General features: G+C 33.9%; 4 protein-coding genes across 14 annotated transcripts; 3 read left to right on the top strand and 1 right to left on the bottom strand.

The window, feature by feature from the left end:
• Positions 1-9583: 9583 nt before the first annotated feature.
• On the top strand, positions 9584-45974 carry LOC111047424 (alpha-1,3-mannosyl-glycoprotein 2-beta-N-acetylglucosaminyltransferase-like). Of its 3 annotated transcripts, none has more exons than XM_039442267.1 (11): positions 9584-9837; positions 12675-12806; positions 15137-15245; positions 16448-16539; positions 19898-20104; positions 20958-21096; positions 24816-25044; positions 30398-30502; positions 32427-32517; positions 38435-38605; positions 43220-45974. In XM_039442267.1, the coding sequence occupies exons 2-11, from the start codon at positions 12705-12707 to the stop codon at positions 43331-43333; spliced, it is 1359 nt and encodes a 452-aa protein (XP_039298201.1). In that variant the 5' UTR covers positions 9584-9837; positions 12675-12704; the 3' UTR covers positions 43334-45974. The 3 variants fall into 3 exon arrangements, with proteins under 3 accessions (XP_039298201.1, XP_039298202.1, XP_039298203.1); XM_039442268.1 differs by lacking the exon at positions 9584-9837 and adding an exon at positions 10007-10150; XM_039442269.1 differs by lacking the exon at positions 9584-9837 and adding an exon at positions 10064-10251.
• Positions 45975-55788: 9814 nt separating this feature from the next.
• LOC111055284 (inositol hexakisphosphate and diphosphoinositol-pentakisphosphate kinase) lies at positions 55789-131657 on the top strand. Of its 9 annotated transcripts, XM_039442263.1 has the most exons (21): positions 56116-56254; positions 59906-60085; positions 61104-61283; positions 63980-64120; positions 71594-71684; positions 75180-75334; positions 79243-79344; positions 83405-83595; positions 88109-88303; positions 90143-90229; positions 95122-95310; positions 98144-98241; positions 103335-103487; positions 109449-109683; positions 112016-112224; positions 113794-114020; positions 119432-119568; positions 122146-122260; positions 125770-125897; positions 127747-127927; positions 131538-131657. In XM_039442263.1, the coding sequence occupies exons 3-21, from the start codon at positions 61179-61181 to the stop codon at positions 131640-131642; spliced, it is 2844 nt and encodes a 947-aa protein (XP_039298197.1). In that variant the 5' UTR covers positions 56116-56254; positions 59906-60085; positions 61104-61178; the 3' UTR covers positions 131643-131657. The 9 variants fall into 9 exon arrangements, with proteins under 9 accessions (XP_039298190.1, XP_039298196.1, XP_039298194.1 ...); XM_039442256.1 differs by lacking the exon at positions 59906-60085 and having other exon boundaries at positions 55789-56254; positions 63983-64120; XM_039442262.1 differs by lacking the exon at positions 59906-60085 and having other exon boundaries at positions 55789-56254; positions 98144-98229; positions 103350-103472.
• A 3008-nt stretch (positions 131658-134665) lies between these two features.
• LOC120354754 (inositol hexakisphosphate and diphosphoinositol-pentakisphosphate kinase-like) lies at positions 134666-165420 on the top strand. Its single transcript, XM_039442266.1, has 7 exons — positions 134666-134794; positions 141857-142045; positions 144669-144860; positions 148221-148359; positions 150157-150323; positions 159170-159417; positions 163068-165420. The coding sequence occupies exons 2-7, from the start codon at positions 141901-141903 to the stop codon at positions 163572-163574; spliced, it is 1398 nt and encodes a 465-aa protein (XP_039298200.1). The 5' UTR covers positions 134666-134794; positions 141857-141900; the 3' UTR covers positions 163575-165420.
• Positions 165421-167843: 2423 nt separating this feature from the next.
• On the bottom strand, positions 167844-195348 carry LOC111055285. Its single transcript, XM_022342453.2, has 9 exons — positions 195233-195348; positions 191477-193963; positions 189300-189541; positions 186131-186504; positions 184426-184585; positions 180149-180269; positions 172725-172790; positions 170111-170265; positions 167844-168729 (listed from the first exon to the last, which is right to left on the bottom strand). The coding sequence occupies exons 2-7, from the start codon at positions 193956-193958 to the stop codon at positions 172771-172773; spliced, it is 3399 nt and encodes a 1132-aa protein (XP_022198145.2). The 5' UTR covers positions 193959-193963; positions 195233-195348; the 3' UTR covers positions 167844-168729; positions 170111-170265; positions 172725-172770.
• Positions 195349-203804: the final 8456 nt, after the last annotated feature.

Here is a 203804-nt window from a genome sequence, read left to right as displayed (position 1 = left end):
TAGATTGGAATCTTGCTATGTTTATTTATTTATTTATTTATTAGAACAGTCACAAACACGTTATTTTATATACTATGTTATAGTATTGTTTGAGCTTTTTCAAAACATCTGTGTGAATTTTAACTTTCAAGTTTTAAAACCCACTTCAGTATTCGATGGAAGTCTGTTTATGTGCTGTATAATGATTAAATCTGTTAGCTGCTTACAATAATATACGGTAGTGTAAATGTGCAACTCCGTATTTATATTACTAGGTGTATACAGATGTGAATTATGCATTAGAATGTAGGCCAAGTCCTACTGTAGAGATTAATGCGTGAGCTATAGAACCAGACCCGAAATATTTTTTTCGAATTTGAATAAATAATTCATGCTGTATCACACTGGATGGTCTTTTAATTTTGTTATCATAAGGATCAAAAAATAATCTGTGTTTGGTCAATGATCGTTTGGGAATGTACGGTGAGGTAAGCAGGTTGTAGTTTATTCAAGTACCGTACCTTAGAAAATTCCAAATCGCTTTTTAATATGTACAGTAATATGAATATGTGTACACCCCATAATCTTTATATGACTAGATGGTAATTAAATTCATCAGTGTTTCCGTATATCTATCTGTAGATTATGAAATCTATATATTTGTGTACTATATATATATATATACTATAAAGAATCAATATTGATGAAAACAACATGGTTCCCGAATCAAATTACTTCTTTCGATCACATTTTTTGTTTCAACTTTTTCTTACTTACATGCTATATTGGGAATACTATTACCTATAGATACTTTATAGGCAGGCTATTGAATGTTAAATGTGCCCGCAAATTTGTTTTTATTGAATTCTTAATAATTGAATTACATGATAGGTATAGTTGAGTACTGTACCAATATCAAGTTAACAATAATTGAACGATGAAATGATTTTATATTGCGTGATAAACATGAATACTTCCAATACAAAAATACATTACCGTATCATTGAATTTTTCAATGATTTCTGGAACAATATTTTCAAATGTACCTCAGCACTGACCTCATACCTTTATGAAGTCCTTGCAGGTTTTATACTATCACTCAAAAATAAAAAATCACCTTTAAATTTTCACAAAAATGAGTCACACTCGTTCATGTCAATCAAAACCACTACTGCCAATTTCAAACTTGGAAAAAATATAACAATTTTCCTACTTCAATTTTTTTCCAATCCAATACAAATAATGCCTCATTAAATTGTTTTCTTCATTTTTAATTGTTTTACAGAGATAAATAAAAATCATTATTGTTTCAGATAACTGAATCTACCGTACTAAAAATAGCCCATAATGTTTTTATGAATCTCTGGATAAGGATATTTCACGAATACACCGAAATCAGTGGTCTTTTCAGTAAATTCTTCCAGGTTCTTATAGAACAAAATTAACGTCTGATATAGGCCTGTCCACTTGACCTGTATAGTACGGTAGATCATAACAGACTATGTTCGAAGGAATGTTATTCAAAGTGTCAAAACGAAACTTTATAGGAAAATATTATAAAGAGTTCAACTGAATTGTCATATCTGCTGCCATACAATTAATTTCAATAATAGTACACCTTGAATGACAAACCACCTTATTTCTTCTGAATAGAATAATCTAAAACTTCGACTCCGATTATTTATAAGGAGTATGATCCTTTAAGATTAACATTCAACTTCAGATCAAGTGCATACTATAACACTCACTGCACCAATCGCTTATATCCATTTACTATAAGTTATTACTTACAAAATATTACTTCTTTCATAAAATTATTGTAAGTCAGAGCTGGAGTCAGAAAAGTGGTGAAACCACTTCAACCTTCTTCTGGTCTTCCAGATATGGTGTTCAACCCAAACTATTCATCCCACCTCCAGCAGTACTTATTAACTAACTTCTGGAAAAAACTAACTGTTATGGATGTGGCCCTCAATCAGCTGTTTCCGGGAGACAGTCAATTCTTTCTCGACTATCAAGATCACTGTCATGGTTATAATCATCATATAGGAAGTATGTAGTATATTCGAAGCGTGGCTCCTTTTAAAAGATGAGAGTCTGCATATGAATGAATATAATTACTCCATATATCACATAGATAAGTGATTTATTCTGGTTTAGTTCATAGAAAAACACAAGTTCAGAATCTGCAAATATGAATGAATTCAATAACTCCATTTATTTATATCAAATAGATTAATGATTCATTCTGGTTTAGTTCTTCAAAAAAAACACACATTTTCGAATACAGAACTATGATTCTAAATTGAATGATATGTTTCTATGATTGTAAATAGGTCTATGATTCTGGCTTTGATAATATGTTATTGCTGTACGTGTCTATAGAAATATTTAGCATGTTTATATTACTGTGTCTATGAACATTAATGCTATATTCACTATCAGAAAGGAATCTAAATATCAGGTGACGACTAAATTTTTAAATTTGAAATTCTTTATTAATTTGAGAAGCGTTGAATTTTTAAAGTATTTATAAAATATGAAAGGTCTCCCACATAAAAGATTATACAATATTTACTAATAATTTTATCACAATTTTCATTAGAATTATTTGGAATTCTATGATTAAAAATTAATAGAGGAATATTTTAATGTTTAGAAGCTTCAAAAATTTAGAACCATGAACAATCCAAGTTAATTTCCCCTCCATAATCCACTCACCACGTCAAATACATTTAAAACAATGAAACTGGAAGAAGAACGTCAAGAATTATTCAAGTCTATAAATTAATTTAATTTATTCATTGTGATAAGAGCTTTTGAATCTAGTTATAATTAATACTATTGGACTTTCAACATAATGTTTATGACAAAAATTGTGCATAAACCCTTAAAATATAAAACGAATCTTTCATCAGATCAATCTAATATGTTATTGTAATCTGGAAATCCTATTAAAATCCATCAGAATGATAACCATCCATACACACCTATCTGAAAAATAATAATGAAGGTACAATTTGAACCTTCTGTATGCCAATTTTAAAGCATTATTTAAAGATTAATTATTTTGACCATCTGGTGACATCAGCTAACCCTATTATCAAAAAATTATAAATTCAAACTCATAAAAGTATAGAGATTAAAAGAAAACATAATATTTCACCCTGTACCTAACAAGTTCTTTAAGGAATAATGTTTTGGACTTCCACAACATTGACAATGTAACAAAAATATAAGTTCACATTTCTCAAAATGTTTTAATTTTTTACTAAACCAAACGATACAATTTTATACATTTTTATACATGATTTATTATTACAAATTATGGTATATTGATGATGATTATGATTATGATGATAATAATGAATATATTGTTATAACACAAAAACCTGTTTAAACCTTTCTGTTGTTCATTTCTTTACAAACCGTTGTGACAAATAAATATATTTTTTAATACTTCCAATATGTTTACATTAATTATTTCACTGCATAGAGTCACCTGCAAATTAATATGGTAAATTAATAATAGTAACTGCATTATTTAACAAAAATAACAAATTTAAATGACAACGCCCATTTTAAACAATAAAATTTTCATCGGGTGAACATATAAACTGTATAACATTAATATATTTACGCTTCCTAGGCTTAAATATTTACTAATACCGTACTTTAAAAATGATGTATGTGATAAAAACTTCAACGCAGTATTCAACGTTTGTAAATTGAGAAAAAATTTAGCTCAAAGAAAAGTTTTCAAAACAAAAATTTCCGATCACTAAAATTCATGATTGGATTCCCTTCTCTTCATACGATACCTACTAAATATGCTACATAGAGTTCTTCAACTCTCTGAGAGTACCTATAATACTATCATCATTTATACCACGTATCGTTTACAAACAGTGCAACATTTTTAAAGAATAAAATATTGCTAGCGCTCCATTCATAATGAAAACCCAATAACCACACGTTTAATAAATTACATTTAATACTTATACTGTATTCACCAATGAAAGATATATAAATCACCCGTTCTTGTCACATCCATCATGTTTTCAAATATTAGAGATCTCCTGAACTATACTCAGGTCCACGTTATAATGGCAGTGGAGAAAGATAAGAGCACAGCGGTGCCCATTATCTGACTTGTCACTGCCTTCTATAGAGGAGAGCTGATCTCCCTTCTTTCTTGTTTGAAATGTCAATTATATTTTATTTGTCAAGGAAATATATTTTTCAATGTTCAAATACTAAATTATCATAGTTAAGATTAATATTCTGTCAATCAATTAGATTACTACATTATTGAAAAACGATCTGGAATCGTTTCGGAGGTAAAAAGGGATAGCACTATCCTGCTTCATAGACAAGGATAGCAACACCAATATTAAACAAATACTGCCATTATAACATGGACTTCACTATAGGATGAATAAATATCACATTGACAAGAGTAATTATAATGTAAAAACAGAAAAATCCTCATTAAATCTTTATTTTGTTACCTAAAGGTCAATAATACGTTTCGAACTGGTGTCTTTGGAAATAGTTATGATCTCATAGAAACCCACACTCCTTGTAAATAATGTTTCAATCTTGAGGAAAAATTGTAGCCTACCAGATTTGAGGAAATCATACCATATGGACCACAAGTCAACCTATTGTAGGAGAAATATGTTATAATCTTCCAAAATTTCTCACAAAAGCTGGCTAGTATTTATTATAATATCTGGCCAGTAATTATTTTAGAATTCTCACCCTGAACCTCTTAACATTTCCATCTCTTATCAACCCATTAAAAAAATCAAACATGTAAAAATGAATAGTATGATATATAGAAAGATTGTGAACATAAGGTCCATTAACGTGAGTAGACCTTGTATAGGTAACATTGTGATGAGGACACATCATGTGTTATATGTGATTATTTTGTTCCATCATGTTCCTACATCAGGTAAGTCTTTGAAGAATATATGCTGATTGCTAATGATTCTCAATTTTGAAATAAATAAAGTTTTGATACTAGAAAAAAACTACTTGCAGACTAGAGCTTATTTTTCACAGTACATTACCCTAGTCTGCAAGTCATCATTAATCAAAACTTGATTAAAGAAAGCAGTTCGTGATGAATCAAGAAATTAAAAAAAAACATGAGAGATATTCTCGTAGAGTGAGAGTTGAATGGAAGTCAATCATTTATAATCAATAAGGGAATGTCAATTTTGACCTGGTGTAGGTACCTCAACAATTCAGGAACAATATAGGATATAAGTCTGCATTGAATTAAAAAAGAATAAAAAAACTATAGGTAGTGTCTTTCCAAACAGAGCAGGACCAGTGCAAGGGAGAAGATTTCAAACAAAAGAGCTGTTTCATATGATGACTTGGCATTATGGATAAGATTAGATTTTATTTCCTTCTTCATGCATAATACAATACAAAGGACCCAAAATATTTCAACACACTCTGACAGTGAATACGTAGCTTGAGCAACGTCTTTTGAAAGATCTATCTCCCAATGTGAATCAAACTGTCCATTCCAAACAGGCGCTACATACATAATAGGCGTCGTCGATGTAGCTTTCCTACGTGTAGCAGTCGCTTTGTATCTCTACCTGAAACGACGGTTTGAAAAGGCCTTGCATGTGAGCTACTCACACTACACTACCTACCTTTTGACCAGCCCCCTGTGGGTTGGGGGAGCTTTGAGTCGATCATCGTACTCAAGAATGTGTTGAAAACCAGAATTCACCCACAGCATCCATGCTTGTCGTAGAAGGCGACTAAAATGGACCTAAAGGCAACTCCAGAAGTTGCCTTGCCTTCAAACCCACGGGATCTGCCCCATCGGGGCAGTTTTCGGTGGGGCAAAAAGAAAAACCCAAGAGACCAGAGATGGGTGAAACTCCAGGCACAAATGTGGGTCAAGAGGCTGAGTCGAGGGTGGCTGGGCGCCGGGCGCCCTAGAGGCAGTTTGGCATCCCCTCTCTCAGTGCAAGTACCTACAAAAAGGCCAGGAGTGGAACTCACGTAGGTCACGAGTTTGTGGGTAGAGAGGCCAAAACTCACCACTGCTCAAAGAAGGGTGGCCATTTAGGCAAAACTTCTTGGGAGAGGTGAGGCTTTTGACCCTGTGAAGTTTCAGAGGGGCAAAAAGAAAAAAACCAAATGTGGATCAAGAGGCTGAGTCAAGGGTGGCCGGACGCTCTAGAGGCAGCTAGGCCGCCCCTTCTTCAGCGGAAGGACCTACAAAGAAGACCAGGAGTGGAACTCACGTAGGTCACGAGGACTAATCAGTCTGAAGAGACTGCTAAGCATATCACACTGGATTGCGACAAGGATTGCAACCAGGTGATGAATGAAATGTTAGTATAGCGAGAAACTCCTGGTTCTTGTAGAGGACATAGGTATTCGTTTGCCTAACTAACATGCATACTACTTGAGAACACAAAAAGCTTCAGTTGATGTATGGGGTTCTTTGAACCTTCGGATACTTGAATCCGTCCCTCCAAAAACAATAAAATACCTTCTGACCAAACATCGAACTGCAATACAGATTTTGATTGATTTGATTTATTTATTTATTCCTTGAAAAAGCATTACAATAATTCACAATTTAGAAATATAACAACAAAATGAATCAATAGGAAATACAAATAAACATAAGGAACTACTTCCCCAAAAGAGCAAGCTCGAGCTTGGGGAAGGAGCAGCCGTACTTTGACTACTTACTTATTATTAATTAACATTACAGTATATACATTAACAACTAAAATCAAATCCTTTCAATAAACAAGATAAATCAGTGATGCTATAATATATCAATATATTTACATACAATATGTGTTAGATGCAACAAAATTTGTAAATTATAATAAATTATAATAATGACCTGATATTGCCTAGCCCAGTGTATAACATGATATAAGATGTGGTACAAAATGAAATCTATTCAATTGGAATAATTACTATACTAATGTAATCCAGAAATTCTCGGCACTATCCCAGCCATGAGAGCTAACCAGATACTTTTTCAAATGTAGTCCAAAGTTTTTTTGGGCGAGTAAACCTCTCAAATTACTTGGAAGAATATTAAAAAATAATGGAGATAAATATATGAAGCTACGCTGACCAGCAGTAGTCAATAATCTAGGAACAGTAAACAGACCTGACTCCTCCCGTCTTGTAATAGCACAATCCGTTCTATTAATGAAATGAAAAAGTGATAGCTTCTTATAATATAATATGATGTGTTTCAGGTATATCTGTCTAATCGGTAGAACTGAAAATTCCAAAAAGCCAATCTTGTTGAATACATTCTATTCTTTTTCAGAATAATTTTTAATATTAAATTTTGTATTGTTTTTACTGGTTTTAGAACATTTGTATATGCACCACCCCAACCCACAATACCATATTGGAGCAATGACTGTGCCAGTGCATAATACTCTATCTTCATGACTTTCATAGACAAAACAGAACGTAATTTCACAAATAAATAAATAAGTTTTCTAGATCGTGTAGTAAGCTGCGACAAATGTACATCCCACTTTAAATGCTGATCAACCATTACTCCAAGATATCTGATACTGCTAACCTTCTCTATTTTATTACAATTAACTGAACACCCTAAATCTACATGACTAAGACAATTTGGAGAATGCAAAACAAGTGACATATTAACTGGCTGATTCTGTATATTCAAGGAAAAAGAGATGTATTTTGTTTTGGACAAATTCAGAGTCAGTTTTCTTCTATCAAGCCATTTTTTTACTTCTCCCAGTCCCCTAGCAGCTGAGTCATATGTGCTAGCCCAGTTTTCTTCATGAAAAATTAAAACTGCATCGTCTGCAAATGACAATATTTTCCCATTGATTAAATTAAGGTTACAAAAGTCATTAATATAGATCAGGAAGAGGCAAGGTCCAATCACTGTTCCCTGCGGGATTCCCATTTTAACAGATTTATATTCACTAACAGTGTTATTGACTCTAACACATTGTTGCCTATTCTTTAAATAACTGCAAAACCATCCCAGTGCCACATCCTAAAGACAGATTAAAATTGATACCTGTACGATGATTTGTTCTCTTTACGTTCACTGTCAATTAGTGTACCTATACATTTTTCCATTTTTGGACCCCTTGCATATGCTGGCGGTTCTAGAAACTTTGGGACCTATGTGTTCCGACAAGATTGTGACAAACAAAGGATGGGTCTTCGCAGGTAGAAGCAGCTGTCTCCAACAAGTGGTTGGATATTGTTCTTCAACACAAAGGCGTTGAACACACATAGAATTAGCAAGTCAGTTGAACCTGTCGAAAGTGCCGACTATTGTTAGCTAATCACCTCGTAGGTAGAGACTCCAGACTCCTCACTTCGAAAAATATATGGAAAAAGTTAATTTTCTAGAGTTAGACAAAGTGGATCCAACTGTCAACCTTTAGAATGAATAATGACTTTATAAACAAATAAAATCCTCTTCAAGAAATGAAGAGGAAAAAATCACACTTTTTATACTGGGACAGTCGCCCCAAGTTTAACCTAAAAATGACCTTGTTGTATTTAACTAGTAACAGAACCCTAACCAGTTCAACTATGGATATTATGGATGTACCAGTTGAAATATAATAAAAAGGCAAAAATAAAATGTACTCGCCGATATCATATACCGGTAAGTCATTTAGAAATAAGTTTTCTAATACAAAGATGAAGCATGCAGTTAGGTTTTATGTCGATAATTCAACTAATATATCGATTGTAGAAGCTCGATAATGATCAGGGCTACGGGTATCAATTTTGAACATCGATTTCGGATAACCGATGTCGGAGATAAGATGATTTGAATATTTTTCAGTGAGGTGGTACAGTCACCACGGGGTAGACAAAGTCACCCCGGTCGACGGTATAATTTTAATTCATACAGAAACAGCTATATTATAATACTGAAGGCAGTGGTAACACAGAGCGGCTCTAATCAGCTGTTAGAAATTTCTACTGAAATAATACTGAATCACTAGAGTGGTACCGGTAATTTGTAGTTTCAACTAAGACAATTTTTGGTATAATTTATTATAAAAGAAAATTAAGGATGTGGATAGAGTTTAACTGCTTAAAAATAAGTTTATGCAGTTTGTGGTTCTGACTTCAAGTGATGCATTAAAAATAAATAACAATAAAACATTGGGCATTAATGTTATTGTGAATTATCGTTCAGAAGAAGATGTATTTTCTTGTGAGTTTTCTTGAATTTCTAAATATTCCATTCTAAAATTTGATTTATTAAATTGAATTTTAGTACATTTTTCTTATTCTCAGGCCTGAACCAGCGGTTGACCAACTGATCAAAGGAACGGCTAAAAATCTAAATAGGAAGTTGAAAACCTAGGGAGAAATTTGTTTAAGTTGAAGGTTGAAGTCATGTTGTCGCTTTTTCATGCCAATATTTATGCTAGCATTATTCAGAATTATTTTATAACTTTGGAATCTAGAAATTTTATGATTGTAGTTACTGAAACACTCACTGGAGTGCTGAAGGTTGACCCCTATTTGGAATTTTAGTCTCTCCAGTTCACCTGCAATCGTCCAAGATCGGCTATCTTCGGTTGTTGTAGTTGGCTGCAACGTTGAATCTGAGGTCGAGTGTGTTGTAAAGACTGTCTATCTATTATGGACTGATCTTTTCAGTGTAGGTTAGATTGTCCAATATGTTTATTAAATCAGCATTAATGTGAGTCCAGCTGTATTATTGTCCCAATGTGGCGATTAAATTGTATTTATGGCTTCCATATTATCATTTTCAAATAGCTGGAGTTCCTATTTTTGTGCGCTTTCATGACTTAATGAAGCATAGTAAGTATGATTACAATGTTTAACCTCCAAAGTACTCTTGAACAGTTTCTACGTATCAACTCATTGATTGATGATATGAAAGCATACCATTTTTAAATTATGCATGAATCAAGATCGTTAATGAACTATATCAGTATTCATGATCTTGTTTACAGCACCAACGGAATAATCACACGTCACCTTTTGATGACAGATGCCTAATGGATATGCTCACGTTCAAATTTCTGTATTTCACTAATGATCTGTTTGTGTACAACAGTATTTCTTGTTTAATATATTTTTACAGCTATCGAGACGGGATTTTGAAAAATTGGTATTTAACCTATTACACTTTCCAGCTTTCTTGTGTGTGACTCAAATTGTTCATTTAAGTAAAATACGATTATTATGTTATGTTCACTGTAGCAGAAAATGGTACCGTATCATTATTTTACAGTTATTGACAAGTTATGTATAATATGCTGCATGCCCTTATTTTTCGAGTCGATAATGGCACAATCCAGTCAGCTCTGCTAAGTTATTAGCTACTTATTTCTCCATAAATGTTCTGCAATCAAAATAGAATAGTTATAGCCTATTCTGCCTTTTTAGCAGACAATCTATCTTATTTGATGGGAGTTGTTCAACTGAAAATGTATAGGATTTTTAGGAAAATTATATGTTAATGATTTTTACGCTATACTGCTTTACAGTCCACACAGAAGCAAAGCTATTGCGGGCATCATTTACAATAAAATTTATTTTTTACCAAGTTAAAGTACATTGAAATTACTGATGTTTGAGTATTCTAACTCACTTTATAGATGAATTTCCTGACATAATCTACATCTCATCATATGCTGCATCCATATACTGCTTTGCACATTCAACTACAACCAATAAATAGATTTATACTACCTATATCATACAGTGATACATGAGAATTATTATCAACCTTATTATATTGTGCATTCTACTTAATATAGATTATAAACATAGTGAGGTTGTGAAGTCAGCATCTGATTACTATCCAAACATTATTTGCCAGCCCGGGAATCGAACCCAGTACTTTGTTGTAAACGTTGAATTTTCGTTTAATAATAATTATTAATCGATTAGCATTTGGAAAAATTCAATTTCCATCAGTTTCTCTCCCTAAATTTGATTAAAATAGTCTAAATGAGGATGTGTTAACACTTCTTATAATCACAAATATTTACAATCCAAATATACATTTTACTAAAAATGTTGTATTTGTATTAATCAGAAAGGTGTAACGATAAATTATTACACTCCAATAAATGGAAAAATATTGAAAATCTTGATAAATTTGAAGCCAGAAAAATTACAAAAAAAACTTCTGTTGTTCAACGTAATTATAAACATCACTAAGAACCCGGAAATCCAATTTTAAAGATATCGTGATTTTTAAACTCACACTGCTTTGGTCTATTTAAATGAGTGCTGCTATCCAGAGATTGCCTGTTTGGTGTAAGGGTAAGCGTACCTGACCAGCAATTAGGTGGTACCGGGCTCGATTCCCGAGCTGGCAAATAATTCAATTAAATTAAATTTTTCTTCTGTCTGTGACCAGTGTATATACCGGATAGACATTGTCGATTAATAAAAACACAAAAGTTCAAATATGTACACTAATCTCAAGATGGCCGATCTATTCTTAGGATTTCGGACTGACAAAACATACAATCTCTTCCTCACTCAAAGAATAGAGAGGGAGGTTAATTAGCTTCTCTCGGAGCGCTTTCTTGAACACTCTCACCTCCAGCTCCCGCACATGCAGTGGAAGTCTATTGTAGATTTTTAATGCGCGCATTGGGTAGCAAGTGTGCAGCTTAGCCAATCTAGAGTAGGGAAGGTCAATGTTGTCTCGCCCTCTAGTTGAATAGTTGTGTATCTGGCCTCTTGATTGGAGTGTGTGAAGTTGGCCTTTCAGAAGCACAAGGGAGTTCAGCACATATTGACTGAAGACAGTGAGTATTTCCAGTCTCCTGAACAGCGGGCGACAATGCTCCAAGTATGGTGATGATGTTATTATACGAATCACTTTCTTCTGTAGGAGGAGAATTCTGTGACATCCACTTGCATGCCCCCAAAGTGCAATCCCATAGTTGATGTGGCTATGAAACAGACCATGGTATGCAATAACCAGGTAACTCCTTGGAACATGGCTTCTCAGTTTCCGTATCAGATATTTTACTTTGGAGAGTCAGTTACATATCATATCAATGTGCTGGTCCCATGTCAGTGATGAGTCAACCATGAATCCAAGAAGCTTAACCTCAGGCCCACCAAAAGGAGTTTGACCATGCCTCAGGGTGCACAGAACATTCTGTGTCTTCTCTCCATTAATACACAGTCTGTTTGCCCTAAACCATGTGCTCGCCTCCTACAACAGTTCAGCAGACCTCAGTACGGCCAATTGTGGATCCTCTTCTTGTGCAGTGAGAGTTGTATCGTCAGCAAACAGCAGGGCTTTTCCATCCATACTAAGGTCATTTATGAAAATGAGGAACAGCAGCGGGCCAAGAATTGATCCCTGCGGCACTCCATACTTGACCTGGAACTCCTGCGATTTGGCACCGCTAATCGTGACAACCTGCCTACGCCGTAAAAGGTACTCCTGCATCGTTTTCATGGCCACTCCTCAAACACCATTTTTGGATAGTAGCTCTCCTTGAATTTCCATCTAGCTGTTGTCAATATTTGCAGTAGCAGAAGTCATCGCGGTGGTTTACAGCATTTAACTTTGGATTTTCATTTAATAATAATAATTAATCACTTTCCATATTTCATTTTGATATTTTTCTTGATAATTATATGATTTGCTTTTTTTGCAGATGTGACGGAATTGCTTTTTGTCCCTGGCCATGCGGAGACATCATGCGGTGACACTACTTTGCCTTACATCAGTGTCAACGGCTTTGTTGTATTTTATTGTTGATGGATGGCTCTTTTCACGTGTTCATTTGGTAATTATTATTCTATTTTACTAAACTACTATTTTTTTTATTACTATAAGTACTAGTGAATAGTAATAGTATAAATACTAGGATTCATAGTACTATTATTATTACTGAACTAGTATTTATTTATTTATTTACTAGAATTTATTTATTTACTAGAATTAGTACTCTTCATCTTAATTTCTACCCATTCGAATCTTGGTACTGTTTTGATTTGTGATTTGATTTGGACGAGATTGATTTTCGTCCATAGAAACTATTTTTGGAAGAAAGTTGCTACATTTGAATTAAGACTATTTAAATTGTTACATTTGAATTAAGACTGTTAACATTTGACTGTCACTTTCTGTAACATTTGAATTAAGAAAGAACAACTGTTTTATTTGATGATGTGGCGAAGTCTGGACAGTAATGTACACTTAAGGCTATGCAAAGGCTAAAATTAACTTTCTACTGGTGATATTTTTCGAAGTTTTTCAACTTGTATATCATGAAGCTATCAGAATGAAAAATTTTTCTCAGGAAAACATTTTTTATGATCATTACTTTTTGAGATATGAACGATTAAAGTTTAAATTTCTGGGACAGAACATTCAAGTTCGCTAAGAGATAAATCAATGAGATTTAGAGGATAGATTCTTCATGGTATTGTTGATCTAGTAAAACAAAAATTTTCTGAAAATATCAATTTTTGAAAAAGTTATTCAATTTACCAAAAATAACTCGACTAAAAGTTATTTTTATTAAATTGAGTAACTTTCTCAAAAATTGGTATTTTCAGAATTTTTTTGTTTTATTAGATCAACAATGCCATGTAGAATCTATCCTCTAAATCTCATGGATTTATATCTTACCAAATTTGAAATGTTCTGTCTCAAAAATTTAAACTTAGGCGCTCATATCTCAAAAATTAATGATCGGGAGAAAAATGTTTTCCTGAAAAATTTCTTTCACTTTGATAGCTTGATGATATACAAATCGAAAAACTTTGAAAAATATCACCAGCAGAAAGTTTATTTTTAGCCTTTGCACAGCCTTAACCACGTCGTTAGCAAAAAATACAAATGCAATACAAAGGATACAGAGATCATAAAAAACAAGTTCTCAGTATGTTGTTGAGTATTATAGCTTATAATTTCAGTGGTGGCAAAAATCATTGACACTGATCATCAAAATCTGGATTCGACTAAAGACTTTGATGCTATCCCATTCTCAACATCTGTATTCCTGGACAATGTTCTTTTCAATCACTGCCTTATCGCAATTCTGCTCTTCTGAGAAGAATAAAAATCTTTTTTTTCGCCATTGACAAAAACAGTGTGATGAAAACCAAGAAAGAAAATTATTTTTTCCTCCCCCACCTCTCGGGAGGAAAAAACAGGAAAACTCCCTAGAGCGTAAAAGTAACTCCATTTAAATAACATGGGAAGCATTTCTTTTTTAAAAACGTACATTTGAAATAGGTTAGAAGGTCTAAGCTCAGATGAGGAAGCATATAGAGTAGTCATTAAACCAACTAAATTCAATACCTCAACCAGACATTTGATCAATATATGAAATTTATGTTTGTATGCTAAAATTATTACAAACTTCATATCACTATACTAAAAAAATGTAGAAATTTTTTTTTATTCCATGTTATTCAAAATACCAGCCAACGAATATTCCTCATTAACTAATCAAATTTGAAACGGGAACTTCATCATAGTTGTAGTTGTGGCGGCCATTTTTGAAACAACTTTTGCCGACAGATAGCGATAACAGCACAGCTTTTTACTTTTTAGATTATTAGTAACAAATTATTTGGTCAAGTACGTTTTTAAAAATTATTTTATTTGCAGTTTTTATAAAAATGTAGGCGGAGAAAAAATGTTGTGTATATCACGAGTGAAAAATGTTTTTTCTCCCTCAGGAAAATTGTTGTCCTTCAAACTTTTCCCTCAGGGAGAAAAAAACAGTACTTTTAACTCTAGATTGGGGAGTCCGATGGTAGCAAGCATTCAAAAGGCACACCAGTGTTTAATGTTAAGTCGGGCCCAGGCCACAAACTCAAGTTCTATCGTAAATTTGTCAAACTCTTTAAATAAGGATGATACGCAAATAACTATTTTGTTGAATGTATATGTTCTATGGTGCTCTATTCCTTATAGGTTCTTTAGAGAATAGATTTACTAATCAATAGATTAGTAAATCTATTATTTATTGTATGTTCTATGGTGTATGTATGGTGCTCTATTATAGTAAATTGTAGAAATGCTTCTTAGTATCTCCTCATTTTAGAAGGTTACTTCATCAAGTAAGTTTAATAACGTTTTTACATATCTGATATTTTCCAGTTTAAGCCCGATGATACAAGCTTAGAAACCCTTGAATCTCAAATAAAATTGGAATATGCTGAGAGAGCTGAAGTTCGTGCTAAAATAAAGAAGGTCATTGAACTGAAATGTGAGTATTCATAATTTAGGTCCCATTGGCATTGCATGTTCGAGAACCTTTAGCTTTTAAGCCTAATACGGAAAGGTTTCAGTCTTCAACTATAGTGAGGTTCACGTTGTAATTACAGTGGAAAAAGATAGGAGAACAGAGTGGCCGATTCTCTGTCTTCTATTGAAGATAGCTGATGTCATATCAACTGTTCGTTCTTGCTCAAAATAATAAATTATATTTTATTCATCAAGAAAATATCTTTTCAATGATCAAATGATGAATTTCCATAATTGAGATGACATATTTTGTTAATCAATAATATTCATTAACGATATTATTGATTAAACGATCTGGCCACGTTGTGGAATTGGAATAAAGAAAATGAAGAAATTAGAAGGATAGGGCTATTTTCTTTTTCGAATGATTGACAAGGATAGCAACACCAATGTTAATCAAATAACGTGGAACTCACTATAGACGATGGTATCACTTAATTTCAAGGAAAGTTCTATATCATCAGGATGAACAATGGATGAACAATGGGCCGGAAACCGGCCCTTAGAGAGATTGGTTTTTGCTTTTAAATGGCAATATGTTGGTAATAGTCAAAATGTGATAATTTTAGATAATAAACACACAAATAACGACAAGTTGGAATTCTAGAAAATTTGAAAATTCATTTGGTAGAATTCCAAGTGACAAGATATGATTGTATTTTCCCCAGCGACACTTCTTATTAGATTGAGCCGAAATACTCAATTATAGAAGGGATGCCACTAAACGACAACAAGCTCCTTCCATGATTTCTCAATTGTAACTGTACAAATTAGAGATGTCTCTGGGAATTCTCGACAAATTTAATTCCCGAACGACGAATATTTAGGAAGATTCAGGACGAATTTCCTGAATCTTAAAGCCTCGAAAGCGAGTACTTAGCAGAACGAAAGCTAAACTCACACTGACTCACAAACCGGCCGATGCCTGGAGCGATAAATTGATGAGTAATAGTTATTATAAAATTATAGAAACTCTCCTGCCATCTGGCAGTCAATGAGCGAATGAATACAATTCAAATGGCCTCAACATCTACTTATACTTACAAAATTGTAATTCTGTAGTCCAAGTCATTGGATGACTTGGTGATGAATGGAAGAATTAATAAATCAGTGTAATTTTTGCTTTTATATGTTTATATTAATTAAATCAATTATTCCTTTCAGTGCAAGAGAAAAAGCAGGCTGCTGAGGATGAGCTAAACCAGAAACATATAGCAGAAAGTAAAAAGGACGAAAATCTAGCTGAGAAAGAGAAGGTAATTGCAATTTGCGTAGGTAAACTGAGGTTGTACGTACTGTAGTGCCATTATATACCTGTACTGTAATTACTTCTTATGCAGTTATAATTGGTAATCCATACTCTTGTTAAAGTGTTCTTGTGTAATTATTCCATTTGAATTGTCATTCCAAAGCTGCGTACACATATACGCTCTTCCAACCCGCACCGAGCACGCTCCTCCCTCGTACCGCCCTCGTTCCTCCATCGAACCACAGTCGCGCCGCCCACGCACCCATCATGGACGTTACGGAAGATGTTAGATCTTCTCGCGTTCCCCGGTCGAACCATTGTTGCTCCCCGGTCGATCATCAATCGCTCTGCTGGAGTGACGTTCGGTTGCGGAGCAGAGCGAAAGTCTGTACGCACCTCAAGATATCTGCCAAGTGTGCAACATCTTTCCATAATCATCATCTAAAAATGAATGGTGATTAGGTACTATAGTGAGGTCCACGTTATAATGGCAGTGTTTAATTTACAATGGTATTACTATCCTTGTCTATCATACAACAAAGCTGATAACGCTATCTCTTTCTCGCTTTGCTCTGTTGCCAGATCGTCTTTTAACAATGTAGAATTAATAATTAATTAACAAAATATTTCATCTTAATTATGAAAATTCATTATGAAAAATATTATTTCTTGCTTAATAAAATATAATTGATTATTTTAAACGAGAATGAACAGTTAATATTACATCAATGAACCTGTATCAGCAACCGTCAATAGAAGGCATTGACAAGACAGAGGATCGGCAACGTTGTTCCCCTATCTTTCTCCATTGCCATTATAACGTGGACCTCACTATAGAGGTAAACTGACATTCACGAAGGTGATTAAGTTCTATTAGTATTAGATATTATAACCAAGGACAACGAGGACTTTAGGATTTTAAGATTAAGGTTTTTATCAATAATAAAATTACACAGAAAAACATTTGATGCATTTCAGGCAATTTTACCCATAATTACCCACTTCTCATATTCAATGGTAACTGTAGGAAAAATTTAATGTGAAATACGTGCGCAAAGTTCCTCTGCTGCACTCAACAAACCATTCCGCCCTCGCCTACGGCTCGGGCGTAAACGTTTCTTTCGGTGCAGCAAACTGTTACTTTGCGCACTAGTTGCACAAATAACTATTTCAATCTTATAAAAAGAAAACATTATTTGTCAGTTATAAAAACAATAAACTGTGTTACAGTATAACTATGCTTGCGATTGAGCTCATGCGTATTTTTGGAGCGAGTGAAATCTATACAAATCAGTCCAATCGCCCCCATTATTATCAAACTGCTTTCAATCTTTAACTAGAGTCAAACCATTTGCAAAAAAATTTGATCGTATATGAAATGTGGAAGAAGTAAAGGGTGTCTGGTATTTCAAATGTGCAACTATTTCAACTTTCCGTTATTTGTGTATGTTGCCTAAATTCATCAAAACATTTTGAATAATAGTAATATATTGCCAATAAAAAGCCAAAACCTAACCTCCCTAATCTTTCCTTTTAACTATTAAACATAATTAAACAGAACCTTTTAGGTTATGTTCATCTTATTTTATCTATAATACAATAAAGGAAAGAACCTTATTTAATTGCAATTTATTGACACTGTTCTAATGTATTTCTTACGTCTGATGAATAATGTATTTTTCTATTCTATTCTAACTGATTTATTCACGTACGGGATAGGAAAATTATGTTTGACGCATCATCACGTCTGAACTAATGGGCTGATCAACTTGAAATTTTGCATATAGATTCTTAATGCACCAAGGATTGATAGACCTATTTCAAATTCTTCAAGATTTCAGTTTGTCACGTTTTCAATTAGACCCTTCAATTAGAGCACGCGTTACCTGTTAGTATGGAATACAATACTAATACAATACTCTGATAGATTGAATATAAGCACTGGAGTCCCTCAAGGATCCATACTTGGACCTCTTCTGTTTGTTCTCTATATTAATGATTTGCAGCTCTCAATTCCCAGAATCTCGGATATCACGCTTTATGCTGATGATACCTCCTTGTTATTTCATAGCAAAAATATTGTTGACCTTGAGATCACATCAAACTTATTCACAAATCAAGTTGTGCAGTTTTTAATGAATGCGCCCTCTCTGTGAATCCAAGTAAAAGCCTGGCAATTCAATTTGATTTAAAGAAGACACATCCTTTTGAACCAGCTATTTTTATAAATGACAGCATTGTAGAAAATGCTAATGTAGTTAATTTGTTAGGTTTAACTGTCGATGACAAATTGTCATGGAATGAGCATGTGGATAGGGTGGTGGGTAAAATTAGTAAGGGACTCTTTGTCTTAAGATATATTGTAAAGTATGTACCATTAAACGTAGCAAAATCTGTATACTTTTCTCTGATTTACACTCATCTTGTCTATTGTATTGAGCTTTGGGGAAGTACATCTATTGGAAACACTCAAAAAAATTTCATTTTACAGAAGCATGCAGTACGGTATTTGGCTAAGCTTGATTACAATCACCCCTGTAGAGATGCCTTCATAGATTTAAAAATTCTAACTTTACCATGTATTTACATCTACAGAGTTGTTCTTTTTTATTGCTAATAACTTAGACTCATTCAAAACTAATTCTGATATGCATGGCTATAATACACGAGGTAGTGGCAATCCATGTATTGTTCAGCATAGATTGAAGTTTTCCGACAAAAACCCACGAACCTATGGTCTGAGACTATTAAATAAGCTACCTAGATCTCTGTCCATGTCATCTGCAACTTTTAAAAAAGACCTGTATACTTTTCTTGCGGAGAAAGCATATTATAGTGTGGAAGAGTTCCTCACTGATAGATAAATATTGTTTATTTCATAATGTCTTTAGTATTTAATACACGTGGTTGGATTGCTGGCTGTGACATGCTTATATTCATATGACATTCTTTAGGCTATTTTGAATTATTCTGACGATATATGTTAAGTGTTTGTGATATCTTTTTATAGATTTTGTGTATTGTTTTACAATTTATTGTAAATATTGTCTTTTGACTTTTTTAAATTATTGTAAATATTGACTTGGCCTGTACTTTCTTGTATTGTTTATGGCTTAATAAATATCTAATCTAATCTAATATCTAATCAATTTGAAAACTGGCAGGTCGGAGAATCTCGGAACATGTTATTGCATTTAATTTTCAATTTATGGCATATGATATTAAGTTAGGCCTACCCCAATTTCCAAATTTCTATACGTTTCAAGGTCCCCTGAGTCCTAAAAAGTTGTTTTTGGGTATTGGTCTGTGACAATTCATTTATCAATGACAATTAATATAATTTGAATAAAACATTCTATTGACAGATCGAGGCAATAAGAACTCACAATGAAAATGCAATTGCGATCCTGGTGTTCTCCTGTAACAGAGTGACTGTTACTCGATGCCTGGATCAGTTACTCGAATACAGGCCATCAGCACAGGACTTCCCGATCATAGTGACCCAGGATTGCCAACATGAGGCCACAGCTAATGCCATTCGTGGATATGGAGACCAAGTTTTCCATATACAAGTAAGTGTAGTCCACGCAATAACAACGTGTTTTTAATTTATCACTCAACTTTCTCAACTAGGCAGAGCAGAGGTGTTTCAAGTCCAAACATTATATTAGTTGATAAAATTTTGGAGCATTGAACTAGCACAAGATTCCTAGGTTTCGTGATTCAATCAATCAATCAGTCAATTTATTCAGCCTGGCGATACAGTAGTACATAAGGCTACTTCACAATAGTTATTTGTATATCTAGAGTGAAAAGTACGACTTTTTCTCCCTGTGGGAAAAAGTTTGAAGCCCGAGGCGAAGCCGAGGGCAGCAATTTTCCTGAGGGAGAAAAAGTATTTTTCGCTCGTGATGTACACAACATTTTTCCTCCATCTACATTTTTTTATAGAAACTGCAAATAAAATCATTCTAATAACTTACCTATTGGTGACAATGATTCCTAACAACATAACCTAAATCTAAAACCTAAAAACCGGTCATCTTATTGGCACTGCCGATTGCGCTATCTATCGGCAAAAGTTGTAACAATTATATCAGCTGAGCAGCTACCAAAAATGGCTGACTCCAGATCACGCGGTTCAGCAGCTGATTCCCGAACGCCAACCCAATCAGCCAATAAGAGAGCTTCCTGCCGAAACGTCTGAAAAAACGCTTCATGTGGCTTTGCCTCACATTATTTTATTCTTGTTGGTTGGTTAGACCCTAATTTTCAAAAGAATGATAGAACTCTTATAATAGAACCATTCAGAAAATGCGTAGCGTCTCATGATGTTTAGTTTTTAATGTTGTTATAAAATTACTGTACTGCAGTTTTTACCGTAGAATAACTAAAAAATATGTTCTGTGTTTAATCTGTTTCCAGCAACCAGACCAAAGTGAAATTCAAATACCTCTCAAAGAAAAGAAATTCAAGGGCTATTTCAAGATAGCTAGACATTATGGCTGGGCACTCAATCAAACGTTCAATGTATTCAACTTCAATACTGTAGTAATTATAGAAGGTAAATATCGTGTTCAATCTTCATATAACATAGATTCTAGTGTGACATAAAATAAAGTTGAAAACAGGGATTTTTAATTTTTATGTAAATTACGAGTAACCCTTATTACCAAGGAAGTACATGGTGATTATAAAAGAACTTTACAACTTTGAAACCACATAAATATTTATTGAAATTACTTACAGAATTGAGAAAGGTGTAATTTTGTTACAAAACACTTCAAGTTTAAGGTGTGGGTGTTATTTTGGTTGGATGTGATAGCCGTTGGTAATGCGACTTACATCCCACAGATGAAAGATTTCTTGCCTCACTCGTACCAGCATATTAGGCTTAAGTTGTGCAACCGTAGCGATCCGATTTCGGAGGTCATTAAGATTGTCTGGTAGAGGCGGAACATAAACCTTATCCTTAATGAAATCCCACAGGAAGAAATCCATTGGTGTTAAATCCATCGCTCCAGTGAGCATGGTAGCCATGCAATTGGCTCTATATGGTAAATACAGCGAAGTTGAAAGCAGAATTCCAAAACTAAAACTTCTCCGTGGAAATGAGCTGGTGCACCGTCATGCTGAACAAGATGAACAAGTGTCCTTTTACTTTCAGCATGACGGTGTACCAGCTCATTTCCATGGAGAAGTTTTGGATTTTCTAGACATTCGCTTTCAACTCCGCTGGATTGCCACCTCACTCACTGGATTTAACACTGATGGATTTCTTCCTGTGGGGTTTATTAAGGATAAGGTTTATTTTCCGCCTCTACCAGACAATCTTAATGACCTCCGAAATCGGATCGCTACGGTTGCACAACTTAAGCCTAATATGCTGGTACGAGTGAGGCAAGAAATCTTTTATCTGTGGGATGTAAGTCGCATTACCAACGGCTGTCACATCGAACCAAAATAACACCCACACCTTAAACTTGAAGTGTTTTGTAACAAAATTACACCTTTCTCAATTCTGTAAGTAATTTCAATAAATATTTATGTGCTTTCAAAGTTGTAAATTTCTTTTATAATCACTCTGTAGATAATCTTATGTGAGTCTGAGACTCATACAATAGTACTGATGGTTTCCAATGAAGTACAGGGTGATTCAAAGAAACGGGAAATTTTGAAAGTTGTGTTGGTAGCCGTGGGCGATTGCTACCACTGAATAACGTATGCCAGCCTGTCAACAAAACCTTGCCATTTTGTTATCATGGATGCACTACGTCACACACTACACGAATATCGATGGCAGCTGTACATAAATTGTTTGGGGAACGTGTAATTTCGATTGTAACATTCCATGGCCTTCCAGACCCCCTGATTTGACAGCTTTTGATTTATTTTTGTGGGATCACCTTGAAAGCAAAGTGTTCCTTAGTCTACCTGGAAGAAAGGAACAATTGTAAGCCAAGATTCGAGAAGCGATTTCAGAAATTCCAGTTGTTATGTTACGTCAAACCATGGACAATGTGAGTGACGAAGAGACTACAGGAATGTTTTCGTAGAAAAGGAACTCACCTGCAAGACGTCATCTTCAAAAAATAAATGTTACGTTATTTATTCTAAAATGGCGTTATTTTTACTATTAAATGATATGAAAAACTTTATTTAAAGATTTGTTTTTCTTCAACTTTCAAAATTTCCCGTTTCTCGGAAACACTCTGTATTTTAATAGGGATACTTGAATTGTTCAATTATTATAGAATAATATAAAAGACTTGTACACTTTTTATACTTGTTTACATGAAAACAACTAGTTTCTATCAATGATGCCATTTTCAAGTGTCAAAATCTTGTTTTGACAAAAGATTTTGACACTTGAAAACCGCATGAGTGCTCTGAACTAGTTGTGTTCATGTAAGAAAGTATGAAAAAGATACCAGTAATTTCTACAATAAATAAATTACTGAGGTTATCTGTTTTGAACCTAGATTTTTCAATTGGAGTATGTATGTTTGGAATGAACCGTTACATTGCTGATCAATTAGAAACTTTCCTTTAAATATTCCAATTGATAATCAATTTTTTGAAGTATCAGTGAGAAGCTACAATTATAGTCAGTTATAGTTAAAAACTATAGAAATCATTTGATGAATTTGTATGTGCTTTTTCAAGATATGTTTTTGTGTTCAGTGTTTCACTCGTCTTAAGTAATTTAAATATGGAAGCTACATCTTCTTGTACATCTCATTTTTCATAAAGCCTGCTTTTCTCATTAGTAGAGTTAGTGCTAGAGTTCCCTGGGCAAGTACTACCTTGTAAACTCTCCCAATGAAAACGTTCATGGTAGAGTTACTAGTTTTTAGTAGAGTAGAGTGGGATAGCACCGTGGGATAGTGCTCTACCACTTGCCTTTCCCCACCACCGCTTCTCACTATACTCTACCACTACTATGCTACTGAAAACAGTCTCGAGCTAGTAGAGTAGAGTTGTGTCGTAGGTTATCAAGTTTAATAAGTATTGTTATTTATTAAAAAGTGTTTAAGTGTTAATTTATTAAAAAGTATTGACATTTTAAGGTTAGTTCTGTTCACTAGACAACACACTTTACCTACTATTCTCAATTGTAATGAAAACAGTTACTCTACCAAGTAAGTAGAGTAGAGTTAGTATGCCAGTTACTCGATCACTAACTCTACTAGTGAAAACCAGGCTTAAAGCTCTTGGTGCTTTATTATTTCATAAAACTTGGAACCTTTCCATAGTGTAAATTCATTGATCAACTACAATTATTTACTACTTTTACGAAATATATAATAATAATAATAATAAACTCATTTATTCTTCCAATTTATACATTACACATAGGCTAATCAGAAATTATGAATAGTACAGTAGATATATAACAACAACAATCTTGCAAATTATAAAAAATAAAGATAATATAAAAATAATACAATTACACGTTGTACAAAGAAATCACAATAATTCATTCACATCAAAAGAAGAATAAATAATTGCAAGTACCCCAAGGACTAAAAGTCCTGTTTGGGACACCATCATATTTTTAATTAGGAAAGAAAAAAAACAATGGATTATTTTGCCGAGTCGGAACTTGCATAATATGACAGGGAGAGGAATTTTAGTTTAGAAAATACATGTATATTAAATTTTTATCTACTTTCCCTTCATTTGAAAAGAATAACCAACAATCAATGCACATTCCAGGCAATTAGCAGACTAATAAATTGCATTTTATAAATTTCTGTCCATAATTATCAACATTTTAGGAAAATTACTCATGTAGCTTGAATAATAATATTATCTTCACACAATTTCCAAGAGAGAGAGAGAAAACATTCATCCAATGAAACCCGTAAATTCATATCTATTCTACTCTTGAGAATAAACTCTCCACATCATTTTGTAATGGAAGCCAAGCTCTTACTTCATTTTTAAAATGTTTTTATTATTGATTTGCTTTAATTCTACCGGCAAGTTGTTGAATGTTCGGGGGGCTACATATAAGTAAAATCTTCGGAATATTTCCTTATAAGGTCGCGGAGGTATTAGCATGTCCCCTGATCTCAAGTCCGCTCTATTTCTAAATTTATTTCTCTTTCTCTTCCAAATCTTAGAATAGTTTTAAAAAAATATAGGTATCTGAGAGGGAGCAAATTCCAGCTTCCAAATATAGCCAAAGACGAATGTATCATAGGTTTTTTATCCATTACTTTGACAATGTGCTAAATATGTGATATATATGTATTCGAATAACCTGTACTTTTCCAGATGACCTGGATATTTCATCGGACATGTTCGAGTACTTTAAAGGGACATTGCCTTTGCTTGAAATGGACCCCACACTATGGTGTGTATCAGCTTGGAATGATAATGGAAAATTGGGTCTTATAGAACATGATGCTTCAAGTCTTCTTCACAGGACCGACTTCTTCCCTGGACTCGGTTGGATGTTGACCAAGCCAATATGGCAGGAACTGATGGTTAAGTGGCCATTGAGGTGAGTCATTCTCTTCCCAAATTATCTGAATTGGTGCTGCAGATCTCATCTTATATTTTAATGAAGATATATAAAGGGTGTTTACTGGGAACCGCATGGTTTTGAAAAAGCCACACATTTTTTAATGTTGAACAAAAACTTTTTTTCACACAATGGGTGATATGAATAAAGTTGAGCATTTGTTTATATTTCTAAAATAAGGAGCATTTGCTTCATTCTCTGTGAATTAACGTGAGCAAAACCTTTTGCTCATGCTCATCAAAAAGATAGTTTGAGCATTTGCTCAAAAGTAAAAGCTTATACTCAAAATTGTATGAATAAACTAGAGCATTTGCTCAACTTTTGAAGCAAATGCTTCAAAAAAGGTGAGTCTAGTCTAGAGCAGCTTATCACCTTTTGCTCATAGTAAAATGGCTCAACTAATTCGTATGAGGAAGAGGAAACTATACCAGATACGATCACAACCAATAGTTGAGAACTATAAAACTCTTTTTCTACAACTGCGCGTAAAGAAAGAATTTACACACTCAATTCTCCTCGTAAAACAGCTTATTTCTGAGGAGAATCTACTTTTTCGCTCGCTAACCATCCGCGCATGCGCAGTAGATTTACTTTACGCTCCCAAATCATTCGCGCATGCGCAGAAGAGTTTCTTTACGCTTCCTAATCAGCTGATTGTAAGCAGCTCGCTAAAAGTCAGATCTTAACCTAAAAAGTCGGTAATTGTAACTCCGCCGATATAAGTAATTTAACAGGTTTGGGCAGTTGTAGAAAAAATTTTGTATGTAATTCGCGCGTAATGCTTCTTTATCGCTTTTGCAAAATTATCTATAAAAATAACTGTTTTGCGCGAGCGATAAAGTCGCGCATTACGCTCTATACATAAATAGCTATTTTAGATTCAACCATGGTATAATATCATCATTATTCCTACAAAAGAATAAATACAAAATATAGCTATCTGATATAAAGATAGCCATCACAAAATAGGAAATAGGCACTTAAGAAGATGAGAGTGTAGACGATTATAAGAAAGCTTTTTATATTATAAGATTATGCTGAAGATTATGCAGAGATGACATATTATTTCAAAATTCTAAACTCAACTAACCTAAAACTCAATTCATGAATAGAAAACAGAGCAGACGACGCAAACTCAAGCGGTGTCTCCTACTTGCATATTTAGCGCTTCCGTGAGCTATAAAAACAAAGTAAGGTCACAAAGGCGTATCAGCTGATGAAAAATCTTTAAAATACGTGAGCATTTGCTCCAGAGTTCAGGAGCATGAGGTAAGAGTATAAGGTAAATCTGATTCATATGAAAATGAGCAAATGATTATGCTTCTACCTAATGCTCATGAGCAAAACCTTATGCTCCATGCTCATGCTCATGAGCATATGCTTTGGCTTTATTCATGTGGCCCAATGTGTTACAACTCGGAACTTTGAGAAAATTACAAAAATTAAGTAGCAAAAAAAAACATGGCGTAGGTGGCGTCCTTCCGATTGAATAAATGTTTCCAGACGTTCTCTGAAGCTACGCATCGCATCTCGTGGAATGGCTTGGATTTCTCTTCGAATGGCTTCCTTCAACTCTTGCAATGTGCGTGGTTTATCAGTGTAAACCCGTGATTTCAAGAAACCCCAAAGAAAGAAGTCCGGTATCGTCAAACTAGGAGACCGTGGGGGCCAAGGAACATCTCCAAAACGAAAGATAACTTTTCCAGGGAAAGCTTGTCAGACACGTTCTATTGAAATTCGAGCAGTGTGTGTTCGATCAGTTTTTGACATATTGCAAGCTTATACAGATGGAAATTTAGGTCTTTAATCAAAATGTTTCTTACCGTAGAGACAGAAATGCCGAGGTTTGAGGCCCGCTTCCTAAGCGAACGTTTGGGGCTCTCCAACGTTGCGACGCGCACACGATCAACATTCTCAGGCGTACGAACGGATTTTTCTGGTCCAGGAGGCTTGTTTTTAATTAATGAATTGTGTTCACATTATGCATCCACCTCAAAATTGTGTTACGATCCGGAATCGGCGAAACATTGAAGTGCCGGCGAAAGTCTGGCTGGGTCTGTTGGCGTAATACAGTCTCACAATGAAAGCACGGTGTTCAAGGGTCCACATCTTGAGTGTAACTGGAACTCCCAACCAGCCTCCGCACTGTATGACTTTCTCAACTGTTTTTCTGCATTATTTGCCATGTACTACCTAATACAAAAACATGCGTTTCCCGGTAATCACCCTTTATATATAAATGCGTATGCATTCATAGGCCAAGGTCAATATTAATTTTACACTTAAGGGTAACCGTCCACTGAAGCCGTATTCAACCGATCCGTTCGTCTGTCTGATCGGACGAGTCTGCCGGCCGTTAATTCGGCCGAATATGGTCGTCCATTGGAACCGTTTACGTCAGTCTAGTTCATTAGTAGGCTGGTTGTCAATTTTTGAATTAACTACTATCATAGCCACCAAAATTTTTCATAAACAATGATTATATTGAAATTTTGGAAACTGAATAAACAAATATCCACTAAATTAGTTAATTATTATAATAATCTTATCTTCAGATCCTATTTGTTCAGCAATGTTTGTCCACAGATTCCTTTGAACATCACGACGATGATATTTTCTGTCTCTTATATCACACAATGGAACATGCTCTTGATCCAAACTTATCAACTTTTCATTGTCCTTAGTGGAATATTTAATTTAAAATTGAATAATTAAGCGCCACCACGTGGTAGCATTGTCTCTTATCTGTCACTGCAAACTAGAGCCACCACCCACCAGCCGAGCTTCCAGGAATGTGGTGGCTCGAGCCGCCGATTTTGTGTCGCCACCAGACTGTCGCGCCACCACGTCATACCATTGAGTATTTATTATCTGTCATTGCACACTAGAGCCACCAGCTACCAAAAAATCATCCTCCAGTTCAGTTTCAAATCAATTCAAGTTCAGTACAGTTGTCTGTTTACGGTGTAAGGCAAGGAGATGCGTTGTCTGCATTATTGTTTAATTTGGCTCTCCATGAAGCAGTAAAAGGTATCACGCATGGAAGCACCATAGTAAATAGACTATGGCAAGTTTGTGGATATGCAGACGATCTGGTCATAGTAGCTAGAACAGTACCAGCCTTGAGAGAAGCCTTCACATCACTGGCAATCAATAGTGAACCAATGGGATTGGAGATAAATGAGGCCAAGACAAAGTATCTGAGAGTGTCACCAGCAGTAGGCCTAGGTAGGAGAGTTGCTAGAGACATGAAAATCGGACCCTACACATTTCAACAGGTAGAAGAAATTGTCTATCTGGGAACACTTGTGACAAGTAGTGGGAAAGTCTCAGCAGAGATTAACAACAGGATCATGGCGGGAAACAGGGCATACTATGATAATATCAAGTTGTTCAAATCTTGATTGATATCTAGAGCTACGAAATTACAATTATACAAAGCATTGGTGAGGCATGTGGTGAGTTACGGATCGGAAACATGGGTGCTTATAGCTGGAGATGTGCAAAGATTGAGAGTTTTTGAAAGGAAGGTAGTGAGAAGAATCATGGGTCCTGTTTTTGAGAATGGTCTTTGGAGAGGAAGAAAAAATTTGGAAATAGAGCAGTTCTTAAACAATGAAGACATTGTGCGGTTTATTAAAGCTGACAGAATAAGATGGATGGGACATATGGTGAGAATGGGAGATGAAAGAGTAGTGAAATGTATATGGAAGGACAGGATATATAACAGAAGAAGAAAAGGTCGACCGAGAAATAGATGGACGGATGATGTGGAACGAGATCTGAGAACGCTTGGAGTTCGTAACTGGAGGGGGCAGGCCGAGGATCGTGACAGATGGAGAGGCTATGTGAGGGAGGCCAAGGGTTGCAAAGACCTGTAGAGCTGAGGAGTAAGTAAGTAAGTAAGTACAGTTGTCTGTTGAAGTCGACGTAATGAATAGTAAACAATTTTGATGCAGAAAGGTTCATTATTGAAGTTGAAAGCAGACCAGCTATATGGGACATGTCTTCAAAATTTATATGCAGGCCGGGATGTCAAGAAAAATTCTTGCAGGGAGCTGGTAAATCTTTTCATTGAAAAATATAACATCACAGAAAATGAACAAAATGAATTTGGTAAGTTATATGACCACTTTTCTTGAGCATTATTCATTTATCCAAAGAAAATTAAATTCGATCAGCTGATTGATGAAATTATTTTAAGCTTTCCAATGATTACAACATATGTTAGAATATCATGTGTCAATATTATCTCAGTTCCATATGGCATTCACCTTACCATGTTTATAACCTTACTAAATAGGATCCTTTTTCATCCTTTGAAACCCTTAGAGGCAAAATATCTCAAAATCCGTTCTCAGTGCGCATCTAGCATGTTTGAAGAATATTTGTGCAGAGTTTTAAGTCTGTAGGCCAATTAGTTTGAGCTGAAGTGTGATTTTACATGACAATTTTTAAAAATGCCCTCTCCTGGACCCCTCTCTGCTCCTGGTCGGAATTTTTCTGCATAGATCTATTTTTTTCGTAGCTGAACAAAAAAGCTCCTTATGACTTTGCTGTGCAATGAGCGGTTAAATAGTACAACATTTTTGGGGGTCCCCAGCTCCCTCAGGGGGGCAAATTTCTGAAAATCCTTTCTTAGTGGATGTTTTGAGGCTATCATAAACAATTGTGCAAAATTTCAAGTTTGTAGGCTCAGTAGTTTGGGCTGTGGTGTGATTTCAGTCTGTCGGGGCTTAGCCTTTTATAGATATAGAGAAGATAGATTTATAGATTAATAACGATCGGTATCTTCATGTTTATAAATAAGGGACGTCAGTGATCAAAATAACCTGAATTGGATATTTTAGGTTTATGGAAGTAGTCTTGTAGTTTACAAAATTTTCAATCCTGAATTATTTTCATAAAGTATATTTTTAAATTTAGTTGTTTCAAAACCAAACAGAGAAGAAATATTTTATATTATTTATCATATTATTCTATGTCTAACTGATATTGATTTGATTTGATCATGAGTGTAATTATTACCATAGAGAAACAATAGCGTAAGTAGATATCCCATGGTATAGGACGTTTATGTCGCAACTTTTACTGTTATCTCAAGCCGATTATTGTCGATTTTTACTGTTGTTCATACTGAGTGTATGAACGGCACAATATGAGAGACTACCAGCATCATAAAACTTCACAGGAAAGAACTACGTGGACTATCAGCTTGAGATAACAGTTAAAGTTGCGACATAAACGTCCTATACCATGGGATATCTACTTACGCTATTGTTTCTCTGTGTTATTACTATCGAAGGTTTAAAATAAATTACAATTTTTGTAGCTACTGGGATGATTGGATTCGGCAACCAGAACAACGTAAGGGGAGGGCTTGTATACGCCCAGAAATATCTCGCACCAGAACATTTGGAAAGATTGGAGTTAGCAAGTTAGTATCCAACTCACATCATATCCATTTTTTCTGCTTTGTTGAATGATAGACAAGAAGGATAGCAACACGAGGACCTAACTATAATTATTATTCATCAAACTGAGATTAGAGCGCTTGATACTTCTGAAATATTTAAAAATATAGTAGAATCACTTGAAAACACGCTTTTGATAGAATTCTATGATTCGTCTGTTCAGTATAACTGTATTCGACTCACTCTAACTCTGAGGCCCGATTGCACAAAAGCCGGTTAAATTTTAACCGTGATTAATTTCACGAGAACCAATCAGAGAAGGTCCTTTAGATAAGACGGCTTCTCTGATTGGTTCTCATGGAAGTAATCACGATTAAAATTTAACCGGCACTGTGTATTGCAGTGCATAAACTAGAGATAAATATAATTTTGATGACTATTAAAATATAAATTTTGAAACACAGGCTTTGATTATTTATTAATTAATAATTAATACATTTAATTATTAATTAATAAATAATGAAATTAATGACTTGGAGATCAACAGGATAGACCCAACTGTTTCTCTCCCTAATGTTGAAAAAATTACGTTGATAAAAATAGTCTGAGTGAGTTTGTATTTACACTTCTAAAAATGTTGTAGCTGTAGTAATCAGAAAGGTGAAACGATAAATTATTACACTCCAATAAATGGAAAAATATTGATAAATTTGAAGCCAGAAAAATCTCAAAAGAATTCACTTTTGTTGTTCAACATAATTATAAACATTACTAAGAATAGAAAAATCCAAGCTTAAAAATATAGTGATTTTTGAACATACACTGCTTCCCTTGACATGATAATGTTTTCCCAACATTTATGAATGAATGAATTTATTTGCCAAAAACAAAATACAAAAAAGCTTTACAAAAAATAAATATAAGTATATGCTACTGCACGTAAACTAAGATACATACATAAAAATTAAGGGAATGTTAATTTATTTAATTAGAAATAACGAAACGATTTCCTTATTCATGATATATAAATAATAATTATTAATTGAAGATTTAATTTATGCTCACATGCATGAGTGCAGTAGGTGAGGCAAAAACACCGGCAGAAGGAAGATTCCATGTGCGCCAGTGTGAGTCGTAAAATCAGCTTAATCATAGTGTACGTTCTGTGTACAGTAAATTGTTCCATCACGTGACTAGTGCAAAATGTTCCCATGGAACGCCATTTCAAAATAGTTGGTTCAAGCTTTTGGCGCGCACTTATAAAGTTGATTTACACCAAAATGTGTCGTTTACTAGCTGCGTGAATGAAGAAAGGCTGTTTTACAAACTTACCGTCTACAAAAGTGTGAATTTCTTTCATTCCATTACTCTCAAATTTTCTATACATAAAAATTCATTTAACGAATTGTTATCAAACATAATTTTGTTGATTATGTATTCTATGGCTATGCTATTGGTAAACCAGCTATCAGCGCATGCGCAGAGAAGCAAGCAGACTACAAAATTCAATCGACCAATGAGAGAGCTCGGATAGTTGGAACTGTAACAATTTACCAGGCTTCGACTGTGGGACAGGAACTTGGAACTGGAACTGGTTTCTGGTACAGAATCTGTCGAAATTCTTCCCATGGGACGCGGAACTTTTTACCTGGTAAATTGTAAATCTGACAATTTACCACATTCTATGTACACAGAACGGGCCCACTGTAATATATAAACTTGAATTTAGCGTATGAAGTGTTCAAAGCATGTGATATATAATATGAAATTGATTATTATATAAAAGTCAACTATTGGAAATAATTCAAGTTCAGCCATGCCTCTATAGCTCTTTTTCTGTGTTTATTACTTCGGAAATTATTAAGTGGAAATTCACTTAATCATTGATCAAATATGATCAACATTATTTAGTAAGCCTAATATATTTTCATTTGATTCTCTCCACAGTGGCCTTTTCTTTGAGAAACACTTGAAGTACATTCATTTGAATGAGAAGTATGTGCCTTTCACAAAACAAAATCTCTCCTACTTACTGAAGGTAAGTTCTAATTGAAAAACAAAACAAATCAAATTCATTTCCCCAAAAAGTACATAAATAAAAATCAGAATTTAAAGTTATACGTTGTTAACAATGCTGTAATGCTTTGAAGTGCATACAGGCTTATGCGCCACGAACAGGTATTTCACTTTTTATCAGTTGATATTATTTATTATATCTGTATTTGTACAGAAACAGTAAGATATCGATATCATGGGCCATATAAATAAAGTTGAGCATTTGCTTATACTTCTAAAATATGGAGCATTTGCTTCATTTTCTATGAATAAACGTGAGCAAAACCTTTTGCTCATGCTCATCAAAAAAAAATTGTGAATAAATTCATAGCTGCTCCTTTTACAAGAGAGGAAATGGATAAGATATTAAATAGTCTAAAAGGTAAAAAGTCAACTGGTCTGGATGGGATATCTACTATGGTGTTGAAGTCTTGTAAAGAATACTTATTAGATCCACTCACCCATTTGGTAAATGAATCTTTGAAGTACGGTGTATTCCCTGATAAATTAAAAGAGTCAAAAGTAGTACCCATTCACAAAGGCGGTGAGGGAAACGTTGCAAATAATTTCAGACCTATTACTCTTGGGAATTCTATTGGTAAGGTTTTTGAGAAGTGTATGATGTTTCGCTTTGTTGAACATCTTGCTGAAAATCAAATTCTGGCCAAGGAGCAGCATGGGTTTCACAAAAGAAAGATCCACAAAAACGGCAATCGTATCCATTTTTGAGGATATAATTGATATGATGGATAAGGGTGAGAAAGCTGTTGGCATTTTTCTGGATCTAAGCAAAGCTTTCGATTGCGTTGACCATTCAATTTTGTTAAGGAAGCTGGAGTTGGTGGGTGTGAGAGATGTTGAACTGGAATGGTTCAGGTCCTATCTCCTGGATAGGTCTCAGTGTGTGGAAATAACAAGGGAAGAGAAAGGGAAGATAATTCATTACTTATCAGATAGAGTATCAGTGAAGGCTGGTGTACCACAGGGCTCTATACTTGGCCTTTTGTTGTTTTTGCTATATGTAAATGATGTGCCAAAAGTTATATCCCAGGGTAGAGTTTTAATGTAAGCCGATGACACATCATACATTTGCAGCTCTCAGGATGCAAGTGTGTTAGAAATAGAATCTTTCTTGAACATTAATGCCATAGCCCAGTACCTCTCTCAACTCAAATTAGGAATTAATGAATCAAAATCCATTTTTTACTATTTAAACATAGAAATAATTCCAGGATAGATCAACTTATTAATGTACAGATAAATGAAAAAAATGTTAACCAGCCTCATTTCGTGAAATTCCTAGGGGTTGCTATGGATCAGCATCTCTCTTGGGATTTCTATACTGATCAGCTCTGTGGGAGGATTGCATCTGGAATCTTTGCACTCCGACAAATAAGAAGATTGAATGATACCAAACTCACAATGGCAGTCTACCACTCACTCATAATGTCATACATCCGCTATGCCATTATTGTGTGGAGTGGGTCGTGCCAGAATTTGAAGAGCTCCAAGCTCCAAAAAAAAGCTGTTAGAGCGATCAAAGGTATTATGCCTTTAGAGTCCTGTAGGAACCACTTTAAAGAATTAGGCATACTAACCGTTCCCTCTATTTATATCTATGAGGTGATTATGCATGTTAGAAGACAGACAATGACTAGAAATGCTTATTCGCATGGATACAATACTAGAAATAGAGGAGACTATGCTTCACTGTATCACAGAACAGCTCTTTTTGAGAAAAAACCGACATATATGGGCCTTAAATTTATTAGAAAGCTTCCTACTCACTTGAAAAATTGTGAAGATGTCGATGTTTTTGAGAAGGAATTAAAAAGTTTTTTGATGCTTGGAGTATTCTATACCACAGAAGAGTTTGTGTGTAGAGAGGGTTCCTTTGTGTGATTTTTTTCTTCTTTTTTGTAATACTGTATGTATTATACATTTTTGACAATTCCTATACTCTGATTAAGAGTATCTGGGAAGCTTTAAAAACAAACAAACAAACATTATAAGAAGGCTATTGATATTATAAGAATATGCTGAAAATTATTGTAGAGATGACATTTTTTCACGCTATTATTTCAAAATTCTAAACTCAACTAACCTAAAACTCGATTCATAAATAATAGAAAACAGAACAGACGACGCAAACACAAGCGGTGTCTCCCTACTTGCATATTTAGCGCTTCCGTGAGCTATAAAAACAAAGTAAGGCCAAAAAGGCGAATCAGCTGATGAAAAACCTATAAAATACGTGAGCATTTGCTCCAGAGTTCTGGAGCATAAGGTAAAGCTTATTCATATAAAAATGAGCAAATGCTTATGCTTCTACCTAATGCTCATGAGCAAAACCTTATGCTCCATGCTCTTGCTCATGAGCATTTGCTCTGGTTTTATTCATATGGGCCATTAAGAATAGCATCAGCTGATGACAAGTGAAATGTGCGTATTCGTGGTGCATAAGTCTGTATGTACCTTTGGATGCCCAATTGAACCCTTTCTGAAATTTATAATGGAGACAAGATTCTACTTTCCAATAAATCTTTGGTAGTGACAACATTCAAAATGTTGCTGGAAGTGTTTCGCATGTAATGACAAAACAATGTAAGTCGACTTTTGTCTGCATGCTCGTTCAACCGTGGCAGCCTAACTAGTAGAATCACTGGTTCACTAGTAGAATCAGGGCCGTTTGCACAGTTCAGATTGCTAAACTCGATTAAGTTAATCTGAAAGTTTAAACTTGAATCGGTTTTCTCAGTGCATTTACTAATCCAGTTAGAGTTAAACTAGTTTAGCGTTAAGTTGGTAATAGAATGTCATCGTTTATAATATCAGGAAGGCTGATTTTTACAGGAAATTTGTTTACAAACTATCAGTAAATTGAGGTTATGTAGCTACTATTTTCTTGTTCAAAATCCACAGAGCCGTAAGCTGTACAGTAATAAAAGTGATAAGCAATAAAAAAATGATGAATGCTATATTACTATTAGATACAAACTTATATTTAGTAGGCACCAAAAAAATATCTTAGAATGTTTTTAAAAAAGTGATTTTGTTACGCTTAAATCTATTACGGTCTTCCTCGTTTATTAGAAATCTCTCGAAAGCAAAATATCTCAGTTATGTGTTATTAAAAATATGGTTCCTAATCAAACACCACTGTTGAAAATTGTCATATTTTCTATCAAGTGGTTTATATTATCAAATACTGGATTGGCAGTTGCTTTACTCAAGCAAAACCGTTAAGAAAATTCTCTATTATCCCAGAAATTTAAATCATTCGTTTTTGCCCAATTTTTCTCAGTTTTAAAATTTCTTTGCAGTCATCTTTATCAATTGCATTAAAAACTTCTATCAATTCCTCCATTATAATTATTTTTACATTCAAATAATAATGATTCACTATACCCTAATTTAATAATTATCGTCATTAAAAACAACCGTCAAAAAAATAATTCACTATCAGCTGTTTCCCCATCAAATCTTTACAGATGTCAAGTTGATCCAAATTATTTGGTTTAAACCTCCTGCTTTGGAGGTTTAAACTTTCCCAGAATTTAAACTCAATACAGAGTTTAAACTGATACTGTGCAAACGGAATTTTAGTTTAAACCAAAAAAAAATCCAGATTTGGTTTAAGCTTTAGCTTAAACTTACACTGTGTAAATGGCCCTTAGTGGTCGAGTAACTGGCATACTAACTCTACCGAGCTAACTCTACTCTACTTTCTTGGTCGAGTAACTGTTCACACTACAATTGAGAATAGGAGGTAAAGTGTGTTGTCTAGTGAACAGAACTAACCTTAAAATATCAATACTTTCTAATAAATTAACACTTGAACACTTTTTAATAAATAACAATACTTCTTGAACTTGATAGCCTACGACACAACTCTACTCTACTAGCCCCTGACTGTTTTCATTAGCATAGTAGTGGTAGAGTAGAGTGAGAAGCGGTGGTGGGGGAAGGAAAATGGTAGAGTACTATCCTATGGTGCTATCCCACTCTACTCTTCTGAAAACTAGTACTCTACTCTACCATGAACGTTTTCATTGGGAGAGTTCACAAGATAGTTAGTACTTGCCCAGAGAACTCTATCACTACTCTACTAATGAAAACCAGGCTCAAGTGATAGTTGTTCATTCTACAAAATAAAACCCACACTGAAAGTTGATTTTTGAATAAGGTATTTGTACGGGATATCTGTTCATTCTAGAAAATAAAAACTTATACACTATACTGGAAGATACAGCAAAGGTTACTTTACTTTTCGTTTATGTTAGTATTTCTCAACAATAATCATATAATTTGATTGTATGGGAGGGGATGTTGCGATATTTCTCCATAGTTGAAAGATTAAGACGTTGATGTTGGCAATACCATTATATTTGATGATTGTACCACTACACTGATTTTTGTTGTTGCCATGAGACCTGGTCCTGTAATTTAAATTGATTTTGATCAAATATAGTAGTGGTATTGACAACATCAAAGTTTTAAGGTAGATTTTCGTTTGTGCGTAAACTGCCGCAGTCGACGACGACAAGCATTGTTGACATTCATATTGTCCAAATGTTAAGTGTGCTAAAACAGCTGATCAAATAACTTTTCATTATTTGTGTTTATTATTCAAGAATCAAAACATTTCTAATGATATCAACATATTGCCATTTAAAAGTTTAAAAAAGTATAAACTCAACCTTCCCTATTAAAACATACTCGAACACTTAGACCAGTTATAGAATATACACGGCCTATTGTATATTCATACTGAAAGTCGATGAAGCCAACATCTACTGCCATATCTCCAAATCGAGACGTCAGCATCAGATAGAAAACTTTTCTGTAGAGTTTGTTTACATTGTTTTCCATAGCAGATTGTGTCTATTTCAGCGGGAGCGCAGCTGGAGTTTACCATTTTAATGAATAATAATTTACATCCTTCTGAAATAGACTCAATCTGAAAGTTTTCTATCCGATGATGACGTCACGATTTGGAGATATGGCAGTAGATGTTGGCTTCAGAGGCTAGACTTCCCAGCCAGTCTATTCTATAACTGGTCTAAGCTTGAACATAACAATCTTTTAGATTATTTAGACAAATTGAAATCTAGCCAATGTGAGATGCTCACCCTGTCCTGGTCGACGACGCACGACGGCATTTAAGCACAAACGAAAGCCCAGCTTTACTCCAACAATAATAATGTATTTATAATAGAATAGTTGAATTTTCTTCATTCAACACAGCAAATCAGAACATATGTAGTTGAATATCACTCAAACGTTTAACTCAGCGGATTACAATAAGTTATCCTCTCAATTGTTAGTCTGGGAACATGTGTAATCCAAGTAAAAGCCCCTTGGCAGGTTCCTGAAAACGTTAGCAATCTATAATAAAACACTGGAATATTGTCGAAATATTCACGAATTTATCAAAAAGTTTAGCAGAAAGTGTTTCTAATTTTAAAGTCCTTTCGTACTAATAAACCATAAATTAAAATAGATAGAAACCAACCTGGCTCACGCCGGTTTGAACTCAAATCATGTAATCTTTTAAAGGTCGAACAGACCTAAAATTCTATCTTCTGCCCCAGAATTCTAGTAAACTTATTTCAACATGGTGTCATCTTCAGCGTGACAATTCAAAAATGAAGATGGCACCATAGGTTTTGTAACGTGTTTGTAACTATTTAATGAATTTGTGATATATTTCGACAATATTCCAGTGTTTTCTTATGGATAAATATCACTATATCTCACCAAAAACAGTATCTGAAGGCTAGATACTGTTTTTTAGAAGAATCTGTCTGTTAGAAGCATTACAATAAGGAATTAGCCACGTAGGCAGACTATATGGCTGAAAACTTTTGAATGAGTGTTGTAAATTATGTGTTTTGCAGGATAACTACGATGTGGCGTTCGTGAAAGCGGTTTACGAGTGCCCAGTTGTGACTTATCAAGAGCTCAAATCCAATGCATACCCGGAATTGCGCGCTGTCAGACTCCCGTATTACACAAAAGAAAAATACAAGAGAACAGCCAAAATGCTTGGACTGATGGATGACTTCAGGGTAATTATTGGTTACATCTTTTTTAAAACTCATTTTCCAATGATTTTAATATTGTCTTCATGTTTTCTAAGTATATGAGTCGTTTTCATGGAACTTAGAAATCCTTGAATTGCAGAAATAAGCTGACAACATAATACCGGGTGTTTCAAAAAGTATTATCCAATTTCAAACAGTTATATTTATATTAAAAAATGGTTTTAAACAGTTGTATTTATTTTAAAAAATGGTCTTTCACAAACCAATTTTACATCAAATCACTCACAGAAGTATCATGTTTACGATGATTTATAATGAGTGTTCTATGTGTCAGTTATATTTATTTTTTTAAATGGTGTACACAAACCAATTTTACATAAACTTACTCACAGAAGTATCGAGTTTAAGATGATGTATTATAAGTGTTCTATGTGCCCTCCTTTTGAGGCTCGGAGGATATCTAGACGGTAGCCAAATTCATCCCAGACTGTTCGCAAGATATCTTCTCGGACTGTAGCTACTGTATCAGTTATCCTGGTTTTTAGCTCCTCAATATCAAGTGCTAAGGGAGGAACAACGTTAAAGATCGTGTTTATGTTCCTCCCTTAGCACTTGATATTGAGGAGCTAAAAACCAAGATAACTGATTCAGTAGCTACAGTACAAGAAGACATCTTGCGAACAGTCTGCGATGAATTTGGCTACTCGATAACTGATAGTTACTAGATAGTAAACTCGATACTTCTGTGAGCAATTTGATGTGAAATTAGTTTGTGTAGACCAATTTTTTAAAATAAATACAACTGTTTAAAATTGGGTCATTCTTTTTTAAACACCCGGTATAGTATTTTAAAAGTTACTTGAAATTTGAAAAATAAACGACCTATACCATAGGATATCAGATGCTGTTTTTAGTGATATTTATCTTCAATATAATAGAGGAAAGAATTGTCTTATACACGTACGGGATAGAAAATTCACGAATGACGCATGAACACGTCGGAACTACTGGACTGATTAACTTGAAATTTTACATATAGATTCTCAATTTACCGAGGATGGTTATAGGCCTATTTTCAATTCTTCACTGAAATTCATTTTATATCTATTTTATTTGGCCTATTTTATTTATTGAACTTCAACCCAATATAACCTATAAGTGTTTGTTCAATTATAGGATATGACTTGGGTTTCACGGCTAGGCAGAACATCCTTACAGCATCTCTCTGCCAAGAAAGTCATACACATAATAATAATAATAATAATAATAATTCGACTCTGGCGGAGCACGGTTTACCTGCTAGTCCATTATAAAACACTAGAATATATGTATGTGACTTTTTAATAAATTCGTGATATTTTTACTTTCCTTGCCCTACTACCATAGGTAAGGAAAGTATTGCTTTCCAAAAAAAATTAAGGTACCCAAATTTCAAGTTTTCTATACGTTTCAAGGTCCCCTGAGTCCAAAAACATGATTTTTGGGTGTTGGTCTGTGTGTGTGTGTGTGTGTGTGTGTGTGTGTGTGTGTGTGTGTGTGTGTGTGTGTGTGTGTGTATGTATGTATGTCTGTGAACACGATAACTCCATTCCTAATCAACCGATTGACTTGAAATTTTAAACCTAACGTCCTTATACCATGAGGACCCGACAATAAGAAATTCAATAAAATTCAATTCAAGATGGCGGAATAAATGGCGGATAATTACTAAAAAACCATGTTTTTCACGGTTTTCTCGAAAACGGCTCTAACGATTTTCTTCAAATTTATACCATGGATAGCTATTTATAAGCCCTATCAACTGACATGAGTCTCATTTCTGGGAAAATTGCAGGAGCTCCGTAATATTTTTGTGAAAAATGGCGGATAATCACTAAAAAACCATGTTATTCACGGTTTTCTCGAAAACGGCTCTAACGATTTTCTTCAAATTTATACCCTAGATAGCTATTTATAAGCCCTATCAACTGACTTGAGTCTAATTTCTGGGAAAATTGCAGGAGCTCCGTAATATTCTTGAGAAAAATGGCGAATAATCACTAAAAAAACCATGTTTTTCACGGTTTTCTCGAAAACGGCTCTAACGATTTTCTTCAAATTTTTACCATGGATAGCTATTCATAAGCCCTATCAACTGGCATAAAACTCATTCCTTGGAAAATTGCAGGAGCTCCGTAATATTCTTGAGAAAAATGGCGGATAATCGCAAAATAAAAACATGTTTTTCACGATTTTCTCAAAAATGACTTGACCGATTTTTTTCAAATTCATACCCTGTATAGTTATATATCAGCTCTATAAACTAGCATGAGTTTCCTTCCTGAGAAACTAACAGGGGGTCCACCCCATTCTTGAGAAATTTACTTTGTAACCTCCTTCTCGTGCTTGAGGTAGGTGGGTAGAGCAGTTTATTCAAAAGAACACACGTCGATATTTTATTCGTAGAACAGCTGTTTTGACAACTTTTGAAAAATCCTTAAATTTCATAATTCAAACAAAGGAAAATGTACTCTGAAAACAATAACAATAGTATAATCGTAGTTTTAATAAAATTATTAAGCCGCCAATCGGCATAATGTTATTCCCCTAGATTATCCTCGTTTAAGAATGAGGCTTATAGATCAATGAGCAAGGAAAGTAGTGTGAGTGTACCACACCAGATTTTTACTTTCCTTGCCCTATTACCATAGGTAAGGGAAGTATTGCTTTCCGAAAAAAATTAAGGTATCCCGAATTCCAAATGTCTATACGTTTCAAGGTCCCCTGAGTCCAAAAAAGTGTTTTTTGGGTATTGGTCTGTATGTGTATGAGTGTATGTGTGTCTGTGTACACGATATCTCATCTCCCAATTAACGGAATGACTTGAAATTTGGAACTTAAAGTCCTTACACTATAAGGATCCGACACGAACAATTTCGATCAAATGCAATTCAAGATGGCGGCTAAAATGGCGAAAATGTTGTCAAAAACAGGGTTTTTCGCGATTTTCTCGAAAACGGCTCCAACGATTTTGATCAAATTTATACCTTAAATAGTCATTGATAAGCTCTATCAACTGCCACAAGTCCCATATCTGTAAGATTTTCAGGAGCTCCGCCCCATCTATGCAAAGTTTGATTTTAGATTCCCAACTATCAGGCTTCAGATACAATTTGAACAAAAAAATTCAAGTGGAAAGGATTGAGCATGGAAATCTCTACAATTAATAAATGTTCAGTAACATTTTCACCTAAAATTGAAAATAAGCTTGAAATTCGAGAAAATGTGATTATTGAATTGCAAACTAATGGCAACTGTTGATTCTATTAAATCATTCACTATGAAGAGATAGCAGACCTCGTGTGTCTCCAGCGTTATTGTCCTCTCAGATGTTCCTCGTTTGCCTTGGAGCCGGTGGCGGTGGCACAGCGAGCAATCATCAAGACATGTCTCAGGCGAGACTATCGCTACCCATCTAATCTTGTTTACCAAGAGTTTCAAGTTTTTAATACTAGACAGCTTTGCATACGAGTTTTAATGAATTACATATATTTTACTACAATAAACACTTCATTTTCAATAATTTAGTTCATACTCATAATACAAGAAATCTAATTAACTTTGGTATTGCTCATCCCTGACTCCTACATAACTGCTCTAAAAGTAATAGTAAATACATCTGTCATAATATATTGTATAGAAACGTTCCCAATCATTTAAAACAATCGGAAAATTACAGTATTAACACCTACAAGCAACATTTGAGTAGATGGTTATTAGAAATTGGCAGGGATGCTGCAGAGCAACTGATTCAATCCGCCTTCTTATTCAGAACTTGATTTCATAGTGAATTTGCCATTTATAATGAGTAGTATAGCCTTTAAGCTACTATTTATATATTTGCCTGTCTGTATATACTAATAACCAGTATAGAATTTCATTGTGTGCAATTTATATTCTTGATTTGCTGATGAATGTTAGTAGATTCAATTACAATAGTTTTAATTATAATATGTACAAAACATGAGAACATAATATCAATCAACTTGAAAGAACTCACTCTCCACTCACAGACTCAAGTCTTTGTGGAGACTATTCACTGTTAAATGTGTAAATGAATTTTATAAATTTGTATTATGTTTTGTGAATAAAAAGCTATTTGATTTGATTTGAATAGTAGACTTGAGATGCGCGTGAACACAAGCGTCAGGTGATCAATTTTCATAACGGCAAGGAAAGTTGTGTGAGTCCGCCACACCAGATTTTTAGACAAGGTTGAAGTGTTTGACCATAGGATATGTTCTTGTGTTGTACTTTTCTCTATAAGGCTAGTTTCACATTCATTCGGTTCGTTTCTTTTTCGGCAAATTCTGATAAGTGTGAAACGGTAATTCGGTTTGAATTCGGTACCGAATAGAAACCGCATAGAACCGAACGCCCACTTGACTCTAATAAATTCCATCAGATTTCAATTCGTTGCTAGCGAGAGGCTACTGTCACACACTTTCGGTTCGGTTCGTTTCGTTTTCGGCGAATTCCGACATGTATGAAAGCCTCATTCGTTTTCGGTAACGAACCGAACCGAATGAAACCGAATGCGTGTGAAGCTAGCCTGATACTATTCAATTGAGTAATAATTGGTTGTGTTATTTGTTGTAGAGCGGCGTCCCACGCACAGGCTACAGAGGAGTGGTCAGTTTCTACTACAATGGCAGGAGAGTGTACTTGGCACCGAATGCCAACTGGAAAGGATACGACATAACATGGAGCTAACCTCCAGCCTACCTCTCCCAACCTAATTCCACTTCCTACTCGAAATAGGCCTCATTTACATCAGCTATGTGACTGAGCCACCTCATCTATTTTCACATTCCAGTTGATTGGAATGGATGAATCATCATCTCTATCATTCAATTCACTCTCACCAATTTCTAGACAAAGTTGATAGGTATCGAAATAGAATCCAGTTATATTGTGCAGTGTTATTTGTAAATTTACAATTGGTTATTGGACAGTAATTTGTAAATACTCAGAGATTATAATATATTGATAGGATTAGGTTGAATATGAATCTTCATGCACCAATTGGGACTTACTTTTGTGATTTAAATTTTGTTATAATTGAATTATTTTTCCCTTTAATATATTGCCTCTGTTGCATAATAATATAGTGATTTAAGTTTGTTTTAATTACTATTTTCTTAGCTTTCTATATATGTAACACTCACTAGCTTGTGATATTCCTGTATGCATTTATATTTATTTCAGTAGGCCTGAATATCAAATTCTGGAAAATAGGGAGCTAAATACTTATCCGATTCTATAATTTTACCATATCAAATCAAAAATCAAAATTATTTCCATTCAAAATACAGTTCTGAAACATTAATATAAATTTCTTTTTTTTGTAAAATTAGCATCCGCAAAGAAAGAATGTGAGCGAAAATATCGACTCGGCACTCTTATCCTCTTATATTTCCCAATGATAGAAATATCATTCTAAACATGGCCTATAAAAACTTTTCCATTCACGATTATAAAAACCAAAATACTATACTTGTTAATTTCTCTCACAATGATATTTGTTATAATTTTTAAGAAAGTTCTTGTCAAGATTATTATTTTTAAAATGTTCATCTGAGAGCTCTAGTATAGTCCTTCCCCTTTTGTCTGGATAGATAATAAGAATATTATGTAATACGTTTAAATAATTGAGCGTAAAAGATGTGTACTTTAAATTAAATGAGAAATTGAAATAATTGAGAGGAGCAAATTTGTGGCTAAGTTTCTGTTAATGTTGATCAGTATCCAGGCACATTTTCATTCAGTTAATCAGAACCTATATCTTCACTTATAGGCATTTAACTAGCCATTTTTCTTCCTACATTACTACGCGAGACAAAAATTTAAGAAGGTAGCTTGAAAATTGTTTCCCTGTGTTGCTCAAGGATAGTACACAAAAACATAATTTCCTCTTTTTTCATCAGTTCAAAGCTATCGAATAGATCATTTCTCCAGTCTCTCAATATAATTATTATCAGGCTTTGTAAGATATATTTAGTGTGAAGCATAGATGGCTTAAAAAAACAGGCCACTGTTTTCATATTTTTAGAATGAAACTTATTTAAAGTCCTTTATTGGTGCCACTGTCTATGAGGGTGGAATTTGAATTTCAGTTAGAACCGTTGATACTATTTCATCTCTCGGTATTAACATCACAAAACACGTTCATCATTTATAAATTTGATATTAAGGTTGCTATCTATGGGAAGTGGATTTAGTGTAATATGAGTTAGTATTTTTAAGAAAGTTCTTGTCGAGATATTATGTTTGAAATGTTCAACTATTAGAGAATAACTCATATTGCTCCAAGTATTAAAAATTATTTTGGTTAATTCTTCATAGATACTAACGAATTATTTATACCTGACAAGGTATGAGTTACCTTCTGACATTTTTGTTATGTAAGCGCATCAATCTTAATTCATCTGTATTAATAATAAATTATAAAATACTATAGATTATCTGAGTCTTAATGACCATGACTTAGATTCTGAAATAAAAGTAGGATTTTGGGGCTCTACGGGAATGGTGATTGCTTTAAATGATTCTATAATATAGTTATTTTCCAATTATGATCCCTTTGTAGACTGTTCATCTGTAACAACTGAAAATAACAAGAAATTCTTCCATTTTATTATATTAACGACAAGGTGATTTATCTATTAATGTTTGTTTCAAATCACTTGTCTGACTAGACAAAGTGTTTCTTTCAAGTCAGTTCCTGTATGTTAATATCAGTATTTTGAGCAACAGACTCAGCTTTTGTTTTCCTGGAAAGTTCAACATTTTGAAAAAAATAGTTTTCTCTTTTTAATTTTTCCAATTGACATTTATCTTCATAATTATTTGCAGTTGGAAACTAATTTTTATTTTTGTGTTTGTCTTCTTGTGTTGTTGTTTATTGAAAAGTGTAATATGGGTTGAAAGCACCATTAGTCTTTATGAAATTAGTTATGTAAGTAATAGAGTAGGATAAAAATTGAACTAATTATAATACTCGGCTGTGCTTTTAAATCATTTGTATGGAGATAGCTTGTGGTGAAGTGTCATAGACTGGATAAATGTTTCAACACACAGTGCTTCAATAATACCATTACCCATAAACAATGGGAATATTACAAATTAATAATTTATCAAAAATTGGTCCACTTTCAACAAAACCAAAGTAAAATACTTTATGTTCAAAAATAACAGAAATCCAATAATTAGCTCAGCTAGCGTTATTGTTAAGTAGTTATGTCGATGATGATGTTTGATTTAATTTATAAAAATTCACTACTAAGATGAAATTAATGTTCTGTGACCTGTTTGGAATATTATGTTGTAATAAATCTTCATTTTTGGAATCTTATTTTTTATTTTTATTTCAACCTCAAGAAAACAAATCATGTTAATTATAATTATTATTAAAAACGAAAAATCCAAAGTTAAATGCTGTAAACTTAGAAATAATTTCACATTTTAAATGCTAGTTAAATAATTTTTGTCGATTCTTCATCTATAGTGAGGTCCACGTTATAATGGCAGTGGATGAAAATAGGAGAACAACGTGCCGATTCTCTGTCTTAATTAATTATATTTCTACATTGTCAAAAACAGATTTGGCATCATTGCGGAGCTAGAAAAGGATAGAACTACCTGCTTTGTCGAATGATAGACAAGAATAGCAACACCAAAGTTAATCAAATACTGTCATTATAACGTGGACCTCACTATAGCTGTTAACCCTGTTGTCAATATTTGCAAAAGCAAAAGTCTACGGGGTGGTTTTTACAGCATTTATCTTTGGATTTTCGTTTAATAATTATTATTTATCGACTAGCAGGTAATCCGTGATCTGCAAGAATTTTTCCTCCACTTTGAGAGCAAAAATATCACTCATCTTCAAATGCTTATAAAATCAAGAATAGGAATGAATTTGGCCAATGTGATAACATAATATTGTTGCTCTCGTCAAGTACTATCATTCCTGAGAGTTTGAGCGATTTTAATTTTTACCCATTTTTGCAAAAATCCATTATGTTTTATTCATGGATTTCATGGAAAATTCAAATCTCCCAGATTTGGTTGATATTTGGGCTATGGATAGAGGTTGACCTAACAAGTATATGCTATAATATGAGTTATTTGCTACAATACAGAGTGATTTATCCACTGAAACATAATTATAATCTTCCCTTCACTCACAGGTCACAGAAATCACTCATCTTCAAATGCTTATAACTCAAGAATAGGAGGGAATTTCGTGAATGTGATGACATATTTTTGTTCCTCTCGTCAAGTAATATCATTTTCCTACAGATACCCTGAAAAGTGACCATTTGTGCACTGATTGCAGGCTGCAAAGAATCACTTTTCCGCACTAGTGCGCAAAGTGAGTACTTTGCGTACTCCAGATTTGCAGCATGACAACGCAAAATAGTTAGTAGGTAAAATGGAGCACCAGTGCAGCAAAATCAAAATTAAGTTGGTAACAGTGACTGCTGTGGCTGCTATAGTGAGCAGAGGTGCAACGAAGCACAACGCGCTAATTATTAAGTAGATATTATAACCAAGGACAACGACAGCACAGTGCCACCACAGCACACACCACACAGCCGCCCCCCGCCATTCAAACACTACTACATTATTCAGGCAATTTTACCCATAATTACCCACTTTTCATATTCAATGGTAACTGTAGGAAAAATGTAATGTGAAATACGTGCGCAAAGTTCGTTTGCTGCACTCAAGAAACCATTCCGCCCTCGCCTACGGCTCGGGCGTAAACGTTTCTTTCGATGCAGCAAACTGTCACTTTGCGCACTAGTTGCACAAATAACTATTTCCTACAGTTACGTTGAAAAGTGGCCATTGCTGCACTGATTACAGAACGCAAAGAATCACTTTTCCGCTCTAGTGCGGGAAAAATTTTTCTGCACTCCAGATTTGCAACATGGCAACGCAAAATACTTAGTAGGTTATATGGAGCAACAGTGCAGCAAAATCAAAATGAAGTTGGTAACAGTGACTGCTGTGGCTGCTATAGTGAGCAGAGGTGCAACCAAGCACAACGCGCTAATTATTATTCATTATATATTATAACCAAGGACAACGAGGACTTTAGGATTTTAGGATTAAGGTTTTTATCAATAATAAAATTACACAGAAAAACATTTGATGCATTTCAGGCAATTTTACCCATAATTACCCACTTTTCATATTCAATGGTAACTGTAGGAAAAACTTAATGTGAAATACGTGCGCAAAGTTCCTCTGCTGCACTCAAGAAGCCATTCCGCCATCGCCTACGGCTCGGGCGTAAACGTTTCTTTCGGTGCAGCAAACTGTCACTTTGCGCACTAGTTGCACAAATAACTATTCTGAGAGTGTGAGCAATTTTAATTTTTGGCCATTTTTACAAAAAATCCATTATAGATTTCATGAAAAATGCAAATCTCTCAGATTTGGTTGACATTCGGGCTATGGATAGAGGTTGACCTAACAAGTGTCGTGCTATAATATGAGACGTTTCACTATAATACAGGGTGAGTTAGGGTATTCACTGAAATGGTGTAACAATCTTCAGGCAGTGAGGTTGTTTCAGCTGGAATAGACTTCTTTTGTGTGTCTACTATTGCATTTAAGGCTGGCCACTAACGTAAGGACATGCATTATATACACAGGTCCTCATAACTTTTGTGTCATCGCAGCGAAAGACTTGAAGCAAAATGTTTTGAGATTAGGTTTTTGTTTCTCCTATTGGTTTTTCTTCGTTGCTCTGAGATTAAGGCTGTGCAAAGGCTAAAAATAAACTTTCTACTGATATTTTTAAAGTTTTTCGATTTGTATATCATCAAGCTATCAAAATGAAAAAGTTTTCTCAGGAAAACATTTTTTTCTGATCATTACTTTTTGAGTTATGAGCGCCTAAAGTTTAAATTTTTGGGACAGAACATTTCAAATTCGGAAGGAGGTAAATCCATGAGATTTAGAGGATAGATTCTTCATGGTATTGTTGATCTATTTAAACAAAAATTTTCTGAAAATATAAATTTTTAAGACAGGTAGTTATTCAATTTACTAAAAATGACTTTTAGTTGAGTTATTTTTGGTAAATTGAATAACTTTTTCAGAAATTGATATTTTCAGAAAATTTTTGTTTTACTAGATCAACAATACCATGAAGAATCCATCCTCTAAATCTCATGGATTTATATCTTACCGAATTTGAAATGTTCTGTCCCAAAAATTTAAACTGTAGGCGCTCATATCTCAAAAAGTAATGATCGGAAAAAAAATTTTCCTGCAAAAACTTTTTCATTTTGATAGTTTGATGATATAAAAATCGAAAAACTTTGAAAAATATCACGAGTAGAAAGTTTATTTTTAGCCTTTGCACAGCCTTAATTATTTCTCTATCATTATACTTTTGTAATTCACCAATGGTATATTTATTGTTATTGTTTGTTTATTTTATGTTAGAATAAGCCTCTCGCTGAGGCAAAGCATGTATGATGAAAATGTGTGTGTGTGTGTGTGTGCATGATAAACATGCATGTCATCCTACCGTTAGTGGCCAGCCCAAGAGTGCAGCATTATTTTTGGTGTCATAGTGCATTGACATTCCTTTAATAAACATTCATGTGAAGTGTTTTTATGACATTCCTTTGTCTACTACTTGCATCATGCTTTTGAATGATTATTGCTTGACTTACTTTGGTCCAGGGACTTACATCACCAGCAATAGCAGGGTCACCCTGGTCAAGCACTTGGCAAAAGGCTGCTGGCAGACACAAGCCCTCGCTTCACCAGCTGGCTGGTGAGTCTGGGTAGACGTCAGGTCAAGCAGGTGATTGCCCTGATATGGCCACTTCAGGAAACATCTCCACACAATTGGACTCAGAAATGAAAGCCAGATAAGTATGTCACCTGGTCATAGGGGACATATATATGAATCATATATTTATCTCATATTGGTCAGGATTTTAGAGTTTTTATTATTGAGAAAAATGGCGGATAATTACTAAAAAACCATGTTTTTCGCGGTTTTCTCGAAAACGGCTCTAACGATTTTCTTCAAATTCATACCATGGATAGCTATTTATAAGCCCTATCAACTGGAATGAGTCTCATTTCTGGGAAAATTTCAGGAGCTCCGTAATATTCTTGAGAAAAATGGCGGATAATGACTAAAAAACCATGTTATTCACGGTTTCCTCGAAAACGGCTCTAACGATTTTCTTCAAATTTATACCATGGATAGCTATTTATAAGCCCTATCAACTGGAATGAGTCTCATTTCTGGGAAAATTTCAGGAGCTCCGTAATATTCTTGAGAAAAATGGCGGATAATGACTAAAAAACCATGTTATTCACGGTTTCCTCGAAAACGGCTCTAACGATTTTCTTCAAATTTATACCATGGATAGCTATTTATAAGCCCTATCAACTGACATGAGTCTCATTTCTGGAAGAATTGCAGGAGCTCCGTAATATTCTTGAGAAAAATGGTGGATAGTTACTAAAAACCATGTTTTTCACGATTTTCTCAAAAATAACTTGACCGATTTTTTTCAAATTCATACCCTGTATAGTTATTTATCAGCTCTATCAACTGGCATGAGTCTCCTTTCTGGGAAACTAATGGGAGGTCCACCCCATCCTTGGACTTAGTAACCTCCTTCTCGTGCATGAGGTAGGTAGGTAGCGCAGTTCATAAAAATAACACATAGTCGAGATATTTCATCTGTAGAACAGCTGTTTTGACGACTTTAAAAAATGACGACTAAAAAAATCATCGAATTTCACAATTATTTACACAAAGGAAAAAGTACTCTGAAAACAATCATATATACACATATACAGAAGTCTGATTGTAGTTTCAAATATGAGCAAGGAAAGTTGTGTGAGTGTACCACACCAGATTTTTTTATTTGTTGTCAATATTAACGTTAGCTTCTCTCTGTTTTTAATAACAAACGTGCGCTTGTGCGATAGATAGAATAATATGTACTTGAGATGGCTTTCATGTTTGGCATTGGCTGAGTTTATATTAATACCCAAAATTTATCTTTTGAGGCAGAGTTCGTTCGTTAGGACTGTGAGTAAGTCCGGCTGATCCAGTGAAAAAGGCTAGACTTGTTTCGTTTTATAATACAGTTACTCTGTCACAGATCGGGCAGTTTAAAAATAATTATATTATTAAGGGAGACAGGTTCTGAGCCTATTCATTGGTTCAGTTAATTTTTGTTTTTATATACTAACTGTAAAATCGCGTTTCAGCCAAAGGGGAAAGCCATCTTCAAAAGGTAGGTGATTACTGGATAAGATATTGTTCTTAATTTTCATAACCACAAAGATTGAATCATCATTAGCAGCAAGCGAGTAGTTTCCCCATTAATTTCATTTCAATATTGTGTTTGTATATATATATATTTATATTTTACCTTTTTGGAATAGAAAAAAATGATATTTATCATATTCAACCATGTAAAACCGAAAGATACCAATTAATTAAAGTTCTAATTATTCTGTTCTTATTTTGTTATCATTTTTCATTCCCCCTTTTGCATATTTAGTAAAAGTGTCACCGCTTCCTTACAAGTAGGCTTTGTAATCAATCTGAAGAGACTGCTAAGCATATCATACTGGATTGCGAAAGACCTTGGAGCTAGAAGAAGGGAGGGCGATGTTTGGCTGCAAGCAACAGGTGAGGAATGGGATTTTAGTAAAGGGAAAAAATTCCTGGACCTTGTAAAGGATACAGGAGTTGGTTTGCCTAACTAACATACTTTTATTTTTTATTTTTATCAATATGAGAACTCATTAGTCCATTTTCTACTATCAATACATTAAATTTTGATGATTGTTTGCAAACTCAAGTTTCCTAACTTTTTAAAAAAAAGTAAAGTATGTTTTTATGAATTAAATTTTTGAAACAATTAGGATATATTTTTAAACATACTTTGGGACACACAGTAAGCTTCGGTTGACGTGTGAGGCTCTTTGAACCTTTGAATCCATCCCTTCAAAAACATAAACATACTTTGTATTGTCACCTGGTCATATGGGACATATTTTATATGAATCATATATTTATCTCATATTGATCAGGATTTTAGAGTTTTAATTTAGAAAAGTTTAATGAACACTTTTTTTCTTCTTCGATTTTTTGCAGCTTTTGAAGTAGTTCAATGTTGATTCACAAATAAATATATTGTCAATTGAGATTTTCTTTTCATAATAGTTGAATATTCATGTACGTCTTATTTTCAAGATGAGATTAAACTAAAGTGCAATGCATATTAATGTGTATAATATTGAAAGTTAGTTTCATATTTAATCAATGTTATTGTGCAGCATAGTTTCATTTTGAATTTGATTTGAATGTTTGTATTTTAGTTTGAGTAGCCTACCTTTCTATGTAATAGTATATTTCGCACCTAGAGCAGAAAATGAGATTTTTCCAGCTCGAAATCGGTTTTCAAGTCCGAGGCCGTAGGCCGAGGACTAGAAAAGATTGAGAGCTGGAAAAACATTTTTGCCCGTGGTGCGAACGATATTTTTCGCCACACTACAGGTATTGCTGACAAAATAAATAAAGAATACAAAATAAAGAATACTCGTTAAGCTATCGTACCTATCTCTTGATTTCAGTGGTAGAAGATTTGCAGTCAGGATTTCAGATTCTTTTAAAATTTCACTTGGAATACCACAGTCATCTTCAAGCATTTTTGAAAATTCGGAATGCACTAATCAACAATAAATAATTGAATAAAACTGGTTGCGAAGCGAATTAGTTTGATTCGAAACTGGAACTAAAATCATGGCGACTTCAGCTTATTATGAAAGTGGACACTCGCCCGATCTAGCGGATGACTTATTAATAATAATTAGCGCGTTGTTTCCAGCCATAAGCGGCTGGAAAGAGACAACTTTCTGGCCTAGACCGGAAAAGAAACCCTTTTCTGACGTCGTCTGCAAACAAGGTCTTTCAGATCTACGTAGGGACTGGAAAACAGCTGCTTTCTGTGCAGTGTGGCGAAAATGTTTGATTTCAATGTATAGTAGCATTATCAAGTCAATCAGGCACACGTTTGTTTCCGGTGTATATTATTTTGTTTAATTTTTTTTTGTTCCCCTCTTGACTACAGACTCAGGGACGAGTCTTTCAGCGGGATGGGTGATGTGTCACCTGGTCATATGGGACATATATATATATATATATGAATCATATATTTATCTCATATTGATCAGGATTTTACAGTTTTAATTTAGAAAAGTTTAATGAACAGTGTTTTTGTCTTTGAACAATTTTTGTCATCGACAGAAAGATTGTTTATTTCATTTGTTGTCAAAATTAATGTAGCTTCTCTTTTTGTTTTTAATAACAAACGTGCCGCTTGTGCAACTGATAAAAATATGTATTTGAAATGGCTTCCATGTTTGGCATTGACTGAGTTATGTGAATACCCAAAATTTTACTTTTGGTTGTGTGTGTGAGCTCGTTCGATAGGACTGTGAGTAAAGTCCGGTTGTTCTGGTGAAGGGGATAGATTTTGCTCTTGTTTTATAAATACAGTTTTCCTGTCGCAGTTCGGGCAGTTTAAAGAGAATTGTATTATTGAATAGGACGGGATCTGAACCCATTTCATATTAGATCAGTTATTTTGATTTTTTAATTAATAATTAACGCCGCGAAATACCAGAGGATGCCAAAGTGGGAAGCCATTTTCAAAAAGGTAGGTGACTACTGAGTCATTGTTCTTAAATTTTTCATAACCACATCAATTGAATCCTCACTAGCAGCAAAGCGAGTAGCCCCTGAAATATTCATCTGATTATTATTATTTCGTAATTTCTAATTATAATTCTAATTTTGTAATAAATAATTTATTGTTTTGTTTTAAATATCAAAAACCTGTACGATCTTTTCTTGTTTTTCATTTTCCCACCCTTACATATTCGGTGAAGGCACATCTTGCTTACATATTTGGTGGAGGCTTCTCCCGCCGTCCATATATTGCTTACAGTAAGTTCTGCTAGATGTGTCAAGTCTCTTTTTCATTTCTCTCTTTTATATTATTCTGTCACCGGTACTCCTTTCTTATATTTTATAAAATCCTTGTTTTATTTCCAGCTGTACTATATACGTTACCACTTTGTTTTGCGTTTATGTATTGATCACTTGCTGCTTTGTATTTTTTTTTTTATTCTACCTTATTATTACATTTTGAGTAACTATATTCTCATACATATATTATTTGATCATGTTTTTATTCTTATATTTTTAAGCTTGTTGCTGTTGAATTAGTGTTTCTCCTATAGTACCTATTAACAATTTGGTTATTATGTAATTTGGAATGTTTTTTCGATATCACTCAAATAGGTAGCTAATATAGCGATTAAATAGATGTATACTGTTTTTATTGAAATTGTATTTTGAAATAAATAAATTGAAAAAGTATTGTTTTACATTTTTGAACTTGTTTTGTTAGCTTATATTGCATGTTTATCAAGTAACTTTTAAAATATTATAATATCATTTCACTATCAATTTTGATTGTTATTGCGTTGCTTTATTAAATTTGTGCTGTTAGATTATTTTGAATGTATAGCACTTTTATAATTATTATTGTCTTTTTATAAGGGTAGTAAGTCAATACTTAGTTCTATTGTGTTCTAAGTTTTATAAATTTTCATCTACTATTGTTGTATTTTATTTATTGTTTTTCTGTGAAAAAACACTTTCTATTCTATTCTTGTATTCTTTCACATAACTGTAACCTACTTGAGTTGGAAATTGTTGTAACTGTAGGAAATCGAATAAATAAATAAATAAATTGATTCTTTCAACAGTCCATCTTCCAGTAAGTAATCTCTCAATCAATCTAGAGAAGATAATATGGTGTTATGATAGCATGAAATGTTTTCTCTGTGAATGGTTGGATAAACCCAACCTTATAGGAAGTGGGTCATAGGATATATATAGGTTGGTATAAATATACACGCCCATATATAGGCTAGTACTTCCTAGGGATGAACCTAGGAACTCGTGTATTGATTTCTCACATAGAGTGAGCGTATAAGTTTGAAAGTTAACGTGGTTTGCCATTCGAGGGAGCTTTAGCTCATTGTCTTCAGCAAGAGGACTTTAAATGTGTCCGTCAAAATTCAATCTAAAATTAAAACTTGGAAATTGTTTAGTCAGATAAGAATGAGAGAAAAAAACAGTTATGTCATATGCTGTCCTAGATGAGAGCATTCTAGTTTTAAAAGTGATTTGAGTGCCTAATAATACAGACAATAATATACGTATAATATACAATATATAGACAATATAATAGATTGAGACAACAATATATATTTGGTTTTGTTCTTTTAATTCAACATAATATTGATTGTAATTATCGCATCACATTCTAAATTAGATAGCCTATATCATATGTCAGATACATTACCATTACAGGTAATAAATAAGGTATAAATATAATTATTTTTTAATACAATATTAATATCAGTTCCATTGAGGCATACGTGATACCCTACTGGTAATGAATTGGAAAGGTGAGGATAGGATTTTGTTGTACACATTTTTTTTACTGTTTTAAATTTTATAGTATATTTGACATTTGTTACAACAACACTTTGTGTTTCATGACAATAAATGATTATTGATTATGTTCTTCAATGTTATTTTCCATCACAAACTGCTTATTATTAAATCAATTTTTTCAATTAAAAGGAACGATTAGCAGTCAGATTTTTTCCAATAAGTGAATTAACACTCACTGTGACAACGGTATATTATTTATTAATAAATTATGAGTAATTCATTTATTGTAAAAAATCTTACAGCTAGTCGTTCTTTTTAATTGCAAAAAGTGATTATTGATTGATTGATTAGACAAATTATGTTTAAAAGTTGTGTTTCAGGCTTTGAATGGTAATATTCTTGTAATAGAATTATAAAATTATTTTTCAATTATTTTAGTAATTTTGTAATTATAGTTTATAGTTGACAAAACTCCCACTTGGAGAGCAGAAGCTGAGCGTTTGGTGACAGTGTGACATCCCTTTAATGGCTGACTTTCAAATTTGTACGCTAGTACAAGCTAGTACACTAGTACCTACCCACCCCTTAACTCGTCTGTGAAGCCACAGACTCTGCAATCAGCTGATCTGATTTTATAGTATTGTATTGTATAGGCTGCTTGCTGTTTAATTATCTAATCTTTCCAATTTTAAGTGCCTTCTTCTTTTGCCTTTAGATAGATGTATACGTAATTCGACTTTGAAAATAAGTCCTTTAGTATCATTATAATTAATTATTGTGTTGTGTTCTAGTTAGCTCTGTTATATTTTAATGTTGATAAATTAGGTCGAGGCTGAAAATTCATTGTTACTGCATAAGGGTTTAATTCTATTACTTTAGTGTAAATTATTCGAATAATATAGCATTTTGTAATTTATTCAAGTTTGTAATAATTTTAAGTGAAGGTACATGAAAAATATCATTGTGATGATTCCTTCACCAATGTTTCGGAAATGTCTTATACTGAGCTAGAGCATGGTTACCAAGGACTTAGAAAGGCAAGGCCAGCGTTTTATTTTGGAGATGAAGGCACAGTGAGGTTTTTTAAGGGAAGAGTAAGTGATAAGGCTTAATTAATTAATAATCAGTTACTTTTTTATTTTAAGTTAGAACAAAATTACAAAGATTAATAATATAAGCTACCGTACTGCACTAGACTAAAGTACACATAAAATTCAGGAACTGATAATTTTTTTAATTACAAATAATTACGAAGTGATATCCTTATTCACAATTATATATTCCAGTATAATGTATTATTTTTATAACATAAATATATATATATCATAATACCTATTTAAGAAATTCTTATCCATAATATTAGAGATAATAATAATAAAAATAATAACTCCAAAGAGGAGTTTTAGTCTCATGCAGTGGCGGTCCCCGTTGGGTGGGGGGTGATGGGGGGTATATCGCCCCCCAAATATCTGAATTAGCCAAAATAAATTGAATATTGAGCTCAAAAAGTTCTTAAACTTTAAATTCCACATTTTTATTTATATCACTTTTTTGGGGTATTCCAGACCCCCGATAGTCGCCTCCCCCTCCCCTAAAATGAAATCTTGGGACCGCCACTGGTCTCATGACTATAATGAAGTCCCCGTTATAATGGCAGTATTTGATTAACATTGGAGTTGCTATCATCATCATCATCATCATCATTATTATTGGCACTACAGCCCATGTAGAGCCTTAGCCTTCACAACCACATCCTTCCACCCCTCTCGACATTCTGCTGTTCTTCTCCATCTACTTACACCCAGTCTTCGCAAATCCTCTTCCACATCGTCAACCCACCGCTTTCTTGGTCTTCCTTGTAATCTTCTTCCTCCGGGTTTGCCTTCCAGCACCATTCTTGGCACCCTCCCTTCCGGCATTCTGCACACATGACCAGCCCATCTCAGCATCATACTTTTCACAACAGATAAAATACTGGTCTCTTCGAACAATCTTCCTAGTTCCTCGTTTGTTCTTATCCTCCATATTTCATTTTCCTTGATTGCTCCAAAAATTCTTCTTAAAATCTTTCTTTCCCATCTCTGAAGCAGACCTTCTCGTGTAGTCAATGTCCAAGCTTCGGCCCCATATGTCACTATTGGTCTTAAAACTGTTGTGTACATTTTTTTTGCCTTTTTTTGACACATTTACACCTTGCTATCAGTGTCTATTATTCGACAAAGTACAACATAGCATTATCCTTTTCTATCTCCGCAACATTGCCAGATCGTTTTTCAACAATGTAGAAATTCAATTAATAAAATAAAAAATATGTAATCTTTATTATGAAAATTTATTGAATCATTGGAAAATATATTTTCTTGTCACATAAAATATTATTGATTATTTTAAAAAAAGTATGGAAGGTAGTGGCGAGGCAGAGAATCGGCAACACTGTTCTCCTATGGGGGAGTGACTCTTCACTATCATTATTTATTTATTTATTTATTAGAACAGTCACAAACACGATATTTGGAAAGAGAAACAGGCAATTGCCCAAAACTTCTTCAATTCCTTGATTTTGGCACATAAATAGTCCAAAGTGAGGTTAAGTTTAAAATTTCTGTTTTCACCAAAGATTAACTTTGATCTCACTATTTAATAGGCCATATTAAATAGTCGGGTCACATGTTTTATCAATTTTAGATACGTTAGTAAGTAAGTTTAGGTTAGGTTCATTTTGATCTGAGCTAGCGAGTTAAAACTGTTTTCTGGCTTATTTTGAACCATAGATAAAATATAGAAACATAAAGCCCTACTTTATCTACTCTTATCATATTATTAAACCAAATATAATACGGTACTATTGTATTTGTAATATTGTTTATTTGTACGATACTATTGTATCCGTATTTTATTTGGTGATTTAATTTAATTTTATTTGAAGGGCTCACTTCTACAACTAAGTTCAGCAACGTTGAAGCAACGCTGCAAGGAATAGCAACGTTGAAGAGGTAGAAAAGGATAGCGCTTATCATTCAGCATAGCAGATAGTTCTATCCTTTTTTACCTCTTCAACGTTGCCAGTCGTTTTTCAACAATATTTAGAAACATAATTAATTTACAAAATATTCATCTCAATTAGGACAACAAGAATGAACCGGTAATATTACTGGTATCAGCTATCCTCTATAGAAGGCAGCGGCAAGGCAGAGAATCGGCAACGCTGTTCTCATATTTTTTCTCCACTGCCATTATAATGTGGACATCACTATAATTGTATTACTTATACCACAAAGGAAAGGACAAAGTGTTCATGAAATCCGTGAATAAAAAAATCATGGATTTTTGCAAAATGGTCAAAAATAAAAATCGCTCAAACTTTCACGAATGATAGTACTTGATGAGGAGGAACAATAATATGTCAAAACATTGGCGAAAATCACTGCTTTACTTCAGTTATAAGCATTTGAAGATTAGTGATTTCTCTGATCTGGGAGTAGAGGAACGATTTTTTGTTTCAGTGAATTACTCACCCTGATGTGCGATATTATATTAATTTATTTTGTTATCCTTTTTATTGTACCGTAGGCCTACTATTATCCTTCCAGATATGTTATTAATGCTCGTGATGGAGTTTGTCTGTGAGCCTTCTATATTTGTATCAAATAAATTCCTTTTTTTGTACTTTTATGCTATCTGATATGTTTACAGATGGAACTGAATAGAGAATGCATTTATTCAAATGCTAATTAATACATAATTATTATTTAACGAAAATCCTAAATAAATGCTGTAAATCACCCCGAAGACTTCTGCTACTGCAGACATTTACAACAGGGTTAACAGCTATCGAATTTCCATCTAGCTGTTAACCCTGTTGTCAATGTCTGCAGTAGCAGAAGTCTTCGGGGTGATTTACAGCATTTATTTAGGATCTGATATGTCATTAAGTTCGTACTGAAAATATATTTTCCATTGATTAAATAATAAACTTCCCTAATTGATATTAATATTTTGAAAATTAATTATATTTATACATTGTTAAAAAACAACTGGCAACGTTGCGGAGCTAGAGAAGGATAGCACTATCTGATTTGTCGAATGATAGACAAGGCCAGCAACACCAATGTTAATATCAAATACTGCCTCTATAAGGTCGACCTCAATATAGAAGAAGCAATATTTAGGTTAGATTCAGGAAGGTTAATGAAGTGGAATAGTATGAAAAAATATATAAAGAGGAAGAAAAGTTGAAAATAGTAGAGCTCAAAAATAATCACCAATTAAACAGCAATTGTCCACTTATATACCAATAATTCGCTATTCGTCATTAAGGAATTTATAGATTGATATATAAGTGAACTGAAATTTGCGTAAAACTAAGTCAGACTAACTAAATCTGTGAATGGTTTATGAATGTAGAGGGTATGAATTGTATTAGTTTTGACTAGATGGTAGTTAGTAGCAAATGGGTTCTTATTATTGATTTGTCAGGTGATTGGGGTTCAAATTCACTCTCATTTTGTATCAGCTGGGTGCTCGTTCTCAGATTTCTTCATCATCTCTCTTTCATTCATTCATTCATTAAATCATCACAAATGGAAGCATATGTGCGGCATTATCATTCATCCACTCATTATCACCTGGGCTTAAAATACTCGTAGAGAGTTGTCTTTGAAAATCTATATAAATAAAAATCGAGCCTCAAATTTTGACATTCAATAACTTTTTTATGTGTGAACCGAATTTGATTTTTTTTTCAGTTGTGTTTGCTATGTTCAGGAGCAGATTTATGGCCTATCAAATTTATGATCCGACTTCAGGACTCTTTCCTACGGTCCTTCAAAGCTTTCATGTAATCCTTATGGGAAAAGATTTGTGAGCTGGCCACACACAGAATAAAAATCAGCTGTTATAATCATTACGTCATCCAACAGCCGTCGGTAGATCTGTTTTTCTATTTTCTTTCTACTGATTCACAAAAGTTTAATTCTAAAGGTGCGTACAAATATACGCTCCGCGAACATGGCAATTCACTTTTAATCAGCTGAGTATATCTGTATTTTTACAGAAACGTTAAGATACAGATATAAAAATCTTGGCATCAGCTGATTAAAAGTGAATTGCTCGTGTTCGCGGCGCGTAAATCTGTACGCACCTTAATAATAATGCCGCGGTACGAACGACGTCCAAACTTGGGTCGTAGAACTCGAAATGCTTTAAATTTAGAAAATCAGCAGCAAGGTGATATACCATTCAATTTCCCAGCAAGCTGAATTCAACTATATCTAAAAATACAAACTGCTGCACAACTAACTAATCACATAGGAAGTCCATATTGAGATATAAATGTAAATACTGATTGTTGGATAATTTTCATAAAAATATAGTGCATCAGATTAAGCTAAGGCTAAGCACACCTGAGGAAGCGCGGCTTGGTGATACAACATACAAAGAGTTGATCTTATGGAGATTGCCTTATTACACCGTTACACGCCATGCCCGATTCAGTGTGTGTGTGTGTGTGTGTGTGTGTGTGTGTGTGTGTGTGTGTGCTTTCATTCAAACCAATAAGCAAGAAGCATCTAGATGCAAAATGCCACATCGCGCCTCCTCAGGTGTGCATCCAGCTAAAGTTTGTCATGAGATGCATTAAGTAAGTTTGCCGGGCCAGCTACTAAGTAAATGTGGCGAATCATATGATTTCCACCGCCACCTGTGATGTTTTCAACTAGCATAGTTTGTTTATCACTTGTAACAATTTTATTTTCATATTTATTAAAAGTTCAATTTTGTCATTCCAACATTAAAATTAATTCATTATTCATTTCGTTCCATTTAATCAATTTCGAAATAGGAATCATCAAATTAAATTCCTATATAAATAAGGTTCGTACTGGAATTTGTCTGTGACCCTTTTTATGTTTGTATCGAATGAATAATAGATAATTTGAATTTCAGGGCAACCTGACAGAAGTGGGTGACGATGATAGTTATGGAGAAGATGGCAAGCAAGTTGTGGTTGGGGTTTGTGCGATGGCGAAAAAGTCGCAATCCAAACCGATGAAAGAAATTCTAACTCGCCTTCAAGAATTCGAGTATATCAAGATGATAGTCTTCGCAGAGGAAGATATCCTCAAGGTCTTATAATCATTATTATTACAATTTTCTTATTGGTATTTTTCTCCTTGTCATGATTTATTGAAAAAGAAAGCACAGGGTAAAAGAAAGGAGACGGGGCCGCCGAAAGAAATGGATGAACAGGTAGAAACTCCAGTGACCCTTCAGTGGTCGCCTATTCTTAATGAGTATCGACATTTTCGTGGACTATTTCTAAGGATTCCACTCCGAGGAATAAATTGGTGGCTCAGTCTGATTACTTAAAGGCATTTTCAGCTGTAAACCAGTGGTAGCCTACATTGATTGGATAAACACACACATTACTATCGATTATAAATACAAATATAGTCGAACTAAGAACGTATTATTTTTCATTTTTTTATAAAGATTACGTCCTTTTATACTTATCCTTACTTCATATTATATTCAGTGTACATGATGATACTAGATACATTACATAGACATATCATCAAATATGATGAATAGCGCACGTGGTGTGTAACCACGAACTGTATGTAACTCAAGTCAGTCTGTATACAGCTTGTGAGCAGGTTGAGTTTCATCAAATGAGCCATTGGGAATAATTCAATATTAAGTACTTGATCACTGATCTAGATTCAATAATAAATTTTAGAAAATACAAGTAACAGATGTAAGGTGCAAAGTAATAGATGAGTCCCTACTAGTTAAAACTGCCTTCAAGAAAACACTCAAGGGGCCACTCCGGCCACTAATAAGGGTTGAGAGGACAATAGAGTGTGATAGTTGAGAGTTAGAGGATGCACCTTTTTGGAACAATAGCCCAGTGTACAGGTAGCGCGGCCCCGCGGCCCCGCCTCCTTTCTTTAACCCGAAAGCACATACATATGAAAAAACTTAAAATATATGTATGCATGAAAACAGCAGGCATTTGTCCAAAACTGCTTTTATCCGTGAAATAAAAAGTCCAGAGATAATGACGTAGAGTTCATGATTTGATTTACATACAATTTCAAGTCAAAGAAACGTTTCAACTAGAATTTTGAATTTATGTAATTAATTTCCTCACACACAGGTTTTGCCCATGTGAGGAACCTTCTTCAAATTTTGTATATGTATATTCTGTATTGTTAGTATTACCTAAGAAGAAGAATAAAGATAATTTCATTTTTTTGTGTAGTTGAGAAGTTGATATTGTGGTAATTATTCATATTGAATGAAAAAGACTGAGAAATTGTCAAAAACCACAGATTTATTGATACTTGGAAAGACTGGTTTCGGTTATTACACCATTGTCAATCTCTGATAAACAGAGTTTATCAGAATCAGTTTATCAGAGACATTCAAGTAATTGATAAACTGATTCTGATAAACTCTGTTTATCAGAGATTGACAATGGTGTAATAACCGAAACCGGTCTTTCTAAGTATCAATAAATCTGTGGTTTTTGACAATTTCTTAGTCTTTTTCATTCAATAATTTCAATTTCAATTTACAAACATGAAACCAAACAAGAAACTTCTATCACAATTGAAAAAATCAAAATACTTAATATATGTATTTTGTACAGGAATAGTAAGATTCAGATATAATAAGCATCAGCTGATGAAATCTGGAATGTGCGTGTTCCTGGCACATAAGTCTGCACGCACCTCAATATAACCTATATACTCAAGTGATTATCTATTTATTTAATTTCATAATACACAAATCAAATACATGATCAGAAGTATTATAATGGATGAAGTTGATTATTACGGCGAGGCAAGACATCTTTCTGCAACGAGGATCTCTCTGTCAATTAAAGCCATAAGCATAAATAAATGAATTAAAGAAATAGAAAGAAAAATAAAAATGTCAGTACCCTTTTTGAATTATTTAATCACATGTTTCGTTCAAGTGATATCACTGTCCGATCATGTTGTGATTAAATAATTCAAAAAGGGTACTGAGATTTTCATTTTTCTTTCTATTTCTATAAAAAGTAGCCATATACAGAAAAGAGATAGATGAATTAAATGTTTATTATAAATCATGTATCCTCCAAATGATGAACTCATGATCCAACAAATTACCAGGAATGCATTTTTGCTCATTATTTTGATTGCTTATTGATATTTTCTGATGAAATTCCTTGCTTTTTAGTCTGTATTTAGAGACATCATTTCGGATACAACATGAGTCACAGGTTTCATGACAAGTGCAGAGATTGTATATATGAGTTTAAAATCTACAATTTCCATATTTCATTGTTGCATGGTTTCTTTCTGTAGCTTATTATTTCAAATTAATCTTTATGACGATGTTCAACTTTTTATTGTATTACATTTATGATATACTGTGTTGAATGAATTGATATCTTATCTTATCTTAAAATAGTTTAGTGAAGCTCCTCTTTAGCTCGTTTGGAGTTGGCGTTCCAAGCTTCATTTGGCACTAAGCAGTTGTGGCAATTTTCGATCTTAGTACACCTGGCAAAAAAGAGAAACTCATCAATTGATATTGACGTTTTAGTTGATATAGGAGCATTAAATTTACAATAATTACTAATGTAAGAAATAGACGTGAATGTGAAATTCAATTACAAATGTGTCACAAAAGCTTTCAGTTTAAGAAAACATTTAATTTCTTATATTAATTTATTGACATCCAATTATACAAGGTTTTAGATAATTAAGAGATTCAAATAATTGCATTGATAATGAAAAGTGAATTTCATCTTTATTATTTTGTTCTAGAAGGCAGTCGAGGAATGGCCTACTTGTGATTGTCTGATCTCATTCCACAGCAAAGGATTTCCATTAGATAAGGCCATTCAATATGCTACATTGAGGAAACCGTTCATCATCAACAACTTGCATATGCAGTATGACATTCAGGTGGTTCATAATGATTTTATTATTTTAATTGCTCCCCTTACTTTTCCCACAACATATTTTGTTTGGATTATAAAACACAATAAACATTATCAAGTACCTTTTATTTCATCACAACACAATAATTATAGTTCATGATGTTGCCTTAGCAAAAGATTTGGAAATTTTACAAGTTCTAGTTTTATATCAAAATTTAATATGTATCTCATTTTTGGACAAATCTTATGATTTGAATTTGTATATCAACTACTGTAATTCTATTGACTCTTTGAATGTTTCTATTTTAATTTTTTATGATTGCATATGTATATACAGGGTGAATTACAGCATTTAATTTGGATTTTCGATTGATAGTAATAACTTGATTTCTAATAAAACTGAATAAGTTCATACAGCAACAAAATAAGATAAAGATAAATTAATGAAGTCAATTCAGTTTGAATTATACAATCCTATTTTCATTGAAGTTTTCAAGTTCATGAAACTGGATCTTATGGATGATCATCATATAAACATACAAACTATCATTTATTCAATGTCGTTTGTTTATTTCATCTACACTTGAAAATAGCTCTTGAAGAGTTGAAACTATAGTTGTATAACTTACATATAGGCTTTTTACGAACTCCCTACAATACTCTAGGACATTGTTAACTTATATACAAGCTGTTTACGAACTCCCTACAATACTCTAGGACATTGTTCCTGAGTAAAAAACATATCTAAATATCATATTCAAATTGTCCGGAAGTCTTCAGTTTATCACACAGCGACCATTTTGCTTTTTTAACTTATTATTTTTTTCTAAATAATGGTTGAACATACGATATTGAAACTTTGCACAATCATTTATAACAACTCGATAAAGCTACAAAAATTATAATTTTTCAAATTCATGAAACAAAATGGCGGTCACTTGAAATTTTGTTTCTTAAATAACTCAGAAACCGTTGGTTTTACAAAAAAAAAATACAGAAATAACTTTCTTTAGTAAAGTTAATTGCCTATCGATTGATACCAGATTTTTTAAGATTGGGCCAATATCAACTGAGATATGAAAGCCTTAGTGATAGGTGACCACTGAAAGTTTGTTGCAGTGCAAACCAAGGCATGCTAATAGAGTCGCCTCAATGTTGCAACAATCTCTGTTTGCATTGCATGTTAATAGAAAGCGATTTTAGGTCATTTCAAACAATAAAATAACGTTACATAACCCCTCTAAAGGTAGATCCAATCTTAAAAAATCTGGTATCAATCGATAGGTAATTAACTTTACTAAAAAAAGTTATTCTTATAATTTTTTGTAAAAACATCGGTTTCTGAGTTATTGAAGAAACAAAATTTCAAGTGGCCGCCATTTTGTTTCATGAAATTGAAAAATTATAATAATTTTTTGGTAGCTTTGTCAAGTTGTTATAAATGATTGTGCAAAGTTTCAATTTCGTATGTTCAACCATTATTTAGGGGAAAAAATAATGAGTGAAAAAGCGAAATGGCCGCTGTGTGAGTAACTGAAGACTTGCGGACAATTTAAATATGATATTTAGATATGTTTTTTACCCAGGAACGATGCCCTAGAGTTCGTAAACACTCTGTATATAAGTTATACAACTATAGTTTCAACTCTTCAAGAGCTATTTTCAAGTGCAAATGATATAAACAAACGGCATTGAATAAATGATAGTTTGAATGTTTATATGATTATCATCCATAAGATTCAGTTTCATAAACTTGAAAACTTCAATGAAAATGGGATTGTATAATTCAAAATGAATTGACTTCATTAATTTATCTTTATCTTATTTTGTTGCTTTAATGAATTTATTCAGTTTTATTAGAAATCAAGTTATTATTATTAATAAACGAAAATCCAAATTAAATGCTGTAATTCACCCCGAAGACTTCTGCTACTGCAAATATTGACAACAGGGTAAACAGCTAGATGGACATTCGATGAGCACTACTATTCAAAAATTATTTGTCAGCTCGAGAATTGAACCCAGTACCTCCTAATTGCCGGTCAGGAATGCTTACCCTTACACCAAACTGACAATCTCTGGATAGCAGCGCTCATTTTATATAAAGTCACAGTGGCCAGCCAGTCTACAGATAGAAATTACTGGGATATTGCAATTATTGAAATGCTAATGACTTATTATTATTAAACGAAAATCCAAATTAATTAAAATGTTTACCCTGTTGTTAATATTTGCAGTAGCAGAAGTCTTCGGGGTGAATTCTTTCTTTATCCGGCGCTACAGCCCTAGGTGAGCTCTGGCCTCCTTTACAACACGCCTCCATTCTTCCCTGTTCATGGTTCTTTCCTTCCATCCTCTCACCGCCATCTTTCTCAGGTCATCCATCACTTGGTCCACCCACCTGTTCCTTGGCCTACCTTTCTTTCGTCTGCTGTGCAACTTGCTATTAAAAACTATTTTCGGCATTCTAGCTTCACTCATCCTCATCACATGCCCCAACCACCTTATTCTTTGGGCCTTAATGAAGCGTACTATATTTTCTCCTTTTATTAATGCTTCTATTTCTTCATTTTTTCTTATTCGCCATTGCTGCTCATTAACCTGAACGGGACCGTAAATTCTTCTTAGTATGGATCTTTCAAAGATTTTCAACGCATTTTCGTCAGCCATATTCATCACCCAAGTTTCTGCCGCATATGTTGCCACTGGACGCACCAATGTTTTATATATTGTTATCTTGGTGCTCCTGCCGACCAACTTACTTTTAAATAATCTAACATTGGCATAGTAGGCCCTATTAGCTGCTTGAATCCTTTCTTTTATATAAGCATTATTACCTGTGGCATTTATTGGGCATCCTAGATACTTGAAGTTCTCTACACCTGCAAACTTTTTGTTATTCACGTAGATATTTCTTGGTACTCTGGACTTGACTGCTGACACACACAGATATTTACTCTTGTTCTCATTTACAACCAGTCCGACTTTTTGTGCTTCAATTTCCAGGATTTTATAAACTTCTTTCAAGCATGCCACACTTCTAGCCATTATTACCACGTCATCCGCATATGCACATACTTGATGCATCTTGTTGAATATGATACCTCTCTGATCCACCCTTTCAATAGCTTTTTGGAGAGCAATGTCGAACAGTACTGCTGAGAGCCCATCACCCTGCTTTACACCAGCATTAAAATGAAAGCTTCTGCTCAGCCTATTTCCCATCTTCACTTTGACTGTAGTAGCAGCCATTATCATTGTGATGAGGTTAACAAGCTTACTCGGAATACCAAAACTCTTGAGTATCTGACACAGCTTAGGCCTGATGAGACTATCAAAGGCTTGCTTAAAATCAATGAAAAGGCAGTGCACATCTATTCCATGCTCATAGAATTTTTCTATTATTTGTTTTATTATAAAAATCTGGTCAGTTGTACCCCTATCTCTGCGAAAGCCACACTGGTATTCACCAAGTATATTTTCTGAATATGGCTCCAGTCTATTTCTTATGATTGCAGAGAAAATCTTATATACAACATTCAATAGGGTAATCCCTCTATAATTCTGGCACTCCATTTTGTCTCCTCCCTTGAAAATCGGATGAATAATACCCCCTCTCCATTCTTCAGGCATCACTTCCTCTCTCCATATTAGACCTATCAGGTAATGCAAACTTTCGAAAAGAGTTTGTCCTCCTTCCTTGATCATTTCTGGCATGATAGTATTCTCTCCTGGTGCCTTACCATTTTTCATTTGTTTTGCCACCTGCATTATCTCTTGGATTGTTGGAGGATTAGTAACATCGTTTTCTATTTGTACTTGTATTTCATCCTCATTTTCATCAATATCTTCAATATGTGCACGGTTCAGAGTCTCCTCAAAATATTCCGCCCATCTATCCATCATGCTTTCCTCACTAACCACTTTCCCATCCTTTCCACGGTATACCATCATTCTTGGTTGGAATCCTTTCCTCATTTTATTTAACGCCAAGTAGAACTTCTTGGTTTCACTCATTCTACTCATTTCCTCAATATATTCCAAATCGCGCTTTATTTTTTCTCTCTTTTTTCTTCTACAGATTTTATCCGCCATTCTCCTTTCGTTCTTGTAATTTTCAAAGTTCATTCTGGTTTCTTTTTGTATCATCCTCATACGAGCAGCGTTCTTTCTTTCTATAGCTCTGCACTCATCATCAAACCATTCTGTTCTACCCGCTCTATTCACCTGCCCTAGAATTTCCTTTGCCACTTCTTTTACCGATTCTTTTATGACTTTCCAGTTCTCTTCTACGCTTTCTCTTTCACCTCTACTCCTGATTTCCTCATGTATTCTGTTTCTATATATTTCCTTGTACCTTTCATTTTTTAAATTTTCTAAATTCCATTTTCTCGGCTGTATTTTATTTTTCCTACAGTCGTCACTTATTTTCTCTGTGAGGACTGCCTTCACTAAATAGTGATCCGAGTCACAATTTGGCCCTCTACAGCTCCTAGTGTCTATTATGGAGGATGCGAATCTTTTCCTTATTACCACATGATCAATTTGATTGATCGTTCTACCATCTGGCGATTTCCATGTACCAAGATGTATTCTGTTATGAGGGAAGTGTGTGCTCTTAATATACATATTTGTCCTGGCCGCGAAATTTGCTAATATCCATCCATTCTCACTTGTTATCTCATGGATGCTATTTTTCCCTGCAATGCCTTTCAATTCATCTTCTTTTCCTATCTTAGCATTAAAATCTCCTAGGACCACCAGTATATCATACCTAGGAATTCCATCGCACACTTTTTCAAGCCCATCATAAAATTGCTGTTTTTCTTCTTCACCCTTATCTTCTGTAGGAGCATGTACCGATATTAATGAAATATTCCGGAATTTACCTTTAATTCTCAATCTACATATTCTCTCATTATCAGGCTCGACTTCTAATAAACTCCTTTTCACGCTCTTGCTTATCAAGAATCCGGTACCTGGAATTCCTTTTTCCTACAGTTACGTTGAAAAGTGGCCATTGCTGCACTGATTACAGAACGCAAAGAATCACTTTTCCGCTCTAGTGCGGGAAAAATTTTTCTGCACTCCAGATTTGCAACATGGTAACGCAAAATACTTAGTAGGTTATATGGAGCAACAGTGCAGCAAAATCAAAATGAAGTTGGTAACAGTGACTGCTGTGGCTGCTATAGTGAGCAGTGGTGCAACGAAGCACAACGAGCACCTTATTCATTATATATTATAACCAAGGACAACATTTTTATTCAATTTGACAATAAATTAAGGTTTTCATCAATAATAAAATTACACAGAAAAACATTTTATGCATTTCAGGCAATTTTACCCATAATTACCCACTTTTCATATTCAATGGTAACTGTAGGAAAAACTTAATGTGAAATACGTGCGCAAAGTTCCTATGCTGCACTCAACAAACCATTCCGCCCTCGCCTACGGCTCGGGCGTAAACGTTTCTCTCGGTGCAGCAAACTGTCACTTTGCGCACTAGTTGCACAAATAACTATTCTTTCATCTGAACCACTGTACACAATTGAGCATTCCCTTTTATCAATCCTTCCTTGTCCCTGCCATCTCATTTCCTGGAGCGCAACAATATCTACTTTTGCATTTTCTATCTCTTTCATTTTCCCAGGCTTCATCATTGTCCGTATATTCCATGTACCTATCTTAATATCACTACATGTATCAGTTTCCAAATCCAAGTCAGTTTCCTTTCCATAAATTCCTTTTCTCCGGTTACCGATCCGAGGCCGTTGAGTTGGTTTCATAACGATTTGATTTTTTCCGGGGCAAGGTTGTTGGTCTTACGCCCAACCCCCTACCAGGAGGACCAGGGGATTTCCTTCCCTTAGCTGATGAAAATCTGCTAAAAAGTAAAAGGAAAATAAGTAAACGAAGAGTTTGTCAAGGAAGGCAGATAGGAAAGAAAGGGTGTGCTTGGCTTTTCGGATGGCGGGACATCGAGATGCCCCATGCGGACACGGGGCGCTCACCATCCGACAAGCCAAGCACAAAAGCGAGGGCGGCTCAAAAGCAAAGTCAATGGAAAAAGAGCTCCGGTAGCAAAAGGAAGAGAAGAAAGGATTTGGGAAGAAGGGCTCCGGAGCGGGTATCTGCAGCCGCCATGAAGCGACTGGGCGATGGGATCCCCAACCCCGACGCCGAGCTTCGGGGTGAATTACAACATTTAATTTTGATTTTCGTTCAATAATAATAATTAATTCATTAGCATTTGAATAATTGCAATATCTCAGTAATTTCCATCTGTAGAAATCAAGTTGAAATTTAAATTTATTCTTCCAAAAAAATACAATATATTACAATGTATAACTGAAAACAGTGGAAAAATATTGTTTTGAACAACCCCTGAGTTAATACAGTGTGGGGTTGTTCATGTTCCATATGCATTTTTTATTCTCTTGGTTAGTATGGTTACAGTGTTAAACAAATATATAAAAATTAAACAAAAATAAAACAGCAGAGCACTGCATGAATAGAAACTTAAAATATAAACTATAAATATAATGCCTTCTATATGAATAGTGAATATGATCAGATCCAGTACCAGAAACTATCAAGTTAAAATTTGAACAATAATGAGAGAGAATGCTAAATAAAACTGTAATTAGATAAAGCTATAAAATATAAGAAATAAATTTAGCTGAATTAAACTCTTGAAGCTTGAATAATGCAATCTGGTAATTTGAGCGTGATGAAATGCCATACATACATAATAAAATTAATAAATTAATCTACTGAAATGAAATTTCTTGAAACAATGTTTCCACTTCATTCCTCTCCAATAGCCAACTCTTGGTCAAGTGTCAAGTTATTACGATGTATCATGTTATAAGAGTAACTATTGTGAGAATGGGAGCTTAGACAAATACAGATGTATTTATTATTTTATTCTCATTGTCATAATATATCATATTCTAAGTTACACACATTTGATTGGTGACCTGCTAAGTAACTAGTTACCACATATAATGGTTATTTGTATATTAATAGACCTTTGATTAATGTACCTTTTTTCTTAGGGCCGGTTTCCGAGCTCGGGATTTAGCCAAGTTCTAGACTTAAAACAGCTGGAGTCAGAAAATTAGCTTTCCAAAACGGGGCGTAGTGGCAGTTTTAAATAACAGTAGTAGCAGTTTTTATTTTCTCATTTCTATAATTGGAAACGTTTTTCCTTGACGAAATTGAACATTTCTAAATAATTCAGAATAGCTGAAACTTTACACTATTTTCTCTATATTTTATTTGGTGTTTAATTTCTAGTTTTTTTTAAATATAATTCAAACGTGACTTTGACATTGACTACGACTACGCCCCGTTTCGGAAAGCCAATTTTCTTACTACAGCTGTTTAAAGTTTAGAACTTAGCCAAATCCCGAGCTCGGAAACCGGCCCTAAATTATTATAGTTTGTTGTGAACTGTCTTCAGTAATAATTGAATCGTTGCTGCTTTCAGGATAGGAGAAAGGTATACTCAATTCTTGAAAGCGAAGGTATTGAAATTCCTAGGTATGCGGTTCTTGACAGAGACTCTCCTGACCCGAAACGTAAGTATTGCCTTGAAATTTATGTGATTATTTTATTCATAGAAAATAGATACAATTCAGGTGTCAAAAACTGGCATACGCCTAAAACGGTTTTAACCTTCATTTAAAATAACCGTCATGTGGTTTATTTTATGTATTATATCAAATAATCAATAATTTATTAATAAAATTATTACAATGATCTGTAATAAAAGATATCATAATCTCAAAGGAAACTAAACTTAGCTTGTATTCCTCTTTCAAATTTTAATGGTAATGAAGTCCAAAAGTTCATGTGTGTCACACACTTGATATTTCTCGTCCGAGAGAATAATAATTAATTGACAAGTGAATTTAGTAATGCTGTTGGTAAGCCGAAATACACTTTAAAGCATAATAATTTAATAATTTTGAATTGGAAAGTAAATTTCGAGCCACAAACTACATCATAACAGCTGACCTTCTACTAATAAATAAGAAATTGAAACTAACTAATCTTAAAGTATCTAAATACTTATATACTCATTTATATTCGAATTTACATGTTTTGTAAGATGGTACCTTGTCAAGCAACATCTATTAGGTTTGCTTATTGATTCAATAAACATTTTTCTATTATATTATAAATAAAATCCTTACTCTGCTATCGATGAAGTATTATCTCAGAGTCCTAAATCTCAAACAATAATGTGATATTCACACGTTCAAGGTAGTCATTTTGATGATGTACTTATTGTATGAATCAATGAAGAATAAAGTGTAAAGAGTCTTATGTATTAATTGGCTTTTGGGTAGGCAGATTCGCAAAATAGTTTAATCTTTAGTTGACAATTGAAGGGGCTTCTGTGTATTCGATTATGTATGGGGACATTTTAAAGATGTGTAATATAGAATATCATGTTTTGTTGAGGATGAATAAGATGTATGAAAAGTTGTCGAGTTCGTTTACATTGAAATGTACGCTATTCTTTAAAAAAATTGTTGTAGAGGTTTGGAGTTTTATACTCAACAAACGGTCAGATATCAGAACTGGTTTTGGAACTCGCACATAAAAAAGTGCATTCGATTTTATTTATTTGAGAGGTTTATTTCTAATTTATCTTTATAATGGACCAAAGATGCAGTTTATATCATGATACTAAACATACAGCTGACTTTTGATATGCCTCAGTTATCATAGTTTGTTACTTACTGATATTTCAATTTCAATTTTATTTTTTATTCACGTATGGTACAATTTTAACAACACAATTACAATTATAAAATGAATATTAGAACCCACATAGACTATTAAGTCCGTGTGTGGGAGCAGTTCTTAAGATTAATGCTGTGTTACAATAAAAAATATTGGGCTATAAGTATAAAATACATACGGTAAATGAAATAAAAATATATTATATTTAATATATTTTCAGGATTAATTATATAAAAAAATCAATTTAAATTCGAGAAGGAAGAAAAGATAGATCCATTGGAAGAAAATTAGGCAATCGGCTTGTAATAATACCGATTTTTATAATTTATTGATAATTATTATTTTCATCACACCAGAACAGTCGGAATCGCTTTTTGCAAAATGTATTTGGTAAGAAAAACAAATTAAAATTTGAATTTCAAAATAAGTTGATTTGATTAAATTCTCTGCATCCTACCATCCAACATGCATTAACCATTCAGAAATTCTGCGCTTTTACACTACAGTGACTCGGCCCGCCCCAGCCTCAACTATTTCTGGAGGAAGGTTTCTATACAGCCATTGCGAAATGTAAAATGAATTGTGCCTTTGCAAACTGATACTAATAGTAGGATTAAATAAACGTGACATTGTTTGGTTTCTAGTTAGATGAATGTGTTGAATCTCTCGGAAAAAATGTCCTTATTATGGAAAATGTAAATTACTAAAGTTTTTATGAAAATCTGCCTAACATTCATTACTGGAAATATATTGAATAGTAGATTGGTGGGAAAACGCTGGTTTTTTTGTAATATGGTTTTAATTATCAACCTCTGGGCGACCGACAGAGGCTCCAAGACCGCCAATGACGCACCTCCCCACGCCAGAATGCCATACTGCAGCAAAGACTGTACATACGCAAAGTACACTGTCCTGCAGCGATCCACAGTAAGCTCTTGGCCCAGCCGTGAGAAGGCATAGATTAATTTTCTCAAACGGTTCTTCAGCCCTTGTACATGAGGAACCCAGCTTAATTTACTATCCGGGATGACTCCTAGATATTTATAATGAGCAACCCGTTCAATTATGCCACAGCCGCAGGCCTCCGACTGAGGATCGTCACAAGTGTGCATCCTTAACACATAGCGATCACAGTCAATATCTTGTCGACCAATAAATGGAAGATGTTTGGTTTTTCCAATATTAACTGTAAGGGAGTTATGGTCAAACCAATTTTTAATTTTGGCAAGGTCATGGGATGCATGCTTCATCCCACGTGCAGCCCTCATATACCACAGCCGTATCATCCACAAACAAGAACAGTTTCCCTTTAATTTTAAATTTGCTTATATTATTAATATAAATCAAGAACAATAGAGGGCCCAATGTACTACCCTGGACTACTCCGTACTCTATTGGTAATAGTTTGCATATAATATGGGGACCGAGCTTCGTTCTGGAGTACAAAAGCATACAAAATTTATTACGAAAGAATAAATTATAATAACGTTCATAGTTCATACAGAAATGTTCTATCTAATCACAGTAAATTGAGATTAATTCCTAGAGGAATGCAAAAATTTCCCTCACAAAGGCCCGGTTGCACAAAAGCCGGTTAAATTTTAATCCTGATTAATTCCACGTGAACCAAATCAGAGAAGACCATTTCAAAGAGATGGATCTACTGGAATTAATCAGGATTGAAAATAACCTGGCTTTTTTTGCAACCGGCACCAAGTACCTGATTGAATGATCACAAAAGTTCAATAGCTGAATCATAATATTTTGACACAGTCCCACACACATGAACTCACTCACTCACTTCTATCATCAACAGACGACGAAATAATTATTATCAGCTGTTTTTCCAAGGATGAATAATAATTATCCTTTTAATGTCCTTCAGCGAGTTTTCCCAGGGATGAGACCTAGTGCAATTGAATCTTTATATTATAAACCTACTATGTTCTGAATTTCGTGAGAATCGTTAAAGCCGTTTTCGAGATCCGATGAAATACAAACATACAAACATCTAAACATCCATATAAACACAAGTTCCTCGTTTAATAGTGTAGGATATCTTGTTTCATAACTAGTGTACAATTTTGTAAATTGCAGCCTTCATTTCAATGCTTTATTTGTCATTTCTATCACAAAATTATACACTAGTGATGAAATTAGATATAACAAGAAATAACAAACTCATGCATATTAAAAGTCAGCTGTACAAAATCATATCATTCTACCATTATCTTATTATAGAATTCATAACAATAACACCAATCTTTCATTTTACAGTGTAAACCTGTGCAGTGGAGTTATTTTGGATTTGTGATTTTCAGATCATGAACTCATAGAGTCCGAAGATCACGTTGAAGTAAATGGAATTGTTTTCAACAAACCGTTTGTAGAGAAACCAGTGTCAGCTGAAGACCACAATATCTATATTTATTATCCTACATCGGCTGGGGGAGGGAGTCAGAGACTGTTCAGAAAGGTAACTCTATTTCTATTGTGAGGTCCACATTATAATGGCAGTGGCGAAAGAAAGGAGAACAGCGTTGTCCCTTCTCTCACTTGCCACTGCCTTCTACGGAAGATAATTTATACCAGTAGAAATAGAAATAGAAATATTTATTTGTCATAAGGGCTATGCCCTATACAAAGAGTTGCACACGAACATCAATAATAGGTACATAAACTACAAAAAAATCAAAAACAGAGCAGACTAGAAAGAAAAATTGATAATCACAGAAGCACAATTTGTAACATCAACACAATAAAGACTAGGTATAACAAACAGAATAAATGATCCCGGATCAATAACAGTCAGGTCAATCAGGTAACGATGCTACGATGCTACTTGTACACTAAAAAATGGCACATTGCAAATTCATCAATTATGGCACACCCTCTTCTATTTAATGATTCCACAGTGTATGAATAAATATCTAATATTTTTTTCCTTGAGAAATCTGAAAGTAAAACTATAATCTTATCTCTATCGTCCACAATATTATAATATACATACGTCGCAATGTACCGTTCTCTTACATCCTGATATACTCCACAGCTCAATAGAAAATGGCTCAAAGACTCATTCTGAGTGTTGCAAGATGGGCAGGCTTTATTAATGTCAAGTGAATATCTTCTACTACCAAATTTATACCAGTATATCTGATGTAATATTAATTGTTCATTCTTGTTTATAATAATTATATTTTATCCGTCAAGAAAATATATTTTTTAATGATCTAATCATACATTTTCATAATTGACATTGAATATTTTGTTACCTAATTATAATTCTACATTGTTGAAGAACTATCTGGAAACGTTGCGGAGTTAGAAAAGGATATCTGATAACTACTAGACTGAAGTTTGCTTATAGATTCTTAATTTATAAAGGATGGTTATAGGCCTGCTTTGTCGAATGATAGACAAGGATAGCAACACCAATGTTAATCAAATACTGTCATTAAAATGTGGACCTCACTATAGTCAACTAAATGATACATTAATTTTTTCCTCTATTAGTACATTCTCTTATATAATTTTAAATGATTGGGAGAGAAAACATATGAACCCAAATTTAAATAGCACTTTGTGCCGGTTGTACAACAGCCGGTTAAATGTTAACCGTGATTAATTCCACGAGAACCAATCGGAAAAGCCGTTTTTAAAAAAGCCTTCATTGATTGGTTCTCATGAAATTAATCACGGTTAAAATTTTAACGGCTGTTGTGCAACCGGGCCTTTTACTTTTTACTCACACATTGATTTCCAAAAAGAAAATTGATTGGTTCAATGAGAAATTGTAGGAACAGTCGAATTCGGTATTCCTCAGGGATCCGTCCTATCGGGGCCATTGTTTCTCATCTACGTAAATGAACTATGCAATGGGTCATTCAAGGGGGAACTTACTGCCTTTGCAGATGACACCGCTCTTTTCTATCGGGCCAAAACACTAGACAAATTACACATCGACATGCAGAATGATTTAATAGGGCTGAGATGGTGGTTTACAAACAATTTTATGATAATGAGTCCCAAAACAAAATTCATGATCTTTAGTATTTCAAGAGATATCCGTTTTCCAACGCCATTGAGGTATCATATTCTAACTTGTACCGAAACCACTATCTGTGATTGTTAACTTGAACGAGTCGAAGAAATCAAATACTTGGGGCTAGTACTAGATAATAAAGTCACATGGTGAAAGCATCTAAACTATTTGAAACAGAAACTCATGAAATACATAAGAGTATTCTATCTCTTAAGATCAGTGTGTAACTCCATTCTATTAAAGTCTGTATACTATGTTTTGATAAATTCTAAACTCGAATATGGTCTAGCGTTGTGGGGAGGAGCATACACTGTAACCCTGAGGCCGATAGTTGTTTTACAGAAATCTTTCATTCGCATTATCTCCTTCAAAGCAAAGTTGCAACACACAGCATCTCTCTTTACAAAATTAGCTATACTTCCATTGAAAAATTTATATGTCTACAAAGTGCTCAGGAACTTCTTTGATAGAAGCATTAATGGCAATGAGTATTTTAATTTGAAAAACAATAATTTGAGAAATAAATACGAAGCTTGTATACCTAAACCAAATAAAAGTCACTTCTTGAAATTTTTTTCTTATTTGGCTCCAAAGTTCTACAACCTGCTGCCCTTGGAGATTATGCAGTGCAAGATACGATCAAGGTTTTTGAGAGATGTCAAGAGATTTGTAATGGAATGTGAGAATATAGATACCTTTTTTAGAGTTCTCATGTAGACTTGTATATCATAATATTGCACAATATACTTCGAAGCTAAAATTGATAAATCATCGATACTGTTATGTAATATGTGTGACTTCATATGCGACTGTCGGCCTCAGTAACTACATTTTAGCGCTATAGTTTTGTAATCAATTTTATATCACCATCTCAAACAGGTTTAGTAACTCGAGATGCAAATACTCAATTGACATTGCATTTTATTTTTGTAATAGTATTTTCCCATGTTGTAAAATTTGTATTGCTTTTATTATGTATTTCTAAGATGTTGTAATTTTATATTTCTGCAATTATAATGGAATATTTAACTTGCCAAACCCTATTTCCTTATCAGGTGGAACATAAAAGATTATCTGATAAAAATTAGTCAGGTTCTCGTAGTCCCCCCTGCATTTTGCATATAACTTGTAGAATTGATATAAATAATATGATGTAATAAAGCTTACTTTTTTATAAAAGCTTAGTCTAGAGACACATTGAAGATGAATTGATATTCGAATGAATGAATGGACAACTGCAAAACACCTGGTGGTTCAGGGCAAATGGTTTCCTATTGAATAATAATAAGACTCAACAAATGATTTTTAGCTTAAGAGAGATTCCAACAGATAATAGTGTAAATAATGTCAAGTTTCTAGGTAGGTATATATATTGACGAAAAATTAATATGGAAGCCACATATTGAGTATGTAAATAGTAAATTGTCTAGGGTTATCTATTTGTTGAAGCAATTAAAAAATTATGTACCTGATAGTACGGTCAGCCTATTTTGCATTTTTTCAAAGTATTTTTCTATATGGCGTGTTGTTTTGGGGTAATTGTAGCCATGTTAGCAGTGTACTTTTACTTCAGAAAAAAGCCATCAGGATATTAGCAGATGCGCGTAATAGTACTGAGCATTGTAGACCTTTGTTTATTAAGTTGAGAATCTTGACAATCATAAATCTTTATATATACACTGCTCTAATACATGTAAAAACAAAGGTAGAGAAAATTCCAAGACATACCATACATTCTTATGCAACAAGAAATAAGAATAGACTGAATATATCATTCCAAAGGCTTTCAAAGTCAATGAATAGCTACAATATTATTGGTCTGAAACTGTACAATAAGTTACCTCTAAGCTTAATAAATGAGTCTACAGATAGATTTAAAATGAAACTTTTCAACTGGTTAGTGAAAACACCAATGTATTCTATACAAGAGTTCTTGGATTCCGATATGATTATTGATGTTTGATTCCTTGATTGCTTAAAGCTTTTCTTTCTCGTTTCAACAATTTGACAGGGCCTTGTTTGTACTGTTGTTTGTATAGTGATGAATATTTGAATTCTTCTGGGCTTACTTTAGATGTAGTTATGTTTATGTGTTTATATATGTATATCGTATATACTTTCAATTACATTAACTTATAACCTTCTGACTTGCATAATGTTAGTATAGTTTTGACTTTGTCTATTGCCAATGTTGCTTAATGACAATAAAAATTTATTTATTTATTTATTTATTTATTTATTTATTTGCAACATTTATTTACTATACTATTCTTGATATACTAACTACTAGTTCTGAACTGATTTTAAAAAAATAATTATTTTCTTGTTGACGTCAACAGATTGGAAGCAGGAGTAGCGTTTATTCGCCGGAGTCCAGAGTGAGAAAGACTGGATCTTTCATCTACGAGGATTTTATGCCCACTGATGGAACCGATGTTAAGGTTTGTGTCAGTCTAGCACAATATTCAAGTTTAGCACGCGATTAGTTGCACGGACTTGCAGAACGTCAGTGCTCGCGCGTGAGCATTTTGCTCACACTCACCCTTATGGCTCCCTAGACTATAAACTGTTGGTTTTGACAATACTCTTTCGATATTTATTAATTTCAAATCTTTCTCAACGTGTTTTATGTTATTATATACTATTTAATAGTATATAATAACATAATACATGGAGGAGATTCCAAAAATGAATACTGCATATTATTGACTGAGGTTGATTGGTTTTAAACACTAATTTTCGTTTAAATCTTAATCTTTCTCATATAATAAATATTAATATTAAAATTCTAATCAAGGAAATAAATGAACCCAAAGAAGAAAAAAGGTTTCACAGGGTGTATATATCTGGATAGTCGGAGTATCGTCGTGGTATTCCAGTTAATCCTAAAAAATGTTTTATTGTTAGAATTTATCATTTTAATGGGATAAAATAATCTACTCATGAATGGAATGAATCTTCTTCTTCTGCTTCAATCGTCCGATTGGTTGGCAGCTTTCCATCTTTGTCTGTCCAGAGCCAGCTGTTTTAGTTGGGTATAGCTCTGGACCCCAAGATCCCGGGTTATCTGCTTCAAATATTGTAGCCGGGCTCTTCCACGAGCCCGTTGTCCACTGATTGCACCTTCCAGTATTGTTAGCGTGGATTCGCTGTGTCTTATAATATGTCCTATCCAAGAATGCCGTTTGTCCCTAAGAGATTTCAATAGAATTTTTTGTGTCTCTTCAGCCCTTTGTAATACTTCTTCATTTGTTATTCTATCGGTCCATTTTATTTTCAGCATTCGCCTCTAACACCATACTTCAAATGCATTAATTGCCTTTTCTTCCGCCTTACCGATAATCCATGTCTCTGAGCCATATAGTGCAATACTCCAGATACAACTCTTTATAAGTCTCTTTCTCAAATCCAAATTCAGACTTTTGGAGGAAAGCACATTCCGTTTATTGATGAAAATGGCCTTGGCTTCTCTTATACGGCGCTTTATGTCTTCTTTGTCTTTTCCATCCTCTGAAATAATGCTACCTAAGTATTTAAATTTTTTTACTTGTTTGAGGGCGTTATTCTCTATCTTTACTATTTCAAAATCAGGATTCTTGGAGCAGATCATCACTTCTGTCTTAGCCTTATTTATCTTCATGTAAAATTCATTTTTGAGAATGAATACATAATGGAATGAATATACCTTCTTTATTTGACTCATTTTCGACATCTAGATAGGATAAAAATATAATGAAAGTTTAAATCAGAAGATGGAATATAAAATAGGTAGATAATACCTATATATTGAAATTAGTCAACGTTCATTCTGTCATCCTCAAACTGTTCAAGGACTCAAACTGTTCAAGGACTCAAACTGTTCAAGGACTCAAACTGTTCAAGGACTCAAACTGTTCAAGGACTCAAACTGTTCAAGGACTCAAACTGTTCAAGGACTCAAACTGTTCATGGTTGTCTAGAGGACAGTCACAGCGGAGATTACATGAGCTGCCAACCTTGGAAAACTAAAATTCCCAAAGCTACATACAAAAGTTACAATTGTGCGGCAATTTGCCGTGGGCGCGACTGACTACTCGCGTGCTAATATAGACTAGTAGTTCTGTGAACAGTAGACCTCGCGCTTTGTAAGTTACATTGACCTGTTGTTATGTTTTCTCAAAAATAAATAAATAATTTATCAATTTAAAATGCCTAGAAAAAAACCCAATTGAACATAGAGCTTTCTGTCCTGTCGCACCGTGACGTGTCGTCCCGGAATGTGAGTGTGAGCGCAGTTATCAGGTTTGGCTGTCGTCGATACGCGAAACCAATCAACCCATCAGAGAACATTCTGTGTTCTCGTGTAAGCGAAAAACTGGTGTGTTGAATTTAAAAAAATAGCCTACTATAATGCTGATTTCCTACAAACTTCATTTATCACTTTTCATGATTTTAGGAATCAATTTCTTTTCGATAACATTTGTTGCAATTTCAATCAACAGATTCAAAAAGAAAAATGTAAAAAAAAGTTTTCCGTCAATAACTGAACTTAGAATCATGGCCTCAGCTTATGGAAAGATACATTTTCAAGAATATTCGATGTTTTGAACGTGTCTAGTGACATTATAGTCTAGTGACATTCCGCCAACAGGCAACAGGACCGGACTATTCATTGAGTTATTAATTGCATGCGTCATTGCATGCAATTTATAATAGACTTGACAGCTGATTTATGATGAATAATTCTATAGTCTGATTTTTACTCTAATATTGGCGTTCGAAGGAGACTCTTTATCCTTTTGTGTTATCCTTTAAATGCAAAATATCAAAAAAACTTTGTATATACGTCGATGCCAAATTCAAAAAGGAACATACCTGTAAAATTTCATGAAAATCTATTGCCGCGTTTCGCCATAAATGTTTCGTAAATGCGGAAACATAAATAAAAATGCAAAACCGTCGACTTGAATCTTAAACATCACTTCTCTCGGTCAAATATTCAATCAGAGATATAAGTATATTAGCATTTGAAACTAGTAGTGTTGCAAGAAAATAAACAATACTTGATTTGTGTTTTTGGAAAAAAATGTTATAACATCAATATTGGACTAACGGTCAAGCTGTTCAAGCACTCACTTTCTCACATTATCATGTGGGTTTTCTTTAAATAGTTTTATCAACGCTCAAATATTAACAACTAGTGAGTCCCTGTGCTTTGCTACGGCAGTTAAAAGATCCTGTTTGGAAGATACATCTGCTAAAGTATACTATCATTAGGCCTATAAAATACAGAGTGCGACAGAATTGATCAAGGAGCTATAACAATTAACTCAGGTTAGATAGAGAAAAGTTTATTATAATATTTCCTAAATCTGAATATTTTATATTGATGTGCACATATTCTTCATTGAAGTTTTTAAAATAATCTCCTAAATATGGCGTCCATTAGCATCAATACTATTTGTGTAGTTTTTAGCAGCTCTTGCACAGAAGTCGCAGGGTATGGCATTAACATAATCAATAATTCGTTATTAACAGTGCTTTGTTCAGCCCACTAGCGAAAATTTTGCTTATTCATTCATCCACTGAGATGAAAATGTGTCTCGTTACTACTAAAGAAAGCGGTATTTGGAGTGATTTTGCTCACACAAACTTTGTTAGTTACCGCAGTCTGCTGGTAATTGATGTAATTCATGAGCAATAAAAAGGATAAAACTTCAAATTGAAATGCAAGTCGATACAACAACCCAAACATCCATTAGTCGTTTATACAACGATATCTCGCCGACACGACAGGATAGGACAGAATTTACTCTGATGGACAGTGTTAGAGGAGACTTTGGTTTACAACTGCGCGAGGTCTACTGTTCACAGAACTAGTTCTAAGGTTGGCGGGAAGAGGAGTATAAGTAAAAAAATTTGTTTTGTAGGAAAAGGCAGCTGTTTAAATTCACAGCTGCTGGTCTTAATAGAATAATTCACTTTCTGATACCTGAATAGTGTTTGAGCCAGTGGTTCTGATAGTATAACTGGACTTATCTTGTTTGTGCCATCTTTTGGAAAAGGCAAAGATTTATTCTGTTGGTTGTCATTCACTTTAAGTGGGAATATAAACATATTAACCTATTCAGTTGGTGCTAGATTGTTGATAATGCCATATTCATATGGAAAACCGACTTATCCTACTTTTGCCAAATCTTCACTTATACCCTTTTTCCCGCCACCATAGAATTAAACCAGTTACACACACGTGTAACTCGGTTTTTGGACGTACGGTTTTTTGCCGTCCTTTTAAATTCTATTAGATTGAACAGATGTTTGTCAGGTCCCTTTAATCTGGTACATTTCTCAATTCTTATATTATAGATTATACTATTATTTAGAACTCTTCCCTACACACACGTTCGTTTATGTGGGGAAAAAGATACACAATTTTGTTGCTAGAGTATTTTCTCATTGTAATGTATCCGATTTGTGAATAATATTTTTTTTAAGTTTGATTTGATTAATGTTTTTGTTCAGGTTTATACTGTGGGACCCGACTATGCTCATGCCGAAGCTAGAAAATCACCAGCTTTGGACGGCAAAGTAGAGAGAGACAGTGAGGGAAAAGAAGTGAGATATCCAGTCATTCTTAGCAACGCCGAGAAACTGATATCGCGTAAAGTGTGCCTTGCTTTCAAACAGACTGTTTGTGGCTTCGACCTGCTGAGGTAGGTACTTTGCTTTATTTTGTTAACTGTTTCTTGAAGAGAATAAATTTTGATTTGATTAATCATTCTTCTCACTTCCATTCAAACTTGAATATCTCTTGAATATCGATAATTAATTCTACTCTAGCCAACTATTACGATTTGATAGGTTAGGTTATCCTATTATATTAAGCGAGCAATTTCTGTATGTTAGTTTATATTTTTATATCTCGTTATTTTTTAATCTGGTTATTTATGTTCAACGGATCTCAAAAACGGCTCTAACGATTTTCACGAAATTTGAAACATAGTAGGTTTATGATATAAAAATTATATTGCGCCATGTCTGATGAGAAAAAAAGAAAACCTGGGAAAACTCGCTGAAGGACATTAGAAGGATAATTCATCCTTGGAAGAACAGATGATAATTTCGTCGTCTGTCGATAACAGAAGATGCGTGTGCCTGTGTGGGAGATCAGCTGTGTAATCATTCAATCAGCTTACCATATCTCGCGAGAAATATTATCTAGAAATTTTATCAAAATAATCTGATTTGTTGACATGACATAGTTTATCACTCTAAATTAGAGTATATCATAATATTCAAAGTTAATCATTATTTTACAGTTTTAAGTGATTAGTAAGTGTTATTTTGTTATTCAAATTGGTTTGTAAACAATCTAAATTAGAACTTTTCATTTTTTAAATATTTTTACTGAAAATTGGACCTGAATTCAAGTGTATGAAACATAATCTACTTTTTGGACCATTATTTATAGTGTATAAATCAAAATTCGGAGAAGAAACAGTTTTGAACTGTGTCTGTTTGTCCTTCCCCAATCATTTTGAAGAATTGTGTTTTGTTTATCAAATAAATAAATAACGAGCGAAGCTGTTCGGTGCTCCGATATTTGGAATAACTCAAGACGTCTCAAAAGCATAACATTATGAGTTATCCATCAATAATTTTTCATGAGAAATCACGTTATGTATTATAAGGACGTGAGTTATGATAGTGAAATTTAGAAATTCCACTATAGATGATTGAATTTTTAATAGTTTTAGCAGTTCTTAGGTTATACAATACTATCAAATATACACTTTCGCTAGAATAAGATCAAATAATTACAAATCATCAATAAATTGTCATTAGTTTAAGGTTGTATTCACATAACATGTAGATAGATAGATAGATAGATAGATAGATAAAGAATCTATTTTTTTTACAATTTTTGTACAATTATATCACTGCAATAGGCTACGAGATAAACATTTCATTCTCTAGCATCGTACAACACTGTATTGAAAAACAAATGAAATAACTCACATGCCATTCACATAAAATAAATAAATAAATGTTTATTTTCCCAAAAAACTAAAACTACAACATCAATTACACAAAATATTAGATAAATTACTTATAATGTGTCCTCTATTTGTTTAGTTTTTTCTGTGTGGAAATTGACCTACTCCACTATGGCGTACCATGTTCTTCTAGAGTAGGTTTTGTTATTTTTTTTTATACATAACATGTATATCAATTGAATCTTTATACTTTCAGAATAAAAATCTGGTGTGGTACACTCACACAACTTTCCTGTGTATATAATTGTTTTCAGAGTACTTTTTCCTTTGTGTAAATTGTGAAATGCGATGATTTTTTAAAAGTCGTCAAAACAGCTGTTCTACAGATGAAATATCTCGACTATGTGTTATTTTTATAGACTGCTCTACCTACCTACCTCATGCACGAGAAGGAGGTTACAAAGTCCATTTCTCAAGGATGGGGTGAACACCCCCTTAGTTTCTCAGAAAGGAGACTCATGCCAGTTGATGGAGCTGATAAATAACTATACAGAGTATGAATTTGAAATAAATCAGTCGAGAAATTTTTGAGAAAATCGTGAAAAACATGGTTTTTTAGTAATTATCCGCCATTTTTCTCGAGAATATTACGCAGCTCCTGCAATTTTCCCAGAGATGAGACTCATGTCAGTTGATAGGGCTTATAAATAGCTATCCATGGTATAAATTTGAAGAAAATCGTTAGAGCCGTTTTTGAGAAAACCGTGAAAAACATGGTTTTTTAGTAATTATCCGCCATTTTTCTCGAGAATATTACGCAGCTCCTGCAATTTTCCCAGAGATGAGACTCATGTCAGTTGATAGGGCTTATAAATAGCTATCCATGGTATAAATTTGAAGAAAATCGTAAGAGCCGTTTTTGAGAAAACCGTGAAAAACATGGTTTTTTAGTAATTATCCGCCATCTTTCTCGAGAATATTACGCAGCTCCTGCAATTTTCCCAGAGATGAGACTCATGTCAGTTGATAGGGCTTATAAATAGCTATCCATGGTATAAATTTGAAGAAAATCGTTAGAGCCGTTTTTGAGAAAATCGTGAAAAACATAGTTTTTTAGTAATTATCCGCCATTTTTTCGCCATCTTGAATTGAATTTTATTGAATTTCTCATTGTCGGGTCCTCATGGTATAAGGACCTTAAGTTTAAAATTTCAAGTCAATCGGTTAATTAGGAATGGAGTTATCGTGTTCACAGACATGCGCACACACACACACACACACACACACACCACACACACACACACACACACACACACACAGACCAACATCCAAAAATCATGTTTTTGGACTCAGGGGACCTTGAAACGTATAGAAAACTTGAAATTGGGGTACCTTAATTTCTTTGGAAAGCAATACTTTCCTTACCTATGGTAGTAGGGCAAGGAAAGTAAAAATATAAAGTAGATCTTGGCTACCATTCTGTATGTGAACAGATGCATGAATGCTTCAGTATAGCTGAAGATGTGTTGGTTTCAACACGGTCAACGAATTCAATAAATGTTGAAACTGTGTTTTTTAAACTAGTTTTTGTGTTGTTTCTCATCATTTTTAATAAATGTTCAGCAAAAAAATTCTTAATTTTATTATCATAGGCAATGTACAATATTCTTCAATATGGATAATTAATTCTATTCCAAAGTGGTTTTCTGAATTTTTAGTATAACACTTTCTCTATAATAATAAAACTTAAGAATAATATTTGCTCACATTACAGAACAGAGCCTCTCCTTGAAGGTGGACAATACATTGTTTAGAGTTTGTAGACATTTTTATCCACTCTAATAGCAGGATCTATAAATAATTATTATCCATCTGGTTGAAATGCAAAGCCACAGACACTTTCGTTTACATCTAAGCTGTCAATAAAATTTTCATTTTCCCGTCCTTATAAATTCTATTAGATTGAACATAACTTGGTATACATATGATACATATAATAGGTCGATTGAACAAAAGCTAGCAATTACTAGTTCTAAGTGATTTTCAAGCAAATGCTTGGATTCGAGTCAGCTGTATAATCTATTCGTATAGATAGAACTAATGACTCAGAGGTGCTAGTCACTAGATTATAGTTTTTACTCAATCGGCTTAATGTGTTTGCCAATTTCTATTCAATCTGGTAGAATTTATAAGGTACAATCATAGAGAAACAATAGCGTAAGTAGATATCCCATGGTATAGGGAATTAATGTCGCAACTTTTACTGTTATCTGAAGCCGATTACTGTCGATTATTGTCAATTTTTACTGTTTTGTTGGGGTGATAGTGTATGAACGGCACAATTTGAGAGACTACCAGCGTCACACAGCTGCATAGGAAAGAACTACATGAACTATCGGCTTGGGATAACAGTAAAAGTTGCGACATAAACGCCCTATACCATGGGATATCTACTTATGCTATCATCTCTCTATGGTACAATCTGGTATAAGTACAGGAGAATAAACATTTAGTTGAAAACTTTGTAAACCTGACTGTAGACATACTTAGGGCCGTTTTCCGAGCTCGGGATTTAGCTAAGTTCTAGACTTTAAACAGCTAGAGTCAGAACATTAGCTTTCCAAAACGGGGCATAGTCGCAGTTTTTATTTTCTCAATTTTATAATTGGAAACGTTTTTTCTTGACGAAATTAAACATTATAATTAATTAAAAATAGCTGAAACTTTACACTATTTTCTCTTTATTTTATTTTGTGTTTGGTTTTTTGAAATTTAATTCAAACGTGACTTTGATAATGACTACGACTACGCCTCGTTTCGGAAAGCCAATTTTCTGACTCCAGCTGTTTAAAGTCTAGAACTTAGCCAAATCCTGAGCACAGTATACATACAGTATGGAAACTTGGCTAATACCCTGTCGCAAAAATCCGCCATCTTGTTAGGAAGCGCCGCATTGTCATAGTATTGATGGTAGGTTCGGATCACTTTAATGATCTGGATCAATTGATCTCGTTCACTGCCACGAGCCAATCAGAAGACCAGGATTGGAACTTGCCAAGGTCACGTGACGTGTCTAGTATTTGCGCCATGTAAAAAGCATTGGTTAGATAGGCGTTTTATTGACAGTTTCCATTCTGTATCTATTCTGTGTCCCGGCCCTTAATGTTTCTACACACTTTGTTTATAAAAACACTAGTAGCCTAATTGGCAAATATATTTTCTGTTTCAGGGCAAACGGGAAATCGTTTGTATGTGATGTGAACGGCTTCAGTTTCGTGAAAAATTCCAATAAATACTACGACGATTGTGCCAAGATCCTAGGAAATATGATTTTGCGGGAGCTCGCGCCAACACTGCATATACCTTGGTCTGTTCCTTTCCAGTTAGATGATCCCCCTATTGTGCCTACAACATTTGGAAAAATGTAAGTCATCAATGAAAAATATCGGATCAAATTGATGTTATGTTTTGGGACTCAACCCAGTTCAATAACCTGAGTCCTTATACCAAAACTCGATAGTAGCTGAAATTAAGTCATTGAATTTTTTTTTTAATTATAAAATGAATAATTATTTATTAGGTTATATTATAATGTTGAACTGTTGGTGGTATTCCATTAAAATGTTTAGTTTATTACGTTTGATTAATTTATTTATGATGAAAGAAGTAGAATCTAAGTTCTTCTAAAGCTGTATTTTATTTGTTTTGTACATCATTTTAATGGTTGTTGTGTTCTAATACTGTACTGGAATAATTCAATTCCGTTTGAATAGAGTATTATTGGGAATCGTCAATCAATTGAAGCCGCATTTAGTCTGTTATATTCCTATATATTTTCTGTTTTATTTCAAATACTTTAATTTGTAAGGTTAATGTGATACTGGATCATTATGCAAACTGTGTATAGACAATGTCCTGATTCTCCACATTCAGACCACTGTTTCTGTGGAGAATATTCACCTTATGATGAATTTTTGTTATATTATTGTACAGCTTTTGTGGATAAGAACTACAAATTACATGTATCCTTGTTTTAATAGAAGTAGAACACACAAAATTATTATGAATTAAATTTTAGTACATTCAACAGTTCAATTGCTTATTCAAGTACAAAATTGATTTTCCTGGCCCTAGATAACATTTTCATGTCATTTCAAATTTTTAGTATGGATTTTAAAATGTTGAATATTTTCAGAACTTGATTATCAACTCTCAGTTGCCTGAGAATGTTTTTAAATCAACAGAAATGTGTATTTGTGTAATGTACATGATGAATGTCTTAAATTGTTGTCTTGTGCCTTTTAAATAATGGTAATAAGTTCTTCTCAAGATGATTCAAATTTGTGAATGTTGAATTAAGTAGATTGAGTCACCATTGTCATAAGTAACTGCAAGGCTTTTATAGAACAGTAGGAAAATATATCTACCAATCAGATGGAAATAAATTAGAAATTGCATTTGTACAAATGCTAATTAATGAATAACTATTATTGAACGAGAATCCTAATTAAATGCTGTAAAGCATCTAACTATCCACTAATCAGCTGAGTACAAAAACCTATCAGTGAATTAGAAGAATTTCTTACTCAATGTTATGCTGCATTTCATTCGAAAGAATTATTATTCTTTCCTTATTTTAGCCCGATGAAAATCATAAAACAGAATAATTCGTTTAAAGTTTTAATTGATATTTTAATGTTTGGTGCTGTTGCGCCAAAGCTCCAAGAATCAATGAATCCTATTAGATATTATTAAGATTAAATTTATAGATAAAACCAATTTAAGTTCTCAACTCAAACATGATTAATTTATTTAATTTTATTTAGATCACAATCTCATTTTATTGTTAAATTCATCTGATTCAGTTAATTTATTATTATTTGATACTTAGTTTGAATGTTTATGTTGTACTTTGCGCCAATAAATTAATGTTTTGTTGATATTTGACTTTTTATATTTATTTCAATATTTTTCTTATAGAAGTTACTCGTTTTATAATTTATGTTATATTACTGGAAAAGATAGTAGCTTGTGCTGAAAGGGATAAGATGACAATTAGTGTCATTAGAGATAATGAACATGGAAATTGAATATTTTTTTGAGTTTAATACTGTACTGATATCAAATGTCACATGTGTTGGAGGAAGATGAAAATGAAAAGATTCTGCATGCCTGGGGGGTGGGAGGGGTTTCTTGCTAGTCATAAAATATTTGGTAGATACGGGATTTTGTTATCAGAATAAAAAACTTGAACTTTTTACAGGATGGAATTGCGTTGTGTAGTAGCAGTGATTAGGCATGGTGACAGAACCCCCAAGCAGAAAATGAAAGTCGAAGTGCGTCATCCAAAGTAAGAACGCATGCACTTTCAGTAATCTTCAACATGTACAGTAGATTGCACTCTCACTAGATTACGTTGCATTTTTGTGTTCATACATTCAGCATGCAGGTCACATTAACATTACTCATTCTAATCAGCAGTGGCGAAGCTACCTATAACTAAAAGGGGAATCTTAAGCTTACGGTACCGCTTGTCTTTCAGAGCACATTTTTATTCAAAAGACAAAGAGGAAAACAGAGTTTGAAGCAAATACTTCACCAGATCATTACACTCATCCATTATTAAGAAATAAGAAATTATGCTGCAAGTTCAACTGGAAAAGTATTTTTCCTCCACCTACTGTCAAAAGTACTTACTTTACTCCCTGAAACATGATACTAAAGTGTCACTTTTTCGGTCTCGGTAGTAAAAAACAGAAAAACTCCCTAGGGAGTAAAAGTGACTCCATTTAAATAACATGGGAAGCATCACTATTTTATAAACGTACATTTGGAATAGGTCAGAAGGTCTAAGCTCAGATGAGGAAGCATATAGAGTTGTCATTAAACCAACTAAATTCAATACCTCAACCAGACATTTGATCGATGTATAAAATTTATGTTTGTATGCTGAAATTATTATTACAAACTTCATATCACTATACTAAAAAAATGTATATATTTTTTCTTTTATTCCATGTTATTCAAAATATCAGCAAACGAATATTACTTATTAACTAATCAAATTTGAAACGGGAACTTCATCATAGCTGTAGTTTTGGCAGTCATTGTTGTTACAACTTTAGCCGACAGATAGTGCTGTCGGAGGAGAACTGTGATTACAAGCCAGCTGTTTCTGTTTACTTTTTAGATTAAATGTTGTAACACATTGTTTGGTCACATACGTTTTTAAAAATTATTTTATTAGCAGTTTTTATAAAAATGTAGGTGGAGGAAAAATGTTGTGTATATCACGAGTGAAAAATGTTTTTTCTCCCTCAGGAAAATTGTTGCCCTCGGCTTCGCCTCGGGCTTCAAACTTTTCCCTCAGGGAGAAAAAACAGTACTTTTCACTCTAGATATACAAATAACTATTTAGTTTCATTATTGTTGAGTAAACCAAAGCAAACCGCCAAAACCGAGTTGTAGGTTAAGAACAAGCCAAGTGTTACACGAGCCACAAACTAACTGATTTTTTGAAATCTTCAAATTTTGGAAAGCATCGATGATCGATGTTTGAAGACGATTGCTTCGATATCAACCGTTCGATACATCGAGATCGAGACATCGATACGGAACTCGAACTATGAACCCAGCTGTAGAGCCTAGACTAGACTCTACTATGTGGCTATGGTGCTACGTCACGTTGTCATAGCAACCATACAATACGCCACGCCCATTATGAATGAATTGAGAGTCTCATGAGTTTGAGACTCGCCATGTAGAATGAATAGGTAGCCTAGCAAGTCTGCTCTCTGCTGTCGGCCAGACACACAGCCACAAAACAGTTTGGAAGGCGGTCTGGCCAGCTCTTATCCAAATTTGCAAATAAATATATGCGTGCTAATAAAACATAATATTCACATAAATCATAATTAATTTTGGGGAGTCTCAGACTCTTAAGCTGCGTACACATATTCGCGCTTCCAACCAGCACCGAGCACGCTCCTCCCTCGTACCGCCCTCGTACCACCATCGAACCACAGTCGCACCGCCCACGCACCCATCATGAACGTTATGGAAGATGTTAGATCTTCTCGCGTTCCCCGGTCGAACGACTCTTGTTCGCCGGTCGATCATCAATCGCTCTGCTGGAGTGACGTTCGGTTGCGGAGCAGAGCGAAAGTCTGTACGCACCTTAAGATTCCCCTTTAGCTTTGCCACTGCTAATCAGTGACTCAGATTTTCATGGAACATGGTCATGGGTTTATTTATAACTAGTAAAGACAAGGCGAAAATACATGGTTTAAGTACAATTTGTTACTCATAAAACATCAGATCTTCATAAAACATGGTCGTCATAGGTTTATTCATGAAAACAGGAAAGGTTTTAAGTACAATATGTTACCCAGATTTTCATAAAACATGCCCTCATACTAGGTTTTTTATAACTAGTAATGAGAAGGGGAAAATGCAGGGTTTGAGTACTATATGTTACTCAGATTTTCATAAAACATTGCCGTCATAGGTTAAATTATAACTAGTTATAACAAGGGAAAAATACAGAGTTAAAGTTAAATATGTTACTCAGATTTTCATAAAACATGGTCGTCATAGGTTTATTTATTCATGAAAACAGGAAAATGCAGGATTTCAGTACAATGATAACATTAAATGAGTAACATTCAGATTTTCATAAAACATGCCGTCATACTAGGTTTATTCATGGCCAGGGGAAAATACAGGGCTCCAGTACAATATGTTTGGAAAGTTTGAAACAAAAATTTGAAGTACTCACAGACTTATGTGCCACAAACACGCGAATTTCACTTTTCATCAGTTGATTATATCTGTATTTGTACAGAAACAGTAAGGTACAATAATTATAATAAGCATAGCATCAGCTGATGATGCGCGTGTTCGTGGCACATAAGACTATACGCACCTTAATATTCAAAAACTGCTTTGGGTGACAAGACCTCAATGCTCTAAGATGGCAGTCATTATAAATGTTCCAACCAATATAACACGTTTCTTATAAAAAAAACCTAAATCTCAATACTAAATTGAACGTGTCTGGCAAATTGAAAATCAATTTAAAACATTTTATCGGTAACAACAATTATAATTGAGTTATTGGCGAAACTAAATGGTTATGTCTCGTAGACCACATATCTCATCACATAAAATGTCTGGTGATGGTAGTGTTGAAGTGTAGGCAGTTGAGTCCTCAATTAAAAGACTAATTACTATGCTTCCTTTGTACAGTTAAAATACTATAGCTATTTGAAAAATTTATTTCAAGATAATGAAGCTGTTTCCTTCAGAAAGTTGTTAAAATATTTGCCAGTTAAATTCTAACTCGATTTCCTTGACTGGTAATGTTTCCCCGAAACGAAAATATTCCTGAGGAAGAGTACTTTGGTTCCTGAAGAACTTTTGACAGCATTTGTCAGGCTTTTAACAGCTCCTAAGCTTGACATTGCCCTTAATAAAAGTGCTCAAGGAGCGTTTACATCAGTCAAGTTTCCTTGAATTCAAGTTTTCTTGACGTTTATGTAAAATGAATGTATTTTGCAAACTTTGTCAAGTTTACAATAACAGGAACTTGAATCCAATATAGGCCCTTCTTCAAGTTTTGTTGATTGAAACAGACATGTCTGACTTTTGGATTCAATTTCAATCTTTGCATTTGAATCTAAAATTCAACCTAAAAATGGGAAAATTATAAAAATAAACTGTTGTCAGTCAATGCAGAATGTATAAAAACAACTAACTATAATGCAGAAGAAAGCACGAAAAGTAAGAAGAAAGCATATAATTTATGATTATATTGCTTTTGAGGTTATGAAAACTTGAATTCAAATAAACTTGAGTTCAAGTTTTTAAAATCGTCCATTCAACTCAAACTTTAAAAACTTTGAATTAAAGGAAACTTGACCAATGTAAATGCAGCTTAAAGGAGCATATTCTATGGTCGAATGGCCAGCTTCAGCTGATTGTAAATTGCAGCTAAGGATGAGAAAGATCAGATCAAATATTGAGGATTAAACAGTGGCGACTCAGTACGGTAATGCTCATTAGTATTATGGGATTATTCATACTTGCTTAGCATCTAATATGATTGGCGGTATATAGTCATTGGCGACTTTATGATAAAATTTATCATAAACTCATTTATTATAAATTAAGATTTAATTCAAGACAAAATTAGGAAATTAAAGAAGTTTTGGGCAATAGCCTGTTTTTCCTTTTCCGACTACTGTATTGTTTACTCTATCCAATAAATAAATAAATATTAAGAGAATAGAGCTCATGGAGTGGATCAGATTCCAGTAGTGCTCTTGTGAGAAAGTATCAAAACAAACTTCGATGGTAAACTGTTTTGGTCGCTATTTTTAATTCAATAGACATAAAGTGAGGACCAAATTGAAAATTACTAAAAATCACTAGTACACTTATTAAAGCTCATATCAAACATTACTAGTTTTGGCGATAATGCCTTTATAATAAATCTTGATAATGGCATTGTCAATGTATAGGGATAGGGGTTTGGATAAGAGTATGGATAAGATTTGAAACACTTAATTTCGCAGATAGCTTCCTCAAATATTGAATTTATGCTCTTAGATTATTCTTCTAGATTCTCCAGAATTTACTAACAAAATTACCTGATGCCTATTTTATTACAAAATGCAATGTCTATGAATAAATAAAAAAAGTAGGTATCTATTGCACATCATTTCAATGAAATAATATGGTACTGAACATATGGTTGCATGGTACTAATGTTTACAAATATTTTATCAAGTAACGATAATGAAAAACTTATTAAGATTATTATTGTATGTTATTTATTTGGACTGCAAACAACAAAGCAATTTACGAATTATCGTATTTATTTATTTAATCATTCAGAATTACTCAACTCACAGAAAAGTACCACAGGTACTTTTAAGTATTAAAGTATTAAGTATTAAAATTTTCTTCTTTATTCCAAGAAGTTCCATTCATTTCAAATAATTAATTTTAAAAATTAATAACCAATAGAAGCCATTTTGAAAGACACGCATGAATAGGTTATAAGATATCATGAATATGAAATGGTTATCTATTACTCAAGGTGTGTGCACGCACAACTTTAGAAATCCAACAAAATTTTCGAAAATAAAAAATGTTCCACTCTGTCAAAAATGATCATTGAACTTATTTTTAGGTTTGCACTCGCGATCTGTCAAAAGTAATCATTGAAATTATTTTTAGGTTTTTTGAAATATTCGAAAAATATGGTGGACGTGCAGATGGCCATGTTAAACTAAAGAGACCGAAACAGCTTCAAGAAATTCTGGACATAGCTCGTTCTCTGTTGAACGAAATTGAACATCGAGCTGCTGACCCAGAAATTGAAGAAAAACAGGGAAAACTGGAGCAGCTAAAAAGTGTTCTTGAGATGTAAGTGTACTGTTCCAGTGAGTGTACAATTTTTAATCAGTAGCAGGATTTTGAAATAATGATTTTATTTATCAGAAAAACTAATGATACAATTTGTTTAAACTTGAATTTCAAAAAAACACTTTTGAAGTGAAAATGCACTAACATTGGTGGTGACGATCGTTTCGGCTTGTTGTTGGTCATCATCAGACTGCCTGACTCACTACCAAAGTAAGTGCATTTTCACTTCAAAAGTCTTCTTTAAAATTCAAGTTTAATTTTAACAGTGAAAAAGTATGGATATACAACATAGTAATTTTTTTAATTATACAATACATAAATAATAACAATTGAAAATTAATATGAATGAATCCTTCTGATTAAATTACACATATGCAAAGCTTTAAAGCTTGACCGCATATATGGGAGTATCCACAAAATAAAAAAAAAACCTTATTCCTTTTGATAACAGTACATTACCAATTAAAAAAGAATATAATAAAAATAAAAGATGACAAATTCACTTGATTTTTGCACTACCAGCTAAATTAAAATTTATAAAAATGGCATCCAATCAAAACAAAACAATAAACATGAATTATTAACTATATTCACACTATTTGTTCAAAATTTATCATATTGGGAACCATCAATCAGTTCTCATCAGAAATCCAAAGCTAAAACTATAGAATAATTTTATACAATCATATTATACATACTTTCTACATCTTCTTCACTCAGATTAAAAAGAAAAGTCTTCAACAGATGTGGTGAGCCACTATGCACAATGAATGAGGGCAGTTTATTACAGAATATTCCTTTTAAGAATAGAAACGATTTCTAAAAAAAGTTGAATTGGGTGTTGGCACTCTAACCTGACCAGCTCTCCGAGTAAGAGGCGCATGCTCAGTTAAATCTACTGTATTCCCCAATTTCCACTAGCCCAATAAAACTGCAAAAGTACTTTATACATGAATAATGATCTTAGGCTAAGAATCCTCAAAATTTTGAAGAGATTGGAGTGAGCAACAGGTTCTTCATGCAAGAAATGAATAAAATGAAATTAAGTTTACCGGTACTCTGTTGTGGTCAAATTCAAATTTTTGACTACGACAGAGAAGGAAAACTTCACTAGCTGAAGAGTGTTTTTGTGATTAAGTGTACTGTTCCAGTAAGTGTATAATCAGTAAGTGTATAATCAGTAAGTGTATAATCAGTAAGTTTAATCAGTAGCAGGCATTTGAATAAGAAATGAAGGGTATAAATTTGATAATAAATATCATTCAGTATATGAAATGGAATAAAGTTTTATTTACTCTGTTGTAGTCAAAAATTTGAATTTCACTATGTGATATCTCGGGTAGATTAGATATTAATAACTGCTTTTACAAAAGGGTAGACGTGGTTAAAGAAGCTAATTTTTTTACTCTATGAAAGTTTGTTATAATTAAACATTCTCTCTCTACTCTGGCTGCCTAGCCTAATACAAAAAAAAAAACATTGAAAGAGATTTTGAATGGTAAAATAAAACAAAAAAAACCTATCGTTATGCAAATAAAGCTCGATCGCCCCTTGTCATTTGAGTTGGATTAATTTTGGGACTCACCCATAATGAGACGTTGAAGAAATCCATTGAATGATGATTTGGGTGATCCACACTTCCGAAAAGAATTGGTGTCTGAGCGCGCTTATTCGTTCGCTTCAGCGGTTAAAAGAAGAGTGCACGGAAAGAATGCAATTTTTGTCTCAGGTCCGACTCTTCCTACTAGGCCTACACGTGGAAAACTAGACTATGGCAGGGGGGAAGAAGAGCCGGAAACTGTTGATGGGACGAGTGGATGGAAACTATCTTTCCCAGGCTGGGATGCAAGCTAGGCAGTTCCCAACCCTGAGAAAGATCCTCACCTCGTCCATCCGTTAAAAAAATGCAAGCTTTACGTAGCCTATGCTAGGCAGCCAGATAATAAAATATTATGTTCTAATTTTCACTAATTTCAATAACACTACTCCCAATTGCTTCCATTACAACTAATAATGATAACATTAAAAATTTTGACTACAACAGAGAAGGAAAACTAGAGAAGCTAAATAGTGTTCTGGGGAAGTGTACTGTTCCAGTAAGTGTCCAATTTCTAATCAGTAACAAGCTGTTGAAATATAAATTAATGGTATAGATTTAATAATACATATCATTCAGTACATACAATAGAATGAAATTATATTTACTCTGTTGTAGTTTAGTCTTTGTGTTTTAAGGCCGTGCAAAGGCTAAAAATAAACTTTCTACTGGTGATATTTTTCATAGTTTTTCGATATGTATATCATCAAGCTATAAGAATGGAAAAGTTGTCTCAGGAGAACATTTTCTCCCGATCGTTACTTTTTGAGATATGAGCGCCTAAAGTTTAAATTTTTGGGACAGAACATTTCAAATTCGGTAAGAGATAAACCCAAGAAATTTAGAGGATGAATTCTTCATGGTAATTTTGATCAAATAAAACAAAAATTTTCTGAAGATATAAATTTCTGAGAAAGTTATTCAGTTTACTAAAAATTACCAAAAATAACTTTTAGTTGAGTTATTTTTGGTCATTTTCTGGTAATTGAATTCTGATTTTTGTTTTATTCAATCAACATTACCGTGAAGAATTTATCCTCTGAATCTCATGGATTGAACTTTCAATCAACTCAACACAATTATTTGGATATTTGGAAGACACTTGAGATATTAAGCTCTATAGTTACATGCAAAGGATTGTACTGAGGTTTAAATGGAGCTCAGCTTCAAAGCTCAAAATGTGTTCATTGAATGAAGGCATTTTTATCTTGATTTGTATGGTTTGTTTTGATTCAGGTATGGACACTTCTCAGGAATCAACCGTAAAGTTCAGATGAAGTACCAACCAAAAGGACGGCCTCGTGGGTCTAGTAGTGACGATGGTAAAGATAATAGTACGGATTGGTTTCATTCACTTTAGTATAGATTCCATTATTACTTATATTCACTATTTAGATTTAGTACTTTCATCACACTATATATATATGTCTAGCACTGTGATTGAAGTGATTGAACTGTATTAACAAATCTAATAAATTCTGTATAATGTCATTGTATTTATACAGAGTTTAAACATCACAGTAGTTTACTGTAGTGTGCAGAGGCGAGGCGTCCGGTCATCTCTGGATTCGCCGATTACTGGACAGAAATTTATATGTAATGTGTATATTATTTAATTGTAAATATTTAAAATAAACAACAGAGAAACATTTTTTTGCGAGCGCGCCAAGCTCGAATTAAGTAGACTACTGCATCATCAGTTCCATCCGTTCAATGTGATTCTCAAAAATATGCGATTCCAGTAATGCTACTTAGCATTGATTACCACCTCTCTTCTGCATCATCACTCTCCCTCTCCCCATAAACCATGGTGGAGTAAACGGTCAAAGACATCGCTATTTTCTGCGATTCCACTGTTCCGCACCAGTGTTGCAAACCATACGATAATTATTTTGTTTGCAATTTGTTATTGATAATAATTATTATTATTTCTTCTATGTTTGGTTTTGAAGCATCTAAATTCAAAAATCTACTCCGTGAAAATATTAAGAACTGAAAATTTAGTGAAGTAAACAACTAAAGAATTAACCTATTTCGGACTATGTGTAACCTTTTCTAAATTTGGGAGAGGAATAGCACAAGGTTTCCTTATTTTTCTCTCCCTGTCATTTTTGATGATGTACTTGTTGTATGAATCAATATAGAATAAAGAATTTCATTTCAATTTTTTAAATTAATTTGAGGGCCAGTTTCTGAGCTTGAGATTTAGCCAAGTTCTATAGTTTTCAACTCAAGGATTTTTAATAGTAAGCTTATCTTATACTAGATGTCATCTTTCTCGATAAATAATCGTCAAAAATGGAACATTATCTTTAAAGTAGGAGAGGGGGTGCAGCTTTCATTCAAACTTTCAACTGAATTGTTCCTGGAGATGACTGAGCCAAAAAGTCACGCCTCGCCCCTGGTAGTGTGGAATATTTATTATTGCCAGAAAACTACAAAGCTTTTCAACCTCATGCAAGTCAATGGCCGTTATCTTTTGAGCAAGTAATAGAATATTTAAATAGTATTGGAAACATATTTCTATGATACATTCGTATATATATTTTTTTGTCTTTCATGCTTACTCTCTATGAGGCACCCACTAGATCTATAAATGTATTATACAATGTCCATTATGTTGCACACATCCAAATAAACATGTCTGTAAAATTTGGAGTTTTTATAACATTCGTTTGTGACTACAACAAAATAGCATCACTATTTATACAGAGTGAGTCATATATGTATGGGAACCCTTCAATAAATTGGAGACTGCTGTAGATATAATACTGTAACTTCCAGGATAAGTAATTGGTCGAATACTCTACCTTTTGACGTACAACTGAATTTCAACCCCTCATGAGGGGGTGACTTAGAGGTTGTAACTCGAATATTTTAAATGTAAACACCCATTGTGTGGTATATCATTTTAAAGGCCTTTTTGAAACAAGAAAAATGGCATCGACAAAAATGTTTTATGATACTTGTATCCGAAATGGCGGCTGATTGAAGTTTGAGTTTTTAAAGAAATAATTGATAAATTTTAATCAGCCGCCATTTTGGATAAAAGTATCATAGAACATTTTTATTGGTGTCAACTTTCTCGTCATGAGAAGGCCTTCAAAATGATGTAGGTACCACACAATAGGTGTTTACATTTAAAATATTCGAGTTACAACCCCTAAGTCACCCCCTTATGACGGGTTGAAATTCAGTTGTACGTCAAAAGGTAGAGTATTCGACCAATAATTTATCCTGAAAGTTACAGTATTATATCTACAACAGTCTCCAATTTATTGAATGGTTCCCATACATATGACTCACTCTGTATATGAAACACATTTTTGTAAATTCATTTTCTGTAAAGGTTTCATCAGGTCTGCAGTATTGTTCTGTGTACAATAATGTAAGCATGTCGTTTTGCCAACAGCAACGAGTGTTCTTCCTTGAACAATATTTTATCACATGCTTAATAAGCATCACTAACTGCAGAAGGGGAACATGTCCAGTTTTCCTAATTTCACAGGAGAAGCAAAAAACTACTTTACAGGAAAACTAACAAGTAGAAATATTTAGTATTTTGTATATGATATTATGTAATTACTGACCTAAATTTCATTCTACAGAAGTTTAAAAAAAATCAATTGGACATGTTACCTTTTTGCAGTAAACAGTAAAAACTCAAAATAAAAGTTTTTTTTTTCTTGGAAAAAAAGTGAGTGGATAAATATTCGTGATTAGATGAGAACTGAATTTATTTGTATGGTACTAGAACATGCTCTTCAGTTTCATTCCCTTTTTCTGTTGGAAACTTTAAAATTTCATTCCAAAATTCCATCTTATCCAAAACGTACGTTAGACATTTTTTTGTCTTTCATTTCTAGAAAATTTATGGGTAGCTTGTCCTTGTGTTCCTTAGGAAGTTGTAGATTCCACGGGGTATTTCTTAAACGAAATTTATCAGCACGCAGACTTATAGTTCAGTTTAAATGATAGTTACTTGGTTAAGTGGCTAAAATGAAATCATGAAAAAAATCATAACTCCAAAACAAGAGATGATTAAGACTTTAAACAAACGGGAATAGATGTTAAATTTCATTCCAAAGAACTTTTGTTTGACACTTTATATCCAAAAATCGTCATTGAAAGTAGTTATTCAGAAAACATACTCTTGTAAAATGAAATGTTTTTGAAAAAGCGCATTTTTGTCGGTTAAAATCAAGTTTTAGGTGGAAATTTATTGAAGCAAGGATAGTTTATTGTGATTCGATTCGCGTTTACGAGAGGTCTCTATCATGAATCTTAACCATTCTATGACCGTTTTAATGAACGCTGGATCCGCCATTTTGAATCAGCCATTACTTGGCTCAGTCGCGACCCCCAAATGTGCATCAAGTGGTTCGGATAAAGCAGATCATCTGTCCGATATTTAAACATTATTTATGCTAGCACCGCTAGCACTACCTATAGGAGAATTTTTCTATTTACAGCAGAAAGGTAACATGTCCAGGACATGTTCCCTATCTGCAGTAAGTGGTCAATATCACATGTTGTTATTAAGGCTTTATTGACTGTGTAGAAGTTCCATCTCTACAGTAAACGATACATCTATTCATATAAACTTCTTTCAGCTAATAAAAATAAAAATGAAAATTTTGGACAAGTGTCCCTTCTGCAGTTAGCAATTCTTATATTATCGTTCACAAAACAATACTTCAGACCTGTTGTAGCCAGTACACATTAAATGACGTTTCATGTTTTTTATAATATATAAATACGGTAGTGATTCTATCTTGCGGTAGCCACACAATAAATATAAAACGTCACTGTTCTGACATAAAATGATATCTTTGTCACATAATGAACGCACTGTACATAGTACACGTTGCGCTTTTCACTGTATTGCAACACCCCTAAATTTCCTTAGCATTTTGTTCATTCACAATACAACATGTATTCGTTGCGATGCACAGGAAACTTGAAAATCTTGCATTACTGGAATTTAAAACCACACAAATTAAATGATTCTTTATTTCTCAATCACAATGTTACAAACTTTTGTAAGATGTTGAAGTACAAATAATCTTGAAATGTTTAGAAATATTTATTCTTAGCTTTAGGCTAGATACAGACAAATCGATTTTTGCACGTACGATTTTTTCCGTCCTTATAAATTCTATTAGATTAAACAGATGATGTTTGTCAAGTTCCGTTTAATCTGACAGTATTCATAAGGACGGCAAAAAATCGAACTTCCAAAAATCGATTTGTATGTTACTGGCTTTAGAAGTTGAAAAAGATATTATTCTGTGCACGAAGATAGGAACATTTTTTCTCAAAATTGAATGTCCTGATATCCTGGAATAGGAAGACCATACACTAGTATATCATTGCTGTAAAATGAATAGTGCTTATACAATGTGAGGTCATCTTCAAGTCAGCTGTTCCTTATAACTTGACTTGACCATTTTTCTGAAACAGATTCAAGGACCTTAATACTTTTAACAAATGTTCTTTTTCCAACTTGAGGTGCTCATAAAAATTTCAAAACGTCAAAGGAACAAATTATATGAATTGTATCGGAAATTTCTTCCTCTTTTCAACCATAGCCTTAGAATTGGGTTTTCACTGACAGTTTTCTAGTTATTGACGTTTTTCAAAAATATAGAAAAATCTATCTAGTATCTCGAAAACTAAGGTCGATATAAGAAAATTTCACTGGACAATTTATGTTGCAAATTTATTGTAGAATGGTCTTTAGCTGTTTATTTTGTGAGCCATTCTGTATAATATTACAGCAATTTACCATCACAAATTCTTGTGGTAGAGTGGACATTACTGTCCAATCTTTACTACGTCGTCATATAAAAATGTCATTCCATTATTCTATTCTAAATTTTTGGACAATTTATATCCAAATTTGGGAAATGAACAGTTTTGGGCTTTAAGCCTGTTGTTCCTTCCCCAATCATTCATAAATGAGAATTATATTGTATCTATCAATGTATCTAAATTCAAAGCAAAAGTTTTGACCTATTTGACACATAAAACATTTCATTCAGTCCGAGAGTTTCTAGATGACTATTGACAGCTTCTCTTCCTGAGATCCAACCCATTAATACAAGGTACTTAATTCAATGTTAGTTGGATTCAACAAGTAGCCCTACCTGAGTTGTTAATCAACTTTTTTAAGGCCTCCAGTGTGTTTTAGTTAAATTTTTTTTACTTTTATTTGTGATTAACTCATTTATTGACTGTAATTGGTTGGTTATGTTGATTGTAATTTGTATATTGACAAAGCAGAAATTCTCGACATACTGTAAATGTTATGTAAGAATATGAAATTGCTAATAAAGAATTTTGAATTTTGATAAATAATAAATGCTAGATTACAAGTAGATAGCACATTACACCATCTGTCCAGATTTGTTGCTTACCAGAACAGTTTGTTGTGATTCAGACACACCGAAGGAGCCCTCCCTGGTGTTGATCTTGAAATGGGGAGGAGAGCTGACGCCGGCCGGACGAATCCAAGCCGAGGAACTGGGCAAGATTTTCCGGTGCATGTATCCAGGGGGACAAGGTAGACACGCTGGCGGTTCGTACTAGATTTATATCATTATCGGCATGCATTGCTCACATGCTTGCAATGCTTCTGCAGATGGGCGGTAGATGGTAAAACCTTTCACTAACATTTTTCTCAAATACCTAGTAGCAATTTCTTCAATTCTTCACTTGCAGCTTTTTATAGGTGTTGGGGAGGTAGCGGGCCAGGTATTATAGTTAGGTTAGGTTAGGTTAGGTTAGGTTAGGTTAGGTTAGGTTAGGTATAATGGCAACATACTATAATGGAACATTTGATTTACAATCTGGTGTTTCTATCCTTGTCTATCATTCGACAACGTATGACTCATCAGGACTGTAATGAGGTCCACGTTATATTTGACTAAAATTGGTGTTGTTATTCCTTGTCTTTGATTCGACAAGGCAGATAGCGCTACCCTTCCAGAGAATTTTTCATGACAGCAGGCATTCTCACGGTTCTCTGCCTCTATTGTAAGGTCCACGTTATGATGGCAGTATTTGATTAACATTGGTGTTGCTATCCTTGTCTATCATTCCACAAAGCAGATAGCCCTATCCTTTTCTAGCTCCGCAACGTTTCAAGATCAGTTTTTCATCGTAGAAATATAAAGCCGCGTCCACACTATGTCGATCGACACCGATCGACAATGTCGAACAAGTCTGGACGTGTCGCTAGACATTGTTGAGCGCTGTCGAGTCTAGTCGAACGCAACCCGAATCAGGTCGGTCCGGATCAAAGACAGTCGAGTCGAAGGCACCAGTGTGGACGTGTCGATCTTGTCACTGCCGTTTTAAAAAATAGAATAGTGCTATACTGTTGTTCAAGTGCTTAAATTTTTATTGAAAATGAATTGGAGTGATACCCAAACGTCGAATTTTATTGAAATGTACCGTGATCGTTCTTACTTATGGGATTCAAGTGATGTTGACTATAAAAACAGAAACAAACGGCATGATGGTTTGGTGGAAATTGCGGTGTCATTTGGCATTGAAAAAGTGGAGGTGGAAAAGAAAATTAGAAATTTGCAAAGTTAATTTGCAAGGGCAATAAGAAATAAATCTTCCATAAATTCCTCCGTACTATACTTTTTTCTGCCTCGAACAAGGCTAGGCCGTACCCAAAATCTCCGCGAGCGACTATCTTTTTGGCTTCCCAAGATGGCAATAAGAATTGCAGCAGAAGCCGCTGCTCCAGCATCTTCATCATCACTCATTTTATATAAAAACTCGATTTATATTTAAAATAAAACACTCGATTAAATATAAAACACTCGATTATGTATGAAAATTTATGATGGTTGTCGGTCGACTCGTCCACATGTACTGAGGCAATTTTGTCGAGTTGACACAGTCGAAGGTGTCGAGCGACTTTATCGATAGACCGGGTCGACAGAGTCGATCGACATGGTGTGGACGCGGCTTAATGTAGAAATGTCCATCATTCGACAACGTAGGACCCATCAGGTGAGGACAACGTAGGACCCATCAGGTGAGGACAACGTAGGACCCATCAGGTGAGGACAACGTAGGACCCATCAGGTGAGGTCCACGTTATAAAGGCAGTATTTGATTAACATCGGTGTTGATATCTTTCGACAAATATCGCTATCCCTTTTCTAGATCACCAACGTTATCAGATCAATTGTAATAATTAACAAAATCTTAATTATGAAAATTGATTAGCGACTATAGCAGTTAATACAGCGCGGCTACAGTCTTCCCTTAAGAATTGGACCTTAAGAAGTATAAGCAAAGAACATTGCCTTTTCTCAACTAGAAAATTAGAAGTTGTCTATGATTTTAGGTGGGACTGTCAATTTTAAATATTTCAAGTATAACAATCACACAAGGAAACAATTATTTTCAACAAATAAGAATAGCAAATGTTTTACAAACAGTAGAAATCATGCTTTTGGACTCAGGGGACCTTGAAACTTATAGAAACCTTGAAATTAGGGTACTTTGATATTTTTTGGAAAGCAATATTTCCCTTACCTATGGTAATAGGGCAAAGAAAGTAAAAATAGTAGTTTTTGCAATTTGTTACTTCCTCTGTAATAGTTGAAAACAATGCTACAGCGTCTATGAAAATTTGGGCTTTTTTTAGACAGTAAACTTAATGCCTCCACGTTTCCCAATAATGTTCAAACTGTTCTTGAACTCAAGGAAGAAAAACCATAAAGAGATTCTGAGCTATTCGCCCATACTAAGACTACACATTTAGGACTATAAATCACAAAAATTGACATGCAAGCTGGTATATCAAGTTTTATAGAACACCTGTTTTAATAAATACATTTTCCATGTACTGATGTGGTTAAGATCCCAAGCTCTACTCCCACTTGAGAAATAAATTTTCTTAATCCTTAGAGGATATATTTTCTACTAAAATAGGAATCTCGTACATCTAAAAAGAAATTAAAACGGCACGGTGGTAGTGTAGAGATAACATTACCTCTAACCTCATGTTTGAGACTTACCCATTTTTTAGAGATGAGATTAAACCATTCATAACTTGTGTTAATCTGAAATCAATGTCTATCCTATACTAAACCTCTCAAATCCAAGTATATCAAGGATACTACACCCTCTGTTATTAACACATTTGATATTAACACCTCTTGAATCTTGAAGATACCAAATTATTTGATACTAAAGCATCTATTTTAAATTCTTAAACTTAAAATCTCAAGGAATTATTGTTGTTGCTCTTATCATTTATGTTGATTCTCAGGTCAGGTTCACCTAATATGGTAAAAATAAATGCAGCAAATATTGGAATAGACTGATAAAAACTTGACAAACTATCCGAATATTCACTGTTTGAAGTCTTTTTATCTTTAATCACTCAATATTGATATTTTTTATTTGTTATACTTGGTCGTAACATTCTTAGAGTGCATTACCTATCACACTTCTCTAGAACCACGTCGTTTGAAGCTTTAATAAATTCACTGATAGCATGGTAACTTGAATATAAATAAACTTACATTTTTTATATATTGCTAAACCATTGCATGTCTCGAGCCAAGTATTTGCAATGATGAAATTATTTTGATTCAGTTAGATGTAACTGATTCTTTAAATAAAACTGATTGAATAAATATTTGTACAGCCTTAGTTTTTTATTAAGATTCCATGGAGAACATCTCTAGCTCCTCAGCTTTCTGGAACAAAATCGAATCTGAAGTTTTTTATGAACAAGAGCTGAATATTTTTTATTTATATTTATATCTGCACCTATATTACGGAATGAGCTTATATATGTAAATTTTGTCCAAAAAATTCAATACCAATGCTTCATATGCTTCAATTTAACATAGATTTATTAGCATTGCCTGTTAGAAAGCAAGAGTCATTTTCATTAATGTCTTCATGAACTTAGAAAAATGAATAAAATAAATTTCTTGATAACGTAATCTTGCCGATATCAAATAGTGCAGAACTTATTATTTTAAAAAATGCTGTACATATAAATATAAATATTATCTTATATTTTTCAATTCTCTCTTAATTCTATTGTTTGTAATTGGACTGGTTCTAAAATGTTCACAAATCCTTAAAAATGTTGCACTCTATCAAAACTGAATAATGAAATATTGAGATTTTTTCGATTTAAAGCACTTTTATGTTCAAATTAAACTATAAAAAATCACTAACATACATCTTAATACTAATATTCTCATTTTTACCAATCTATTAATTGGGGGTAGACATTGAGTTTGAGTTATCTTACAAAATAAATCCTGAAAATTACCTCTTCAATCTTTGTTATTCAAAATGTTTTTTTTTTCAATAACCAATCGCATGTTTCTTTTGTCCATTTATCTCATGAGGCAGAAAGCCCTGTTCAAGACAGTCTGTAGTAATTTCCAATCAAATCATATTGATATCAAATCGTATCTAACATGTTAAAAATATTGACTGAAACCTATACAAAAATGAAATTTAAAAAATAGATAGTCTCTCATAGTGTACTAGAAATTCATGGTAAAGCATAGAGCACATATTAGAGCTTGCAGGCAAGCATAGATTGAATAATCAGTACAGGGAATAAAATGAAACTTGAAATTCTCAACAAATTCCAATTGTAATACTCCTTGTGAAAATATAATATGAACATTTTTAATTCCTAGATATTTATCGTACAAAGGTCACTAGTAATTCAATAAACAACACCAGACAAAACAAAAACGGCCTAACATGTTATATCCATCTTAATAGAAAATGATTTATCATCAATGACTGTATATTCTCTTCCACAATACATTCATTGATATTGGGAACCCAGTATTTAGAAACCAGAAACTTAATATAGAAGAAACTTAGCTTCATTTATCTCACAATTGAAATGAAATCTATGAGAGTTGTGAAATAAATAATAAATTTCAACTAAGGATACATGCAACACTGGATGCAAAAACTGTTGAAAATTGCTATTCCAAATTACTAACAATAGGGAGTGTCGCAGATGCAAGACGATCAGGAAAACCATCAACGTCAAGGACAGCAGAGAATGTTGACAGAGTTCGTGAAATGTTCATGATGAGCCATAAGAAATCACTGCATCAAGAATCTCGTGGCTTCCATGGTTTAAAACTGAGATCTTTCTTAAGATCGTTGCAACAGAGTAACGTGAAAGACCACTTTCACGAGATCCTTGATGCAGCGATTTCTTAGGGCTCCTCATGAACATTTCACGAACTCTGTCAACATTCTCTGCTGTCCTTGACGTTGATGGTTTTCCTGATCGTCTTGCATCTGCGACACTCCCTGTTGTTAGTAATTTGGAATAGCAATTTTTAACAGTTTTTGCATCCATTGTTACATGGATCCCTCGCTCAGCCCTCCACCACCTTTGTACTCGCACCACAGATCCCCAGACCTCATAACGAGCTGCTATTTTGGCTCTTTCTTCCACAGTCAAGAGAGGGGGCATTTCTAAACTGAAACAAATGAAAATATTTCAGAATATACTTCAGAAATATTTGAGTTTAAAGATGACCAATAACAGGTCTAAACGTAAGGGCTAGTCCATATTAAGCGTTTTTCCAGGCGGCAACAATGGACTAGCCGTTTTTCCAGGCGCCAATCGGAGAGATTACTCCCCTGCCGACTCTAAAAACGCCTGAAAAACCGATTAATATGGTCTGGCTCCAAGTGTTTCCTATTCGAAAGTGTTTTTAATTCAAAGTTCAAATCGATAGTGGTGGAAAAGAATTGATTTAGGGCCATATGCTAACACTACGTTTAACCTTCCGGCAGACGCGCTGTTGTAAAAAGTACAACAGTGTCAGTTTTTTGCTGCACAAAACTATTGAATGGGGTGGTGTCAGTGAATGAGTCACCTATGCATTCCAAAACTTTCTCCCCATCACTCCACTGAGTTGCAGTATCAACCGAGCAATGGTTCAGTCTTTAGGTGCCATTTAGTCGCCACAGTGCATAAGTATGATAGATAGTGCATATGATAGGGAAAGAGACTGCCAACGAACAAATAACACAGAATTGTTGGCGTTGCTTGGTGTAACTTATTGGGCTACGAAAAGGTAACCATGCATAATGTTCATGGGCATAAAATAATCCAATGAGATGAAAATATTAATTATACAAATAATTAATATGTTTTGACAGTAGACAGAGTACATCAAACATAGAAAATAGTATGTTGTAAAAATTACAACATGCTACTGCTCGTGTGATTGAGTAGGGCGTGACTTCCGGAAGAGTAACGCTAAACCACAATTATTTGTAGATATGTTGCATTTATCATAATGTGTTTCATACGGGGTTTGAACGAACAGCTGACATTTCTCCGTTTAAACCGAGTATCTGCATAACGAGTCTTACAACACCAAACTCTGGTCTTCTTTTCTAAAATTATACTGTAAGCTTTAATTCGAAGTGCTTGAAACTATCTTGTCAATATGTCTAATCGTCTTTTGTCTTTGCTTTTTCTTATTGAAACAAATAGGTGAATACGCGGGAAAGCAAGGCCTTGGACTGCTACGTTTGCATTCGACATTTCGACACGATTTGAAGATCTATGCCTCGGACGAAGGAAGAGTCCAAATGACGGCAGCTGCATTCGCCAAAGGCCTGCTTGCTCTCGAGGGGGAACTCACGCCAATCCTCGTTCAAATGGTCAAGAGTGCCAACACTAATGGTCTACTTGACAATGACTGCGACGCTAGTAAACATCAAAATATGTGAGTGTTCCAAACATTTCGATTCTCTTACCTGCTTATTTTCTATTATAGAATCAATACTCGACATAGGAATGACATCAACATTCCTTTTGTCCGTCTGGATAAGGTCCAGTCATCTTATCATGGATGGACACGTTAAGCCGTCGGTCCCGGCTGCCTAAAAAGCAGTCGTTAGGTCATGTCAGAGGCCCTGAAATTGATCAGTTGCGACCTGAAAACTCTGACACCAGACCTGAGCCAGCCAGGTCACTCGATATTATTATTATTATTATTATTATTATATTATTATTATTTATTATTATTATTATATTATTATTATTATTATATTATTATTATTATATTATTATTATTATTATTATTATTATATTATTATTATTATTATTATTATTATTATTATTATATTATTATATTATTATTATTATTATTATTTATTATTATTATTATTATTATTATTATTATTATTATCATGGTTAGACATGTATTTAATAAACTGCTCCTCGAATTTAAGAACATTGAATTTAACCAGAGAATTTAAAAAAACTCTACATAAGTGGCTCTGCTTGAATCCTTTTTATGATGTTTAAGGGTTTTTCAGCTGCCTGAATCCAGCATAGACCTGCAATGCTTTACAAACACTAAAACCATACAGGCATAATAACTTATTGACTTGGACTCTATTATGTGTAGGTGTTCTAATCTTTTGACATGATCTTATGCATCTATATATTATGCTCATGGATCTAGGAATCATTCAATCAATCAATCTTTTTTTCAAAACATACATGAAAAAGTCAAAAACTTAAAGCTAAAGAGAAAAAGTGACAGTTTGAAATTCATTTTTTACAGTAAACTCGTTTATACTGTAGCATGCTAAATCTATCAAATATGCTCTCAACAATTCCTTGAACTTTGATGTAATAAATTTTCGTTATTCTACCTTTTTTTTATTAATTCTCTATCAAAATCTGATGTATATTTCTTATTTTCTTTTTGCAATTTGTATTTGTTTTCATTCATCTTATGCTTTTAAAATCTTTAAAGTGTAATATTTATTTTGTCTAAGTTTATTAATCTTTGTAACTCGTATTTTTTTGTAACTGAGCACCCGCCGAAAAACCTTCGGGTTTGGCAGGACCCTCAATTGTTTGTATTGTGAGTAAAAATTTTGATTTTTTTTAATAAAAATTTTGATTTTTTTTAATAAAAATTTTGATTTTTTTTTTTTTAAATAAAAATTTAGATTTTTTTTTTATTTTTTTCCATCAGGTTCATGTCTTATGCAACCTGGGAGACAACCAATAAATTTTATTCCCGTGTACGTTGGAATTTGTTTATATTTTTCCTTATTGTGTTTCTTTATTGTAAAATTATTTTTATTTCCTGTGTTGTAATTATGTACATCTACTTGCCGTGGGAATTTAGATTCTTTAGTTTTTATATATAATATTGTCCTATAAATGTACAGGCTGTACACCGTCATGAACTTTAACTTACTAAAAAATGGCTTGCATGAATGCTCTCTATTAAGATTTAGAATTATTCTTATTGCTTTTTTTTGTAATAGGAGTATATAATTTAAGTTTGAGATGCCTGTTCCTCCATATATTTCAATTCCATATGAAATGTGGGAATGGATCGTTGCAAAGTACACTACTTTTAACGTTTCTAAGTTGGACATTTTTGCTAGTCGTCCCAGCGCGAAAATTCCTGAGCTTAATTTTATACATATTTTTTTTAATGTGAACAGACCAACCAAGTGTTTTTTCAAAGATATAGACCTAAAAATGTAATTTCTTCCTCATTATTTCCGGAATTAATATAGGAAGATCTAATAAAACAATTTAAATTCTTGAAGTACCCTTTATTCTTTAAAAACTTTAAAATAGTTCAAGAACTAGTTTTGACCCTAACTTAGGTCATTTTCCAAAACAAATATTAGGAAAATTACCTAAGTTAGGGTCGAAACTAGTTGTTGAACTATTTTAAAGTTTTTAAAGAATAAAGGGTACTTTAAGATTTTTATATAGTTTTATTAATTTGTTGAAAGTAGTGAAGTGTTTTTAGGAAGATCTATCTATATTTGATAGAACGAGAAATAGCTTGTTAGCTTGTAACCATATTAAGGAATAACTGATTAAGGAATCTGATAGATGAATAAGTCTGTAATGATGAATGTTCTCTATTGAGTTTTCAAGTCGATGAAACATGTGCATGTATGTTCCACCGTTAGTGACCAGCCTAATAGATGAAAAACTATATTGAGCCACATGTTAATTTATTTCCAAATTTTCATCACTCCGGTTTCTAATAAATGATACTTTTTCAATTGCAGGGCAAAAGCACAGCTTCATAATTTGATGCAGCAGAACCGAGATTTCACAGCTGAAGATAGAAGCTCGATCAACCCTTGTAATGCAATCAGTATATCCATGGCTATGGATTTTGTTAAGAATCCAGTCAAGTGCTGTGAACGAGTACAAGATCTCATTCAAAAGTTAATGAACATAGTACGCACAAAAAAAGATGATCCAAAAACAAAAGGTAATTATTATATTCAATCTAAGCTAGCAAAATTAAAGTACGTACTTAGTACACACAAAAAAAGATGTTTGTTATTAACAATAAAGGGGTTATTATTGATTCGGACTGGTTGTTCCAACCCAATGGAATTCCCCAGGGAACAATACTGGGTCCAATACTTTTTAACATTTATGTGAATGATCTTCCAAAAGAACTATATTCCAAGGTCATTCTATTCGCCGATGATACAACAATTCTAGTTGAGGGCTCAAAAGGGGATATTCAAATCAAGACTCAAACGGCAATTTCAGACTTAAATCACTGGCTCAATGAGAATCACCTTAAAATAAATACCAACAAAACAAAAATTCTTCAATTTACAGCATCCCGTCGAACTTTAAACAACAATATACCTAACGTAGACCTATCAGGATACGATCAGTCAAAAGTGACGAGGTTTCTCGGGGTCGAGCTGCAGGATGACTTGAGGTGGGGTGATCAGGTGCAGCGTCTCTTGCATAGGATATCTGCTATTCTGTTCTCGCTGAGGTGTGTGAGGGGAGCAGTAGGGTATAATTCCCTGCTTGCGATCTATCATGGCTATCTCATGTCTGTCATTCGTTACAGTTTGATATTCTGGGGTGGCTATGACACACACCTTGGGGTAATTTTCAGGAGGCAGAAAAGAGCTCTGAGAATAATCTTCAACCTCAGTGACCGAGCATCCTGTAGGCCTTATTTTGTGAGAGAGAGTATATTAACTTTGCCAGCCATGTACTTTCTGGAGATCATCACGTACTTTAGTAAAAATTGGAATTCTCATCCGTTTTACTTGATCATTCGTACAATACGAGGAGTGGTGGATGAATCCTCGGTTACCCGGCACATAGACTAACCCTTCTGGAGAAAGGCCAACACTATTGCGCAATAAAAATTATAAATAGACTCCTCCATAATTTTAAAGATTTTTCCAACTTCTCAAAGATGACTGGAAGGATAAGGAAAGTTCTGTTAAAAAGAGCGCCATACACAATGGATGAATGTGTGGATGTCTTGAGGGAAGAAAATTACATATCATACAATTATTACAAAATAAAAATTTCCTTTAAATCAACTGAAATTAATCGATTTCTTCCAGGGGGTGCTCCTGAAGGCAGTGTTTTTTCTTTGACGTCTCCTCCTTGCACTATGGTACTTTCTGTGTTTATTATTGATTGTGACGATTCAATGTTGTGAAGCTTGTCTTTTATATGCAACTACTTTAAATGAAATGAAATTTGATTTGATTTGATGACCCGAAAACAAAAAGTAATTATATCTCATCTAAACCTGAATTTGGTTGCACTCTTCTGTGTACAGATATAAGCTTTCCTTTTCTAATTCCTCCAATTTTCAATGAAAATACCAGGTATTGTCAAACCTAAGATAATCACAGATTTGTTAATCTATCGTTGGACAATATCTGCTATTTTTATTCAGTGTTATTATTATTATTATCCTTTATCCAATGCAATTATAACTAACATTTTTGTCAGTGAGGTAAAAACTCACCTGTGTGAAATTTTTTTGATTGCTGTTTTATTGTTGTAGATGCTGTACTGTATCACGGTGAAACTTGGGAACTAATGGGACGAAGATGGGGAAAAATAGAAAAAGACTTCTGCACTAAAAATAAGACTTACGACATATCTAAGATTCCCGATATTTACGACTGCATCAAATATGATTTGCAACATAACCAACATACTCTCCAGTTTGATCAGGCTGAAGAGCTGTACATCAATGCAAAACATTTGGCAGACATTGTCATTCCTCAGGTGGGTGCGCAGTGCACAGTGCACAACTTGATATTTTTATCACATTTTGATTGTTCTGTTCAGTTATTTATTGAAAATACATTTCATGAGCTAATTAAAAAGCTCATTTCATGAGCTAATTTGTTTATGTTGTATTAAAACTCCAAGAGGTTTACAGCTTAACGCCAAAACAAACCTCATTTACCTCAAAAGTATTATAAGAATGTTGTTCTCTAGAAAAAAGAGTTTAGTATTAAAAATTCAAACAAAACGGATAAAGAAGACAGAAAAATTATTAGTTTTAGTTTAGTTTAGTTCTAGTTTTATTCTAAGTCATTGGCCAGCACTGCTGGATAGACTGTGTCAGGGTTTATAAAACATGTCACAAAAAAAAGTTTAAAAATGTCATCTCACTATCAAGAAATTCACTGAGGCTATAGAATGGATGCTCCACCAAGAGTGATTTCAAAACTGCTCGGAACTGTCTATCACTTCCACTATCCTTTACCCACTCTGGCAGCATATTAAACATCTTGAAGGCAATGAAAGGATAACTCTTCTGAGTCCTTGCCAAGCGGCATCTTGGCATGTTGATGAGGTGAGTCTGACGGGTTCCATAGTCATGTATCTCACCACGAGAATCAGCACTCCTAGCACTGTCTCTGATGCGAACCACACATTTAACAATGTCTGATTTACAACAGTAAGCATTTTTAATCTCTTGAAGAGTGGTCTGCAATGAGCCATGTAGTCACTGCCCGTCAGCACTCGCACAGCCTTTTTCTGCAGAAGCAGCACATCACCAAGTCGTCCAGAGTGACCCCACAGGTGAGGTCCATAACAGACATGGCTGAGAAACATGGCATAAGAATAAGAATAAGAATAAGAATGTTTTTATTCCTTCAAGCATTGTTTACATTGCAATTGGAAACGTCAAATAAATACACAGTCAAAACATGTAAAATATTACTAAAACTAGACATAAGTTGAGAATAGGCTAATTGATTTTCAACACAAACATATCAATATAATCGAGTACGGTAAGATCACATAATGTTCTTATATTCTAAAATCACAGAATATCTTCTAATTGAGGTTCTTCAAAGATTAATAAGGTTTTCATAATTAGGCAAAATCTTCCACTGTTACTTGATAAAAATCAGAAATAGAATATAAGGGGGTTTTCAAAAGGAGAGACTCTAAACAACATTTAAATTTTGATTCGTGTAAAACCCTAACCGAATATGGTAGTGCATTGAAAAGCTTTAATGATATGAGACTTGGACTATTTAATACCTTGCTTAATCTTGAGTAGGGTACATCAATTTTGGATTTGTTCCTAGTATTGTAGCTATGTATTTCATCCCTACAGTGGAACAAGCCTATCTTTCTCTTTACACTCATCAAGAGCCTGAAAACTACCATGCCATGCAAAGTCATGATTTTCTCTCCAACAAATAGAGGCCTACAATGATCCAAATATGCTGCACCATAGTAGACAGTAAGCAGGTATCCGGCACCAATTTCCGATTTCAACTTTCGCAGAAGATAGAGCGCACTGGACAGCTTGGAGCAAACATTGACAATATGACTTGTCCAGCTTATTCTGGTATTCAAGGAAAAACCCAGCAACTTCACATCAGTTGCAACCACTCGACCAGCCTGTCCCAAGGAGCATTAAAAAAAAGAAGTTAAAGGTGTAAAATAAAACAAAGAATATATTGAATGATCTAAGTAAAATGATGAAGTAAAAAGGGTGACTGCGCCCTAACTATGCCCCCCATGTATAAAATAAAGGCAGTCATCCTATTCTTTTCTATTCTATTCTATTCTATTCTAAAATAAAATATCTTGAATGATCTAAGTAAAATAAAATATCTTGAGATGACAACATCACCTGATAGAAGATACCAAGAAGAACTTCGGATAAATAACTATACTTTTGAATCAGTGAACAGTTTTATATACCTTGGAACAGAATTAAATCTTAAAAATGTTATGGCCAGGACATCAATAGAATAAACCAAGGTTTTAGGGCTCACCATGTAAATACCAAGCTTATCAAATCAAAATCGATCGAGCAGTCGTAGCGAGCAGACGTAGTTTTTGTTTTAGTGAGAATAGTTGAAGTAGTGTATGCAACAGTTAATGTGCTGAGTTCAGTGTTTTAATTGTTGTGCGCGAGTTCAGTGCCCTGCGCCGAAAATTCAGTTCAGTGTTGAATTATCATCTAGTCCGGCTTAGGAATGTAAAGAATGTGAGGAATGTCGACTCCCAAAAGATTTCCAACCTTCCTCGTGCCAGAGTTCGAGGAGGAGGAGGAAACCGATGACGACACGATGAGTCAACTTAAACCGGCTAAGAGCGTTGATTCAGCGTCAATGACTGTCAACGTCAACGTCAACAGCTCCCCGGAATCGTTTCTAAAAACGAACCAACTGAAAACTGCAACAGAGCAGTTTTTGTACAACGCATGGAAAGAAGTCACTTGTCAACAGAGTGGAGAGAGAAAGAATGAATAAGCTGGAAAAGGAGTTGGAGAGAGCACGGTTGGAGATTAATCAGCTGAAAGAGATGTTTTCTTCAGCATCTTCAAAGACACAGAAGCTTCAATCATCAGCTTCAAATACAATGCAACCAGCATCGTCTATAAGTAGCAATAAAAGTTATTCACCACCGAATTGGGAGGAAGAAGAGAAAATGGTGGCATCAGAGACTGCATGGATTCTCCCTAAACAAAAGAAGAGAAAAATCCGTGACTCACCAGAAAAAATAAGGCCTGCAACTGAGTCTACAAGTATGAAACCGACAGAAAAGAAAAACAAGCCTCCACCAGTCATATTAAGCAATGTTCAAGAGTATTCGAAGATTAAAGAGGCATTGAAATCGAAAAATCTCAATTTCAGTGCCAACATGATGAACAACAACCAGCTAAAATTGAATGTTGAAACTGAACAAGAATACAGAGATTTAACTAAGATGTTAAATGAAGCTAAATATGAATGGCACACGTACGAAAACAAACAAACTCGTCCAATTCGTGTCATGGCTAAAGAGCTTCATCCATCATGCGATCCAGAGGATATAAAGAACGATCTTCTAAGCAGAGGCTTTCAAATAATCAGTGCTGTCAACAAAATGAAAAAAGTGAAGAAGGATGGAAAAGAACACATTATCAGACTTCCAATGTTCATGTTAACATTCAAGAATACTGAAGATACAAAAAAATATATGAAATTAAACATATTTGCTATATGAAAGTGAAAATTGAATCAATTAGAAGCAATAAAATGATTCCGCAGTGTAAACGTTGTCAGCGGTTTGGTCATACTCAGGCATACTGTCAACATGAACCTGTGTGTGTGAAGTGTGCTGGAAAACACTGGACCATTTCATGTACCAAGGCTAAAGAAACCCCAGCCAAATGTTTCAATTGTGCTGAGGCTCACCCAGCTAACTACAGAGGCTGTCTTATCGCTAAAGAACTTCAGAGAAGAAGAACTGAAAAAGACAACATAGTTAGAAGAAGTAGCGGAGTAAAACATACAACCCAACAGAGGAAATTCACTTCTAGAAAGTACACTGGAGAAATATCCTATTCTCAAGTATCAAAACCCCACTCCAAGCCTACAACAGGAAAGTCAACCAAAAGCAGCAACAACAGCAACAACAACCAGTCGATGTTAATAAGGTTTTGCAGGAAATTTTAAACAGTTTAAACATTCTTTCTGGACAACTTGACAGCTTGGAAGGGAAGAGTAAGAGTATCGAGAAAAAAACTAAAAAATGAATATTACAAGCCAACAAGATATTAGGATTGCTACCTGGAATGCCAATGGAATAAATAATAGAAAACAAGAAATAGAAATATTTCTAAAGACCCGAAATATAGATGTGTGCCTTATCTCTGAAACCCATTCAACTGAGCAGACTCACTTCAAAATCAATGGATATAATGTTTATGAAACTATTCATCCTCAAAATCAAGCAAGAGGTGGAAGTGCTGTAATAGTGAAGGAGAGTATTAAACACTATGAAGACTTCAGTATTCAAAGTAATGAAATACAGCTAACTGTAGTTGGAATAGAGTCTATCAACCAGAAAATACTTGTTGGAGCTGCATATTTTCCACCACGTTACAATTTAAAGAAAAAATGATTATACAAGTATTCTTCATCAGCTTGGAGATAGATTCATAGTGGGTGGAGATTTTAATGCCCAAGCATAAGGATTGGGGTTCAAGACTCTCAACTACCAAAGGAAAAGAACTCAGAGAGGCTATCCAGGAGCTGGGTTGTGAATTCCATTCAACAGGAACACCTACTTATTGGCCAACAGATTTGAATAAAACTCCAGATCTTCTAGATTTCTTCATAACAAAGAGAATATCCAGTAATTTTATTGACATTGAAGAGAGCTTTGACCTGGATTCTGATCATTCAGCTGTAATTCTCACACTCAGTGAACGAATAATAAAGAAAGAAGACAGACCAATGTTAGTCAACAGAACAACAGACTGGGAAGCTTTTAAAGTGGATTTGGAGAATGAAATCAACTTGAATATTCCACTTAGAACAGCTGAGCAGTTAGATGAAGCCGCAGAAAATTTCATGTGGCAAATCCAGAAATCAGCCTGGAAAAACACTAGACAATACACCAGGAGAACAAAAGGATGCAATTACCCACTGGAGATTCGACAACTTGTTTTAGAAAAACGAAGGGCAAGAAGAAGATGGCAACAAACTCGTGATCCTGCTGACAAAAATATCTTGAATAACAAAACACAACAATTGAGAAGAGAGATAAGGAAACTAACTGAGGAGTCCATTAATAACTACCTTCAAAATTTGACTGCTGATGCCAGTACAGATTATTCATTATGGAAAGCAACAAAAAGAATTGAGCGACCAATATCACAATCCCCTCCAATCAGAAAACCAGATGGTACTTGGGCAAGAAATACAGAGAAAGGCAGATATATTGCTAATCATCTAGAATAAATCTTTCAGCCAAACAACATTCAATCTGAAATTGATCCTGAAGAAGATATAATAGATGATTTAGATACAGAGATTGATCTAGTTTCTATAAATAAGGTTCAAGAAGAAATAAAAAATAATCTGAATACTAAAAAAGCAGGTAGTAATCAAACCCAGGTGCTTATCAGAATCAGCTGACTTCAAGGTTATTTTACAACCCTGGGGCCGTAAAAATTTTACCGGCCTGGTCAGAAAACAATCACTTTCGGTCTCCATATGACGCACGTAAACCAGCTCATTACATCCAAGTGGGGCGAAAAAGTATTTTAGTTCTAGGAATTTTCCATCCATTATAATTTTATTCAACACTAGGATGAATTCTCAGTTTGAACGTGGGCAAGTAATAAATTTAGACTGAAAATGTTCATTTCAATTTGGTTATTTTTGTTACAGGAGTACGGACTAACTGTTCAAGAGAAATTGACCATTAGTCAGGGAATCTGCACACCTCTTTTGAAAAAGATCAGAGCTGATCTCCAAAGAAACATTGAGGAGACAGGAGAAGAAACAGTTAATCGTTTGAATCCAAGGTTTGGATGATTTTATTCACTTTCAAATTTATGTATATAAAATATATCAAGTCTTATTGGAGACTCAGTACCTATTTGATGAGTTTTTTCTTCATTTGAAAAATATTCAGGAAGTTAAAGTGCAATTTTTAGTGAGAAAATATGAAGAACCGAATACATTACCTATAAACTTGAGTTTTGATAGGAAATGACATTGGGTAATACGGCAAGGCAGAACATCCAAAAGGATCTCTCTGCCAATAAAAGCCATAAGTATAAATAAAATAAAAAAATGTAGTACCTTTTAAAGATAATAATAATTATCTACAAGAAAGTTGACCAAATCTTCAAATCAACATTTTCCATACATGAAGAGGCATATTGTTGTAAAGAGTTATGTTACAATAATAAAGAAATATAGCTGTAAACTTATGAAAATCACTGAACCAACTTTCTCATTCTGGGTAATCCATAGAGAAAAGATACCGTTAATACCATTGCATTATTGATCTCTCTCTCTCTCTCTCTCTGATAGTACCAACTGGGATCAACTAACTATATTCAATCAGCTAATCATATCTACTAAACATAGGCCTATTGCTGATCCCAGATGAAAATTAAACTCAATTCATACAACCCTCCCTTGAAAGGCTATTCTTGTCTCTTTAACTGATTCTAATACAAATAATTTATCATTGATTGTGTTCATGGGAGGTTGCGGTGCATGTACGGCTTCGGCGAAGTGAGCAGTAACCAGAAACCACGTGACTGGTGCACCACTACTTGCTCCCACCGAACGAAAATCTAATTCTGGTTCACAGTTTTTGGCGCGCACTTTTGAAATTAATCGTTTACAGAGCGAAGTTGACAAAATAATAAAAGTGTTATCAATATAATCATTTCAGTTGTTTTTATTATCATTAAATCAATAATAATTATTAATTTATAATTTGAAAAAATGATATCTATAAATTTATCATACAAACTTGTCCAAGCCAATATTATTTTTTATGTAGGTTGCAACAGACCTTATCAAAAATGTAATGTTGGCTACATCAGGTGAATACTACCATTTTAGGCCTATGTTATCTTATCACAACAAAGCTGGAGTATTGATTAGTTATTATAAAGCACTTGGCTATTCATTTTTTTTCCTTATAAAGTTTTTCTTATAATTAATGATGGCTCGTGCTGTCATCAATGAAAATTTGACTACTTTTTCTATGCAATTAGTGTTAATGAATTACACGTTTTATGGAATATTAGCAAAATGTTAATAATTGAAGTTTCTTGATTCATTTCCACTACCCAGACATTTATCTGGATAGATCCTTGCCTGGGAATAAATCAACAAAATATATAGTATTCCGACTAATAGATAAACACATCTTAATATAGTAGAATAGTCAATAAAGCTAAAAAATAATTAACTTACCTCTTATTTATTACCTCTATGATGAATAATTATTCATTATTCACTCAATAATGAATGAATTTCTTGCTTTTCCATCAATGGAATTAAATACTTCGTACGCCTCATCTTTTTTTTAGTCTATAGATTCTGGATGTGAAGACATAACCTAACAGAACAACAGACAACCAACGCTTTAACTCTTGACCAATAAGAAGCGTTGATCCTGGTACCGGTTTTGTGGAACATACTTTTCGAGCGGTGCAAGTGAGCATGCACCACTCCACTCTGTTCCAAGATGGCGACTGGTACCTGAACTGTCAAAAGCTCCCACCGAACGCATTTCCGTGTCCTTGGTCGAAATCGTACATGTACCGCAACCTCCCATGAACACAATCATTCATATATTCTAGGTTTGATATGGACCTTTGAATAAGATGTAATTTTTCAAGGGAAGCGTTGATTATAAGTAATGCCTTCTAGAAAGTGAATGTTATTTCTACGGTTTACAGATAAACCTTTGCACAGATGTAGAATTTACAAGGGAATACGATCAGGCCGACCTAAGTTAATTTTTAACTTTATTTATAACTTTGGTAAATTTTCAAGTTTAACCGTTTTAAAAATCATGAATAATGTGAAATAACACATGCAAGTCCTGCTTCACAAGGAAAGAATGAAATAACGAAAAAATGTAGTAAATTTAATGGGATATCCAAGAATTTATTGTCATATATCAATCATCATTGGCTACATAACTTTTGGTGGGATCAATATGTTCTAAAATGGTCAAATCTCATGTAAAATTTTATTTGGTATCCAATGGAACCGGACTCAAAATCACATCTTCAATGGTCATTGAGGTATTTCAAAAAATGTGCACAATTTAGTGCACTTCATGGGATATCACAAGTTATTATTATTTATTACATTGAAAATCACAAATCTTAATTAAAATATGATTGGGAGAAGACAACAGGCATAGCCCAAAGCTGACTCCTCCCAAATTTTTACAAATAAAGTTTCAAAAAATAAGAGGTTAAGTTTATTGTCATTTCTCGATAACCATCGGCTAAATATTATGAAAATTTTGCTGCTTTATCAAAAAAGACAAACATTTTAGCCTATAGCCAAACTATAAATTTGATTCTATTTGATGTTATTAACTAAAATAATATTTTGAATAGGTACTCTCATGGTGTGTCGAGCCCTGGTCGTCATGTCAGAACCAGACTTTATTTCACTAGCGAAAGTCACGTTCACTCTCTATTAACTGTGCTACGTTATGGTGGACTCATTGATGTAAGTTTCATTGTAACCGTTATTTTCCCTCAAAAATCATTCTTCTACTAGTAAACCAACAAATTATCTTGTAAATTATAAGTAAATATTTTGAAACACATATAAATAAAAATAGAAATATAAGTACTGTTTTAAAATTGTTATAAAGGGTACTTAGATTTATATTTTTGTAAGATTTATTTTTAGATTTTATATTTTTATATTTTTCCAAGAGTAGCTCCAAGGAAAAAACTACATTTTTGCGGCCAATTACTAGAATTTGATGGCGGGATAGAGTTGTTGTGGTGAGTGTTTTGGTTTCATGAGTTTGTCAGTCTCTGTGTTGAGAACGAGGTTAGATCCAAATTTAGTAAATTAAATACTGTCCACTATTTACCAGAAGAAACATACATTTTGAAACATATGTATTCCTTTTTTTATATTCGGTATCTTCTAGGGCTACTCTATATTTTCAAATGAATCATCTATAGTCAACCGCAGGAAAATAGCCTGATGGAAATTGGAACGGCTGAGTACTTCCTCACCATCCCCATAACAATAAACGTTGCCAATTCATCAGGTGTATGATAAAAATATTAATCAATTCTCAATAATAATCAGCCGTGGACAACGTTGATCGACTCTATATTTGGCAACGTTGCACTTATCTGTTCCTATTTCCATCTGACTTTTTTCGAGTGGTAAACTATGGTGCCCTTTTATAAACACTACCGTATTTGTATTTTTATGTACGTATATTTTTCAACTTATGTCTTCACATGATAGATCAATATTAAACCATTCAAAATTCATAATAATAAGACATTCTATTATGGAAATAACTAGTGCACTTGTAATATTTTTGAATTTAATACGTGTCTAATTTAAAAATATTAGAAGGACACTAGTTATTTGCTAAAATTGAAATTCAAGTTGCTCTATTGAAATACTTTATTAGAAAATATGGAACAACCAAGAATTGTACACCAACTAATGTATGAGTGTTTTTTTAATATTATTTATTTATTGAAAATACTCTACATGAAAATACTCTACTTGAAAATAATCAATATATATCAATATATATGTGTGAATATTGGGGATGGTTTCTGACCAGAAATTTTAATAGGAGGGCTAATAATTATTCCATTTTACATACCTATGTTCTCAAAATTGTCGGCCTAGCGGCTACCGAAGAACGGAAAGATGATTATGATTCAAGATCATATTGTGATAGTATGATTTAGCATCTAAAGTTACCAGCTGTATAATAAACTTGTCAACCCGTGATAAAATTGTTTACTGGTATTAAAACGGTAGTTTGGAGTTGAAGTTAGTGTAGTTGATTGGTACCAGCTGTAGATAATCGTTCTATTGGAATTTAATTTGATGATTGAATTAATTTAATGAATTGATTTGATGATTGATGATTGAATTAATTTTAATGTTGGAATGACAAAATTGAACTCTGGATAATATTTGAAATAAACTGTTACAAGTGATAAACAAACTATGCCAGTTGAAAACATCACAGGTGGCAATCATATGATTCGCCACATTACCCCCCCCCCCCCCGGGCAGACGATTCGGTCATCCGAAATTTTGAAGCTCACTTTTTTCCTGGAACAGGGTGGGAATGCTGAGGTGAGTCGTCTTGAAGGATGTATGCTGGAGAACTCAGTGTCGAATGATAATTGGTTGAGGTGAATTGGTAGAAGTTGATTGGTTGAGTTTGTGGAGTTGATAGGTTGGGAAGCATAGACTAGAGGCTTGTGGTCTGTGCAGATAGTAAAGGGATGTCCTTCTAAGTGGTGGCGAAAATGCTGTATTGCTTCATAAAAAGCAAGTAGCTTGCGATAGTATACTGACCAGCAACTTTCTTTCAAAGATAACTTTTTTGAAAATAAAGCAAGAGGTTGCCATAGTATACTGGCCAGCAACTTTCTTTCAAAGCTAATTTTTTTGAAAAGAAAGCAAGAGCTTGCCATACGCCTTCAACCAGTTATAAGCATTCTCCAACTGAGTGTTTAGAGCCAAGTGTTCTATCCTTGAATGTTTACTCTTCTTTCACATTCCTGAATTACATAGTACTGTCATTTATGCTTCATCAAGAAATATTGCTCTCTCAGTCCAGATGTTTGGCGGTATTCAAAAAGTGTCTTCTTTTTATTATGTTGCCACTACTTGATTCATTCTTCAGAAGTGTAATTTTCATTTTTGTAAAAATTGAAACTTGAAAGTGTTCAATGCAAAATTTCATCTTTTTATAGGTTAATAAATAAAGTTTTTAAAATTATTTTTTCTAGAATTTTAAATTCTTGGCAAAAGTTGTCCAATTGATGCTGTAATATTGTGAACTGTTCACGTTGAACAGAAATTTGTTCAAATCCATCGTGGTGGATAACTTGAGTAACTAGGTAATTTTTAGGTAACTTTTACTCAAATAAAATATCTGTAAAAATGCTTGTTGTTGATCACATCGGATTAAAATCACGTCTGGTTATGATCACGTCGGCGTCACCAATATAGGAATTTAATTTGTTAATTTGTTAACTGTTTGTTAATTTGTTAACTGTTTGTTAATTTGTTAAACTGTTACAAGTGCTAAACAAACTATGCCAGTTGAAAACATCACAGGTGGTGGTGGCAATCATATGATTCGCCACAGTTCCTTAGAAGACCTATACAAATAATTACCACTGCCCTATAATTGAGAAACTGAAAAAATAATTCACCTCATGAAAGATAGTTGTTCATATTGCATTCATTAATTAATGAAAAATGACAGACTACTTTAATTTTTTTTCTAATTTAGCTTAGTTTATATTCATCCTAAAATGGAATATGGAAAGAATATGGAATTCTGTGTAATCTATCGTACATCGCATATTTCCTGGACCATCTATTGACAATCAACAACAATGAAAACATTAAATTCATCTTTGAAACTCTGATTTAACCTATCTATTTTTTTTTAATTCAAAACTTTACTGATATTACTACCAATTGATTGAGAAGAATATGTTTTCGGAATAAAAAATGCTGCATGACTAAGCGCATAGGAAGTCCGTATTGAGATGTAAATGAAAATATTGATTGTCAGATAAATTTCATGATTCACCAAATAAAGTCGAGTGTGACATGAGATACATTGACTTTTTGGCTGTACGAAGTTCGCCGGGTAAGCTAAGTACAATATTACAAGGTACTAGTCATTTTCTATAATTGAACAGCCCTATTAAAATACTTTATTTGAATAAGTTCTTCAGTTGTATGTTGTATACAAGAACAACATTTTTTGTATTTGCAAAATTGTATGCAACATTCAACTCTTGAATTGTATATTGTTTTATGCAACATTCAACTATTGAATTGTATATTGTTTTACGAAACATTCAACTCTTGACTTGTATATTGTTTTATGAATATCATCTCGACTTGTAAATCTAGTTATTAGGTCTGACTTTATCTAAAAATGTCAATGATGCTTGAAGACAATAAAATTTTATTTATTTATCAATTTTCAACAGAATATGAAAGATGAACAATGGCGTAGAGCTATGGAATACGTCAGTATGGTTTCTGAGTTGAACTATATGTCACAAATTGTTGTGATGCTGTATGAAGATCCTACCAAGGATCCGTCTTCTGATGAAAGGTATCAATCTAATTGCAAAATTGTAGAGTAGTCTCTAGTGAAGTTATTTAAAAATTCACAGTTGAAAAATTGATCAAATTTGTTGAATAAGAATTATTGATATTGTGGAATTTCTCAATAATTGAAAAAACAGTTTTATTTTTGTCACATCCACATTCATTAGACTTGTACACAGATTCATTAACAGTTTAATCAATGTGGATGTAACAAAAATAAAACTGTCTTTTTTTTTAGTTAAAATTTTTCAAGTTTTACATTCATCCAGAGTCATCATTCTTAAATCAAATAGTGTTTTATTCACAAAATCATGGGCATTTATAAAGCACATACAAATTCAATTAAATAGTGAATATTCTCCAAAAATATTTAATCTATGTGTAGGTAATGTCATAGAGAAACAATAGCATAAGTAGATATCCCATGGTATAGGGCGTCCATGTCGCAAATTTTACTGTTATCTCAAGCTGATAGTTCACGTAGTTCTTTCCTGTGAAGCTTTATGACGCTGGTAGTCTCTCATATTGTGCCGTTCAAACACTCTTACCCCAACAAAACAGTAAAAATCGACAATAATCTACAGTAATCGGCTTGAGATAACAGTAAAAGTTGCAACATAAACGCCCTATACCATGGGATATCTACTTACGCTATTGTTTCTTTATGGTAATGTGTTCTTAGCAATATTATATTATTTCTATATTGTTAATTAAAATTAACTACCTAACAATTTTATCAAGCTCTAGCATTTTGCAGTAATACAAACCATACAAATCGTCTATTTAATTGCATTAAAGGAAATAAATAAGCTGTAGATGGAAATTTATAAGAAATTGCATTTATTCAAATGCAAACTTTTCTCGGGCTGACAAATTGCTCTAGTTTAGTTGCTCTGTAGCATCCCTAACAACCATCTACTCAAATGGTGCTTGTAGGTGTAAAATTCAAGATTTTCCATTCATGATTGGGGATATTTCTATACAAAATATGACAAAGGTACCACATGCTATTATTTTTTCAAGCAGCCATGTAAGAGTATAATAACAAAGTTCATGAGTATTTGTGTGTTGTGATTATGAACTTTATTTAAGGTTTTCTTAAGGTAGCTTATTGATTCAATAAACGTTTTTTTTATTCTAATTAATGAACTAAAAAGTTGGTCATTAAAATCTTAGACCAGTTATAGAATAGACACGCCCCATTGTATATTCATACTGAAAGTCGATGAAGCCAATATCTACTGCCATATCGCCCCATCGTGACGTCAGCATTATATAATATATAATTACATGATTATAAGTTCTTAATTATATAATTTTAGTTCTTTAATAATCTACTTCCATCGGAAATATACACAATCTGCCATTGAAAACAATGTAAACAAACTACAGAAAAGTTTTCTATACAATGCTGACGTCACGATGGGGCGATATGAGAGTAGATGTTGGCTTCATCGACTTTCAGTATGGGGCGTGTCTATTCTATAACTGGTCTAAAGGTGCGTACAGATATACGCACCGCGAACATGAGCAATTCACTTTTAATCAGCTGATGCCAAACTTTTTATATCTATATCTTACCGTTTCTGTAAAAATACAGATATAGTCAGCTGATTGAAAGTGAATTGCTCATGTTCGCGGCGCGTATATCTGTACGCACCTTAAGATTAAAACTTACATAAAGCTGTCCAATATCGAAAACTTGGAGATCTTGAAAATAATGTCAGTTGGGTAGCGATAATCTCGATTATATTAACTTTTTTATTTACTTTTATTTAACTATTTTATGTCACATACATACTCATAATTATATCATAGATAATTTGATTGTAACGCTACTATTTGAATCGTAGGTTCCATGTGGAACTTCACTTCAGTCCTGGAGTGAATTGCTGTGTGCAGAAAAATCTGCCACCTGGTCCTGGATTCCGTCCACACAGTCGCAATGAGCAATCACAATCCCAATCAACATCACAGTCTGTCACGGGATCAGATGTGGAGGACAGCAGTACCCCTCAGACCCCCGCACGCTGTGTAAGTTCATTATGCCGGCGCCACACTCTTGCGCCACGCCGAGTGCGTACAAATATCGACCAGCGCCAAAGTGTGGATGGGTGGTTTGCCAGCGCTGGCCTTCGTTTGCCATCGTTCCGATATTTGTCGAGTGGAGGCCGTCCCAGCATAGCCCAGCGCTAGCAAACCACTCATCCACACTGGTCAACCAGTGCCTGCTGTTTCCTGTTTTGTCGTCTGCTCTGCTGTTTTTACTTTCCTTGCCCTATTACCATAGGTAAGGAAAGTATTGATTTCCGAAAAAATCTGGTGTGGTACACTCACACAACTTTCCTTGCTCATTGAACTATAAGCCTCATTATCAAACGAGAATAATTTAGGGGAATAACATAATGACGATTGACGGCAACATATTTGCAACTACGATCAGACTACTGTATATGTGTATATACAATTGTTTTCAGAGTACTTTTTCCTTTATGTAAATTGTGAAATTCGATGATTTTTTTTTTTAAATTCGTCAAAACAGCTGTTCTACAGATGAAATATATTGACTATGACTGTGTTCTTTTTATAAACTGCTCTACCTACCCACGGTATATGGAAGAAGAAAAAGTAAAAACCGTGTACCAACCTACCTCATGCACGAGAAGGAGGTTACAAAGTCCATTTCTCAAGGATTGGGTGAACCCCTCATTAGTACCCCAGGAAAAAGACTCATGTCAGTTGATAGAGCTAATAAATAACTATACAGGGTATGGATTTCAAAAAATTCGTTAGAGCCGTTTTTGAGAAAATCGTGAAAAAAATTTTTTTTTAGTAACTCTCATTTTTCTCAAGAATATTACGGAGCTCCTGTAATTTTCTCATAAATAAGACTCATGTCAGTTGATAGGGCTTATAAATAGCTATCCATGGTATAAATTTGAAGAAAATCGTTAGAGCCATTTTCGAGAAAAACGTGAAAAACATGGTTTTTTAGTGATTATCCGCCATTTTTTCCGCCATCTTGAATTGAATTTTATTGAATTTCTTATTGTCGGGTCCTCAGGGTATAAGGACCTTAAGTTTAAAATTTCAAGGCAATCGGTTAATTAGGAATGGAGTTATCGTGTTCACAGACTTACACACATACACACACACACACACACACACACCACACACACACACACACACACACACACACACACACACACACCACACACACACACACACCACACACACACACACACACACACACACACACACACACACACACACACACACACACATACATACATACACACACATACATACACACACACACATACACACACACAGACCAATACCCAAAAATCATGTTTTTGGACTCAGGGGACCTTGAAACGTATAGAAAACTTGAAATTGGGGTACCTTAATTTTTTTGGAAAGCAATACTTTCCTTACCTATGGTAGTAGGGCAAGGAAAGTAAAAAGATTAAGGTACCCCAATTTCTAAATTTCTATAAGTTTCAAGGTCCCCTGAGTCCAAAAACATGATTTTTGGGTGTTGGTCTGTGTGTGTATGTCTGTGAACACGATAACTCCATTCCTAATTAACCGATTGACTTGAAATTTTAAACTTAAGGTCCTTACACCATGAGGATCCGACAACAATAAAATTCAATTGAAGATGGCGGAAAAAATGGCGAATATTGACTAAAAAACCATGTTTTTCATGGTTTTCTCAAAAACGGCTCTAACGATTTTCTTCAAATTTATACCCTGGATAGCTATTCATAAGCCCTATCAACTGACATGAGTCTCATTTCTGGGAAAATTGCAGGAACTCCGTAATATTCTTGAAAAAAAATGGATTTTCTTAAATTTCTATCACGATTTTCTCAATAGTGACTCAAATTCAAACCCTGAATTTTTTTCAAATTCATACCCTGTATAGTTATTTATCAATTGGCATAAGTCTCCTTCCTGGGAAACTAACAGGGGGTCTTCCCCATCCTTGAGAAATGGACTTTGTAACTTCCTTCTCGTGCATGAGGTAGGTAGGTAGGTAGGTAGAGCAGTCTATTCAAAATAACACAAATAGTCGAGATATTTCATCTGTAGAACAGCTTTTTTGGTGGCTTTTAAAAAATCATCGAATTTCACAATAATTTACACAAAGGAAGATGTACTCTGGAAACAATTACAGTATATACAATAGTATGATCGTAGTTTCAAATCAATGGAAACAAAATCAATAGCCACCAATCGTCATTACGTTATACCCCTAAATTATTCTCGTTTAAGAATGAGGTTTACAGTTCAATGAGCAAGGAAAGTTGTGTGAGTGTACCACACCAGATTTTTTATGTGTAATTGAGTTGCTATAGGGCTAATTGTCATTAATTACATTATTGCGTTACTTTATATTGTTTTTATAGTGCTCATTTTAGTTGATATTTTCAATTTCTATTATGGACATGTCACTGACTACCGCTAACTTTGATTGGGCACTGGTCAAATTGCAGTGTGGATGTGGACGGTCGAGCTTACCAGGCTGGGCCAATATGTGGACTAGGCATTTTCCCGCGCCACACTCTTGCCGAGTGCGTACACTTGACGAAGAGTGTGGATAACGATCTGACGTATTAAATACAAAAATAGTATCAATTTGCAACCTACAGACCGTTCACACCGAAAGATATTTCCTCATTCGTTTGGTATTTGATTACAGTTTAAGCTGTGGTCAAAATTCGAGCTCAGCATTGGCAACGTTAATATGTAGCCTCATCGACGCGACGTGATGCTACGTTGGTTTGAAATACATTTGCGACATTTTCCAAAAGACGTCGCCCAAGCTATGATACAGTGGTGTGAGACGGCCGCTTTATTTTCAGTAAAGAAATGCTATAAGAATAAGAATATTTCATTTGTCCAAGAACAATCACATGATTGCATGAGACATTGTCATGATAGTTAGGTTAGGTTAACATCTTAATATATTTATATACAATATAAGTCATAATAAAATCAAACTATACATTTTTGAAAGTCATATTACATTCAAATATTCACTTCTCATAGTACTCTTTCAAGCTGTAAAAGGGATTTTTGACTAGAAAATTGTAAAGCGCATCTTTAAACTTCAAAAACGGGAAATTTCTTATTTCTTGTGGAAGGTGATTGAAGAGTCTCAAACCTACTACATTTACATGGCTTCTTAAGGTCTTTGATAACCGTACTTGTGGTATATGCAAATTTGCATAGCTTCTTGTATGGTGTGTGTGTGTGTGTGTGTGTGTGTGTGTGGTGTGTGTGTGTGTGTGTGTGTGTGTGTGGATGTTTTAGTTGCTGGTTAGGTTTGTTTCCTCAGACTTGACCTGTAGTAGCAGGGTGTACATGTACAAACAAATAATTGTCATTACTCTACTTTTAATAAAAAGTGGCTTACAGTGGGCTCTCATCTCCGCATTATATGCCCCTATGCTCCTATAATTTACAGTATGCCCCTTTATCTGACCAACAGCACTACGATGGTGCCCGTATTATTTTACACATTCTCAAAAACAAACCGAGAAATAAATTTCTAAATTGACGCATACTCCCGTAATTTCTATGTACGCTGGCTAATTCATTCAATGTGTTTACAGTGCGTCTATTATTATTGCAGGATTCACCTGGAACAGAAGGAAGTTCTTCATCAGTTGAAAAGAAACCCGTTACGATTTCGACCAGGCCAAAAATAAAAACGTCTGCTCCAATTCCTATAAAGTGAGTCTTATATAATTGATTGTCTGTTCAATTAAATCATTCTAAGACTGAGTGCCACGAACACGTGATTTCCATCAATGAGAAGCAATTCAATTCAATTTATTCACAGCCAACAATACAAATTTCCATCTAGCTGTTTACCCTGTTGTCAATATTTGCAGTAGCAGAAGTCCACGGGGTGATTTACAGCATTTAATTGGGATTTTCGTTTGATAATAACTAGTAGTTCTGCGAACAGTAGACCGCGCTCATGAATAGCCTACAACTTTCAAACTAATGAGAAGGGCCATTAAGAAAGTACAGTATATTGTGAAGATTTATCCATGTCATCTATTATTTTCTCCATTGAAAGTGCTAAAGACATTGTTTCCAGGGACACCGGACTTATAAATGTCTCTCAAGGAGGTACCTTCATATCGTCCACATATTTACAATATTACAAATTTTCTAACAATTAATTATAAGAAATCGGTCAACTGACAGAAGAATGGAATATGCAGTAGGCAATTTAGACTATGAATCGTCTCACAGACGATAGTGAGACGGAAATGATTCCAAATAACATGGGTTTGTTGGTGACAATGACAGGAGGTTGCTAATAATGTTTTTCATGAAAAGTGGATTCTATGCAGAATGTTTATGCTCACAAGTCGGTTTCCGATCTCATACTAAAACGAAAACAAGAGCTAACTAAGCTGTGATGTCTCCGGCCGGTTCGGTAGGTCTAGAAACTATTCATCTATGAAACAGGGAAATATCGTGTTGAAAAGGGAAGAATAAATGGGTGCAATCAAGTGAGAAGTTTTCTCCAATTAATAAATACAGTATGATTTGGAGCGGCTCAGACGTTTCAAGGATCGCCGCTGACAAATCTTGTCCTCTATCGATAGCATTTCAACGATACCATTCATTCAATACAGCACATTTTAGAGCGGCACAATTTATATTCAATTTATATTAAAACCGGAGGTCTTATCAAAAATCGTTACAAATACGTTTCTGCGCCTTGTTTCAAAGAACTTGCATACCAAATTTCATCCAAATCGGACAATAACTGCGGTATAAACAAACAAACAGACAAAAGCCGATCGAGTCGAAAGAAGACCTCAGCTTCGTTTCGGTCAATTATTTAACAATACAAATTGTTAAACAAGGCAAAGTCAGAAAATGCGAGTGTTCGTGGCGCTTAGGTGTGTGCACACACCTTGAAGCTAGATACGCACACAACAGTGACAGTGAATCCAGAATCCAGAATCCAGAATTGTATCCGAATCCAGCGTAATTTGCTTGTATAATTTAACATTGCTTGTACTCTTATATTGTGTATTTGCACTTACCAATATGACACAGGTACAAGGCTTAAATCTAGATGTGCAATTAATGGTTACTAATAAAAGTAGACGGCTTGTTAGCACCTGCAATGTTTATAATGTTTTTTATTTTAAAGATTTCTCGCCTTTGGAACTACAAATCACGACTTCATAAATGTATACATTTTCATTATTGTATTCAAGTTTACCTTGAACGACCCATGAAGAGGCTGCTTGACGGTATTCAAAAATATTAATTATATGTGCACAAGTGACAGTAACTTATGAAAGGAGTTACTCAACACAGAAAAATCTTATTTGATATCACAAATATAATATTCTATCAAAGGTTCAATTCCATTATTTAATATCTTATTTCCAAGTTTTTTCTGATAGCATGAAAAACAAAAGTATTGGCTCATCTCTCAGAAAATCTTGAAAGTAATATATCTAATTAACCTGGTCTTTCATGAATAAAACGATTTTAATTTTTGGAAATTTTTTCAAAAATCCGTGATGTTTTCATGGATTTCATGAAAAATTCAAATGTCCCAGATTTGGTTGATATTCGGTCTATGTACATAGAGGTTGACCTAACAAATGTTGTGCTATAATATAATACGTTTCAATACATACAGGTTGAGTTATTCACTGAAACATTGCATCTTACCACCACTCTCAGATCAGAAAAATCACTCATCTTCAAATGCTTATAACTCAAGAATAGGAGAGAATTTCGCCAATGTGATGATTTATTATTGTTCCTCTCGATATAAACTGTTTAACAAATAAATATTTCTAAAAATGTTTTGTCTCATTTAAATCCTGATGTGTTTAAAATGTCTTGTTTTCAAGGCTCTAATTTAAAAGTGAATGAAACATAACCCATTAAATAAAAATACTAGGAAATTGTCAAAAACCACAGATTTATTGACAATTATTGATAATGTCAGAGATTGACAATGGTGTAACAACCGAAACCGGTCTTTCTAAATATCAATAAATCTGTGGTTTTTGACAATTCATTATTATTTTTTTTCTTTAATATGAATAATTACCACAATATCAACTTTTCAACTACACAAAAAGTGGAACATAACCTACTTTTGGCCTTCTAAGCCAAAAAAGTAGGTTATGTTCCACTTTTTGTGTAGTTGAAAAGTTGATATTGTGGTAATTATTCATATTAAAGAAAAATACTAATGAATTGTCAAAAACCACAGATTTATTGATATTTACTAGAAAGACCGGTTTCGGTTGTTACACCATTGTCAATCACTGACATTATCAATAACTGTCAATGAATCAAAATTCGGGGAGGGATCAGTTTGGGCTGTGCCTGTTGGTCCTTCCCTAATCATTTCAATGATTCATGTTTTGGTATCATTGAATAAATAAATTAATTAATAAAACAAAAAATAATTATTGTGCTTTGTAGTGTTTTGTGTATCATTGATTAATGAATCAAAATTCGGGGAGGGATCAGTTTGGGCTGTGCCTGTTGGTCCTTCCCTAATCATTTCAATGATTCATGTTTTGGTATCATTGAATAAATAAATTAATTAATAAAACAAAAAATAATTATTGTGCTTTGTAGTGTTTTGTGTATCATTGATTAATGAATCAAAATTCGGGGAGGGATCAGTTTGGGCTGTGCCTGTTGGTCTCTTCCCCAATCTTTTTAATAAATTGTGTATCATTGAATAAATAAATCACGCGAAGCGAGTCGGAGGCCGCGGTTTAAGTCTATCATTCTCATCATCGGCCAAGACTCAAATCTCCAATCTGCCTGAAACTGAACCGAGATCTAGAAGCTTCGACCATTCCAGAGAGCCCCTTCCCAAAGGTATTCAAGCAGGTAAATTACTCTCTCCATTCAATCTGCAAAAACTTCAACTTTTTCATTTTGAACTAGAGTATTGTATCTCATGGGTTCCTTAAATTTCAACTCATGCTTCTTTTATTTTGGACCAGTGTATTGTATCTCATGGTTCCTTAAATTTCAACTTTGCTTTTATTTTGAACTAGAGTTTTGGATCTCACTCAGCTCCTTAAATTTCTACTTATTTTATTTCGGACTAGAGTATTGTGTCTCTCACGGTTCCTAACATTTGTTCTATTGAAAGTAATGCATGTGAGATAATTCTACACTGAATGACACGCTGCTCGTTTGAAAGAAATTGATGAAAACCTGTGTTTCGAATGTGAATTTTCAGTTGGATCTGGTAATTCAGTTGCATATATTAGGGTATTTTTTCAACCTCCGATCACATATCATAGGACACAAACCTAGGGGGGCGATTTTCACAGAGTGAGAACGGCTTGTCATCCCCACCAATCCCCACCTGTGATCGGTCCGGCCAAATCGTCAATTGTTGTCGAGTTATAGACCCACAAATATGACTGCGACACTTTAGTCTCCCGTCAAGTGCCAGTTACTATTGCTAACTTTATACGTTTTTGCGTACAAAAGGCAATAGTTTAGCATAAAACTTACGAAGAATGATCAGTTATGATTATAATAATAATTAATAATGATTAATAACGAGAAAGCAGGGAACGTTATGAGTGATGATGTTGTGTTTGAATGGTCTCGGAAAATTGAAGTCGTCAGTTGAAATGACTTCCAGAATAGTTGTGATGCATGTCAATTCGGACTTACAGTGCCAGTGCAACAAAACGGCTTCTCCAACAAATCAAATTGGATGATTTCCATAACGCACCATACAAACCTGACTTGGCTATAGTAACTTATACCTTCTCCAGAAACTCAAGACATGACTTCAGGGCAGAGCTTCCAAATTAACGAGGAGCTCTAAGATAACGTCATAGCCAACTTTGTCACAGCTGATGATGTGTGAGCACACACGAAAACATGCTCCTGTAAAATGTTAATTTTTATTTAAATAATAACTTTTATTAAAATAAAGTGGATTTTTGACAACATTTCAAGTCTCTGCAGAATTTTATGGAGAGGGTTTTGGTAGGCTGGTCCACTGGTATTATAAATTCCCTAACCTTCACTGCAATCTCTGTTGAAGAATTACTTTTAGTGGAAAAATTATTCTTTGATAAACATTCGTCTTTCATTCATGACCAATCGGAGGTTGAAAAAATGACCCTCGTAATTTGGTTTTTAATATGAACTGGCAGCCAAATCTGGGGAATGAATTGCACTGTATTACTTTCCTTCACAATATTCTTTCTGAAGACAAGAATAAAAAACCATTTCCGAAGCTTCAGAAAAGTGATAACCAATCAAGGGAGTTTAGACAAACTGTGAAATATTTCAAGTTACTTGGTGTGTTGACTTTTTTAGCTGAGTGACAATTTATGACCTGCGGAACTTTTCCATTTTTCCTCTGGAATAGTGAACTCTCTTAGTTGGCTTAGTGAATCACATCCCAATCTGAATCTTCACTCGACGCACGAGTCTCACTCAGATCACTCATAAATAATCCCATTCATCAAATATAATATGATGACCACCTTCATAAATAATGTAGAATTTCGTACTGTAACTAGTGAGTAGAGCCGTAGGCTTAGAAGTAGTTTATAATAGATGGAATAGTTCATGATTGCAGCAAAGATACTTTGCACACGTTTTACACATTGATCATATTTTTCCACCGTTAACATCAAATGTGAAAAATAGATATTTGGGTAAAAAAATGAAATTCTCAAACTGAAAATATCGAAGTTCTTCACATATCACACTGAAACATACAGTGTTTAGTGGAAATGACAAATGGAGTAATATTTAAAAACTATCTAGAAATTAATTATTTTGATGTTCCATTTACAAAAACTGTTTTCCCGCTCTAGTTTGGAGAAACTGCCTTCTAGCATAGGTAACACTAGAGCGGAAATTACTGTGCTCTGTAATGAATGCAGGTATAGGCGAGTTGAATGATAGAGTTAATGCACTCACTTATAAATAACAATAAATTATCTAATAATCATTATTAAACGAAAATCCAAATTAAATACTGTAAATTAATTCATTAACATTCGAATAAATGCAATATCTCGATAATTTCCATCAATAAATTATCCAATAATCTCTCGGGTTAGATAATATTAATAACAATAAATTATCTAATAATCTCTTATATTAGGTAAAATTAAAGCACCTGTATCCGTATGACTGTTTTTAATAATATATCCAGTTCCTGATTCCCTGAATTTTTGTTTTTTGATGAAAAATTGTTTGGATGACATCTTTGTTGGATGAAGATTTTATTTCTTGTTTCCTGTTTAGCGACAGATTAAGTTACAGTTTTTGTTAATCTAAGCTCACAAATAGAAATTTCCACTTGATTTTGATAATCTGGATAGAAAGGGTGCAAATTTAAATATAATTATGAATAAATGTCCCTTATCTTATTTTTGTTAATAATCACAAACCTTTTTTTCAATTTTGTTTTAAATTCGATGCAGCTAGTAAATGTACAATTAAATAGTAACCAACTTTTTTACATCTTTCATTATTGGTAGATCTCTTTGAAAATTATTAGATCATTTTAAATACTTATTAAAAAGTATTATTAGTAGATAATACCAATAAGGATACTTATTGTAGCGTAATAGTATTGTTTATAGAATTCAAAGATTAGATTTTTATGCAAGACAAATTTTCACTCACAAATTTAAATTTGTAGATTTGAGTGAAGTTCATAAATTTTCTTACAGGAAATTTCTAAACAGACAACAATTCGATTACACACAGCATAGTATTCCAGTGACTATGCTTTTTTTACTAATGTGTCTACTAATTTAGTGTTATGTTCAAGGTTTAGTTTTGAGTGGTGCGCTGCCTTTTCATCATTTATTAGTTTATTTTAATTTATTTGTTTATTTGACCTGAGAGGCCGTGTATGGTTTGTCCGGTGACAAGGCTAGAGTCAAATTAATCACAGATATTTAATATAATTATAAAATATATAATTAATAGTAGTCAAGTGGTCCCAATGAATATCTGCATGATAAAAATTCGAATCGGTGCTGAATCAACTTGAAATTTTCTACTGATCAATGGAACAAATATACTCACTACAAACTTAACTATACCTTATATATTATACAATATACTTAGCAGTCATCGGTTATTTAATTAAGTGCCTCTTAGGTGATCAAAATACAAACACGTTATTGTCAAGCTAAAATAGCGCGGCTATAGAAGACCATCTCAATACTCAATGTTCTCCAAGCTAAAATAGAAAACAATTGAGGATTTTGCGATTTATCACAAAAAAACTTTCCTATCACGAATCTACGCCAATTTAAAGTTAAGTTTTATGCTTTGTCACTATTTTCAAATTACCATTATTAGAAAAAGATCTCATTAGATTTTTTTCACTTATATTTTTTTATCAATGCTTATTTAATGATGACTTTTGCTTGACTAAAGTATCTTCACCACACTAACTGTTCACATTAACTGCGTCAATATAACTTCCAGTAAAGGAGTAATTACATTCTTGTTAATATTGTTTTGCTTACAGTTATATACAATATTACTAATTGATAATCGAACAAATGCTTTTAATTGTTTACTAGCATTTCTAGTATTCTTCATCCTAGGCTTTCTGCTCTACAAAAATCTAGTCCTAATCCTTTTAACTTACACTATTGTATAATGTACCTATCTGTGAATTATCAGTACACAATCTCTTCTTATGTTAAGGTGCGTACAGATATACGCGCCGCGAACATGAGCAATTCACTTCTAATCAGCTGACTATATCTGTATTTTTACAGAAACGGTAAGATACAGGTATAAAAAGCTTGGCATCAGCTGATTAAAAGTGAATTGCTCATGATCGCGGCGCGTAAATCTGTACGCACCTTAAAGTTCCAACTTTAAATATCCTCAAATAACGCGTTCTTCATAAGAACATTCTAAATAAAATTATGCTTTCCAAATAATTGAAACCAAAAATAGAAATTATCAACCACTTTTTATCATGATATATTTCTAAAACAGAACCTCTTATAATTCCATTTCCAGCTCTCGATTTCCCAAGCAACATTAGCCAAAGCTACCTATTCATTCCACAAAATACATAGCTTATATTGAAAAATGTTTTATAATATTATTCTTTACAATATGCATGCAAGCAGTTTATTGGTGTTAAGGGTTGGATTGAAGCATCAGTTTGGCTTCCCATGAAATGATTATTGGACCCCCCATTTCTTCCGCCATCTTTCCAAACTAATATATTTTCATTAACATGCATGTTTTGGTTTCACAAATTTCAATTCCACTGGAGCGGCAGTTCTTCAATCTTGAATTATTCATCAATTACTCGCATGTAACTTCATAATTTTTTTAAAGGAGCAAGTGCAGATTTCAGACGATTTTCCTAAAAAGTTTAACCATTTCAATGCGTTTACCATCTATCTATTACTGTAAATTTAAATCCTAAATCTCTATAATTAATTATAAATATCCTAAATCTCTAAAATATTTTTTTTAAGGAGCAAGTGCAGATTTCAGACGATTTTTCTAAAACGTTTAACCATTTCAATGCCTTCAATAGTATTATCATCTATCTATTACTGTAAATTTAAATCCTAAATCTCTATAATTAATTATAAAGATCCTAAATCTCTAAAATATTTTTTTTAAGGAGCAAGTGCAGATTTCAGACGATTTTTCTAAAACTTTTAACCATTTCAATGTGTTTAATAGCACTACCATCTATATATTACTGTAAATCCTTATTCTCTATAATTAATTATAAAGATCCTAAATCTCTAAAATATTTTTTTAAGGAGCAAGTGCAGATTTCAGACGATTTTTCTAAAAAGTTTAACCATTTCAATGCCTTCAATAGTATTATCATCTATCTATTACTGTAAATTCAAATCCTAAATCTCAGATGTAGTATATTTAGTAACTTATATTTATCAGGATTGTCTTAATCCAAATATAAAATCCATAGTGATTGCATTATCTCATGATAATCCTCAAAATTCAATTAACCAATAATTAGTAGATAAATCATTCACTAGAAGCTTTGATATGGCCATATATTGATAATCAACAAGAAAAATGGTACATACATCTTCATGACGTTGAATTCCAGAATTTTGAAATTTTGGCATAACAAAGTATTGGTTTTGCACCCTTCAAATCCAGAAACTTTTCTTCCTTTTAATAGATTCTAGACATCTCCACACTAGTTTCATTTTCTTTCAATGACTGGTTCAATTATACAATTCTACATTTATTCACTCAATATCTGATCTATAGTTGTAAATAACTTGATTACTGTCTTTAAAAGAACCAGAGGTGAAAGCGGTTTTACCTAAGTGGAGCTAAACTATTCTTTGAATTGTAACAAATTTTTGCAACTTGAAATCTGTAGTTTAATGTATTTGTCACTTTCATTTGATTCTCAATGAAATATCTAAGATGTGTTGAAATCTATCTGAAACTATGTTATCAAAAGATTTTTTCTAATGTTGAATGACAACTCAGAATATTCAATACACTGGAGTAGGTATTCATTTTCTTAGTAAGGGCTACTCGTATTTCTATAAAAATCAAAGTATCCTTTTATTTTTGTAATAAAATTACTTTTTTTAAATAAAGTAGAAAAAATGGTACTTTGATTTTCAATTTCTATACTGGAGTAGGTATTTTTAAAGGATGGTTTACCATTTTTCTAATAATTTCAGTTCATTTATTTTCATTGTGAATAATTTTCATTCATTAAAATATTATTTTTTGATACCTGAGGCTTCCCCATTTCATATTCACTTTACTTTCTTTTTCTTTTGTTGCTTTTCTACCCTTCAACCTTGTCTTCTTCCTGCCTTCTCTATCAATAAACATCCAAACAAATTAAACTTTTAATAAATCTCAACGACCATTTTTATTTTCCAATTTGTTTAGAATAATATTATCATTTGAATGATGTAGGGATAGGTGAATCACTTAGCAAAGAAGAAGAAATGTCAATTATCAAGAAACAGAAAAAATATAAAGAGAATTTACTAGTTTTCAATAGTAGAATATCTGGGGATTCCACCTTCAATAAAAGTAATAGAAAAAATGACATAGAATCTGTAATATCGAAACCAAATAAATTCGCTGCGGCCAGATTTAAACATCTTAATATTTTTGGAAATCGATCGAGGAGTGTTGATCTGAGTAGTGGCCAAAGCGGTCCTTGCAAGGATAAGATGGAGCTTGCGTCTACTCTCTTTTCAAAATTGAAGAAACGCGAAAGAAAAGGTTTTTTCACTAACAAAAAGCAACTCGAGATGAAGATGTCATCTGCCACAGGGATCGATCTACAAGCTCTAGATCTCGCTCATGTTGAAGTTTTCACTCATAAGGAGAAGAAGATCGTCAGTGATCAAATGAAGAAGAATATTTCTTTCCCTCAGATCGAATCGAAGAATGATGGGGAAAAGAATTTAGGCGCGATCAGGAAAAACAAGTTTGCTGATAGAAATGATCTTCAAAATGAATGTGAAGATAAATTTTTGTCGAAAGAGTCCCCAAGTCAGTTCAAGCGGTATGTCAAGAAAAAATCCTCCCATTCTTGTAGGAATATTGAGCATAAAAATTCACCCAACACATTGCTTGAGAGTACCTCGGGAAACGATTATTTTGACATGTGGTCGGCTTCTTGTTGTAGCAATGATCTAGGTTGGGGGGAGTGTGGTGATAGAATATCGCCATCAGAATATGTTTCCGATGGCTCTAAACCGTTAATCATTCTAACCCAATCAAAGTCCGATCAATCGGAGGGAACTAAAAATAGTCCAGATAGTCCAAAGGGACCAGAAACAGCTAAAGATAGTCCACAAAATAAAATAAGAAAGCCAACTTTTGAGAGGCGAACCCAATCTGTATCCCATTGTTTGGGTGTGACCCATCTTTCCCCCCCAGACCCTGGTCTGTCCCGACGCCATAGACACAGCATCTCAGGCCAGATGAGCTACTTTCACGCCACGTGTGGGGGTCACATAGCCCACGCCAGGGGCAGCTCCAACAGCCTCTTCTCCACCGCAGTCATCAGTGGATCCTCCAGCGCGCCAAATCTAAGAGACATGATTCCCAACACGGCTGCTGTTGCTGGTAAGTCCTTCTTTCCATTTAAATCTATCTATCTATATAATAAGAGAGAGTAGGGTTGTGTTTGTTCGTGTGTTCGTTTGTTCGCATCAAAACATGTCAACTTGTGGATTGCATACCGGAAAAACAGGAATGATTTAGATCTCCAAATTTTGCACATAAATTCTAAAAATATCAATCTCGTGCACCTGAAAGCCCAAATTTCAATTTTCCTTCTAGATTTTTCTGAATTAATGTTCAAATTTTATCAATGGTGCATACGATTTCATTACAAAATCACCAAATCATATGGTCGAAATTAAAAAAGGAACATGTTTCTATTACTGCTTTCTACCTGATAGCACTTAACCTCAATAATATTGTTTTGATAATTGATAAATATTCTTAATAATAATGATAATATTTTTATTATAAATATAATAATAGTATTGTTTTGATAATATTAATAAATATTTTCATTTTCACAAACTCTGTATAATAATATGGTGAATGTGAAACAGCTGCATCAAAGAAATTATCTCAAAAGCATATGTTTAGAAAAAACATAGTTTTGAAAATTCGTTTTCCTGATGCAATTTTTAGGCCTACACGTGGCATGGATTATTAATTTTTGAGCTAGAACAGTTTTTTGAGACAAAGTGCTAAATAAACCTCTACAGTTTCATCAATGCTGTATCGGCAATATGAAAACGCATGCAGTTAATATGTCTTTGAATAAAGGTGTTGATATTTACATAAATAAATTATTCTCTTCCATTTTTATTTAATTAAAATTTCAAAATTATTCGAGCCCTGATAGAATGACTGACTCACTGTACAGTCAGTCGAAAATGTTAATATTGGAATGAGGGATATTTTGGCAAGCTGAGCAAAAAAAATAAGGTCATATGTACCTTTTCGTTATATCTTCAAATGAAAAATGATTTTTGTGGGTTGTTAAAATTCCCTCTGAAAGGGAAACTATTCAACTTATTCTATCTTTTAGTAAAATAACAATGATCATCCATCCATCTATTATCTTCTATACTATAAAACACGTGTATACATGTGTAAAGTATAGGAAAATTATGTTTGACGCATCATCACGTAGTGATGAACTGACTGAAGTACTGGACTGATTAACTTGAAATTTTGCATATAGATTCTTGCTTAACCGAGGATGGTTATAAACCTATTTTAAATTCTTCAAGATTTGATGATCATCAAGTTTTCAACTATTTGTCATGCTTTCAGTTGTTGTAAGGAAGCAGCAGAACATTTCTCTTAAAAGGGAAATTAGAAGATAGGTATGATTGGGGATCCTTTTCGAATAAAAAAAACAGGTTTCCCGTCGCACCCAAATTTTTTCCGCCATTTTGGAACCGCCATTTTGGATCCAACTTCTTTTTTTAATTGAAAGGTTGTCATATGATACATGATTCCGATACAGGATTTCCAGAGAAAAGGTATGGTGAAACCCGCACATCGATATCTCAAACCTTTCAAAATTTATTCTCATTAATTTCCTTTATTATAGTATAGACGATGATAGATAGATGGATATATCATCCACCTATCTATCATCTTCGATACTATTACAAAGGAAAGAACTGACTTGAACACGTATACACGTGTAGAGGATAGGAAAATTATGCTTGTACTTCTGAAGTACTGGACTGATTTTCTTGAAATGCTACTTATAAATTATTAATTAACCGAGGATTCTTATAGGCCTATTTTCAATAATTCTTCAACAAGTCTATAGACATTATCAAAAATGAAGTTTGTTAAATCCAAATACAAATCTTCCTTATCAGATGAACATTTGGAATAAATTTTAATGATTGGAACCACAAAGTTTGATCCTAAATGGGCGGACATTTTGAGTGGAAAAAATGCAATATTCTCACTAAAAATAAGTATTCTCTTTTAGCTTGGTAACTTTTTGTAAATTCGTGTATTGTCAAGTTGTCTTATTACTATTGAGAAAAAGTTATCATATTTTGTTCAACTTCCTAAGCTCATGCATTCTCAAGTTTTCTTATGACCTTTCTACACTCAATAAATTTGACTTTGTATTGAAATGAAATGAATTGGTTTGTTCCTTCCTGTGTTTTAATTAAACCTACTTTAAACTCCTCATATTATTTTAATGGAAATATAATAATTTTACACCCCCAAATCCCCCGTCGTTTGTGGCCCACAAGTCAAATTCCACGTACATCCTTTCTATTGGCCCTCTAAGCCTCCCTAGAATTAACAATTTGGCCCTTGGATGGAAAAGTTTGGAGACCCCTGAAGTAAAGAATTGGCTTATACATGTACCGGATAGGGAATTCACGAATGACGCATCATCACGTCTGAACTACAGGACTGATTAACTTGAAATTTTGCTTATTGATTCTTAATTTACCGAGGATGGTTATAGACCTATTTTAAATTCTTCAAGATTTCAGTAGGCCAAGTTTTCAAATTTTGAATAAAACATTGCGGAGCAATGTCTACCTGCTAGTCTACAATAAAGGACAATATCTATTTATAATATTATAGATGAAGGAATTAGCTCTTATGAAACTAAAATGCCTCTTTTGTAGCTTAGCGGCGATTGGAAGTGTATTTTTTATGCATTATGTATTTATTTTTGCAGCCGCTCTTGAAGGGTGTGGTGGTGTGCCTTTGATACGTCCATTGGAGACCCTCCACAATGCGTTATCTCTACGCCAGCTTGATATGTTTCTGGACAAGATGTCAAGAGCTCTGCTATATCGCACACCACTTTCATCTCCTCCAAAACACCCTTCCACGCCTCTGCCGCAGTCGGTACAGTCTCCTAACAATAGTAAGTCTAGTTTGAACAGTTTACCAAACACATAACCTAACCAACAATTTGACAGTTTATCTTGTTTGTGAAGTTGATAATTGTAAACGAAGATGAAAATTTCAAATGACATTGAACCGTAGAGAAAAGATAGCATAAGAAGATATCCCATGGTTTAGTGCCCCGTTGCAGAGTGGACAAATAACGTTGTCCATAGTTAACAGCGCGGACTCAACTATTTAACAGGACAATTTCGTTGCAGAGACTTTCTGTTTGCTATTGCTCTGCCGATAGGTAACAGCGCGCCAACAAACAGGTTGCAGAGACGAAAAACCTACAAGCAGATGACGTCATCTGAGGCTACCAATAACTAAAAGCGCTCTTTATTTAAATGCCCAAAATCGTGCTTATAAATCCACAATACATTCGCGCCAAGTGTATTTTAAGGTTATGTTGACTTGTTTGCATGTTTTAAAAGACAGACGAAAATGGTCATACATAATCGTTGATTACATTACAATAACGTTAACTATTTGCAACTGTAGGTAAAGTGTAAATAAACTGGATAAAATATCATTGACTATTCGAGCTGCTTGAACGACGATTTAATACAATTTTTGATAAATTTTATAATTTAATAAATTTGAATAATTAATTATTATTACTTTTAATAATAAGCACCGTATGCAGAGTCATTAGAAATAATTATATCTTGTAAACTGGCTGCTTTGCTTCCAAGATATATCAAAATGCCAGAAGGCAATGAAATAATTCAGGTAAAATTAAAAAAAAAATATTATACAATAATAAATACACCAGTCACTTATTTTACTCTTACCTCTAATTTTATTTTACCTAATTATCTACCTATAATTTTACCTAATTTTAGCTATCAAAAATCAAACTAACTGAAATAATTACAAATTAGTTTGCAGTTTACAATCTTGATTCGTAACCTCCAAACATAAACAACACAAATAAGCAGACAGCAGTGTTATGATAAACAAGCGCCAAGTTGTGACGTCATCCGACTGGAGGTTTGGAAGAACTGTTCACAATGATTCGCTCCCCGTTGCCAATACATTAGTTGGATAGAAGCATACCACGCAAAAAGTGGTATGAGCAGCAGTGTGACTTATGTGTGTGCCTTATCGGAGCCATAGTTAAAAGGGGTCTGGCAATCGACTCTGCAACGAACATCTATTTATGGGCGAGTTGTTAACTAATGGCTCTGTTAACTATGGGTGACTTTATGTAGCGACTCTACAACCGGACATAAGTCGTTGAAGTTCCAAATTTCAAGCTGAATTTTTGTCAATTATGATCTATTACTGTTGACTACTGTCTATTATTACTGTGTTGTTGGGTGTAAGAGTCTAAGAACGGCACACTATGAGAGACTACCAGCCTCACATAGCTTCACGAAAAAGAGGTACCAGGACTATCGGCTCAAGTTAACATTGAAAATTGAAACATAATTAGGGCGATGGTATAGGGTATACCATGGGATATATTCTTATCCTATATTTTCTCTATATTGAACTAAGAGATTAAAGCTTGGGCAAGTTGGTCTTGCCATCCACACTGTAATGTGACCATTTGCGGATGCTCGGCTGGTCACTCGCCTTCGCTCAACAAAAACCGGAGCAATGGCAAGCGCTGGCAAACCACCCATCCACACTCTCCCGCTCGCCGTCATTTGTACGCACTTGGCGAGAGTGTGGATGCGGCATTATCGATTATGATTGGATATTTATATTGCAAAAATGGTAAAAAAATCGCTCAAACTCCCAGAAATGATACTAGTGACAAGAGGAACAATAATATGTCATCACATTGGCGAAATTCCCTCCTATTCTTGAGTTATAAGCATTTGAAGATGAGTGATTTTCCTGATCTGAGAGTGGAGGTAAGATTTTATGTTTCAGTGGATAACTCACCCTGTATTGTAGCGAAACGTCTCATATTATAGCACAACACTTGTTAGGTCAACCTCTCTCCATAGCCCGAATATCAACCAAATCTGGGAGATTAGTATTTTTCATGAAATCCATGAATAAAAAACACGGATTTTTGCAAAAATTGAAATCGCTCAAACTCTGAGGAATGATAGTACTTGACGAGACGAACAATAATATGTCATCACATTGGCGAAATTCCCTCCTATTCTTGAGTTAAAAGCATTTGAAGATGAGTGATTTTTCTGATCTGAGATTGGAGGTAAGATTTTATCTATTATAAATCTATTATAATGTCCATCAGAATAGAATGCTATTCACGGTACTGATGAATGTAATGACTTACAAACAAATAATAAATTATTGATCGTAATTACAGGCTTAGACCAAATTGTATTTTGAAAAGTGAAAGTGAGATAACCAACATTTTGATTTGGACAGTATAGTATAAATTGGAAATGGGACAGTTTTGGGCATGAGCCTGTTGTGCCTTTCCTCATGTTAAGTATTTGTACACAATGTGATAAGTAAATTAAATTAAATCCGTTCCTTTCCCAAATTTTGATAGGAATAGTTTAATATTTTTCAGTTTAATTCTTTGATTCTTAGTTCACATATTATCAATTTCTTAATATATTCCATATATCAACTGTTTACTTGCTATGTTACCGTGAAAAATAAACAGTTCGCTTAGCTGACTTGTTCAATAGTTTTGTGAATATTTTGTACAAATTTTGAGTGAATAAATTTGATTTAATTTCATTTTTTAAGCGGTGAGACTGACTTTTCAATTGGAATGCCTAAAAATGTCATCACTGGTGAGCGTTTCACCACATTTTGTTTATTTTATTTATCACATTTGCAAAATTTTTCAGACAGTTCATCCATTCTAGTTAATCATTTTTTTAGTTACTTCAGTCTTATTCCAGCATTTCAGTCAATTATTGATGTTTAAATAAAATCACTTTTGAGTTTCCCCAGTCTGAAGATGCTAAAAATTGAGTGATTTCACTTCAAAAGTTTTTTTTTTAATTCGAAGTTTAAATTGTTTGTAGAAGAAAATAAATTTACAACACAGCGCTAATTGATTTCTGGCACCCTTTTCAAGTCCTAACTCTATGAGTTTCACTATTGGACTGGGAAGTTTTTAAATCCAAAGATGAATTTTGTTATAAATAAAATGAGATTCTATGGTTTCCAAAAATATGGTCCATAGCGAAATTCTATTATTTAGTTTTACTTCTCGACAAGGAATGTTCTAAATCCAAAGATGAATTTTGTTGTAAATAAAATGAAATTGTATGATTTCCAAAATGGCCCATATAGCGAAATTTACACGTTTGTTGGGCTATTTTTTCGAATTGTAATACATTTTAGTAAATGTAAATACATTTTAGTAAATGTAAATACATTTTATTTTCAGGTGTAGGTTGGAGTGGACCTCCATCATTTGTTTCCAGTAGTGGACCATCATCTCCTAATGGACTTTCTGATTTTTTTCGTGGTGGAATTGGAACTTCAGACAGCAGTGATTTCTCCGCTAGCATTATAAGCAACGATGGGTAATGTCGTAATAGCTAAAAACCATAACCTATTCCATCAACGAATAGGCATTCTCATCAGTTAATTTTTCATGAAGAATCAGCCATTGAGAACCATGTTGAGTGTTGGGTAGAAATGCTAGCAATATTGCCAAGTTTTTTTAAAGACTCGGTTGTATAAAGTCATTTTTCTGTGTAGTTGTGAAGATGATATTGTGGTAATTATTCATATTAAGTAAAAATAGAAAATGTTAAGACCACAGATTTAATCACAAAATCTGTGGTTTTGATAATTTTTTAGTCGTTTCATTTAGTTAGACTAAAGTCTGTGCAAAACTTAGAGCGTGTTCACATGACAGCGATTTACGCTCTGTTGTCGCGCGGTTGCCAGGTATAGGGAAACACATGCAACGCTCGGTTTTAGTAGTCGCTGGCGAATCGCGGCGGTTGTAGTCTCCAGTCCAACCGCTCGGTTGTCGCTCGGTTGCCGGGTGGGTCGATATACTAGAGTAGGCATGAGAGCGTACACATGTCTTCAGTCAACCGAGCGGTTTCGAGCAGAGCAGTTCACATAGTGCACATTCTATTAAAATTTCAGTTCAATTAAAATTTATTCTGAGGGCAGAGCTTCTAAACTAATGCCCGGTCTACAAGACAGGGCAGGTTTGCGCTAAGTTTGCGTCGTGTAGACGGGAGATCGTTCTAAATTTCTGAGGTTTGAAGGTTTGTGCTTTTTTCAATCAATCTCAGCCAGGTTTGCGTCAATTTTTCTAGGAAACGATTATGTCTCATCTATCCATCAAAACCTAAATCGCTTCAAAATGAAGATAAGAATTCGCGATTTCAGATTCGGATTCAGCACCCTCAAATTAAATATGTGCGAGGTCAATTCTCAAAAATACTCAAAAACAAGGAAGATTTTTTAATGGATAATAATTATCTTATTTACTCTATAGTAATGTTATGGATATAGTTATTCACTCTTCACTTGATAAGCAGTATTCTTGATTATTATTATTGAGGAGAAGTGGGAGGAGGAGGAGGAGTTGGAGTATAACTATACATTATCACCTACCCAATTAGTTTTATATTACTGTTAAGTAGTAACTTATTCAACCAATTCCGACTCCACTTACTTCTAGGTTTTTCCCCCATTTTTAAATACTTTTTGAAAGGCAGATAACAATAAGAGTAGCTCGTCCATTGCGGGTGAGGAACACAAACTGCACTGCACAACACAATCGATAGTGAACTGAATAGAATCTCAGCACTTCTTCTGTTGTGTGACTCTCTTGAGGTTTTTGCTAAAGTTGGTGTCGTGTGAACAGAGGTTTGAGCAAACTTGGCTCAATGCCAGATTTGCGTAAACCTGGTTTTCAGCCAAGTTTGCGCAAATATCGTTGTCGTGTAGACCCGGCATAACATGGAGCTCCAAAATAATGTCATAGCCCACTTAAACTCCTTTAGCGGCAGCATTTTATGACGAGGGTTTTGGTAGGCTGGTCCACTGCTATAGAAAATGCCTCAACCTTCACGGCAATTATATTGAAGAATGGTCATAAGTGTAACACTTTGCTTTATACATTCGTCTTTTATTTATGACCAATCGGAGATTGAAAAACATTATCCTCGTACACATATCTTTCCACACTAGAAGAATTAAGTTATGCTCATTAGACAACTTACCGTAAGAGTAGCCTATACTTTTTTAAAAACTAGGACGTTTCTCTATTTTATGAGAAGGTTTTCTAATGTGCTTTCCTACTCTCTTGTGAAAATTTATGTAGCTGAATTAGATTCATAAAATCCTATTTTTAGGTTCAAATTTGGAGCTGGACCTTGTGATTCAATGATAAATACATTTGGAGGAGATACACATATGACAGACAGTATGACAGCCTACACTCACCGGGATAGCATAGAGGTAGCAGAACTGTATAACACTCAGCAAGCACTAGAATCCATGCAGTTTTATCCAATCAAAGGTAATCCAGGTAATCAATTATTTATCCCTATAGTGATAATAGATTCTCCCAATCATATTTTAATTATGATCTGTGATTGTGAATGAAAGAAATAAATGAATGAATTATAGTGAGGTCCACACGTTATTATAGCAGTATTTGATTAACATTGGTGTTGCTATCCTTTTTTATCATTCGGTAAAGCAGATAGCGCTATCCTTACCTAGCTCCACAAAATTTCCAGATCGTTTTTCAACAATTTAGAAATTAAATTGACAAATCACTTATTCTCATTTATTATTAAAAAATATAAGGAAAATATAAATCTTATTTGAAAAAGTAATTTCAATGGAAATAATTCTGAAATAACTTTTCAATATTATTTATACCGGTACGAGTAGGTCTAACCTATAATGGGTAGGCTAACTGAAGCATGGATGAAGTCTAGGAGGTTAATTATCAACTTTTAAATGTCATTTCAGGTATTTTAATTTGTGTTTCTCATACGGTAATGTCTAAAAATTATTTCATTGTTTCTAAAATACATTTTAAATCAATTATACGACTTGTGTACTAAAGTATTGTGATAGAATGAAGAAAAAATGGCGGCTGAGAGTTGTTTGCTCACTTTTGTACAGTCACTGTGAAAAGTAAAAATAAAATATTCTAGCAAACAGACAACATTGCAAAGCTAGAGAAAGATAGCGCTATCTGTTTTGTTGTATGATAGAAAAGGACAGCAACATTGTCAACACTGCCATTATAACGTGGACCTCACTATAGGGCTAGTACTGTTTGACCAGCGAAAGAATGCCCCCCCCCCTGGCGGAGTGGAGTTGTCTTAGGCTGTACTAGCTTTTTCGAACCGTCCTAAAAACATCAGTCATAAAATAAAAAATATCTCCAAAAACTTCATAAATATTGAATTAGTGATGTAAAACAGGTCAGAAATCGTTTTTGTTCAGTACTTTTTTGATAAATTCACTCATTTAAAAGATAAATTTCATTTTTGTCAAATTAGTTATTTTCATTGAAACCCCGTATTTTTTGTTTACAACTCTTCTGCTCAATAACTATCGAACTGAATTTTTTTGGCATGCATAATCCTTGATTCTTCTTTAAGCCGATGATATAACTATTCTTTAGAAAAAATTGTTGGTTTTCTTAATAATGGGACATTTCTTGGATCAAGTTAATGAATTTTGATTGTAAAACACGAAAAAGTTAGTAATCGACAAACTTTTTTATGGTTAGAATAAACTACACACATGCATCGTATGAAATAATTATAACATCCCAAATTTATTTTCTGTGAAAGAATTGTCAAAATCGACTGAAGCGTTTTCAAAATAGATTGAAATTAATTTAGCTCTCATGTCATAAAGTACACGCAGTTGAGTATTGGATAGAGAGAGAGAGAGTTGCCAAGATATAATTTTCTAACGGATAAAATCACACTAGAAATGAGTTGGATGTTATACAATATTTATGTATTTGAATCAACATTGCAATAATTTTTAATATAACTTCAATCACTCACCCACATTGTGTATCTTTAAGTTAGGCCTAAACATCGACCAACTCTGCACAGCCCAAGTCACTATCCTCTGATGTTTCACTTTCATTCGAAATTTCAGCCTCAAAATCATAAGAACATTCTTCCTCTAATCCTCCCAAGAAATGATAAATTCGTCAACAACACTTTCCATTAGCCATCCTTCTGCCAGTAATTTGCTTCTAATTTTTTAACATGTTCCATGTAGCCTTCCCAGTCAGCCGCGCTAACTTTAGTTACAGCATTCAAAATTACGTCTTTCAAATAGTTGACTGTAAACTCCCCTGTAACATTCATTGCCCTTACCTCGCGTTTTACTTTTGCCCAAGCTAGTTCAATGGGATTCAATTCGCACATATAGGGGGGAAGTCTCAATCTCAATACTGTATGGCCATGTTCTTCTAATACAGTGGTCGCCAAACAGTCGATCGCGAGCTACCGGTAGCTCGTGCGGTAGTTTTTGGTAGCTCACAGAAATGCTTGGGTTGTCAACCATGCATTGAGAAACATGACTACAAAATTTTGCATTTCTCTCATATATAACTAAGAAGTTGAATGATTTAAATTTGCAGCTTCAAAGGAAAGATAAGGTTATCGGTGGAATGATTTGAACTGTAAAATCGTTTTCCAAGGAGCTTGAGATGTGGGGAAAAAATGTCGTCCAGTTTGAATATAAACACTTTTCCAGTCTGAAGAAAATCAATAACGAGAAAAATCCTTCACAGCACCTCAGCAATAACCAAGAATACGTTACAATTCAGACTTGAGACAACAGTCTGATCAACGATTTCAAGATTTTAAAAGCATATCGAATATGGTACAATTCGTCAACTCTCCTTTTGTAGAGATCGATGCAGAAGATTTTGCAGCTTGTCTTGTAAAACATTTTGGTGAAGATCAGGCTTCAGTTGAAATGGAATTTGTGGATTTTTAAAATTATCTTGTCTCTCAGATCACTTTCTACAACTGGAAATATTTGGCCTCAAGTCCCCAAAGAAAAATATCCAATTATTATTCAAGTTGCATTGAGGTTGAAAGCCATGCTCAGCTCTACCTACTTGTGTGAATCATCTTTTTCAAGTATGAAATTCATGAAAAATCGATATAGGAACATTTTTTGGATAACTGCATCAGAATGGCTGCTACAACGTACACTCCAAACATCAATAAAATATTGATGGCCAAAAAGATTTCCACTTCTCTCATTGAAATTAATGCACATTTCAACTTTTGTTATACTTTTTGCTATGAGATAAGTAGATTCCAACAATAGAAATGTACCTTTCTTTATAGACAATAAAAGATACTTTGTTTATTCTAATATTCGTTGGTAGCTCACTAGGAGATTTATGAATGCTATTCTAGCTCACAGGCTCATAAGTTTGGCGACCACTGTTCTAATAGACTGTCAACATGGTACACTTTTGATTTGGCTTATTTTTTTCAATCAAAGAATAGAGCTGGCCTTTCCTCATTGACTGCTCAAAATGAATATTTTTCCCCGTCAACCAGTTATCATTTCATTTTTGTTGGCATACTTGGATGGGGGTTTTTCTTTTTGAATGCAGTGATAAGGGGCATTATCCATTACTAATACTGAATGAGGAAGATTAGCAATGAGCTTCTCTCTGACCCACTTCATGAAGTTATCCCCATTCATTTGACCATGATAATCCCCTGTTGCTGACCCCGCCCGAAAAAGTAGCAATGACCCAGGAAGAAACCCATTTTCAGAACCAACATGTAGCAATATGTACCTTTTGGATGATGCCGAATCTTTCAAGCATCCTGTAATTTCATGATCTTGCCAGCATTTTTGAAAGATCATATTGCTATCAACCCAAGTTTCATCCATATAAAAAATGTTTCTATTCTTATCACGGAAATTTCTGATTTTTCTAAGGTATTCGGACCTCCAAAAAACAATATGGGGACGTTCAACTAATATTTTCCGTTTTGATTGGCATTTCACCCATCTAAAACCAAGTTTTTTTATAATTACACGTAATGTCTCTCTGCCCCATTTGAAATTGATTTTATCTTTCAAGACTGGTAATAAATTTCTAATAGAGGGTACAGTTTTCTTGATTTATAGTGTTCCTAATCACGTTCAGATCAAAACTGTCTATACTGGGAATGGAATTCTTGGAGTGTGGTCTTGTTTTTCCTGGCGTCGATAGTTTAGACGATTCTGGTTCTGCTAAACTTTTAGTTTCACAACGTATTTTTTTAATCAATCTCTCTGATACACCACACTAATTTGCTGCTAATTTGCTTAGAATTCTTTTCCTCATCACATTTCTCAATAACGTGTCTAATGATATTACGCACTTCACTATGCACTGTTTGACCACTCTTTCTAATGCCCGACATTGTTATAAAAAAACTAGACAGTAACTAAAACTAATAATCTGTTATATAGGTAATTTAAGAAATTAATTTGAACTGTGCTAATTCAATGTGCACTCACTCGTTTCACGAACTGGAAGCCGTGCAGTGACCTCTATTCAAAGAAAATGCGTAATTACCAGTAAACATACTTCTATAAACAGGATTTCTTTACATTGATGACTAATACTTTAGTACTGAAAAGCTAACAGCGGAAGCCATTAAATATTATTTCTTTTATGCATAGCCTACCCAACTGATAGATAGGCTATTATGTGAGCTGCACGGAGAAAGAATTCCAATTTAATAATTGAGCAACATATTTATTTATCTTTTATAACTCGAGAACCCTTTAATCGATTTCAGTAATTCTTTCACAGAAAATAAATTTGGGATGTTATGATTATTTCATACGTTGCATATGTGTAGTTTATTCCACACATAAAAAGTTTGTCGATTACCAACTTTTTCATGTTTTGCGATCCAAATTCACGAACTTGATCCAAGAAATTACCCATTATTAGGAAAACAAACAATTTTTTAGAAAAAATATACATAACAACGGTTCAGAGAAGAATCAATAAATATGCATGCCAAAAAAAAAATTAATTCCGTTCAATAGTTATTGAACAGATGAGTTGTAAACAAAAAATTAAAGGTTTTCAATGAAATTACTCATTTAGTCACACATTAAATTTATCTTTGAAATGAGTCAATTTATAAAAAAATGCACTGAACAAAAACGATTCCTGACCTATTTTACATCACTAATTCAATATTTCTGAAGTTTTAGGAGATATTTTTCATTTTATGACTGATGTTTTTAAGACGGATCGAAAAAGCTAGAACAGCCTAAGATTGCTCCACTCCGCCTGGGGCATTCTTTCGCTGGTCAAACAGTACATAATTTCATTATGTATTTGAATTTTTTTTAATAACACCAGCATGATAATATTCTTCACACATTAATATGAATAATGTAAGAAGCAGTAATATTAGAGTAATATTTTTATCTGAGAATAAAAACAACAGCTGTTGTAGCTATGGTGAAAGTGATATTTTCGAGCTCAAAATTTAAGTGATTTTATTCTATATTTTGTGAATATTTGAAGTTTGGTTTTTGTTTTAACGGAAGTTTCATTATCAATTTATCTAAATTTGAAATTCTTTGTTTTATTCTGATTCATAGTTCAGATTGAAGATTTGGTGTTGAAATTGAAGTGAACATAACTACATAATATTTGGACGATTTGTGACAAAATCAGGAAATTGAAGAAGTTTTGGGCAATAGCCTGTTTTTTCTTTTCCGACTATTGTATTGTTCGCTCTATCTAATAAATAAATAAATAAATATAAAAGTGATAAAGATTGAGTACATAGATGTTGTAGTAACTATTTATCATAACCGATTGCAAACCGCTCATGAATCGCTGTCATGTGTACGAGGCTGGCAAACCGAGCGATTTGCCAATCGAGCGACAACCGAGCGTAAATCGCTCGCTCATGTGAACAAGCTCTTAGATTGCAGCATTACTCTTATGCAGATCGTCAATTGTTGGCCAGTAATTTATAGACCCACATACATGGCTGTGACGCTTGAGTCTCGTGCTGGTTATGAAGCTTTATTCATTTTCGCAAGCAGAATGCAATAACTCAGCATAAAACTAACAAAGAATCATTCAAGTTGAAGCTGGAATCGTCATGAGTGATAAGCCTGACTTGGCCACTAGTAAATTATACCTTTTCCCCAAACTCAAGACATGATTTTGAGGGCAGAGCTTCTAAACTAATGCCCGGTCTACAAGACAGGGCAGGTTTGCGCTAAGTTTGCGTCGTGTAGACGGGAGATCGTTCTAAATTTCTGAGGTTTGAAGGTTTGTGCTTTTTTCAATCAATCTCAGCCAGGTTTGCGTCAATTTTTCTAGGAAACGATTATGTCTCATCTATCCATCAAAACCTAAATCGCTTCAAAATGAAGATAAGAATTCGCGATTTCAGATTCGGATTCAGCACCCTCAAATTAAATATGAGCGAGGTCAATTCTCAAAAATATTCAAAAACAAGGACGATTTTTAATGGATAATAATTATCTTATTTACTCTATTAAATATGTGCGAGGTCAATTCTCAAAAATACTCAAAAACAAGGAAGATTTTTTAATGGATAATAATTATCTTATTTACTCTATTAAATATGTGCGAGGTCAATTCTCAAAAATACTCAAAAACAAGGAAGATTTTTTAATGGATAATAATTATCTTATTTACTCTATAGTAATGTTATGGATATAGTTATTCACTCTTCACTTGATAAGCAGTATTCTTGATTATTATTATTGAGGAGAAGTGGGAGGAGGAGGAGGAGTTGGAGTATAACTATACATTATCACCTACCCAATTAGTTTTATATTACTGTTAAGTAGTAACTTATTCAACCAATTCCGACTCCACTTACTTCTAGGTTTTTCCCCCATTTTTAAATACTTTTTGAAAGGCAGATAACAATAAGAGTAGCTCGTCCATTGCGGGTGAGGAACACAAACTGCACTGCACAACACAATCGATAGTGAACTGAATAGAATCTCAGCACTTCTTCTGTTGTGTGACTCTCTTGAGGTTTTTGCTAAGTTGGTGTCGTGTGAACAGAGGTTTGAGCAAACTTGGCTCAATGCCAGATTTGCGTAAACCTGGTTTTCAGCCAAGTTTGCGCAAATATCGTTGTCGTGTAGACCCGGCATAACATGGAGCTCCAAAATAATGTCATAGCCCACTTAAACTCCTTTAGCGGCAGCATTTTATGACGAGGGTTTTGGTAGGCTGGTCCACTGCTATAGAAAATGCCTCAACCTTCACGGCAATTATATTGAAGAATGGTCATAAGTGTAACACTTTGCTTTATACATTCGTCTTTTATTTATGACCAATCGGAGATTGAAAAACATTATCCTCGTACACATATCTTTCCACACTAGAAGAATTAAGTTATGCTCATTAGACAACTTACCGTAAGAGTAGCCTATACTTTTTTAAAAACTAGGACGTTTCTCTATTTTATGAGAAGGTTTTCTAATGTGCTTTCCTACTCTCTTGTGAAAATTTATGTAGCTGAATTAGATTCATAAAATCCTATTTTTAGGTTCAAATTTGGAGCTGGACCTTGTGATTCAATGATAAATACATTTGGAGGAGATACACATATGACAGACAGTATGACAGCCTACACTCACCGGGATAGCATAGAGGTAGCAGAACTGTATAACACTCAGCAAGCACTAGAATCCATGCAGTTTTATCCAATCAAAGGTAATCCAGGTAATCAATTATTTATCCCTATAGTGATAATATATTCTTCCAATCATATTTTAATTATGATTTGTGATTGTGAATGAAAGAAATAAATGAATGAATTATAGTGAGGTCCACACGTTATAATAGCAGTATTTGATTAACATTGGTGTTGCTATCCTTTTTTATCATTCGGCAAAGTAGATAGCGCTATCCTTACCTAGCTCCACAAAATTTCCAGATCGTTTTTCAACAATTTAGAAATTAAATTGACAAATCACTTATTCTCATTTATTATTAAATAATTTAAAAATGTATTATATCAAAAATAAAATATAATTTCTTATTTTAAACATCAATATAACGTTAATATGGCATCAGATATACCGGTATCAGCTATGCTAATATAGAAGGCAGTGTCAAGGCAGAGAATTCTGCTTCGGCAACGCTGTTCTTCTATCTTTCTCCACTCTGCCATTATAACGTGGACCTCACTATAGTACCAGTTCAAATGTTGGTTTCGATTCAATTTCACTCAATGAATCCGATTGTGGATGTTTGGTAATGATGTCAAGCCATATTGGGCTCATTGATATATTAATAATAATTATTATCAAATTATATAGAATAATTAATTAATTTATACATAATTTTATAGAATTATTCTATCATAGTATTGATTGTAAATAATTTCTCTTTTTGCAATAAGATTTCTATTTTAATTTTAATTCTGGGCTTAGGATATTAATATTGATCATTTAATCATAGTATTGATGTTTGTTGATAATCTTTCTTTTAGCAATAAGATTTCCATTTAAATTTTAATTATGGTGAAATAAAAACGATATTGTCAGTTCCACATAATTCATTTGAGCTAGTGTAAATTTAATTTTCCTACAGTTACCTTGAAAAGTGACCATTCCTGCACTGATTACAGAACTTAAAGAATCACTTTTCCGCTCTAGTGCGCAAAGTATTACTTTGCGTACTCTTAATACTTTGCATATTATCTTGCAGCCATCCCAATCAGCTGTTGACATTATCAAGTTTAAAATGAATTAAAGTTGTTATTAATAACAAACATTTGATGGATTTCAGCCATCATTTTACCCATAATCAACCACTTTTCATATTCAATGGTAACTGTAGGAAAAATTTAATGTGAAATACGTGCGCAAAGTTCCTCTGCTGCATTCAAGAAACCATTCCGCCCCCGCCTACGGCTCGTGCGTAAACGTTTCTTTCGGTGCAGCAAACTGTCACTTTGCGCACTAGTTGCACAAATAACAATTTAAATTTAGTGTTTACAAGTTTGTGTTTCTTGAATGGTTCCAAATTTTCTTAAATAACTCAATATTATTCGTTACAAGTGGTAATTGAGTGGAATATTTCTAATCAATTTATTAATTCAAGCCATCTAGATTCAAAATTTATAGTTTTCATGTTTATTCATGACTAAAATTTCATAAAAATTGTACACGTGAAATTCCAACCTTATCTTGGACTTTGTCACCTATAAATTTGGGAGAAAAATAGCACAACGACCACCTTATGATTTGATCTACCAATGTTATTACATTAGTGTCATTTGAATTGTATATAATTAAATAAATAGTAAATAAATAAATTATTATGATTAGCAGACGGAGGTGACAACAGTGGTGACCTAACTCCAGTCTCTCTCGGATCGGAAGTCGATCCGTACGACTTTACAGCTGCAGTCCGACCTTCTCATATCGATAATCTAGATGAATTCGATATACCAACCTGTGAAGAAGAAGATGAGGAGATGACACTAACGGCTTTCACTAAGGAACAGATGTCAAGGCCGAGACTTGCCGAAATAAAATGGATTCAGGATGATACTCCAATAATACCTCAACCACAGGTGAATCAAAATCATTCCTTATCCAGAGATAAAAATGTCTGTTGTAAAAATGTTTATTGGCAATAAAAAATATATTGTATATCTTATATCTTAGAGTGGCCACCTACCGGGAAAACCTTGAATTCCTCATGATTTTACTAACCGGGAAAAATACCGTGATTTCCTCATGAATTTTTCCAATTACTCATGAATTTCAATTAATTTAGTGAAGAAGTGTACAGTAACATATCTAATTAGTAAACTTCCTATAATTTTAGGTTACCGTTAGCCTATGCTTTTTAAATGCTTCTTGATGTACTGATAACAGTTCCTCTAGTGCAATCATAAAGTTTTTATGGTCTAAGGGTGTAACTGAAGACTGTTGGCCTAGTAGATTTCACATTAAGGCTGTGCAAAGGCTAAAAATAAAACTTTTTACTCGTGATATTTTTCAAAGTTTTTTGATTTGTATATCATCAAGCTATCAAAATGAAAAAGTTTTCTTAGGAAAACATTTTTTTTCTGATCATTACTTTTTGAGATATGAGCGCCTAAAGTTTAAATTTTTGGTACAGCACATTTCAAATTCGGTACGATGTAGATCCACGAGATTTAGAGGATGGATTCTTCATGGTATTGTTGATCTAGTAAAACAAAAATTTTCTGAAAATATCAATTTTTAAGATAGTTATTCAATTCACCAAAAATAACTCAACTAAAAGTTATTTTTAGTAAATTGAATAACTATCTTAAAGATTGATATTTTCAGAAAATTTTTGTTTTACTAGATAAACAATACCATGAAGAACCTATCCTCTAAATCTCATGGATTTATCTCTTACCGAATTTGAAATGTTCTGTTTTGACTAGCTAGACTATTAGGAATTTGACGGTCTTTATTTCTTTTGTATAATTCTGGACTTTTGTATAACTGACTTTCTTTTAACTTATATGACGTAGGTTTATAATTGCAGTGGTATTTGTTGGACATCATCAAAATTTGGGCAAAGGATAGTTTTGGGCCAAGCCTGTTATTCTTTCCCAATCATATTCATATGATCTGTAATTGTGTTCAAAATTGAATAAATAAATAAATGTATAATGGTCACAGAGTTGGGAATCTACGAGAATGGTTTCCTGTATGCCAAGACATATCATGACGTATTCTCATGCAACAATTAGATATAGAAATAGGCTGAATAAGTATTGGACTGATATCTATATTAATAATAATATCGTGTGAACTGGCTGGTTCAGGTCTGGTGTCAGAGTTTTCTTGCCCGGGCAATAGATATTTATATTATAATATGTAATATAAAATATTATTGCACTGAAACTGTATAATAAGTTTAATAAATGAGAATGCAGATCAATTAGAAAAAAAAATCAACTGATCAGTAAAAATACCAATGTATTCCATACAAGAGTTCTTAGATAATGGAATTATTAATAATCTGATACATTGAATATTACTATAAGCTTAGTGCAGATTTCCATAATAAATTATTTTCGAATGTTTCTTGTTCGTCAAATACTGGAACTCTACTTGGAAAATTTGAAATTTTCCTCTGGAAAACCGGGAATATTACTCATGATTTTTTCATTTTAAAATGGGCTTACTTTTCGTGAATTTATGTAGGTGTTTATATGTAATGTAGACCTATTCATACTTGTATTACTTTTATTGAATTCTATTCTATACTCTCAATTCACCATCTTTAGTAAAGGCCACGTTATAATAGCAGTGGAGAAAGATAGAACAGCGTTGCCGATTCTCTGCCTTGCCACTTCCTTCTATAGAGGATAGCTAACACCGTTATCTCTGATGCAATAATGATTAGTAAATCATTTTTTTAATTTAAATATTTTGATGATTAATTATATTTCTACATTGTTGAAAAACGATCTGGCAATGTCGCGGAGGTAGAAATGATTGCGATATTTGCTATGTTGAATAATAAACGAGGATAGCAACACCAATGTTGATCGAATACCATTATAATGTGGAATATGTGTGAATTATAAAGTTGGGTTTTCGTTTGTATGTAAATGCCGTTGTTGACCACGACAGGGAGAGAATCTCAGATTGGGTAGATTTCAATTTGTCTACATAACCTAAAATATTATGTTTTAATGGGGCAGGTTGAGATTATACTTTCTCTGTTGCATATCCATACTTTTTCCCTATAAAATTAAACTTGATATAAAACTTAAAATTAACTTGACACTTAAAAATAAACTTATTCTGTAGGAATTTACTCTGCGAGTATGAAATGAGAGTAAATTCCTATTATACAGTCTGATGATGACCAACAACAGGTCGAAACGATCCTTACTACCAATGTAAGTGCATTTTCACTCCTAAGTGTTTTTTATAATTCAAGTTTATACTTTCAAATGGCAATATGTTGATATTATTAGAAATGTTTAATTCTTTAATAATAAAGACAAATGATGAAAAGTTATTTGATCAGATGTTTTAGCACACTTGAAATTTGGACAATATGAATCTCAACAATGCTTGCCGTCGTCGACTGCGGAAATTTACGCATAAACGAAAATGCACCTTAATGTGTGAAATGCATATTTATCACGAAAGGGATAAATGATTGATTACCTTCAATTGGATGAAACTGTATGGATTCTAATGCTTGCTGAGTGTTATACAGATCTAGACAGTTCTAGTTCCAGATCGTCTTTAACAATGTAGAAATATAATTAATTAGAAAATTATTCAAATAGAGAAGAATTGCAACACCAATGTTAATCAAATACTGTCTGGACTTGAGTATATACAGAGTGGGTGAAAAGTCCGAGAACGGCTTAATATCTTATACACAAAGGTAACTTGTAACATGCTTGATACGCTTTACCAGCGGGCAAAGATTTTCTTTTTGCTGGTGATGCCTGGATTTTATATTTTATTTTAATTTTATTCAAGTATATGTATGAGTAATTATGTCTATTTAATTATATTTTTAATGATATGTCATATTATAAAGAGTTTGTAATATGTTTTGAATATTCTAATTGGAAATAAATGAAATTGAATTGAATTTGATGGTGCGTGTAATTGGGGATCCTACTCAAATTGAAAATACTACTTTACTATGACTTTGAAAATATGGTCCGCCATGTTGAATGCAACTTAATTTTATTAAATAGGAAGGTTGTCATGCGATACATGATTTCGATACGGAATTTCAAGAAAAAATGAATGGCGGAAACCACATATCGATATCTCAAACCGTCTCGAAGATATTCAGATTATTAATCAATAATATTCAAAGCAGAAAAGAAAGAAAAAAGTATGAGAACGGCTTAGTATCTTATAAAAAATGTGATTCCAAGATGGGTGTGATCGGGGATCCTACCCAAATTAAAATACTACTTTACTATGACTTTAAAAATCTGGTCCGCCATCTTGAAGTATCGCATGACTAACTTCCTATTTAAAAAAATAAAGTTGCATTCAATATGGCGGACCAGATTTTTAAAGTCATTGTAAAGTAGTATTTCCAATTTGAGTAGGATCCCCAATCACACCCACCGTTAAATTACCTTTGTGTATGAGATATTAAGCCGTTCTCGGACTTTTCACCCACTCTGTATGTGACGTGAATTCCTGACAAAATGAATTTGATGAACTAATAAAAAGTTTGATTTTGCAGAAACAGGCGCTGGGGCGGTTCGAATGTGTTGGAGCCGTCTGCGATCTTTATCAGAGTGGAGGAGCAGCTTTTGAGCAGCCAGCAAACCTAGATCAAATTGACAAGCAATATATTTCATCGAAAATACAGGATGGTCTGTTCGAGATGAATTTCGATGCAGGCGGGGAAGCAAATGGGAATACTAATAAAATAGAAGAAAGAAGAATGTCTAATTCAAGTCAAAATGGAGACAGAAGAATGTCAAGTGTAATGTCCAATTCCAGTCAAAATGAAGACAGAAGAATGTCTAATGAGGAGCTGCAAAGTTGCTTTCACTTCGGTTTGCACCATAACTTTGATTGTGAACGAGGTGGCGTGTCCATTCCATCTGCGACATCAAGTAACAACCAACAAATACCTAATGCGCCGGTTCTGACACTCGCAAGCAGTCTGAAGGACGAATCTTGCATTTCTCGTGGATTTGTACTTCCCAAGAAAGATCCTCAAAATACCAGTAATAATGAATAATATTGAAACGCAATGAATGTTATCAAACACCCTTCTATTTTATTGCAACATAGCTAGTTTCAACTCTGCAAGAACCATTTTCAAGTGGAAATAATAAAATAAACAACATTGAATTAATGCTAGTTTATGTTCATATGATATTCATCAATATGATTTAGTTCTATGAACTGAAAGACTTTACTGAAAATGATGTTGTCTAAATCAAACTGAATTCATTTTATTAATTTATTCCTATTTAATTTTGTTGCTGAATAAATAAAGAGCTCCATTCCAAAACCTCACATTTTTCCAATTTCTGTTTTTCAGGTTATATCTCATCAAAACATATGACTTTATCATTTGCTAGTGAGTTTCTTGTCAAAACCTGCTTCTTAAAGCTGTAATCACCATTCAAACATTAATTTTTTTCCAAAACCTGTCAAGTCAACTAGTCGTTTTTTCCAATCCATGCCAAGTTTCTGTGCATGCGCAGTTTTATTTTTACAAAAAATGGTTAGATAAATTGAATAACAACTTTGAAAATAATATAATTATATTAATCTTCTAATGATGAATTAACTTCCAGTGAGAATTCATTGGCACAGAGCATACAGTAAGTGATTCAGCTACAGTTTTTCCCAATTTGCCAACAAATTATGTTTTTGACTGAGCAGGTTTTGGAATCGAGCTCTTCAATATGAAATACTTATTTCACATTTAGCCTACTGCGTTTTAGTTTCATAATATAATATTTCATGTCAGAAACTATAACCACCTGAAGGAACCTTAGGATTCTATTCAGCAAAATTAGTTTTAGTTTTTGCAGTTCTTAAAACTTAAGTCATATGAATGATTATCATGTGGACATGAACTAGCATTATTTCTATGTTGTTTATTTTACACTTTAAGATGGTTCTTGCAGAGTTGAAACTGAGCATTGCAATAAAATGATAGGGTACTTGATAACTTTCATTGTGTTTTATTAATTACAGTAGCTCTAAAAACAATGATATTAGAATTATATTATATTAGAATGATATTAGAATTAATTATTTTTGTAGGCATAATCTTAACGAATGTTCCACCTTGCTTTAGAGCAGCATGGTTAGGCAGGCTCCAAGCCACTGGGTTACTTAGGCTAGCCATTAATAATATAGAACATGTACCTAAATATGCGTGTCTATGATTATAGGAAAAAAATAATGCTCGAAAAGCTTTCTAGGTCATCAATAGAAAGCTGTAGACTTTAGAAATAAATATTGTTATTTCAGATGGGCTAGAACCACAGAATCATCTAGGGGATTATAATTTTTCGCCGGTTATCGAATCTAAGCAGTCATAAGTGTTCTAGATTATCAGAGATATCTATAGAATTCAGGCATAACAGGACTCAGTAAAGTCACAACAACACTAAAAAACCCACGAAATGGTTGATCTGTGGATTGACATCGCTAATACTGATTCTAATAGTTAATACGAAGTATGTATTGTATTTCATATATTTTTTTAAGTGGTTGTGACTAACTGAGCTCTATTCTATATGAAGGCATCACTAATTGTGATAATGAATGATACCAACTAATAATTGTTCCTTATGCTAATATAACCTTGGACAATATAGGCGTAACATCAAGAATTATTGTTTTATAGATTGACGAGGTAGATTTTTGTAGTACACCAATTTATAGAAATGTGTCTTATGAGACCCAAATTGAATGTTGAATTATGGATCATGAATCGAATATCAATGTTGAAGCAATTTGAAATCAAGAGTGAGAATATATTTAATTTTGTGATAAATGAAACCAATAAATTTTAACGTCATATCTATTTTATGTTGATTGTACTATTTCTATTTATGTATATTGATGAATAATAAGACTCGAATGTTGACACTACCACAGATTTAATAAAACAATCATACAAGTTTATTTGTTTCGATTATTCCACTGATACATTCATTACATTGAGAACACCAAGATATTGAACAGCTTAATTCACGGAGTATGAAAAAGTAAAAAAGTAAAGTCGAAGAAATTGATCAAAAATTAATGAACTATTTTATGAACTTGATTCAAAATGATGAAGTTGCTGATACTTAATTATTGCAGAATTACAGAACAGTATGAATTCACTCAGTATGAAAAAGTAGAATTAAGGAAGTTGGTCAAAAAATAATGGACTTAAGACTAATTAATAAACTCTATTCAAGATAATTGAGTTGATAAAACATTAATGAACCAATAGAAATGATCAAGTTGATAATTATTGCAGAATTACAGAACAGTATGAAAAATGTAAACAGTATGAATTCACTCAGTATGAAAAAGTAAAAAGTAGAATTAAGGAAGTTGAACAAAAACGTATGGACTTAAGACTAATTAATAAACTCTATTCAAGATAATTGAGTTGATAAAACATTAATGAACCAATAGAAATGATTAAGTTGATAATTATTGCAGAATTACACAGAACAGTGAGAATTCACTCAGTATGAAAAAGTAAAAAGTAGAATTAAGGAAGTTGAACAAAAACGTATGGACTTAAGACTAATTAATAAACTCTATTCATGATAATTGAGTTGATAAAACATAATGAACCAATAGAAATGATTAAGTTGATATTATTGCAGAATTACAGAACAGTATGAATTCACTCAGTATGAAAAAGTAAAAAGTAGAATTAAGGAAGTTGGTCAAAAAATAATGGACTTAAGACTAATTAATAAACTCTATTCAAGATAATTGAGTGATAAAACATTAATGAACCAATAGAAATGATCAAGTTGATAATTATTGCAGAATTACAGAACAGTATGAAAAATGTAAACAGTATGAATTCACTCAGTATGAAAAAGTAAAAAGTAGAATTAAGGAAGTTGAACAAAAACGTATGGACTTGAGACTAATTAATAAACTCTATTCATGATAATTGAGTTGATAAAACATTAATGAACCAATAGAAATGATTAAGTTGATAATTATTGCAGAATTACAGAACAGTATGAATTCACTCAGTATGAAAAAGTAAAAAGTAGAATTAAGGAAATTGATCGAAAACAAATGGACTCAAGACTAATTAATCAACTCTATTCATGATAATTGAGTTGATAAAACATTAATGAACCAATAGAAATGATCAAGTTGATAATTATTGCAGAATAACAGAACAGTAAGAATTCACTCAGTATGAAAAAGTAAAAAGTAGAATTAAGGAAATTGATCGAAAACAAATGGACTTAAGACTAATTAATCAACTCTATTCATGATAATTGAGTTGATAAAACATTAATGAACCAATAGAAATGATTAAGTTGATAATTATTGCAGAATTACAGAACAGTAAGAATTCACTCAGTATGAAAAAGTAAAAAGTAGAATTAAGGAAATTGATCGAAAACAAATGGACTTAAGACTAATTAATCAACTCTATTCATGATAATTGAGTTGATAAAACATTAATGAACCAATAGAAATGATTAAGTTGATAATTATTGCAGAATAACAGAACAGTAAGAATTCACTCAGTATTAAAAAGTAAAATTAAGGAAGTTGATCAAAAACTGTTGGACTTAAGACTAATTAATAAACTTTATTCAAGATAATTGAGTTGATAAAACATTAATGAACCAATAGAAATAGTTAATCTGAATAGCTTGAATAAAATCTGAACGTATAACTTGAATCCTGAAACTGTGCCGTTTTTAGGAATTACTTGAAATATAAATTACAGATCAGTTCAATTCACTAAGTATGGAAAAGTAAAGTTAATGAAGTTGATTCAAAATAATTATGTTCATAAAACATTAATGAACTTACATAAATTGATAAAGTTTATTCAGATTAATTAAGTTAATACAAACTAATGTAGTTGACTCAAAGACTTGATCTTGGAATACAATCTGAATAACTTGAATAAAATCTGAAAAATTTATAACTTTTCACAAAGTTATTGTGAAAAATTGAGAATAAAATCTGAAAGTATAACTTGAATCCTTAAACTTAGCCGTTTTTAGGAATTACTTAAAAATATCAATATAAAAACATTTAACTTACATCTAAGTTGGTACGAACAATGAACAAAACTTACATCTATTTGGTATCTCCATTCATGAAAAATACCACCATTTGGCTAGGAATTTGTGAAAAATACACAGGTTAGGAATTTGTGAAAAATACACAGGTTAGGAATTTGTGAAAAATACACAGGTTAGGAATTTTTTAAAAATACAGGGTTATTCTGGAATTTTTTGAAGTTATTTTATCCTTGATATTGATATCAATTTTTGCGTCAAGTAATGCGACCTAACTTTGCTTATTTCACCGGTATTAATTACATGTTCTTCCCCAAGTACAACATGGGTTACATTAAAGTCAATGTCATCAATAATTGAGAAGTAATTTGGACTTGCTTACAATGATTAGTGATTACCCTGTGTGTTTATTGAACTAGGTAGACGGGCTTTCAGTCTAGCTAGACTAGGGCAGCTGAATACATAATATTGTGATGATTTCAGTTATCGGAATCAAACGATTCAGATGCATAATCAGAATCTAATGGAGGTGAATCTTCATGATCAGAAGAGTCGGATGATTCTGGATCAACAGATTCACCTGATGCATTATCTGAATTCCATGATTCTGAAGTCGATGATTCTGTCGAAAGCGAAGATTCTGACGAATCTGTCGATTTTGATGAATCTGTTGAATCAGAATAATCCGATTTGAAGATTTTCGAGGGCCTCGACACACTATCTTTGGTTTCATCTTCAACATTACCTTGGCTTCCCGACACACTATCTTTGGTTTCATCTTCAACATTACCTTGGCTTCCCGACACACTATCTTTGGTTTCATCTTCAACACTACTATTCTTCATTTTGTTCTCTTCGACATCTTCTTCTTCCAATAATTGACTAAGAGGAACGCGTACCATCACATCATTAAAGTCTTGTTGATTGGCTTGCAACCTATCACACTCAGCTGATACCTTGGCGACCATGCTTTTGAAAATAGCATCATATCTATTCATCTTGTGAATATTTATCAGATGTTGCTTGAGTGAATTTATGGTGGTAAATTTTTTCACACACAATTCACATATCAGAGATTTGCGAGTTGTATGGGAACGCAAATGGTTCTTTGCTGCGGATTCCTTAATGAAAGTTTTGCAGCATCTGCAAAATAAACAAAGAACTTTTTACAAAATACACTTACAAAAAATATCTAAAATTTATTGAATTGAAAATCTAAAATTCATATACGTATAACATAAACAGTATCAAAAAATTGACGGTAATAATCGACAATAGTCTCGACAGTAATTTGCTTGAGATAACAAAAATCAGCTTGGAATTTGGAACATGAAACCCTTTTAGTGAGGTCCACGTTATAGTATTAGTATGTCTGGTTCTGTCCATTAAGGTGCGTACAGATATACGCGCCACGAACATGAGCAATTCACTTTTAATCATCTGATTGTATCTGTATTTTTACAGATATAAAAAGCTTGGCATCAGCTGATTAAAAGTGAATTGCTCATGTTCGCGGCGCGTAAATCTGTACTCACCTTAATGTTAACCACACTGGGTTTCAAAGATAGACAAGTCAATAGGCAATCAAAGAAGAAAAACAGGCAAGAGCATGCATCAAGTATAAAATACCGCTCCAAATCAGCACTCTCACAACTGAAAAACTCATTCAGCGCATAAAACGGGTGATCCTCAAGGAACAGCCTCAACTTTCTTCTCAGGCTTGCCAGTGGTAGAGTACATAATCGTAAATGGTGAAAGATAGAACATCATTGCCGATTCCCTGCCTTATCAATGCCTTCTACACAGGATAACGGTATATCTGATGTAATATTTACTGTTCATTCTTATTTTAAATGATCAATTATTTTTTATTCGTCGAGAATATAATTTTTTTTACAGATTTATTAAGAATTTTCATAATTGAGATTGAATATTTTGTTAATGAATTATATTTCTACATTGTTCAAAAACGATTTTGCAACGTTGTGGAGATAGAAAAGGAGAGCACTATCTGCATTTATAAATGATGACAAGGATAGCAACACCAATGATAATCAACTACTGCCATTATAACGTGCAGCTCACTATAGGACAATGAGTTGAGTCCATTGGTCTGTGAACCATGGTATTTTTTGAAAAGAAGGATCGGTTCTCCTGGCATTTAATCACAGTTAAAATCTAACAGGCTTCTGTGCAGCCGGACTACAGTATTTAAACCGTTAATAGAGACTCTAAGCAATAATAAGACGTTGCTCCATGGTGCTGCTAACTAGAGTATGAAATGATTCTTTATATCAACTCTTTATATCAATTTAATTTCTTAAATTGATATCAACTTAGATTCAGATCAACAAATTCTTGATATCAACTTAATTCACAACACAGGAATTTTCTTAAACACAATAAAAATTATAAAGTAATAGAAAACAAAAGGGTACTTGATATCTTTTATAGTGTTTCAATAATCTCAGTAGCCCTAAAAAAAGAAAAGTGAGTATTTTCTTATTCGAATGTTTCTACTTACAACTGACATAAGAAACGTTGAGCGGGCTCGTGTGTAGATTCAATATGGCGGTTAAGTTGGTCGGCATTATTAAAACGCTCTCCACATTCTTCACACACAACCTGGGACTCATGAGTTTTTAGATGTTGTTTCAATGCATAATTGCTGGTGAAAGACTGGAATAGAACAGATAATATATTATAGTCTCGTGAGCACAAGGATTCATCAGACTACATGTCTTCTGATATACATACAAAGTTCATCAACGCTTTAAAATGTAAAATGTTACAATTAACCAATTCAACAGCTCAGATTTTGTCGTACCTCTGTATACTTTAGTAGAAGATGGTGAAATCAATTTATAATCCAGCCTGATTTTCTACAAGTATCATCAAAATCTGAAATGCTGTAAATATGAACAATTTACATGGAGTCTAAATTGGTTTTTTACTTGAAACAATTTCCAACTCAATGATTTAAAGTACAAGGTTCATCTGCAGTAAATCACTACGCATAATAGTTTTAATATATTTAAATAAAATAGTTATTGAATATCAAGACAATTCAACAGATAAAAAGCATTAAATAAAAACATATAACCAAACGTATAAAATGTAATAACTAATGATTACATCCGGTGTTTTCATTTAACATACTTCCAATTAACCTTCCGGTAGTCGCGCCCTACTCAATCACACGAACAGTCGCGTGTTGTAATTTTTACATCAAATTTTCCAAGTGTTATGTTCTCTGTTTACTGTCAAAACATATTAATTAATTATATAATTACTATTCCCATCTCATTGGATTATTTTACGCCTATAAACATTTGGATGATTACCATTTCGTAGCCCAATAAGGTACACCAAGCAAAGTCATCAATTCAGTGTTATTGGTTCGTTTACAGTCCCCGTATGCAGTCTTTCCCTATCTTATGCACTGTCGCGACTAAATGGCACCTAAAGACTGAACCATTGCTCGGTTGGAAAGTTGTGGAATGCATTGGTGACTAATTCACTGACACCACCCTATTCAATAGTTTTGTGCAGCAAAAAAACTGACACTGTTGTACGTTTTACAACAGCGCGACTGCCGGAAGGTTAACACTGAAGATCGTTCCAGCACGATTATTTACTAAATCGATTTTTTCTGTCTAATAATTTTCAGTCTACAAGATCTTAATCAATTTCCGTTTCATATTTTGGAACAAATATTTGAAAAAATGGTCGAAATAATACAATCAATAATAAAATATTCAGAAAAATATCTCAGAAAAAAGCATTAAGAGTTATTTTTGGTAAGCCCCCCCGATATCCCTGTCGAGAACTATTCCTTAGTAGCAGGATACTTACACTGCCGTCACTGTATATCTTGGAGATCTGTTCATACGTTCACAAAAACCTACCAAACTTCACCCGCAATAATGAAATCCACAGTTACAATACAAGGCACTCAGCCTCCCTATCAGTGGCTGCTCATAGAACCGCCATGTTTGAAAAATCTCCGCAATATATGGGCCCAAAAATATATAATAGATTAGCTCAGGATATTAGAGACATGGCGGACTTACGAAGATTCAGAGGAGTGTTAAAGAGGCTGTTGCTTGAAAGGCCATACTATTCTGTGGATGAGTTTCAGCAGGAGTCATATATTATTGTTCCTTGTCTTTGATTCTTCCCAGGTCCGTGTACATAGGTACTCTTGACTAACTGCGTTTTTATATATACTATATATATATATATATATATATAATATATATATATATATTAATAAATTTCATGTGACTATTGTATAATTACAGTATTTTATCAATGTATTACGATATGTGTTGAGAACCTCCTTTAGGTTGTTCTTTTGACTTAAGGCATTCACAGACAGACGCGATACAGGTCTTGGGACGATTCGGTACGATATGTTATTACATAGCGGTAAATGAGAAAGTGCACACAGCAGCGATATACCGAGGAAAGCGATATTATCGCAAGCGGTAGATCGCGTCGGTAATTCGGTCTACCGAATCTGTTCGGTAGACCGCTCGGAAATCAAGGCGGGAATCAGTAGTGCACACCTTTCTTATCGCACATGAATGCAGTGTAGTTAGTAGCTAATAATTTAGTTCAATTTTTTTGAATATGGATCAGTGTTTACAAGAAGAAGCTCGCTATGGACGAGGACGAACATGATGAGCCATTGTAAGTAACTTTTCATGTTTTATAATTGAAATTCACGAACTTGAACCAAGAAATTACACATTATCAGAATTTTTTTTGAAAAAAATAACCTTGACATCGGTTTAAAGAAGCATCAAGCCGTAGTGCATGCCAAAAGAAAATCAATTCCGTTTAGTAGTTATTGAACAGCAAAGTAGTAAATAAAAAATTACGGGATTTCAATGAGAAGCAGTAGGCTACGGTACACACACAACTAACCTAACAGGACAGGATGGTTTTAGCGAATTGCGAGCTTCTGCGTGCAGCGCGTGTGTGAATGTTCAGTTCGGTAAACTAGCGATATTTTGCCGAGCTCAATATCGCTCGGTTTGTCCCGCCCGAGCCTGTGTCGCGTCTGTCTGTCGAAGCCTTTATCCTCAGTCTGATTTCGGATGTTTGGGATGCAATAAAAAAAACATTATTACCTTTCCACAAATGTCGCAAGAAACAAGTCCGACACCGGTGTGTGTTTTAATGTGGTTGTTCAGTTTCTGGAACACGAACATTCAATTAATTCACTACAATTGAAATTTTCTAGTTTTAGGTTAAAATACAACTATTATTGCTTACTATTAGCATAAGAAGATATCCCTTGGTATAGTGCGTTTATGTTCCAATTTGCAATGTTAACTCAAGCTGATTGTTCTAGTAGTTGTTTTGGTGAAGCTATTTGACACTGGTAGACGACTTTCATACTATGCCGTTTTTAAGGTGCGTACAGATTTACGCGCCGCGAACATGAGCAATTCACTTTTAATCAGCTGATGCCAAGCTTTTTATATCTATATCTTATACCGTTTCTGTAAAAATACAGATATAGTCAGCTGATTAAAAGTGAATTGCTCATGTTTGCGGCGCGTATATCTGTACGCACCTTTACACTCTTACACTCCCAACAACACACTAATAATAGTCAGACAGTAGTCAGAGAAGAAATTTGGAACATAAACTACTTATACCATGGTAAATCTACTTATGCAGATAGCTAAATATATTGCTCTATGCTATTCTATTAGTAACCAACACGGTAGTGTTGCAACACTACCCATATATTATAAGTATTGTTAAATGTAAAATGTATTATTGCAACACTACCCATGTATTATAGTATAGTATAGTGAGGTCCACGTTATAGTGGCAGTGAAGGAAGATGGGAGACCAGGGTAGCCGGTTCTCTATAATTTGACTGCATTTTGCTACAGAATGTACTGAAACTCAAATTATCCAATTACTTTTGATCTAATATTAGTTTTAATTTTCTTTGATAATAATCAATTTCATGTCAAATATATTACATTCAACAATAAAATATCATTTTTCATAATTATATTCAAAACTTTCATAAGTGAGACCCGATTTTTATTCTCACACAAGCCTGAAATATTGGCGGCTAGTTTTAAAAGCTTTGATGCAATAAATCAACAGTAATTAAGTTACTCTGTGGGTATTCTATTTCAATTTCTCTCAAACGTGATAGCAAAATATAAATCCTAGTTATGAGGAAATAATTCTGAAATAAACTTTTGCGGGCTAAAGCCGCAATAAACCCACGCACCAACAAATTATTAATAAATCATTCAAATAATAGTAAGGATTCAGTCTTCAATTCACCATTAAATTCCATACAATCATGCAATCATTACACCAAGCCAATTAAATATTATTGAAACTCCATCAAATTAAATGCATTTACATTATTCGTTTGAAATTCCACCATGAAAATTTCATGATATTTAATATCATACGATCATGCAATCATTACATCATGCAAATTATTTATTATTTAAATTTTATCAAATTTAATGTATTTACACTATTCGTTTGAAATTATCTAACCCAACTACTCTATTCATCAATGTCATTTGCTTCTTTTTAACGTGAAATTGAAATATTTTTGGATTGGCCGAGTTGATCAACCTTGTCAATCAGTAGTTGATGATTGAAATTTATTCATCAAAAAGTATATTTACAAAATAATAGTGTACCAATAATATAATGAATATACTCCCTGCGTGGATTATTTGTCCGTGTGCATGGAGGGGTTTATGTGATGAATCACATTAATGGATTTCGCAATAAAACATTAATACAAGAAAAGATAATTTGAAATAAGCAGATAATTTGTGACAAGGAGATAATTTTTGACAAGCAGATAATTTGAAAGACAAGCACATAAGTCGAAAGACTACTGGCAACTGAAGTAGTGGCAAAGAGTATACATAACAAGCGGTGTGATCTATGATGGACCGGAGTATTTGTACGATTTGAGTAACGCCAGAGAGAGTAGAGCCTAAGTGCCAAGCCATATTGAGCGTTTTTCAGGCGTTTTTTCAAGCGCCAACCCAACTAGTCAATCGAAGATCTTCCTGTCGAACCTAAACACGCTTAAGGTGGGCCGTCCACTGGAACCGATTTCGTCCGAACTAGCAACGGCAGAAAACTACCAAACTCGAACGATTCCCCAACAAAGAAACCTATAGATTCTCATCCATTGCAACAGGTTCATACGTCCGTGCACGGCCGTCTCCGGCCGATCAAGTTTTCGATCCGAATTGAATGGGATTTTCCGGCTCTATCTGGCCGAAGTCAAGCTGAGACAACATCATCTTAACCTCAAAATTGTTTCACAGTCTTGTCTGTTTTTATGAACTAGTTCTGTTTTATAAAGTTTTAACTATGGACAATGAAAAGTTGATAAGTTTGGCTGAAGAGCATGTTTCATTGTGGGAGACAGAAGATATAATCGTCGTGATGTTCAAAGGAATCTGTGGACAAAGATTGCTGAACAAATAGGATCTGAAGGTAAGATTATTGTAATGAATAACTAATTTAGTGGATATTTGTTTATTCAATTTTCAAAATCCCAATATAATCATTGTTTATGAAACGTTTTGGTGGCTAATTCAATATTCAATAGTTCAGCCAACTACTGAACTAGACTGACGTAAACGGTTCCAATGGACGACCATAATCGGCCGAATTAACGGCCGGCAGATTCGTCCGATCAAACGGCCGAACGGATCGGTTGAATACGGTTCCATTGGACGGTTACCCTAGTATTGTCTCGTCCTAAACTTATGAACCACAAACACGCGCTTTTCACTTCTAATCAGCTTACTTACCTTCCGTGTCCAAACAAGCAACAATCATTAGATACAGAGGTTACATGTGAAAAAAAGAAAACGATAATACTAAAAATATACATAAACATTGGATCAATTATCTTTAAATTATATGTTTCCAAAAATAGCAACCGGTAGGGCTTTGTCATTTGCTTGAAAGAGATCCTCCTTTCTACATTGGATATCAAGATGAGGGCACACAAGCAACTGTTCCTGCTCCTGAATTGCTCCACACTCCCAGAAGATGTCATCATGAGCTGGCAATAAACCCCATTTTTGCAGGTTTGTTTTGCATCTGGACACACCTTGAGAGCTTTCAAAGCCAAATCATGACCAGGCGGCAATTCTTGCCGAAATGGCAATCACTCAAACATAAAGCCATCCCTCCACTGCTCCACTGGAGAGCCCTGCAGGACATGGCATGTTTGCAAGAGACTTCTCCTTGACTTCAACCGTCCAACTGCAGGTTGATGTCCAAACAGTGGATGGCGTGTTTAGTCTAAAGCAACCTTTCTTCTGATATTGGGTGGTGCTACTCCTGCAAGACGGTATAACCTGTGCACTCTACAAACTGCGCACCTGTGCATGCTCTAATCAGCTGATGTTATGCTTGATATATCGGTACAGAAACAGTAACATACAAATATAATAAGCTGGTCAAAAGTAAAATGCGCGTGCTAGTGGCGTATAAGTCAGTACGCAGCACCTTGAAATACTGATGTGTTGAATGCCTGAAATTGGTCAAAGTATAGTTAACATTAGATGAATGATTAGAGCGGACACAGACCTGTTTTCTGGAGTAGGTTTTATCACAATAGGGACATGCGAATTCTTCTTTCTTGTGAACATTTAGGTGCAATTGCATGCGGTCTTATCAGAGAATGTTTTTGAACAGTGCGAGCATTTGTAAGGTTTTTCCCCTGTAAAATTTTCGATCAAATCTTGATAAAACATACTTGAACATATTTGTCCAAGAAAAAATAAATAAATTAACACAAAAAATATTTTTGAAACTAAACAAATAAAATTTCCAAAATATTTGTCCACGAATAAATAAATAAAAATATAAATCAACAAAAAGTTAAATTAACATAAAAAAATATTTTTGAAACTAAACAAATAAAATTTCCAAAATTTGATCAGTTTTCACGATTTGTTACCCAATTACTACGCAACCCTAATTTCTACAGCATTTTGTGGTGGGAAATTTAGTTTGTGTTTGTAATCATGCTAGAAGGTCCCTCCTATACAAAGTTTGTAGCTTCAGAGCATAACTTGTTAGAGAAAAGAAACTTGGTCATTGTCAATGGTTATAACGTTTCATTTCTGTGATCGGGTTATTAACCATGTTATGTCTGATGAGGCCGAATGCGTTGTTAACAGTCAGAAACCCAGACTTTGATGATCAGACTCCCATATTTTTTAAGTTAACTGGCATGTTTAAAATAATGAAAAATGAATAAATAAATAAACCGATAAATAAATAACCCATTAACAGATAGGAAAAAATCGTAGTTGATGTATAATTGGAATTGTGGTCCAATGTTTCTTAGAAGACTTTGATGCAATTTAAATTGAATTAAATCTGAATTTCATTAGAACATCTTCATACGTTAATAAATTTGTTATAGTGAAGTCCATGGTGCAGGGTGGTGAAAGATAGGAGAACAGAGTTGCCGATTCTCTGCCTTGTATTGAAGATAATATTAACTGTTCATTCTTGCTAATTCATGAGGCCAAGAAAATATATTTTTCAAAGATTTAATAATAAATTTCCATAATCGAGATTACATATTTCGTTGATTATATTTCTGCATTGTTAGAATACAAGCTGGCAACGCTGCAGAGGTAGAAAAGGATAGCACTATCTGGTTTGTCGAATGCTAGATAAGGATAGCAGCACCAATGTTAATCAAATACTGTTATCACAATGTGGACCTCACTATATTCATGAGAATGATATTGTTAACCTAAAGGTGTTAATGATAAAGGTGGGTTAAAGAGAAAATGTTGGATTGCTTGAATTACTATAGTGAGATGAACGTTATATTGACAGCGGAGAAAGATAGGAAACATCGTTGCCGATTCTCTACCTAGCTACTGCTTTCTAGAGAAGATAGTTGATACCGGTGTTGTTCATTCTTGTTTTAAATGATAAATTATTCGCTAAAAGAATATATAATAAAATAATAGTTTTCATAATTGAGATGATATATTTTGTAAATTAAACTTACATTGTTAAGAAACGCTCTAGCAACTGAGCTTCAAAACAATAGCGTTATCTGCTATGTCGAATGCTAGATAAGGATAGCAGCACCAATGTTAATCAAACACTGCGATTATAACGAGGACATCACTATAGAAGTAAAGGAATAGAATAATGGATTTTTTATTTGTTGAAGTGGCGAAGTTTGGTCAGTAATGTCCACTCTATCACTTAACCATGAACGAGACTCCAGTATGCAACAGAATTCACGATAATCATGTTGCAGGAGATTTTGGGGGAACCATTACTTCAAGAGTGTACTGTGCTCTCCTAGATACACAGATTTGTCTGCCTCATGACTTTTCTCTTGGGAAAAATATTAAAACAACCTTCACCCAATTGGCCTACCCAAGCACAAGCACTTTGACCTATCAAGATGGAACCAAACATAAATATAAGAAGATATCTGCTGAAATTAAGAATAATAAATGAGGAGGCGGCGTTCAAGAAAGATCTTGTCACCAAAAGCTTATTTCTCACAAATTGCAAAAAACTTTTGTAACAATATAAACCAGTGTAGAGAATTGATTTTTTTTACATGATTTATCAGGCATCAGAACAAAACTTCTTTTGAACGACCTTCTTTACAGTTTCAGTATGTGACTGAATTGTCTCCTGAATGTGTGTTTTCTTTAAAAATCAGTCATTTGAAAACAGCCAGAATGAATTATTCATTCCAAGGCCCAAACTCACTAAAAACAAATAATTGGGTTTTTAATCAGTTTTTCCAATACTTAATTTTAAAATCATCTGATTTTAAATGGGATATGATTTTTGTTGTTCCAGATTCAAATTTACCGCTGTAATTCATCACTGTCGAAAGTCGAAACTCACTAACATAACCTCAAACATTCTGTAAAAGTCAGGCCGGGTGTCTAGATTTGCAAAGCATCATGAGTAGCAGTTTCCATGCTTACTGCTTTGTGATTGGCTGATTGTGACTAAACCTTTTCCGATTAGAAACTACTCGTGGACAAAACTCTTTTTGTCTGATATGTCAAGTTTTACTATTAAATAACATTGGACTAGATTTTTTCTGACCAGTTCTGAGCATGCAGGCTTGTAGCGCTCAACATAACCTTCAAAATGATACAAATAACTCGATTTTTTATTTTTTGTGACAAGATCATTTTTGAACGCTGCCTCCTCAAATATAATAGTCATCAAGAAAATATCTGGTGATATTAAGAAGCGTGTTGAAGCATTCATTGCAGCAAAATTAACATGTTCCAGATCAATTAAAAAATAGCGTAAGCTATGTACGTGAATTGCAGTGATTTGATAAAGTAATTATTATCATCCTGGGTTGCGTAGTAATTAGATTACTCTGTATCATTCGAGGTTCAATGAAACAGGATTTGTTTCAACTGAGCTGACAAAATGAAAAAAATGAATTTTCAAAATATGAATGAAATAAATAATCTATACTGTATCAGGATTGAAACACAATACAAGTTTTCAAGTACCCATTATTTTATCATAACACAACTAGTTTCAACTCTTCAAGAAATTTTTTACACTTGAAAATGGCTCTTGAAGATTTGAAACTAGTGCTAAAATGAAGGGTACTTGATAACTTTTATTGTGATTTAATAATTGCGGTAGCCCTGAAAAAGATAGTATGTATCAGGATTATATACATATATTTTTGCTGAGGTTGATGTCCATATGAGACGTTTGAGAAAGGTTTCAAACAACCAAGAAATAGGTTTGGAAGTATATAGCTGTTAAACCATCCTCCAGTCAAGCGCTTGTCACCAATTCAAAACTAGTAACTAGATACTGGTGCGAAAAAATAGTAAAATAATTCAGTGCGTTACGAGAGTGCATCCCAAACCACATTCCAACGCATTCGAAAATCAAGCATTAAATGGTTAAGCTATTCGATTTATTCTACATTTTACAATCATTTGCTATCACATGAATCTACCAACACCCAAACGCAAGCAAGTCATAAAGATACAAAGTATCTGCAAAAATGAAACGAAAATCATTTATACTGTGGTTTCTATAACTCATGAATTGGAATACATTGGATGTTACAGGTTGAAATATCGATAGTACTATGTCGAACTATATTGCTATCGATATCTGTTGAAGTAAATTGTTGTAATAAGTCGAATCAGTTTCTTCACGTTCTTCATGTAACAATACAATTTATTAATCTTTGAGTATTTAATAAACTAAATAAGTAATCTTATTAGTGTTCTCATTGATTCATTCATGAACATCTTTTAAAATTGTATTCCCCATCTTCTATGTGATTATATTTTTTATAATCTTTCAAAATTGTATTCCCAATGTGTTACGCCAATTCAAAAGTTATATAAACTAGAGTATAAATTCTAATTAGTGCGAAACAACACCTTTAACCATCGATCAAGTTAACTACATAAATTACTATATGCAATCAATATACAGATAAGATACAATAAAAACCTTTTGATAATCAGAATGTTACCTGAATGCATCCTCATATGACGTATCATATTGGACCTCTGCACAAATTGTTTATCACATTGGGGGCATTTGTGCCGAATAGTCGTGTGAATTCGCAAGTGTTCAACATAAGCGTCTCGTCTCTTTACAAACATAAAAAAAAAACAAATCGTTAGATTAAGAAATGAAATTCACTGACAGAAAAGTAACAGAGAGAAAAGAAAGATAAATAATTGAGGGGAAAATATCAAGGTTCGTACAGACTTATGCGCTACGAACACGCGCATTTCACTTTTCATCAGCTAATGCTTATCTGTGTCTTACTGTTTCTTAAAATACTAATGATCTAGTATGCATCCCGTAGCTTTGCCTCCGTGACTTTGAAACTGCATATAGGCAAGGTATGGTACACGGCGTGATATTCCTAATTTTTTAAAAAACCATACGCTCCAGAGTAGGCCTACCTATAGGTGGGCCGTCCACTGGAACCGATTACGTCCGAACTAGTATCGGCCGAAAACTACCGAACTCGTCCGAACGATCCCCCAACAAAGAAAGCTTTAGATGCTCGTCCATTGCAACAGGTTCATACGTCCGTGCATGGCCGTCTCCGGCCGATCAAGTTTTCAATCGGAATTAAATGGGATTTTCCGGCTCTATCCTGCCGAAGTCGAGCTGAGACAACATCATCCTAACCTCAAAATTGTTTCACAGTCTTGTCTGTTTTTGTTTTTTGATCTTGTTCTGTTTTATAGTTTTAATTAAGTATGGGCAATGAAAAGTTAATAGGTTTGGTTCAAGAGCATGTTTCATAGTGGGATATGCGAGGCAAAAGATATAATCGTCGTAATGTTCAAAGGAATCTGAGGACAGGGCTCTATCCGGACGAAGTCGAGCTGAGATAACATCATCTTAACCTCAAAATTGTTTCACGGTCTTGTCTGTATTTGTTTTTTTTGAACTTGTTCTGTTTTATAGTTTTAACTATGGGCAATGAAAAGTTAATAGGTTTGGTTCAAGAGCATGTTTCATAGTGGGATATGCGAGGCAAAAGATATAATCGTCGTAATGTTCAAAGGAATCTGAGGACAGGGCTCTATCCGGACGAAGTCGAGCTGAGATAACATCATCTTAACCTCAAAATTGTTTCACGGTCTTGTCTGTATTTGTTTTTTTGAACTTGTTCTGTTTTATAGTTTTAACTATGGGCAATGAAAAGTTAATAAGTCTGGTTCAAGAGCATGTTCCATTGTGGGATATGCGAGACAAAAGATATCATCGTCGTGATGTTCAAAGGAATCTGTGGACAAAGATTGCTGAACAAATAGGATCTGAAGGTAAGATTATTATAATGAATAACTAATTTAGTGGATATTTGTTTATTCAATTTTTAAAATTTTAATAGAATAATTGTTTATGAAAAATTTTGGTGGCTATGATAGTAGTTAATTCAATAATTGACAACCAGCCTACTAGACTGACGTAAATGGTTCCAATGGACGACCATATTCGGCCGAATTAACAGCCGGCAGATTCGTTTGATCCAACGGCTGAACGGATCGTTTGAATAAGGTTCCAGTGGACGGTTACCCTTATACCTAGATGGAGGAAGCTCCCTACAGATGTTCGATGTTTTTGAACGGGTAGTATTGTAGTCTAGTTGCTCTCCGCTGTAGGCAAAGCTACAAGAGCGGGACTGTACCGTTTATTTTACTAGTTTCAAGAGCCATTTTCAGGTGTAAATAACTGTTTTTGTACAAATATTGATATAATAAAAATAGCATCAGCTGATGAAGAGTGAAATGCGCTTGTTCGTGGAACATAAGAGCCAAGCTACATGAAGGGTTTTTCAGGCGTTTTTGCACTGGCGGCGGACGAGTCGGCTGATTTCAGCTGATTCCAGAATGTCAACCCAATCAGCTGATAATCAGCCAATCGGAGAGCTTCCTGTCCTCGTCCGCGCAAATACGCCTGAAAAAAGATTCATGTGGCTTGGCCCTAAGTCTCTACGCACCTTTACAGAGAGAGGAATAATATAATACAATGGAATAAAAAATCCCACAAATGTTCTTGATTGATTTTCAACTGGATGAAAGCAGAATGTAGATGTAACATTTCTGAAAAAGTATTTTAATTGGGATACTTCAATGTTTAATTATAGAAATTAAATTCCCTACTCATTTAACAGACTTCCTCCAAATATTCGTGATTACTCTAAGAAGGATGTAATGTTTTAACTCAATAATAACAGCACAATCAATTTATAAAACTAATAATATTACAAACGTACACATAATTTAAGAAACGTCAAGTTAAAAAATGACAGCATATGCTTACATTATTAGAATTTTTCAATTTTTGCTGGCTGAAGTTTTAAAAGTTTCCTTTTATTGTCACTGCCGCCTGCCTCAACGATAAAAATGTACTATTACTTGTGTAAAACAATTCTTCCCTTTTCCTTTTTATTTCATTTCTTTCTAATAAATTTTTATTTTTCCCTTTTTTATTAATTCTGTATCAAAATCTGATGTAAATTTCTTATTTTATTTTTGCATTTTGTATTAGTTTTCATTCATTTTTTACTTAAAATCTTTGAAGTGTAATATTTATTTTGTCTAAGTTTATTTATCTTTTGTAACTAATTTTTTTCTGTAACTGGGCACCCGCCGAAAAACCTTTGGGTTTGGCAGGACCCTCAACTGTTTGTATTGTGAATAAAAAATTTTGATTTGAAAAAAAAATCACTAGTAATGTTGTTATATTTTACAAGTGTTTTATGAACAAAATAAAAGTTATTACAGTATAAAGTACCCTTTTTAGTTTCAACACTTCAAGAGTCATTTTCAAGTGTAAATTTAGTTGAGCCATTTACAACAGCCATTACTACTACAATCTGAACTATAACATGTAGTTCAGACATACAACTTATACTATCATATGAGAAACTCTGATATACTGTTGTATAGGACCCCAAAGTCCAATAAAAAGCTTTTTAGACTCTCATTCTTGTATTTAGGGCCTTACACCTTCAACAAAATACCATATGACCTAAGGACATGTTCTTCTTCCACTCTTTTCAGCAAGGAAACTAAGGAATGGCTGTTTGAAATAAACGACACTTGACTTTTAAGAAATATATTAACCCTTAATTACTAGGCTGGGTGAAAAATCACCCAGGGCTTGAGAAATTTCGATGCTCTAGGTTGGCAACGATGCCTACAGATATAAAATATATAGTTCTTTGTTTCTTTCTTTGTTTGACTCCCTGGGTGATTTTTCACCCAGCCTAGTAATAGTGCGAGTTTTCAAATATTGAATGAATTTGTCATGAATTTTGTTTTTAGACAATTGACTATTATACAATCATAGAAATCATTAATTTGTTTAGAAATATATGAAGAATAGTTATAATTTGTAGAAAATGATTGTACATTCATTATTTTTTTGTTGTTCTACCAGAAATCATCATATTTTTTTCAGAAAAACAGACAAATTTTCAATTATGAAAAAATATATTAAAACATTGTCGAAAAATTGGCAAGACACGTTGAAATATTCTTCAAATAATAGATCATGAGATTCATCATTCATAAATAGGAGGAATATATCTTCCAAAAAGTGAAATAAAAAATAAGAAAAATATGGGTGAAATTTCACCCAGCCTAGTAATAGATGTTGGGGAAGGAACCCTAGTAATTAAGGGTTAAGATAGAATAGTGGTAATATATAAGAGTTCTTGTATTTTTAGCTTTTTTAGTTGAGTTCTGAATGTATTCCACTCCTGTTTGCAGACAAGAATTTTCTTAAGCAAATTGTATTGTAGGTATTCAATGAGCTGTAATATGTTATGTTAATTGAATTTGTTATTTTGTTATTTGTTGTTATGAATTTGTTATTTGTACGGAATTGTTTATGTAAATGTTGTCATTGAATAAAACTTGATTGGATTTGTTTTATGGTTTCTATTTCAAATTAATTCATTGTGATACATCCTGCAGTATGGACTAGTTATGTGGACTTCCACAGTTATGTGGAAGTCCTGCAGTTACTTCCTGCAGTTAAGTGGACTAGACTCAAACTATTTTGTGTTTATTTAAATTACAATAGATTAATTACTCACTGACCAAGCTTACTTGATGGTGTCAGTTGATTTTCAAAAAGTGTTTGTAAAATTTCTTTGTTTTTTATGGTGGAGATAAAATGTATTATTCATTAATAGCATTTACATTTTCACAACTCAAAACAATGTAATTAATGTTGCAGTATTTTTAACTGTAAATTTACAAAAAAAAAACTCACCAGGAACTTTCTCTGGCAGTGCTGACACTTGTAGGCATCAATTGAGAGTCGATGGGTTCGCTTGTGTGCATAATAAGCTGATCTAGAAGAGAAAACTTTGTCACATTCTTCACAACGGTACTCATTACTGTTGGTGTGTTCTTCTTTCAGATGCACATCCCTAGAAAGTCAAGAAAAAGTATTTATCAACGACCATGTTATGATGTAACCATGACAAAATAACAATCAATCCCATTACAGGAGTAATTTCGTAAAGCATTTTCAAAACTATACTACAGAATGTCTGATAAGTCACTCCCTATTTTTATACAGCTATAATCTCTTTATTTATGAACCAGTTTTGTTAGAACTACATTTGTTAGATAGAGCACTCCTTGACGTTTTGTTCAACACCAATTTTCATTTGTTCCAGTTTAGAATTGTCCCCTCTCTTGACTGTGGAAGAACGATCCCAAATAGCAGCTCGTTATGAGGTCTGGGGATCTGTGGTGCGAATACAAAGGTGGTGGAGGGCTGAACGAGGATCCATGCAACACTAGATGAAAAACAGTTGAAAATTGTCATTCGAAATTACTAACAACAGGGAGTGTCGCAGATGCAAGGCGATCAGGAAGACCATCAACGTCAAGGACAGCAGAGAATGTTGACAGAGTTCGTGAAATGTTCATGAGGAGCCCTAAGAAATCATTGCTTCAAGGATCTCGTGAAAGTGGTCTTTCACGTTACTCTGTTGCAACGATTCTCAAGAAAGATCTCAGTTTTAAACAATGGAAGCTACGAGATCCTTGATGCAGTGATTTCTTAGGACTCCTGATGAACATTTCACGAACTCTGTCAACATTCTCTGCTGTCCTTGACGTTGATGTGGTCTTCCTGATTGTCTTGCATCTGCGACACTCCCTCTTGTTAGTAATTTGGAATGGCAATTTTCAACTGTTTTTCATCCAGTGTTGCATGGATCCCTCGTTCAGCCCTCCAACACATTTGTATTCGCACCACAGATCCCCAGACCACATAACGAACTGCTATTTTGGCTCGTTCTTCCACAGTCAAGAGAGGGGGCAATTCTAAACTGAAACAAATGAAAATTGGTGTTAAACAAAACCTCAAGGAGTGCTCTATCTAACAAATGTAGTTCTAACAAGTATCGTTTGTTATGTGTTTCATTTTGAGTTTAAGCCACCAGCTGATTAAATTTAGTTTAGGCTTTGGCTGTGCAAACGGCCCTTGAAGTGTTAATTTATTAAAAAGTATTGACATTTCAAGGTTAGTTCTGTTCACCAGACAACACACTTTACCTACTATCATAGAGAAATAATAGCGTAAGTAGATATCCCATGGTATAGGACGTTTGTCGCAACTTTTACTGTTATCTCAAGCCGATAGTCCACGTAGTTCTTTTCCGTGAAGCTGTGTGACGCTCGTAGTCTCTCATACTGTTCCGTTCATACACTCTCACCCCAACAAAACAGTATAAATCGACAGTAATCGGCTTGAGATAACAGAAAAAGTTGCGACATAAACGCCCTATACCATGGGATATCTACTTACGCTATTGTTTCTCTATGCTACTTCTCTCAATTGTAGTGAAAAAAGTTACCTGACCAAGTAAGTAGAGTCAGAATTAGTATGCCAGTTACTCGACCACTACCTCTAATAGTGAAAACCAGGCTTAAACTATTCAAGAAAAAATGAGGTAAATTACCTTAGTGCAACTGAGTCGAACTTTTTATCGCAAATACGGCATTTGCAGGGAAATTTGAATTTAGAATCATGCTTCATGCGCTGGTGAATGCTGAGAGCACGCTTGCTCTGCTTGACCTCGCCACAGTGCCGACACTGGAACGGTCTGAACTGGTGGTCGCGTTTCATATGGGCCACCAGAAAACGCTTGTTTTGATGAGTGCGGTTGCAGTGTGCACACGGATAGACTCTGTTCAAAGGGTGAATTTGATGTACATGAGTTGCTAGCATCTCGTAGCTGGTAAACAATTTCAAACATAGCTTGCATTTGTAAGATAAGTACGTGTGCAGATTTTCCGACGGATGAGCAAGTTTCAAGTGTCTGTTGAGCATTACCTGTTGAAAAATACAACATAATCGATTAGATACAAATATACAATCAAATCAATTCTATTTCTTTATTTAGTCAAGTACAATTATTATTATACTAGTAGGTAACCCGTGCTTCGCAAGGGTCTATTTTAAAACTGCAAAATGAAAACTTGACGTAATAAAAAATCGAAATTTGAAAATAGGCCTATAATTATCATCCTCGGTTAATGAAGAATCTATATGCAAAATTTCAAATTAATCAGTTGAGTATATTTCAGACGTGATGATGCGTCAAACATAATTCCCTATTCCTTACGTGTATAAGCCAGTTCTTTCCTTTATTATAGTATAGAAAACTGAAGAATACATAATACTTGGAAACCTCACAGAATCATATTGATTTTTCCAATACATCAATAAATTTTAGTTCGATTAGGATCCTCCTCAATTTGAATCAGGCAGCCTTTTGTTTTCCCAATTCCAAACAAAATGCCTAAAATACTCGTTTCACTGGGAATTCGTGTCTGATTGTACATTATAACTGAAGAATATAAATGACTACTTATTTTATTGTGATATATTAATGTTTTCTTATGAAATTCAATTATAGGCCTACAGCATGAAGACTATGTCCAATTCATTTGTACTGGTGGCAAAATTTTACATTAAAAATAATTATTTGATAAAATCCGAGTTCAATAGTAATGAAAACAAATTCCTTCAAAAAATAATTGATAATAATACTTTTCGAGGGAAAAAAGAACAAAAAAATGGGAAACATCGGGGATTCGAACCGAGGAACCATCACTCCGTAAGCAAGCGTTTTACCGCTGCGCTACTTACATAGACGTTCGTAAATTGAAGTCTTATAACCTGCTCATAAAAAGACACACTTTTGGCTATGGAACTTCATGTAGCCTACGGTAGCAAAGATGAATTTGAACATTAATTCTGAAAAATCTAGAAGGAAAATTGAAATTTGGGCTTCCAGGTGCACGAGATTGATATTTTTAGAATGTATGTTCAAAATTTGGAGATCTAAATCATTCCCGTTTTTCCGGTATGCAATCCACAAGTTGACATGTTTTGATGCGAACAAACGAACACACGAACAAACACAACCCTACTCTCTCTTATTATATAGATGAGAAGGCACAAGATTATACCGAAAACTGTCCTTTTTCAAATTTATACCACAGTCCAAATCAAAATCTAAAGTCCGTGAGATATAACTTTTAACAAGAAGAGGAGAAACCCATTTCTCCTTCCACAGTTTGTAGCATAGACATAGACGGTCATCCTGCGCACAATTGGATGTGCCGTGTCATTTCGCTTCACGTTCTTGTGAAGAACACATCTCCGTAATCACACAAGGCAATATACCTGCTGACCAGTAAACGACTTTGGAACATTGCCAGGCAATAGCTGGAGGGGAGTGTTGGCTCTCTCTCTCTCACACACACACACACATACAGTACTGACAAAAAAGTAGGGAGAATATTGTGAGAAAGTGGGAGTGATTAATGAAGGATAGAGCATCGGACATCACCGTCTTCGAGAAATAGCCGTGTTAAAAGTAATATCTCACGGACTTTAGGTTAAACTACTATCCCTTACTAAAATAACAATTTACACTTCAAAAAACGACAAATTTTCAATGAGAAATCATCGAACACAATAGAATTTATCAAGTACCCTTCCATTTTATCACAACACTACTATAGTGAGGTCCATACTATAGTATTTGATTAACATTGGTGTTATTATTCTTGTGTATCATCCGACAAAGTAGAGTGCACTATCCTTCTCTACCTCCACAACGTTGCCAGATAATTTCTCATTAATTTATAAATATAATTAATATAAATACAATGATTTCTGAAATATAATTTCAATAAAATTTAGTCACATTAACCATCCGGCAGTCGCGCTGTTGTAAAAAGTACAACAGTGTCAGTTTTTTGCTGCACAAAACTATTGAATGGAGTGGTGTCAGTGAATGAGTCACCTAAGCATTCCAAAACTTTCCCCTCATCACTCCACTGAGTTGCAGTATCAACCGAGCAATGGTTTAGTCTTTAGGTGCCATTTAGTCGCGACAGTGCATAAGATAGGGAAAGACTATATACGGAGACTATAAACGAACCAATAACACAGAATTGATGGCTTTGTTTGATGTACCTTATTGGGCTATGAAATGGTAATCATCCAAATGTTCATACGCGTAAAATAATCCAAGAAGATGGAAAAAGTAATTATACAATTAATTAATATGTTTTGACAGTAAACATAGTAAACACTTGGAATATTGGATGTTGTACAGAATACAACACGCGACTGCTCGTGTGATTGAGTAGGGCGCGACTACCGGAAGGTTAAGGAACTCAGAACTGCTTGAATAATAATTCAATGCCCCGAATTGTGATAAGAAATTCAACAATAAAACGACTTAATAACTAGAATAAAAAAGTACATTTGATGGTAGGTGGATGAGATTTAGGGTATGATTACATTGGATGCGTATATGTACAAGTGCATGTGAGATCGTGCATGAACAAGTGCACAGATGAGAAACAAAATGTGGTAAGAGCAATAGGAACACTAACACTGAACGCGTGCACTTGCTGGTGGCGTTCAGTGTGAGCAGCTACAGGCAAGCAATTCACAACGTGTTTCTATGGCTCTTTCCAATTATGTGCATGTTTTTGTTTTTTATCAATTTTGTTTCTATGATCTGACGAGCACTTGCACATACAGCGTGATCATACCCGTAGAAGAATTTAATTAATACTGACACTGTTTATTGAGTTGCTACTCACTTTTCTAAGTTGAGCATGTCCGCAAATGTGACATTTGAATGGTTTTTGTTCCGGGTGTTCCTCTTTTTCATGAGTGAAGCATTCAATGGCTTCCCAGAATGTTTGTTCACAAAAACGGCACTTATAAGACAGCGGTCCTGATGTTGCGTCTTTGGCCAAGTCGTGGCCATGAACGGTAGCATAATGCTTTCTCAATAATCGCTTTGAATTCCATCCTTTCGAACAAATGGGACAAACTAAACCTGGAACAAATAATAGAATAAAATCATTAATAATATTTATCAAATTGGCGAGAAGACAACTAGGCATGTTGAGATGGATAGGGAGGGACTTCCAATACCCTAGAACTGTTAGAACTCTTTACATGTCCCTAGTTCGGTGTCACTTAGAGTATGCTTCTGAAATTTGGAATAGAGAAAGACTGATCACAACCAAAAAGATTGAATCCGTTCAAAGGAGATTTGTGCGTCTGATGTTAAAGCGCCTTCAACCGGATATGCAGCATCTATCCTACAGCCAGTTTTGTCGTGAAGTTGACCTGGAAACTCTGGAATGGCGAAGAGAGAAGCTTGATGCTATATTTCGGCACAAATGCCTTCATGGACACCAGAAAGTTGGCAATCATGGAGTTGGAATTGTAGTACCCACAAGCAACTTGAGGGATTTCCATCAGTTTCATGCCTATGTGAGAAGTTATACATCGCCTCTTGAAAGATGTATCACAAACGGCAACCGTTTGGCCAATAGAATCAACTTCTTTGAACATTCAAATTTATTCAAAAATAAAATAAAATTTTTGCAAGAGGTCAGATAAGAGATTCTTGACACTTTTAATATGATTGATACATTAATTGATCTTCATTGACAGCTGCAATATACAAAGGCTTAAGCCGTTCTATTGCACATAAAATTGCCTATTATTACTATCAAATATCAATGGTTTAGGGTCTAGTATTGGAGTTCACTGTGACAACATCAAACTTCTACATGATCATGGAATTCAAGATATTAATGTACTCGATAGTGTGATGTCTATTAAATAATTACAAGTCAACATAATCAAAAAGAAGCATCCGCAGCATGTAGCTTACAGAAATTATCATAAAAGTTCTTATTCAAATAGTAAAGTTATAATGGAATTCAGTAAACGAAGTTTTGGGCAATAGCCTGTTTTTTCTTTTCCGACTATTGTATTGTTCGCTCTATCTAATAAATAAATAAATAAACAAAACACAGAATTATGTGATACATAAACGTATACAGAAGTCGTGATACATTAGTGGTCAGGCATGTTAGCCCAGTCGAATTCACTTACCTCTATATATATAATTATTAATTTAATTAATATAATTAAGGAAATTTCAACTGTAGATCAACTCATGAACCTGTAAAATGATTTGATCTGGTACTCAAGTTTTGCAAGAGTTAAAATCGTAGATAAACCGCGTATGAACAATTTTTTAATACTACAAAGGTTTGACAGTATAGTGCGATCCACGTTATAATGGCAGTATTCGATTAACATTGATATTGTTATCCTTATCTATAAATCGACAAAGCAGATAGCGCTATCCTTTAGAAGCTCAGTTGCTAGAGCGTTTCTTAACAATTAGGAATATAATTAATCAAATATTTCATCTCAATTATGAAAATTATTATTTTATATATTTTTATGGCGAATAAAACAATTGATATTACATTGGATATACCGGTACCAGCTATCTTGTCTGGAAGGCAGTAGCAAGGTAGAAAATCGGCAACGCGGTTGTCCTATTTTTCTCCGTCAATATAACGTGGACCTCACTATAGTAATTCAAGCAGTCCAACATTTTCTCCGGTCTTGAATTTATAATTACTTGAATGTTGCGCAAAGTTAGAATTCCCATGAGATTTTAGGGAATTTACACTGAACAGAGACATTGAGGAATTTCTCTATATTAAGGTGAAATAAAAACGATATTGTTTGAATTAATTCGTGCCAAACTTAAGTTTCAATGCACTAGGGCATCATCTTCAGTGCTCTTTTTTGGTTGGACTGACTTTGGAAGATGATTCCTCAGTGCATTGAAACTCAAGTTTGGCTCAAGTAAATTATGTGCAACTGACAATATCGGTTTTTTCACCTCAAGATTTTAGGGACCTTATAATAGGCCTACAAAGGTTTGTCTTCTACTTACCAGGTTGCATTCTGAGCCTCTGCCCAGGTTTTCCTTTGTTGAAGGTGAAAGCAACGTTCCGTTGAGCACCAGTGAAATTGCAAGAGAATCCATGCAAGCATCTCATATGTTTTACAAGTTCTCTCATTCCTTCATCAGACTTGAATTTGCCACGGCAAATTTCGCAACGAAACCCTTTTTGGCCAATCCGATTCAATCCAGGTAAACTTCTAAACTTTGACTTGGTACGACGTGCACCAACATCCTCACTTTCAGACTCCTCAATATCACTTGTATCGGTCACAACACATTCAACGTCACGTGGATTAACATCTGGTTTTACGTTCAATAAAGCCAAACGAACTTTCTTCTGAAACACGGCGCTTGCTTTTTGTAATTCCACATCATCGTCCGGATCATAATAATCCTCTAACATCTCGGCATTATCGTTGGGATTTTCAGTACCAACAAGCTCCATGTTCAATTCTATATCATCGTTGCCATCATAATAATCCTCTAACATCTCGGCATTATCGTTGGGATTTTCAGTACCAACAAGCTCCATGTTCAATTCTATATCATCGTTGCCATCATAATCATCCTCCAACATCTCAGCATTATCGTTGGCATTTCCATTACCGACAAGCTCCATTTTCAATTTCATATCATCGTTGCCATCACAATTATCCGCCATCATCTCTGCATCATCACTGCTGGGATCCTTATTTCCAACAAGCTCTATGTTCATATCAGCTTCATTGACATAGTTAGTTAATTTCTTGTTGCTGTTGATATCTCCCGTACTGCTTACCATCTCATCCCCTTCTTGTTCATACTCAAGAGTATTTACTTCATCTTTCAGCTTGAGTGTCTTATCATTCTCCAAGCATCTGGCTAAGGATTCAGTTTTTGAAGTATCTGGATCTTCTCCTACCGATTCTAAACAAATTGGGCCTTTTTCAGTTTCAGGAGTGTTTACAATATCGGCAACATTATTTACAGGATTGTTTGGATTTTTTATATCAAATCCATTGGATAGAGTGTGATTTGAGGATGGTCCAATGACTGTAATTGGTTCTTCAACAGAGTGAATTTTTGACTCGTCAGACTGACTGTAATCTACTTGTGAGTTCTTTGTGCGTGAACATTCGGATTCTGAATTGCTAAGAAAAATTATTTCCGTATTCCCGGATGAAGGATTATCATCTTCTGGATAGGATCCATGACAAGAATTATTGTCAGTCTGCTGTGAACCATTAGTATCTGAAGCTGATTTCTGAAAATACTTATCTATGTTCCTCAATGCGCTTAGTCTCATATGCAAACTCTCGTGTAAATTATCTTTCTCGAGAAAATGAGAAACCGCTCCGAGAGAAACTGAATGAAAATTTAGATGTTTGAATAGATCTTCGACACTAGTGATTTGTATAACAGCATCGAAGTCGCAAAGGCTGCAAATGAGGCCAATCGTCGTATTGCCACAATGTACATTGAATAGAGAGTCACTAAGTGAGATCTCATCGGAACGGTAGTATGAATGGCACATCTGCAGATGCTGCTTCATCAACCCTTCTGCACAACTTACAAAACATGTACATAGGTGGCATGGCATAACATTATGAACTTTGCGACAATGATCATGGAGTTTTTCTTCATTGTCGAATACGATTGTGTCGGAGCACCCCAAAGCACAAGGATAATGTGTGTGTTCTTCATTAATGTGCGAGTTCCTGGTAAACTGGTTACTTTGTGGCTGCAAACATATTTTGCACAATACTTCTCCAAGGCAAATAAAGTTGTGTGCAGAGAGAGGAACTTCTTCCGAAACATGTCCTGAACATCCTTTACAAATGGTAACATTATGCTTAGCTTGGGAATCAATTTCTGAGTCGACGCCAATAACTCTTATGTTCAGATTCTGAGACATAAATTTTTGGGCTAATGGTAACAATGAGATCTGATGGTGCTGTATGAAATGGGAGAAAACATCAACTTTACACTTGTTGGCCCCACACATGTTACAATAGTACGTTTCAGTTGAATCGTACCACTCGTATACATAGTTATTCGCAGACAAAAATTTTGGCACGCAGATTCGATGAAACCTTAGAAGATGAGATTCAACATGGCTTTCGCTGAAGAATTCGAAGATGCACAATGGGCACTTGAATAACAAATGAATATTGTTTCTGTGTTTCAATAGTTCGCCGTGTGTTGAGAACACAATAGGCCTATCACATAGATCACACAAGAATTGGGAATGATTGGACCTGACGTGAATCTTGAATGAGTTCAATGTGATGGAAACCTGAGAGCACACACTGCAGATCTTGCAGCCATGATTGAGGACATAATGAAGAGAGCGCAGATCTTGCGACGGCATAAACTGATGGCACAGCTCGCACTTATTTGAATTGCTATCAGACAATTCATTGGTATCCTCCACCATCAGGCAAGCATTAACTAGCGAATCCTCTTCATTCTCATCGTCCTCTTTGATCATTTTTGCTGCAAATAAAAATTGATACTATTAATAATATTTTCACCATCTATATGACTGTGTAAAGCTGGATCCCCACACACCAAAGATAGTGAAAGCGACCGTTATAGTTATTATATTAGCACACAACAGTGAAAATATAACTCCCAGGAGTTCTACTTGGAATATTCGTATTCAGCCTTGCCGAGCGCCTATGTATTATCTCATTAGGACTTATGGGAATTATGTTTTCACTGTCAATGTTGTGTGCGAATCCAGCTTTATAGAGATAATATTATTTCACTTCAAAGGTCCTTATTCATATTCATACTCGCTCGACCGTGCTGAGTGAGAACAATCCAATGAGAACTCATGGAAATTATATTTTCACTGCGCCGGTCACTTTAAATATGGGAATCCAGCTGTGGCCCTACAACAGATTGCCGGCGAAAAATTAATGGGCTAACAAAAAACATAGTATAGTGATAAAGGGGTTTACATTTAGTCAAGTTTCCTTCGATTTAAGTTTTTAATTTGACGCTTGTGTAAAATGAATGTAGGCTATTTAGCCTAACAGAAACTTGAATCCAACCAACGTGAACGCCTCTTCAAGTGTTGTTGATTCAAGTAGATGTTGAGCATGTTTAACATTCGGATTCAACTTGAATTTTGAAGCTACAATCTAAACTAAAAAAATGGGAAAATGAGATAAAAAATATTGTGCAAAGAAGAATTCAATTTTAATATTTTCTTATTCCTTCAAGACTTCAAGTATTCTAGAGTAAAACAAGAAACAAACTCAAAAAAACCTTGGAGATAAGATTTTTCACTTCATCGCTAGCCTATTATAAGTTGTGAAAACTTAAATTCAAGTTTTCAAAATTGCCCATTCAGCTCAAACGTTGAAAAAAAACTTGACCAAGTACACGCAGCTTTAGAAAAATAAATTTTGAGAGGTCTGTTGTTGTGGATAGTAAAATTCATGTTGATCGGTACTAGAGTAACTGTAAGTTACCGATTAAGCTATACTGTGTTACCAAGTGTCCAGATTACAAGTTGATAAAATATTTATTTCTTCAGTAAATCAACAATTATTTTGGATAAATATTATTCAACGACATTTATCTGAAAGTCACCTATTCGATTTTATATTAGAACACCAAAACTTCTTTGTAAGCTAACTTACATGTGACTGTTCATTGTTCCCACCGAATACCGAAAGCATTATAAAAATACAGAAACTAATAGAATAAACTAAAAGTTAAATTTAAGTTATTAAAGTTATGCTGAATACTTACTGAATTAATATTTGACAGTTCCTACAGTGAAAAAATTACAAACAAACAATTTAGTTTATGCGATTTAGCTGTATTGTTAGTGAGTCTTGATTGTTGATTGGGAGTTGGGAATTGGGATGCAGGATGGATAACGACACTTCTAGATACTAGAGAGCCAAAGAAAAATTTTATAAATATATATTTTATTGTGTCAGAATATTACAATGGCGGATGAAAATATTTTTTTTAACCTGATAAGGAATTTGTCTTTGAGATTTATCATTTCATGTTGATTGATAAGATATTTATTTATGCTAACCTACCAAGAGCGTTACATCTGGACACAACGAAAGTAAATCGATAAATTCCAAGTCGTAAAGTTTGACCAACTTTGACAGTTCTCGAAGACTCAAAGCTCAAATACAAAGCGTGTACACAGAGAAGGAAAGGAGAAAAAATATTTTTTCACTTTATGGCTTATAATATAAGTAATATAGTGATGTTCATGTTGAAAGCTAACTCGGCCTATCAACTTTTCTCTAATAACACATTAAAAATACTAGCAAATAGCATTGAGAACAACACATAGTATTTCAGTGGGAAGCTAGGCAACACAGATATGTATAATCGCTGATCAAGATAGCGATTTGAATAACAATTATATAATATATTGTGATGTAACTACATAAATCGGTGGTATTTATGAGAAAGTCACCTTCACAAAGCTTCTGCAAGGAAATTTATTGCAAATATACTCCCTACAAGAGAATCTGCATCTTTGGACACTGTGGCCACTTACTTTGACTCATGGGATCACAGATTTGAAGACATTAATCCCATACTGACAGTCACTGTCAAATGCTGTCATCACTGTGCAGTTGTGCTGACCATGAAACAAAAGTAGAAGTGAGCCCCCACCAACCTGACACTCAAATTACAGCTTCAGCAGCAGAACAGGAAAAGATGAATAGCCAATCTCTCTTATTTGCAACAAATTAAACTGCATAAACTGGAATGAAGTAATCAATCTAACAATGCCTGAATATGCATTTGATCAGTTTCCAGCTGATTGCTGGATACATATATTTCTTCAACTCAGTGTTTCCAAAAGTAACAATGAAGACCCTAGGAGTTTAAGTAGGTCTTCTTTTTCACCCAAGAGATAGAACATGGTTCACTGAAGATGTTGCTAAACAAACAAAATGGCAACCCTCCTGGATCATGTGTTTAATATAGACAATTAAATATTAGACAATAAAAGAATGACTGTTTGCTTATGTATGAGTTATTCAGACAATCAGGTTTGGTTCATTACAAGGATAAGTATAATTTATTAAGATACATATTCAAGAAGACTGTGAGGGAAGCCAAATTCAATTACAATAATTGTAATCGTGTGCTGACAGCTAAAAATAAACCCAAAGAATTGTGGTCTATTGTGAAAGAGAATCTGAACAAGAACGATTTAAAAGACAGTAATCAAAATGATTCCTGACAGCAGGTGGTTTTAATGATTTCTCTATTGAAAGTGTTGGTAATATTGTTCAAAGAGTACCTACCTCTGTAAATGATATTTCTTATTATCTTGACATTCACAAACAAGATAATCCTGTATTAAATTCGTTCTCTTTTTCATGTATTACTGTTGAGCAGGTGTATAATTCTATATTATCTCTCAGTAATAGTGCTTGTCTTGATGTTTACTATTTAAATTCATGTTTTATGAAATTGGCTGCACCATTTGTATGTGAAGTGTTGTGTACCTTTTTAATATTTGTATTAAGGATGGTGTATTTCCTAAATGTCGTGAATTAGTTAAAGTTATTCCTTTGTTGAAAAAAGGTTCATCTCTGGATTACAAAAATTATAGGCCTGTTTCCATTATTCCTATAATTTCAAAGATATTTGAGATGGTACTCTATAAGCAAATCATAAGCTATTTTGAAAGTAATTCACTGTTCACAAATAGTCAATTTGCATATAGATCTAAAAGAGTTACTCATGGTGCTATATCTGAATTCATGAAAAACTGTATTAACTGACTGGATGGTAAGAACAAAGTTTCTAGTAGTTTTTATGACATGTCAAAGGCTTTTGACACCATATCTCATGAGATTTTGGTAAAAAACTCCAGTTTTATGGGTTTGATGATGTGTCTATTAAGCTTATGATTTCCTATTCAAGTGATAGATTTCAGGCTTCTTTTTATAAGGGTTCCCTTTCTCATTTTTTGAAGGTTCAGACAGGTGTACCCCAGGGTTCCACACTTGGACCTTTGCTCTTCATTATCCATACTAATGACTTGCCAGCTACTGTAAGTAATGGAGATATTAAGGCTTTTATGTTTGCTGATGATATGGCAGTCCAGATTAAGTGTGAAAAGATTTTTACCAATTTGAATGTATTGGGGCAGATTAATGCAACTATTGAGGACTGGACAGCTGCTAACTTTCTTTGTCTCAATAAAGATAAGACCCAGTTCTTAGATTTTGACTTTGGTTGTAAGACAGATATTAGTTATGTCAAATTTCTTGGCATCACATTGCAGAGTAATGTGAAATGGGAAAATCACATTTTTTCATTGGGTAAGAAAATATCTAGAGGCATTTTTATGTTATGTAGATTAAGAAATATTGTTAGCATTGATGTGTTGGTAGCTGTATATTATGCTTACATTCAGTCACATCTGTTGTATGGTATTTTGGCGTGGGGGAGAGATACCAATATGAAGAAACTTTTTGTTGTTCAAAAAAGGGCCATAAGGATCATTTGTAAAGTAGATAGTAGAGCACATTGTAGACCTCTGTTTGAAAAACTAAATATTATGACTGTTTATGCTTTGTATGTGTTTGAATGTCTGATATGTGTACCAGAAAAAATCTATCCATCTTACCCATAAATAGTAATATTCACAATCAAGCCAAGCAGAAGCACTTAGATTATCACACTGCAATTACCATTTAACTTTAAAAAGTTTTGTTGGATTGGGAAAAAGGTTATTTAATAAACTGCCTGCTCATATTAAAGAATGTGATATTAATAGTTTTAAGGTTTCTGTTAAAAAGATTCTAATTGACTGCTGTCCATATGGTTATGAGGATTTGTGGTGATGTCTTTGTATTTTCTTAACTGTGATATACCTGTTTTAAAAATGTTTCTTATATAATATAGAAAATTTGCTTATCTTTGTCTTATTTTTGTATATATTACAATGTGACTGTGATGACTATTAACGTTTATTGTTATATTTTAGAATTTTTTATTGAATTGTTGACTTTGTCTTGCATTTTTGTTAAAGTGTTCTGACAATAAATGAATCTTGAATCTTGTAGAAAACAGCTGTGACTCCAGGGGAGAAGTGTGAACAAAGTATACAGACAAATGGTTAGGCAATCAAAAAAGGTTCACACTGCAGGTGCCATTAAGATGGCTTCAAACAATAAATTGCAGAGCTGCCTGTGAAGTCATGAGCAAGCATTATCCAAAGAAAGATGGAGTTGAAGAAATATCAGCCCAGACAGTTTCAATGACTTCTTTGTAAGTGTTGTGAATAATGTATTGGCAGAACTGGCTGTGATAGACTGAACCAGTGGAAAATGTTGCAAACTCCGCATTTCGATTTGATGTTTGGAGGGGAACAAATGCAGAAAGAGTCAGAGACATTGTCATGTCAGATGCTTAAAAAACTCCAAAACACAGGATATTTTCGGCTTATCCATTTTTTGTGTTGAAAGAAACCATTGATCAAATTACATAGCCAATAGCTGCAGCAGTCAACCATTGACTATTTCAGAGAATATTTTCAGAAACACTGAAAATAATAAGGATACTGCCAGTCCACAAGAAAGGGAATACTGAGCTCCCATCAAACTTCAGTCCTATTCTGATTGTACCTATAATGTCCAAGGTCAACGAAATCTAGATGAAGCTGCAACTCACCAGCTTTTTTTTTGTAAAGAACAACCTTCTGCCTTAGTCCAAGAACGATTTAAAAGACAGTAATCAAAATGATTCCTGACAGCAGGTGGTTTTAATGATTTCTCTATTGAAAGTGTTGGTAATATTGTTCAAAGAGTACCTACCTCTGTAAATGATATTTCTTATTATCTTGACATTCACAAACAAGATAATCCTGTATTAAATTCGTTCTCTTTTTCATGTATTACTGTTGAGCAGGTGTATAATTCTATATTATCTCTCAGTAATAGTGCTTGTCTTGATGTTTACTATTTAAATTCATGTTTTATGAAATTGGCTGCACCATTTGTATGTGAAGTGTTGTGTACCTTTTTAATATTTGTATTAAGGATGGTGTATTTCCTAAATGTCGTAAATTAGTTAAAGTTATTCCTTTGTTGAAAAAAGGTTCATCTCTGGATTACAAAAATTATAGGCCTGTTTCCATTATTCCTATAATTTCAAAGATATTTGAGATGGTACTCTATAAGCAAATCATAAGCTATTTTGAAAGTAATTCACTGTTCACAAATAGTCAATTTGCATATAGATCTAAAAGAGTTACTCATGGTGCTATATCTGAATTCATGAAAAACTGTATTAACTGACTGGATGGTAAGAACAAAGTTTCTAGTAGTTTTTATGACATGTCAAAGGCTTTTGACACCATATCTCATGAGATTTTGGTAAAAAACTCCAGTTTTATGGGTTTGATGATGTGTCTATTAAGCTTATGATTTCCTATTCAAGTGATAGATTTCAGGCTTCTTTTTATAAGGGTTCCCTTTCTCATTTTTTGAAGGTTCAGACAGGTGTACCCCAGGGTTCCACACTTGGACCTTTGCTCTTCATTATCCATACTAATGACTTGCCAGCTACTGTAAGTAATGGAGATATTAAGGCTTTTATGTTTGCTGATGATATGGCAGTCCAGATTAAGTGTGAAAAGATTTTTACCAATTTGAATGTATTGGGGCAGATTAATGCGACTATTGAGGACTGGACAGCTGCTAACTTTCTTTGTCTCAATAAAGATAAGACCCAGTTCTTAGATTTGACTTTGGTTGTAAGACAGATATTAGTTATGTCAAATTTCTTGGCATCACATTGCAGAGTAATGTGAAATGGGAAAATCACATTTTTTCATTGGGTAAGAAAATATCTAGAGGCATTTTATGTTATGTAGATTAAGAAATATTGTTAGCATTGATGTGTTGGTAGCTGTATATTATGCTTACATTCAGTCACATCTGTTGTATGGTATTTTGGCGTGGGGGAGAGATACCAATATGAAGAAACTTTTTGTTGTTCAAAAAAGGGCCATAAGGATCATTTGTAAAGTAGATAGTAGAGCACATTGTAGACCTCTGTTTGAAAAACTAAATATTATGACTGTTTATGCTTTGTATGTGTTTGAATGTCTGATATGTGTACCAGAAAAAATCTATCCATCTTACCCATAAATAGTAATATTCACAATCAAGCCAAGCAGAAGCACTTAGATTATCACACTGCAATTACCATTTAACTTTAAAAAGTTTTGTTGGATTGGGAAAAAGGTTATTTAATAAACTGCCTGCTCATATTAAAGAATGTGATATTAATAGTTTTAAGGTTTCTGTTAAAAAGATTCTAATTGACTGCTGTCCATATGGTTATGAGGATTTGTCGTGATGTCTTTGTATTTTCTTAACTGTGATATACCTGTTTTAAAAATGTTTCTTATATTATATAGAAAATTTGCTTATCTTTGTCTTATTTTTGTATATATTACAATGTGACTGTGATGACTATTAACGTTTATTGTTATATTTTAGAATTTTTTATTGAATTGTTGACTTTGTCTTGCATTTTTGTTAAAGTGTTCTGACAATAAATGAATCTTGAATCTTGTAGAAAACAGCTGTGACTCCAGGGGAGAAGTGTGAACAAAGTATACAGACAAATGGTTAGGCAATCAAAAAAGGTTCACACTGCAGGTGCCATTAAGATGGCTTCAAACAATAAATTGCAGAGCTGCCTGTGAAGTCATGAGCAAGCATTATCCAAAGAAAGATGGAGTTGAAGAAATATTAGCCCAGACAGTTTCAATGACTTCTTTGTAAGTGTTGTGAATAATGTATTGGCAGAACTGGCTGTGATAGACTGAACCAGTGGAAAATGTTGCAAACTCCGCATTTCGATTTGATGTTTGGAGGGGAACAAATGCAGAAAGAGTCAGAGACATTGTCATGTCAGATGCTTAAAAAACTCCAAAACACAGGATATTTTCGGCTTATCCATTTTTTGTGTTGAAAGAAACCATTGATCAAATTACATAGCCAATAGCTGCAGCAGTCAACCATTGACTATTTCAGAGAATATTTTCAGAAACACTGAAAATAATAAGGATACTGCCAGTCCACAAGAAAGGGAATACTGAGCTCCCATCAAACTTCAGTCCTATTCTGATTGTACCTATAATGTCCAAGGTCAACGAAATCTAGATGAAGCTGCAACTCACCAGCTTTTTTTTGTAAAGAACAACCTTCTGCCTTAGTCCAAGCACGGCTTCAGAATGAATGTTCATTCAACAGCTAGTGCTCTTCTAGCATTGACTGAGAAGATTCAGAGTGCAATTGAGTCTGGCGATTGACTTTCACTCACAATATGTGACAGATCACCCAGGAAGGTCAGTTGAACAACTGAATGTCGCAAGACCTTGTTTACTGCAAACAAGATGAAGCTAAACGAGGAGAAACTCAAATTTCTGGTATGTTCTTACTTGATACTTACTTAATTGATACTTGATGTCTTCGTCCTTGACTAGGGGTACCAGACATACTGTGTCAAAGGTTTCAAAATAATGGCTCCTCAGCCAGCTCAATCAATGAATAAATTGGTTTATTTATTAATGGCCTGTCTGATGAGAGAGCAGAATCTTGTGTGAGGTTCATCTCTCACTTCAATTGGGAGTCTGTTGTAAAATCTTAGTGCAGCTGATGGAAAACTTCTCTGCGTGCTGGCCAACTGGCTGCGAGGAACTTCCAGATTGTTAGCATGGCGAGTGTTGTGCTGTGATTTTCGTTTCTTCTCACCAACTTATGCTGATTGTCCCTGACATAGATCAAGGAGGACAAAACATTTGTTCCCTCAAAAGGACTGCAGTGGATGCTGAGTCTGTGAGGTTTCTCGGCTTCTGGGTTGATAACAAGTTGAGGTAGGTAGTGCTGTTATGTGGCTGAGGCATGCAAGATATTGTCCAGAGTGATATACCTCCTCAGGAAGCTGAGATACATTGTCAGCAGGGAATACCTTGTCACAGCATATCATTGGATGTTTCACAGTCATATCATGTACGGACTTCTGTTGAGGGGACATGCACCTTCTAGTCATGATGTACTACTGCTGCAAAAGAAGGCCATCAGGGTCATCACATTCGCGGGTCATAAGAATCATTGTAGACTTTCTTCAAAGATCTGAAGATTCTCACCATACACAGTAAGTACATTGTGTCCTCCTTGATCATGTCAGAGTTAATCTGCAGTGGCTGGTAAGGAGAGATGTGATTCACACCTACAACACTCACCATGCAACAGGTCTTGAGGTTCCTCGCAGCAGGCTGACTACTACACAGAGAGGCTTCCTATCAGCTGCAACAAATCTCTACAACAGACTGCCAATGGAAGTAAAAAACTTTTTGTGTAGTTCAGAAGTTGATATTGTGGTAATTATTCACATAAAATAAAAAGACCAAGAAATTCAAAAATCATTTATTAAATAAAAAGACTAAGAAATTAAAAAAAATTGTGGTTGTTGACAATTTGGCTCTAAAAAATAGGTGTGAAGGTGGTGATGATGGTGACAGGAAGAAATATAGACGTGCTAAATCCATCTACAAGAAGCAAGTTGAGTTGGCTAGGAAGGTAGCAACAGCAGCCAAAATTGACAATGCTCCAAACCGCTGTAAGGCAGCCTGGGATGTTATAAATTCTCATCGTTCCTTGCCAGTGAGAAAATTGGAGTTTGCGAGTCCGGATGCATTCAATGATTTCTTCATTGAATCAGTGAATAGCATTGTAGGTGAACTGCCCACTGCTGCTGCAGACCCTGCTGAACTACTGGCTGCACGAGTTCCAGCAGTGCATGCACGCCTCTCTTTCTTCCGCCCCATCACTTCATTGGCCCTGAGGAAGATTGTCAAATCATTCAAGCCATCGAAAAGTCCTGATGTGTATGGAATGTCTGCATTCATGCTTCGTGAGGTGATTGAGGAAATTGTTGATCCACTTGCTGTGGCAGTTAATGATTGCCTGAGGACTGCCATCTTTCCAGACTTCTTGAAAACATCTAGAACCACTCCGGTTTACAAGAAGGGTGACCACCAGAGCCTAAACAGCTACAGGCCTATATCCATCACTCCAATCTTTGGTAAGGTGGTTGAAGCGGTCATCAAGCCCCAACTTGAGGACTTCTTTGAGAGGAATAACCTTTTTTCAGACATGCAATTCGGTTTTCGCAGAGGGAGGTCTACTTTTGATGCGGTAAATCGGGTTGCTGAACGGATTGGTTCAGCATTTGAGGATGGTGAATCCCTGTCACTGACTCTTTGTGACCTAAGCAGAGCATTTGACTGCGTTGACCATGGAATTTTGTC

Source organism: Nilaparvata lugens, chromosome X (genome assembly GCF_014356525.2).
Source record: "Nilaparvata lugens isolate BPH chromosome X, ASM1435652v1, whole genome shotgun sequence".
In the NCBI taxonomy this organism is placed as follows: Eukaryota; Metazoa; Arthropoda; class Insecta; order Hemiptera; family Delphacidae; genus Nilaparvata; species Nilaparvata lugens.
The sequence above is the reverse complement of the archived record's forward strand: the minus strand, read 5'-3'. Positions and strand labels throughout refer to the sequence as shown.

What these genes read in the sequence shown, in the direction of transcription:
- LOC111047424 (XM_039442267.1), top strand. Translation starts at nt 12,705, where the DNA reads ATGCGGAGACATCATGCGGTGACACTACTTTGCCTTACATCAGTGTCA. An exon ending in ATCTAGCTGAGAAAGAGAAG is followed by an intron (nt 16,540 to 19,897) that starts GTAATTGCAATT and finishes TTCTATTGACAG; the next exon opens with ATCGAGGCAATAAGAACTCA. An exon ending in ACCAAGTTTTCCATATACAA is followed by an intron (nt 20,105 to 20,957) that starts GTAAGTGTAGTC and finishes ATCTGTTTCCAG; the next exon opens with CAACCAGACCAAAGTGAAAT.
- LOC111055284 (XM_039442255.1), top strand. Translation starts at nt 56,153, where the DNA reads ATGTCTTATACTGAGCTAGAGCATGGTTACCAAGGACTTAGAAAGGCA. An exon ending in CTGATGGAACCGATGTTAAG is followed by an intron (nt 79,345 to 83,404) that starts GTTTGTGTCAGT and finishes GTTTTTGTTCAG; the next exon opens with GTTTATACTGTGGGACCCGA. An exon ending in ACAAGGTAGACACGCTGGCG is followed by an intron (nt 103,488 to 109,448) that starts GTTCGTACTAGA and finishes TGAAACAAATAG; the next exon opens with GTGAATACGCGGGAAAGCAA.
- LOC120354754 (XM_039442266.1), top strand. Translation starts at nt 141,901, where the DNA reads ATGAGCTACTTTCACGCCACGTGTGGGGGTCACATAGCCCACGCCAGG. An exon ending in GGTACAGTCTCCTAACAATA is followed by an intron (nt 144,861 to 148,220) that starts GTAAGTCTAGTT and finishes TTTTATTTTCAG; the next exon opens with GTGTAGGTTGGAGTGGACCT. An exon ending in GCAGTTTTATCCAATCAAAG is followed by an intron (nt 150,324 to 159,169) that starts GTAATCCAGGTA and finishes TATTATGATTAG; the next exon opens with CAGACGGAGGTGACAACAGT.
- LOC111055285 (XM_022342453.2), bottom strand. Translation starts at nt 193,958, where the DNA reads ATGATCAAAGAGGACGATGAGAATGAAGAGGATTCGCTAGTTAATGCT. An exon ending in GACATGCTCAACTTAGAAAA is followed by an intron (nt 186,505 to 189,299) that starts GTGAGTAGCAAC and finishes ATTTTTCAACAG; the next exon opens with GTAATGCTCAACAGACACTT. An exon ending in TTCGACTCAGTTGCACTAAG is followed by an intron (nt 184,586 to 186,130) that starts GTAATTTACCTC and finishes TTGACTTTCTAG; the next exon opens with GGATGTGCATCTGAAAGAAG.